The sequence below is a fragment of the Molothrus ater genome, chromosome 5 (assembly GCF_012460135.2).
Source record: "Molothrus ater isolate BHLD 08-10-18 breed brown headed cowbird chromosome 5, BPBGC_Mater_1.1, whole genome shotgun sequence".
Taxonomy (NCBI): domain Eukaryota; kingdom Metazoa; phylum Chordata; class Aves; order Passeriformes; family Icteridae; genus Molothrus; species Molothrus ater.
In genome coordinates, this window is record NC_050482.2 from 22,565,643 (window position 1) to 22,854,000 (window position 288,358).

At 38.5% G+C, this 288,358-nt stretch overlaps 1 protein-coding gene and 1 long non-coding RNA gene across 9 annotated transcripts; both read right to left on the reverse strand.

Annotated features, from left to right (window-relative positions):
* Nucleotides 1–1,040: 1,040 nt before the first annotated feature.
* PTPRZ1 (protein tyrosine phosphatase receptor type Z1) lies at nucleotides 1,041–134,687 on the reverse strand. Of its 8 annotated transcripts, none has more exons than XM_036400607.2 (31): nucleotides 134,181–134,687; nucleotides 92,271–92,336; nucleotides 58,821–59,000; nucleotides 56,844–56,995; nucleotides 55,304–55,399; nucleotides 54,985–55,051; nucleotides 51,444–51,601; nucleotides 50,743–50,893; nucleotides 45,312–45,496; nucleotides 44,494–44,620; nucleotides 38,152–38,195; nucleotides 32,001–35,571; nucleotides 28,244–28,388; nucleotides 21,152–21,243; nucleotides 17,780–17,865; nucleotides 15,504–15,524; nucleotides 15,245–15,341; nucleotides 13,716–13,798; nucleotides 12,859–12,993; nucleotides 11,438–11,572; nucleotides 10,271–10,434; nucleotides 9,463–9,546; nucleotides 7,816–7,951; nucleotides 6,713–6,859; nucleotides 6,046–6,139; nucleotides 5,723–5,796; nucleotides 4,564–4,692; nucleotides 3,716–3,862; nucleotides 3,271–3,413; nucleotides 2,572–2,707; nucleotides 1,041–2,069 (listed from the first exon to the last, which is right to left on the reverse strand). In XM_036400607.2, exons 1-31 carry the CDS (start codon nucleotides 134,236–134,238, stop codon nucleotides 1,929–1,931), a joined length of 7,044 nt encoding a protein of 2,347 aa, XP_036256500.1. In that variant the 5' UTR covers nucleotides 134,239–134,687; the 3' UTR covers nucleotides 1,041–1,928. The 8 variants fall into 8 exon arrangements, with proteins under 8 accessions (XP_036256500.1, XP_036256502.1, XP_036256497.1 ...); XM_036400609.2 differs by lacking the exon at nucleotides 134,181–134,687 and adding an exon at nucleotides 107,124–107,257 and having other exon boundaries at nucleotides 32,091–35,571; XM_036400604.2 differs by lacking the exon at nucleotides 134,181–134,687 and adding an exon at nucleotides 107,124–107,257.
* LOC118697745 (uncharacterized) lies at nucleotides 40,371–42,265 on the reverse strand. The gene is made up of 2 exons (XR_004981797.1): nucleotides 42,184–42,265; nucleotides 40,371–41,897 (listed from the first exon to the last, which is right to left on the reverse strand). It is a non-coding gene; the product is annotated as an uncharacterized LOC118697745 (long non-coding RNA).
* Nucleotides 134,688–288,358: the final 153,671 nt, after the last annotated feature.

Genomic DNA, 288,358 nt, shown 5'->3' on the forward strand with positions numbered 1-288,358 from the left:
CCAACCTTACACCATCCCTGTGATTTATTGATACATTGTTTTGCCTATATGATTATTTTTCTTGTAAAAAAGAGGGTAAGAGCACAGAAATATCTCCTTCACTGCTAGCTATTTTGACATTCTGTGCCAGTCTGTCTCCTTGTCTAGGACCTTCATGCTCATTTCATGTATCAATAGTATGAGGATTCTCTAAAGGTTCTGCTGTTTCGATTCCTCTAAATCTAAATTTATTTTGGCTTTGTTCCAGCTCCACCTATCCTCAATCCCACACTGCCGAGGGGTCTAGATCTATCTGCTGACATAACTCCCTTACACATGCCTACTCTAGGAATCAGTCAACTAACATCTCACATCAGGCCTGTCTTTTGTCATGCTTCGTTTTCTTCTCAGATAGGGTCCATTATTTTCTGTGCATTCTACTCCAGAACAGTATTTCTGCTTTCAATATTTCTATATATATATACTGTAGAAAGTGAGAAAATAGTTGGTCTTGCTACCCACGTTAATCTTAAATGAACATTTTACTCCAGGCTCCTCCGGCCCCTCGGTGGCACAGCCTTCAGTACACTCAGTATCTTTTCTTGCCAGTTCTGAAGGTTACAGAAATTGATTGAGGTCAATTTGAAACATTTTGGTTTTGTTCTTGCAGAGACTGCTTGCTTTATTGCTCCCAAAGTTTGGCTGTTGCCTTGCCAAAGGAGGCAGCAAAGGGCTCAGCAGCAGAATGAATGATCAGAAGCCAAGGCTGCACAGAGGAGTCTTGGACCAGCAGAGGAGACTGGGACACCTGGGACAGCCCATTTACAGACTGGGAGATGTGGGAGGAAACGCTAAAAAAGGAGATAATGTGGACACTGTAGGTATGGGTAGGAGCAGAGATTAAAAAACCCATAAAAGTTTCCTATCAATATCTCCTGAACTCATGGATTCCATAGGAAGAGCAGCTGTCTGCAGATCAGCCTTAAGTCCTTGTAAGTAAAAGCTCTCCTGTATGACAGTGCAGACTGTTTACTCTGCGTGGAAGACTACTAAGCACAGACTGGAATATTTGTATTTATTTTTGCAATACCAGGGTAAAAACAATTTAACAATGCCAAGTACAGTGTTAGTCTCATAAAAAGTTTTCATTTCAAAACATATGATTTCTAGTTCCCACAAAAAGTTAAAATCACATGCAGCTATATGAAGGTAAATTGCTTAAGATGCACAATTATATATCAGAAGACTTTGTTAAAGTAAAAACATAGTGACTACATCATTTTAACAAGGCAATTACACAGAACTAGAAAACTGACTCTGTAGTAAAATATAAAAATCTACAATTATAAATATAAATTTGGTCCATGGATAACTACAGAAGTAGCAGTATTTACAGTAAGTATCAGATTACTATTCTAAATGTCTAATTGAAGTCTTAAAATGTTGAATGTTATGTAGAACAGTATCTTATTTACATTCTACTATATTAAAAGTTGCATTTCTAGCAAATGTAAATTGTTATAAATACAGCGAAGAAACCAAATACTAAACCCATGACATGTTTGTAATTGAGGATTCCCTAACATCTATAAATATGGTAATTTTAAGTTAAAAGTAAAGCCAGATAAATCAAAAAACCTAATACTGAAAAAACATACCACAATTCAATTATTAGAAACACTGTAAAAGTCAATCAAGTTAGCCCAAATGTAACAATGTATTACAAGAAATCTTTCAAGAAAAGGCACACATTGTTAATGATAAAAGTTCCACAGTAAAGTTGTAGATAACAGAAATGACTTGGTTTGAGCAACTGTTGGGCTCTGGTTATATATATAGTGACTGGACAGAGTTTCCCCACCCAAAGTATAAAACTGAAAATAATAATGGTAAACTCCAGGTGTGATTGGTGTGGTGCAGCGATGTGCATGTTTGATTTGATGTGCTAATTAAACTAAGGATTCTAAACTTTCAGCTGCATTTCCATCAGGTAAAGCTGAGCCATTACTGTCCATAGATGCTGAAGGGTTTTCTTCTTGTCTTGTGCTGACAAGGCTGAGAATAGCTTTGTACAGAAACTGGTACTGTTCCTGGAGGAGAAAAGAGGGTACACTCAGGATGATGGCAGAAATGGTTATTCTGTGGCACTGTTGCTCAAAATTAATTAACAACTGATGTGTCAGACTGTAAATGTACTGTGCTCCAGAATTTTTTGTGTTACTCAGCAGCTTTATTATTTTCTGACTAATGGCTCCCCCTGTACACAATGTAAAGCACAGCAATAGGTAGCACAGTAAAGGTAGGGGAGAAAACTGTATTTTAAAAGAAATATTATATGCTGACTCAAATCCTTGTTGAAGTCAATCACAAATTTGGGGACAGGATTAGAGTTACTATTTGTCTGTTGGCTTTTTTTCTCAATTTTTTGTCATCTGAATTCTTTCCAGGAAGATTTCTTTTTCTACAGCACCTCTGGAAGACAGTTTTGATTAATTCATGCAGAAACTAAGATGCAAAATTGTTCAGTAATGTTGCCCTAAGATCTAATGTCACACATAGGGAAAAAAAGTGCACATTTTACTTATTACTTACAATGTCTGTAAAGATTCCAGGCCTCATCAGATTTATCATCTTTGCTACATGGTAAACATCCACTGAATTCTCATTTTCCAGTTGATGCATCAGAGTTGTTAATGCACAGAAAGTGCCTGCTGTCACCCCTCCATGCCTTTGTAAAGTAAAACAAAACAAAACTCTAGAAACTCTATCAGTTTTTACAGCTGGAAAAAATAAAAATTCTGGGGCAAAATGGTAAGATGAATCTCTGTCGTGTGGTATTTACAATATCTGAAACAGGTCTGCCCAGCACTAGCTTAAAAAAACTTTCACAGCACCTGGCTACAACTTAGAGTTATTTCTCTTCAACCCTCTAATAACCAAATGCTTTGAGTCCTTCAGTGTCTCAACATTTTGTTATTTTTTCCCATTAGTGAAGAGCTGGAGAATGGTATGGTGCCTCATCTAAACATTTAATTCTTTCAGTAAAAGACAATGAAATCTTAACTGACTTCCCCTCTAGTGACCAACCTGATAACCATCAGACTATCAAAATGATAAAACTGAAATGAAGTATGATAAAATAAAAATGTTTCTCTTGTTGATGCAGCTGAAACAGAAGCATCACCACTACTGTTCAGTGCAGACTTTCTGCCTTGTTTCAGCTGCTTTCAGGCAGTAAAAGGATGGTTCTACAGAAAAACATCAAAGTAAACAGAAAAGTGCAGTTCTTACTCATCATGTACAATCATGGGCCCATCACGGTTGGAAGCTTCCTCTTTGATGATGCTGATCAGTTCAAAAGTTTTACTAATGGGACTATCAGGATTTGGCCATTTTGGACACTGAAAATGCCTCACTTCAAGTACATAGTCATCCTAAATGATTAAAAAAAAAAACAAACAAAAAACCCCATAAATCAATTTTGTAAAAATTGACTTTCTTTATTCTTTTCCTTTGCCTTGTTCCAGCTTCAGCCTCCAGAGGCAGAACCCCACTGCTGTGGAGGTTGGACCACCCTGTTCGCCATGTCATCATATTGCCTTATAGACATTACTCCCTCCATGCTTGTTTCTAGGGCATGGATATTTTATCAGTAATTTAGCATTGAAAATGTAAAAAATGTGGGCATTACCTTTAAAAAATCAAGTCCTGAGTTATATGTTTATGACAGTGTTACCTGTGTAGCTTCTAAAATAAAGTCTTGGATTATGAGCTTCTCCTCGTTAGACAGACACTTGTGTTCTTCAGCAATCATAGTGACTTTGAAACTCTCACAGTTTATAGGCTCATCTTTGTTTGGCCAGTACACAAATTCATCTTCAGCCTCCAGGAAAAGAAAACCAAAATTGGAGTCATAAAAATAAATAATATTAAGCTCTTAAAATACAAAATCCAACATAATAAATAATGTGTCATATATATATTAAATCCAGCCAGCTAGATTTAAATTGACAAATCAAATTTTAAGTGGGATAACAATGGCAAAGTGATGGTTTTAAAACACCTCTGTAGTCTCAATGTACCCTGTGGGCCTACATAGCAATGAACCTGCAGTGCTGCATAGTGCCACACACACAGCCTGGCCTTTGGAGGTGCTGTGCATGGCCCATGGTCATGCGATACATTTAGCTGCTGTGTTCTAATGTATGTGTGTTCTTGGGATTATCTGAAAGTGCAGAAAAAAGTTCATGGGAGCATTCTCTCTGTCTGACAGTAGAAATGAAGAGAGGTTTTTTTTTTGTTTATTTAAAGAAAATTCTATAATAGTTTGAATAACCAAAATGGTCAGATGGGTAGGGAGGGAATCCTCCTTGTCATATGTTTTCATTCCAATCACAATCTGCCTAGACAAGGATTTCTAGATTTCTGCTGGATGACTTGGGGATTTTACACTCAGCTTGGTAGTATTAATTTTAACCTTTTTTTTGCAGAATCCAAGATATTTTCTCATATCCTGCATATTTCAAAATGGTAATACTAATAAAATTCATACATAAACTCATAACAATCAGCCACAGAACTCACCATATTCTGGCTATCAGGAAGCATGACTATTAACTGGGCATTATGGTCCCATATCATTCTCCAGAAATCCTTGATAGTGTGTAGTAAGGGATGCTGAGTAATAATGAATTCATTGCTTTGATAATAACCCTAAAAAAAAAAAAAAAGACAGATTTGGAATTGCTGCCCAAGTATTAATGCTTAAAGAAGTTTCTAGTGGACAGAGTGAGAACTAAGAAAATGCATTGTACATTTGTTCCTTTTTTGGCTTCCTGCATATATTAGAAAAATATAAAACTTCCACTTAAATATTTTCCATGTGAAAAGAATAGATTCAATTACATTGAAAAAATATTAAGACTTAAAAAAAATGGATTAAAAAAAGGAGAAAAGACATCAGAGGAGACTCAAACAGGCAACTCAGAATAAAAATATAATATATTACATAATAATATATAATATAATAATAATAATATAATATATTATTATAAATATAATTCCAGAGAAGCTGACTACCTGATCAAATAAAAGAATTCTTGAAAGATCTGCAAAAATCCCAAGCAGTTTCTTAATTTTTACAGATATCTCAGGTCAATCTCTTACCATGAAAAGAGAGTTCCTATGCAATAATGCACCTAAAAGATGTACACATACCACAGCACAGAGATTTGCCATCTCTTTCCTGAATGTCCAGGAGGCATTTACTCCTCCCTCTCAGCTATTGAAGGGGGAAAGAGTTGAGGAAAATCCAAAGAGCAAAAAGATAATGGAAAGCTGGTGAACTATGGTATCTTAGGCTATGCCAGTTGCAAAAGCACTGTAAGATGAGCAGGTAGGAAGATAAATCACAATACAGCCACTAAAAATTAACTTGTTACTTAACACATTTAGACATTCAGTTCATCTCAAAAAATCTTTCCATGAAGCATTTAGCTTTACCAGTTTTTAAAACTATGATGTGATTTCTGTTTCTACAGATTGTTAAAATGCAGTGCACTTAACCAACCTTAAAGCCAGTAACAATGGTATGAGTACTTCCTGGGGGAAGTAACTCTTTCAGGCAGAGTGATAATGGAAGAAGGGAGCTTTCAAAATCAGGAATGTGCCATCCTAAATCGGCCAAATGGCAGCTCTGAAAACAGCTGTTCATTGTTTTTCACCAATATCTTAACTGACTTACCATAATATAGGAAGCATTGATGTAGTCTGTGCCTTCACCAGATAGTGATGAGATACCCACTCTAGATCTTTCCACTGTAAAAAAAGTTATGAATTCACAAGCATGTTGCAATGACTCTTACAATATTATAACCATTATCTCACATCTCACAGTAATTATAACACTGGGCTCCATCAATTGGGACAAAGTGCTATCCAGCCATCTATTTTGTTTTTCTATGTGTAAATCATAATTCACTTCTTTGCTGTAATGTTCTCTTCAGAACATTGCTCCAAACTAATGCAGAAGTCTTCAGTTCTTGTTGAGGATTTGAAGAAGCTTACCAGGAATGATAGATGAGGTTCGGTTCTTTTCTCTGTTACACTGTTTGAGTGCAGTTGAATAATCACACTGCTGTGTGTTAGACTGGCTCAGTAACTGAAACAATGAAGTTAAAAAAAAGTCAGGTAACTGCAGAAAAGCCATTCCTTCATAAGCTGCATTAAACAGAAGGGTGCCTATATTGCAGGCTTGTTGTCTCTCTAAACTTTTGTTATCTAGTTATCTGTCTAAATCACTTAACATGTCACCAGAATATTTTTTCTTCACTGTTCTTAGCAGTTCAAATTATTCTTGAACCCTAGATCAATAACCATATCTTTGAAGGTGAAGTCTGACATATCTGCCAGAATGGTATCTTTCCAGACTGCTGTTTTACCTTTGAGATCTACCTGCAAAGGCATGTAGTTAAATTTTTATAAAATCTACTTACTGTTCTATTTCTCATGATCTTTTTCTTGTGGATTTTTTTGGTAGATTCCTTGTTAAAGGCCAGTAATTCTGTCCCAACTGACTGCATTCATTTGATAAGTTTAATCTTGATTTAATTTAGGCTCAGCAGTTAAAGTTTAGGTAGAGAAAGCTGATGAAAGTTGTGTTGAGATACTTACTTTTAAGTCATTCAGGTTTACAAACCCAAAGATTTTCACACTACTATCTCAGAGAGCTCACCTTGAATTGTTTCTCCAGTCTGGTCTTTCCTGTTGGTCCAGGTATCAAGAGCGCATTAACGTAGGCATGAATGTGAGTCTCAGGGACTTCTGTTTCTTTACTGAGTATTGCTTCCACCAATGCATCATGAATGAAGATGTACTGCTCCTAGGAAAACACAACCAAACATCTGAGCTCTCATGATTTTCAGATTCCCCTGGATTCCTCTGGTTAAGCTGCCACTTCTGATGTGCTCAGTATTTTTCCACAGGGGTTTTCTCAAATGTGATCCTCTGTAGTGAAGGCTGTCCCTCTGCAGTGGCAGTACACACATTACAAGCACAATTGACAATTACACTTGCAATACATACATACACATATATATGTATGACTTAATACCAAATCCTCACTATCTGTGATATCTCATGTTAACAGAATAGAGGTAAAAATGCAAGCACAGCCTTGAGGAAAATTTTCAAGCCAGTCCTACCCCTGGTTCCTACTGCTATTCTCTATTTTCTCTCTCACATCCTTTGGAACAACTGCCCTAGCTGTTGATTAACTTTTTTTTTTCTATTGAAAGGCACTGGGGAATCTAACCACCTGTTCTGGAAACCTGAAATAGACTTTCAAATGCCCTGCTGTTGGCCTTATTGTTTTTTCTTGGTCTTTCAATATTCTATATATAATCTTCAGTTTAAAGCACCTACATATAATTTTCTGTGTGAAATAGATTTTTCAGCATATTTTATTGCCTAATAGAAACTGTTTGATGAGGTTCAGTGAAGATCTGAATGCCTGACAATGGTGCTTCCTCACAAAGCTCTGTGACAAAAATACAAATCCTGCCAAGAAAGCACTGCTGTAGGAAGCATGATTTATACAGGCTTCCTTCTGAGTCCTCCTTAATAAACAGACAAGAGCCCAAGGAAAGGTAATTTCTAATGCACTGCTCTCAGTGTGCCTAGAAGGATGTCTATAAAACCAAGGGAAGCAAAAGGGAAAATCTAGCCTGGTGACAGGCTTCTGTCTGTCTGGTGGTGCCAGGAAGAGGTTTGCATTATCTCCCCTCCTGCAAACAGAAGGTTTGTAATAGTCTCATGCTATTTATATTTTATTCTTACCTCAGTCTGCACCAAGTAGTTCCTTTGGGTACGTATGTGTTTTAAGAATCCAAATATGTTGACTGTCCCTTCATGCTGAATTTGCTGCAGCATGCTGTCTAACACTATGTATGTGCCTGTCCTTCCAACACCAGCACTATAAAACAAAAAAATGGTCTTGAGCCTGAAATAAAACACTAATGTAAAGAACTTTTCCATACACATAGCTTTTTCAACAAACTGCTGCATACGGAAGATTTTCCTCTACAAAATGAATTTATTATACAATATATTTTGTTAAAGGTTCAAGGCTAGTAATCTTCAATATAGTAATCTTTTTCTTTGTGCAAGAATAGACCTAAAGATCATTTTCTCAAATGATTTTTAAATTATTGGCTGAAATAGAACTAAGGGATTTCCTGCAGGTCTGCAATTATGAGCCTTGATACTCCTTAGGATACTTTGCCAAGTATATCTACATAAGGTGGTGTATGTCAGCACTTTGGCAAAGTTAATATGTTCAAATTCTTCTAAGTTGAAACCCCACTTTAAAGCAAAAGTTGCATTCTGCAACCCACTACAGTACAGAAGATTTCAAAGAAATCCCCCAGGAATGGCAGAACTGTTGAGAGTGTATCTGTAAAAGAAAAAAGCTTAGTGCTCCTTAGACAAAGTTGAGATGACAAGAAATTTTTGAAAACATTTTAAAAATAGGAAATGGAGAAGAAAGTGTTAATCAACTCATTCCTGTTATGAACTCTGATTAACGTTGTATAAAATCAGCTGTATCATAAAATTATAGAAAAACTTTCTTGTTTATAAAATATCTGGGTAGGAAGTACAAGGTCAAGAGGTCAGTTTTTGTTATCTAGCAATGTATGGGAAATAGTCAGTTGTAATTCCCCTCTAAGATATGAAGGAACATTATGTATACTGTACATGTAACTTGAGAGCAGCACCGTGCTGGATCTGCACGGTCCCCTGTGGGCAGATCCAGCTCAGTCCATACATGCTAATTCAGTCATCTCATTTCTGCCACAGAGGGGGCACAGAGCATAGGTAGACTGAGATCAGATTGCTGTAATAAACTGTCTAAATAAGTATGATATGAAACCCAAAGGTCCAGGTTGTTAATACCCTGTCAGACACAAAGAAGTACAAAGATTACCAGACACCATCTGTACTTGTTATGAAAGACAAAGCATGAAAAGTACCAAATAAAAATAGCTAAAATAAATTTTATGAATCTCATCATTTGTGTCTTCCATACAGCCTGTAAATATAAATAAAATTTATATTTCAAACATGAGATGATTCCTTTGAAATTCCATAGTGCATGTGGTCAGTTTAGCTAAAAACTGTACAAAACTGCCTACAGACAGAGGTGAGTTATACCTGTGACCCAGGGGAGAGGTCTGACTGAAGCCACACAACTTACCACCGTTCACTTCTTAAAAACTCAATTTAATTGACTTCTAATGTATTGCCAATATCTCAGCAATATCAGACTTGAAATTTTGAATTTCCCAAGAACAGCCAGGATGTAAATAGCAGCAGAACAACAAGATATGGAATTTTCATTTTCCAAGCTAAAAACAGATGTCAGTCAGATTAGATCGTCCCACAAATAAAATATCTTCATTTGCAGCATTTGTGAGGTGACTTTACCTGTTGGCTTTCTCAGTGTCAGCTCCAGAAGGACAGAATTCATGAGGAGGTTCTCTTTCCAAATGTTCCATCAAAGGTGAGGTACTACAGTGGAAAACCAGAACCTGCTTATATATTTTACAATGACCCGGTCCTTCATGGGCATTGTGAAGTCATTCCAGGCCCTACAAGCCCTTTTTAACCAATTTTCCCTGAGCTGCCAGTTCCAGAGAGCACTGACAGAGCACCTGCCTGCACACTGCGGCACATGCAGACCTCAACCGTTCCCCAGAACGCTCCTCCATTGCAAATGACTCCTAGAGCCCAGAGAATGTTAAAAACAGCAGAGGTGTAGTTCAGCCAGGAATAGAGAGAGTCTTCTCTTGTGCACAGAGCTCCTCTTAGGATTACAGAGTATCCCTGCACCAAAGAAAGCATGAGCCAAAAGCATCCTAACAATATATTTACAGAAATGAAACAATATCCCCACATGTGTATCTGGTAAGCTCATAGCATTCAAGATAGCAGTACAGAAATGTGAAAAAAATAGAAGTTAAAGCAGTTTAGCCAAAAAAAAAAAAAAAAGAACATAGTGCAGAGCAGCAGCATCATCTTGTTTATGGAGATTTACAGATTTACAGAAGTGGCACAATTGATTAGTTGGCCTTATGAAGGAGAGAAATATCAGATAAGAATATCAGCTAAGTTATTCTTACTCCATCAAGAATTGTTAAACACAAGGGTGAAATTTTGCTTAACCCACCACTGAGAAAATCTTTTCTTCTGCAAAACAAAAGCGGAGTGAACCTTACAGCACTAGAAAGCACACCTGCAATGAACCACAACAGGCCCCACAGCGTGGCGCTTCGCCTGCGATGCCTTCCGCACGAAGGTGAGAACGGGCAGGGAATATTCTGGAACACCCATGTCAGGCCACTGGGTATAGTGGTATTGAGTCACCATGCGGCCACTGGACCTCCCTTTCTGGGAGCCCTGCAACAAAAAAATAATTCCACATGTAAGCAGCCCACATCTTCCTTCCTTTTATTTCCATACCTGATAGTTGTTGAACTAGTGCTATCCCTATTTAGTTCCAAGCATGCCATCTGGCTCTGAATATTCCAGCCTCCAAAGAGAAGGGGAAGGAAGGACCAGCGGCTCTGTCTTACCAGCTTGCCCACTGAGTGGGAAAATGACCTGACACTGTCTCAGAAAGCCATAGAGAAAGATTAAGAGCACTGGAGGGTAACAAATTACAGCTGCTCTCAAAAGTCACCAGCTCTTCCTGCCACTCTGCTCCTCTGCTGAGTGAACAGAAAGAGTAGGATTCATCTCACCCAGCTTTAGTGATCTACAGGGTAAGTAGCCTTGTGTAGGCTGCTTTTCTAAGCTCCCTCCCTCCATGGCAACTCAGAGGCAGGGATGCCTTCAGAAAGCAGGTCACCTCATTCAGAGATTGGTTCCTAAAATAGGCAGAATAAATTAATTGACATTAAATGCCAAACATTACGTATTAATTATGCAGGGAGGGTGAGAGGTTAGATGTCTCAGACATTTATGTGGCTGGAATAAATTAAGTTTTTAGAATTCTCAAAGTAGCTAACATCATCCTGTTGAGCTGAGATCATGCTGGTTCTGGTTACTATAAAACAAAGTGTGTATTCACCTGTCTCTAAAAAAAAATGGAGAGATTAGGTGGATAATTTAACTCATACCACATTTTTTTCAAATTGCTCTCTTTCTGAAAATGTATCATCCTGCTACCCAGGCAGTCAAAGTCTACATCAGCTCTCCAATGTGATCCCTGCTTTTTCCCTGATGGTCCTACAATTTTCTGAGTTCATTTATCTGTGTTCAGAAGCATCTTGGCTGGCTGAGATCTATAGGATTCAGCTTCACATATACAGCAGAAAAGAGTTGTCAGCTGCCTTAACTATATTCTGAGCATCTTTTAACACTTCCTTTTGCATACTTGTGTTTTTAGGATGTCACAAACCTTTTTGATCTTGGTGTTTCTAAGAGTAAAATTCCTCACAGTGTAATAGGCAAGGACATGAACACTCTTCTGAGTAACCAAGAAGTTCCCATATTCTTCACTACCTTCAGCAGGCCAGTACTGGTCACATTTTCTCTGTTAGAAAGAGATTTTCTCTGTTAGAAAATTTCTCTATAAGTAATAGAGAAAAAAAACCTGTAAAATGTCAAACTAGTAAGCTGAAATGTTCAAATTTAAGAGCAGAGTAAAGCATGAAACTGTATTGGGACTATCAATATACCCAGTTTATAATAGACATGATCTTCTGTGCAGGAGAACAAATAACAATTATTTTGTGCTGTAGAGGGATAGCTGTTCAAAGATGCTCTTTATTTGGAAAACTCAAAAAAAGAGGTTTAAATCATACTATCAGAGTTAAAAGGGTCCAATATTGTGGAATTTTCCATTCTATAGACACTCTCAAATCTAAAGAAAAAAAACATGATCTATAGGAAATATAGGAATACATCCAAGTCAGTAGAGTCGTATGTGGCTTCTGATCAGTTTATAGTATGGGCAGAGTGTATCTGGAGGAGAGGGTATGAGTGAGCCTGTGTTTGGCTAGAATATACAGGAGAGAGCTGTGATATGTCCATTCTTTTGGCTGGGTAGTCATACATCCTCCTCATGGAGTATTAGAAGAGTGCTTGTTTATAGCATGGTGTTACAAATGAAGTGGTACTCCCAGTCAGCCCTCATCTGAAATTACTGTGTCTGTATCACTTGAGAGATGCCTTATAGGTTGTATGATAAGATTTGCATTCATTTTAGGCATTGCTGCCAGTGTGGCAAGTGAGATGCAATGTCCCCTCATGTAACCCCAGGGTACAGGTATACTCCCATCACATAACACACCCTGTGGTGGGATTTGACCTCATTTGGTCTCACTGGACAAATGGACCTCCAGTCATGTAGTAGGAAAAGAACTGTGAGTACCATGGGATGTTAACAGGGAGCAGACAGTGAATATCCAGGAAAGTTCACTTGAACTACATTCTTCTCCTTTCCAGGGTCCAAGGCAACCCTGACAAAGTGCATGATGGCATGGAGATAAGCAGATTGGTAGCAGAATGTGGGCACAAGACCCACAGCCTGTCCACTCATATTATATACAAGTAGTCTTTCTTTCAGTATAAGATGTTTTTTATTTTTGTGGTTAGAACATGGTATTTTCAAGATTTATTGAATATTTTCTTTAGTTTTATGCTACAAATCCTCAACTGTAAACTTCTGTAGCCAATCCAGGTACAGGCACCTACTAGAAACTATTGCTTTTTTGCTCAATAATTGACTAAACCAGATTTTAAAAAGAAAGATGGGAGTTTGCTGCAGGTAGATTTACCAACATTAGAGAAGTAAAAACTGGACAACAGTACTCATACCCTTCCTTTCTCAATGAGATTAGTTATCATCACAATAACTTCCACGTTATGCTCCCATATCATTCTCCAGAAATCTTCTGCTGTTGATTTTAGAGGCCCTTGAGCTGCAATGTAGGCTTTTGGCTTGTTGTAGCCCTAAATTGAAATAAGAGAAATGACACTTGTCAAATCACTGTCCATGAGCAAAAGGAGTTTGGGAGGTGTACATGACATTTCATGTATTTTTTGAAGACTCTGCAAAACTTTTAAGTGCTTTAAAATTTTTAACTGTTGACTTTGTGGAAACCCTGTGGTATCAAATGACATAGGAATACAACTGTTAGGCCAGTGTTTATCAGTCCAACAAATAGGATCTGTATGTTCAAATGCCCATGCTTAGGCAGAATATTGACATGAAAGTGATTAGGAGACACACAGACATGCATTGCAAAGGGGTTTAAAAGATGAATTATGATCATTCACATGTAAATAATTATGTAATGAAAACTGGTAATGGTATCTTGGTGAGGCTCTGAGCCAAATGGCATCTTCCTCTCATGAAATTACCTCAGATGAGAGAATTAACCACTCAGATGAGATATACTTCTAAAATGGCTTAGATGTGAAGGACATTTTTTATTTAAAAATGCCCCTTGTTAAGCTGTAGCTGCTACAATACTCAGATGGATTCAAGAAAGAATTGGCATTTTACCTTTGCTTTAAATTTGTAGGCTTAACTTAAACTACAAAAGTTTTTTTAACAGAATCTGTAATATTGGGATACTTTTTTGGAATTAAATCTATTCATCTCCATACATATTTTTTTTACAGAAAAGGGTGGCAGATCAATAGGCCAGTGGATAGAAAAAGGCACTTACATCGACGTAGTTTGCATTAATGTAATCAGTCAGTTTTCCATCCTTTTCAGCAAGCTGCGCTAATTTAACCCTAGTATGATCATCTGCAGTAAAACAAGGGAGAAAATAAGTAATTTTTGGTAAGAATTATATTCTTTCTCATAAAAATAATGAAATGCATTTTTACAATACACAAGGCCAATACACTAACAATCGTATATGCAAACATCCTCTCCTTAGATAAGAATCAGATTAAAAATTCTAATTTGTGGAAAAATAAAGAAATTAACCCAAAGTTTGAAGGGATTCAGAATCTAGTGGCCTGAACAGCAGTACCAGGGGTCATTTTAGCCACTATGACATGCTTCCCCTATGGCCTCTAGCTGCTGCTTGTAAAGGTGTCCAGGTCTTCTGTAAGTCCTGTGTCATGACTGCCAAATCTGCACAGTGGGATGTCTCAAAATGACAGCAGGCACCAGTGTTTAGGAACTTTAATTCCAAGTTAAAAGAGTGGACTCTGGAGAGCAATGGACTTTGAAAATGCTGGTCATCTGAGGAGTCAGCAGTAACTACATCAGGGGAAGCTGAAGTGTTCTGTAGCCTGCACTGATTGTCAGAACTACACTTGAGTCACTTATAGAGGACAATTCTTGCTACTTCAGCTGCCCTAAGCTGCCTCTGCACTGTTTTTTAATAAAACAACTCCTGGGCTAGCACCTTTTGTATGATCAGGTATGAAACAGAGTGGCAGAGGAAAATCCCTGAGTTTTTGTTGCTTTAGAGACATCTTTAGCCAGAGAGATTGGCATTTCTTGTTGCTGGTTTACATTTTCTTCTCCCCGACAGCTGACCCAGTTCTGACTTTTTAAATTAAGCTTTAGTGACACTGAATGCTGAAGATATATTTAATTTAGAGCTTTCTTGTAATCAGAACAAAGTTGAAATGCTGTAGAGAGTTAAAAAAAAGTATTGAGCCACCAAATCATCAAAACCCCAGAGGAAATGGCTTGAAAAAGAGATTAACAAAACTGAATAGATGTGTTACAGAGAAGAAAAATCTGGGAGAGTGATGCAATGGGCAAACAAGTGTACTGGCTAATGAAGCTGCTGTATTACGTTGTTGCCAGGCATAACACAACATAAAGCCAGAACATTTATGTTTATATTTGACAGTAAATATATCCAGGGATTTTGAAGCTCATAGAGACAATAAATCACCATTATTCTAAAGCAAAGATGGATTAATTTTGACAATCAAAGCTTCTTTGGCTTTCTAATGGCATTACAATGAAATCTCCCAACTCCCTTTGGGTCATTGCAGAAGACACAAATGTATCTTGCTAACACATGCTCACCAAAGCAGCAGAATGTCAGAGGACTAACTTAAAGAAATGTGAAATCTGATACCAACTCCTCTCCAAGGAGCGCTTTGCTGATCAACAGCTGGAGATTTCAGTGCAGAAGTATTTTTGTTCCTGCTAATAACATATAAATCTGTACTTGTTTAAAATGATTTCTCACACAAAACAACAAGTGATGCCTTTACTTACAAGCAACAATGTTTATGTATCGATTCTTATTCTTGTTGTCAGGGTGATTAGAGCTGTCTGATGTAATACCTAGATCTACAGTACAGCTCTGTATTTCCTGAAAAAAAAGTATGTCACACTTTAGTAACTATTAAGATACATAAAATGTCTTTAAATACAGTAGGCAAGCATGAAAAGAACCACAACCTTATACCCAATTATCTATGATATTTTACAACTACTTCATTGCTAAAAAAATTGCAGTGAAATAATTCCTTACCTGATAAAACTCTTTCAGTGTCTAATGAGGGAATGAATGCAAAAAAAGTAAAAAAAATCAAATTCCACAGCACAGAACAAATGGATAAGTGTTTATATAAATTACATTTACTATATGGAAAACAGTTATGGTCATGCAATATATCCATAATAACAACAAAACTGAATATTTTGACATAACTTCTAAAGGGAACAAGAGGTAATTTTCCCAATTAAAATACTGGAATCTTTTTCCTATCTTTAATGTTGGACCTTAAGCCAGTGAAAGCTTGTACATATGAGCAACATCACAGACTTTAGACAGATTATCTATATATGTAACTGGCATTTTTATGTGTCCTTATAAATGCATTAGTTTCCCTGAGGAATGCTTTTGCTCTCTTTGCATTCAGCTGCAAAACCTCCACTGGAGCAGGACTGTGTGCAGTTCAGCCAGCCTCACAGCACTCTGGGGAAAGACAGAGCTACAGCCCTCACTCAGGCTGCCAGCAGTCTCACAGTGAAGCCAACAATTTTATAAAGAGAGGGGCAGGCTTGACAAGACAGGCACAAAGTCTGTAAGACTCACAAATTAATTCATTTTATTGATTACTTTAGCTGACAGGAAACTCAAGCATTTATAAGGTCCACACTTTTAAACAGCAAATACATTGCCATCACTAAAGGTGCTAACGGTGTTTCCCAACACTGTTTAGAATTAATTTTAATGTCAATCACCTTAATCTACTTAAATACATATATGAAATATTGTTTTCAGTTTAAAAATTTGATTTTAAATGAGTTATTTTGTAGTAATAGAAAAAAAAAAACCTGTTACCCCCCAAAAAATAAAATTGGAACCACCCTTGTACTCTTCAAATATATGCTAACTCTGTAAAGACAATTACTATATTTCAGTTTTTCCCAATCTTCTAAGTTCTCTATCAGTAGAGAAAAGAACTGAAAACTACTTCTGGAGTAGTCCATAAAGCCAAAATAGATCTCCAAGAAATGATGAGGGCACTGATTTTTTTTTGGTAATAGTTAAAACTAGCATGAAATATTTCAGATGGTGCAGCTGTAACTCAGAGACATGCACTATATTTGGTCTTTAGATCACTGCTGTAATTTAGGAAAAGTAAAATTGTAGGAAAAGATCAGTTTAGAATGAACAATCTGATTTCTGTATTGCTGCACTGACTAATGCTGAAAGAACTTAGTATCCATTGTATTTACATACAACATCTGCTCTTATTAATAGCTAGTCAAGCTGGAGTCCAGTTCCATCAGTGCATGTGCACATGTGTAATATATGAATATGAACTGGACGTTCACAAGTATTTACAAATTTGGTCCCACAGTCAAATGGATATTCTGAATGTTAAATGAATTCAAGAAGAAATGCTGATGAAGAAGGTTATGTGAAGGACATGGAATTTTTGGTCCACTGGATCACAATGCATTGGCTGGGGAAATAAAAGTAAAACATGAAGATGCAAAACTCTGAATTTTTACTTTCATTATTGTTTTTGCAAAAGGAATATTACTATCATATTTTGCCTTAATATAGATCTGCTAAAATACTTGTTTCCATCCAACTGACTGATTTTATTAGAAATCTCTTGTAAAAATTGCTAATGGCACAGCTTTAATTAGGTATTTGGGGTTTTAATGCTTATGTGAATTAAGTTAGAACATATCCATATTTAAAATGATTGCAATACACGAGTGGGAAAAACAATGAAGATCATTAATTCCATATGGTGATAGTATCATTATATGATTAAAGCATATGTTTCAACATTTTGAAATACCTCTTATGAATCATATACTTTAGGAAAGGAATTGTAAAACTTTCACTACCACATACGAAGACTACATTAGCTCCCCTGTTAATCAGAAATCTTGCCACTTGTACTCGTTATTACTTCCATTTTATTTTCTCTGTAAATGGAACAAGCAAATATGAGTAGCTTCTGCAAAATTCAATTTTCATTAGTATTGGAAAAGTTTTAGATCTGTCACTATATCTGATAGACCATATACATTGCACTACCTTTGCACAGTTTATTCACACAGTTATTCAGTATTTTATCACAATAATAAACATTCCCATTTGTATTCCAGTCCTGATTTTAGGAATCTCCCTAGGCTTTATGCATCAAAGCAATCATATTTACATGCATTCATGAAACTGGTGCCCAAGTCAGAATGTATTGCCCCAGTTTTTGTTTGCAGGCATTTAAACTTAACATTATTTGAACGTGCTAATAAAAAGATGACATCATAGAGCCATACCTCAAATTCTTCAGAAAAACCATTACTTGCATGTAAATCTGCAACATGTTTGGGAAAATGCTTTATTGGAATTGCTCCAACATCATCTTAGGGGTGGGAAAAGACAAAAAATATAATTATGTAGAATAAAGAGCCAGTGACATATAATGAAGTTTATATGTAGGCAATCCACAAAACATCCTGAAATAAAATTCTTGGCATGAACTTTGTATACAGAACTCCCAAAAAAATACAACATCCTTTGATACCATTAACATTTCTAGAACAGTTACCTAACACTTGTACATTTCTAAATTATTATTTGGGAAGAAGATAATGAAAATGCCTTGCTAGGTCTTGCTCTTTCTGTAAGCCCCCCCAAATCAATGAGCTGATGCTGCAAGACGCTGAGCTTGTCTGTAAATAGAAGAACACACAAAATTCCCTGTGAATTCAAGGAGACATGGGAGGGTTAGCTCTTTCCTGCAAGATGTTCAAAAGGAGAGAGCACAGCTCTGAAAAATACTGATAAAGTAGGAGTGATTAGGCAGAGTTGTCTGGGTGCTCCAGCTGATTAGTGTTGCACTGGAACTTGGAGCCCCATAGTCCCAAGCCTACTAAATTAAAGCAGCATTATGCCAGTATTTTCACATTAATTGACACTTGCATGTTTGCATTGGCATCCAAAAGAAAAGAGGAATCCAAAAGAGGAATTAATTTTCATCTTTTACTGCATTAGTGACTACTTTCCATACAGAATTTTCTCCCAGCTCTCCTTGTGATTCTATGATTACCTATTGATAATAATCTTATGTCTGATCACGGCAGTACTGACCACAGATTTTCACATCAGGATTCACACTCAAGGTTTAAATGAAAGATTTATGTTTAGGACTTTTTGGCTACTCGCAAAGAAAACATCTACACTCTTGAGGAATAAATATGACTAAAGTAACATCTCCATTTTACTTTAGACAAATACAAAAAACACTTGTGTAGATTATGCATCAGAAATAACATCAGAAACCTTTGGGACTTTTAATCTTCTCTTTACTGCAAATATGCTGTGTAAACAAAGTCATCTGTTTGCTAATTAACTGCTAAAGGATGACATTATTTCACTGAGATTTGGTTCCGAACAATAATTTTGTTGGATTTTTTTTAAAGCCTTTCATGGTTTAAAAATATGTTTATTTCACAATCTGTAATTTCATCACCATTTCATATGTGAGCAAAATGTCAGAAACATTGAACAAAGACCTGTTATTCACATCAGATGTATTCACATCACCTGTTATTCACATCAACAGATGTTCAGTATTTAGCCCACCTAATAATTTTAGCTTTCAGTTACCAAGAATTTGTTGATTTGTACTAAGATCCATCTGGTCTCCCACTTATATGACTGGATCTGAATACAAAAAGTGAATTTATCCAGTCAAGCCTAAGAGAAGCTGAACAATTGTGTAACACAATCTTCACACTTTGGAGATGAAACCTGGCGTGAAGTGTTTATCCTAATGGTATGCAAACACAAAACCAAAAGGGAAGGTAAATGACCAAAGAGTGAGTATAATAATGGAGAAACAAATCTTAGGTTTTGTTTCCTTGCCCGTGCAAATCTCCCAGTTCAATCACTTCTGGACCCAGGAATGTATTTTATATCTGCATGGCAAGGATCACTTCAAACTACTTAGAGTTTGATAGTGGATCTGAATCCTACCCTGTAATTCATTACTATTTAAATGCATCTTTGAATTGTGCTGTGAAGAGCCATGGCATTTTCTGTGAATAACTGCAGATCTCCTATCTATGCCAATGAAAGGAAGGAAAACTTAACATATAATTCTATGGAAGGAAAACTTAATATATAATGAGATCTGTGGAGTGTCCTTTTGGTCACAGGCCATAAGAATTAAACTTAGCAGTTGCAAAACACTCTTCCTGCCTTACACTCTTTTCTAGTATTATGCTGTAATTAGATGCAATTTTAAAATTATACCGTTGAAACATTTGTGCAATAGAAAACACAATAACTGTTCCCTTGACATCTGTTGCATGCAAAATAAAACTATTTCATCAGTGCTTGCAGCTTTTTCCATAAAATATGTTGTCTATCTTCAGTCACTGAGAAAAAAATTTCCTCTTTAGTACTTATCACCATTTCAGAAGGAAAACCTCCAGTTTCAAAACAAGCATTTTAGGCACTCAGAATAACTGTAAGTGCAATTATGAAATGGAACACACTTTCCCGCTCAGGTGAGTTGGTCAGAAAAAATTGTAAGAAAATGATACAGTTGTAGTTCAATACAGTTAATGAAAGAGAGTTAAAGCAGAGATCTCCTAACATTGCTGCTTATTCTTATACAATCATGTTTTCTGAAATCATGCCATAGTTCTGCTTTTTAACCATTTAGTAATAAATCATCTCCTAATAGCATCAATCCATACAAGATGCATTTAAAGATGTCTACAATTCAGTTACAATGGAAGTCCAATGTTTGGGATTTATTTGTGTTTACTAGTTATTCACACAAGGGCTGATTTTCTTCATTTTGTCATTCCACGAGAATCCATCTCCTTATATAATAGCATAGTTTGCAAAAATATTACTTGTGAAACAAGATAACCTTGTCTCATAGGTGAGAATGTGGCTTAGGATCTGCTTCAGAATTAATTGATTTTGGGTTTAAGTAGATGAATGAAATTAATCTATTTCATTCTACACAGACTGAAAAAATTGGAAGGCTGCATGTGCTCCTGTGACACTCTTTGAGAAAAGAAAGGAAACAGTTTCCCCAAATAAATGTGGTGAATGTAGAATCAGAAGATGCTAATAATATTCTGAACTTCTGTATTATTTTAATGAGAGGTTCACGTGGTATAGCTATACCATAGTAATTATGCTAGTAAAATACGTAAGTATAGGAACACGCTGTAATTGCAAGTGAAATGCAGACAGATGAGGCACATCCTCATCCTGCTGGTAAAAAGAATAGGACATGTTCTATACACAGGTGACAAATCCAATTAGAGGCAGAAATACAACAGAGTCTGTGGCTGGTGTAATTCTCTAGAGCTATTTAGTGTAGCTCAGATGGCTACCTGAGCAGCCACTCTAGGGAGGCTGCACTTACGATGGCTACAAAGCACAGAGTATCCTTGAGGCAACACTGTAAACTGAAGATATTTCTCTTCTGAGTTACCTGCAGAAGAGACCATTAATAACACAAGTCTGCCAGTATCAAGTGTACCTGTTTACACAGATTTGTACAAGAGGTTACAAATCTCTGGTTTACAGATGTTATAGTATTTGAAGAATTCTTATTGACACATATAAACCAGCATCTTCCAACAGTTAACACCGATCCACAGAACAGTTGCCAGAAATACCTGAGACTGGGAAGATTGGAGCTGGGGGACCAGAAATCACTCGAGGTGATGTATTGTCTTCTAAATAAAAATGAGCAGTCTGGAAACATTTCCTAGAAAGGAATAAATATACAAAAAAAATTGAAAAAAAAAGAAACCAACAAAACATTATCTGAGATGATTTAGAATTCTGGCATTATTGAGTCAGAAAGAAAATCATGGTTTTGAAAACCAACTTTCATGGAGTGTCAATTACAACTGCTACAATATAAATATTCCCCTAGCACATCACCAAATTATGCACACAACATGAAGATACTACATTACCTCAGCATAATACATAGTTCATGCATCTTTACCTATACCAGAAGCAGAAGATAGAGCACACATCAGACACAGTGACAGCTGAAGGAAAAACTCTGCATCAGGAGCTACTGTAGATGCTGTGTAACTCCAAGTACATAAAACATCACTGTCTTCCTTACTTATCCAAATTCCCTTAAATAATTACTGTTCCCTTTCAGGTGATGATGCTAGCCTGAAGATGGAGCAATGTTTGAGATCAGTTCTGGTAATTCATTGATAGATGCTACTGCAGACATGGAAATGCAATAAAAGCAACATTTTACTGCCAAAACAGCGGCTCTAGAACTGCTGTGACTGGGGCTAAACAACTTTTCATAATGTAATCACAACACTGAGGGACACCTTAACCAAGGAGGACTTCCCAAAGCTGACAGACAGAAACAGGGAGATTTCTAACTCCAGGAGATGCTAGCTTTGTTGAAAAAAACATTGAAGCATGAATGCAAATGGAACCAACCTTAACTATGACTCACAATGTTATTTGTATCTGTGCTATAATCCAGATGTGAAGATAATAGGAATAGCATCTGTCAAGAATTCAAGCTATTCAAAGGAATGAATAACTAACTGCTGCTGTAAGCATTCCAAAGCCTCTTTAATTAAAAAATCCTCATATGATTAGACATGCTAATAACAATCTTAACTTTGGGTCATTTAATCTCTCTGATATATTATTCATAATAATAAAATTTCAAAATAAACATATGCCTCATGAAAATACTAATCTCATTTTATATTTACAAGATTCTGCTTCTTCAGATCTGTTGGCTGCAGCCATTGTATGATTGTTACTTTGTGTAATCACTGTTATTTTAAATTCTGTATCACTGCAGTCATAAAAACTGCATAATTCTGTTCCTGTATTGCTGCAGTCATTAAAACCCTCATATAATTGTTAAAAACAGAAATGAATTTTGAAGATACTTTGAGAAACAGATAGGGAATATGTGGCTGTTGTCATTCTTTCCAGAACCATTAATATAGATAATAAAGACTTTGGTAAGCTTATTTGAATTAAGCCTCTGGGAAACATGCCCATATTCTGAGAATGTGTTGAGAATTTTCTATCAGTGTACAATACAGATTCTCTTAAAACACAAGAAAAAGCAGACAGCTACCTAAAAGAAAACTGAGACATGCAGAATAGTTCTGGTAACTCACATGACAACGAAATCTGAAGTCCAGCTAGAATTCTCTAAAAGTGTATTTGTGATGTTCACAGAGAAATTTCGACTTTGCATGAGATATTTGGAGCAATACTATCTGTTATGTACGTGGTATCACTTAGAAATGGCAGTTACAGATGCAGACCAAGAACCACTCTGAGGAACCTGGGAACACCCTTCTAAATTTTAGAGTCTCGAGCATCAGAGTTGGTGGCTGCTGAGGTGAGAGAGGCTGTCTCCATGCTAGCATAAAACTCGAGAGTTAGTATCAGAACTGTGTGTGAAATATCTGTGAGATGCAGGCAAGTCTCCAAGTCTTCAAATCATGAAACACTTTGGAAAGTGTTTGGAAAGTCTGGACTTTGGAAAGTCTGGCCCTGTCTGCTGGGCACAGCAAATGCCGTATTGTGTTCATTAAAAACTACACCAACCAAACATGCCAAGCAGTCTGATGTGAAAGCTCCAAACCCAAAAATTGTCTTTCCCCCAAAAGTCTGTTTCTTGAGAACAACTATCACATGTAAGGTTTATGGACTAACGTTGTCATCTATTTGCTTGAGAAAAGATTAAGCTGTAAAGAATTTAATTAGCATAATGACTTTCACATCTAAAGCTGCACTTAAAATGTCCTCATATTATGCCATACACTCATTATCCCTCACTGAGCCAATGTATTTTTAATCTTTAAAAATTAATTGTGGATGAAAATAAATTACACTCTTAGCACATTCGGGACACAAATTCATAGCAGGTGACTTAACCTGTAATAAGACTCATAAATAGGCACTCCATCTGCTTCTGCATTGGCACTGAAAGCCTTCATGACTAAACCTAACGTTAATACTCACATCTTGTTAATTATCACTTGTTGTTAATGAAAAAAGTGATGACTATTTCAAACTTCCAGACAAAGGTCCCATCACTCAATAACCTGATTATTTAATTTACACCTTTCATCTCAGCACTTAGATCTCCAACCTAAAACTGTAATTTGTAATTTAGACACTGCACTTGTTCAAACACACACTTTATATATGGGGGCAGTGCTAAACCACTGAATTAATTACAGTGTCTGGATCTGTACAGCAGCAGCAGCAGCCCTTCAGTCTGACAGGAGGGATACTGGATCTGAATGAACACTTCAATGGCAGCTACATGAGACTACAAGACCAAGCCTCAGACTGTGGGGGACACAGATTTCCAAGCATTTGGGCCCCTGGACCCAAAGGTGCCCTTGCTTGTGCCCTGGGGCAGGGAGTGCTGGAGGTGGGCTGGGACTGGCGCTGAGGCTGGCAGGGAGCACAGCCCCTGTGCTCATGGGACTGGGTGTGGGTGCAGAGGGATCCTGCCCGGGGAGGGAGCTGAGCTCTGCAAGTCAGAGCCACCTGAGACAGGACGTGTTTGTGCTTCTCCTGCTCATGCAGCGTGGTCTTAGAGGCATGATTATTCTTTCTCTGAAAACTTCAGTGTCTTTTGAGCTCAAGGATTATCTGTTGTAGGTATTCTCAAACAATTACTAGATTTTTTTAAAATGTACAGATAATTTAAAGATGTGGTGAAACCAAAGGATCTATAAGTGGATCCTCAATGGATATTAATTATTCATTTTTAAAAGCTGCAATTAATTTTATGTGTTTGTCAAGTGGAATTTTAATTGTCATATTTTATTATGACTTTTATTTATGACATGACACACTGTTGAAAAGTTTTTCCTTTATCGATGGATGAGTGTGGCCTCTGTATATTTAAATCTGGCTTAAGTGTTTCTGCATGTCCAAGCTTAATGATCCTCACAGAAGGTTCTTGACTCTGTTCCCATAAACTTATCATAGGACTCAAGGCATTAGTTCAAGCCATGGCTAAGAAAATGAACATTCTCTGACAGGTATGGTTCAAATTATACAAGGTGGTAGAGGAAATTTAAAATTCAAATAGCTACTCAGGGTGTTGTCTGTCATCAGGTTGGTAATTTCTGAAGTGTTGTTATCATAAATGTCTAACAGGCTTCATGACAGGCAGCTGATACTCGGGATGTCTACAGATGCAAATAGACCTGGAAGTGCATTAGCAGTTTGTGGTTCATGTAATCAGAGCTGGTCTTTTACCACAATTCACATATGTTTGTTGAAAAAGAATTTTGAATGGTACAAGGCCCACTAATAGCTGTTACCATGTTACTATTCTCCAAGCTCTTCCTACAATAAACATTATAAAAGCTGATATGCACAAATATGAATAATTACCCAAAATAGTAATAATGAAGCCATCAAGAAAAGAAGAGAGCAAGTACATTCAGATATCCCTGCCACATCTCTGCTGCAAGAACTCAGAAAGTAGACAGATACTGAAAGAAATGGATAGACTCTAGATGTGGACAGAAAATTCTCTCTAATGCTATTTTAAAAAGTCTATCTGGACAGCAAGGCCACTAAACAGGGCAAAGAATCTCCTTGTTTATTCCACTGTAATCTTAATAATGCTGAAGAAATGAAAGGAAAATTACATTGCTTGAAAATTGCTTGAATTAAAAAAGATACACAAAACCAGAGTAGTTAAAAATGGTGTATTTTCCTACTGGTAATTATTCAATCTTTAGACAATATTGCCATTAGAAGTTTTAATCCCTGTCAGAGAAATAAATATCGATCAAAAAAAGATTTAAATTGTGCCTAATGAGATAGTGAAGAGATTGAGGAATTTCCTCAAGCGCTGATTAACAATTTCATTTAAAAAAACCCCAAAACCAAAACCCAAACAACAGATGGTACAGAATTATTTTTCTGATACAAATCATTAAAGTGAAGAAATAAATAATTTTGCCTTTCTTTAACCTTGAGAGACTGGAACTTGTTGCTCTTGGTAGTTATTTGGTTTTAAACCAAATAACACACCTTTTCAATATTCTAATAAGGAGCTAATAGTGGGAGCAACCCAAAGCATTATTCATTCATGTGACCAGCTGAGATAGACCAATGGTTTTTCTGGACTACCTTTGCAAAAGAATTTTAGAATAGCTTCTTGTAAACCTAAATGTTTTTATGAACTTTAATAAGTGAAAATAATTGGCCCAAATTAGGGGAAAAAAGTGCAAAATAAAAAGAAACATTAACATCTAAGAGCAATTATTTCAAAACAAACGAAATCCATTAGAAAAATCTTACAGAGTTTCTACTAATATTTTCCAGGCTTAATGAAATCTACATAGCAATGAAGTTAATATTTTGATTTTTTTCCAGTCTTTAATAAGAGGTCAATGTTTTAGCAACTTTGAAAGAGGGCTATAAAGTCCTATCTACGATGCATAGTCTTTATGTTACATTCCCCTGAAATAAGAAATAGTTACTGGTGTTATCATAATGCCAAGAGAATTTTGAGGATTAACAATAAAAGAGCTCCATATTTTATTTTGTAGTACACAAGAAATACAGAAAAGATTAGGTTCAAGGCAAGAAGATATTCTTGCTAACGGGATTTTTGTTTCATTTTGAAAGACCTGTTTTACAGAATTGTTCATTCCCAGAGAAAGAATACAAAATGAACACAATGTTATTTGACAAAAACAAGCTTGTAACGTGTAGGATTACTAGAACTGCATTGTACAATCTGGGTCTTTAAATGCATGGCCTTCTTTAGCAAAGAGATTTCAAATACTGCTCAGCATCAGAGATGAAACCCTTTGGAAGTTGAATATGAACAATCATGTTGCATAACATGAATGACAAAAAAAGATTCTCAGAATGCAGGTGGTTAGCTGGAAATCCTGGGATGGAGAATAGAGTTATCCAACTAAGCATAAACTAAGAAATGACTTTTGCAATTATTATGGCAATTAACTACTACCTTGAAAAGCAGAAGAAATCTTTCTCAAGGTTCATCAATCAAGTGTCTTAAATCATGGCAAAGGCTGTCTGACTCACTAGCACACTTGCCTGGAACAAAGGATGCCTGAGCTCAGTTTCTGAAGCCTAGTCTGTTCAGGGATGGAATGAGTTCTGTCCCCATGTGGGACACACCCTGATAGGCCGACAGAAAACTAGTGTCAGGAGACTAGAAGAAAAGTCAGTAAGCACAATCCTGACATCACAGCCTAGAGATTACAGTAGTCAGTAGTTTGGAAAGGGCCAAAATTAATGGTTCTTCACCATTTTTTTTTCATTTTAGATTAAGCAGGATTATTTGGGAAGAAGGAAGAAGAAACAAGCTCTGGAGGCATCTGAAAGAAGATCTTTAGGCCTGTCTTCCCAATTCTTTGTACAGTCCCTGTAAGAGCAAAATCCTGTTCCTGGCTGCTAGTTTATGTGTTAGCACAGTGGAAGCAGGATCAGGTTCCTGACAATCACTGAAATAGAAGTTTTGCAACTTATTTCCCCCTTCCGGCCCAACCACGGCATTTCCTCCCTGACAATCTATACACTTGAGAAAGTCTTAGGGCTGTGCAAGGGTTTTGAGAGCTTGAGCAGGCATGTCCCTAGGAAGACTGACTTTAACTAGAACCAGTGGGAGAGTGCCAAAGCCTTGAGCATTGCCACATACTGCCATGTGGCTGACAAGGTTCCTGTTACATTTTTAGTTCAGGCCAAATGAACTTGCAGTATTTCACACAATGCAAGACACAGTTTGGGGTTAGCACAAGGCAGAGGCCATCCCCAGTTAGCAATGTGAATGCAGCCACTCTTTTTATCCTCTCTGAGGGAAGTAATTTCAGCTGTAAGGAAGAGATCTGTGCCATGCTAGCTGATCTGTTTTATTTCACAGTGTGGACACAGTTTTTCGCTCTTACTAATTATGTTATAATGACTTCTAATAACCATCAATTCCCTTTATCCTACTTTTTTTTTTTTTACTGGCTTATCAAATTATCAAGTCACAGAGAAACACATCCATGAGGAAACCTGAGCACATGTGCACGTGAAACACATCCGTAGTTATCCACTAAAGCTTTGAAAGACCAGAGCTAATTTTAGTTTGTCAGAATCACGAAGTAGAATGACTTTTTAATCACAGAGCATCCTGAGAGCTACTCAGGAAGTGATCTTCAAACAGTTACGCTATTATAGTATCATTAAACTAACCCCTTTCTGTCTTCCACAGAGCATCAGCACACTCCTACAGTGCCATATGAATTGCTTATTTACATAGGCCTGTTGAGGACAATAGATTCTCATTCTAAATTGATAACCACCTTTTTTAATGGGTAAAGGATTGGAAAGATAGTAAATAGTCCCATGCCATGATATCTATTTTTCTTTTCCCTCTGGTTTTTCCCAGTGCTCTGTTTAGTCACTTGGTTTCTAGGCATCAATCATGAGTTATTGTTTACTAAGCTCTATCAATAGGGGAATAAACTATTTGCAGTGGTTAAACCCCCTGAAAAAAAAAAAAAAAAAAAAAAAAAAAGCATCTGAGTATTTTGGACAGAAACCACTTTATTTTGTCATTTTTATGACACTGAGCAATATGAAGGAAAGGTAAGAGACATGATCCAGTCTCCCTCCTGTAAACCAGCTCAATAATGCCCATCACATTTTTCAAATCATACCTCTTTAGAACTGAAAAAAAGATCAACCAAAATACAACTTACCTCCAGTAAATGAGAATACCCACAAGAATCACTAGACAGATAAAAGTCAGGGCTGATACGACCACAAGTGGTATAACTGTCTTCTTCTCTGATTCCAGACTCTCAGCTAGACCAATACGAGACTCATGGCTAATATTACTTGCCTCTGCAGTCAGAGAAAATTGAAACAGTCCAAGTTTAAATTCTGAGAAAAGCACAGCATAGGTGAATGTGTCTTATAATGAGCCTACTTAATATCACTTACCTCTATTTTTTACTATGTACCGCAGAAAGTTTATACATTTGCAAACCAGCTTACAGAAGATAAGCAGATAGAAGGCAAAGCAAAGTGTTCAAGCTTATGTGACTCAGCCCTCCAGCAGTGGAAACTTCTCTTTGTAAGAATAGCAGACTGTTGTTAAAATTCAGAAGAAAGTTTTTTTTATTTTAATCTATTTTATTAGCTGAAAGCCAAATGAATTAAGAAATCTGAATACATAATATTGGAATGTGCATTGGAATTGATATTAAACTGTCAGTCATATAATGCAAATCACTTCTCTGGCTAATAGGTTAATATAAAAATTATCTTGCAAAAGTCTTTATGTGCTTGCTGTATTGCAGTTTAGCTTTCTGTATTTTTATCCATTGCCCATTCTGCCCTTATAGATACATCCTGTTTCCTTTGAATTCAATTGCCTCCCTCAACTATACTGGAGCCACACTTAAATTTCCCACCTTGATCTTTACAGGTGCTCAAATTATTATTTAGATATTGCTTTGGTTTCATATTTCTGTGAGCCATATACTGTTGGATGAGAGAACTATTTGGACATGGGAATCTGTATGAAGATTAAAACAAAATATTTTATAATTTTATTAAAGAAGGAAACACAATGGTGGACAACACCAATACTTTATTTTTAGCTTTGATCATACCTCAAGAAGTAAGTATTTCAAAGTTGTTACTTTGATGTAAAATAACTGACTTATTTCAATTTGTGCAGTTTACTGTGAGCATTATTTGAGTGAAAATGCAGAAATAAGCACTTTTGTGCTTTTTAGAATTAAACCCCTAGAATTTTTTCTGCTTTTGCAAACAGTCCTAATGCAATGAATTTTCTGTATAAGAGCAGAATTTTGCTGTACAGAAAACATCTGCACTCCATTGGGATTTCAAGAGACCAATTCTACATGAATGAAAAGCTTTTACACAAAGAGAGGAAGGAATGGAGTTGAATCTGGAGGGGGAAAAAAAAAAGACAGCAAATTACATGCTCTAAATAGGATGTCAAAAACAAATGGCTTCACACAGTACAGATTTCCAGGCAGCTCTATTTTCTTCCATTTTCTTGAGTTTAGAGGCTTTCAGGACTTTATGTGCAAAAAGGTCTAGGCTCTAATTTTGCAGATGTCTTCTTGGTTTAAATTCAAAATACTCTTTAACACCCATATAAACCACTTCTCTTTAAATTCTGCAGCTCAATGGGCAAAGTAATTGAAGGCACAAAGTTGCTTCTGAAAAATCTCCAAGTTTCTGTTGAGTAGGTTAAAATTGGTGCTTCCTATTGATTCCAGAGAAAAACTATGTGTATGCATGAGAAAGCACAATACGATCCCTTTGAAACAGTCAGACTTGCTTATCCAACTCTGGACTAATTCACAGCATAAAATCCAATCCTATCTGTGTGATGACAGTGCTCCTTCAAACTTCATGACCATATCCTATTAGGATTCCTCCTATGGGGAATGAAGTGCAGGCTTCTCCTGTAACAGAGGGTTTCTTGCCTACTTCATTCACTCCAATGATGGCAGCTGAAAAGGTAGTCTCAGCTATAGCAGATTTCTTTGATTTCTAATAACTGATGTGTTTGGATCCGTTGCATATTTCTTTCTATTAATTTGACTTAGTTTTTCAACAGAAGTTGAAAAGTTTGGGTAGTCTTAAGGAGGTCTTAAGGAGAAAATCCTAGTTCAGAACAAGCATAATTATGCATCAACAGCTACAAGACTGAGAAAAGTTTAAATGACAATGCTTTTCTGTAATGGTCACGATGAAGACATTTCACCAATTTCTGCAAAATCCATTGCAATGTATAAGTAAGTTCTCAGGTGAGAGATTAATTTTTGTGTTTGCTGCCTTTCTTTGTAATTTAATTAGGCAAATATGTCTTTGATTTACAGGAGACCATGTTAGACATGCTGAAATTGAATGTTCAGCTTATTTAAAGTCAGTATTTGGCATCATGTGTTGGAAAAAAAGTAATGAACATGAAATGATACTGTAGAGTGTCTTTCAATAATATCTAGAAGACAAACTAAGTCTGTTGTACTCCTCCTCCAGTACTGTATAATTCTTTTTGAGTTACTATTGATAAAAATTCAAATGACACCCATTACGTAAACTCTAGTACCTTATGGCAACACTCAGTCATACTAATAGCATAGTTTTTGAAATATTAATGCTATTTTTGCTTATTTTTGAAGGAATGTTATGCATTTTACACAAAGTGGTAACTTCTTACCAGTGAACTAATTCACTTATTAATTCAGTTTTGTAACACCTACCTTGTTAGGACTCTTAGTAATTTCAATGTTTTTTATTCTCTTTTAATTTTATTTTTTATTTTTCGTATTGTTCTAGCCCAAAGTATATCAAGTGTCAATTTACCACCTTTTCATGTTAGTATTCTGTTGCTCATGAGAAATACAACCTTATGTAATTCAACGGTGTATTTGTTTGTAGGACTGGGCTGAAACCTTCCCATGCTTTGTGACTGCCATTCCTTAATAGGTTTAGTTGAATGATACTGCCCTCTATAGATGATACAAGTACATTACAGAAGTTCAATTTATTTTCTAAAATACCAATTCAACCTTGTCTCCTTGTCTGTTTTTTTTTTTCAAAGATCATAGATTATTTTTGACTTGATTCTTTGATTTTCAATTCTCTAGCACAAGAAGGAATGAAAATTATGTGCCTAAATACTTCAGATTTTCCACAGTGCATTTTTAAATACAAAGGATATATTTATGAATTTTGACTTCTGACGTTATCCTTGGAATCGTGGGTTGCAAATACTCTCACTGAATTTAAGAGGAATAAATAAGAAAATAGCATTAAACATGAACATCTAGAGGAGAATCTGGCTCCACATTGGGAATACACAAATCTGGCACAAAAATTCTGCATCTCACTGAAATCTGAAAGTGGCATACACAGAGCAAAAATGAATGTTTTTATGAATCAGAATAAGACCAGCATCTTCTTCCTTGTTCATCCTCTTAGAAAACACAAAAAAATGTGCTGCTGTAAGTTTAGAAGAGAATATCAGAGGCATGTTTCCTCTGGCAGAGGCATGGTTTCCTCTGGTGGTATTTCCATACGGGCAGCACTAATCTCTGTACAAAGAACTCAACAGAGAACCTAAGTCCCTCTCAAACCTTTAAAAATAAAAGCAAAAATTAGCACTGAAACAATTCTTGTTTCAGATTTTGCATGACTCAACTTCTGCTGACAGTATGCATCTATCCAAAAGCAGACCATCAATCATCTTACAAAAGAATATTTCAGGTGCAGTTTTAAGTAGCCAGAAGTAGCATTCACAAGATAGCCAGCTCTGTATGAAACCCTGTTCCCCAATGCTTCCTTAATCACACCCATTGGCACTGTTACGTTCCCTTTTATTATCTGTAGATAAACCTTCTCATTCTCTATGGCACAAAAGTATCCCCTGACAGCTTCCCATGGTATTCATTAGACTTATCCATAACTAACCTGCCTCAGAGATGTTGAACACTGATGAGTGATCACTAGTAACAGATGAGGCTGATGATTGTGATGATCCAGGAGTTAATTCTGAGTTACCTGCTTCAATTGCCCCTTCAGTGTCTCTCTCATTATGGTCAGGAAAACTGAAATCTGTTGAAGTTTCGTTATCGTTAAGGCTATCTGAGGTACCTTGGCCAGAACCACTTTCTTCATCACTTGTCAAAACAGCCCAAGACTTAGATTCTGATGTATTTTGCAATTGGACACTAGAGGTCTGAATGTGGTTCTCCAAAATTTTCAGGTTGTTGTGCTTCTCAGGGATCACATTCGCTGTCAGAGTTGGTATGGATGTAAAATTACGTCTGTCCATGGCACGGTTTATCTGACTGTCAGATGCAGCAGTAGAAAACTTCTGTTCTTCAGGTTTCTCAGAATGTGAACTTACAATTAGGTTACTCTGATCCTTGTTATTATTTACCTTTGTATTTTCATCCTCTACTATCATATCCTGATCTTCTCTATGGGATGTGCATGAGATGCAGTTACTTACAGGGAAGGCATCATCATATTCATCGTAGTCATCCTCAACTACAGAAGACCACAAATCAGTACTGGACATGACACTGGGGGACAACCCAGAGGATTCTCCAGAAGGAACCAGCAACCTATTCAAAGTTACAGGGATCTCACTTTTGGAAGGAACAGCTGTAACTGAAATAAATGTATTTGGTAACGGAAGAGTGTGATGAACGGACACATCAGAACCAGAAACAACTGCAGGCATATGAACAGGATCAAAACCAAGTGTGGAACTTGAAGAGACACTGTCAACCTCAATTCTTTCAAAAACACTTGAAGAGATATGGCTGTCTGTAGGAGTAGCTACATGTGATGATGTGTCACCTGTTAGGAAGGGAGTTGTTGCAGCATTCGCTGCCTGGGACGGAAAGGCATTTGTATTTTCTAAACTGGTCAGCTGAAACGAAGCATCGCTACTGTACAACGAAGGCATGACCTTCTGAACATCTTCACTGTTAGATAAACTGGATGAAATGTATCTCTCACTTTCATAAGAAAAAGATAAACCTTGAAGTGACGCTGTGGGCTTACTAAAAGTGTTTGACATCATGTCAGCAACAAAAGGTGCAGATGTAGAATGCAGCTTGCTTGCAGTTGTAGCAGTAACATGTGCCATTTGATGCGATATTTGGTCAAATGTAGAACTATCTTTTTGAACCCTTGAGCTTTCAGCCAATATGGGATCACTAGGCACAACTGCAGCTGTGTTAAGCAGAGTGCCATCGCCAGAAGATTGGAAGGAGGACTGCAGTAATGCTTCATTATTTAATGTAGCTGAGGTCTCATAAAAGTACAGCTGAGTCGAGGATAACATTTTGCTATAAGCAGGGACAGAGAGAGCTTGATCTGAGCTTGCACTAAGCATAGGTTTAAGCAAAGTGTCATCAAAGGCTGGAGTTGTAACATGCAAAGGCTGAACAGAAAGGTGCTTTTCTGTAAGTTTACTAATATCATGATCAAATATCTTAGTAGTGGGAAAAGCAAGAGAGACTGGAAGGATTCCCTTTGTGCTAGAAACAGGAAGTGGGCTTTCTTGCAGAGTCATATTCTGCTCAATTACAACATTATTAGAAACAGATGTAGAAAGTTCATGTATCACTTTACTTTCAGCACTGGAAGCCATTTCACTTAAAGAAGAGGAAATTTTCAGTTCTCTCTCATCTCCATATATTACATCACCTTTTTGAAGCATCTTATTAACATCACTAAACCCGGATGATTCATATGGAATCTCATCAACAAAATCAGAGGAAGAAACGTTAAGTACTGTCAAAGTATCTGTGTCAGGCAAAAGGGACTCACTACCAGAGTATGCTTCAGACCAATCCGTGTCACTAGATAGAGAGCGTGTAGGCTGCAGCAAAGTTTCAGCTTGTGATATTACAGAAGAAGGTTTATGCACCAGTACATTGTTATAGCTGCTAAATAAAGGATCTTGATGAAATACGTCAACAGAATCATGCACAAATTCTGCAGAGTCAAAGGAAACAGTAAAGCTTTGGAGGGAGCCCACATTACCAGACAAAGCATAAGGAAGTTCAGACATTGTAGATAGTACATGCATATTTAAATCACTGCTGGATGGTTCAACTTGAGAAAATATGTGAGTTCTATTATGACCAAACATCAGTGTCTCCGAAGCAGCATGAGTGGTCTGATGTGACACCACATCAGCAAATTGAGCAAGGCTTGGCTGTATTAATGGATCACCCACTGCCAACGTCAAAGAAGCATGCAGGGACACCTTATCGCTTGCAACAGCTGGAGTAGCACTTTGTGGAAACATTTGAGAAACTGTATACAAACGGTGAAACATTTTACTACTGGAGGAAGCAGAGGAAAATGTAAGCAAAGGTACATCATCATAGGAAGACAGGGTGGGTTCAAATGACACATCAACACTGGGAAATACAGGTGTAGCATGCAAGGTCACATCACTATCTGATGTAGCAGGGGTAGTGTCGAGCATCTGAGAGTCAAACAATAAAGGGGTGACTAGAGGAAACACTTCACTACTGTAGGAAGGTTGAAGAGGTATCTCACCATTATAGACTGGCTGAGTTGTCTGAGAGAGTACCTCACTGGCAGCAGAAGCAGAACCATATTCTCCAGAGCTTGAAGAGATAGAGTGAGGTGATAATTCAGCAGAGGAGAAAGCAAAGGTAGAATAATGTGGCAATTCTAAATCCGCATCTGAGGTGTCTTGTAAAACCACTGGGCTGCTTGTGTAGGGCGCTGTAGTCGGCTTTAATCCCTCTACATAAGCATCAGTGTAACTGGTCTGAGACAATTGCCCGCTAGGTGATGTATCAACAGACTGAGTTGCTGGATCTGTAGCATTACGAAACCATAAATTTCCATCAGGGGAAGAAGTATGCTTTGGAGGCTCATCGGAGCTTGAGGGTGCTACAACTTCTGAAACATATCTAATGGAGCCTTGGGAAAGGACATCATGCACACTGATATCTGGGCTTCCTGAAGGAAGGGCATCTTCTTGGGAGGCCTCCTCTGTAACCAGCTGTGATGAAGAAGTGGTAGGAACTGAACTCCAAAAGTCATCAGATTCCTGATGAGGTTTAAAAGGAGGCAATAAGAAATCTTCGTCACTGTGGCCAGAGGTGGTTATTCTTGTTGGCTCGGTGCCTGAAGAAAGATATATAAACTCGTCTTCTCTGCCTTTGGTGGAGTCAATGAGTTGAGGAGGAATTCCAGTAATTGTTTGGGATTCCAGAAAAGGATCTTCCTCTTCAGAATTTTCACCAATAGGTGGAGAAGTAGCATAATAAACTGCTTTGAAAACATTATCCTTACCATGCAATTCTTCTCTTGTTAGGTATCTATTTGTTTTGGCTTCACTGGGTTTTGTTCGCATTTTTTCTTGACTGTAGCTGGATGTAATCACCTGAAAATCTCTCCTCAATTGGTTCATTGTACTGTCAGTGCTAGGAACCACTGCAGTTTCTTCATCCACCTCTGTTTCCTTTTCATCAACTTCATCCTTTGAAAAAATATCATAGCCGAAGACAATTAAAAATGTTTATAGACTGAACATGAATGAAAACTAAGCTCTAATAATACATTTTCCTGGATAGTTAAATCAAGAGGGGTAAAGCAAAATAACACTTGAGAAGACTGTCTTAAACTAAAGTATTAACTGCAAGAAGACATATCCTCTTTTATCTTGAAAAATATTACTTATTTGCAATAAAAGCATTAAAATGCTGTGTCCCAATAACTTCTTCAATATTGTGTTACTTAAATTGTGTTTGAGAGGCAAAAATCACTCACAGTATCTATTTACTTTATTAAGAAGGCCCAAACTCTTTCCTAATAAAATGCAATTGTATATGCAATATATAGCATAGATTGTATACACTGCAATGAAAAAATGTTTTTGCCTTCAGAATGCCTTAGAGGTTTGCACTAATATCCTGATGGTAATTAAACGATAATAACAACAACATAATTTGTAAAATATATTTATGACCTCAATTCTGCTGAATTGTCAGAGTGTTCTGGAAGAGTTCATGATCCTCATCAAGACTGTCAGAGTTTCACAAGTGTTGTGAGCCATAGGCCCTAGTCCTGTTATGACCCTTTGTTTTCTGAATATGAATGACAATGAATAACAATACTTTGTGCAAAATCTGTGTTAGAGTTCTGCCTTTTAAGGACATATCCAAAAGAAAAAAACCCAAAATGTGCCTGAATGCAATCAGCATTTAGGCAGTGCTTGAGGATCTAAGGTCAAATCTTTTCATCCACTCTACAGCTTTCCCTGCACAAAATAAAAAAAATATTATCATTGAAGCACCTAACTCCCTCAGCAAGCATTTTTGTTTTGACTTAGACACAGCAGTCCCTGCAGTTCTGTGCTGTGTCCCCATCTAGTGCTGCACCAGAATCAAACCTGTCCCAGCCCAACTCTGCCATGTAGATTGAGGTACACTTTCAGTTTCTGAAAGGACCTGATTTGACAGGCACACATAGCCCTAAGAGACAGAGCAGCACAGGGCCTCTTGCAAAATAGTTTTGTTTTTTTGTTTTTTTTTTTAAAGATCTGGCTTGGCAATGTGGTGGAAATGCCACTGTTTGTTATTCACAAGCATAATGCTGAGAGAAAACACCCAGTAGACAGGAGATAGGCACAGTCATCAATCTAACAACTCCTCAGTTTCCACTATAGTTTAGGTTGAGTAGATCTCCCATTCCTGCATTGAGCAGGGCACAGCAGGGAGAGTAATGTAAAAAATCAACAGCCTTTGAAGGAACGTGCCCAAGATAAAGAGCTGCTGAGTATGTTTTTGACTGAGGCACTCAGCAAACAGGAGTTGTGAGCCTTCACCCAGTCTCACCAGAGCAAGGGCTTTACCCACTAGGCTAGAGCTGGGCTTCACACTGCAGCGCCTCTTTGAACCAGCAACCCCTCATGCACTTAACATAAGGTACCTCAGATGTCACTCTCAGGTTTGGACTTCATTTGAAGAACTAAATATCCAAAATGTAGGGACAGCAGCACCACCACTGATTGCCTTCAAACCTGGGCTAGACTGGACAGGCCCATGTTTCTATTTCTGCAAGGCAGTGTATGAGTTTTAAACTTTTTCGATTCAAGTAAAAATCAGTTGATGTTCACTGGTGTGAAACAGATGCAACATAATAATCTAGATACATTAGAAAAGAGAAATGACTGTACTACTGATTACTCAGGGTCCACAAATGCAAGGGAGGGTAAATAGATAGGTGAGCACAGGCTGTGCTATTTAACTAAAAGGACTTGTCATGAAGTGAGAATGTTGTGGTCATAGATTGAAACTATAAATTAAAAATTATGATGGATTACTTGATATTACTTGATCATTGTCCTACTGAAGTAACTGTCTATGTTACACAATTGGTATTGGAGACTGTTAAAATCATGGCATTTTTACATCTCTCCTTGCTCCAACACTGGAGACCTAGTTACTGAATATGAAGCCTCCAAAGGTTATCATAAGATCATCAAAAATTTTGTAAAACAAAGCTATACTTTAAAGTCTCACTTGGGTTCAAGAAGCAAATGAACCTCCAAGAATTTCTGAGTAACAGTTAAACCAATAGCACACTGATAGCAGACACACTTGATTCTCACTCTTCAGCACAACTATCGTCTTCCCTTACTTTAATTTACTACATGATAAAACCATCACAAGTAAGGAGAAATCAAACTTCTCCTTAACTAAAAAGCCTAACACTGGATGGCAGCTTTGATTCTTTGATGAACAATTCTGTCAGACTTCACAGAGGGGTGATTGCAAACTGGTGCCTCATATTAAAAATATTTAGGAATATTCTGTGATATCCTTTACTTCACCATGTACCTCTAACCCCAGAGAAATACTGAGGTATCTCCAGAGTTATCTAGGGAGAAATATAGCTCAAAGGCTATGTATGCACATACATGCATATATATGTATACATAAATGCAGATAATACACTCATTTGGTGACATAGTTTTGTCAATTTTCACAGAATGCAATTTCAATCTAGTTGAAATGTATTTATTTTAAATACACTCTTAAAAAAATGAATGCTATACCTCATATTCTTCAGCTTCACTCAGTTCAGGAATGAGGTCAGCCTCTATAAAACAAAAATACACACCATATCATCCACAATTTTAAATAGACAGAATTCTGAATTCTGCAAGGACTCAACTGCCTAATTAATATGGTTATTGAGACAATGTCAAAGATTTTTTTGTAGGACTGTGTTTGGAGAAGTGGCAACCCCCTGGAATAAGGACTAAGGGTAGCAATGCTCACTTATCTAGACACATTCATTCAGCCACAACAGTTTTGTTTGGCTCTATTTTGATACCGTTGGATTTGCACTTTTGGAGGAAGCACGTGTTGGCTGGGGAAAGCCGTTTACAAAAATGTTTTCAATGAGAAATACAGTTTAATGCAGAAATACAGTTTAATGCAGAAATACAGAAGTGAGAAATACAGTAGGTCTGGGGATCAACTATTTCTCCACATTAAACCTGAAAGCTCTGAGGATATTCTTGTAAATAATCTATTCTATCATTTTCATATAGAAAATTCCCTATTTGCACACCCAGGCTTGGACTTAGGTGCTAGAGCAACAGCAATGCCATCGTAGTCAGTATTCAGCAGGCTGCATGCTTCCAGCAAGGCAGACCAAAGACACTCACCCTTCCCAGTGCTTACAACCTTTTTCAGACTCTCACCCTACTTGATTTAATGTACAGACATAAAGCCAGTTGTATCACATCCCAGAAAAAGTCCCTAATAAACAGGTATTGCATGCTCTGTGAAGAACTACTCTAGAGACTTTTGAGGCCTTCTAAATTTTCAAAAATAAAAACCAGTTGAAACAGGTTGAAGAAATTAATTTCCTACAACCCAGCTGAAAATCCATCTCTCCAAATTTAGAGGTAGTCTCTTGCCTTCTTTCTCCCTTTTCAGCCAAATCCAGTGTTATACTTCTGGTGGTGGTCAGCAAGAGAGGCTTCAAAGCAGGTTGAAAGGAACATCCACCTCTCTGCTAGGAACTTGCTCAGCTCTTCAGTGCAGAAATTTAAGACCCCTTCCAGAGCACTAATGCACTTTATTGCTCCTTTGGTCCACAAAAAGGCCCATATCCATTCTGAATCTTTCTAGGGCTTTCTCCTAAGCCATGTTCTAGCACTCTGTCTGCACATATGTGCTAGCACATATTCTGAGGGCTGATTTGCACTAGGTGAAAACCTCTTAGCCTGGAGAGCAATTCTTACAATACCATCACACACAGCTCCATGTCTGCATTTCCTCCACAATGCCCAAATGTAGTTTGTTCAATACACTAGGATGAAGATTCCATCTCTATATTTCTCTTTTTTGCAAAGTCAGATGGAGATCTATGACTTAATTTGTATTCTCTTTGATCTATCCATATCTACCTTTCAAAACAAATTAAGATGTGCTATATGTAACATACACTAGATGAAGTTTATCAAACTAATAAGATCAAGCAGTATTATCTGTAGGTTATAGCATGCAAACAAATTTTCACTAAGAAATGCTGCACAAAATCTTCACAAATTGTCCTTTAGTAACAAACATCTATAAATTACCAAATACAGAACTGACTTTTCTTTAGCTAGATAGATAAAAAAATTATCTTACCTCTGACTCCTGAGGCCTAGGAGGCTCTGGGACAGGGTGGGGAGGGGAGGGGAGGAAGGGGTGGATGAGATAATGATATTCCCTGGCTTCTCAATGATACAAATCAAATATTGACATTAGTCTGAATGCTCTCCCATAATAGATCCACACCATGTATGAGGTATTTAACAGACTTGTCTGAAACATGTTTTTAGTACAGAGGAATTCTATCCCTACTTTTCTGTGGTTACTATTCTTGAGTTGAGATTTAATCAGATTCAGTCAGAAAAACAAACTGTAGTGGTTGTGCTAGAGTATACAGTAGGATACATGCTCTCAAATTCCACCAGTAGGAAACTACAGTTTCTTGCTGTTTTCTCAAAAGAGAGGCTTTAACATACATATATATATGTGTGTGTATATATATATATAAAGAACCTCTTTATTAACAAAACCAATAAATCTCCAGGAACTTTATAAGGAATATTTGAATTTAGATGGTCATATAAAATTTATTTGTCGAAAGTATTAGAGACACACACTTACAGAAGTTCTGTTAATCCTGCTGCTGAGCTTTTGATTTGACAGGAGATTACAGAAACATAATAACATCCCCCATCCAAGGTGAACAGCCACACCCTCCAAAAGGTTGATGAACAAGCTTGTTTATTTTTTCTGAAACTACATATTGATTATTCTATAGTATACATTTTAAAATAATTAAATAATGAGGGTTCTGTAGAGATCTTTTCCTAGTCCATTTTAATGACAGGTTAAGAAACAGTAGAACAAATACAGAGATGTAACTATTTCCCTACATTTTTTCAATGGAAATATTAAAAAAAAAATCTCTTTAAACAATGTGATTTATAATTATAGAATAATGCGCACAACAAAAACTATTTTCATTTCTGTACTGACATGTAATAAATTGCACGGCAAGTACAAAATTAAAGCCTGTTTCTTTTGATTAAATTAGTTTTCAGATTTCTACTTTTATCAGTACAAAATTAGAAAAAAGCATCCCCTAAATCAGACATTTAATACATGTTTAGTGATTTTCAGGACAAAAATCTCAAAGATGAGTTACAAAAAAGTTGCATAGTTAGACCCTCACAAAGTACTGCTGACAGCACGAGCTGCCAGGCAGGAGACAGCATTTGAGAGCTATGTCCCAGCATGCTGGGGGTTTTTTTTGACAAACACCAACAAAGGAATAGGAATGGGGAGTTATATATTTTTCCTTTCCTGTGTCAGCAAAAGCATGTAAGTATCACCAGTATTAGCTACACAACAAACTACTGCACAACCTTCAGTTCTATACAGATGTTATCTAGAGAGTCGAAGCAGACATTTACATAGTTATTCAAAATCCAATTTTAATAACAAATGAAAAATTTGTAAATAAAGGTTGGACTGTTATCAAAGCTGATTAAAATGTGTTGTACACGATTCCCTACATTTTCAGTGGAAATTTTGTGGCTGCATCATTTGTGCATTTGTTGGCTTTTACTAAGTGGAAACTAACTGGAAAAAATTTTAACATGCACACACAAGAAGAAGGTTGCAATTCTGAAGAGTTCAGGAAAAACCCAGAGAGCAGAGGTCTCCACTGTGGTGCCTTGCCCAGTGTCATTACATTACAGCTCCTGAGGCTTCCACAAACTGAAGCAGAGACCCCAAAGAGGTCCTTCATCTTACAAAACATTGCTGAGAACAAGAGCCTTGGATCTGTGGATCACCAGAGCCTGTAGAGCCCTCACTAACCATATGGGATGCACCAAACTGGGTGGGGAGAAGGCATGAGAAACACTCTTGCAAGTATCTCAAAAAGGAAAGTCCAAACCAACAGCTCAACAGTCTTGAACTTTTTGAATACCAGAGCTCATTAGAAGTGGCCACACCAAGGACAGAATTCTTCCTGGAAAAGGGCCCATCTAATGGCTCCACACGACTCATGCCTTGCTCTAGCTCTTAACAGGAAGACTGATCTGGAGGTGACTGTAGTGAATTTCATCTTAATTAAACTGGATTACTCAGAGTAATTCTTGAAAATGAAAGATTTAATTTATGCTTTATGTGTGTCAACTTTATTTCATGTCTTCACGGTGAAGATAACTTTTCTTTCATAAATTCCCAAGCAGGAGCTCCAAGAAATCCCCTTTTGCCTCAAGATCTATAAAGCAGATCACAAAATCAATTTGATGTTATAGTTGTAATCAGCAAGCTACTCTGAAGAAATCTTTCTTGTTAGATATCTACATTCCCACATATCTGTTTTCTAATATTACGTATATTAAAATTAAATATGGAAATATTTGAAATATTTGCAACAGTTAATTCAGGTATAAATAATTAGTAAAATTAATTATGCAAATAAATATTAATGTTAGAAATTAATGGATGATTTTTTCCTATTTTAAAATTTTATCCAGAGTTTATCCAGCATATAAGAAACTTACTTATAGAGCAATGTACACTCTTAGAAATCATACTAATTACATGACAGGAATTTTTCCCTGAATTTTCTTTATTCAATGCTTTCAGAGGTATCACTGTGGAAATGCCAAAAGAAAAGAACCAAATTAGATTTAATAACTTTTGTGTCTATTTCAGATAAGAAGTATGTCAGTGAAACTTTTGGTTTTTTTAAACAGGCAAATATTCATTTCAGTATTTAATTTTTATTAAAAAACTTTGCACTCTTTTTATTTAATTTTTTAAAATTCAAAATAGCAAAGTAAAAATTGTTTTACCAGTGTAAAAAGGCTTGAGAGTATCAAACTTTCAGCCTGATACGTAATATTTATTATGAAAAATATAACACAGTCTGAAATATAACATTTATTGTACCAAATTCTCTTGTCTGAGCATACAAATCTCAGAGAAATTTCTGATGATACTGGAAGGTGAAGTTAATTTTCCAGTATGTATTTCCCTCCCTCTACCTTCTCCTGGAATGGATGAGGCCCTGTTCTGCATGGCTTTGGCAGCAGTTCAGCAGGGGTGCTGTGCTGGCTGGGACACCTGCACTGCTGGCCAGCCACAGGCCGCCCAGTGCCTCATCCTCCTCTTCTGGGGCTGCTCCCCAGCAGCTCCTGCTCCTGCCACAGAGCACTGGCAGGGCTTGCCCAGTGCTTGGGCAGTGCTTGCCCAGCCCCAGCACCCCTGGCTCTCTCCCTGCCTCTGCATCCACGTCTCCTTCCAAAGGGATTCACGGAACACAGCGGGGTCGGATGCAGCCCATCCTTACAGCAGGGATACAGCAGTAGCAAGAGGAGGGTGATTTATCCTCTGGATATCACCTACACTGGACTTTGTTTTGCAATATGTGTTTTCAGAGGTTTTACAGCTGTGATGGCAGCACAGTACTGACTTGATTTTTTGTTAAATGATGATAACACTATGCTGCTTATTTGTCATTCCATGTAGAAATGGATGTGGGTATGTAGATAAACTCTCATCTGAGAAAACTCTTCAAACACGAACCCAGTAAATTCTGGAGAGTAAGTGGAAGAATATACTAAGAGATGAATAAAAGGTAGACAGAAGAGTGAAATGTCAGGCAGAACATCAGAACCTTGTTGTGGACTTTTTAGAAAACTAAAGAGAAATATGAAAGTTCCAGTAAATACTAACTTAAGACCCCAAAATACATTATTATGCGCTGTGTTTGAAAGACAAGTTAAATCTTTATTAAAAATGTGTATGTACTATACCTGGTGCTGTATCCTCTTCCTACAGAGAAACCCACATTATTGTAAGCCTGCTAGCCTTATTAGTCCAGAATTCATGTGGTAGAGATTGTTGAGAATCACATTCTCTCTCACTGTAATGGAACGTGGCTCCCTTGAAATGAAAAACTGGCCTGTTTTCCCAAGTTCACCACTAATGACCTTGCTGTAGCTAAACAGACATACATAAGTATAAAACTGTATTTACAGAATGCATAAACAAACAACAAAATCCAGGCCCTTAGATTAAAAATAAAATAGCTCCTAACATGATCAAAAAACATTTGATTTTTTTCTATGATTAATTACAGTGTTCTTAATTAAAAACAAAGCCCTCACTCACTTTCATAGGAACTGAATCCGATGCTAAAACTTACACCAAATTTAAGGAATTATTAGGATAAGATCAAGCTTCATGCTACAGTTTCAAGTTATTTCATATTTACCAGCAGGCAGAAGAAGCAAATCTGGCTGTGAAATCATTAAGATTTGTTTGTTAGGCCTTTTGATTCTTTTGTGAGGCAGCATTAAGAAGCAAGGGAATTCCATCATCACAAGTCTTTTGAATTTATACTCCAAGTATTCATAAGAAATCAAATTTCAAAATCATTAATATAGACTTATAAATCATATACTGGGGTTGTATTGCTTGATTCCTTAATACTTTGGTGGTGTGGATTAATTTTGAGAGGATGGTTGAACCATAGAGAAATAATACCAAACATGGTTTTATTTCCCTACACATCTAAAAGATACACTTGTGAGATTTCTGTGAGATTTGAAAGCAAGTAGGTGCTTTTCAGAATAGTCTTAGAATTAAAAAAATTAACATGCAGTTTTTTATAGGTAATGCTTACAAGGAATTATGTCATGTACAATATCATTAGCAAGGGACATGCTGAAGGTTAACTGCAGTGATTTTGAAATTTCATTTTGGCATGATTCCGAAGTCATGCATTTTAACTGGTTTGCAAACAAATTACTTGAAATACAGATTTTTCAGCCAAAAGGGATCACTAAACTCAAAAGACCACTTACCTGCATCCTCTAAAGGCATATCAACAATGACTTGGTCGCTGTATTTTCCATACAGACCATTAGAGCAAACAGCAACTATCTGAAGAACATAACTTGTATTGGGCAGCAGACTGTTTAGAATAGCCCCCTAAAAGAAAAAAACACATTTAATCATTTACTTGCAAATAAGTATCAAGAATTTGAAAATGTTAATTTTTTATAGCACATTTTTGTTATGAAGCACAAAGCTCCTTTCTTCTAGTATTATAATGTGTGCCTTCTTATTTTATTGTAACAAATGGTTTTCAGTCAAATAAAAAAATACAAACTCGTTACATGGATGATAATAAACCAAATAACTATTTAGCACTGAACACAAGTTTAGGTAACATTATATCAGACGAGTCTTTAAAGAGGGTTAGAGGAACAGATCTCATTAGTAAAACACCATGAAGCTGTAGTCAGTAACTTAGGATTTATAGCAGTATAATTGAATTGAATCTCATTAGTTGCTTGTGTAGGTCATTCTTTCACATCCATGAGCAATGATTTACAGGTTATTATTGACTGACAATTGGGTTTTATGGCTAGGGAGCTCTGTGAGTGGCATGCTCACAGCAAGTATAGGCAAATCAAAGCAGCAATCTGTAGAGTTTTTTCCTGTTCTAGACAAGAGACGTTTTTCTTTTGTTTTAAGTTGTCTTTGTGGCTTTACAGCCAAAAAATTAGACAATTTCTCTTCAATCAGCTCCCAGCTACGGTTGAATCCATCACAATAATTAACAGTGGGTTGTTACACCATCATCCCTTTTTATGAAACTTGAAGAGTTTACAGTTACCAAGTCCTGATACCCATCTGTCAGAAACTCGTGCTTAGTCTGATCTTCTCCATCCAGCTGTTGATAAAAGACAGCAAATCTCTCAATTGTGGTGTCGTATACAACACGAGGTCTTTCCCATGTAACAAGGAGACTAGTATAGTTCTTTGGATCAGATTGAACATTTTCAGGTTCAGAGCTGCAAACTGGAAGAAAGAAAAGAGGAAAGAATATGGTATTTATCAAATGGTACAAGTAACTACTAAAATCTTGAGATACTTCCTGAGAAAACAAATTAAAGTCTTTTTGTGTGCCTCAATTTTAGCTTTCTACTAAAACATTTGAAATGCCATACCATTGTAAACAGAACCAGTATTTAAACACTAGATTTCTAAAAGCAAGTAAAGTTGAGGACTGAATTTCCTCTCTCTGCCTCCTATAACATATTTAGTGAAATATTAGTATCCAGTTCCTAAGAAATAAAATATAAATGATAAAACATAAAGATTCTTATATCTGTCCTGGGAATCAAAAAATCTCAATTTTTATGGCTCTATGAAAGTAGCACTAGAAGAGATGCATACTCTCACACTAGCTATTATAGACTAATCTACAGTAGATTGTGTTTAATTGTTAAAGGTAAACCTATCACCTGAATTTCCCCTCAAGGCTGTTTGAATCTTTTTATAGTACTTAAAGAAGAATGAAAAGGTAAATAATGAGAACCTAAGTATTGCATTAGCAGCAGTCATTTAATGTTATTATATTTTAAGGCTTGTTATTATATTTTTAGCTTGAATTGGAATAAACGAGGAAACATTTTTTACATCTCATAATGTGCTTAGAGCAATATATGAGTATCTAGAAAAAGAAAGCAAAAAACCCTATTATCATACTAAGAAAAGAGGTGCAGATTCTTTGGAGTTCTCTAAAAAGAAACGAAAACCAAGATGCCCCAAGGCTTTGGGGGACAATGCTGCATTTTGAGAAGTCCTTCAGCTTTGCATTTCGCCACTGGAACACAAGGGGGCACTCAAACCTCGTCGAAATATTTGTCAAAGGAATTTCTCCAAGGAAGGTGGGACGTTCTGAGCAGCTTCTGTCTGAGAGAGTCAATGGAAAACAAGCAGCAAGGCTTTCCTAATTTCTGTGTTGGTATGTGTAAGCTAATAGCAGAGGCAACGTTAGTCTTTGTAATTAAGGTGAGCTCCCTTTCTGTGTTTTGAATCTACTGTGCTATATAATTGATACATCATTTTATCAATTACACTTAATTATTTTAATTGATGCAAAAAAAGAGCAAGTTTTAAAAAAAAATCTATGTTGTGTACATTCCATTCCATTCCTAAAATTTGGCATTCCTTCCCATTTCCACCAGATGGCAAGGAGAAATCATTAGACTAGCCTTTCTCAATTCTGAGTATGAACACAGGTGATTTAAACAGATTTCCATCTTTTTCAATGAATCTAAACACTCCTCAGCTATTTCTTTTCAAAGGTGTTTAAAATTCTTGTCAAAATGCTTCTCTGTATTCCAAATTCTTCTCTACAGTCTTTTTCCTCCCTTCATCTTTTTTGCTTATGAGTGAATTTGGTTCTGAAATCTCACTCTGTACTCAGACTTACAGAGCAGTATATTAAAACTTTTAAAGGTACAAGGTTGGTGCTTCCAGTGTTATTTCTTTGTTTTCTTTTTTCCCTTTCCAGATGGTTCTTCTATTTTTTCCCAAGAAAAAGTCTTCCTTTTTGTTCTCCTCCTTTTGATGTTCATCTCAGCAATGACTGACAACATTACTACATGACAATCATTTACGTATTATTTCACCTCCGTTTTTTCCCAAAATGCTTTCTCTTGCCCTTCTTCTGATGCCAATTTTTAAATCATCCTGCTGATCCCTTTTCTTTCCTACCAGTCAGTAACACAGAAGTACTTTACTCTGCTTTTTCCCATTTTCCTTCTCCAGAGACTAGAAAGGAGACCACATAACAACTTACCTAATTAAGTACTTCTGCTGTGATACCACCTTCTAGAAAAATCTGAGCAAAGAGACTGCAAGAAAGGGAGTTCTTGAGTCTGTTACTAGTCTGAAGGACAAATTCACAGAAAAATTTGCAAAAAAATTCACAGAAAGTCAGAGGCCTACTCAAACCCCAGCTAAACTTTAAGCCAAGTCTCTGCTTTCTCCAGGTGAATACTTAGATGCTGGTTTTGCATATCACATCATGTTGTAGTAATGCATCTATCTTTGCTGATTCTCCTGTGGAATAAAATGCTACCCACATAACTTAGGACATTTTTATCTAAACTTAATTGCATCATGGGGAACCACTGGGGTGCATCAGCCAAATCATTGCCAAAAGCTGCCTGGGCTGTTCTTGACCAGAATACCTTTATAACCTGCCCAAATTTGGTTTTTTTCCCTCAACCTTTGTTGCGTTCTTTTACTTTAGTTAAATCTATGTTTGAGATTATTTTTTCAATTCAACTTTTCAATTGTTGAAGCCATGAAATCACTTCATTTACATTCATATGTTCAGGGGCTTTGTAGATCCCTGCAGTGTGTGGCAAAAAAGCAATTTTTAAAAAATATTTTAGATCTACACTGTCTATCTCTGTAATGGAGGTGGAGCAGCACAGCAGATGTCTGCTGGGTTGATGTTGGCTGGCCACCCAGACATTTGCCCACTCCCCCTCCTCAGCAAGGCAGGGGAAGAAAGTAAGATGATAAAGCTGGTGGGTCAAGACAAAGACAGAGATTGCTCAACAATCACCATCATGGGCAAAACAGATTAGACTTGGGGAAATTTATCACCAATAAAAATAGAGTAGGATAGTGAGGAACAAACACAGAACTATGAAACCTCCCCACCCTTTGCTTCTTCACAGGCTCAACTTCACTCCTGATTCTTCCACCTCCCCACTCCCAGTGGCACAGGGGAATATGGAATGGGAATTGTGGTCAGCTTATAACACTTTGCCTCTGCAGCTCCTTCCTCATGCTGTTCCTCTGCTCCAGTCTAGAGTCCCATCCACAGGATACAGTCTTTCATGAATTTTTCCAGCCTCTGGACAGTCTTTTGGGAATAGACTGCTACACTGGGGGTCCTCCCTAAGGTCAGAGTCCTGATAGATAATCTGCTCCTGCATGGGCTCCCTCCAGAAGCCACAGCCAGCAGCTGGCTCCCGCATGGAGTCTCCAGAGTCTGCCACAGGACAGGCTGCCTCAGCATAATCTTCACTGTGGGCTGCAGGGGAATCTCTGCTCTGCTACTGGAACACCTCCTCCCCTTCTTCTTTCTCTCACCTGGGAGTGACAGAGCAGTTTCTCTGTCTCCCTCACTCCTCACTGCTGTGCAGCTTTGTTTTCCTGGAGGTGCTGCCACCATGGCTCCCCGTGCCCTGAGATGGGTGGGCTGGAGCCAGCTGGAACTGTCTGGGTCTGCCTCAGGACAGCCCTGGGCTCTCCCCACAGAGACCCCCCTGTACCCACCACTGCCAATGCCTGGGCACCTGCACGCCACCCACTGTGCCAGTGGAAGTGTCCCACACACAGCTGGGAATCTGAGAATTGACAATGAAGTCACGTGGACTGAGGAACGTGAAGGGATAAATGCACGAGTCCTCACCCCATGTCTCACAAGAGAATTTAACTGAGAGCCACTGAACTTTATGTGGCTGTATTTCTCATGGGAAAACAGGCTGGCTAGTGCTTTTTATCAATATATATTGTCAGTCTTGAATTTGAAGAACCCATTGTTTTTTATACCTTACTAAATCCAGGAAGATAGATAAGAGTTAAGTTTCAGCACTTATTTCCAAGGCCTTACCAGAAGGGTGGAGAGGATGGAAAGTCACCCAATGTGCCCAGCAGCTACTACAATGGTTCTCACGTTTACAGGAGTAAACTATGATTTTTATTATAAATGGATTTGCATGTCAGCTGAGGTTGGTGGAGATTAAGCATTACAATTTCAAAACACTATTTTTTAGGTGAATCCTCAAGCATGGCTGTAAGGATTAGCTATTTAAATCTTCTTAAATTGCTACATACATATTGCATAGGGAAATTACATGTATCATTGGGCAGGTTTGGGGAATGAGGCATCTTCCATGCCCTTAGTAGGACTGTGCTTGTATACACAAAAAATGTTGGGGATGTTACTGTGAGAAAATTCCTGAAAATACTTTGAAAATTCCTGAAATCACTTTATAATGGAATAGAAAGATACTTCTAGCTTTTCTAAGAAAACTTAGTTCTACTTATGAAGTGTCATGTATTAATTACAGCAATAAATCAAGCATTTAATCCTACTCCCTAATGAGAATCTACACTGAACGCAACAGGAGAAAATTGAGATTCTAGGTTTCAAAACACAAAATAATTTTTCAGTTATCTACCTGAGTAATAATCAGTCTTGGCATTTCTCATACATCCTCTAAAGGGATTAAAAAGATTAGTTTTTTTCTGTTGACTACTATGCAATATTAAACATGAATAAGCCTATTGACTCTTAGAGACTTTGGCATTTGTGTTACAGCTCTTACATCTGAACACTTAACTTTAATGATTCCTAGAGTTTTAAAATTCTGTCTTAAAATGGAGGTAAAAACATAAACACTTCTCTAATGTTCTACATTAAAGAAATCCCATAGTTGCATTTGTGTGTGTCGACATACATGATCACATAAATATGTAAAATTACATGTATGAAACCCCACTTCTAATCAGAACACCTATAGCCTGTGCTTAAGTCATCTGTTCATGTCTAATTAAACACAGTTCAGTGAAACTGAGTTGAAGAATCTACAGGTATTCTCATCCAAGTAGTAACACAGTGCTTCCAGTTTAGAAGTTTCCTATATATTCTTTTGTGCTTGTTAGTATAGGAATAATTGACTTCCATATTTAGTGCCAAATCTTGTTTCCCACTGCTTTATGTACTATTTTGGTCACAGACCTTCTCAAACCTCCCTGAAGTTTAAGGTAAGACTGAGAACAGAATCTGGCTTCTGGAGTTCTCTCCATCTATCACTTTTTAAGCAAACTACTTGAAATTAATTTGGTGACAGCCCTTCAGTCTCTATTGAAAAAGCATCCACACTACACGATAAAGAACCAAATAGGTTTGTAAAACAAAATACTCTTGCAGTCTCTGAAAAGGCAGCTTGGTTGAAGTCTGAAACACATTAAAAGGGCTCTGTAGGGAAGCTTGAACTGACGTGATTGTCACTGAATGCCTGGTCAAGACAAGCATTTAATTTTCCACTCCATTTAATCTGACATGTTTTATGATTGCTGTTTTTTTTCTCTAAAGTGATAGATTTATGACTAATAATACAGTGTGCTACTTTCTACAGAATTTAAAATGAGTAACTGCATACTTGGATGAATCTTGTACTGAAAATTGTCTTTTAACTTGCAAAGAGAGGAATGACAATTCAGTTAAGTACCTGCTTCATGAATCTCTTCTTGTCCAGTGTAAGAGGAAAACACTTGCCCAAAGAACTTATATTGCTGTTCTCTGAAGTTGTTTTGCAGGTAGTCCATCAGCATAACGTAGCCAGACTGCTGCATTGTAAGCACTTCACAGAATACAGCTAACTAGAAGACAAGAGGAAAAAAATAAGTTACAAACCATAAAACTTGACCAGATTCTGCTAATAGGCAAAAGCTCTGGGGAAAAGATGTTGGATAAAGTCTCACAGTTGAGTTATCCTGCATGGCACTGAACTTTTCTTCTGTTCTATCAGTATATCTAATGTTTTACTCAACAAGTATTTTTAAACCACTCAGCTGTTGGAGCTGTATGCTCTGCTCAGCATCACCATGTGTCTGGGGGAATATCCAAAAAGTGTTTTGTACTCCCTTTTATCTGAGCTCGAAGTCCAGACAGCCAGGGATATGTTCTTATCCTATTTTAAGACAAGAAATTGCTCAGATTCTAGTACTAAACCATGAAAAATGAAAAAGATAACACAATTAATATAGATGCTTTCTAATTGTTAACAGCTGATGAAAAACTTCTGACTAGATTAAAGAAAAGCTTTGTTGTTGGGCTGGCAATGAATGCCGTGAGCTTCTACCATATACATGGCAATTTCTCTTTGGTATTATGTATAATTGTTTGGTTTTACTACATTAAACAAATTACCTGGTTTTCAGAAATACTTATGGTATCTTTAAACACAATCCATTCAACTGTTTCAGAGCATGGAGGAGCTGATAGAGAACCATTGTAAGTGTAATATTTGTCTGTTGCATTCGGCAAGAGATTCAGCAAAATAAATGGTTCTAAGGCGGCCTGTTTTCCTGAAAAAATAAAAAAGAAAAATAGAGTCAGATAGTTAAAATACTACCGAAGCAATTAATAAATACAAATCACACTCTTTAAAAGAACTACCATTATAGGAACATGCTAATTTAGAGGCTTTTCAAAATTTAATTTCCAGACAGACTAGAATACAAATAAATCATGAAGTCTTCTATTTCATTTGAAAAAGTATAGCTCAAGCCAAGCCCAACTTTGTTTACTTGGGAAGGTGTAGTAAGTTATTCCAGTAACAAACGGACTAATGTTAGTACATTAGTTCACAAGAATTTTCTCACTGTAAGCTTACATACAAGGTGCCAAACCTTTGTCTCACTCTTGAATTTCAAAGAAAAAAAGTTTATTAAATCTTTGTTCTAGGTCTCATGATACGGCTTCAAACTCCCCCCCCCCCCCAAATTTAATCAAGTTGTTGAGTTTTTTGCAGAAAATCACTGCCTGGGGAACAGTTGCCATGCTAGGCCTGAGGGTTATTATTTCTCATGATAGCAGAAGCAAAATTTCTGTGGATCAGGATTCTTTTTAAAATGGTGATAATATAGTGAAACACTGCAACAGCTTTACACAAATCAGCAAACAATGCAAAGACCTCCTCCAGGAGAACATGTCCTGTGAAAATAATATCAAATCTTTCAGGTCAGCACCTTACTGGGTACCTTTTCAGCTGGGAGTAAGCATGAGGGATTGCTGGAAATCCATCCACAGAAAGCTGTGCCTGCTGGTATGGCAGTAGGGTCCAGCAACAGCAATTGGCATAAATGGTAACAACTTCAGCAAGGCAGACTTTTCAGTCTGTGACAATTATCTGCTTTACTTTCTGGTGCATCTAAAATAATGTTGCTTTTCACACCTTGTAATAGTGTAGATAGCTTATACAACTTACTTCAATGTAAAGTTACTCATTTGAAGTTCCTCCCTAATTGGTAAGTACTTCTGAACATCTAATGAATTTTCATACTGTGCATTAACTCATGCTTTTACAGGTATGTTACTTATTCATCTCTGTACAGATTTCTGACCTTTGTCTGCATAATTCCTTACAAATTTGGTGAGAGCAAAATTGCATTAACAGTTGACTACAAGGGATTGATGCTTTTCTTCTCTGCAGTGACTTCTCTACTGAGTTAAGGTTTAAGAGCTGACTCGTCCCTTCTCTCTCATTCATGTATCATGAAGAGGGAACATTTAGCAGTGAAGAACAAAGCACATCTTCCATTTCTCCTGTCAAAATGCTAATCAGCCCTCAGACAGAAGCTATCATTGCTATCTGGTATGTGTCTAGTTAACACATTTGTCCCTCAGCAAAAATGAAGTCCATTTTATATAGATGGCTGGGGACATGAAACTCTCATTTGTAACAAGAATCCTGCCATATATTTTGCAACTTTGGATTTTAGAATACCCTTTAATGAGACTCACAGCCTAGATTCTCAAAATCAAACACCTAAAAAGAATGATGAAAACCAGAAAGTTTGTCTAGAAGGAAAAGGAGTGCTCCTCTGCAGAGCTTGAGAACTCAGCAACTGTGATTCAAATAAGCACAAGAGAGATATGACTGACAAGGGCACAGACAAGGAGAGATTGTGTGCTTTTCTTCAGAAGAAACAACCTGATTTGGTTATGACCTGAATTTCCTGAGCTCATCTGCATTTTATTCAGGAAAATTGTATTCTAAGCATTGTTGAAGTGCCATGTAGTGGCTGTATCTTGAATCTTGCTCTGATAGTTTTACAGCTCCTTCCAAGGCTGTAGGACAGCATCTGTCTTGATGTATTACTAGTTCTCCTTTTTGTTTCACAGAAGATGACACACAAAAGTAATGAATCTTAACTACTTTATATTTCCACCCCCCATGTCTTTCTAACTTATGAAAGGTGTTCCCTTTTAAATTTGTTGAATAGTGTTTGTTTTCCAGAGGGAAAAAAGAAATCTTGATTTGAATATCACACTTTTGAAGGCTTTTAAAACAGCTTTTTAAATTCAAGCACCATACAAAAAGGAAAACTGAGACCAGGTTTCCTTAAAGTCATGGACATGATGTAAGAATATATCCCTGTCCAAGACAGTGCTCATTCATATTTATGCATCTGCAAAGACACCAGAAACTGAGTTAGAGACATAGCCCAGATCTCTTTGTGCACACTGAAGTTGTGTCTTGATTAGCAACCATTACCAATACAATATATTTGGACTATTTTGGATTTACACAGGAGCTACTGAAAAAAAATTTCTCTCCTCTGAGTCTACTGAACAGTGACAGTCTCACTATTGTGAGACCCTTCTTAGATAGTTATAACAGTCTTACTTGGCTTCCAACCAAATACAAAAACCCTGACATGTATGATTAAGAAGACGTACAAAATAAATCAGATTTATCTGGATTTAGCATTTAAACAGTTACAAATTTCTCATGATAGTTATATTTATTCATTTACATGTCTGTTACAAATATTCTTGGGGTAAATTAATCAGAGAAACATAAGATCTCTCAAGTTGGAAGAAACATGTGAGGATCATCAAGTCCAACTCCTTGCTCCTCACAGGACGATCTAAAACTAAACAATATGACTAAGAGCATTATCCAGATACTTGGTGCCATGACCAGTTACTTCTCTGGGGAGCTTGTTCCCAAGCTGTCCCTGATAACCATCTCAGTGAAGGGCCTTTTCTAATGCCCAATCTGAAGTTCTGACACAGCTTCATCCAATCTCCTCATGTCCTACCACTGGTCAGCAAATGCTTCTCTGTTGCCCCACTTAAAGAAGTTGTTGACTGTGATGAGGCACCCTTCTCCAAGCTGAGCAAAGAGACCTCAGACACTCCTTTCCTCAAGACCTTTCACAATCTTGGTTGCCCTTCTCTGGATGCAGACTAATAGTTTGATGTCCTTCTTACACTGTGGCACCCAGAAGTGCCCCAGCCCTGGAGGTGAGGCTGCCCCGGCTCAGAGCAGAGCAGGACAATCCCCTCCCTTGCCTGGCTGGTGATGCTGTGCATGATGCCCACAGGACAGGATTGGCCCTCCTGGCTGCCAGGGCACTGCTGGCTCCTATTCAACTTCCCATTAAACTAAACCCCAAAACTTTTTCCAAAGGGGTGCTCTTCAGACTGTCCCTCCCTGGTTTGTATACATAACCAGGATTTCCCTTTCCCAGGAGCAGAATCTGGCACTTGCTTATGTTAGATTTCATGTGGTTGGTGATTGTCCATTTCTCATCTGTCCAGATGTGTTCTGTAATTTCTAACAAAATAGACATGACTGAGCAAGAGAGAACCATGCTCCTCAATGTCTTAAATGTTTCATAATCACACTGAAGTGGAATTGAGTTAATCAGTAATCAATAAAAAATGGAGGCAAACTTACCAAAACGACTAACACTATCTACTCCATTAATGATTGGAATGTAATCTGGATTATCTTCTAGTCCAATCTGTTAAAAAGAAATTGCATATTTTAACAGGCTTCATGAAAAAGGGTTGCAAACTACAGTTTACCACCAAAATTATAGATGATTTAAAGCCAAACAAACTTATTTTGCCCATTTGCTTTTCTGCAAGAATAAATTAGAAAGATGGATGAAATTTTTAACTCGGTGATCACACACTGGAACCAGTTAAATTCAGTTTGAACATCTGCTGTGTTTCAAGGCTTATTAAATGACACAAAGATATATTTTGTTTACCTCAAACAAAATTGATAAAGCTCTTAACTTTCCACTTCCTTTAACTGCCTCTTCAAAATCTGTAAACTGATCTGCATCATAGCAGTAGATTTGCATCTGCAATTAAAAATATATTCAAATGTTATATATAAAAAATTGCAAACATTCAGTAATACAATTGCTTATATTCCCATTTTTAGGAAAAAACATCCAAACAAAGTATTTTAAATAAATGTAGGGATTTTTTACCTCTCTCATTTGTGTTATCTGAGGATGCAGAATGGAATTCATCAATAATTAGCTATGTAAAAACAAGCTCTCCTGGAAAGATTAATGTTGCAGGAATTACCCTTTCAAGGAGCACAATGCTTTCCGTGGATAACACAATAAGCTGAGATAACTGGACACCTGACCTAGAGTACTTGGTGAAATCAGTCTGTCCATCAGCGATAAAACATGAATAATATGTCAGGATGTCCCTACTGCATATGCCTTGCAGTAAGTGTAGAAAAACATTGGTAGTATAAGATTATCAGGCTAATCTGACTGCTGTCATGAGCATTGGTTTTGTCACACTCCTTTCTCTCTTTCTCCAGATGCAGCTGGGAAATCTCCTTCAGTGCAGGGTGACCAACGTGTATGGGGGAGTGACTGCTCTTACTGGCTTTCTACGAGATGATGATGGAAGAGAGTATTCTCTGTGATGCCTTGTCAGGGCAGATGGAGTGTGAGTATTCTCTGTGATGCCTTGTCAGGGCAGATGGAGTGTGACAGGGAATTTTAAAGTGGCTAGTGAGGTAAAAGAAATGACACTGTCCAGAGACTGCTCCTGGCTTACCACTCTTCCCCATGTATAGGCCAGCCCTGGCACTATTGCTTTGCTTTCACACAGAAGTTCAAAATGTTTGGAGTGAGGAACAGCACAGTTGCCTGCCACAACTGCCTCTTTTGTACTGGAAGATGACACAATGCCACGTTGAGGGAAGAGAGTTTGGCCTTTGTGCATCCCAGGAAGAGCTGCTCCTCTCCTCCAGCCTGCACCCATGCTGCTGCGACTCATTCTGCCAAAGCAGCCAGGGGGACGCTGGCCTGGCTGCCTGTGAATGCGGCTGCACCCAGGACCTGCTCACGTGGCTCTTGGCACACTACTGCCAGCTCTTTCCAGCCCACACTTTGTATCTGTAAGGCCCAGCAGTCCCCATGGGCTCTCACAAAGCCCTGACTTTGAAAAGTCCATTTACGCTTTAAACAATGAACTGATGTGGAACATGATGGGCCAAATTCATAGGAGCTCAGCATTTCATGGGAGCTTTGTCAGATTAGCAGAACTGACATCTAATATCATCTTAGAAGATGGGAGAAAATGGAGTTTAGACATTCTTAACATGCCACTAACACATTACACTGCCCTTCTAAAATGCATCATTTATTCTTAATTTGGATTTAAGTGAATGATTATATTTGGAAATAGATTTAAGAGATAAACAAAGGAATTTTATAGAGTAGTAATGTCGCAGAATGTCAAATTGTTGAAATCATCAAAATCTATTCTATACTTTACCTCAAGAGGATATTTTTGTCCTTCTAGACTATGTTCTGATCCGTCTGATGACGCGTTGCATTTTCCCCAGTGAAAAGTGATCTTGCTTGCTTTGAATATGGTGTCTAACCCACCTCCACTCACATAATAATCACTTGTCAGGTTAATTTCCACTGAAAAAATTGAGAAAGAGGGAAAAAAATGGAATGTGAATATAAAATCCAGACAAGGCATCTATAACTCTCATATTTCAGTTTTAGGTGCTAGAAGTTAAATATAATATGTTTATTTCTCTGTATTTCATAAGCAATTTGATGGGAAATTGGTTACTTAAACTAAGTAACAAGTGTGGTAATTCACTATTAGCATGGAGAATATGTTTCATTTTATGTTTTAGTTCATAAAATAGTAATTTAATGAAGTGCACTGCATTTCCTGTTATCTGAAACTAGACACAGAACTACACTAAAAAGTTGAGAAAGCTAGTCTAGCTACCAGCTGGCTGTCTAAGAAAATAAGTTCCTGAAGTACCTACCTTCCTGAAAGGGTCTGTGCTTCTAACAAAAAGGAAAATACACACCTGCCCCCCATTTTTACCACAATTCCATATACAAATCATGAGACAACACGACAAAAGAATATTTTAGTCAGCTGTCCTGATGTAAGACTCTTTAGCTGTGGAGCTATCTCCCATGGGAAAAAGCAATGACAGGTCTTCAGCTGGACATAGCTGTACACAAACTGTAGATGGGACAGAGTATTTGTCTTCTGGAGAGAATGAGCAGGATGGGATAGACTGAAGCCCCACATTTTGTCTTTCCCATCTCCAGCAACTGTGAACTGCTTGACTTCTTGATAAAACAGCACTAATGGAGCTCATTTTCCCTACAATTCTTTCCTCAAAACTTTGAAGACCATTTAAACAAGCTTAGCAGTTCCTTGAAAATATCTGGATTGCTGTAGATGAGAAAGATCTCAGTTCACTTTTAAGGACTTTAAAGAACATTTTCTCAGGGGCATTTTGAAAAGACAAAGCAATATTTATCTGAGCTAGTTGAGCAGGAAAAAAGTAAGTGATTTGTGTAGTGATATGTAGAAAGTATACGATAGAAAGAACAGAAATTAGGAACAATGATGCTAAACTGAGCTGAACTAAATCAAACTAAACTAAACTAAACAAAAAAGGCTGATCTAGGGGTCCCACTGGAACTGGTAGAAGGTCAAAGAGAGTTGTTAAGAGATACCTTCCTCCACACCCATGCCCCAAACAAGGAACAGTACTTCTGACAAGCAGCTTTTAGTTTCTGCATTCCTGGATTTATAAGTAGTAGTAAAAAGATTTGTCTGACAATTTAGATGACACCATAAGCTTTTTTCATGGCTTGGAAAAATAGGCACTCGTAGGTATAAATCACTTCTTTCTAAAATGCATTTCTAAGATTGGTAAAACAAATCAGAACTCAAAAGCACACATTTCTCTTCTTTGACTGTTAGGAGGCGTCTATGTGAGTAATTCAGATGAAAGTTTCTCTATTATATGTGTCTATGTGTGGGTGAGATAAATCCCAACCTGAGCTTTTTGTAACTTCAACTCATCCATGAAGTGCCTTCAGATGAGTAGGTAATTTATTCGTACTTTTAAAAAATCATTTTTGCCTACCCATTTCAGACCCTAGATATATAGTAATAATTACCATAATTGCACAGCAAATGCTAACTTACTGTTTAGATTTAATGACATGCCCATGATAGGATGATAGTCACGATGTGATTGCTTTGGCTGTATCTGTCCATGCACATAAACATTTTTGTTTGTGTGATTTCTGTTTCATTTAGCTACTGTCATCACTGTTGTTTTGTTTATTTATTTAATAGATAAATTCAGAATGCACCAGCTAGGTGAAATGAAAATGATTCAGTAAAAGTCCTTGGTTGGTTGTTTGTCCTATATCACTTTTCAGACCTCTTAACTCGAAACATGAAATCTGACTTTTTTACCTGTTTTGCCAGTGTTGCGGATGAAAGTATCTTCCAAAGTTTCCTTTTCCCATCCATGGAATTTAAGTTTCTTCAGATTCACATTAACTTGGGTAAGATCTTCATCTATATTAATAGGCGATTGTTTGGCACCATTACAGGCAGAATATTTCTTGCCCCAGTTCTTTTGGTTCAAAGTTCCTAGAAATCAAAACATTTGGGGTAAATACATTTAAATACTAACTGGCATCCATACATTTTTTATTGTGGTAATGTTAAAACACAGTTTGCAATGTGAGATCGGAGTACGGGCCCTTTTTTAGACTTTGTCTGTAGCAATATTTGCCACTCATTCCTACCTTCAGCAGTTAAGTCACACTCTGAGCACTCTAGACATCCACACATACATTCTTATGAATCTCCAAGGAAAGCATGAAATAACAACAAAACCCTCATGAACAATGTACATGAAACAAAAAAAAAGCTTTCAGATGAATGGAACCAGCATGCAAAAAAACGTGGAAACTGCTGGAAAACTATCCTACCCAAATAACTTTTAATCATTCCAATGTTAATGTTCCTTTTGGACAATTAAGTCATCTATCTGGTAAGGTCTTTAAATATAAAGAAGCAATAAGATATTTTAAGAATTTCTGACACAGAGGGGGAAAGGTAAACTGATTTTACCCTGGAAAATGAAAAAAGGTCGGTGGGGAAAGGTAAACTGACTTTACCCTGGAAAAGGAAAGACCATGAGTGTTGCTCTGTCTGAGAGGCTGGCTGTATGGCCCAGCTGTGCCTGTGGAGGGCTGTGCACTCCCACTCCATCCGTCTCCCTCTGCAGCTGCCCGGCAGAGAGGAGCTCCTGTGCTGCAGCAAGAGCCTTCTCCAGGGCACAGGGGCTGTGTGCCATTTCACTGGGGCCAGCCCAGACACAAATCAGGAACACACACAGCATGCCCTTCACCAAAGACTTGATAATTTTCAGGAAATGGACAAGTACTCCACAAATCAGTATAACACAGTAGCATCAGCTCTGACAATCTCTTGTTTATATAGCATGCTAATATAAATGGAACAATATTTTGTGTATGTTAATGTGTTTGAAAACATATAGATATTTTTCCTGACAGGGATTTCTGGCAATACTTCAAAATGGTAATTAAAACCAAGAGTTAACAATACAGATTCAAGAAAATAGAATGACTTCAGTTAACTTCCCACTTACTAGCAGCTAAGAGCTAATATTAGTGTATGCAGTGCATATATTTGAATTCTACTAGATATGTTGAAATAAACCAATGCTCGTTTACAGGCCAGTCTACCACATCCAAGTCTGTCAGTGAAGATTTGCTATCTGGTACTCCAGGCAAGGACAGAACTCCTATTGCACTCAGAAAACTCACAGGGGGAAGAAGATATGCAGCCAGTCCTGTAACCATGACAATAGGCAGTCATACAAGATGCTCACCTGGGCAGCCAGCTAGAAAGAAACCTGAACTAAATTATTGAACAAGTACAAGTCAAGCCAGTTACCAGTATCAGCTTGCTGCATCAGAATTACTGCAGATGGTATGCAAACACATTTACTGCCTGCAAATAGCAACAGAAGGAACTGTCAGACACAATAGGCAAACAACCCAAAGGGAGATCAAGCCACAGGCTTACGAATGTCAGCATCCTACAGGTGGGGGCTTGAGCCCTGTACCAAGCAAGCACTGGTCCCTTTGGAAATGGCACACTGGGTAAACTTTCAGCTCCACCTCAAGTCAGACTTGTCCTTTAGGTGTCAGTCTTAGTTTATCACCTGGAAAAATAATGCAATATCCTGATTTGTAATGCACTTTCACAAGAAAAGAGTGGCTGATATTTCATCTCCTTCAAAAGTGTCCCTTAAGAAATTCTCAGCTCAAGTCAACTAACACTTGGATATTAATCTGTTCAAGTCTTCTATAGTGAATTTTCTAACAAATGTCGAAGGCTTTTAACATCAAGAAAGAAATTTAAAAAAATAAAATTAGAATAGTTAACTTTTAAAAAGAAAAGCCTCCAAACAGGGTGAGAAAGGACACAAATAACTCGGCTTGCCCTGTGCATTGTTGCAAACAGGCTCCTGTTTCCAGGTCTGATTTCAGACAGCTCAGTGATTTTCCAAGCTGCAGGAAACTCTTTAAAGGTCTCTCTTACACGTTTCTGTCAGTTTGGGTTGAGACAGCTGCCCACAGCCATCCCTTGGAGTTAAGCTGCACTCCCTACTCCATGCTCTATTTCTTTTGCTCCTTTTGACAAAGCCAAACACTTCCTCAGACTCCTGCAGCTGCCCCAAGGCAGTAGAAATCTCCATTCTCTTTCCACTGATATACCAAATCCCATAGCTCACCTGCAGTGTCTCTTTCAGAACATCATCTTTTTTTTCCAACATGCATTTCTGTTATTCTGCTCTTTCCATCACTGACATTAGAACTGACTAAAACCACTATTTTCTTTTTCCCACTATGGTGCTTTTGGAAAATTTCTTCCATGCTTCTTTTGATGAAAGACATTATTGCATTTTTCATCTTGTCTTTAAATTCTCTACTGTCTATGATTATGTTCAGTAAAAACAAGTAAATTAAAATCAAAGAAACTATAATCTCCTTCCAACTTCCACAGTTTTTTATTTTGTGGTTTTGTATGGAGAACTTAAGTTCTACAACTTGGTAGTCATTACTTGTGACTCAGCGTGTAATAAAGTCCTAACATGGATCTCATGATAAAATTTGCAATCTTTGCTCATCCCAGAAGACAGTGTGTAGCTGTATCATTGATAAAAAACTATGGAATAAAATGTACAGGAAATCAATGGCTGTGTCTGATCTGGGGTAGGAACAGGGGGAATCCCCTAAGGAATGGAGTCTGAGAGGGAATGGAGAACTGGAGTCTGGTCATGATGACCCAAATAACATTTGAGCAGCAAAATGCACATTTATGCATGAATTCTGCAAATGCTGGAGTACATATTGGGTGTGTGTATTAGCAAATAGTGCTGAACAATACAAGTAGCATTATAGAGGGAAAAGTTGAGGTTGAGGACCAGATGTCCATACCAGATGTTTTCCAGAAGGTTTTTACCTCAGTCTAGCTGAATGCCCATTGCCTGCTGAAGGGTACTCTCCTGCAACACAATTCCTGTTTGGTACCAGTTAAGATGAACCCATGCCACACACTGTGAGACAACTCTATCTTGCAAACCAAAGCTTAGGAAGTGGGGCACAGACAGGAGATTTGTTTCAAAAGTCCACTCCTGATCTGAACTAAAATGCTAACATAAATGCATCTGGTGTAGGCAGCAGGTGGTGGAACTGCTGCAGTTTATATAAATTGCTGAAAACCAAAGTAAAAATGAAAGAACTGAATGTTTTTAAACAAGAGCAGATTGTTTTACTATAGGTGTTATGATGGAAATCATAAATCAAAGCTGAGCCAGCCATTTTGAAAAATATTGCTGAAATTGAGCTTTGAAAATGACTTCTCCCAAACTGTGCTTTGGAAATCTGAGGAGAACAAAAATACACACAATATATCTTCAAGAGTGCACAGAGGAAGAATGTTTGTCAAAGGTGTCAGATCTGAAAAAGTAACTGGTAACTCATGAAGAATAGAAATAAAACTGAACAAAGTAGATTAAATGGATGCCTGCTATACCATAACCTTTACCACTCTTGTCCAGGGCAGAATGTTTGAAGAAAATTTTCCTAGCCTTTCTTTCTAGGAAATGTTCATATCTAACTCTGCTCCTCAACCTTAGTCCCTATGACTCTACTCCTACAATGAGCATCCAGTTCTCCTTTTGGCTTCCACTTCAGCTCTCACTGAAAGAAAGAAATAGAGGTGCTGGAGTGTGTCCAGAGGACAACAGAGAGGGTGAAGGGTCTGGAGTCCAAATCTTATGAGGAGCTGCTAAGAGAGCTGAGGTTGTTTAGCATGGAGAAAAGGAGGCTCTTTAGGGAAGACCTTTAGTGAAATGGATGTGAATCCTAGGGTTTATTTTATAGATGAAGGACAGCAGAAAAGAGAGATGGATTCTTTACCTCTACTTAATTTCTTCCTCTACATTTTTCATCAGCATTTGATTTCATGATGTTAAAATTACTTCTATAAATATAGATTGGACACACATAGGAGATTAAAGATAACCCCTCTGTGTGGACTGTTAATAATGGATTTGCCTTATCAAAAATGTTATTGACTTATCACTTTGAAGTGTTAAGTGATTTCAATTATTTATTTTTAGCAAACATGTTTTATCTAAGATGTGAAAAACCAGAAATAAGGCCACACAAAGATATGTGTACTTACACTGGGACAAAGTTTAAATTTAGATGCCAAATCAATATTGCTCTGAACTCTAAAATATAGAATCCTTATACCCAAGGTTGCACAATACACTCTGTAATCCTCCAAGGCAGAAGAATGATTTAATTCTCAATCTGGATGAGTACATTACTGGCCCAAAGAGAGAAATTCTGCCAATATGGGTCTTGGGGATCTTACCACAGCTTGTATTCCATAACACTTTGCATTCTAGGGAAACATTATGGTCATCAAAAAACAAATGACTTAAGTTTCACATATTACTGAGTAGAAGGCAATGCTTCTGTGTTATCTTGATCTTCACTGGAATGGTTTTAGGGTTTTGGTTTTTTCTCCTCCAAAATCTCCAACTACTCCCACAACCTGATCACAATCAGTCTCATAAGTTTATAAAAATTCTTAAGATTGGAAAATTCGTGAATTCAATGGATGAAATTACTTGCCCAGACAGAGTTGTAACTACAAAGAAGGAGTTTTGGCTTCCAGGTTTGGGCTTAGCCATTTATTATGCCTGTCTCAGTGGTGCAGTTGCTTGGAGGTTTTCCAGCACTGGATTTCTTGCCAACATCTCAGTCAAGTTTTCAAAAATAAAATTGGGCTGGTTTGGTTAAAGAGAGCCAGCCCAGTGGAGACTAGATCTAGAAAAATTTAATAGCACTTAAACCATCAAAGGTCAACACTGATAGAGTAACTTGCTTATAAATGAGCAGAAGTCAAATACTCTTTATCCCATGGACTTTTTCTGTTACTCATACAGTGACAAAGAAATTAATTCAACACATTTTCTTACTGTGGGGTGTAATACGTCAGATAAAGCAAACAGAATCAACAGAAAATTCTAGTTGCTTTGAAACCAGATGTATTCATGCAAGTCAAATAATCTAATCTCTTATTCCATGTAGCACCTTATTAATTGTTTTTGTATCTAAATATCAGCTTACCTAGACTGTATCTTGTGCATTGTGTCTACGTGCACGTAAACATGGATTAGCTGTGAGAATACCCTGAAAGATAGCACAGCACTAACCTGTAGTCAGCTGAACCCTCTCATTTCAATCTTTCCTTCTCCTCATTTAAAATGTCCTAGACCACTTACGTCTTACTAAAATCTGTCATAGAAGATGTGTCAGGAAAATACTGGTGAAACATTTTGCTATCTTCAGACTATTTCTTCCATTTTTGTTTGCTTGTGTTTTGAGCATAAACTATATGCTTTCTTCATATCCACAGTCACAGAGACATTGCTCAATAAAGTAGTCAAAAACCAAGCAAGTAAGAAAAAATGCTTTGTTTTTCCCACTCTATCCCCAGATAGAACAAACTACAGTTGTTGAGATACAGTGGAAAATTAATCAGCCCCATTAATACAGTGGCTATCTGTTATTTTTTCTTCCTGGGACTCAGTCTGATGATTCATAGTCAGACTAAGTGAATTACTGAGAAAAATGCATAGCAGGATGAATGCCAGTGGACAGCTTTCTTTCATAATGGCAATTGTTTGCCATCTTTCATTGCCTAAAAGATTTGGCCATTGCAGGCTAGTTAGAAATATACAATCAAATACTTCTGTGCTAGAGAAATACAGATTATCACAGATGCTCCATCTGCAGGGTACTCAGTGGGACAGCTGGTCAGACTAGGAGAAGGATTATGGGAGAAATTCAGTCAACCTTTAAGGTACCTCTTTTTTATTATTCTCATCTCATTGCTGCTGAATCTGGATATAGCTGCAGCTAGAGAATCATGTAGTTATATATAATGAAAACTTGCCACATAATTTTTTATAATTACAGTAGTGTTATGATCTAAGCAATATTTTCAACTAAGTATTAAGGAAGGAAGTTTGGTTCAGTGCCAAATGAGAAAATGTCCAATAAAAAGTAACACATACTTCTTCCTGCTTTATTTAATTCTTGACAATATATGAAGCCCTACGTGGGCTTCATAACTTCTAACCTTGTTCCAAGGAATTCAGATTGTAGCAGTTATTTCCTTTATTTTCAGTAATACTTTAAAGAATGAAACTGAGTGACAAGGATAATTTCAAGATCACAAATAACCAGAACTGAAAACAGAACTGGAATATACATGGAACTGACTCACTTTTAGACTAAGAAATAAGCACCAAGAAATAAGGCCTATGGCTTATTTTCCTATAACACGCACACATTTTAATTAGCTGTCAATGTGTCATGGCAACATTTGGTCTCCCATATGAGAGTGTTTGGTCTTCCACAAGAAGAGGACTCCCCACCTGTTTTTCAGCTGTTTCACATGCTGCTAGCAGGGAAGGGAGAATAAAATGGGACAATCACAGGCTTAGGCCTTTCAAACTGTCCCTGATTTGGAGCATAAAAGCAACATTTTTTAAACATGGTAAGGCCCCATGAGCAATTCATCTGTACTTCTTAGAATTAGAGCTTACTCCCAAACATATGATTACTGCACAATGAACAAGTGGATGTTTATTGTCTCTGTTGGTGAACATGGGCATAAATTAAGCTTATGGTGGTATCTCCCTCTTCCCCATATCGTGCAACTGCCATTTTATGAGAAATGGAATGGCTGTTTATGAAAGAAATTGTGTAGACACAAAGGTTGTGCCAATTTTTAACAGGCCTAAAAAATGCACTTTAAAGGACTCTCAGCTGGAGCAAAGGAAGAGAAAGCTATAACCTACTTCAAGCACAGCATTTAGCACCTGTCTGACAAGTGATAGTTCATGCAGTCCCAGGAGATGAGCACAATGAAACTCATCTTCAGCAGCAATAAACCTCATTTTTGCTGGAGTACAGATCACCGTCTAAGTCTAATGACTCGCATTATGGCACTGCGTTAGTCTTCACTTTTCTCTCCTCATTATTACAAAGTAGACTCTACTGTATTTTGGAAATTGTCTTGCGTGACAGAAGTAGGCACTCCCGGCACACTGTTGTAAAGAAACAAAATGCAATGATGAATTTTAGAATAGAGTATATAATCTACTTCTCAGCTCAGCAGATCTAACAATATTGGCTTTCACAGAGAAAATCAATATAGTCTCCTTTTCTTTTCTATTCTGGTATGACCTCCCTCCTGTCCTCTTTCTTTCTTTTTTCTTTCCCCTGCTCTCTTCCCTGTATCCTCCCTCCCTCTTGGACCATTAAATGTTAACAAGCAGTCTGTTTAGTTCCATGAGAAGTCCTGTTGTGGTAGAGCACAGTGGCACTTTTTCCTGTTATCAAACACATGCATTAGTATGTTGCTGCCACCTAGGAAAATAACTTGGGTCAGGACAAGCCTATCTAGAAGAATTTCATAAAGGCCACAGTCATGAGTTCTGATCCAAAGCCTGCTGAATTATAAAAATAATCCACAAGTACGTTCTCTGGGCTTTGAATCAGATAGGCTGTGAGCATATAAAATATCACTATTGAACAACAGTAGTGGAACTGTGAATGCAGAAGTCCCACAACTAGCCATCAAAAAGGTCAGCATTTAACTCTGAATAGCAAAAAGGCATTTATTTCAACTGTAAAGAATAACATAAAGATCATAAAAAGCAAAGACCTAGATAGATATAAACCAAAGGAAGATAAATATAAGTATAAAAGACTATTGGATTTCATCACTGACCAAGGAGTCCTAGAAGCTGTCTGCAGAAAAATCACCCTAATGTCCAAAAGGACATACCAGTAATTCTGGTTCTTTGCTCCCTAGGTTCTCATATTCACACCGTTTCAATTTTTATAAAATGAAGCTCCTAAATATCTCCAGAAGAACATAATACCATAGGAAATTTGGATTACTTTTAGCATATTTTAGCAGGATTTCATATCACAGTTCTATGGGAATTTCAATACACATTCTATTTGCATAATGGTAAGGATAAAATGAGGTGATGGGCAGAAATGTGTTATACAGAACTATATTGAGCTAAATGGATTTCTTACATGCATAAGCCATAGCTTATGCATGTTTATCTCCACAATTGCTTCTCATATTTTATTTTCTGCATTAGAAAGACAGTTCTAGTTCATAAAATGTCCTTTTCGGCAAAGATTTTTGACTACAATTACTAAAAGCTTTGATTCTCTTTCCTTTACCTCCCCAAAACAAAAGAAAATCCTTTGAAAAACGTTAAAAATTAACTCCCTCCTAACATTACACAAACCTTGCTTCACTAATGGCATTATTTTATTTGGACTAAATATAATTTAAGCATTACCATTATGTTTACATTTTGTTGAAAAACTTTGTACAGATGGTTTCATAACTGCCATAGCAATGTCAGTGGATATACTGAACCATTCCTATGATAATCCTTGTTAAGTTTAAAGAATACTATAACCTGATTAGAGTTTTTTGAGATTATCATATCCTCAAAAACTCTTTCTAAACTCTTCCACTGAGAGATATCTGACCCAGTCTTGATGCGATAATGGCATTATGTAAATTACACAGCAGATATTTCTTTCAAGTACTTTTTGCATAAACAATTTGTGCAGATCTCTGTTTTTCCTTTGCAAATATATAAAAAATCCTAACCATCTTTTAAAATCTTTCAGTGCTAAGAACTCTCAAAGTCACCTTCAATGCTGAGTAGTTATTCTCAAGAGTGCAGAGGTAAAAGCTATTCAGCAGTAGGTGCAATCCACCTCAGATTTGGAATTTGCTGCCATTGACAGGATTTTCCCTCACAACTTTTGCATTCTCTCCTACAATGGAAAATGTCTGAAACGAGGATAGAAGCAGCACCAACTGGACAGAGGTACACAACTCATGCATCTTTAGGCAGTTGTGGTCCCACATCTATCTCTATCAGCCAGTAAGTTCTTTAGCCTCACTGTGATAAAACTTACCTAAAAAGTCTTGCTGCTTTTAGGAGCACAGCTTTTTACTTCATATTCTCTGAAATGAAGAATTCATTGCATTGCTTGTGTTCAGGAACAAATAAAAACTGTCGCCTACCTACGCCACCTAAGACAAAAGTTCAGAGTGGGGACGTTTTCTTATCAATATTAAACTTAAATTCACTAAACTCTTAAACAGTTTAATACTTGTTTGTTTTGGTTTTTTTTTTCAAATCCATGGCTAATACACAGAACTATACAATCTAATATAAAATCTTCTTCCATGAAGGTTGGAGTAATCATTTTTCTCCATCATTTCCCTATGAAGAAAGTATTTTTTCATATACCTATAGGAAAGTAGAAGAGGACCTGAAGATCACGTTTCTTATTTTTGTCCCATTATTACCTAGGGATCAAATATATAAGGTACACTTTTTACACTTGCAAATATCGCATTTTTATTTTTTACTAAATAAACCATTTAAGCAAGAAGAGATCTAGCATAGTTTATCACAGTGGAATAAATTTAAGGAATGACTCTTTGTCTATTTATCTATTTTAATCAAGAAGTTATTATGGCAGGATCAAGAGTAACACACTGTATTCCTGACCCACTAACATCACCTAACCATCAAGTGTCTCCCCAGTGCAGAGCAGTAATTTTCTTCTGCACGGAATTATGCTATCACTCACATAAAGGATATTAGTGATTCCCCAGAGGGGACTGAATGCACACAAGTAACTTCAGTAACAAGTCATCTCCAGTACTGAAGAATCCAAACACTTCTTGATTTGTAGGGGGAGATTAAATTTTAATGAAATTTTATTTATTGCTGTTTTTCCTTTCATTCTTGCTCTTGTTGGAAAGTATCACTTTTATACTTAGGAAGAAAATTATTATACTACCTGAAACATCTTATCTTGAATTTAAATATTTTGAAAACACACTTACATTTACTGAATTACTCCAGAATAAAAATTTTCAGACAATCAACTTGTCTATTCAGTCTGCAAAGAGCTGGACAGCCATAACTGAAACAGATCTGCAAGTTGTTAGGACTGTGTACCTGACTGAATTGCAGTTAATCAAGGTAAAGAGACCAAGCCACATTACAGTTCATAGATACCAAAATTTTCATCAAAAGCTCCCCTAAATAGTCTATCACTGTTTGTACCCTAAGACACTGTCAATTTGACTTAGCTGAGGAAGCAAAATCAAAGCCCATTTTGTATCATCATCCCTTGCCACAGTTTCCCAAGGCAGAGATCCAGCTGGTATGGGCCTAGAGACCCTCAGAGCACACAGCCAACAGCACCAAGGGGAAAGCAAAGCCCTGCACCTGCATCTCCTGCCCTGCAGGGACATTCAAGGCAATGCCCATTTTACCACAAAATCCCAGCAGCTACAACCAGGCAGTGTATTTGGAACAATGTGGTTATGCTCCTCAGCCAAAAGAAAGTTATTCACCATCCATATTTTGCATTTTCCATGATAAGGCCTGAGAATAGTTAACAGGGAAGGAAAACAAGTCATCTTCACTCATTCTGCCAGTGGAGTGACATGGAGAGGCCAAAAATTCAAGGATCATTGGGCTTCAAGAAAAGAAGGAGAAGGATGCTGGTTTTGTAGCCCAGCAGCTGGAGCATTCAGCAGGGAAAGAGCAGGGATGACATAAATGGGCTAAAGCAGGCACCTTTCTGCTAACTGGTGTATTCTGAAGAAAATAACTCCCCCTTGTGCTATTTATATGCCTAATGTAGGTGCCTAACTTTGAATTGTGAAGTTTAAGAAGGTATACCTTCTCTACCATCAGCACTGTTACAATGGGACACACTAAACCTTTGTGCTCTTGAGAAGTCTACACAGAACTTACTGCAAAATTCCTCATGTTGCTTCCACTGGCACACATAAACCCTAAATCAGTGTCCATTTCTTCTGCAGTATTTCTCTGGTGTTTTGGTTCTCATTTGAATTAGGTTTCAGCTTCATAACCAGATCAATGTGCACAGTCAGCTATTCTGGTCACAGAACATACTGATGGCCACAAAACACCTTGTGTATCGTTAGTCTGTTCATATAAATAGATCATATTTCTGTAGCAAATCAAACTCCAATTAGAGCAAGAAATTGTTAAAAATTATTAAATATAATCCATTTCTAGTTGTTTTATAGTTGCCACTCCAGCTCAATGGCTAGTTTATGCAATATGGCAACAAATAGCACTGTACACATTTAAAGTTTTCTGACATGCTTCCATAACTATTTAATCAAAGAATCATAGAATGCCAGGTTTGAAGGAACCTCAGTGATCATCTTGTTCAACCTTTCCTAGCAAAAGCACAGAGTAGAGAAGATGGCCCAGCACCCTGTCCAGCTGAATCTTACAAGTGTCCAGGATGGGAAGATCCATTATTCCCTGGGGAGATTATTTCAATGTCTGACTGTTCTCATTCTGAAAAATCTTCCTCTTGTGACCAAACTCACAAAACCTCTATTGACCTAAATTTGCATTAAATTATGATGCCTAATTACTATATTCTCAAACAAGAAACTCAGATTGCATAGTGTCATAGTTTAACCCCAACCAACAACTAAATACCCTGCAGATGTTTGCCCACACCCCACACCCCAGTGGGATGGGAAAGATAATCAGAAAAAGAGTAATGTTACTAACACCCTGATGGGTTGAGAGATGAACAGTTTAATTGAAAATTACAGTAAATTACAAAAGTAATATACTAATGATAACAGTAATGAAAAAGGAGAGAAAAAGAGAGAGGAATAAAACCCAAGAGAAACAAGTGATGCACAATATACTTGTCATCACCCACTGACCCCATTCCCCAGCAGCAACCAGCTCCCAGCCAGCTCCCCTGAGTTTATAGACTGAGTCTGATGGTCTGTAGGGAATACCACCTTGGCCAGTTTGGCTCACCTGTTCTAGCTGTGCTCCCTCACAGATTATTATGCTCTCCTCACTGGCAGAGCATTAGAAACTGAAAAGCACTTGACTTCAGGCAAACACTACTTTGCAAAAACTAAAAATACAGGGTGTTATTAACATTATTTTCATACTTAATTCAAAACACAGCACTGCAGCAGCTAAGAAGCAGAAACTTAACTGTATCCAAGCCAAAACCAGGACACATTAAAGATAATTGTGAAAATTAGAGAAGAAACCTCACCTAGTTTATGCAAACTATAAACCAACCACTTACTGAATATTGAAATATTATTGAAATATTATTTTTCTGTAAGAATTTCTCTTTTGCTTACCATGTGTACTCTACACCACAATGTATCAGTCTCCCCTCTCTCTAATGCTTTGAGGCCCTGTGTATGACTTCTCCCTAATTAGGGTAGCTGTGGATGACTAATGTAGGCATTGATTAAAATTGGGGTGGGAAAAGCAGCCAAAGGTTGTGATCATTAAAAAGAAGATACAGCACCTGATTTTCTAGCTAAGGCATATCACACAGGCAAGGCAGAGAAGCCCAAGTACTGAATCTTCAGCTCTTGGTATAGTTTTGAAGGTATGAAAAGGTTGATCTCATTTTTGAAGAACTTGCACAACATTTACACAGAGATTTCAGTCTAAGGGACTGATCAAAAAAACCCCTGTAGGTAAATTATATGATTCTGCTGCATCAATTCTAAAATAGTGAATAACATATTACATTAGAAGAAGGTGGGAGATGGGGGTGGGAAAGCAAGGCAAAAGCACTATGTAAATGAAAGTTTCTGAGAAAATGCAGAGACAGATTCTTGCATATGTAATTGTGAAGTCTTTGAAAATAATTTCTCTCTGCTGTAGGCAACAGCAGCTTTTCCCTTCATGAGAAAAAGCTCTATCTTGGAATAATACCCAGAATCTTTTGTTTCCAGTACAGCCTACCTCCCTGTGGGGTAACATCAAATCTAGAAGATTCAGTGAGTAGAGTTTCCATGGAATTGTTTCTGCAAAGAACAGATGTTTTTGACTTCACAGAAAATACTGCCAGTTTGTGACTGTGAGTCACAGGAGATCTGGTGAAAACCATTTTTTTTCTATATTGCCTGTACTTTTGCTAATATCCTGTCACACTGCAGTTCTGATAAATAGTTTCTTGACTCATTGTTGTCTTTGAAACTCTTATTCTGTGGAGATTTACCATTGCAAACTTTTATTGAGACTCACTCACCCTTATCATCTCTTAGCTTGCCATGTTAATTTCCTTCCTTCTCTGGTTTCATAATCATCTGCCCTTTGTGTGAGATTCTTACTTGGAATGACCGAACCACAGAACAGGTGGCATGGACCTCGAGGTTCATTGTACAACCCCCCTGCTCAAATCAGGTCATCTAAAGCCAGTTGCCTGGGACCAGGCTTTTGAATATCTGCAGGCATGCAGATTCCACAATTCTGGACAACCCAAGTGAGTGCTCAGTTCCCGTCACAGGAAAAAAAGTGCTTCCCAAAGTTTAAAGGGAACCTCCTGTGTTTCAGATTCTTCCTGTTGTTTTCACTGGACTCTCTCTAATCACAGAATCATAGAATCACAGATCGGGTTGGGTTAGAGGACACCTCAGAATCATCTAGTTCCAACCCCTCTATCATGGACTGGGGCCCCTTTCCCAGACCATATTGCTCAGAGCACCATCAGTACATCCATGACTCCTGTACTGAGGAGTCCAGAATAGTACTCCAGGTGTGGCCTCACCAGGGATGAGAACAGGGGAAGGATCACCTCCCCCTTCCTGCTGGCATCACTCTACCTGGTGCAGCGCAAGTCAACGTTAACCTTTTTTTTTTTGTGCTGCAAGGACACATTGTTAATTCATGACCACCAGGACTTCCAGGTCCTTTCCTACAAAGCTGCTTTACAGCTGGCTGTCTCCAGCATGTGCTAGTGCCTAAGGATCTTCCTTCCCAAGTGCAGGACTTTGCACTTTCCTATGTTCAACTTCACAAGGTTCCTGTCAGCCCACTTCTCCAGTCCGATGAGGTCCCTCAGCACTCCTCAGAGTTGTGTATCACCAACAATCTTGCTGAGGGTCCACTCTGCCCCATCATCCAAATCACTGACCAAGAGAGACAGAGTAGTAACTCTTTCCCAGTATTACTCTTTTCCCATTACACTGAACCTTGTAAAGAAAAAAATAATACAAACTTGTTAAATCAAGTCAGAAAGAAAATGTCTTCACCAGAACTACATAAACTCTATCAGAGCTAAGAGCTCCTGAGGCATTACAAGTACTCTGCACGGCCATCCTGGGCCCCTCTCATTTGTGAGATGAGTGGAGCACACTATTCCACAGCTTGGAAAATCATATTCCATAGGCACATTGGCAATATCAGTAGGCCTAGCCTGAAGAGCAGTGCTCTTGCTTCTGCACTGTCAACCTGTAATATCACTGCTATTCCACCAAACTGAAACACTGAGGGACACCCTGAGGGTCTCATGGTGCTGGCATTCAGTCTCATCAAGGAGGGATTTTTGTTGAAAGTTGTGTCCTTGTCCAACTTCTTAGCTGAGCAGAATTTAATTAAAACATGTCTCCTGAGAACACTTGATCACTGTTCAAATAATCCTCAGCTTGCAGACACAGAGCACTAAGGGAGCTTTACTCCCTGCCCTTGCCCACTCTGCATTCCCACGTCCTTTGACTTGGCTGCAGCTGTATATCTGCATAAACTCCCCCCTTCAGATCAGGTCTGACAACTCCCTCTTTGATAATAAGTAGAGCCCATTGAAAAATTGTAAAGCTTGATCTAACCTTTAATTTGGTACATAATTTAATTTCATATTAGGACAAACTCTCAGTTGCTAAGATAAATATTACCATTACACATACCATAATGGTTCCCTTGTTAATGATGCTGCCGCTGATGGCTAAAAATTTGGCAGATGTCCTTCTCCAGATGTGCTATTTAAATAGCCATTTAGGATTGAGAATTTTCAATCCTCTGAATTATAATTTTTACAGTTCTCACCTGCTACACAGTGGGCATTTTATGGAGAACAAATATGTAAGAACTTACTCCATTTTAACTGGTTTTTAAAACAAAATGTTTTTTTACAAATACTGCAATGGAAACAATGTGTCATTGGCAGTATACTGTTGTCTCTTTTGTATCTGGCCAGGACTGAAATGGTGGTAGCCGACACTGAAAACAAATTTGCCAACTTTCAGCTGCGGTGGGTAATGAGCGCTTAAGGGATAACATATGAGAGAGCTAAAGAAAGGGAGAACTTGCATTCAAGAAGGGTGATTAGTGTTGTGGGTTCCTGTGAAGCATTAACTTGACAGCCACATTCAAGTCAACAATATTTTTGTTCTCTCTTCCCTACTGAAAGTATTGTATCAAAAAGGGACATCAGTTTGCAAATCTGGCATCTACTTACATTGTTTAAAAATCTTACAAGACTCCCATTAGCATAATGGTCCTGACATATATTTCCTGATTTGCTGTATGATATAACTACTGTGGACAACTATAATCATACTCCAATTGCTGCTTTCAAAAGAGGTTTTTAAAAATTGCTCTATTGATCTGAGATGTAAACTGCATCTGCGATGGTATAAACAATATGTCCTGTAGGATGACAACATTAATATTTTATTACTAACTTCTTGCATAGCCTCCTACATGAGCTGTGGAATATAAAAACAACCTTCATTCAAGCAGAGGAGGAAAAACAAAAAGTGAGTATATAAATATATTCTGAGAAATATTTAGTAATTTCAAGATTGCATAAGCTGCATTTCTGCTTAAGATGTTGGGTTTTAAACTGCAGGTTTTCTGCCCTGTATAGCATTTAGAGGATGCTCATTGCAAAATCAAAATCTGGTTAGTCATTTCCAAGAAAACCAGATTTCTTGGTTCGAAGGAGCACATTTGTCATTTGACATCACGTTGTCTATTTTTAGAGGATGCTTTCTCATGAGCATCCATATGCCATTGTTTTACTCTAACAAAAAGAAGAAACTGAGGGGTAACATGGGCACAAGTTTGGCCATCTCTCTGCAGCAGTGCACAGGCTCAATGCAATGTATCTAATGCATCTGGTAAAATATGCCACACAGCCCAAGGCAGGGGGACTTGAAGGGGAGAGCCAGTGCTCATAAATTAATTGCCTTTTTCTCTTCACTGGCGGTACTGAAGGCAGGCACCTTTCAAAGGTCAGTCCAAATGTCCAATCAATTTTCTCTTAATGGCAATGGGAATGGCAATGGCAATGGCAATGGGAATGATGGCCACAGATCATTTTCCGTTGCAAGTGCACTAGTGATTAGAGCATTGGATGAGAAAGCAGTGACTGTCAAGCTGAGAAGAAGCCTGACTTCACCTTGTGGTTTCAGCATTTAGGGTAGGGGAAGGAGGACGAGGGAAAAGTCTGAAGTTCTGTCTTTCCTTTTAGGTTTGTTTTTGTCTTTTACTCAGAGATGATATAATCTGAGAGATAAGGAAGCTTCATCTGGAACCTCAGTTCCAGTGAGCTGTGCTAATTTCCAGGAAAATTGCACCATAGTGTGGGAAGAAGAAAGAAGCTGTAAAAGGTTAGATAAGACTAGTCTCAGTTCATGTAAGAGCCTGCCACTTTGTAGACTCTATGCTGCAAATTTATGTGGAATGTGCAACATGGAGAGCACAAATATGTAAAAAGAAAACCAAATGTATCCCCGAGGGGCATTTCTAATGGAAAAGTATTGCTTGATTTCATTTCACTTTAACTAATTAATAGCAGTGGATGGTTCATTTGAAAATAAAGAAGGGGACAAGTGAGCCTGATGAACATGATGTCCTTATGCAGAGATAGACAACCCTGCTCCTCATACACACCAGCACTTCTGTGCTCTGCTGACAGAAAGTACCCCAGTGATTCCTGACAACTAGAATAGTCACTGCATGGGTTATAAAAATACATCAGAGGAAGAAGAAAGATGTTTTGGAAGAGACAGAGACATTTTTTCCCTGACTGCACCTCTTCATTCAAATCAGCAAAGTGCATAGGCCTGTAAATTACAGTGTCTTAAGCTCCCAGTAGCCTCAAGGGACTGCATAGCTGGAATCAGGTCCTAAATTTGCATATAAATGTATCTTAGGCTAAAGGAGCATCTGCTTACACGTACTCCTGTAATGTACCAGTTTACAATAAAAACATGCAAAAAATTTACAATGTCATGTCAGTGCTCTGGACTGCTCAGAAAACAGAAAGTAGTTTGTGTTTTTTAAAGAACATATGCAAAACTTTGCAAGGTTATGTGGATGCAAGCCTGACATTTAAGAAAGTGACTACAATTGTTTTTTTTCTAGATCTGCTATCGTAGGGTTGGTTTTATTTGTAACTACTCCATCTCTAGGCAAAATTTCTGGCTCCATTATGCAGTATCATTATGACACAAAAAAGAAACCTAACATTATCCTCACAGGGACATGGATTCATCATACACTCCAGGGCAGTTACCTCTGGGAATATTGTAAGGAATGTTTCAGTTAGGCAGACAGCAAAAGAGAGTGACATAAAAGAAAGTGATTCACCAACAGCAAATGTGTGAGCACCAGTGATGCACAGTGGTATTGCTGAAGGGAGCTGTTGGAGGTGCTCTGAGACAGCAGGCTGGAAAAGCTGATTTCTCATTTTGTCTCATTAAGATAAAATGTGAATGCTAGAGGAAATACAAAGCAGCCACTAGAAAGTACTAGTTGAGTGAACAGGTGACTCAACTATTTGTGGGCTCTGTGAAATAGGGCCCTGCTAGTCCACAGGGCACACAAAGGCAGAACAGGATAAAAACAGTACAAATGCAGACTACTCAACCCTCAGGCTCCTCTAAAAGTGAAGTCAATACATTCCAGCTGCTGACAGTCCAGATGATCCGAGCTGCTCAGTGGCACAAGAAAGAAAATACTGCTTGCTTTCAGTGTTCTGACTGCAGGCTTGCAGTAGTCCAAGAGATAGAGAATGAAATCAAAATAAATTAAATCCATTTAATCTCAAATTGTCTGCAACAAATGTCCAAAGAAAAGCAAATTATTTGGGATTTCAAAAAGGCATCCAAAAGTTTTGGAAGAGTAAGTGATTGATAAAACCCACAAAAAGTTATGAACCTAGAGTTACAAGAAATCTTCAATGTTAAATTTGAATTTTAGGTGCAAATCAGGCAAACCCCAGAAACAAGTCTGAGTGACTTAAGAATTTACTTTTCTCAGACAGAGGTTTCCATCCTACTGGATTGTACTGCAATTCCATTAAATAGAATTACAGTAGTCTACATCACCCAGGTAACATTAAATTATTTCAACAAATATTTTATGTCAGGGCATGGTGTCAAGAGCTTGCCCAAGAAAAACTTGCCTTATATAGAAACTTAATTGATAAAATAAAAACTACCTCATCCTTCCAGAATCCAAATCCAAAATAAGGACATATCAGGATTTCAGAGAAATGTTGTGCCTTTTTTTTTTTCCCAGAAGAGAGAACTTGCACATTTTTCTGTGTCTCTTTATAAAAAAAAAAACCTATAATTTTGTCTGGAATACTCCCTGCAGCCCTTCCTCCCACAGCCTCAAAATGTCAAAATTGAGGAAATCACCCAGCATAGAAAACAATTTTCTTAGATGAATGTTTAATGATTAACAATGTCGTGAAGGTTTGAAAATCTGGGTAATTTCAGGAATGGTCGGTAGATTCTCTTTGTCTAAGCAGTGACGTAGACATGAGGTGCTGTTTGGAAGATGATTAAATTGGGTCTTACATTGCCCCAAAGCATCACAGATGTGCAAGACTGAAAGGTCATCTGAGTCCTTTCCTTCATTACAGGATCAGGTTTAATCAGTTTCAATAATCTCTCACTAATGCTTGTCTTCCCCATTTTTTGAAAGAACTTCAGTAAGAGGGATTCCACAGCCTTCCTAAGCAACCTGAATGGAGCTATTCTTACAGTTATATTTTCCTCTTATTGCACCTCAGCCTCTTCATCTGCAGATTAAACTGATTCAACCTTGTCACTTCAGTGGAATCGAGAACAACTGATAGCTTTTAAATATTTAAAAAATATTATCCTAACTCCCTTTTCTACACTAACTTATTTCCTTCAGTTATCTTCCAAGGATTTTGGGCTTCCTTAGACACCAATCATTCTTTTTGGTTCTTCTCTGCACCTTCTCTCAATTTGTCACTGTCTTTTCTACAAGTGTGCAGCCCAAGGATAAATACAGAAGTACAGCTGAGATATTCCTAGCGACAAGTAGAGCAGAATAATTGCCTCCCATGCCTTATACATCATTCCTGTTAATTCACCTCAAAATGGGACTGCCTTTTCTGCAATGACAACATATTGTTGATTCAGATGCAATTATGGCTAACTGCCATACAGCCACCTAACCAGCAGTATCCATTTTGCATCTACATCCTTGATTTTCTTTCCTGGTGGGAGTAATTTGTGCTTGTTGTTAACACATTAATGAAAAATTCTACTTGAATAATTTCAGAATATTTGTTAATTACATTTTGAATTCTTACTATGTCACCCAAAATTCTTGCAAATTCCAGCATGGTGTCTCCCATGAATTTGCAAATGCCCTCCCTTCTGTTACCTGAGATGTTAGTGAAAATAGTGGAGAAGATCACATCTAGGGAGATTTCTTGCATACATCTTGAAAGGATTTATGAAACTATTTTCTATTCTAACATTACCATAAACTAAAAATCTACATAATTCTTGATTGTGTAGAAAAAGCTGTGTTTGCTTGCATTATTTTGAATCTCGTACTACCATGCTCTAAGACAATGGCTCTGGAAAGTACAAACTTAGCCGTTCATCTTAGAGAGGTGCCAAATATGAAGTTTCATGACAATTTAACGTCAATGTCAATTTTCACTGATGACTGACTTTGCAGAATACAGCTAATAAGCTTGTAATTTTTCTTAGAATGTAAAATAATGGGAGGCCTGCTTGGCAACAGCTAATTGCCACTGCGTCTTATGAAGTGATTCCTCACCTAATTGCCAAATACTCCTAGTTTTGCTATGATAATTTTTAAATTAATTTGGTAATTTTTTACACACTGAAAGTAGAATAAATATTTGCACTCAATTTCTCAGTATTTTTCCTACCTGCTCCATCATTGCTAAGATCCGCACATAAAAATTTTGTTTAGAAACATACTCCACTGTTAATGTGATATAAATTGGTCATAACTATTGGTCAGGACTGAACTGTAGTTTAATTTCATGTTAAGGGATATCTTTTTCACTGATTTCAGTCGGCTTTAGTTCAGGCAGTAACAATGAAGTTTGAAATCTGAGTATAGGTAATTAGTAGCAGTTGTAGAATTTTGTACCAACTTAGCAATAATTTAAATTTTATTTACACAGGAATTTATCAAAGAGATTTATCTGTGAGTGATAGCATAATAAAGGTACTAACTGTATATTAATTATTCATGTAGCTGTTTATTTTTAGACTATAAATTATTGCAACATTGTGATGCTTGAACAGGAAATAAACTTACAACATAAGTGGTATTTCACCAAGGATATAGAACATTTTATAAGACAACTTGCTTATATTGACACATGATCATAAAGGCAGTGGAGTTAGAGTGAGGCTGAATGTGCCTGTTGAATTTGAATGAGAACACAGATGACTGTTTAGATGATTTCAAAATAGAGATATCATGGAAGAAAGAAAGTAAATAAAAAAAGGGAAGGAAGGAAGGAAGGAAGGAAGGAAGGAAGGAAGGAAGGAAGGAAGGAAGGAAGGAAGGAAGGAAGGAAGGAAGGAAGGAAGGAAGGAAGGAAGGAAGGAAGGAAGGAAGGAAGGAAGGAAGGAAGGAAGGAAGGAAGGAAGGAAGGAAGGAAGGAAGGAAGGAAGGAAGGAAGGAAGGAAGGAAGGAAGGAAGGAAGGAAGGAAGGAAGGAAGGAAGGAAGGAAGGAAGGAAGGAAGGAAGGAAGGAGTACAGAAAGGGTCTGGAAAAGCAGAAAATATGTAATTTTTAAATTGTGCTGAATAGATCTGTAAATACACCAAAATGTTACCATATTATCCTGTTGCTGTTATCACCCAACACTAACAACTCAGTACTTTTCAATGAGAAAAGAAGAAAAATAGTAAGCAGCAGTAAATAGGAAGTACTAGGCTGTGTGTGTGCAGGAAGCTCTGGAGATTCTCAGTTTTGCTAATTTCCCCTATTTTTTTTTTGCTAATTTCCCCTACTTTTCCCCCTACCATGTCACATGACATGTGAAAACACCATCACAAGGAGGTCCAGTACAGCATATGGGATGAACAGCTGACCTTGAGAAAAACAGTATTAAATATGGCATGAAATTCAACAATGCAATTTGGAAAGTGATACATTTAGACAGTAGTGGGAGTTTTTGTTACTAATAAGGATCTCAACATAGGAAAAATATGGGGGAGGAGGAGAATCAGACCATGTCTGACAGTCTCAGAGGGCTCTAAACTGAGGGAAAGGCAAGTGTGTACTGAAGTTCTAGCCATGCAACTCCTAGTAAAGATAATGAAGTATTAATGTCTCTGCAAAAAGTCCTGGGAACAGTTCATGTAGGATAATTGCATGACACTCTGGTTGAAGACAAAATAATTTTAGATGAAACATAATTGAGCAGAAAAAGCTAGTGCAACAATCAAAGGGGGCCAAGAGACCAGATTATTGTGGTTTAACTTAAAAAACTAACAGGAAATGGATATCAATGCAGACAAATTTTGCCAATAGAAAGAAACTCCCCAAAGAACAAACAAACAAAACAATCAAACAAAACAATCAATTCTACCAGAAGAACCAGATTACCTCAACAGTCCACTAATACAGCTAGCTTGGAAATCCAAATCAGTTTGGCTGGATGACCAAGTTCAAAGAGTGGAGGTGAAAGGAGGAAAACCCAGTTGGCAGGCAGTCACAAGTGGGGTTCCCTAGGGCTCACTACTGGGGCCAGTTCCATTTAAGATCTTAACCAACCATCTGAATGAAGGGCTCAAGTGCACCCTCAGTCAGTTTGCAGATGACACCAACCTGAGCCAAATTACTGATCTGCTGAAGGTCAGGAAGGTTCTCAGAGGGATTTGGACAGGCTGGATCAAAGGGCTGAGGGCAACTGGATGATGTTCAACAAGGCAAAGTGCCAAATTCTGCCCCTGGGTCACAACAACCCCATGCAATGTTCCAGGCTGTGGCTCAGTGGAAAAGGACCTGGGGGTGCTGGTTGACAGCCATCTGAACATGATCCAGCATGTGCCCAGGTGGCCAGGAAGGGCAATGGCATTCTGGTCTGCATCAGAAATAGTGTAGTCAGGACCAGGCGAGGGAGTGGCCTCTGGTACTTGGCACTGGAGAGGCCACAGCTGGAATCCTGTGTAATCCTTTGGGACCCTCACTACAAGAAAAACATTGAGGTGCTGGAGTGTATCCAGAGAAGGGCAATGAAGCTGCTGAATGGTCTGGACCACAAGTCTGATGAGAAGCAACTGAGGGAGTTGAGCGTGTTTGTTCTAGACAAAAGGAGGTGAGGGTAGAAATTCTCACTCTTCAAGTCCCTGAAAGCAGTCTGTAGCCAGGTATGGGTCAGTCTCTTCTCCAAGGTAACAAGTGACAGGACAAGACGAAATAGCCTCAAGTTGCATCAGGGGACGTTCAAATGGGCTTTTAGAAAAATATTCCTCATCATAAGGAAAAGGCTACTCAGGGAAGTGGCTGTGTTACCATCCCTGGCTGTATTTAAAAGATGTGTCGCTTAAGGGACATGGTTCAGTGGGGGACTTGGCAGTGTTGGTGGTGCTGGTGGTCTCAATGATCTTAAAGGTCTTTTCCAATGTAAATGAATCTATGATTTTATGAAAAGTCAAGAATGGGTTTCTGAGATAGTCTTTCAGTGAAACTATGAAGCAAAATATTCCTCATATTTTAAAAACAGATTTCAATTAATTTTGTTTCAGAGTTAGATGGCATGATTTCCTGTAGCAGCAGTGTTGGAGTTGGGGGGTTCATATATGGTACCAATAACAAAACCCTGAACATTCAATTAAAGGACTGGAAAATACCACTTCATTCACAACAACTAAAGCTGAGCAATTGGGAGAAGAATATTTTGTTTCTATACAAAACATTTATCAAGGAGACAGATCAAAGTACACTGTAGTTCAGAGCTCTTATTTTATGATCACCTGAAATGTGCTTGCAGTCTACCTAACCATTTGTTTAAGAGAATATGACCAGCTGAACCTGAAACAATTGACTGAACAAAACTTACTAGCAACTTATTATTTGGAACAAAGGCAAATTTTAGAAACAACAATATGACTCAGTTGCATGGAATTTTAAAGTAAACTTTAAAACCCATTGTCATTTTAAAAAGGATTTCGTTATTTCAGCTACTAATCTATCAATTGCTATTTATGAACCTGAGGTTTAAAATATCAGGTTTTCCAATGGTGGGACACAGAATATACTTTAGTTGTATTGACTTTCACCTCAGGAAACCATATTGATGAAAAGTTTCTTTTGCTAATAACAGTATTTGAAACTGAATAATAAATTATAAGGAAAAAGAAAACACCTTAAAATCTTATTATAGAAGATAGTAATTAATATAGCACAGTAGAAACGTCATTGTTCTCCAGCAGCACTTACATTTATGACCTGTTGAGCTGGCAACTCACTAGCAGGTTTATGTATGTAACTTGTAGCACATCTATAGATGTACCACTACCCTCACAAACGGAGGGACAAAGGGAATTTCCTTAATTGATTGAATGGGTTTTATGCTACTAAATTGGAGCCAATCTTACACAGAATATGCACCAAGAAGTACCTTTTGATATGTTCTATTTAACTGTGGCACAGCAGGTAAGAGCCTTCTCTCCTGGTATGTTCCCATAAAACGTTCAGTGGGTGTGCTGGCTCTGTGAACCCTGGCAGGCATGCCAGCTGAAGGCACCATGGTAACCAGGCTGGAGAGTGGCTCTGACATTTAGGAAAAGGCAGCTGGGAGGAGAGACTGCAAGATAGTCATGGAAACACTCAGCCAGCTCTTTCTCCATTAGTTACTTGGGAGGAAAGTTTTTCCTGGAAACACAGGAGATAAAGTGGCAAACTGACAGTGACTTCATGGAGCTATTAAGAATGTCAGGGAGAAGTAGGCAACAAAACCCTACATGATTGTTTGATAGTGGGAAAAAGGAGAATTTTGTAATGCAAAAGGGAAACAAGTCATGCCTGCACTCTAAGAGAAGAACTAAAGCAATATGACAAAAAATGTAAAATGGAAAGGATAGAAAAATTTCCTTTGAGAATGGGATGAAGTGAGGAGACACAGGAAGTCATCCAGAACAGCTCTTTTTAGCACATGCTCCACAGCTTCTCTAAGGAAAAAACAAATGATTTCAAAGGGAACTTCAGATGTGTGATCAAGCCACTGCGACAGATTATCATCAGTTGCTTTCACACAGAGGAGAACAAGTAGTGCTCTCATTTTGATTGGAGGCACACATCACATTAGGACTGGCAGGTGTACAGATCTCGTCTTGGTGGCTAAATGTGTTGGTAAAATTAGCCATGATAATTACTGAACCTGTGTGAAGTGGGTACTTACAGCTGAAAAAAAGGAATGCTTGCCTTTTTTAAAGTATGTTCCTGCTCCTTAAGAACTTATATTACATATTGTCTATTGCCTGTTTGTGCTGGCCACTTTGCATCTCTTTTGGATACTTGGAAAGCAAGTGAGATACAGATTAAACAGGTAATGTGCTAGTGTTCTTCTGTTCACACACACCACAGCCCTACTTAGAAGCTAGCTTTCAAGAAATTACATGAAGTAATGAAGAAAAACCTTTTAGCTTGTAATTTTTCACTCACTAGAACTCTAACCATAAATATTTGCTTTCCTGAAAAACAACAGGAAAAAATATAACTTGATCATTGATCATATTGTGTATGTGCAAAGTGGTCAAAACATGTACAAGCAGCCAGAAAATCCACTCTTTTCTGAAACAGGAGAATTTATTAATCATTGCCCCAGTATTTGTAAATACTCCAGCAACAATTTTTTTCAATTTTTCCCTTTCAGTTACTCATGCGGGGTAATAAAAAAATTGGGTATTTTTTGTTCTGGGCTTGTTTATACCATTAATGGAGTAAAAATAATTGCAATCAGTTTATAGCCATGCACTCAAGCCCTGAACTGGCTTCTTACACGTGTAAGGAAATATCAGAAGTTGGGAAAAAAATTCCAAGTCCTTACATGTAAATGATTCTTTCCTTTTTCTAGCATTCAACACATTATCCCTCTCTTTGCTTTTACATTTTTAATACCTTAATTTTCGTAACTACCCTTTCAAAACGTCTCTTGTTAACACAGTTTTCATCAGATAAAGTGCACTGACAGAGGGAAAACAGCTTAGGTTTCAAATGCAGCATCTATGATAAAGGCTGAAAGAAGATAAGTCAATTGTTTCTGTGGCTCCTAAAACAGGCTCAATGCCAGGCAATATCAGATCAACGCACAGTTTACTCTCTTATAAAGAAAGCTCTTGGAAGAGAGCAGAAAGAGGCCACCACAGCTTGTCTATAGAGTTTGTTGGAAGCACAACTCTTCAAGTATAGCAGGAACCAGCTAAATATGTATGCAGAGAGACCCAGCTTCTCAAAAAAAAAGGGCTTGTGCACTTTCACGGGTGGAAGAGATGCTCAGAACTGAAATTCTGTGATTCTGGCATTGGAATGATTGAGGGAACAGTTCATGAACTGATAAATCTAGTGGCAAATGCTGATTATTCCAAGACAGAAATGTTGATGGGTTTTTCCCTAGTTTCTCAAATTTAAAAGTTTTGAATTTTTTTTTTTTTTTTGGTGGGAAAACAACTTATAACATTCCACGGTCCCCTTCTGCTCAGGATTCTTCAATTATTCACTGTACCCTTTATCTTCCTTCTCTCACAGAGTTTTTTAAGTCTGCCCTTTGGGGGGCTGCTTTAATTCTTATGGGTTAAAGAACATTACATGGAATATCTACCCAGAAGGGTTTGATATCTATTGAATTAATGAGATGCAGCAAGATCAGAAATGGCTTCAAATTTGTGAGTAAAATCCACAGAATTATTTTTTAGGTATTATCCAACTGCGCATACTGAAATGAGTGGGGTTTGAACTCTTCAGGAAAAACCAAAACCTGTTATAAATACAGCAGAATAGCCTTTGAGTAAAAATGTCAGTAAGGAAGTCCAAAACATTTGGATGGAGCAGATAATTAAATATGGCCTTCTGTAAACATAAGCAATGGGAGAATTATCTGCTGGGCTCTAAACCTCACAAACCCACAGATCATTTTGATATGGAGGTGATGACCTCAAAGTAATCATCTGTGCATTTGGTAAGCAAGTGGTCCCCAAGAACACAACCTTCCTACTGCAGCCCAGATTGAATGCACTTGTAAATGAACAATCATTCAGTAGTATGTGCAAAAGGATTCTTTTATGATCATTTTGAAGGGCAAAGAGGCTTAACTAGAGGCTGCATTCTGCTGTGAGATATTCAAAATTTGTTTTTTTCCATTTGACTTTGGTATATTCCCAAAGACAGCACTCTTAAAAAGCTTTAAAATTCCAAATGGATTTACTTAATGGGAAGTTTTTACATCTTTCTGACCCCTGAACAGATCTTGGCATAAGAGCAGTGCCACACTATGCAAATGTCTCACACTTAGACTTCTGTACTTCAGAAGCCAACTTTTCATTTGAAAAATCTGATGATGCTCAGGAGTTGCTCTGCACTTTGTGAAAATGGTTTTCTTTGTTTATAGCATTAGAGGACTGAAATATAGGAAGGAACAGTCTTATCTGAGTTCCTTCAAAGGAAACTTTGGCAAATTGATCACTTTAATATTATTTGAAATAAAAATGCTATAATTTAGCAGTGGTTAGACAAATATGAATACCAACATGCTGTTCTTCAGACCTGTCCTACAAGAATCCAACTTTGAAAATTCCATGAATTTGAGATCCAATTCTCTTACTTCGTCCCCCAAAATCCCCTGAAAATTTTTCCACTCAGTTTACCCTAGAAATATTACTGAATAAAAGCTAAATAAATTCCACTTTGCTGCTAATAGCTTTCTACTGCTCAAAGATCAGCTTTCTTCATTGAAAAGAAAGCTTAATGCAAACAGACTTCTGAACCATATAATTTTATATGGATTCAAAATCCACAAATATACTAAATAGACATCTTCTTTCTGTTGAATAATGTGTTTTGTGCTGTTGATTCAGTACAGTGAGATATCTTAAAAGGAATTTCTTGATGGCCAGAAATGCCAGCATGTGGCTTTTCACTTGAGGACATCTTGTCCCTTTGATGCAAACAGATGCATAACTATGTAATTTCTGCTGTGGAATCATAAGCTTTCCAAAACCATTAACAGTGTAATAGGCTTTTAATTAGTGTTCCTGTGAATTTCGTGACGAAAGACTGGAAGCATGAGTGGCTGTGTGATCTGGGGGTTATAAATACATGTAATGAGCTGTCATGCAAGAAAAGGTATGACAGCCTCTGAAGCATAAAGTCTATTAAAAAAGACCCCTGCAGAACCATTTTATGAGTTAATAAAAGAAAGTATGTTATTTAAATTTCTTAAGCTGACCCTTTACTGAAGGAACCCACACAGCCCAAGAGCATAGGGCTCTTGGGTTACCCACAACTGATACAGCACATCAGTTATGACTGTACCTGGTGAACACGAAGCACAAAATGATGTATTTGGCAGGAGGTCATAAAAAGACAAGATCTTCTCATGAAGGGATGCTGATACTGCTATGGTATTTACTTCGCAAGGAAAAAAAAGGAACTTAATTTGGTATGCATCATCTCCGAGAACACAGTTTTATCAAACCAGTGAAAGCAGAAGGTTTCATCAACTCTTGGCCAGGGCTCTCTTGGAGACGTTTCAGTCTGGTCTGGCAGACCAGTCCATTAAAGCAGTCAGCTCAGCAGGCAGCTCCTCATTCCCACTTCCAGCAGGCTCCTGCTGGTGCATCCCCCTCTCACACACAGGCTGACCGTCAGGATTTGGCTCACCAAGTGGCTCGTCTATCATGCTGCACCCTGGGAGGTGATGGCCCAGACCCAGACCCCTGCCCTTCCCTCCTGACTCCCTTTGCCCTGCTCCTGGAGCTGTCTCACAGGGAGCGAGCACCATGCCCACGCTCACACAACCTCAGCAGCACAGCCTCTCCTTCACCTTCGCTGCAGGGCAGGGAGCAGCACCTGCATGCCCCACCTTGTCCATGCTCCCAGCAGATGGCTGGTGAACAGAGACACAGGGTGAGGATGAGGGGAAAGACTCAAATTTTCCACTTTACCTGGACTGAACTGCTGGGTAACAGAAGCAGCAGACATTTTACAGAATGAGCAGTTAGCTACAAGTGTTAAAATCATTCTGTTGGGCCACAGCTAAGATAGTGGATCAGCTAGTAGATCCTTGCTCACTTTTTAGGCTGAGTGAAAAGCAAATACACCCATGCATTGTTATGGACATAAGCAACAACATGCTTTGCCATAAACTTAATGAGAAGTGACTTTGAAATTAAATCTCCTCAGTATTGAAATATGATGGAACATTTGAAATTAAAATATTAGCTCTTGTTTGGGCAAGAAAGAAAACTGTGTTTTCTCAGTACCACTGAAAACAAAGGCCATTTTAATTTCTGAGCCAAACTACAGGAATGAACATTTGAAGCAATCACAGCACATTTATAAGACTTGGGATGGCAAACCTAGACTTCCAAATAACAACTAAAGTTTTGTCTGTGTAGCAACAGTAATGGGAATAATAAACTAGGGGAATATCTCCAGGAGGCTTTTGAGTCAGACACAAAAAGGTAACAATTTCAGGTTTAACAAGATTAGTTCAATTAGTTCAACAGGGGAGCAAAACAAAGAAATCATTACATTTAGGCATTGCTACTGAAAGAAGTATTGGTGCAGGTGCCACAAGAGCACCATCACTATACATTACTACTGAAAAACATCAGATATTAAAAATGATCTGAATATCTTAACTAATAATCCTGATTGAATGAATTATGTGTGTGTCAGCAGTGTGCCTTTGCAGTCAGGAAGACAAACACTGTCCTGGGCTACCTTAGCAAGAGTGAAGCCAGCAGGATGAGGGAAGTGACTTTTTCCCCCTACTGCACACCAGTGAGGTGACATTGAGAATGCCGGGTCCAGTTTTGATTTCCTCCTGAACCCAGTATGAGATGGATATTTACAAACAAAAGGCTGCTGAGGTGGTCTGGGTGTACATCATGTATGGGGAGAGGCTGAGGGATCTGAGTTTGCTGAAGCTTAAGCTGAGAGGGAACTTAGCTGAAGTCTACTGCTCTGTAAAGGCAATCTACAGATCAGTGCACAAGGAAAGGGTGAGAAGCAATGGCCACAGGTTGCAATAAGACATATTGAAGCTGAGTAAAAGAAAGGAAATGTTTTCAAAATAGCAACAGAACACATTGACCAAACTGCAGCACCTCCTTCTCTGGAGATTTTCCATACTTTTCCTGTTTCAGCTTTGAAGATCATTTTGCTTTGAGCTGAGGCTGGAATCACATCATCTCCAAGGGCCCCTTCAAACCTAAATCATGCTGTGATTCTATGATTCATGATGCTTTTCCCCAGAGAAAAGGGAAATATGATTCAGATTCTACTTGCAAATAATAAAAATGTTCTTTGAATACCTGGAGACCAATCAGCTTATACCAAAATTACCCTTTCCTCAAGATCAGAGTTGCCAATATTTGTAAAGCAAACGTGTAACAGTGTATCACATAATAAATGGCAGCACAGGCTGAACATAACACTCCTACACAGTGAGACAAAGAACATTGATCTGATTATTTATTTACATAGAACATTCAACTTTTAAAAATGTTTGAAACCCTTGGTTTTGCTAATTCCTTGAAGACTGTTTAGAATCTCTTGTTTTTAACAAATTTCAGCTGTGTTTTTTTCCCCCTAAAGCACATAACTTGTTTGTTGTGAACAAGAACCAAAATCCCAGGGGTGAAACCCAACAGAAAGCCATTTCACTGGGGACAAAAACAAAAAAAATTTTGTGATATCACTTGCCAGTTTTACATGTGAACTTATAGGCTTGGACTTTGACGGACTACTATCAACCAGCCATGTTAAAAAACCCCAAACCAAACATCAGAACCAGAAAACAACATTATATCATTCCTTCTGTCAAAAACAATTCAGATAAGCAAAGCATCAAAAAAAAAAAAAAAGAAATTAATCTTTCACTTCTATGACAGAAAGTAATCAAAGCTCATATTACTTGCTTTATGCTTTGAAGTAATATGTGAATGACTAAAGTTAGTGGTACAGTTAAATATTGTGTAAATGACCTTTGCTTATCAATTAGTATGTAACTGATTTAAGGAGATTGAATTTTCACAGTATGCCAGGGTTTTTCTGCAACAAAAAATGGTTGGATTCACTTTTTGCTGTATGATACCATATGAAAATATTCATGACATTTTTAAAAATTTCTATGACTGCTTTAATGAAAAATACAATCAAAGGTTGTTAAAATAAAGTAATTTTTACAAATAGGCTAGCTTCAGCATCCCCTTATGCCAGAAAATATTGGATGCATCTGTAACAAGAACTTGTACCTTCCAGTTCTTTAACATGGTATTTGTTTTTGCAAATACATGCAAAGTCAGGACACAAAAGATTAAATTAATGCATGAAAATGCAGATTTTGTTCATGGCTTAAAACAGAGCTCTTAGAAGTATTAAAAAATCTTTCCAGTAACATTTATGACTTCATTATACACTTATCCAAGAGTCAAAACCTGATGGTGACTCATTAATTTCCAGCATGTGAAATTGCTTTATTATGAAACTTCACGTTCAGAAATTGGCTGATTTTAGCAGGTAAAACTCTCTAGCTTCATTTTACTTTAATCTTACAGCACCATCCCAGTAAAGGAGTATATTGACCCACTGTGGCTAATATATCTGAAATCTTTTATTTGACACAGAGAATTACATTGTTCAGACCCAGGTTAATTTACCAAGCCAGTTAGATCTCTCTTACCCATGGTGCATTAGACTCTATGGTTTCAGGATCCCCAGGCCCATTCAAAACACTTCATTGGCACATTGAGTCTAATTTTTCACTTTCAATGAAATTTTTCACTTTCACTCTTCCAGTGAGAAGGTTATGAGACAGTAGAATATAACTGGTGTCTGAGGAAAAAAATGTACTGACAAAGCATTCATCCATTCAGAGGTGTAGCTGTTGGTCTATGCCTCACAAACATAAGCCTGTGCTAGGTACAGCACTTATACATACAGTACCTGATATCACTTGCCTCAGGAATAAAATAATTTAAATTATTATAAATGAAGGAGATCAAAACCCATATGCTTCAGGCTCTAGACCTCTGTGCCTCCAAATCACAATGTTAAAATCTGGAAATTTTTGTCATGTTCAGGAAGGCTGTCTTTTTATTAGTGAAAGCTGGGTTTGTGTATTCCACCTTACCCCATGAACCAATTACCTGGTATTTCAGCAGAGCATCCCATAATACTCAGCTTGCAAACAGTTGCTAGCCCTAAGCTCCTGATTTACATGCAGCCTTCCCCAAAAGCTTTGAATATCAATTTTTGACCCCACATGCAGTCAGCTGTTTAGGAATGCTGGGGGCACACAGAGCTTGCGCAGCAGAGAGCTCGGAGAAGCAGCAGGAGCAGGGCAGGAGCAGGGCAGGGGCAGGGCAGGATGCAGCTGGGGCAGGGCAGGATGCAGCTGGGGCAGGTGGCTGCAGGAGCTGCAGGATTTTAGCCAGGGCTCCTGGACAGGTCTGAATGGGGAGAAAGGCTTTGCCAGCTGGGGAATCACTGGAGCAAAGCATATGAATTGAGATTACTGCACACAGGTATCTCACAGGTTAAGGGAGAGTATCAACAGGTATGGATCAGCTGACATGCCAATTCTGTGCTATTTTTCCATACAAAATATCCATCCATCCATGGATGCTGCAGCAGCATCACCCATGCACAGTGCATGGGTGCTATGTGCAGCCTAGGGAAGAGCTATATCCTCTGAAATCCTAAACAAACCCTATTTGCTACCCTTTAAAGATTGCCCTCTGGTCACCAGGAATCCAGGAGGTTTATCCCTGCAGTCATCTAACTACAATATTGAAAAATGGATCAACTTTGAACATGAAATACTGTATTGATTGATTTCATGCTTGAATTTTGCACTACAATCTGTGTAAGTGGGAGTTTTCATTATAAATCTCATTTAGAAGGCTTTATGACTAGCCTGTTTCAATTCTCTCTAGGCTTAAAACTTGTTAGATATGTTTTACACTAGAAGATAAAAATTGTCTTGAAAATGAGAAAGAGAGCGAGAGAAATAAAAAGAATGCTGTAATTTTCCTTAACTACAGGGACATGTTTTGAATAAAATTTATGAAAAACTTAAATTTGACAGTCCTTATTTTTCATAGTTTGGTATTTTTGAAACAGTAGCTTAAGAAATTTAAAATGTAGGAGCCTACACACATCCATAAGAACTCACTTCCTACATGTTGGGCAAAAGAGACCTAGGACAAAATTACCTTTTTAGTATTACTGAAATCACTGGACTTATACGCAGGAACATAAGAAGTAATTGTGAATTTTCCATTGTTCTTCTTTAATAAGGCATGAAAAATTTCAGGATATATCTTTCCTAGTCATGCAAATGAGAGAGACGAAGTGGCTGAGTTTTTAGGAGAGTCAGGGTGGGACTTGGCAAGGCTGCTCAAGTGCTCACAAGCACAGGGTAGAAGTTCAAGTGCAGTGTGTGGATAGGTTCTTTCCCACATAATGTGCTGTGCCTTATTTCAGCCTTTCTGAAGGCTTTTCAGATTTGCTAGAACAATAATGTTGAGATGATGAACAAGCACCTAACAATTTATTGGCCCAGCCTTCATCAAATAAGTCAGGTCTCGGGTTGAGGTTTTAATGTTGAGGACTTTCTCTTTCCAAAAGTAATAGATGTAATCTATTACTAAGTAGATTAAAATATGAATCCAAATAGATGAAAATACTCTCCTATTGTAAATTGTAAAGTTCCTGTATTTTTCAGATTCCATTTCCTACACTTTAGCAATTGTTTAGGTATATGGCAAGTGGTATACAGACACATGAGGGTCTTAAAATTGTAACAGTGAACACAAAAATATCAAAGTGAAATAAGTTATTCAATAGACAGCTTTGCTTACCTGTATATGACCAATCAATCTCTTCAATCAGTTTCCTCTGTTGTCTATAGTATCCATACACCAAATCTGCAAAATAGTCATAATTTACAATATTAAAACCAGAAGCCTAACAGGACCTTGAAGTGTTGATGACAACCCCCCCCAACCCCATAAGATTATCACTGTTTTAATTAATGATGATTAATTTACTTTGTTCTTATCTTGGACCTCAAATGATAAGTACTGGTTAAACAGAATCTAAATATCATTAACATTTTAGCAAATTAAGGACACAAGCAAAGCAAACAGAAGATTTCCAATCCTTCCTTCCTTCCTTCCTTCCTTCCTTCCTTCCTTCCTTCCTTCCTTCCTTCCTTCCTTCCTTCCTTCCTTCCTTCCTTCCTTCCTTCCTTCCTTCCTTCCTTCCTTCCTTCCTTCCTTCCTTCCTTCCTTCCTTCCTTCCTTCCTTCCTTCCTTCCTTCCTTCCTTCCTTCCTTCCTTCCTTCCTTCCTTCCTTCCTTCCTTCCTTCCTTCCTTCCCACAGCAATTTCTCCTCTTTTAAAATTAATACAACTCTGCCACAAAGAAATCCTGTTTTGTCATGTCCTTTGAAAGAACCATTCTAGATAACCAGGATGTCAATGACAGTTAAACTTTTGCTTCAGTGTGGTCATGACTTCACATGACTTCTGTAACTTTGTACTGCTGATACAAGATAAATGTTTGTACTGCTGATACAAGATAAATGTTAAAGATAATGAATAAAATATTCTAAAATTATTCAACATTTGAATATCAATATTCTAAAATATACAAATTATTTTCATTGTGTTCTATCATTGGCATAATTATAGCTAAAATATTACTTATACGTCCATAAATTTGATGGAGAGAGAAGGTTAGATACTAGTTACTTTTAAATGATGTTAGTTTTTTCTAGAGAGAAATATCTAAGTATATAAATGCTCATTGACTTACTCTGACTACTGAATAACCTTCACTGTTATTCTTTTTATGCCAGTCCTAGGGCAATTCTAGCAACAGAGTGATATGGGCAAATAGTTGACTATGCCCCCTAATAATTACTAAAGCATGTAAATTGCAGATACATGTTTTTTGAGATCATCATTTCTAGAGCCATAATATGAACTGTCATTACTGTTCTAGAGAAGTACAATACAACTTATCTAAGAAATATTTGCCCTCAGGCATGCTGAACACATATATATGGATTGCTTCCTTGAGAAAATGCCGCAGAATTCGGCTCATACTCTGCAATAAATAATTTAATGAAACAATTTCATAACATTCATTTCTTTTTCTCTCATGCAGAAATGCAGTACTGGTTACAGGATGTTAAATCATAATTCCTATTTGCAAGTTTACGTGTTTATGTGTCTTACAGTGACTTTCTGCTACCTAAATGAAGCCCATGTTTTATTAACTTAACCAGACCTCTACCTCCTCCATGTGATGTGATTGTCCTTCAATATTTTTCTCTTTTCCTTCTCCCTCCCTGCCAAAAATACCAAACTATCCCTTGTAACAATACACAGCTTTCACTCCTGACTAAGATCAAGTCTCACAGGTAAGTAAGGGCAGTGGAAAAGGATTTACATTCACCAAAGGTGTCTTTGGACCACATTTCCAAGTCAATGTGCATTGTGCCTGGTCATTCAATTAATTATGGAAAAGAAAGCTGTGTAAGTTGTGATTCACAGCTGTCAGTTAATGTCTCCACTTTCCTCCTTTACCCATTGTCCTCCTAATTGTTACTTCCTGAAGTCACATGCAAACTAAGCAGGGCCTGCGGATAAGAGTTTCCCACTACTTTTTAAATTTCATAGGGAGTTCTGCTGAACAAGGAGAGATAGTTTCAATGAATAAGAAAAAAATGGTCAAGGTTCACTTGTTTGGTGCATGACACACTTAGAGACACAGTAAATCTTACAGAAAATTTTTAAAGATTCCAGGAGGTGTCAGGAGTTGATGCACCTTCTTTCCTCTGTTATTCACCAGCTGTGTCCACAGCCCCTCCACAACACACTCAGCCATGAACCTTCTCGCATCTGCAGAGACTTTCAGTGGTTTGGTCTTGTCTCTTTGCACTTTAAATATGTGGCAAAACTAGGGAAGAAAAGCAAATTTCATCTGGGACTGAAGATTCATAGCTTGCATGAATGGTGGAGGAAAGTGCTGTGTGGGTGTGAGGTTGAGCCATGCAGCAATTGTTCCTTTGAGCTGCTGGTGTAAATTGCCCTGGGAAACACAACCATGCATTCTATTGCTGTGTAAACTGTCAGGTTAAACAACTAAACGTGTAGAGAGCAGCTGGAAAGAAATTATTTTATTTTTTACTTTTATTTCATTTAAAGCTAACAAATCAACATCCCTTTTGCTACGATATATGACAGCAGGTACTTCTGTTTAAATACTGTATTCAAATTCCTTGCATTTGATTTAAATGAAGATGGGAAGAACTCACAAAAAAAAAAAAAAGGCAAAACTGATGTCAAGTTTGGGGTTTTATGCATAAATCTGTGATATGACTGAGCTTGATCAGCTTGACAGTCTGAATGACTCCTGTGACACTGACTGACGTCTACAGCCAGTGCCTAAAATAGTTAGCATTTTATTGGATGAGGTACTGCTTTATGAAGCAAAAAATACCAAATATTCTTTTTTGTTTCCAGGAAGCGATTGAACATGTTTCTATAAATTGTTGGTTTATTCACAGAACAGGGAAGCTTGGTTTTGGGATCATGTTTTGAACAGTTTTATGGTCATCCTTCCATGTCTATTAAGGAGACTTGCAAGATATCATTAAATGCTTTTTCTCCCCCTTTTACTACACTCCTTCAAAGTCAAATGTTTCTGTCTGAGGCTGTAAGACTTGTTTCTTTTTACATTCTGTTGAAACAGTGTGTGCCCCAGTGCCCAAGGCCCATGAAATCAGAAATAATGGTGGCAAGTGCTCCCCTGCTATTCACGGGTAGCAGGACAGACTGATTTGTGACTGACCCTGTCTCATGTTCAGTCACAAGGGCAAAGAGAGAACATGATCTCTGGTTAAAGCATACTGCTAGGAGTAATAAGATCTTGGAGATACTTTTTCCTGTCTAAAAAGTATAAATAACCAGATTTTCTTCTTTCTCACATGAGTCTGATATTCCTTGTGTACTTACTGGCTTCAGTTGAGTTTCTTTTGATTTAGTGCTGTGAATGAAACATTCTAATCCTCAATAGGCATATCTAAAGGTGAAAAATTATTAGCTTTAATGATTAACAGAAAGAATTTTCTGTGAGGGAGATCCTGTTGATGTGACACTCTGTGCCAGAAAAAAAGAGCCTACATAGAGGAAATGGGACCTTAAATCTCTAAATTCTATTGGAGAAATTTCTCTCAGAGATGCTGAGGCAACAAGCTCCAAGTATCCACCAGAGATCCCTCTCCTAAGCCTTGGTATAAAAGGGCTTTCTAAGGACACTGCTCGAGAGTCTGGGGATGCTGCACTCCACGTGCTGCTTTGCTACAAAGGATACAAGCTCAGGCATAATCTGGGGCTGACATTTATACCCAGGATACTGTAATTTTACCCTTTATGTCCTTTGTGCCACAGCAGTGTCAAGACATACGAGCTGCCAGACTCAAGAGGAAAAAGGTACAACCTCTTTGTGGTTTTCCTCCATTCAGCCTGAACTTGTGAGTTGCACCTGGAGTGGAGCTGGGATTTATGAGATTCTGACACCAGAATCACTTATTTATGGGAACTGGGACGCATTAAGTAATGTCAGCATTAGTGAGATCTACAAATAGGACACTGGTGTTCTGCATGTGCAGTATGGGTAGACATTATGAACTATGCATTTAGATTGAAAACATGATTTGGTCCTGTAATACATGGTCCATTCAATATTTTCCTGCTAAAATCTAATTTGAAAGCAAAGAGGATAGATTCTAAAGTCATAAGCCTTCATCTGGTATAAGTGGATCACGGCAATGATGTAGTATAGTCATGGAGATAAAGGCTTTGTCAGTATTGAAATTCCAATTCACATGGGGAAGATTCCGTGCATGCTTCTTAGGCCAAGGAAGTGCACAGGAACTCTCAGAAGAGCAGCAAGAATGAGCAATCACTGAAAACTGAGATAATCTTCTCTTTGAGGAGCATAGAGGCTCTTGTTTCAAGCCAATTGTGTCTCATGAGAGCTCAGCTATGTACACTGGTACTACTGACTGCAGAAGTGGGAAGCTATGAATATCAGAGGATTACACAGGTTTGGAAATTATTTTAAAATCTGTGAAGGAGAAATCCACAAGCACTTCTTAAACACAGCGACACCACTTTTGGCTCACTGAGTCTATTGATGAAACTGGGAGGATTATACTAGGAAATTCTCATTGCATATTTGCCCTCTTTTAATCCACTTGCCTTGTCAGTTGGCATTGGTTATTAACAAAACAGGTTATCAGGCAAGTAGCTTATTTGTTGATTAAGATACACATATCTTCACTGGAGAAGAATTAGCAACTGTAGAACAAACTTAAATGGTAACAGCAATGCTTATACAGGGTAGTTGAAAGAGAATCTGTGCATGGCTAGTGGCTAAGAAGTGAGACACCAGAAAAAAATTGCTGCAAAGAAGTCACAGAGAGGAAGACAAACTGCAAAAATGGCATAATAATAAATTTAAAAAAGAAGCTACAAGTAATTAAAAAAAGAGATGATCAGTGCTTGTCAAATATGGAAAGAATACAAATAAATAGATTATTGGATAGAGTTTCATTATACAGGTTCTGCTTCTGAGAACATTAAACAGAGGTAAAACTGCGCAATATCACATCTGATGATAATGGAGTGCTTCTTTCACAATTTTAATTTACTTATTTTAGCTTCTTTCATTGACAAGATTGTCACAGAATTCACTTCTATATCTTTCATCAATCTTATGATGGTGTAGCTTCATTACCTCAACTGAAATAACTCTAATTTATACTGACAGAGGAAATGAGAAGATTCAGAACCCAACTTGGTAACAGTCTTGAAGTTTTAAAAGAGAGTAGCTAACTATAAATCCCATTAGCAGAATGATCTACATGTGCCAGAGTAAGGCCTCCCTCTTCTTATGAATGTACTTCATTCTGTAATGTCATCTGTAAAATTCTTAACAACACAAAAATACTTTCATAACCCTCCTCTACAATTTCATATATTCTTTTTCTCTGAATGTCAAAGTGTCTAAGTCTTCTGTCAAGACCTGTCTGAGAACTCTCCCACCTTTAGAAATTTAAAAATCTGTTTTCACCCATATTTTCTTGTGTGTAGGCTTACTTCAGGCTTTGGTACATGATCAGGTATATATAAAGAGAGTCAGTCCCCTCCATCACACTTGAGTGCAGGCTGCTCATCCCAATACACATTGACAAGTGAGACTTTTCCTGCACTAAATATAAAACCAAAATAAAAATCTTCTTACAATTTGGCCATTGCTATGTTTATTTACTAACACAAATTGTGTTTAAGTTAAAAAAATTAGAAGAAAAAGTAGAATAAAAACACTGACTGTTTTAATTTAAAAGTAGCTATTATTAAGCACCAGAGTATTAATAAGGTACACTGCTTAGTTCACCTGTCACAACTTTACAGTGAATAGTGCCATGAATTAGAAAAATAATGCCCATGGCACCAGCTAAGGTTTATAAATCTCATTTAATCAGGATTTTCCAACACATTTGTACATGCAAAGTTAACATGGACTCCAGTTTGACCAATTTAGGTTCTACTCCTCTGGAATTTTACATGCTGAGGTTTAGAGTGGCCCTGAATTTCCTAAGCAGCCAGTGGAAACTGGGAAGGAAACTCTGGGGTATGATTCAACATGGTTAAATTACAGGCTGCCACCTTCACTGTGACTACAGGCAAAGTAGTAGGAAATGTCAGATGTCTCCTTCCACCTGGAATCTTGTTCACCAAATGGTCTGATAGAGTTCAGCCTCCCACACAGCCATTTCCCAACAGATAAAGCATTATCTATAGCAAACTTTAGGGCTTCTCTGGTCAACAACATAGTCTTGAAGTGTCTGCTCACTGAAACCAAGGTAACAAGACAGTTTTGGATGGGAGAGTGGTACTTACCAGTGCTTATCTTTGAACAGGCACAGGTAAATGAAATTAGGTGCCTGTGAACCCCTTGGGCTAGGCACAAAGATTTATCAATAATTTAAAGACCTGCAGAATGAGATAGCCTTGCAAAACTGCAGGACTAGATTGCTGCTGGAGCACCTAAAATCCTGTCCAAAGCCAAAACCAGGAGGGACTTGGGAAGACTGCAATTCCCCAAAATGTTACACCGTTGTCCCATGTATGAACTGAGGCAAGGTGGTGTTTATGACAGAAATTGGAATTGATATTGAAAAAAAAGCAGGTACCAAGGAGTGATTCCTAACACATACTCTTTTATAATTCTGTTGCTACCCAGATTCTTTTCCCCATACCCGGAGAGTCTTTTAATGCAACACATGTAAATTCATGGAATCATACAGAAAAAAGTAAATCCAGATCAGACATAAAAAAACAAGAAATAAATCAAGTCAGGGAAACTATAGACATTTGATTTCAGAATTAATTTATTTCTCTTACAGCAGTACCAGAGGAGTAAGAAGGAGATAAAAACAACTGAACTTGCTTTAAACATAAATAGTAAAGGTAATATAATTTTATTTGCATAATCCTCTTATAGTAAAGGTAATATAATTTTATTTGCATAATCCTCTTCAACATTCAAGGTATTCTAATAACTCAAATGATCACAATTTCTAGTAAAATAATGTGTCAAGTACTGTAATAAATATAATTAAGAGTGAAGAATATGAGCACTGCTTCTTCTATTGCACAGCTAAGTGTAAAAACATTCACAATTCTCTTTCCAGCAAACAGGAAATGCTGTGATAAAAGTGCAATGAAAACTGGAACAAATTTAAATCCTATATCCAAAATCCCAGAGTCCACTTTTAACTGGCTTTTGGAAAGCTGTGGGTTTTTTTTAAATACTATGTTTCTTCAATGCCTCTCTGTCCATTAATATTAGCAGCTACCAACTAGAAAGATCTAAATCTTTGGCAATATTTATCTGAAACTCTTGAGAGTAAACTTCATGCAAGCTGCCTCAAAGGAGCATTTACTGAAATAAATGCTTTTTTAGCACAGTAGGGACTGGGAAGTCAAGCTGTTATAAACTTTGTATTTTGCAAAATATTTCAGTGGCTAAAATCATCTTGGGGACCTGAATGAACAGCCTTAGACTGGATCCTTTGAAGATGCTGGTGGAGGGGGGATTGAGAGAAGGACATTCCTTACAGGAGGAAGTCTTTAATTATTATATATTTTCCTGTCCCATTTATTTGATGCAGGAATTGCAAATTCTACTCAACCATTATCCCTCCAGTCATATTACAGTCTCAATGAAATTATTTTTCAATAACCATGGGGAAGAGAGAAGTTGCTCTGGATGATTTTCTTATAAGTATTCCAATAACTCTAGGGATTATGCCACATACTTTTATAAAACAATACTAACATCATTCTACTCCCTGGAGGGAACTACACACCACAACATCAAGACAGAAAAATTCCAAAGCTCATCATGAAAACCCAATACCCACTGCATATCTCTAAAAGTATGTCTCTATTTCATAACAAAAATATGAACATAATGAAAACAAAACATATAAAAGCATGTAAACCAATACAGAACCTACCATTTTTTGACAAATCCTAACAATTATATTATACATGTCCGTGTAAATGTTCATCTATAAAGATTTGTCAAAAAGGGGTTTGTTTATAAATACATACACACACATATTGCTCTCCCCTATGATAACATCATGTTTTAAATCTCATGTTTACTCTTGTCCTTTAGTCATTTCCTTATTGCAACTCATCACTGAAACACATCATTTGTAAAAGAAAACAGTGTCTCATGATTGATAGAGACAACAGAGAAAAATGTGACAAACTCTGGCAAACCAGAAACACAAACCAAAGTCAAAACAAAGACATGTAATTATGGGTTTGTGTTATGATTTTTTAATAATTTTCTATTTTTACTAGACTTCAGCAGAATTATTAATACAGTGGCATAACAGAGATTGCAGAGAAAAATAATCAGAATAATGCAATTACTTTAAAACTCATTCATGATACGGTATTTAACAGTACACTGAGTGGATACATAATCTAGGCTGCCTTTTACCCTTCAGGTCCACAGCTTCCCTTGCCATGAGCACAGGGCAGCACCTTCCCTCTGCCCCCGCAGATGCCTTGTCCTTGCCTCCTTGCCTTTTGTGTGCTTTTAAGGAGCAATTGCCCCACAGATTCACCTCTCCCCAGTCAGGGGAAGAAGAACCTGTCTCCTGATATTCGTGGAGTTTTCAAGCCAGCAGGATGCAGTGAAAAGGAGAATTAGAATCAGCAATAGCTTATATGGAGCTTAACACTGCAAATGTGTATTTTAACCTATTCTGATAGTGTTTAATTTTTAAAGGATGCCTGAAAGATCATTAATTTTTAAAATTAGCTATCTGTTAGGTATGAAAAAGACTCCAGGCAGCTCCTTGCCATACAGATTAAAAAATTTTTAGCAAACTCTAAAGCAGAATTTTAAGTATTCAGGAGACTTTCAGGGAAAGAAGTGAAGCATCTGTAAAGTCAGGTATTTCTCAGCATTTTCAGGACTTGGGTAACTTTGGACCTGGGTGTATGTCTTTTGCCTAAGTGTCACTTTTTAGTCTGACTCCTGCTGTATAAAATTACAAAATCCTTTGGAAACTCACTGTTGAATAAGCCAAACCATACCTGTTGACTCTAAGTACACTCCAAGTACTATCTCTAAGTGAGATTTCACCACAATATATTTGAAATGTATATTGAATTTAACCCCTATGGCACAACCTAAACCAAGAAATTACTGGAAAAAAAGAAGTACTTGCCACATAGGTCAGAAAAAAAATTAGTAGTGCACTCAGCCATAACTTTTCCCAGATCTTGGAGCTTTGCTCAGAGATGGCAGCAGTTGGAAGGGGCTGACTGAAGAGGAAGGTGTGGTGCTGTTGGGTGGGGATAAGGTTCCCATATTCTCAACCAGATTTTACAGCTACCAAGGACAGAAAGTCCCAAGTTTAATCAATATAGCCTCTGCTTTTGGTGGGATATCATTCTATCATTTCACTTCAGCTATTCAGAAGTTTCATTCCAAAAATTTTAAAGTCAATATGGACAGATTAAATGACACTGGTTTAGCTTCTTATTATTACTTTGGGAAGTCGCATAAAATAAAAGAGTACCAAAAAAGTGGGGTTGGCTTGAGGTTCCAGAGGATGGTCTGGGCTTTCCTCTGTGCTGTGCCAGCTCCTGCACCATGCAGGTAGGGTGCTGCACCACTGATGTTTTTTCATACAATCCAGGCACTGAGAGCAGATTTTTGCTGACCAGCATGTTTTGCTCATGTTTTAAGAAGCAAATGCTCAGTATCTGCTCCTCTACTTCATCAAACATACACAAATATGGTGTATTGTTCTACAGAACAATTGTTTTACTTTCACAGATTGCTGAAAACAACATGGTGTACTGATTGATCCTGGATGTGATTGTCCATTGTAGCTAACTGCAGCAATATTGACACTTGATTTTTTTCTTTTCTCATACAGATTTAACTAAAAAATAGCAGGGGAGGATATCAAATAAAATAAGGTCAGGCAGGCCAATTTAAAAACTATTTTCTTCACATTTGCTTTTTTGACTTCATTTTTAATTCTCTTCAGTTACTTGCGATCGACTCTGTAGTGACCATTTGATATAGTTTTAGGGTCAAAGTCTGTCTCATGGTTTATGTATGACCAAGACAGTACCATGAAGGAAACAGGAATCTCATCCTAGTCCTGTACTAATCACCTACAAAACTGGAACTTCAAAGACAATTTTGGAATTCAGATACCATAATAATTGGAAATAGAGAGATGTTTTGATCAGATATTTTGCATGATCCATATAGTCAATGTATCTTGCTCATTTGTATTTAATCAATATGTTCTTCATCTTGGAGTGGGATGGTAAATCTTACTGGGAAGTAATATAAGGCCCACGTGAATGCAGACAGAGCACAAAACCCCTATACAGTGGCATACAACCATGACCTACCCATCCTCCTAATGTCTACTTTATGCACATTTTACATAACAGTAATAGCAGACAATGCAGATTTGTGATTTCAGAAAAACAAACCCACAACATTATTTTGTTAGTTCATATTGTTTCAGCTCTGCCAGGAGCCATAAACTGAGTTAAGCAAGATCTGACCCAAAATGTGGAAATAATAGCCCCGTAAGATGATAGAAACATGGTTTGAAAAATCACTGTAAACATGAAATTTCACCTTCCTGCAGTAACCACTTCCCCATATAATCCAATCTTTTGCTAAGGCAGTAAAAAGCATTTTCACAGGTCTCAGGTGGTGGTGGCACTCCATGAAAAGCCTTAATTTGTGCACTGAACCACAAAATGGAGGTTCTGACCTCTTGTTACTTGCAATCCTACACTGAATGTGTAACACAGTTTGAGCTGAGAATCCTATTGCAGAACTCCTCCTAGGCTCCCATTAGTTCAGTACAACTGAAAGTTCATACTTGTGGCAGTCAGCTGTCAACACTCAATAACCAACTGCAAATTGACTGTGACTTTCTAATCCTGAGAAATTAAATCTTTGAGATGAAAATCTGAAAGCCTGGGAATGTCACTGTGATTCATAGGCAAATTTGTATTACAAACTAAACACTGAAATGTTAAGTTAAATACAATGTACCTAACTAGAAGAACATTCAATTACTTATGTACCAGAATTGAATTATTTTTATAGCCAATTAATAAATTAATTAATTGCTCCATTAATTAACAGCAACCAGAATCAGGAAAACATTATCTAAAAATGTATGGTAAGTTAGTAGTATGAGCATGCTTGAATCTTGTACTTAGGTTTCAATGCACTAAAGAGGCTTGTGAATTTACACCAGGACAGAAAAAAGTAATTTCCTCATTGGGAATTCACCTGCCTAAAGTCTTTGCTGGTTCAGATCTCAACTTCCAACAGAACTAAGAGGTTTTGGCTCTTCAGTGATAAAGAATTAGTACCAGAAGAGGATTTTAACACTGAACTCCTACTGCAGGCTCCCCAAATCCTCAGAAGCCCTCGATAAACACATCCTGTCCTTGGTTTAGGTGTAGAGCAATAAAACCATGGGTAAAGGCATTAATTAGCAGCTTGTGAAGCATGTCTGCCTGTCCCCCTTTCTCTTATGAATATTTATATGGAGGTTTTATGGTACAGAAAAACTTCAATAGGCTGGATTCAGAGTGTCTGCTGTGAGCACTCCTCGGGCACATAATTAGGGCGCTTTGTCCCGGGGCCATTTAGACACTTCTGCCATTGTGCTGGGGAGGAAGCCTGACTTACATATCCCGCCTAGCAATGCAGAACTATGAATAGGGAACAGCCTGGAAGTTTACCTATAGCCTTAGAAGAAGCTCTCTCTCTGCCTGTTTTCTTATAAATACTTCAATTTAAGGGTGCAGGCCCAAACAGACAAAATGAAGAGTGCTAAAACTCACTTCTTTGAGTGAGCAAGGAAGGTTTAAACTTCTAGGCACTGGAGACTGCCTTGTGGAAAATAAAACTGCTGAGAGGAGAGGAACATGCAGCTGACTCTAAAAGAACAAGTCTGAGCCTTAATAACAGATATACTGTATATATATATATATATATATATATATATGTATGTATTTTTTATATATAAATATGTATATATGTAGCTATGTCACAAAGGCTAGCAAAGAAAAGCAAATTGAATTCCTAAGGGGGAGCAGGATGAAATAATCAGCACAATGTAACAAACCAGTATGACATCAATGGCCACATTTAAAATGGGTAAATGGCCCCGCAGGACAAAGCTTAGAGTAACACTGCTGGTGTAAATCTGAAAAGTACCTCTTGAACACAAACAAGCCAAAGCCTTTCTTCTAATATGCACAGCAGAGGTTACCCAGTGAACAGCAGATGAGTCATTAAAGAGAGATGATGGCACCATAATTCAGATTGACATTCAAGGGACAGCATGGGTGGCAAAATAGTACAATGACACCTACATTTAGTAATTAAATGCACAAGCTTTTTAAAGAGTTCCCCAAAATAAAAATACTCCCAGTTTAAATAGCACTGCAACATTTCTTCAAAATGCCTATTTATTTTCCAGAAAGCAAAATGGTTGTAAGATCCAAGAGGACATGGCAAAATGCTGTGATGCACTGAGGTTTCATTTAATCAGATTAGGTAAGACTATGGTTTCAAGAAATTCAAAGAGCTGTAACAGGCAAGGAAAATGTGTAACAATGCCAAATGATGATTAGCTGTGACAAAAGTAGCAGCAAAAAGTAATTGCAAAAAAGCACAGAAATGAACTCCTGCTCTTACTTTGTTGGTTTAATTAAAATAATTAATCTTATCAGCTGATAGCATAGACCAGGGCATCCCTGGACAGCTAAATCAAGTTCTTGATTCAATGTATAGCTGGAGTCCAAGCCTAAATTTGGAAATATTCGAGAAATGGTGAAGAAAAAATATTATTGCCCCTTAAAACAAATCATCAGTGTGGCTCCATCTGGAAAAATGCATTCTGTACTGAACTTGCCTTCTTGAAAACAACAAAGCACAATAACATGGGTGAGAGGGAACATTGATGAAAGTGGCCATGGAAAAGTTCTAGATAAGGAGATGGAAAAAGTTAAGAATGCTTGTTTTAGAAAGAAAACAAATATAAAGCATAATGAATATTGCTAAGAGGAAGACTGGGAACTTCTGTTCCCCTCTCTTTGGAAGAACAAGAACACCTGGGGGCATTAATGAGGAAGCTGAAAGTAAGAAAAGCATTGAAAGGATTCACTTTATTCATATCTGTCTAGGCAATTATCACTGCAAGAAACTGCTCAGGATAACAGCTAAATGAAGACTGAAATAACTGTAAGGATATCAGGAATACTTGGTCTTATCACAACAAATTGTGAAAGGTACCTAGCATAGACGAGAAATACGAGAAAATATTGGGGAGTATTTAAATTCTACCTACTGATTTCATGCCCATTCTTCTGAAACCTCTGCACTGGCCTCTGTCACACAATACTGAATTCAGGGATGACCAACATGGCCATTCCTACTGCTTGCATACCACACATGAAATGATCCATGGTGTTTGAAACAGTGACAGCATTTTGCCTAGATAAAATATAAGTACTATTTAAACTTAAAATAAATATCACTTACTGTTCAGTGATAGACAATTTACTTTTATGTCCAGGTAAACAATGAAGTTAACTTTGAGAGGATTGCTGGAGAAAGTGATATGACTGGCTCTTCCCTTGCTTCAATTCACAGGAGTATGTCCCTAGATGCTCTTTAGCAATGTGCCCCTTAGATCTCTGAAATTCCATCAGGGAAGCAAAACATGACTGTGAAGTGATATGCCTAATAAAAGAAAAAATCTCAGATCCATCAGCTGAAGCTACCTCATAGAACTGGGATCACATGGTGCTTACTTCTGTGTTGCAATCTTTGTTCAAAGAGCAAATGCTGGTTTTAGACAATACTGTCTTTCACTACCCTAATAAAAGAATAGGGTAGAGCAGATTTTGGCCTAACTTATACTGCAGAGTTTGTCCCTTTATGTTGTGGACAAGAGCATTTTCCAATGTTCCAATTCTGTGATTCCTGACTGTATGGTTCAATGCAATTACTCTACAAAGTTTTATTTAAGTGTCTATTATTGTTAATATTGCTTTTTCCCCCCAAACAGTTTCCAGAAATTCTGCTTTATTCTCCAGGTCAATTGTGTTGGACCTGGAGAACCAAGAGAATAGCCTGATCTGGCCATTGATCCCTATTTCCTCTGTAAAAACATCTGAGATACTCCCTAACAGTATACCTCTGCCTATGCTTCTATCTTTTGTTGCAACTTTTAAGGAAATCCTTGCTGCTATTGTCTGCTCCCATGGAGAAAGAAAAGGTCTCTCTTACACCTTGAGCAGCTACCATGTTTCCCATTACAGTTTTAATGTCCAAACATCCCCACTGTTTGGAGATGTTTGAACACACAGGGCACATTAGCTCTTACGAAAATAATTTTGTGAATTTACAGCTCTTAAGTTGGATTAGGGGTAAGTACCCAGTGTCCTTGCTGTCCTAATTCAGAGCTCTGCATTGAAAGATCTACCACCTCCCACTGTAAAGCTGTTGGGTAATGCCATATTCAAGGAAGGCCAAGAAATGTAGTTACAATGCTCTCTAAATACAGCTTCTTGCAACAATAAGGGAAATTTATTTAGCTAACATTGGTAATGTGGAAAATATTCAAGTAGCACTTGATAGGTATTGCAAAAAAAAAAATTGCATGAATAAAAGACACCGAACTGTTTATTTTCTTATATTATTGTATTTACTGTTTTTAACCTTGTCATCCTTCTCATCATCAAAAGCAAGCCATCCCTCATACAAATCTACCTTTAATCTCTGGAAATATTCTGCAGCAGATTAATTAAGATATGAAGCAGAAGGATCTTTCACTAGCTGAAACTAGATAAAGCTGAGACAAGTATTAGTCAGTCTTTCAAATTAAATCTTTGCTGAATAGCCAAATAAATGTAGGTTGCCTAACTATACTTCTATTATTTGTACTGTGATTTCATTTAAATGCAGGGAAAACCCACCAAATGTTACATAATTTCTTTTAGTAAAGACAAAAGAGAAATATAGTTTCAATCATTTTATTCTTACCAGGGCTGTACCATGCAAAATCATTTTGTCTGAGGTGGAGGACTAGACTTGAATTCTTGCTATGTCCTCTGATGGCTGATACAACTCTGAATTCCCACATTTGGGACTGGCCAGTCCTGCCCAGGCAGGACTCCCATCCCAGCCAGGAAGCCAGTGAGGACAAGCACTGCTGGATTCCCATTCCTAAGGAAGCACAGTAAGAATGAGCTCAGCTGCCCATGGCTGAAGGCAGGTAATGAGCCCCAATAGCTGAGGCATTTTCATGCTTCTACATGCCCATGTAGAGATTCTAAATTACTGCAGGACTTTCTTCCCTTTGTTTCAGGGATGTATCCATTCTTCAGCTAACTGTTAAATTTTTATGCCCCTTTACAGATGAATGATGTATTTTGATTGTAGCAGGTGACCAGCATTCAGCTCTTTCAAAGAGAAACCCTTATGAAACAAAGTCCAGCTCTGATTAAGTTGACTATCTGAATTCAAAGCATGCCTTGACTGCTTTCCATGAAAACAACTGATCCTTTTCATGGGCTAAGGCCATTGTAACTTCCTCTACACATTGAACAGATTACCATGGACACAAATTCAGACTCCTTCCATTCACACAAGGTCCCTGAAAATTTACATAAGTCTGTAGAGAAAACAGGCAGCCAAGCTTTCAGTGACATGAATATTGTGATGAGAGTTTCAAACAATACATACTTTTATCTCCTAAAATACAGTTTACAGTAAAAAAAAATGCAAATTAGTTAAAGAGCAAGGAAAACTAATATTTTGGGTAATTGTTTAAAATGATATTTTAAAATAAGCAATCATTATCCAACTACCTTAAACTAAGTAGCTGCAAAATTTAAACAGTTTGGAATATCCTATGTACAATAAAATGCTACTCTGTTATGCCATAATAGGGAACTTTTTATGTCAAAAAATTACAAGTTACAGCAGTACATCTGTCAGACATAAACCAAAATGAAGATGCAATCCCTTCATTTGACAAACAAGGTGTCCTCAATGCAGTCCGGCTTGGCTGACCTTGCCATAACTAGAGATACATTCTGTTCTCCTGCGACCCTTTTTTTTTTTGGTTTGTTTTACCTTTAACTGAAATCAGTTTTGGTCTATAAGACATCACTGCAATTTTGCACTCAAGAACTCTGAAAGAGGAGAGGCCAGGAAAAGGTCTCAGAGATACTGGATTTACTGTAACTATGTTAATATATCATTATTAGGAATTATTTTTTTAAAAAAGATGTTGGCAGATTCAAGACTTCCAAATTAAAATGCTCCTACTGTAGGACATTGTCCACTTAAATGACATGAATCCTTTAAAAAATGTTTCCCTGTAAAGCAGCAATACAGCTGCTGGTTTCACATACCTCTTGTGGAGAAAATCAGATCTTTAGGAGGAATCTGGATTGGTCCTGTTGGGCTAACCTTCTGGTCAAGGTATGTTACAGCATGAAAGTCAGTGTCTTACCTGAACAATCTCTTACTCCAAGGGCACTGAGGAATGCACAGTAGGTCCAAAATGCTTCAGTTAATATTTCTGAGTTTATTATCATCTAATCTTCAATCTTCCACACCTCTGAATCCATCTAGGGCTAACTGAAATCAGGTCTTCCCTCCCCAAGAACCTCTCTCTTCTGGTTTCCAAGACTTCTTCATCAGCTTCTGCTCCTAAAAAACCTTTCCTATGACTGCTATGCACAAGTGGAGAAATTTTCAATAATGAATTATATATTTGTGGGTTTTTTCCTAAGAGAATCACACTGAGGTTTTAAACTGAACAATATTTTCATACTAATGACCTTTCCATCTAACAATACTCATGGAGTTTAATGAAAGGAAATGCTTTTCTTTATCTGGAGCCTATATTTTAGAGCCCATACAGATAATTACAAATGGAAGAGATCTCTCTTTTGTATTTAAGGATTGAAATTTTACACAGTTCAGAGTTAATTGCTAGTTTCTTTGACAAATCCTGAATACTTTTAAATCAGACGACCATGTAACAATTTTAATTGCAAGCTCCTTCTTGTCTCACAGACCCAAGCCTCTACAAGAAACTGTATCTCCATTAGCAAAACAGGAAGTGTTGTCACAGCTTTTGAGGGGATCAAGTTTAGGTATGATCTGAGTACAAAATTTCATTATCTAAAATGTCTTCAAATACATTGAACACAATTTTCACAAATGAACTGAAATAAATTTTTCTCTTACCCTATTCTTCTTTAAAGCAAAGTACCTCTAATGCTCTAAATTATCTGCTTATCCTGATACAGGGTATAAGAATGATTTCCAAATGATAAAATACATTTCTTAGCAAAGAAAAATAGGGACTTTAGTAAAAGGCATTGGTGTTCAACCATTTATTCTGTGTGTGAGAGAATTCTGGAATTCTTAAACTGAAATCAATAATCATGCATGCATATATATGCAGTAACACCTGTCTGGGGCTTCAGTGGTAATCTTGAAGCTGTACCTTAAGTTCTACTCTGAAAATTAATCTGGAAAGAAATCAAGTATCTTGACACTCATCTGAAAAAGACGATTTTTTTTAGTCCATAAATACCATATCACTAATAAATACATTTCATATATCCACATAGCTTTCTGCAATTCAGCATTCAATACTTCACACAATATTCTCTGGTACCATGTATCATTAACTTGTAACTTCAGTTTTACCATCAGCTTCAAAGAAATTATATCAAAGTAAGTCTTTCCATAAAAAGAAAATAGCTTTTCTGTGAAAAAGAATTATATAAGTTATATATGGTTTCATTTATAGGAAATGCAAATTTTCCAAGCAAATGTTGATTAGTTGAAGTTATATATAATTTGTGATGAAGAGTACTGTCCCTTTCCAAAGCACAGGCTGCTGCATAAATATACCAAAGCAAAATAAGAAAAGGAGAAATTAAATTTCCCCCACCCACCACCCACTCTAAGAGACTGGCATATGAAAGAAGCAGGAAGTAAACACTCTCTTTAGAAAAGTAAGGAACATCTCTTGGGGGTGTGCTGGCTACATAAAACCTGTGCAAGCAGTGCCTTTTTAAGGTTCTCAGGATGCCGTATTATAGGTAACTGAATTCAACAAGAAATAGATAATTGTATCAAAGTCTGCCTTAGAAAGAAGTTGTAATCTTCATCCCAAAGGAGCATCTTTGGTCCTTGAATGGTTAGAATATATGGATCAGCATTGACTCTCCCTTTTCTTGTACTCTGAGGCACAACAGGGGAAAGGGCCCACACAGCATCAATCAAATACACCTTACAGCTGAGATTAGAAAGAAAAAAACCTAAATAAGGTCTAGCCTTCTACTGTAAATTCCAAATTTTACATAAATATATCTTGGCTTTCTTAGGTGATTGTAGCACTATGAAAGGATTGTGGCTTTTTACAAATACCTGAAGCAATTCACTTTTGAGGTCAACATACAGAAGACCAGAGAGTGTGTATCTGTTCATTTTTATTTCTTCATTGGTAAAACTTACTTCTGGGCTGAAGATCAAAACAAAATCATCATACCTTTTCATGAGGGGACACAAGTGTTTCATCTCTCTTTCCAGAAAAAATGGAATCAGAACTATAGCATGTATGTGAAACTTAAAATACAAAAAAACCCCAGAGGTTTTGTAAAAAAAAACCTCAGAAGTCTTCTGAAAGAAGTTCTTGGTCAAATCAGAATAGGACCCAAAGTTCATTCTGCTGTCTTCTAGTTTATTTTCTTCTTTCCTTCCTTTCATTCCTAATTTTTCCTGTTAATTTTGCTGTATTTTGCAGTTTGACAGTTTAAGCTGTCCATTTCACCTTCCTGCCAACTTTGACTTCATATGCACCTATTTCCAGATTCCTAACATTTAATTTCTCTTTATAAGCTGTTGCCATACATCTACCACACAAAGGCCAGCGTGGTGCAGGGGCTCCATACCTTCATGTGCTGCTGGGGCAGGCTCCTGTGCCACTGATGAACCAATGCTGGCAGGGGCTGAGGGATGGCTCAGCTGTCAAAGCACTCAGATGCCCTTCCTGGGGCCATCCTGGCAGAGCTTCCTGAATGGCCACATTGATTTCTCTGGTCACTCTTGGTGGCCCTCTCTGTCCCAGAGTGGCAGTCACCCATCTGTGTGCATGCTGGGTGTCAGGTGAGTGCCAAATGGTGGTAGGAATAAGCTTCTCAGCTCCTATAAAAATGACAGCTGAGGGCAAGCAGTTGCCATCAAATTAACTCTCCAGGGAAAGGAAACTGTCAGCAGTTAACTGAATGATGGATGAATTGTTCTCTGAGGTCACATATAACTTATAGATCATTTGTCAAACATTTCCTTTCTCTTGTATCAAATCGAAGCTTCGTTTTTCACCTATACATTTGTGCCTTAGCCCACATCTCAGATTAAATTTACATCATTGTCTTCCTAGTACCCAGGGCCTCATTTAGATTTTGTAATTTGCCTTTATGGTTGTCTTTTCTCAGCATACTCCTCTTACACTGGTGATTTATAGGCTGAGCCCTGTCATTGTCATCTAACCCTCATATCTAACCCACTGTTTTATTAATTGTCACACACTTATTTTCTCAAGGCTTGTCATCATTAATTTTGTCATAATTATATTTAGAATGAAGGAATATTTTATCTATGCTGAATGCAACTGCAAAATAACACTTTAACATGACTAGGGATTTTTTTTTGGTACATAGAGGAAATCCTATCAGTATTAATCCTGCCTACTATATAGATATGCAATAAAAGAATTTTAAGTATAAATATGGAGAAATCATATTCTATACTCTGCCTAGTGCATGTTTCCCAGTTTGATGTCAACTAATTGCTAAATCAAGCAGTGATGGAAGGGTTGCATTTTAATTTATCCAGCAGTGCCTGGCTTATTGCCAAAACAATGGGCTTACTGCTCTTATACAGGCAATATACTATACATTATACTAGGATCAAATTTTATTAGTTCACTAAAACATGTATGGTTTCTTATGAACTCTATATTTGCACTCAAATGAAAGGTAATAACAGAATATAACTGTAGGAAAAAAGGTTTCTTGATTTTATTGGTATCTCAATATCTACTTCTATGTTTACTGTTCTTGAGAGGCTACATTGGTGTATGCTCAATAGGTCATTCTCATGCAAATACTGACTACGTCAATTTTTGGCTGTGTTTTGGCTATTTTTCTACATCGAAAAAAGCAGATGATCATCTCTAATTGGAACCAATCCTCTATAAATTTAGCTTGCTATATGGTAACTTGCAGCAGTTAATTTTTTCTAATTTCTTTCTAAGCATGCAAGTCACTTAAATGCAGGAGTAGCTCTTGGATACCAGTTCTTACCCTATGTCCTGATTTTGGCTGGGGTAGAGCTAATTTTTTTCACAGTGCCTGGTTTAGGGCTGTGTTTTGTATTTGTGCTGAACACAGGATTGATAATACAGAGGTGTTTCTATTGTTGCTGGACAGGGCTTGCACAGAGCCAAGGCCTTTTCTGCTATTTGTACTGTCAGGCTCGTAAGGAAGTTGGGGCTGCTTGGGAGGCTGGGAGGAGACACAGTCAGAGCAGGTGATCCCAGCTGACCAAAGGGATGTTCCAGACCCTATGACATCATGCTCAGTATACCAATTGGAGGGAAGAAGAAGGGAGGAAGGTTTGGACTGATGGCATTTGTTTTCCCAAGCTACCATTATGTGTGACGGAGCCCTGCTCTCCTGGGGATGGCTGAACATTTGTCTGCCCATGGGAAAGGTGGGAAAAATTCTTTGTTTAGCCCTGCTTGTGAGTAGGGCTTTTGCTTTCCTTATTAGTCTTTCTTTGTCTCAACCCATGACTTTCCTCACTTGTATTCTTCTAATTCTCTCCATAATCCTGCTGATGGGGAAGTGAGCAAGTGGCTGCCTGGAGCTTAGTGCTGGCTGGGGTTACACCACAATAACCCAATATTGCCCTGCTCTTAGAAAGTTATTTGTTGTACAATGTACATCAGAAAATAGTAACACCTAGTATATGTACATCTAAAATGCAATGGACACACTTTAGAACTGAGCAGAAGAGTTTTTTTTAATCAAATTTGCACTAGTATGCCTTTTCTCCTGACAATTTCTTTCTTTACTTAATTTTTTTTCCATGGGTAATTACAGCTTTTTTCTCTTTTGATTTTTTTCCCATGGAAAACTAGGATACTCATCAGGGCCATCATGGAATTCTGGCATGGAGGAAAACAAATGGAGATTTTCTCTTTAGAGCTGCAAGTAGAACATCAGTTTTATTTTACAGAGTGAATGCAACCCAGTCAAGCACATGTTCTTTCATGACTAGAGCCTTGGGTGGATTCTTAAAATAGTACTGATTACAGTTATTGCATCAAAAATAATTTAGAGCTGTTTTCTCCAATTAAAATAATTGTGAAATTTAGCTGAAACTTATTTCTAAATATTGTTTCCCTGAAAAAAACTTAAAACTTACAGAACCTACTGCCATGCCAGCCTGTCTGTTCCCTGTTGCATGCTAAAATTCTTCCCAATGTGGTCCTTACAAGTCCAAGGCTTTTAACTCTCCTTCAAATGTTTCTTCACAAAGAGTTACTACCAAAGGTCTACACATTTTGGTGAACACCAGTAGTCCCCATTTAATCTGTAACAGACACCAATGTCCTGTCCACAGAGGCAGCAGTGTGCCATCCTTAGGAAGTGAGTTTTACCCTCAAATCCTGGGTTTACATAATGTTCAAGGAGGCAGCATTAGTTTAGGATGTATTCATTATAAATGAAATGTATTATTCCAACCAAATTATCTTTCAGCCCAAGAACACACATTTCTCTTTGAAAACAATAAAGCAATAAAGCTCCTTGGAAGTTTTTAGATTACAGTGGTCATTACAGCCTGAATAGCACTGTCAACACTCACTCTTTAACAACTATTTCAATAATTTACTTGTAATATTGCCAGTAAATCCACAGAACTTGAGCTGCATTGAGACTGTATGTAGAACAAGTAGAATTTATATGATGATCTCAGATATGGGTACTTGCCACTGGCAGTGAGTGGCAATTACCCAGAGTCTGCTTTGCAATATTCCCTCCTACCCTCAGACAAGAACTGTTCTAGAAGAGTAGGATTTTCTGGAGGGAATCTGGTTCACATCCAGATGTGGGGCTGGAAAGAGAAGGAGGGGAATGGGAGTGCATATGGTTCCCTATGAGGAAGGACAAGAGAGGAGGGCTGAAGGCCAGCCTCAAAGGCCAAGGCAGTTTGGAAGTGCAGGTAAATGGGCAGGGGGTGGTGTCTTTTCCTTCCCTAAACCCATCACTGCTCCTCCTTCTTTTCGCCCTCTCTTCTTCACTGCCTTCTTCCTGATTCTCCCTTTCCCTTTTTTTTTTTTTTTTCCCTTTGCCATTCTTTTCTTTCATTTACTCTCTCAATCTCTCTGGGATTTCTACAAACTGGAAAAGACTAAAGAGTCTAGAAATTACCATTAAGTCTCTTCCTCTTATTAAAAGGACCCACCCCTTTTCTTACTGTTTTTCCCCTCACAAGATATCATTTGCCAGAAGACATCAGAAATCTGGAATGGTCCTTCAATTAATTTTTAACATACGCTATTTTTTTAAAGAGAGAATGCAAAGAAATGTAGTGTTTTATACACTGCACCTGTGGAATTTAAAACTTCTTTCCATGTCAGCAGGTGGCCTTATGGCAACAACTTAGATGGCAACATTTATTTCTGAAGTAAAAGTAACAAATGGGTACAGAGCATCACCTCCCTGAAGTCAGAATTGCAGACAGGAATGTGTCAGGACACTGCAGCTTGGTAACTGGCAGCAAACGCAGAGGCAGGAGGAGGCAGTATGGAGGGCATAAGAGTGAAAAGCTGTACCCACTCATTCAGCACCAGGGACCACCTAGAAAATGGGGCTTGCAAGACCTTGTGGAACTGAAATGGCAGCTAATGGAAAATAGCTCCCAACAGCCACCACCCCTCTCTTTACCTGTGCTCACATGCTACCTTTGTAGCATGGAGAATGATATATGAAGAAAAATGACACAGGATAAAGAGTATCATTATTTTTATTATCATCAAACATGACACGTGGACCCAAGCTTTATTGACTGCTACAATGAGGAAAATCCAACTTTCAGTGTGCTTCAGTGTACTACCATGCTTCATATGAACACAGCAATTAGATAAAATAACATCAGGGGCATCCCCATTCAGTATAGTTGTCCCTTTTGTGAGATGTTAGAGCTTTGTTTTACACAGCAAATGCCTACCTGATATTCCCACATTTCTCCATGCTGGCATTCAGGGACCATGAGGTAAGAGATCTTGTTGGAGCCCATAGCTTCTGGGTAGCAGCAGGTCACACAGGGTGAGAACCCCCATTTAGGATTATGACCACAGACAATCCACCACAAGATAAATGTTCAAATCAGCTGTTTTGACTCATGTTTTCAGGTTTAAATGTCCATGCAGTCTCCCCTAAGTGAAGTCAACACCATTAGGAAGGCTGTGCACAGGCTGAAAAGGCTTCCTTTCTCACCCAAACCAGCACACCTCTGCTGCTCACACACCTATGTGCACACTGTACTATGTCTGCACCTTGTACATATGCAGTATTTTGTTCCTGAACCAATGTCAGAAAGGATGGGTATATCATCTCAGCTTTTATCATCTCATCTTTGCAGAAGGAAATGACGTGCTCGAGTTGATATTGCCAGGTTCAGTTCCCAGGTCTCATGATTTTCAGCTTCCTATTGAACCATCAGGATACAGTAGGTCTCCAGGTGAATGCTTCTCCTCACCTCAAAGTGCTGCCTGGGGCTGACACAGCACGGGAGGGGCTGCACCAGGGACACCAGGGAACTGCAGAGGGAGCTGCCTTCACACATGCCTTGGTGCTCAGAGGCTGCAGAGGCTCCCTGCACAACCTCCTCACAGTGGGACACTGCCCTGTCGCCTGTAACTTCAAGCCAACCTTTTTACTCTTGAAAGAGTTTCAGAAATGTGAACATACTCATGTTCACACAAAAGACCTTTGAGTATTACTACGTCTACCTTAGAGATGTAGAACTGAGACAGACCCCTTCAATTCCTCTTTGAAAACTGGTATTCATAGAAACAGCTAGAAAAGATGAAAAACTGCTGCTTCACCAACTCATCTGCTTTTTATACTAGTATAGGGCTTTTTCTTAGCAGTTAACACCCATTTTCTCTGTCCTCTCATCTTCTCTTTCTGTATGCTATTTTATTTCTAAATTCCTTAGAGTAGGTGTCATACTACTGCTCTGTGTTCATATGGTGCCTTATGCAATGAAACCCTGCTCACTGGCAGGTGCATGTAAATGTTGTCAATACATAAATAATAAATGGTAGCAAGTCCCTGGTTATACAGCATCTCCACATGTCAGTTTAACCTGAGTTCTCATTTTTTTATAAATATCCAACACATGTAAGAGCCCAGATAATGGATTCATCTGTGCATGAAATGAAATAAATATATTGCATGCAATGAAATAAATAAATTGTGAATTTTAAATAGTTATATTTCCAATAACCAGTTATAAATTTCCCAAATGTTTGTAAAATTTCTGAAGTGTACTAGTACTGCATCAATAGGCACAGTGCTAACATTTAATCCCTCAGTGGAAAGCTTATGAACAATTAGAGAGAGAGAGACCTTTCCTCCCTCCTTTTACTTGGATGTAAATTTATTTTATTATGATATAAAAGCATTAATATAATATTTGCTCTTTCAAGAAACAACTTGCAGTATTTTTCACTTAATCAAACTGCCACTAGGGAGGATTATTATGCAATTAATCATAGTAAGTAAAATGTTTCTTAAGATGCCTCCAACAGATGCTTATTATATGCAGGTGACAGCAGTACAGTAGCTTAAAAAGACCCCATACATCCTTAAAAGCAGAGTCTTTTTAGAATGCATTTTTATTTTCTTAAAATGTTCTTATTTTCTCTCTTCTACACATTAACAACTGAGTTATTTGAGGAAGAGTAAAAAGTTTACGAACAAATACCAGACTCTTATATACCTAAGAACCTGGTAATTTTAATGATTTCATTAAAAATTGAAAAAGTTAGGAAAATAGTTTGGTGGATGGCATTGCTAAAGCCACAACAAGCATTAGTCAAGCACAGAAGATAGCTTCATGTTTTGCTCTCAGAAAACACCATAGAAAAATGAAGTTTCTAGACTGGAGCTAGTTAGTTTCTCTGCAGAGTATTCCTATTGTTGAACAGAAAACAACAGGCTTTCACATATATTTAACACCTTTTTTTTAAAAAATCACATTTAAGTACCTGTGACAGAACAAGTCAGATTTTCATTAGGTTCACTTCTAGAGCTGTGTCAGAATGTAGCCTTGTAATTGCATAGGAATTTAAAAAAAATGAACAAGAGATGAAAGCAAAAATTCTTCAATTAAGTTTTATCTTCAGAATGTAAGCACATGCAACTGCAGACCTCCTAGGACTTTCACAGTCATTTATGCAACACAGAAATACCGAAATGACTTCAAATTGAGTTTTGGATGGAGCAACAGCAAATCTTCTTCTGGCTCTCTGCCATGCCCCTGTATTTCACAGTTTGCTGCTGTTCTGTCACCGAATCTCTCCAGTTTAAGTCATGCATTTATTTCCTGCTCTGGAGTGATCAAAGCTTTCCCATGTAAGACAGAACATTATAATTGCCAGTTTCAAAGGGTTTTAGGAAGTTGCTTTATAGATTTAAAATCATTAGCAACAGACTTTGTGCTCATCTAGTGAGATATCTTCTAAGTCTAACACAAGCACTAGTTAATTATAGGTTTGACTAAGCCTTTAAGGTTTTGACTGTAGTGGGAGCAGCATAACATGCTTCACCTCAGCTGAAAGCCTTGGAGATGCAGGGCTTTAGGGAAACTCAGTGACTCACTGGGGAAATGCATCTGTTGTCTTTATGCCATCTAAAGCACCTGATTTGCTACAAAAAGGAGCACATGCTGTATTTTCTTCCAGGGCACTGCACAGTTGCTCATTCAGCTGCCAGACCTGCCTGTGGCAGAAAAACCTCCTGTTATTCCAGCAGGGGTGGTGCAAATGCATATGCTTCTTACACAGAATAATGATACAGCTACACACTTTTCTGGGAGAGTTACAATGCACTTTTGTGTCTAACTGGTTCACTTTCTGCAACACAACAAAATTAGCAATTGGTCCAAGACTGAAAGATGAAGAGACTTCATGGGTGCAGGGTAAGCAGCTGACTATTCAGAGATACCCAGAAGACCTAGATAAGTACCAGACTGAGCATCTGACCAGGAGATAGCAGCATTCTTCATCAGGTTTCAAAACTACAGGAGACAATAGAAATCCTGCTGCTTTTACACTGGATAGCAGCTAGATAAGAGACAGGGCCTGGAATTCCATGTATCACTACTTTTATGACAGACATAACCCAGCATGGGCCAACTGCTGACCCAAGGCTTTGAACCAAGCTACAGAATGTACTTTCCTGCCCACTGCCCATCACAGAGCAGCCCTTCCAGCAGTACAGGCTGCCAAAAGCACATTTGTGTCCCTTCCACTACAGAGATCCATACTGCAGCCACAGAGTGACAATGCTGTGGGGGTGTAAAGGGGGAGATGGTAGGGAGCCACAGGAGAAGGAAGAGACCAGGGATTTGCTGCTTGGATTTGCTGTTCACACACAGCAGCAGCTGCTGCTCTGGAGCAGGGTAGCAGGGGTGCAGTGAAGAAGAGAGGGCAAAGATCTAGTCTAGCACCTGGAAATGCTACACTGAACCACCTTATACTACCCATACTGAATAGTTAGGTTTTCACTTTCAAACATTTCTACAATTCCCACCTTCAGCCTGGTACAGATACACAGTGTTCCCCATCCCCAGCTGCTGTGCTCTGTCATACTGTGGATCATATTGCCCTCCACAGCTGTGGTTCAAATCTCAGTATGTGGGAAGTGTTTAGGACTGCCATCTCCTGTTTCTTTGGCAAATATTGTATTATTAGATGATGACAGAAAGTGTCCAGTATCGGCATCATATAGTGGTTTAGGGGTAGTATGATCAACAGTTGTGAATTCCACATATCTAGCCATCTAAACAAGATGTGTCAGCATAATTATTCCCAGTATGTGTCCCTGAGAGGCATGTCCCAGTTAGTTATTCTTTTCACATTTTCCTATCTACCCTGATCTTTATTTTACCAGCCAAGCTTGCATGTCCCAGTAAAGGGCATGCTAGCTGCTGTGAGTCCCAGCCTATGCACACCCAGAATTTTGAGTTCCACTGTAAGATGATGAAATCTCTTTGATTTAATCATACTCAGAGTAGGTTGAATTTCCTGTTTCTTTCAAGCGAACAACAGATTTCAGGGTTACATGTGTTTTGAAAAGCTCTTGCCCATGCAAGGAATTATTTAACTAATGAAGCAAACCATGAAAACCTGTATTACAGTTTTGTTCAAATGCACTCTTTACAATTGTGATAGAACATGTAGATCATACTAGAAAAAGCTGATTAACTCATATTACCTTATTCACCAAAAACAGGACTTGATTTTCTGGTTGCTCCGTATACATTTTCCTGTATTTCACTTGGCTACACATAACGTGAAACTATTTCTTTTTCATCACTGTCTAATTACCTTCACCAGATTTAGCTGAACCTGTCTCCTTCCATTCAGCAGGGCAATAAGGATATTTTGAATCTGCTCTAAAGTGCACTTGCAATATGTTTTACTATGATGAATCTCTTTTTCTACAGTAAACATATAGTTGCAAAAGCTCATTGGGTCATATAAGATTCACACATATTCCTAACAATAGGGCATATCTGTTCCTGCTGTCTTTTTTCACAGAATCACAGAATCCTTAAGGCTGGAAAAGACCTCTAAGCTGATCAAGTCCAACCATGAAGTCCATCACTTTATCATATCCCCTAGTGCCACTTCCACATGTTTTTTTCAACACTTCCAGGAACAGTGACTCCATCACTACCTTGGGCAGCCTGTTTCAATGCCTGACCATCCTTTCAGTGAACACATTTTTTCTAATATCTAATCTAAACCCCTGTTTTCATGAGGACAGCCACTGCTCAGATAAATCATTAGAAGATTTTGTGTCACAGTCTTACCACTCACACAAAAAGTTTGGAACATCCCATACAGAGAGAGATGACTACTGTCACATGGAAACATACTTTGTCTGCTAATTCATGCATTACAAATCCCACTGTGAATAGCAAAAACCAGAAAATACTGAAAAAAGACTCAGATTAAAGGATATCTTTGCATAATCCTCAGGAATTTTTCATGGAGGTGTTTTGTACTAATGGATTAAAAGAATAATTTCTAGTCTAAGTATTCCTGAATGAATTCTGTTGAATGTAATACTGTCTTGACACTGGTCAAATACATACATAACTTCTAAACACAGAAATCTTTTCTGTCTCTCATAAAGACATACCAAAAAATAAACCTTTGAAGCTGATTAGGCAACAGTGCAGAAAAAAAACAACTCAGAGAGAAACAAAATAAGGAATTTACATTTTTAACCAATGTTTGGTTAGTTCTAATACATATTGATTTATGTTTGCTTGATTTTTTATTATGCAGAGAAAGCACTAAACAAAACAGAAATCCCTTTTTCTTCATCTCAAATAAAGGAGGAGGAACAAACAGGGAAAAAGAATTACATCAGATATATAAGAATTATGTTTTAAAAGGGGTGCAGACACCAGTCAAGGAGAACCCTGACAAAGTTGCTGGAGTAATTTTACATGAGTAAACCACCATGTAACTGCCTGTTTCTTTGGCAAAATGTGCATGTAGTGAGAAATGGGGCTGACAGAGAGGCCAAACCATCTATACAAGAATATGAGAGGTGGAAGTGGAGAGGATTAATGAGTAATGGGCAGATGAGCCTGAGAATACTCTCAGTATTCAGCCAATGCAAAATCTGACGCTGAAATAAAATTAACTGAAATCTCCTATGGTTGTATCAGGTGTGGGGTGAGAACACTGCCAGTTCTCTAAGATTTTCAATTGGCTAATATTTTAACTCTACCTCTAGCCCCTGATGTCATACAATCACATGAGCAATTTCAAATACTTTCCTTTAAAGGAGGTTTCTTACCTTTTACTTCTACAAGTAATCTTGTTTAAAATAGCAAATGGTGAACAGCCTCAAAACATAATAACCAAACTCAAAATGTAAATTTTTAAGTCTCATGATTTTATATTGAATTTAAGATATATAGCCTCCTATTTATATTTTTCTTTATTTTACTGTATGTATTTTGAAATGCTGAGAGGTGCTTGAGATGCTAAGTGAGCACTCAGTACTTCAGCTTACAAATGTACCAGTCCATCATGAGGAGTGACTGGTTTATGTTGTTTTGGTGGGCAGCTGCCTGGCACAGCCAGATGCACTCTGCTTTTTTTTGCACAGTTTGAAACTGAGCCATGCTACTCACTGACAGGAACTCCTAGATCATTGACAGGGCTTTCTACTGCTTCAGGTGCCACGGGCTCTTATAAAAAACATAGTATTCTACAATTACATAAAAACCCCCAAAAAACAAACAAACCAGAAAAACAGGTTGGCCTTTTGCTCCCACACTAGAAACACTTTTCAGAATTCCACTATTGTAATCACAGAATCACTAGATTGGAAGAAACCGTCAAGCTAATCAAGTCTAACCCATGCCCTAACACCTCAACTAAACCATGGCACTGAGTGCCACATCGACTCTTTTTTTAAACACATCCAGAGATGGTGACTCCACCACCTCCCTGAGCAGGCCATTGCAGTACATCATCATTCTTTCTGTAAATAGCTTTTTCCTAATATCCAACCTATATTTCCCTTGGCACTGCTTAAGACTGTGTCCTCTCGTTCTGTCAGTTGCTGCCTGGAGAAAGAGACCAACCCCACCTGACCACAGCCACCTTTCAGGGAGTTGTAGACAGTGACAAGGTCACCTCTGAGTCTCCTTTTCTCCAGGCTGAACACCCCCAGCTCCCTCAGTCGTTCCTCACAGGGTTTGTGTTCCCAGCCCCTCTCCAGCCTCGTTGCCTCCTCTGGACATGCTCAAGCATCTCAACGTCCCTCCTAAACTGAGGGGCCAGAACTGGACACAGCACTCAAGGTGTGGCCTCACCAGTGCCAAGTACAGGGGAAGGATGACATCTCTGCTCCTGCTGGCCACACTGTTCCTGATCCAGGCCAGGATGCCCTTGGCCTTCTTGGCCACCAGGGCACACTGCTGGCTCATGTTCAGCCGACTGTTGACCCCCAGGTCCCTTTCTGCCTGAGCACTGTCCAGCCACACCGTCCCCAGCCTATAACACTGCAGGGGGTTATTGTGGCCAAAGTGCAGGACTCTGCACTTGGATTTATTAAACTTCATCTCATTGGACTCTGCCCATCCATGCAACTGTTCCAGGTCTCTCTGCAGAGCCCTTCTCCCTTCCAACAGATTGACCCACACTCCCAGCTTAGTGTCATCTGCAAATTTACTAATGGAAGACTAAATACCTTCATCCATGTCATCAATAAAAATATTAAACAGAACTGGCCCCAGCACAGACCCTTGAGGGACACCACTGGTGACTGGCCCCAGCTGGATGCGGCACCATTCACCATCACTCTCTGGCCATCCAGCCAGTTGCTAACCCAGCACAGAGTGCTCCTGTCCAAGCCACGGGCTGCCAGCTTGTCTGGAGTGTGCTGTGGGAGACAGTGCCAAAGGCCTTGCTGAAGTCCAAACAGAGAGTATCCACAGCCTTCCCTGCATCCACCAGGTGGGTCACCTGGTTGTAAAAGGAGACCAGGTTGGTCAAACACGACCTGCCCCTCCTAAACCCACCATGCTGGCTGAGTCTGATACCCTGGCCATCCTGTAAGTTCTGTGCGATGACACTCAATATAAATGGCTCCATTACCTTACCCAGTACTGAGGTCAGGCTGACTGGCCTATAATTAACAGGATCCTCCTTCCCACCCTTTTTGTGAATGGATGTCACATTGGCCAGCTTCCAGTTATCCGGAACCTCACCAGTGAGCCAGGACTGTTGGTAAATGATGGAGAGCAGCTTCACAAGCTCACCTGCCAGCTCCCTCATCACCATTTATGAACATCCAAGCAGCTCAGCAGTTCTCTGACTGTCTCCTCTTGGATAACAAGGGGACCATTCTGTTCCCTGGCACCATCTACCAACCCAGGAGGACAGCTGTCCTGAGGACAAGCCATCTTCTCACTAAAGACTCAGGCAAAGAAGGTGTTATGCACTTCTGCCTCCTCCTCATCTGCAGTTACTGAGTTCCCTCCCATCCAGTAGAGAACAAACGTTGGTCTTACCCTTCCTTTTGCCATTAATATATTTGTATAAATATTTTTTATTATCTTTTACAAAAGTTTCCAAATTAAGTTCAAACTGAGCTTTGGCCTCCCTGATTTTTTTCCTACATGCCCTAGCAATCCCCTTAAATACTTCCTGAGAGACCTGACCCTCCTTCCAAAGACAATACACCCTCTTTTTATTCCTAAGTTCCTTTGAAAGCTTACTGCCCATCCAGGCTGGACGTTTGCCTTGTCAAATCATCTTTCAGCACACAGGGACAGTCTGCTCCTGTGCCCTCAAAATCTCTATTTTGAAGCACGCCCATCTTTCCTGGACTCCTTTGTTTCTAAGGGCTGCTTCCCAAGGAACTCTGAATAAGTCTCCTAAATAGGCCAAAGTCTGCCCTCCAGAAGTCCAATGGAAAAATCTTATTGATCTTCTTCCTGATTTCACTAAATATTGAGAACTCTGTAATTTCATGATCACTCTGCCCCAAGCAGCCTCCAACCACCACATCTCCCACCAGCCCATCTCTATTTGTAGTCCTTCCCCCAGTGCACTCACTCACCAGCTGTAACAAAAAGGTGTCCTCCACACATCGTAAGAACTTCCTGGACTTTCCTCTTTTTTGCTGCATTAAGTTCCCAGCAGATGTCTGGTAGGTTAAAGTCACCAACAAGAACAAGGGCTGGTGATCCTGAAACATTCTCCAGCACTCTCCAGCTTATGGAATAAGCTATCCACTTCTTCCTGGTTGGGTGGACAATTGCAGACTCCCAGTAGGGTGTCAGCCTTGTTGGCCTTCCCCTTAATTCTTACCCATACCCATTATCATTAGTTTTAATAGCCATGGCATCAAAATCCCCGCTAAATAAAGGGCCACCCCTCCAACTCTTTTCCCTTTCCTGACTGTCCTGAAGAGCTTGTAGCCATCCAGTGCAACACTCCAGCTGTGTGAGTCATCCCACCACGTTTCTGTGATGGTGACTATATCACAGCTTTGCTGGTGCACCATGGCTTCCAGCTCCTCTTGTTTGTCACCCATGCTGCATGCATTGGTATACACGCACCTCAGCTGGGCTACTGATTCCACCCCTAACTCAGGCTTACCACCTTTGGGCCTGCTTCCAGATAGCCCAGCTGCATCTCCTTCCCCCTTCAAACCTAGTTTAAAGCCTTCTCAATGAGTTCTGCCAGTTCATGTGCTAAAATCCTTCTGCCCTTAACAGAGAGATGGAGCCCACCCAGTTCCAGCAGGCCAGGTGCCAAAAAAGTTGCCCCATGATCAAAGAACCCAAAAATCTGCTGATGACATCAACCCTTGTGCCACTTGTTGATGGTGTGAGCTGTCCTATTCCTTTTATTGTTTTTCTCTGCCACTAGAGGGACTGAGCAGAACACTACCTGTGCTCCTGCCCTATCAACCACTTGACCCTTTAGTGCCCTAAAGTCCCTTTTAATTGCCCTGATGCTCCTCTTTTCAGTCTCATCACTACCAGACTGGAGTTTCAGCAGTGGATAATAATCAGAGGACTGAATCAGCCCAGGGAGTCTCTTGGTAATATCCCATACCCTGGCCCCAGGGAGGCACAGACCCTTGACATATGGGGCCCCCTGTTCCTCTCAGAAGGGAGTCACCCACTACCTCTACCCTTCTTTTCTTTTTGATGTTAGAGGTGCTGATCCCTCTGACAGATGAAGCATAATTGGGAGGCTCACTGGGCAGATCATTTTCTTCTCCATCATCTGGCTGACCCTCTGGATTCAGGGGCTCATACCTATTCTGAAGTGGCACCTGGGTTGGGGATAGGGGTCAGGAGGAATTTTTATTACCTCTCCAAGTATGGATCCATTTCCAATCCCCTTCATCCACCAGGTGTTCTCCTACTGCCTGACGGTGGGAGGCATGGGAGTCCTCTTACTCCTGGTGGACCTCCTTCAAGGATGAAAGGGCTGAACTCCACCCATCTATTTCTGTTTAAATTTTGCTATTACACCTTAGTCTTTCAACTTCCTCCCTAAGTTCAGCCACCAGTGAAAGGAGATAATTCACCTGTTCACACCTCAGGCAGCCTTCTCCTGCAATGCCTTCTGGTAGTACAGACAGGCTCAAACACTCTGCCACAGAGAGGGGTCTGGACAGACACATTCTTTTTGGAGGGTTCTATTTTGCTATGCACATTTTTACTAACTGCAGTTCTTCATTGTGTAAAAACCATAACTAACAAAAAACCCAAACCAACCAACTAACAAAACAAAACAAACAACAAACTAAAAACCCCACTAGGAGGAGGAAACCTGCAGGCCTGCCTGCCCTGCCTGTGTGAACTGCTGTGCCATGTCCTCAGAGATGTGCCACGCTCCTGTTTGCCCAATCCCATGATTAGGAACTTTTCTGAGTTTTCAGTATAAATTTTCACACTGCTAGTTTACAGTCATTTGGGTTTGTGTTAGCGCTACCCTAAAACTTGTATAGGTCTTCTAAAACCTTTTCTCATTGTTATTTTAACACAAACCTCAAGTGTGTTAGAAAAAAAAACCCCAAAACCAATAGAAAGTCAGTTTTTCTACAACATTGCAAGATACATAAAATGCAAAGGTAGTGACCAAAACTCAAAGATATGAAGAAAGAGGTAGGCACAGATCACACAAGACTCTCCCCAAACCCTGTGCAAATGACAGGTGGGTGGGTTGTATGGCCAGTGCACCATTTGGAATGACATATCACAGACAACTAACTGGAGAGCTCCAAGAAGCTGGAAGAAGGCTCTTGGGCCACCCAGGAAGTCCCACCCTGACAAATTTGTTAGCAATCATACTTAGACACGCCTATCAGAATAAGACTTACAAAAGGTACTGAAAGAAATAACTGGCATACACTTGAAACTAAATGACTTTTCTGAATGACTAGAAATAGATCAAACACAGTTGGTCAGTTTGGGGACGGAGCCAGAAGAAAAATTGTCCAGAGCAATATTAGGTGCCTTTTATAAAGCCAGCTGTTACTCTGATCATTAGCTATTTAGTCTCAGCAAGCAGATGTTTTTCTTTTTGGGAACTTCTGCTGAAATCATGGAGTTCAGCATATAAAGCAATTGAAGAATCAAGTCTTTTTTAAAATGCTGATTTTAAAGGCTTATTTTTTTCCTCAAAATATTTGCTGTAGCTTTCAAAAAGCTTTCTGTTTCTTTGGTATATGCTGCCCCTGCAGAACATCACAGATTTATCTTTATTAAGGATTTTTTTAAGCTTTGAAAAATGGCATTATTTTTGGAAAAATGTATTCTGAAGCATTATGATACAAACCAATCTAAATCTCAATGAATTCAATAAATCCTTCCATTTTATTTAGGAAAATATTTCATGTGATCTGGATAGCTTATTAAAAAAAAAATCTGTTCTAATTAAAGAACTTACCATGACAAGAAAACTTTAAATGAGTCAGGAATTCTTTGTCCCATTCTGTTACAGAATTTACAAAACTCTGTCTTTCACTAAGATACATTTGATGTGATTTATTTTTATGCAACATTCTTAATATATAGGATTTTGAAGACCAATTTTTTGTAACATGATTTTTACACAGTAAAAGTACTCTTAATGTCTCTTATTTGCCCTTTCAGTGTTACTGTTTAACCACCTCTTCCCTGCTTTATCCTATCTCAGCAAACAGATAAATGAGGCAGTGAAGATGGATAACTTTTCAAATGTTACCTACTTTATATTTCAGCCTTTAAGTAATCCAATATTTAGCAGAAGTTTTGTGGCAATGAGGATGACAATTCCCAGCCAAATTACTAACAGATATAGTGCTCCCAAAAACTTCAAATGAAATCTCTCACTGGTCAGGTGAGAAGTCCTAGTAGCTTCATACAGAAATATAAGTGTCTGAATGCTACCTGCACATTCGGATATTTAATATTTCAATATCACAGAGAAAATTTCAAAGTAACTACATTCTTTACATTTAGTGAAACATAAAGGATAGTAAAAAAACCTCAAACATGTCACCTTGTTTGTCTAACTGGATGCTGGAAAAATCAAGATAAGGAAATAGTGCTTTTTATATGGCAAGTGGCCAAAGTACACCCAGCCTATTTTTTAGCCACTGAATCTGAAACTGTGGTGCCTTGACTTAGAAAAAAATTCAAGTGCAAGACAGCTTTAAGAGAATTACCCACTCCAGGCAATAGCAGTAGGCTCCAGGGCCTTGAAGTTCAGGCTGCTCCACTGTCTTTAGGTGATCTAAGCAGCTGAGTGCAGTAACAAGCAACTGGCTTGCCCAAGTGGTACTCAGCTGACCAGGACAGCTGATGTAAAATGCTGAGTTGCTGAAAAAACATTTGAGCTTTGCTCACCTTTGAGCAAAGCTGCAACCTAGAGTTCCCTTCTTTGAATAAGAATCTGGAACTATTAAAGAAACAGGCAAAATCTTATCTTTTTCAGAGCACAACCACAGAAAAGGCAGGGATAGTGATTTATGCATTGTATCCAGAGAGTAGATAATGAAATACTGAGTAGGAGGAGGTATAAGAACTCATATTTCCTATCTTGCTGTAGCATCATACTAATTCAGAATCCTTACTTCAGAAGCCTGAAGTGGATGCTTAAGAAACAGTGAGAAAAAGGCAAACTTATATGCTGGAAAATTTTCTTGCTAACTTTCCCAGGTTCCATTTCCAGCTCCAAAAACTCCTGAAATAGATGTGGTTTCTAACTGCTTAGCAACCCTCTTTTAAGATTTTGCCCAGAATCCTCTCAATTTTTATTTTTATTTTTAATTTAGAAAAATAAGCTTAATTGCTTCATATTACACGAGAAGTATGAAAAGTCTTCTGATTTGACAAAACCTAATATTTGGAGACAGAAGACGTGGGTTCAAATCCCTTTATCTCAGATCAGGCCTGCTCTCTAGACTGTCTGGGTAAAAGGCTTTAGTGACTGGGCTACAATATGAGAAGGTGGCACAGCCAGCACCTTGTCCTTTGTCCTGAAGAGAAGTAGCAGCAGGCAGATCAAGACACCTGATTCAGTCAGCAGATATTTAGGGAAGCCTTACTGACTTAAGGTTCAGGAAAGTCACCTGAAAGGACATTTGCATGTGGATCCAATGAAACTTTGGAGTGAAAGAGGCATTGAGATGCACACAATAAGGTCAGGTGAGGAGGAGGGGAACTATAGCTGCCTGAAAACTTCCTGGAAGCCATCAAGGTATGAGCTGAGTCAGGGAACCTTTTGATTAAAATTTGGGTTCAGACACCTGAGTTCCAGAGGCATCCTAGCTCCATCGCCAAGCGTTCCTCAGCAGATGTAGGATAGTACTTTCACCATCCTTGTGACTTTCACCACAATAATGAGCTCTGAAATTGACTAACTCAAACAATAGCTCCTGGGGTCTTCAAAGAGTAATGAAAAAGACTGATTTGTAGGATGAAATAGAACTCCTTCCAATGGATGAAAGAAAACCAAAGCCAAGTGTGGGCAATAGGAGCTTTTGAGAGACCTGCCTCATCTAGAATAATCTGACACTCTCACACACTGTCTGCTTTACTTAAAAAGTCTATTATTTCACCTCTATCAGATAGCACCATAATTACCAGCCAGTGATGCAAATAAACCCTCACCTTGTTTCTAAAATTTCCAGTTATTTCCAGTTTAGCCTCACGGGTGAATGGACCAACATCAGTAATTTGTATTCAACAAGCAACCTGCATCATACCTTCCTACAAAAGTATTCTGCCGCCAACAGCTCCTCAACAACCTGCAGGAGCCAAGTTTCATTTATAGTCCCAACTTCTTTGAAATATTTGCTATCTTTCATTTAGTGGATCTTGTTTATTTAATACTGTAAGTCCTTTTCTTCCTGTAGATTCATCTTTCTAATACAGAAGGCTTGACATGTATTCAAAAAGGTAACTTTTGTCTTTATGGGAAAAGAAGCTTATTGAATAGCCAAAGGATGTCTTGTACAGGAAAGCCACATAAATGGTGCAAGAAGCTGTGAGAACTGAGCTGTTAAATGGGAGCTGGGGGCTCCGGAACTGCCACAGACTTCCAGGCCCTACGGGGAATACTGAGAAGCACAGCACATTTGAAGAGGAATTGAAATTGTCAGGGAAAGAACAGAATCTGTTCACCCTTAAATTCCCAATTAAAGATCTCATAGTGGGAAGTGGCCACTTAAATGATGAGCACTGAATATCTAGGGAATAGCCTTCCTTAAGAAATAGGCAGTGCCTATTTTCATAAATTAACATCCTAATTTACAATACAGATTATAATGATAATATTTTCAAATTACCATCTTTGTTTTATACATACTATTTCATTTCTCTCCAGGAATCCAGATAAAAGGTAAATTCAGAGATGAAGTAAGGCCAAATGCAACTGAGAAAACTCTCCTTATAAATTGTATTGATTCCATGTTGAAAACTACATAACTATTTTAGGTATGTCCTACAGATGACTAGTGTGCTAAGTAAATATTTGTCTAAACTGACATTAATTTGAACATGCCATTAATTTTGTCACTTTTCATACCTGCCAGTATTTGAACCTAAAATAAATCCATACTGTATATTTAGATTTTGATACATATAAATCTCTATGGTACAAAAATGCATAACATATATATGGCCAAAATATGAGTGGCTAAAGTGGAAAATAAATCAGTTCTAAAATTCTCAAGTTTTGTTTTAGCTCTTATGTTTTAGATATAGCAGGATTACATGTCTCCACAGGAGCTATGTATCATCATCCATAGGAACATAAAATCTTAAGCATTAAATGTGCTAAAGCATTAGAAGTAGTATACATTAATATTACTGTGATGCAATTCAGTTTTAAGTGTGCCCAATAACTGGCATACAAAAATCTTTCCAAAAGAAGAGATCAGTGCAAAAAAGAAGGATCTGATCCCACAGTCCTTTAATAGTCTAAGGGCTTTCTGAGTCGAAGAATGTGGACATGAGAATGAACACAAAGTGTAATTGCATTTGGGAAGCCAAAGGGGTGCTCTGCTTCAGAGTCTCATAATTTTTCATTGTGACCCTCCAGTAAAGAGCCCAGAGAAGTTGCTTTCATGTTGATAGGGAGGTGCTTGCTGCCTGACAGATTGGAAATACTGTTCTGATGTCAGTTGTGTAAGAAAAATAAGAATATTTAGGGAATTATTACCATCTTTGTGCATAAAGTCATGGCACAGGGATGCCAGAAACAAACTAAAAATAAGAGATCTTTTCTAGACAGTGAGAAATTAAACTGAGACACAACTAATTAAGCAATTAATAGATTAATGAGCTGCATTTTGAGAGGTAAAACCCTGGCTGAGGCCAGATAGTGACAGCAGTAGGATACAGATTAGCTAATTCTAGAGACAGTTTTTACTTTATTTGGGGAAACTACCCATACATTTGGCTAATGAAAGCATGCAATATTTTTAACTCTTGCCTAAATATTTACACTTCTTTGACCCAAATTTAACCACAATTGCAGTCTAATTTGTTAAAACAAGTTCCTTTTTCTATGAACATTTTTTTGCCTACACAGATTCATAAATAGTATACTTACTGAAAAGGCTCCAGATACTATTTCCATACGAACAATGCAACAAAAGGCTCAAAAAGTGCACACCTCATTGACTTTCAGGTTATATGGAGCACATCAGCAAGCCAGGGCAGATTTTCAGAGAGTATCTTCAGTCTGAGATACATGCAGGCTGAAGATTACAGATTCATAAATTTCTCATTTAAAATAAAAATGTAAAAAATTGTCCATATAGGGTTGTTTGTTTTTTTTTCCTTTAATCTCAGTAAAAGAAAGAACTTAATAGGAAATCTCTAACCACACAGTAGTGTTCACAAACAATGGCATAGGATTTCTTATGAGCTTTTGTGGCTGAATAGCATCTCACTCCACAGGTTTCACTGGACTTCACTGAACAGCACTCACTGAGAGTACTCAGATAATACCCTGCTCCATAAATAATTACATCAGTACTTGATGTAATCAAGTTCCTTGGCTTCAGTAGCACTGTAAAGGAAGGTGCTATTCATAACTCAGCAGGGATATTAGAATTAAGCTCCTAACCATTTCTTCAGTAAGGCAAAGAATGAACTGTCACTGTCTTGTCATTCCCAGAAGAACTTTCTGCCTCCATCTGCTCTAACAGTTTATTTCTCAGTGAGGCTGACTTGGCTTGTCTTTTTTGGACACATATGAGACAGATTTCCCTGATGAATCTCCCAATGTCAACAGCAAATCTCCCAATCAGATTCCCTGAAAAGAAGCACTGATAAAGCTCTGTACCAGACCAGCTGAAGATTCAACAACGTTTTTTGAAACTACAAGCAAATGAGCCTGGGATCTCCATGTTGCCTAGCCTCACACTAATAAGCATAGGCTCCACAATGCAAAGGCAGATTGCCATGCTCTCCAGCACCAATCCATTCACAGAGCCCTGGGTCTGGCTTCTTCTGCACCAGAAATATTTAATGGTAAGAGCCAGACAGTCCCATCCAGTTCTTCTCACTCACCAAACCCTTGGAACCATACATTGGTGGTATGCAATAATTTATTTTATATTTTATGAAAAAGCCCCAATCAACCAACTAAAAAACAGCAAAGAAAATGATATCAGGATTCTAAGTATTTGTTTCTATGAACTAATGCTATCACATCATAGCATATTTGTTACAGAGAGGAATCCAACAGGAACATATTCAAATGAAATCTGATTAAATCAATCTAATGGCCTGTACAGGTTATTCATTCTTGGACACAATCATACTGTTGAACACACTGACTAAAACCCTGCTCCATAAATAGTCTAGCTCATGAGTCTTAAGAAGGATGCATGACTGCAACCAAATCAATCCTTCACATCTAGAAAGGGGGTCTTCTCCAGGTCAGGTTTGAAAACAATAGTGTATCTGTCTTGAGAAACAAAAAGTAGCTGCACTTAAATCTTGAGTGTGAGTAGAAAACCTTTTCCTATCCTGTCAGATCTTGTAAATTCATTAATATACATATGCACAACAAGTACCCATACATTATATTACATAAAACCAGCTCATTTCTAATAAGAAGCTAGATAAAATTATTTAAAACAAATTAACAAAAAAAGGTTACAAAATTATGTTTATGTCTTGCATTGCTTCCAGTGTGATAGGATCACCTGAATAGGGAAGTTCTTTCCAAAATGTTCTTTCCATTATGATGATATTATCATACACTTGATCTGTTCTCAAACATTTTCATATACCTCCACACACATGTAAAAGCACCTGCTAATTTTTTTTCGTTTAAACAGACTTGGGAGTATATCTGATTTTAGGAAACAGGTTGTTGATGTAAGAAAGACATTATTAAAACTTATCAAAAGTTTTATGAGACCATTCTTTGCCACAGTATAAGAGAATTATCTGAAGTAAGGGAATTGGAGTAAGCACCCTATTTTTAGGAATAGGTTAGTTTAAAAGTGACATTAAAATGTTATCAATGCCTTTATGAATATTATACATTTTAACTGAAGATCAGTTACATTCATTGCGTTTATAGATTATTTTCTCCACAGTATTTTCTGAAAAGAGGCAAAAACTTTCTTCCCATAAAATAAAAAAGTAGTTTTCCCTAACTAGCAGAACTTGGTACTAAATTAGAAGTGAAACCTAACCCCGATCTTTGTTTATAGAACTGCATGGTTTCAGAAGCAGCTCCACCTATTGGGTGACAAATGTAGGTTAGTGACTACTTTGTCACCGCAGACCTATTGTAAGACTGGTTTTGTACACAAGGCTCCCAAGCTCCCAAGTTCCTCATACTTAAATATAAGCAGCCAACCGGTATTTTCTAGTGATCTATTTAATTAGAATTTATAAATTCAAAACCACCATCCATCAGGATACAAACCCGACCACAAAAGCTGCTAGTGTTTATTTGATGAAGCACTTCTAACAGCATTAAGTGACTCACACTGGTTATAATACCCATCTTATCATGTAACAGGGAACGGCATGATTTTTAGGATGCACTCCAGTTGCACGGGTCTGCACGAGCTGAAAATGAATTTGGTTATGTAAGCAGTCCTACTAACATCTATATATGAATCCATATTCTGTATGCGGGGTCCCACGTGAATGACCGACTCGTATTTTGCATGGTTTAGGGCAACCACTGACGTTACCCGTTCAGGGAGAACGAGTCATTTTAAAGCGAAATTTTGCACCATCCCCTTCTCTTCGGAACAGTTCATGCGAGACCTTAAAGTAACATCTCACATCCCACGTCCCCAGAGATGATCGATATCAGCACTGCCGGCCATGGATTTTCTCTCTCGCCCCGTCACCGGCGCACACCCGGTCCCTCCCTCGCGGGTGCCGGACCCCGGCGGGGCTCGGCGGGGCACGCTGGGGAGCAGGGGCAGCGTGGGCTGGCGAGCCCCGCTCGGAGCAGCGCCGGCCGTGCCCTGGGGTACCGCGCATCCTCGGAGCCCGGCGGCTGAGGTAAAAGGAGTAGGAGAAACGCTCCCACCCGTGGCGTTGACAGCGTGCTTTCGCGGTGTGGAACAGGCACGGACTGCGCCTGCATATCTATGTAAAAGGGATCAGAGAGACCAAAACCCACCGGAGCACGGGGAGAAAAGTTGTTCCGAAGCCCGAAGATGAATTCATGTAGAGATCACTCACCCACTCTGATGATACAGATGAGCTGGATGCAGGCAGCCAAGCTCCCGAGAATGAGCATGTCCAAATCGTCCCTCGTCTCCTTCCGACTGCCTGCCTGCCTGTCCGGCTGTCTCAGCCTCCTGCTCGCCCGCCGGCCTCCGCGGGCTGCTGCACCTCTCCCTCGCGGGGCTCCGGCTCCGCGCCGCGACCGCGCCCGGCGGCCGCCCCCACGCTGCGGGCGGGCGGGCGGGATCAGCGGCGCTGGGAGCTGGCGGGGCCGCGGCTCCGCTCAGCGCATGGCGGGGCCGCGAGTGGCTGCGGGGGAGCGCGGGCTGTGCGCTGTGCCCGGGCGGCTGCGTGTGCGTGGCTGTCCGCTGGATGTGCCTGTCGCGACTGTTTGTGTGTCGTGTGTGTCGTGTGGATATGTGTGCGTGTGTGTGTGTGTGTGTGCGCACCGTGTATGTGTGTGCGCACGGGGGGCGGAGACCGCGCTCCGCTGGGCGGGCGCGCACGTGTGCGCGCGTGTGAGAGTGTGTGTGTATGTGAGAGTGTGTGTGAGTGTGTGTGTATGTGAGAGTGTGTGTATGTGAGAGTGTGTGTGTGAGAGTGTGTGTGTGAGAGTGTGTGTGTATGTGAGAGTGTGTGTGTGTGTGAGAGTGTGTGTGTGTGTGTGTGAGAGTGTGAGAGTGTGGATATGTGAGTGCGCGTGTGTGTGTGCGTATGTGTATGTGTATGTGTGTGTAGATATGTGAGAGTGTGTGTATATGTATGTGTATGTGTGTGTATATGCGTATGTGTGTGCGCGCGTGTGAGAGTGTGTGTATATGTGTGAGTGCGTGTGTGTGCGGCCGTGTGAGAGTGTGTGTATATGTGTGTATGTGTGTATATGTGTGTATATGTGTGTGGCCGTGTATGTGTGTATGCCCGCTGGTGGGTGTGAATGTGGGGTGCGGGAATGGGGGTGCGTGTGCGGGGGTGTTGTGCGCGGCGAGTGCGGTGGCGCGCACCCGCGGGCGGGAGGAACAGAACCCTCTCCCCCCTCCTAAAAAGCAGGAGGGAGGGAACGGGGGCCTGGGGACCGAGAGGGGTTCACACGGCTGCGGGCAGAGCGTGGCCCCGGGGTCGAAGACTGGGACGCAGCTCCGGCGCTGGCGGAGGGAGAGCGGCCCCGCGCGGGAGCAGCCCCCCAGACAGCGCCAGCCTCCCCTTGCCGTGGGAAGAAAAGTTTATTTCTTTAACAAGATCTTTATAAGAGGCGGAGACGGGGGGGTGGCTCTGGGCTTCTTGAGGTCTCCGAGGTCAGCGGGGTGCGCGGCCGGTCAGTGCAGCCCGGAGCACACGGAGAGCAGCGGCCGGGGAAGGACCCTGATGCAAGCGCTGTGCCCGGGCCGAGGGTCGGAGCTCGGGGCCCGGCTGCGGGCGCGCACCGCCATGGGCAGCCGTGGGAACGGGCACGGGGCACCGGCAGCGCTGGGAGCGGAGCCGCCTCTAAGGAGCTGCTGATTGCCGGCTGCTCCCTGCCCCGGGAACCGGAGGGTTTGCGTGTTCCCTGGGAACTGGAGTGGCAGCGGGGGAAGGGGCTGGAGCTGCGGAATATCATTATCCGACGGAGAAGTGGGTCAGGGCGCAAGCACTGGCACCGTTTTTGCGGGAAGTCAAAACAAGACCAGAAAAAAAGAAAGCAAAAGCCACCCAAACCAGAAGTGAAACACGAAGGCAAAGAAACACCAGGTCCCGCGCATTGGGAAGTGCGGGCCGAACAGCGGGCCGGGGGCATGCAGAGCAGCACGCGTGGTGCGGGGCCCGAGCCGAGCCCCCCTTGCCCTGCACGCACCCCGACCCGGCGGGGGGGGCACCCTGCCCTCTGAGCTGTGCCTGCCTTCCCACGGCCTTGCCGCGCCGAGCTGAGCTCTCATGGGAAAGATAAGTGGGGGCTGGAAACACCCCTGACAAACACAAGAGATTTTGGGAGCGTTAGATGGTACACGCGGTCCTCGGCTCCATCCCAGGCTCGCCGAAGTGCAGCCCAGGAGCCGTGTGAATGGTCCCTGTGTTTGTGATACTGTTTGCATCCGAGTGAAACGGCCTCTTCTGCACGGATGTGATGCGACTTTTAAGTGTAAAAACACTTGGTGCTTTATAGGTACCCTACTCTACCGAGCCTCAGTCCTCAGGCACAGGGCTGCATCTGCCAGCTTGTCCTTCGAAGAAGACAAAAAAAAATACTACCCTGTGTGTTTCTCATTTCAATTTTCACCTGCTCTACCTGGCTTTTTGGGATGTTATGAGCTATCTTGACATTAAACAAAGCAGAACTTTTAGAGTGAACAAAAGTAAGAGGAGAAAGTGCCAAGATGCTCAAGCGGTCAATTGTATTTGGAAAGCAGTCTGCAGATGTGTCTTCTCATGCAAGGTCAGCATCTTTCAGGGTACTACAGTGTAAATACAATAGGGGTTGGTTCATTAGGAGAAAACTTGAGTGACAGTTCGTGTTAAATGGACTTTCAGCATCATGGGAAGAAACAAGATTCATGTGCTGAGCTCCACCAATATAAAACTATTTTAGGACTGTCCTAAGGGAAAATGTTAAAGATTTTAATCAGCTGATTTTCATTTTATTGAATGAATCTAAATGCCAGGAAAAAGCTGTAGTGATTTCCAAACCCATGCATAGACAAGCATGCACAAACACACTGATACACATATGGAAGACAAAATACTAATACAAATAGTTAATATATTTGAGATAAACTCCAGCTCCAACACCATTTTGCAACTGGCTTAGTTTTTCAGTAGGAGTAAGAATAATTCAATATTGCATACCAGTATGCATAGTTATTATTGTAATACACAATATATTGTAATATACAATATATCATTGTAGTGCACAGTATAAAACCAGAGCCTGCAGTAATGCCTGACTCTCAGACTATACCTCTGCATGGCTTTTCTCTCAAGATGACAGGTAGATGTAACTCAGTTGTGTTGCTTCTAAGTATGCATGAGCTTGCAGCAACTTCTAGGTTCCTCCTCTATCCATGTTGGAACCAACTTTTGAGCAGTTTGATGACTTTTTAATTGCCAGGTGCTCAGCTGTGACCAGCTGCTCCCTGGTTTGTGACTGTCTGACCAGACTAAAGGACCTCCTCTTACCAGTTGCTAGCATGATTAGCTGCCCAGGTATGTGCTGGAAAAAGCTTTAGATAGGTCAGTGTATTTCTTTCTCACAGGGTTCCTTTAAGAATTCCCTTTTATTTAGCCATGAGTAAGTTACCCATCATGAACACATCCACAATGAAGGGTAAGTACAGCATTCACAGAGGGCACTACCATTTCCTAGTTTTCCACAGTAAGTACTACACAGGGAGAATCTGGACTGACATGGTTGTTATGCTGACAGTTAACTTTCAGTAGGTAATACACCATAATATTATATGAGGTGGATGATAAACATTTAAGACAGATCACCAGTGAGTGTGTTAGACTCTCCATAATTTCAAACCTTTACATTCAAATATAGTCTCCCTAAAACATGGCCACAGATGCCTACACTAAGCAACTCATCTGCAGTTTTATAGCCTATAATGCAGAGATAATTAGGATGGATTAGAAGGTTCATCTCTGGCCTTTCAGTGTGTGTGTGGGCATAGCTGGTCAGAATAAGAATTAAATTATAATATCCTGTTGTGATTATAATTTACAGCTGCTTTGAATGGGTGTCAGTAGTTTAGAAAATACACAGGACAGAGGCCAGGTTCTACAATTCCCTTCTGGTTCTTGAGCTGGGGAGAGAGCTCTCTATGGTACAGGAAGCACTTGGCTGTGGTAGGGTGACACTTCATCTTTGCCTTCAGCTGTCAGTTCATGATGTTTTAGCTTGTACTGTGACAAGCCAAATTCACAGAAATTAGTTTGGAAATAAACGAATGTGTAAAGAAAATAATTAACTAGCTCAAAACATGATTTGTATTGCTGCTTCCTCTCTCTCCTCTATGAGGTATGAATAACCCAAAACGTGTCACAGGAGCAAGCAGATATGAAATGGACTTGTAGCTAACATTACAGATTTCTGTTTCTTTAAAACTCACTATTCTTATTGATGACTTAGCAATGAAAATATGACTTATTTTCCTCACTATACTGTATAGTAGATATGTTGGGGATTTTCATAAAGCTTTTTTTTAGTACACAATATTTCTACTTTTACTTTTCTGAACATTAGCAAACCTTGATGAGAAACTGTTCCCTGTTTAGTCACTGTTTAAAACTTTTCTCCTTTTCAAAGGCCTTCAATTTTGTTTTTAAATTTCTTTAATGTTCAACTTTCATTTCCAACCTGATGTTAAATATTTCCTTCAAATCTGATCTTTTTATCAATTTCAGCATTTTTGTTAGGCTAAATGAACTTTTTCTCAGTGTTGATACTGTAGTTTCCTTTGTATTGTGACAACCTTGTTAATTTCCAGAATGTCATTCCATGGTTCCTTCAGCTTTTAATTTTTTTTCTAGCTCTGAGTGCTTTATAGGTGCTTTTCACAATAATGTCAGTTCCTTGTAGCATTATCTTCTTTTCTTGTTTTCATTTTCAATAATGTGTTTGATATTTGTCAAATACATTTTTGGGTTTACATGCAGCTTCTTCTCTCTTCTCTCTTCTCTTCTCTTCTCTTCTCTTCTCTTCTCTTCTCTTCTCTTCTCTTCTCTTCTCTTCTCTTCTCTTCTCTTCTCTTCTCTTCTCTTCTCTTCTCTTCTCTTCTCTTCTCTTCTCTTCTCTTCTCTTCTCTTCTCTTCTCTTCTCTTCTCTTCTCTTCTCTTCTCTTCTCTTCTCTCCTCTCCTCTCCTCTCCTCTCCTCTCCTCTCCTCTCCTCTCCTCTCCTCTCCTCTCCTCTCCTCTCCTCTCCTCTCCTCTCCTCTCCTCTCCTCTCCTCTCCTCTCCTCTCCTCTCCTCTCCTCTCCTCTCCTCTCCTCTCCTCTCCTCTCCTCTCCTCTCCTCTCCTCTCCTCTCCTCTCCTCTCCTCTCCTCTCCTCTCCTCTCCTCTCCTCTCCTCTCCTCTCCCTTTGCTGGAGAAACCCACATTTTCATTCAAAATATTAAAAAGGTGTGTTAAAACATGTATCGTCCTGTCACTACTATCATTAGGAATATCATTCAGATACATGATACAAAACCAAAACCTAAATTCATTAGGAGTCATGCTGAAATCAAATGTGTCAGATGTGTCAAGTTAAAATACTGGTTTTCTTCAGAGCACTTGCTTATTGCCATGGGTGTTTAATATTGAATGGCCCTTTACATGGAGAAGTGTTAGCACAGGATCTCAAACTTTTGTTTTGGTAATATTAAGATACACAATAAAAGTAAACCTGCTGTTTCTGTCTACTTCAATTTTGTTTAGCATTTTAGAGCATCAAGATTATTCAAAACCTATTTACAGGTAAATTTTTTTTTTTCATATTTTAAATGAATTTCATTTTTGCACTCTACCTAGTGTTACTTTCATTTCTTTAATGGGGCTGAGGCATTACTTTCCCAATTCATCTGCCTCCAAGAACACAAAAAGACAAGAAAAATGATGACTTTAATGCCCTTTTTTGTCCCTTTCCTAAAAGAGAAGATGTAACCCAATTTGGTTTTCAAAGCTAAGCAAAATGGCAGTACATGTATAAATTTTCCTCTCAGAAAAAGATCAAAACTTGACAGTTTGACAGGAGCCAGGTGCCATCACAGCCTTGGAAGGGTTGTGTGAGAGACAAAGTCTATTCACATAATCTGATTTTATTATTTTACTTCCTTGTAAGAACCAGTTGAAAAAAGCTGAACTGTTAGATGCACTAAAAAAAAGCAGGGTTTAAATCTGTTTTTTTAGAAGCTATCTGTCTGGCCTAGCCATGGAAAAGGCTTAAACATCATGTCTTCTGGCAAAGCAAAGCAAAGGTTTATGGGCTAAAAATCTTATATATTGCTTTCTCCCAGCTTTACCACGTGATTGTGAAATAAACTCCACATCCCCCTACCAACTCTGTCCTTTTGGCAAAACCAGTCTCTGCCTAGGTGATTCTTTAAGTGCCAAAACAGCTATTCTTTGTTAAGTCTGCTGAGGAATGACCTTCTAACCCCACTATGTATCAGAGCAGAGCGATTATCGAGTGTAGGAAGTAAGCAATGATGGATTGAAAGGCAAATTTTGAACATTTTTTATGTATATTTATGTACACACACACACACATACATGCATGCATGAGCACTGAGTCAAATTTGTCTACATTTCCTTCTCACTTGTTTTTGGCTGTCTGATTCGTGATTTTTTTTTTGTCAGATTTGTGATTTGTTTGATCACAATTTACCTCTCTGTTATGTGGCACTCAACACTACTACTCGACACCCACTGCTACTACTCAACACCTTTTATGAACAAGTGTTTCCAACACATTTATTGAAGGTTGATTCTGTCTTTTCTACACAGAACCTCTCTGTAAAGAAAGATGCACCACTGGCTGAGTTTTTGACTATATTTTCATCTCTGTGGGAGCCATGGCCATGTTGTAAAAATCTTCTTACTCCAGTTGTAAATCTCTTCCTATGTTCTAGACTAATGGATATGCCTCTAGGGACATTTGGTTATCTTCCATCCTTCTATGGAGCAAAGAAATGAAAGGAGGAAATGAAAATAATACTTCATACTCCTATTTAACTTTTCTATTAATTTATGCTTGGATTATTAAATGTAAAACTGGGAACAGAAAGTACAGCTTTGACCACACTGTCATATCATCCCACTGCCTGGTTACCTGTTAGCAACACAGTAGTTTCCCACAGAGACAGATAAGGCTAAATCCTGAAATGATAAAAGAAGAGTGGGCAGGAGTGAATTATTTAACATCCAATTCCCTCACAGTCTCCAAACACAAGGTAATGTGACTTCCTGGGATGTTTAACTTTTGCTGAACTTTCTATGGAAGGCCAGGTCTGCCTTACTGCTGGGGACAGTGGCAGTGTGCAGAGCCTCTCCCAGCCTTCTGCAGCCTACCCAGGCACTGAATTTGGCCCTTCACTTTGAGACACACAAGGCACCCACTGTCCTTCATGTCAGCCAAGCAGTGGGCTGTGCCTGCAATTTCACCCCTTCTCCTCCTGCTCTCACTGCTGGTATAGCTGTCATTACAGAGTGGAAAGAGGCATTTTCTGTGCCAGTGAAGAAAATTCTCTCAGTCAGTAACTGCAGAATAAGGCACTGTTTTCAGTGGTGTCGATGATTAAAAGGCTCTTTTTCTCCTGCCTTCTTTTAAAGATAATGTACATCCTGACAGGAAATTTGGACAAACAAAACCAAAATGTATACTTTCAAAAACATCAATCTAAAATGCAAAATTCTGGTGCATGCTTAAGCTATGTATTAAAGGCATGCACAGACTTAAACAGTTGGTTATGCAGAGTAAACCCCATTCCTACATATGCAGCAGGCTTTAATAATAGCCCATTTAATGGTAAAAAAGAAAGAAAATAAATAAATCTTCCTGGAACAAGCCCTTAAGCTGAGATCTACTAAGTCAATTCCAGCCAAAAGCAAGCTGGCATATTCACAGATCTTATTAAACAGCTTTTCCTATGCTGATGTCACATATATCCTTTTTTTTCCTCTTTTATTTGTGAATTTGGTGACATTCTTCTTACAGCAAGTGAGAGCAAGCACTGACCTACAGCCACAATAGGTATGAACTCCCTGGAACAATCTATCATAATCATCATGCTCCGGTAAACATTGTTGATGATGCTGCACAGAGGAGTTTTCAAATAATGCATATTGAATGGTAGGAATAGTTCACTGCTGGAAAATGAAGCATGGGAAGTTTTTTCCTTAAATGCATGTTTATAATTTTATTCCTATTTTTTTTTCCTTATAGCAAATTGTAGCACATTTACAATATATGTTTCAATTTTAGCTGGAGTAAGAAGCTAGTTAGATTATGGAAATGAATTTGCATATTATGACTGCTATTATTTTCATAGCTTTAAAATATAAGTATGTTTGAAATCTATTATTCAGCTGGGGATAAAATTACACAGAATGGCAACAGAAGTATGCTGAGATGCCATAGCCCATATAAAAAATAGCAGCTATTTGTCAGTATTCAAAGTATCCACAAAGTAAATTCACAACTCCTCCTTCTTTTGACAGTACCACATATTGCTACTTCATTGATAGGAAAAATAAACAGAGGCAGACATGTTGGATTCCAGTACATAGAATCAAAATGCCCAAGTTTCCCAATTAAGGAAAGGAATAATTAAACAATATTCCTTCTTAATTATAAAAGCATTTCTGGCAGTCATTCCATTGTAAAGACTTTTAGGATCTCAGAACCTCTGTGGTTAGAAAAATAAGCTTCTGATATTTGAACAAAATATTATCAGAAAACATAGATTTATTTTATTTTGCTACTAAAACTTCAAAGCTGCCTATCAACTGTGGTAACTGAAGTATAAAAAAATTTAATATACACAAAGACATATGTGACACATGTATAAAAAAGAATTCTATATCTTAAAGGAAAATGATGAGATCTGAGATTGCTCTTGCCGCTCACTATTTGGTATTGGGGTTGCGATAGACAGTTGTATGAAAAGTTTTGCTCAGTACTTGATAGATGTCATAAAATGGCAAAAATATTCTTAATAGAGAGCAAAACAGAGAACATCATTACTTATGTCACTCTATAAAAACTCTCTTGCTTGATGCTTCTAATAATGACCGAAAGAAAATTCCTCCTTAAAAATTCCTTAGGTTCTGTTTGGGTTTTTTTTCCTCACCACACACCTTCAAATACCAAAATTTTCTTCTCTTAAGAGCAGCAATCTTCTCCAAAGAGCACCTCAAAGATGAGGTGAGATGGGATTTTCGTCTATGTTTAGGGAACAAGAAGGAAGACATCTGAGGGACAAAAATAAGAGTCTGAGATTCCTTTTTCTGTAAGAGAGACATCCCAAGACCAAGGTCTGTAAAACCAGATCAGACCATGGAGAGCAAAGATGGGAACTGCTCACTTGGCCAACAGGAAGAGCTGCTGGTAGCAAATGAATTCAGCATGAGCCAAGTTCGAAAAGACTCCAACCCCAAAGTTCTCTCAGTGATTAGATTCAGGCCTGTGAAAATCTTTGGCAATGGTGTTCTGGATTCACATGTATTGATGAGAGTTCAAGGACTGGCCAACAAGAGTTTAGAAGGTTACTAAATGCACATGTACCATCAGTCTTGGTAAATCTGAACTCAGGATTAGTCAGTGGTTGCAGGTTACCTGGGGGAAATATTGTGTACCAGTCCTCTCTTTCTCTTTTGTGGGGACATCCTAACCACTGGAGAAAGAACAGTTAACTTTCTCTGAGCCAAGTGACACTTTTGAATTACATTGTTATAGGTTCACCCTTTGCAGACAGCTGAGACCCTTAGAGGTCTTGTTGATGACAGGTGTGGCCCTGGTTGGTGACAGAAACTATGGTGTATTTTAATATGCTGGGATAAAAAAGTGGTGTTTACCATCAGATCATCAAAATATTCTGACTGCAATAAAAGGGTGTGCCATTAGGTTATGCTTTTATCAAATGTCATTTGCTTAGTTTAAAATGCATCTGAAAAAATGCAAACATGTCCATGGAACTAAATTACAGGAAAAGTTAAATCCCTAAGTAAGTTTTATCATTAAGGTAAGGGTTAGGGGCCAAGTGAAAAGCTAAGCAGCCTAGTGTAAGGTATGCAGGGAGATGACAGAGCCCTGGCTTGAGGTTCAGCTAATTGAATGTGGCACGAGACATTTTCTTGTGGGACAAGATGAATAGCAGAGTGAGAAGCTGTCAGAAGTTAGTACTGTGAAGGCTGGCTGTGTTTCACAGTTGGTTACGTGAGTTGAGGGCTGACCAAAATTCACAGTAATTGGAGGGCAACAGTGGCTTTTTTTGGGGAGAGGAAATCTTAATGTCAGCAGTGCCTAGGTAACAGTATCAATAAACTTTTGTAAGGTCAAGACTATCTAGGTAACTATCATAACCACCAAATTTGAATAGTAATACTGGGACAAATGGAGAGAAATAACTGAGGGTTGGTTTATTGTCTAGAGGAAGACCAGAGAAGAAAGGGAAAGATTGAGGAGGATGGGGGCATGCGCTTGGGAAAATATTGTTGAGGAGGATAAACATGCTTGCATATGTGAGCAGGTAGTTGGTCAATCTGTATTGTTTTCTTTGATCAAGCTGACTGAAACATTCCCAGTTCGAGTATGAATCAGCAGAAGTGTGTGAAGACCCATATGATTTCCTGGATTATGACTTCTATTGTGATCTTTCACTGTTTTGATATATTGAATAAAATTATTTGGGCAAATAATTGGAGCTGATCCTTAGTGCCAGATTACATTATTTCATCCTACATCAGTAATCTTCCTTGTTTTGTCGTTATCCTTGTAAAGCCCATGCTGAATTCTTGATTCTGTTGTTCCATCTTGTATTGTCTTGATGGAGAGGTTATGGTTTGCAAGGAAAGACATGTAAATGTAATAGCCTCCAATATGACTGTGCTCCCATTATAGGACAAGGAGAACTGGCCAAATATCTGTGGTTTTCTGACCAAATATCAGTGAATGCGTTGGAGGATATGTTGAATATTTCTCTGAATGCCATTGCATGGCTCAACTGGGATTTGATTGTGAGAACTTAAAAAACTCACATACATGGAGACCTCTGAGGGCTCAATTCAAGTTCCTAAATATAGACATTTAGTGCTATTTGGGAATCTGAGAACCTCAATGACCTGCACACTGTTCTGTTAGATTGGCCTCAGGACTTGGATGAGACTTACAGCTGTAAGCATGAAACTCATTCATAAAGCTTCTTGGGTATGATCAGATGCCAATTCATGTGCTCAGTTATCATCTTCAAGCTGAATAGTCTTCCTGGTTTGTCACCTTCCGGGAACTGCTAGGAGCTAAATCCCCAAAGGAGTGTTAGGGCATGGGTGTTGAGTTTAATTCCATATTGCCTTCAGGTGTCTGGCTGTTGGAGAAAGATTCACCGGCTGAGGTAAGTTCTACACCTCTCAGAGGTTAGGGGTGGGCAGATAAGATATCTTTCTCCAGATAAGTACCTATCCTCCCTGCAGGACTGACTGACATGTTGTCTACGCACAGTCAAGGACACAATCCTTCCATGAGCTTAGGAACGTGTGTGCTTCCATTTGGCCTCTTCCTTCTTCCCTGGTGGAGATGAGGAGATATCTTTCATCCCCTGTGGTGCTTGGCAGAACAGGATTTGGGTACTTGTAAGACAGCTGGGAGAGAAAGCAGGTAGTGTGATTTAGCCAGAAATAGGAGGATGGAGGAAAGGCAGACTTTCTGCACTGTGCAGTTTGGGGACTGACTGTGTAAATGCTGTGTGTGGGGAAGGCGGGCTACCCTGTATGAGAGTGGAAACTGAGATGTCATCAATGAGATGACATAAATGTGCTGGGGAAAAAGGAAAGATGTGATACTTTAGTGGAAAAGGAGGAAGAAATGGACTATTCTTGGACTTAGGGCAGAGAAGCATAAAGCTGTCTACTTACATGATGAAAGAAATTGACTGCTTGTAGCAGAGGTGAACAAAGCTGAAGCAGGTCCTACAAACAGATCTGGCCACCATGGCTGCCAAGACTTAACTGTCTTGTCTAAGTCGTCTCTCAAGGCACAGAAAATTAGCTCACTTCTGGAAAGAGCTGAAGGAGGAAATGGCTGCTCTTTGTGTACTAGCTGAAGCCCTCACGTAGGGAGTAATAGGACATCAGGTCCTTCATTGCTTTTGCAACACTTGCTGCCTCTTTTCATTGCCACAGCTTGCCTGAAGGTCCTGAGAGCCATTAAGTTGCATGAGTGGTTTTGTGGGTTCTAGTCCAGTGTTTTTCTGCTGTACAGGTTTCTGTCTGCTCAGGAGAGATACCACTGCTAATCTGCTCACACGGGGATTTTTTGGAGGTGAACACTGTACAGACAGCTCAGTAACAGTATTTCAGACAAATGCAGCCTGTGCAGCACTTAGTGTCGTTTGTGGCAACTCCAAGCTCTATTTAGATTAAAGTCTTTGTGAAAAGGAAGATTATTATCAAGATACTATACCCATATCTAGGATAATTATATATGAAAGTAGGAATACTCTTGTTGAAACATCTCCCATTTAGCTAAATTATTATTAATAGAAGACAGGGAGGCTTAATAAGTGGGATTAGCACACATGAGTGGCTACACTAATGAACTGTTAGCATAAATGAAATACTTTGAACTTTCATCATTTGGAACAAATAAGCTTGTTCATCTCCTGAGTGATTTTTGAATATACCAAAAATACCCTTCACCCTTTGATGTGCAAGATAGCTACTTTAACAGGGGAGGGTGGGGAGAGAGGTGGAGATTTGTATGTGTATGTGTGTGTGTTTATCTGTGTGTAGTACAGCAAGCTCCCACACTATTTATTTGTTTTTGAATTTTGTAATCTCCAACTAGATTTCAGACTCCAGAAACAATCAAGAATATGGGAAAAATATTTGGACAAAACTGCACATTTTTTTCTCCTGTGACCAATGTCACCAGCATGGTGTGAGCTGCCTTTGCACTCCAGGTCACTCTGAGGGATGCTGAGCTGGGCAGTCATTCTTGAGAGGGCCTCCCTATCTTCTGACTGTCCTGAAGTTGGAAGTAGCCTTAAAGGACTTGCTGTGTGTAACAGTGTGAAAAACTCCATAACTAGAATAGGTATGACTGTGAAAAACAGGTCTCTTTTCCCATACTTTTAGAGTACATACTGAAAGCTTCCAATTAAACCAAAGACTGGAATAACATCTGTGGTTTACTCTGTCAACTGCTCAAATCAACTGAAAAGGCACAATTTACATTGTGCAGATATCAGACCTCAGAATATCAGAAAACAGGGTCACATGTTCAATACTTTTTATTAAGATGTAGGTAAGTCTCACCACCAATTTTTGATACTGATGAGCATATTTGTCACGATATTAATGATTTTTCTTTAACTCAGATCTTGAGGGGCTGGATTAAGTCCAATTGATACAGGCAACAAATGTGCTGTAGCTATAAAACATCTTGGCTTTTTACTGAAATAACAGTTTCAGATTTTCTTGGTATACACTGTAAATAAATGACTGAATTTGAAATATTTTGCATTCCGTTTCTTTGTACTCAGAGCATTAAATAACTGAGGGTTTTCATCTCACAGCTGTTTTGTCCTCCCCACTTTTCTAGGGCATACATGACTGCTGTACTAGTCAGATGGCAGTGAAGCACTACAGTAACATAAACTGTGATGCCTCAAAATGCAACACTACTACACCTTTGTAATATAGGTGAGTTCAAATTTAAAACATAATTTGGTAGCATTGGAGTGTGCCTGCCCTACCTTAGGGCCTGCTGCAAATTATTCTGGGAGGCACAAAAATTATTCTTCCTCTGTACAGATGGATTTTCCTGAACTGTACTGGGCAAAATTAAGAGGCCTGGGCTCAAATGCCATTGCCCCTATACATCTTTTCCACAGATGCTAGATAGCTGTTGTAAAATCCAGCAGTCCTTCAGGCATGGGCTTTGTAGTGCTTCCTCTAAGTCAAGCCTGGAATCAGAAGGCCTCTGAAAATACATATGACCTTTCTCTTCGTAATATTTCCTATATTATCTACATAACCCCCATATAGCCACTTCATTGTGAGGAATGTTCTCACAACATTCAGGTAGGACAATGACAAGGGTGGGAGCCATGTGGATAAGACAGTCCTTGTCCAGTCCCAGGGTATATCTGGAAAAATGCACCACATGTTTTAGTTATGGGATTGACAGTGCTGTTGCACTGGATATCCCCTCTCCAAAACTGTCTTCATTTCCATTCAGATAAGAGTTTTGAGTCTTTACAGAGGGAAAATTCAGGCTCAGATTGTATTTATAGATCTTTTATGGGATACAATGAGGATGACAGCCTGGCGTTTAGCAGGTGCTGCCCTTATGCTTTTAAATGCTGTCACTTCCTTCTGCCTTTGGAGTCCATGTGGAAAACAAATGTTTTTGAAAGGCAAATAGTAGATGCAGAGAAATAATACATTATGAGATATGCTGTTCTTTTTTAGCAGTGATAAGCAAGGAAGATAAAAAAAAACTGTGGTGGAATGATTAAAACATGTATCATCAAACATAACCTAACCCTTGCCCCCCTGAAATGGGCCTGCTTTTTCTTCACTATGTCTTAAATACCACAGACAAACAATTCTATCAAGTTTGTTTTGGTTTTTGTTTGTGTTTTTGTTTGTTTATGGGTTTTTGTTTGTGTGTTTTGTTTGATTTGTTTTTGGTTTTTTGTTTGTTTGGTTTTGTTTTGTTTTAATCTAGAGCCATGCCTCTATTATTGTGTCTTTAGCTATGATTGGATTCTATCTACAAATGACTCAGACTGTATACTGACCTTCCAAAATAATTCTGGAAATCCTCAAAGGAAAAAATAGTCATGAATTGGGTTCATGTGTTAAAACATGGGATTACTGAAACAGATGATGTCTGACTAGCCCAGTACACATCCAGGCTTTGGTGTGTAATTTGTCTGGCCTACATAGTAGCTTCAAGGATATTAAGAAGAAGAAGAAGGATATTCCCTCAAAAAAGGAGCTCTTGAATCAGCATGTTCCCTCTACTGCCTGAGTAGCTTCAAAAAACATATGTGCATCATGTAATTTTAAAATCTTTAGAAGTTTAGGAAAGAACTAATTCTTAGTGAGTAAAGGAAAACCTTCTGTAATTTATTTTTATGTCAAGAAGCAGATTTTTCTTCTAGTGCAAACTTATTAAAGGCAGTTTTCATCCAAGAATATTCAGTTGTTGGTAATACTTGTGCTGTTTCTCTATACATGAAAGAAATATTTCAGGATACCTGTGAGATCTGTGCACATTTCAGCAACTGATTCCAAATTGTAATGAGTTTTAGAAAGATTGGAGCAGTTTTTGAGGAACAAAATACCGTAGACGGTGATCTTTTTTTGAAAATCTTAGAGTAAAAGTCGTAATCTATAAATTGAAGAGAATTCACTCCTGTGTGCACAAAGGCATAGAAAAAACCTCCCATGCAGGTACTTAATTCAACTTTCTTTCAGCTGGGTAGTCTGAATAGAATTAGTGAGATGCTTCAGCTGAAAGTTGACAAATGTGTATTTTTTAAGCCTACTGTCTCACTAAAGGCCAAACTATGCAACCCTTTCTCATGCTAATGAGAAGTTGAAGTCAATGAGATTTGACATGTAAGTGCTCAACAACTTCATAATCTTGCCCTAAATGCTTTTTCTTTGATAGATCTGTCTTGTTGTCTTGCTGTCTCTCTGCCTATTGAAAACAGGTTATCTATAAAACTTTTCCTGATGATACATTGTGAAAAGAGAGCTCAGTAGGCTTTTGGCCACTTTTTGAAAGCCTGTTAACTGTACATATTAATTTCAATTTGCTCCCAACTTCATTGTAAATATAATTCTATGCTGATATTTCAGCTCCATCTGACAATACTAAGCAGCATAATATCAAGATATCTACAGTGTCCATCAGCATGACTGACACAGATTAGACAATTGTGCTTTTTATCAAAGAGGTTTCTGTCTCTGAAGACACTCTCAGTGCACTGTAAAGCCAAATAAAATGGAAACAATACAGTGGAGTCTACTAAACCCCTGAATAAAAACAAACTAGTGCTTCAACATCTCTTTTGTGTGTTTTGTTTTTTTTCAAAAGAGAGACTAGCTTAAGGATCTCCTTAAGGAGGATAAAAGCTTTAGTGGCCAAGGAGAGTCCTTAAATAAGACAGGATCATTCTGGCCTGGACCTAATGTTTTTCCTGCAGTGATATCTTATCTGTGGGTACCTGAGATAATAGCAACTTAAAAAATGAAACTGAGTAAAATTCACACAATTGGATAGCATGGCACTTGTTTACTAGATGAGACTCTTTCCTCTGGGCACAGGGAACCAAGCCTGACTGTTTCCTGAAGGACAGCTCAGTCTAGCACACAGGACTATGACAGTGAAAAATGAAAGCAATTTCACTGATACAGCCTGGTGCTACTACATATGCATCCCTCCTTACCACGCTGCTCGTGGGCTCATGTTCAGGTAGCAGTGCTGCACCTGTGCACCAGGAGCCTGCAATGGATGTGTTTTATGAACTAAATTATCAGTGAAAAGGCAATCTTTAATTTTACAGGCTACAAATTAAATATATCTGTATTGTATGCTCCTCGCAGAATACTTAATACAGGGACTGAATGGTATTTGTGATATCAGGAAAAGGTTTTTCACCTCAATGAGATTCACTCTTACCTGCAAATGAACTCTGGATTCTTGGCCTCTCTGTTTCTCCCCTTTCTTTGTGCACATAAGAACCAGAAAACCAGCCATGACTGACCTTGGCCCAGGGTCATTGTAGTGCTGTCACTGTCAGTCCTCTGCCACTCTCTTCACTGTATGGAGCAGCAGAAGGGACTCCCTCAGCAGAACAGAGCACAGCATCTCCAGATATGGCAATTTGTATTTGCTTCAGCAGTGGTCTGCTCGTCACTGAAAAGCAAAGTTAACACCCCTATCTCCAGCTTTGGTACTCTCTCTGTCCTGCTGAAGGATGTGTGGTCAAGCCCTGGGGACACAGAGCCCATAAAGCAAATATTTGAGCATATTGCATCTGCCAGAGGATGAAGTGAGAGGTGAGTAGAGCTGCAGCTGATGATCAGCAGAATTTCCAGGCTGATGCCATTCCCATGCTGTACATCTGCTGCAGGCTGTAGCTTCTGGGGATGGAGGCACCACAAAGAAACGAGATTTCAGTATTGGTGAAAAAAGAGTCTGGGCTCTGTCTCACCAGTGCCTAAGCTGTGCTTCTTCCAAACCAATATAATGTCCAGCCTTCTCCCAATCATTCATGTGTTGCGCTGCATTTGTACAGACATTGATACATCAGCTACAAAAGAAACATGCATTTAATAGACTGAGATGAAAGTATGGGTGAAAAGCCTTTACAGAAAGGAGAAAAAGTAGTGTGAGCCATGATGATTTCTTCTTTTAAAACAGACATATCTTTCTACCAGTTCACACACAAAAGACTAAATCATGCTATTTTTTTCCTCAAAATAAACAAGAAATTACCTCTATTAACTCTGCAGCAGGTGCTTTTTTTTGTGCATCTGTTGCTGCAGTTTTAAAGCTCCCTCACGTCACTAAATGTGTTGAAGTTTAGCCTTACTGGCTCACTAGGGAGGGCAAAACATCAGCAGGTGAAAGCCACCTGCATAGCAGAGCATACTTTCATTCTGTGCTCCATCCCATATCCTGAGAAGTCCTCTTTTCCTTATCCTTTTCCCTTGGAGAGTATCAGAAGACTTCTGTTGGTCTTCAAGGCAATGTATCTGTATTCTTTATATGTATTTCAAATAAGAACCTGATTAATTAATTTAATAGCATATTAATTTGCACTGAAGTAGCTTCAGGATGCTACTACTGCAATAAGTGGATTTATTCCACATAAACACTATCCGAGCTGGCTGCATAGTTTTATTCAAAGAGTGTCACGTGTGGAAAAGCTGGGGTAATTTCCAAACACTTGTAAGAGTCCAATGCCATTCTCGGATACCATATAGTCTGTGCAAACAGTTGATACGAAAATAATGAATTTAAGGAAAAAAGAGCTATTTTTGATTAGAAACAGCATAAATCTAAGGGGCTTCAAATCAGTAATATTCCAGCAGTTAGAGAAGAAAAAAAATCTCTAGTTCCTATTTTTCCTTTCAGATGCAGAGAATGCAGACAGCTCTCTCTAAAGCATTTTATTGAAGCCATGGAGCACAGTTAGCAGCAAGGCACTGGCTGTAGCTGTGGGATACCAAATCCACACAGTCTGCTCTGCATCCTAGACCTATATCTTCTACTTCTGTTAGACAGAGCCACCCACCAGGCTACTCTCCTGGACAGAGCTGAGATAGAACCTCTCAGCTGCAGAGGCAAAACTGAATGCTTCTTTTCCAAGGATGAAGTGCTGGACTGCTCCTCCTCAGGAAACAGCACAGTAAATTGGCTTGCTGCTCCTGCAGGGAAGAACCAGTGAGGACAGGAGATGCCAGCTGCTACCTCTTCTTCCCCAGCCACTGCCCAGCCACTGCCCCCATAACCTGGCTGCTTTCTGAGAAGCAGAAGCAAACTTGGCTTCTTAGAGACAGAAAAGGAACCAGTGGAGTTCTGTTCATGTACTACCCTGGTAATTGCCTGTTGCAGAAAGCTGTTTACATGTCCTTTTCCTGAGCTCATTCCAAGGTGAAATATTCTCTGTTTTGACCAGAAACTCTGTTTTAAACTTGGAAATCTTTCCAAAGTGTATCCATAACAAGACAAGGTATTGTTAGACTGACAACTTTTAGTTTTTCTTTGGAAATGTCAGAAGAAACTCCTATACAGCACTGAGACTCATCTTTACAAGAAAAAAAAAAAACCCAAACTTTATGGGCTTTTCTGAAATTTTGATGATGTCAAGAGATTTGAAGATCTGGAATAGGACAACCTGAATGTCCTGAGCATTGAATAATATCTCTAATTGTTGAATATTTGATTCCTCCTGAATTTAGGATCAATGGTAACTTTCTCGATAGCTCAATAGAAAATATCAGAGTCAAAAGCAGAGTCAAATCATGAATATCTTTATTAGATTACAAAAATAAAAGTTGCCTCATCATTTCACCAGCTACAGATCATCAGTTATATTTCATTTGCCATATTTTTTTGAACTGCCTTTAACAAAATGCTTCAGACTTTTGACTTGTCTTCGTAGAAATGAGAATAATTGAAAAAAAATGTATGTGAGTCATTAGAGAAATAGTGCCAGTCCAAGGGATTGCCCCCAGAAAGTGAACTTTGGTGGTATACCATATTTATATATTAATTTAGCAACTCAACTTTTGCATATAGCCCAGTTTGGGCTATTCCAATGAATTATGTTGCACAATAACTTCAGACATCTCTACTAATCCTACAGAACATCAAAAGCAATGCTGGCTGCTATTCAACACTGGGTTCAGTGCCATGACAACAGATGGAATTCATGACTGAGGAGTAAAAAAACACACTTCCATCCCCCTGTCACTTTTTGTAAGAATCCCTAAAGAGAAAATTATGCAAACTTCTCGAAACTGAATGTAGAACAGGAATGCCTGTGACCGTGTGCTATCTGCATTTACACAAAACCACTTATTTTTGAAACAGAATGTAAGTGGTAAAAGTAGATATGGAAGTCTTATTTAAATTCTTGCAAAGGACAAAGAGGAGGAGGAGGGAGAATGGGCTGGATTTCTCTTCCTCTGAGTTCATGGAGAGCAGACTGAAATTCATAATATTATGGTCACAGTCAGATGACATGAGAATGATTTTTTATGTTGCTAAATGAATGTTCCTATGTTTTGTGAAGAGATCATTTTGAGACATTTTATCTAAATCTGTATGTTTTGCAGAACAATTTAATTTGTCAATATTGTGATAACTGTAGATTGAACATTTTGGGCATTACTGTCCTGTAGTTAAGAAAACAATAAATGAAAACCTGAAAGTGCTTGTTGGTTTACATTATCCATGAATAAGAAAACTGTTGAGATGTATGGAAATTGTAAATGTAAAGGAAAAGAGATCTTTCACTTATTTTTGTTGACGATTTTTTTTTTAAATCTAGTCAACATCCCACAGATGTGGTGATGAGTCAGATGTGTCTACCAGGCAACTACTAAAGACCACTACTACTTCAAAAGACCAGGAAGTCAAACTTACCAAGTTTAGAAGAAAAAATAACCATACTGATGCTCGAAAAGGTCAAGTAACAATAGGCTCAGTGTTACAGGTAGAAGTGAGAATTCTGGGAAGTGAGATGAAAGTAACAGAAGAAAATGTACTCTAAAGACTGGATGCAACAATGAATTTTTCAAAGATTTGCTGAGGCGTTTGCATGATCAGATAATACAAGTGCAGCAGAATATAAAATAGAAATGGTAATTCTTTAAAGATACCCTCTGGCTACTTATCCCTATGTCTAATAGAAGGACAGTGCTCCATAAATAGATTTTCAGAATTGTCTTCACATTTTTCTAGGCAGTAAAAATGTGCTGTCCATCAGAACCATCTGTAGTACAGAACAGAAGCATGAGCGATTTTTTTCCTGCAAAACTCACCATATGGTTCTGCATTCATTTTATTTTGGAATGCTTGTTTAGTACCCTGGTGATTGGGTGCTGCATGAAAAAAAGGAATGTTTTAACATTTCCTCACCTAGCTACAAGGTCTGTAGCAAACTTGCAGTGGTTTGCCATTGAAAGAATGCATAAGGAGCAAAATATATGACTTGCTTGACTAAATATATTATGCCTATATTGTTGACCTTTGAAGATGTTTGACTCAAGGTGCTCTTGTTTTGTGGCCTTTTCTATGTTACTGAGGATTTTCTTTAATTTCTTTTTTTTTACATATGGTGAAAGCGAAAGGCTGAAGCCTTTGATAATAGCTGCAAAATTGTTTATTTTATTTTTTGACTTGTTCTTTAATTTATTGCAGGAGTTATGACTCTGAAGTACCACAGTAATTTTTTTTTCTGGAATACCTGATTATTATATCTGGCTCTTTGGTCTGACCTATGATAAAGAACAAGCACAGTTATGAAAGACTTCTCTGCTCAAGCAGTGTGATTAGATGCTCAGCTGTGTATAGTTGCCTTTAAGGGCATTCAGTTGCAGATTTTAGATTTGAGAGGCATTTTAAAAATATGGTCAGGAGTATGCATCAGTTATGTGTCAGCCTTGTTTTGGGGTCCCAGTTCTTATACTAAAAAACCATTTATTTGGCCTTTAGTAAGACTCCTTCAGCTGATGTTTTACATAAAATTTAATGTATGACTTAATCAGCTTTGTTAAAGCTCACCCTCAGCTGACTGGAGACAGAAATTAATAATGATAGACTAGTAGACAGAGTTATGTCTTTATAAGGTCAAGGAGGATTTTAATGTGCTCATTAAAAAAGAAATTCACTAACAAAGTTAACATTGTCATACAATTGAAAAATTCCTAATTTTGTGATGCACAATGGGGCATCCAATTTAGGAAGGGTCAGTGAGTTTCAGAGGTCCCTTTCCTCCTTTCTGGAATGAATACTTTCTTTGGAAACCTACCTTTTGAGGAGAGGGTGGAAGGCAGCAAGACCTTTTGAGATGACAATGAGATCAAAAAAGAAGGAGTGATTATTCAAATCCCTCAGAGAAATAAAAGCCTGAAGTAAGAAGAACTGAACCCAAAAAGGACCAGGCAGGGCGGGTAGCGGGCAAAGGGGAATGAGAAGCAGAAACTGAATGCAGAGGGCAAGGCCTGAATGGGAAGCAGTGAAAGAATTAGGAGTTGAAAAGGGAAGGAGGAGGGGAAATTAGGGCTGAAGAAGAGAAGAAAGCAGTGAGAGGCACATCATGGTGAATGAAGCAGAGATGGAAAGTTTATTCTTCTCAGCCTGCAGCAGTTCTTTTGAATACTTTATATGATGGGTCTATTTTGCTAAAGAACAGCTTAATTGTGTTGCTTCTGAAGTCAGATTTATTAAATTTTCCATTTTTGCATCTGTTGTCAGAGTGGGCCACACTGGTGAGTGGCAGGTACTGTAAAGTTTCAGATGGCCATGAGACAGCACATCCAGTCCTCCACTTGGTTGCTTAGATACACCAATGAATTGTATTAGGAATTTTTCACCTCACATTTACACTCCCCTCTGCTTCAACTATTGCATTTCAGATAATAACATGAGCAGACTCCAGGCATGCAAAAAATAAATTCTTTTTTTTTATGAAGAAAGCTGCCTATAGCACAGCTGCCATAACAGCAAGCATTAGATCAAGTAGTTTTTCTCATAATTTTTCTAAAATTATTCTTTTGCAACCTCTGTACTTAATATCCTAATTAATTTAACTTTAAATGAACTTCCAACTCCTAAAAATATCATTGTACTTATTAGCCAAAGAAAAACCTAGATTTATCCTATAGTAATTTTCTTCAGGTTTTAGGAATAATAGTCCAGCTGTAAGTGCAGTTTCCCTTTCAGTACTGGGATGTAATAACACAGAAATCAGTGTCATCTCCAGGCATGGCCTGTAGCTTTGAAAGAGTCAGCACACAGAAGCCTTGTGGAGAGTTATCTCCTTTTGTGTCATTTAGCCTATTTCATAATTTGGCTCACATAGAGTCTCTTTTTGGCTGCTTAAAGATCTGGGAGAGTTTCATGGGTCCTAGACATAAATGGAGTCTAACTTGCTTTGAGAAAGAAAATAAGGCAAAGCAGATGTCAAAGAGGGAGAGGGAGAGGAAGAGGATGATGAGGACAAGAACAAGGAATATGATGAGGATAAGGATAAAGATGTGAACAAGGAAGAGGAAAAGAAAGAGAGGAAAGAGAAAGAGGGGAAGAGAGAAGGAGCTGGGTATTAAACAATGAAGTTTAGCTAAGAACAGTTACAGGAAAGATGATGGTTTCCTTAGCAGTGAAAAACCTGTTTTACAAATATTTAAAAGTATTTTAAAAGTTTAAATATTTTGTTTCATCCCATGAATTAAAAAAAAAAATCATTTCAGAAATAAAAAAGCACAAATCTGGCTGTATTCTTATTTTTTTATTTGTGAAGAACCACAAATGCATGACACTACACTTTAACAAATTAGACATAGATGCTAAATAAATCGAGTACATAACTGTGGAAACAATGAGATAGAGTGAAGTGTCTGATTAAGTGCAGTCTCTGTAAGAATAAAATAATTTGAGCATCCTGTTACAATGGTAAGAAAGAAGTTAACAAATAATGGTTATTAAAAAAGAAGAACTGATTTACTGTAGGAAGAGCTACAGAAATAAAATATCCCACTAAGAAAGTAAGTCACTAACTCTTATTTTAAATCAGAATAAAATATATTTTGCCATTGACAGGAGTACATACTCATGTGTCCCGTACAGTTTTGGTTTGGTTTGGTTTTCTTTTTTCTTCAAATATAATTAAACTGCTAGAGGTTCTGTTGTACATTCAAATTCTACACAGAAATATTGAGAAACTTGTGCAGGGACTCTGTCTCAGAGTCCTGAAAAGAATAGAATATGGCTACATCTGCAATGCTTCTGATTTCAGTTATAGCAAAGTGCAGCTATCAGGGTTTCATGAGGGAAAGTGTGATTCAAAACACACCAAAGATTAGCATCTGCAGACTTTCTCCTCCCTTTTAAAGGAGGTGACCTACATTTTAATAGCATTTCCAAAGAAATAAATGAGTTTCTATTAATTGCCCTTCTCTCCCCATATGAATGCTGTACTCAGTGCTTGAATGTTTCTGTGTGTTCATGAACCCTGAAATGGAGAAATCTGACAGGGAGTCTAAACTGAGTATTAACAACTTTTTCTTAACAGCTTACTTTGACATATGCTTAGATGAAGCCATTACTCTCAGAAGAAAGTAAAAAAGATCTTTGTCCAGGCATTTCAGTAAGTCTTCCCCCCCATCTTTTTTTTCAGCAGGGTGTCTTTATTGTTTGTAGACATTAATAAAGGAGACATGTTTGTAGACATTAATTGGTAGTAGACATTAATTAATGATAACTAATATTTTCCTCCAAAGAAAAAAAATCTCCTAAGTAGAATTCCTCATGACAAAATCGTTGTATTCCAAAGAATTATGCATGTGCCAGGTATAAGACTGCTGAGCAGTCACTCTGCAGTGGCATCAACCACCCTTGAGACGTATTAATTGGATCTCACCAGTCCCTGAAGGTGAGACACAATGAGGTGCCTTCTGTTTCTTCTGGCTAAAGTATGTAGACAAAAGACTTTGATACTCTACTCAGTATCTTGATATTTGGGGTCTTTCCTGAGCTAGGGAGCAGTTTAAAAGGCCCAGCTTAGAGACATTCAGTAAAGGTATAATGACTCAGAGATTCCACACCCCATCATGTCATATTTAATGTTTGACCAAGCACTGGCTGAGTGTCAGTAGTTGACACACGTCCTGAAATAACAGGGAAAAGAAACTTGAGTTTGATTATGCTACAAAGAAAAGGAGGCAATCTAAGTTGAAACACCTAATGTTTACCCCAGGATCAGAGAACACATCCTCACTAATACAACTGCTTGACTGACAAGTGAAGACCTGAGCAGCTGATGCAACCTCTGTGTAAATCCAAACTCAGAGTGATTATTGTCCTCCAGTCACTTCTTGGTTCTTGGAAGGAGTCGTCTGTAACTTCAAAGGATGCAAGGCTGATATCCTACATTGGCCACTGACAGGTAGGTGAAGGACATTAAAGACATGTCCCTGTTTAGCCTGCTCGTCCTTCCTGCTTCTATGACAAAGAAGAAGAACATCGTGATCTACAGTAGACCTGGACTTAAAGCAACATAAACCAAACAGGATTCTGATTCTCCAGTTGAGCTAGAAGTTGCCTTTAACTTGAAGAAACTTTCTAATATTGTGCAACAATTTCTATAATTTGATTGCATAAACCTGCTTACTAAGGCTTGATTGTAAAGTCTTTGGAAAATCCAGTTTTACTACTTGAGAGGGCGCACATAAGTGTCAGCATTTGGAAAGACGTGCTTAAGCTCTGTGTGGAGTTGTTAAGGAGACTTGACTCAAAACATATGGTTAAGAACTGAAGAGTAGGTTTATTTAGGTAGGTATATTTATCTAAACAGTGGAAATTTGCAAACTCAAAGGAATACATATGAGGACAATAAAGATTTGGGAGAGAAAAAATTGAAGGAAAATTTAAACAGTCATTCAAACAGAAGGGATGTATGAGAAAGAAAAGCTTCAGAGAAATGAAAAGCTATTTTCATCCCCATTATATAAGATAGACAACTACATGTGACAAAATATAGGTGTTTTTTTTTTTTTAATAATGTACTCCTGATAGGGTCACCATGTGAATAAGGTATGTAGCAAGTAATACAGTCTGTCTTTCCTGAGTGACTTTCATAAAATCCATATTCAGCAACTCTTGCTTTCTAGCAAACAATGGGACATTCAGCTTATACGTGAGGGGAAAGGGCATTCCAGTGAAAAAGGAGGGCACAGAATGGGAAAGAGGAGCAATATTGGCACAAAAGAGGCAAAGAATGCCAATTCAGAAGGCGAGTGTGAAAGTAAAATCTGCTTCCATGCCTGCTACAGCATATATTACACAACTGGCACTTACTTGGCAAATCATCCACTCAGGCCCTAAACTTGGCAGCACCACAGGGATAACCTCTATGTGAGGAAGGACTGTTCCTCAACAATATCTCTAAAATGTTTGGCACCAAAGTACTTTTTTTTTTTTTTTTTTTTAAGAAAGCAAGTATTTCTTTCACTTCGTATTTCACTTGAAAACAAGAATTTTATTTTGGCTGCAAGGAGACATCCTGTCAGTGACTTTTGGTATATTCTTCATATGGTACTTCAGACTAATTAATATTGTGTACAAATGCCATTGCACAACCATCCCATTTTGTAGAAGTTCCCATGTTAGAGAGCAATGGGTGTATTCAGAGACTTGCTCATTTTAAATGATCTCCTTGTTAATTATTTGAGGAATTATGACAGAGTGCTTGGGGCTGCAGTGCCCTGGTAGAAAGTCTGCAGATGGAAAAATGACAAGCACTCATAATAATGGTCAAAATAATGGTCAAACTGAAATGTATTTTTTTCCACTGACATACTATCTTCTGCACAGTAGCAAAATAAAGATTCGGGGCATTAATAAGAGGAATAGTCTTTTTTATCTTTAGCAAAGTAAATCTATTCACTTTAATGGTTGGCTGCAGGTTATACACTTAAATTACATAGTCATGTAGAAAATCAGTGGCCAATTCTACAAACATGGAGTGAATGTTATAAATTTGTTCAAGAAAAGTTAGGAACATGTCCAAAACATCACAGGTTATAGCTTTTGGATAATTGCTTTAAAGAGGAATGGGGTCACATGACTCCTATAATGAGATAATGTGTTTCTAATCACACTACAAATATGAAAAATCAGTCTTCTGGATAAGAACCTAAGACTCTCAAAGAAAGCAGGAGTTAATTTTTTACTGTGGTTGGAATTATGATTGCTAGAAAGAAAAATATATGTTAGTCTTCCAATTTGCAAAGAAACATGAAAGTGAACAGAGGCAAAGATGCTTACTATGATGCAGATTAAATTAATTCCTACAGACTTGATTTTGATTTACATTTAGTCTTTAAGGAATAACTAGTTTTTCAGTGAAGTTAAATAATAGGATGTATTCTTGCTGTGAGCAACAAATTAATAGTCTTTGAATCAGGAGAATTAAAGTCACGTAGAAGTACACATAGGCATTGTTAGCCATTTACACTCTGTTCAGTACCTCCCACAGAAAGCCTGCTCAGGTGGAACATGGACATTACTTTTAAATAGTGTAGGTGTAAATGCTATCATGAGCTTTAGAGGATATAATCATTCTGAGAATTATCCTTGCTAGGAAAGGTTGCAGCAGTGAAGTAGTAGGTCTTTTTAGGTAAACATTTTAAGAAGCCTTCTTAATAGTGTTTTCCCATATGCATCCCCATACTTAGTAGCAGATGGTGTAAAATGGCATCACATGTTGATCTCTCTCTTTTTCTCTTTCAATTCCACTGTCACTCATTTTGATGAATAGAGGGTCACAGCCAAAATAACACACACATGACTAATGCCTGAGGCCCAGATGAGGAAACAAGACTCATTTCAGGTCTGAAGTTGACCATTTTAATGATGGTGGGAAGAGACAGAAACTACACCTGATCAGATGGGATAGGCAGCTGACCTTCACTCCTTCCTGACCTGTAGTGGACAGATATTTGGTCTTGGCAGGACCTTTGCCTTGTCTCTTCCTATGCCTCCATTCTCTGAGGCTGCAATATGTTCTGTATTGGGTGCTGGCACTCCAAGAGTGCTTATGCTAGCCTTGAATGTTCATCACAACTACACTGGGTACAGATTTCCTGAAGGACTTCACACAATATTAATTTGATTCCATTATGTTCAAAAAAGAACACCTCACTTCAGAAGACCATGAATCATATAGGTGAAAGTATCTTTCAGAGGATGAGCAACACCTTAGAGAAAATGGGCCAAAAGACCAAAATGAAGGAAACCTTAAGCTCCTGAGATTGTTAGGTGAAGATTTTCTTTGTAGTTGTTGGAAAGATTTTTAGCAACTCTTCCTCAATTTTTCTGCCTTGGAACTGAGATCACAGGGAGATACAGGATCTTTACATTTAAATTATTTCTTCTTCCACTGCCATATAATGCCATGGATTCAACAGCAGGAAATTGCAAATTCCCCTTTCCTGTCTAGCATACTGTAAGCCCTGCTTGTATCTGAGATCTAGGAGTGTCTGCTCCCTTGTGCTAGCACAAACACTACTTGCTGAGTAAATCAGAGAGCTTTTTCTCTCATAGCTATATTGCTGTGGTTTATATCTTGCACAAAGGTCTCAAAGTAGAAGATTTGTCTCCTTTACCCAAAATAATCACATTCAGCTTTTGGATTACAACTGAGATGGCAGCTTCACGGCCTAATAGTCACAGCAAACAAAAATTCAGCAAAGATTTTTGATTAAGAGACATCAGCAGCAACTGTGGATCTGTGAACACCAGGGTCACTTAAAGTTCTTGGAATCCTTCATTTGTAGTGATTTCTGTGTCTTGCCACTGTGCTATCTGAGTGGCTCAGAAAACTCCTATGAGCAAAGCAAAGAATGGTCCCAGTTGTGCAAGAAGAATAAGAGAAAGCTGAGAGAAGTGGCAGTCACGCAGAGCATTTGCAGAACAGCCAAGATCACAATCCATGCTTCCTCCCCTTTATGAGTTTCCCATCCTTCCTTCCTTTTACTAGACTGTTGGCCAAATAAATATGTGCCTTCTATCCAAAGGTCTTTCTCCTGGTTTTATCATCGTGATCAAGCTAATTGGGAGCAGGAGGGTAAATGAGGCATAGCTGATGTGCATGGCATGATGCCCAGCTGACGCTACTATTAAGCTGATGCCGGAAAAGTTAGGAAACCATAGCCTGGCATTGAATAATAGGCCTATTGCAACTCAAGTGTGGGGCAGAGAGAGATTTTCCTGCAGCTGGCACCATGTCTACAAGTGGTGTACAAGAGAAAGTAATGAATGACTTGGCTCTTTATTTTTCCTAGGTTCAAATCATCACAGTTCATCAGGCAGCATGAGTCTGACTGATGACTCCATGTAGAAAGCAACTATCATTTCCCTTAAGAGTAATAGATGAAAAATAAATTGCAGTTATAATCTCTCATTTAATGGGTTATATTGGCAATTTAATGGACTGTACTTAGTAGCTGATTTAACTTCCAGTTCTCTGTTTTTATATCTGATATGAATACTTATAAATTAAACATTGCTTGTGATGAAGGATAACAGTTAACAGCTGACATCATAAACCAAGTACACGGGAGACAAACAAAACTTTCATTTCAGAATGATTTTGCTCCATCAGAACAAGGTATTGGCATCTTGCTCAGCACTTTTTCCATTAAATCCCATTTGCCCAAAGGGGAGCATCTGTTAAGATCACTGCTGCCACATGGAAGCCTTTTCCCATATGTACTACATACAAAATGAAATGGGGACATACATTTTTTCAACACAAATGAAATGTGTTTTTTAAGCAAAAGAGAAAAACAGCTATATAAAATTCAAACTCTGCTGGTAAAATTGGGTGAAACCTGCCTTTATCCCCATCTCTAGTTTGGTTATCCAAATATGCTGAGCTGCTTTGAGTACCTGGCTTTGGAAGGACAAGGTTGAGTTTCTTCAATTAGATACTCAAATCACCAAAGATTTTTATGAAACTTCAGAGCTATTACTGAGTATGCTACTGCTTGGTTGGTGATGTTTATGACTTACAGGAAGGTTGTGGGTAATTAAAGGCTTTATAGAGCGGTAACTATTAAAAAACAATTATTTACTATTGATTAGCATATTATGATGGGGCTAATTAAGCAGAGGAGCAACTTATTCAGTGTTTCAATGGATTTGCCTTTGATGGGAATTTTCTTGAAGATAAACTGCTTTTCTAAAAGTTTTGGGAACATTCAGACAGAAAATCATAGCTAAAAATCTCCTTTTGTAAGGGGTTGTGTTTTAATTACCATAGTGCTTCCTTTGGTTTTTTTTGGTCTATGGTGCTAAAAATGTAATAGGTTTTATGTACTTATAAAAGAATCTAATGCAATGTTTATTTGGGTCGAGCAACAGTCTGGTAAAATGCTGTTCTTTAATATTTGATCTGCATGTAGCTCCCTTTCCCCCTCACCACAAGTAGGTGCAGCCAGGAGGGACTGAAGAGTGGAGGTTGAGATCTGACTCCAGGCTCCTTTACTCTACTGCTTGTTGTGTGCCACACCTAAACCACCTCCTAATCACAGAGCTATATATAGGGAACTTTCAAATTAAGTACAGAACTGGCTTTACAAAGTTATTTTCTTGACATAAGAGCACAGTAGATATCTTAAGAAGGATGGAGGGGCAAAGGACAGAAACATGACCAAGAGAGATGAGAGGTTCTTGTGGGTTAAAAGAGTCATGACCAGGAAAATACTCCTATGACCCTGCAGCGCTCCACTGCAGTGTCTAGCAGGAGTGATTAACCCATGTTCGGAACTCTAAGAAGAATTATAGCTGCATGGGCCTTCCCAACATCACAATATTTTTTCTATTCCAGGGCTTTTATGAGGGTTTGCTATTCCTCAGTCCCTTCCAGCAGCTGCTGCTGCTGTTGTGGATTTGCAGCTGCTGTTTCTGTGTGGGCTTTGCTGCCATATGGCACCATAATTCCCACTTACCACAGCTCTGCCCACTCTTCTAATATCCACAGTGTTATTGACTAGTACATCACTTTGTTCTTTGAAGAGAATGTTATGTATTCTGGCTGTTAATCATGAATCCAATGGTTTTATTCCACAGACCTGAAGGCTTAATTAAAGTGATGCAAGTTTTTTTTAATCAATCATCCCGCATTTTCTGCAGTTGATGGGAAATATTCCTCTTTACACCCATCCTTACCTGGACTGCGAAGCTCTTATCAGTGGGCAAAAAGATGTCACCAAATATGCAATCTCTGAAAAGTGCAAATATTTGATTTCAATCTTTGAAAAGTGAAAATCTTTTCAGTTTTCAATAAAGCATATCCTAGAGAAATATCAGAGATCGTTTGTTTAACTGTGCTGGGAAGGTTCATTCAATATGATGTGCCATGAAATCAAATAGGCTGGAGGTCACCTGGGCTCATCTTTCAGTCTGTCTTTTTTTCTGTTGAAAACCTGTGATGTCAGGGTGTTGTGGGCAGGTGGATGGGTTGATCTGACTCTCAGCTTTCAAGCTTTTCTGTAGTACCACAGCACCTGGAGTAGCAGTCACTCAGGGATGAGAATGAAATAGAGGGGAATTTGATTTTTTTCCTCTCATTCTTCTACCTTTTGTTATTGTTCCTTGCTATGTTTGCTCTGTGTACAAAAATAGCAATGAGCTGTAATGATCTCTCATTTCTCCTGCCAATATCCTCCATTAACAACACAACTGGATCAGACACATGGGTACAGGCTTTTGGCTGTCAGTGGAAAGTAACACTTCTCAACCTCATGTAGTTATGTTCTTTTCTAGAACAAGAGAGAATTTACTGTGTAGATATAATGATATCCATTAGAAAAATGTAGCCTATTGTTAGACTAGAAAATTTCTTGTGTTTGTTTAATCCTGTACTGTAAACTATTCACCAGGCAGCAAAAACACAACTAAGCAGGGAGCAACCTGTCTGAAGGGTGTGGGATTGAACAGTTAAACTTTTAGATCCAGAGTTGCAAGCTGTCAGCTGATAGCATCTTTGCTTTCTGCTTTGTTGCAATGTGAAGTGCCCCATACAGAAAATGGGGATGGCATATGAATAATAAATATTGCAGAGAAACAGTTGGAGTTTTTCAGGGTGCCAGTGTTCCTCTCTGTAAAATGCTTCCCTGTATAATTTACTAGGTGTCTCTGATTAAAGTGGAGACAGTGTATACAATTACACCTAACAAAGCAATACCTCCAAACAAAAAGGGTCATTGTGTTGCCTGGAAACTGGTAGTCTGTCTAAAAGTGAGCACCTGCACTTGCAGAGCAGTGTTAATTTGTCCTGCTTTTGGGCAGGAGCAGACATTGAATTCAACTCAAGAGCAAGACACTTGTTTGTCATCAGGAGGAACCCTGCCATAGCAGTGAGGGTGTCCTCGCTCCACAGGGAGCATGGACAGAGCTCCATGTTCTGTGAGTACTGGACAGAGTAAATGGCATTTTTCTGCACACCGTGAGGCTGCAGTGTGGGAGTAAATCCCCAAATCTCTATATGTAGGAGCCAAGGAACAGCCATACGTGCCCCTGATCCATTCTGGATAAAACATGGTTGTTGTGATGTGGATTCTGTTCCTCTCAACGTGGGCATAGCAGCAAATTCAGGCAATGAGCATGAGGCAAGGGTTTAGCTTGAGGATAAATTCTGTGTACATATTAATATGTCTGCTTCTTTGATTCACTGCTGGAGGAGTATTACTGACTTTTTCCTATGATATAATGTCAAATTAGTTGTGAGAGCCATTGAGCCTGTTATAAAGAACATTTCACGCCGTTGTATTGGCTGAAAAATTTTTCATGCTTCCAAGAACAAGAATATACACCCAATTATTCTTAAAGTGGTGATTATCTCCATGTGGATTTAATTAGAAAATTACTAAAGAGAAAGTAGGGTGCTTTCTTTTTACAAACACAAGTTTCAGGAAAAAATATTGTGTAAACCTTGCTGTCTTGGTAGCCTTTAAATTTATAATAATAATAACAATAAAATCTTGTTCTCAAAAGGCCAGGAAACCATTTGATGTAAATAGATTCAGCTCCATGGAAGCACATGGATACTTGCCAATTGATACCAATTTAGAATCTCTCTTGACCTTTCATGCAGGGATAAAGTATCCTTATGGCAACTGCAAATTTTGAAAATGACAGAGTTCTTTTAAGACACATTTTACAGAATAATTGACCCTTAAAAAGAAGATTTTATAATAGAAAGTCTATGATAAGTGGGGGTCTTTGTTTTGGTTTTGGTTTTTTTTGTTTTTATTTGGGAGGGGAGTAACAATGAATCATATTTTCTTGAAGACCATGACTGTTACTCTGGGTTTTATTGAATTCAATCTCAGTATGTGAGAAAATTCAATTGATTTTGGTGGACTCGTTCACAATTCAAGGGCATTATTCAACGACACTTAAGTTGTTAGAATTGGATCTTGTCATAAATAGAAATAAAACTTTATTTGTGAAAGACAGAGGAAACAGGGTAACATCTTTTCAGATTTGCTAGCTAGCTAGCTAGCCCCTTAAACACTAATCTTCCTAGATATGTCATTGAAGGAAAGCTTGTAAAAACCTTCTTGACACTCACCTAGCCTCATGCTGAGGTGACAGGTAACTGTTTCTCACTGTGAACCTCAACCAGCAGTCATGTCCTCTGCATCATACACTACCATTTATTCTTGGAAACAGGAAAGCCTGAATCCAAATCTGATTTGTCTGAGGAAGATTTGATTTCATTCAGACCGTATTGCAGGCTGACCAGCCCTCCAGTGCTGTGGTGTCCTGGATACCAGAGTCCTCGGCTGTAAAAATTATGTTCTCTGGGTAGAAGGACAGAACTCTTCCCCTTTGAGGTGTTCCTCTTCTGCTCCTTTCTACTGTTGGCAGGTGCCCCAAGTGGAAGTGAATCTATGCCTGAATTACATGCTTTATTTAGTTTGTTGTCCATTAAAAAGGGCAATGGGATACACTCTGTATCCAAAGAGTATATTAGCCCTCCTATTGCAGTATTTAAGAGGAGCTGTGCATGGCAAAGAGCTTCATTTTGTTCCTCTGTGTCTTGTCATCACATACCAACACAAGTGCATTTCTGATCTTTCTCTCACCTGCTTTGTTTTTCTTGGTAGCCTTTAAAGCCTTGGTAGCCTTGGTACCCTTCACTCTCTCATTAATTCTGCCTCAGTCTTTACCTGGGAATTTCTGCCCACATCTTCTCTCCTTCTTGTTTGTCCCACTCTACCTAAGCAACTGAGAGCAGCAGCCTTCAAGAGCTGCTTTTGTAGCCCTGCCTTGGATACCTTGCTTTTCACAGGGTAACACTTGACCATGCTTTGCAAAGTGATTTGAAAGTCACAGCCAGAGCCACTGTGAAGTTTTTTCCATGGATGCACATTTCCATCTCTGTTGGATGTCTCTTCACTTACTGGTGGCCATGCTGAGACTATGCAGCTGGAGAGGAGTAGTCTTAGTTTGCTAATCATTCTCATGTCACAGAGAGTAAGGAGGCAAGAACAGCTCTGGTACAGGCCTAATGGTCAACTTTTTTCTGATTCCTGGCAAGAGACACAAATTATCAAGGATAGTGTCTGAATAAAATAATGTAACACACAAATTACCTACCTCTTAGTTTTCAATCTATAAACACAAAACCTGCAAAGCTGCGTTTGATGGGAGGAACAAAAGAAAACAAATAGGCTATATTACAGAAAAAGTTTATTTTAGCAGCTAGGCATGAATTGCAGAACAAGTAACTTCAGAGTAAATTAGAATATTCTGTGTTTTAGATAAATGATGGAACTATAACTGAATGGGATTTGAACTTAAAAGTGAATTGAAATCTCTGGAATTTGTTTCATAGAGATGTGTTGGCAATAAGACTGGGATGAGGCTGAATAAAAAGAAAGCAAATAAGGCAATGTGACGGTGGTCACAGGGATCTTATGTTGAAGGAAGAGACGAGGATTTGACTCCATATTTCAGAAGGCTTGATTTATTATTTTATGATATATATATTACATTAAAACTATACTAAAAGAATAGAAGAAAAGGTTTCATCTCAGAAGGTTAGCTAAGCTAAGAATAGAAAGGAAAAGAATGATAACAAAAGGCAGCTATCTCAGACTCTGTCCGAGACATCTGGGCCTTGATTGGCCATTAATTATAAACATCCAAAATGGGCCAATCAAAAATCCACCTCTTGCATTCCACAGCAGCAGACAATCATGGTTTACATTTTGTCCCTGAGGTCTCTCAGCTTCTCAGGAGGAAAAAAAATCCCAAGGAAAGGATTTTCATAAAAAGATGTCTGCAACAAGGCAAGTTTTTGAGGGATGTTTAAAGGAGAAGATATCTTGTTTAGTACTTAGACTACAACAAGTGAGCAACATTATTTGGACAAACACATATGGGAAACACACATAAAGGGGCTGCATTACTCTATCACTAGATACTGTTAACTTGTCAGTAGAAAGATAATTCATTACCTTATCTTTCCTTTTGTAAGTATAGCAAAAAATGCTGTACATTAAAAAAAAATCACAATAGTGAAGCTAAGGTATTGGAGTAGGGCACTGGGTTTATTACAAACTAAGGAAGATGTAATCAAAAAAGTAAGTAATACAAGGAATGAAGTGTAGTGCTTCATAGGTAAGCATTGATTTAACTGGCTCCCTCTTTACTCTGCTCCAGAATTAAAAAAAAAGGGAAAAGAATCAGATCTTTGCATATGTAGGCATGAATGTCATTTAACAAAACAGGCTGAATCATGAATTTAATTACACAGCAAGTGCAAGTAAATTGTTTGTAGTGCTGTTATATAAATGTGTCCGTGATAAACCCATTCACATTACATTCTGTTTCTAATTCAATTTCCATGCACAAGCCCAAATTGCTGGGTTTGGTCCTATTACCATGGATATAACAAAACCAGTATAAAGGATGACATGTTTTGTCGATCTTTCAATAGTTGGTTATTATAAAGCTATATCTTGCTTCCTAATAAATGCCATACTTACAGCTAAACAAACAAAACCACAATTTTATAGCCAATTTATTTTATGTCCATGAATAATATATACTGCATTAAAATAAAATTTGAAGCATCCACCATAAAATTGTACATGAAAATTCATACTGAAAATGAAAGAGGAGTAAACTAAAACAGCATCTTTGATATATAGCAAATTCTATGGAAAAAGAAAATTCAGTCCCTGCCTGAAATTTCTGCTTCTCATCATTATCACACTTTTAGTACATGATCACTTCACAGCTATAATTTTGTTACTGATTATGTTATTAAGGTCTTAAAATGAGTCTATGTACTTGTTCTTTGCCCCTGTGCGCTGTATGAACTGCAATCCCTACCTCTGCCTATCTTGGATTTTTGTTTTAGTTTTAGAATGAACAGTTTAGGAATCAGTTGTCCAGAGGACATACAATTTCCATAGAATACCCATCTTTTTTTTTTGCCAAAAGGTAGCACTTTCAAGCTCCTGTCTTTCCCCCACCCCGCCCCCTGCATAACAAAGCTGGATGTAAGGGTCAGCAGTTGAAAATACAATCAAGCAATTTCCTGCTGGGAGGGGAAGAGCAGTTCATCCCTGGTAAATAGCCATGTGCTTATTTTCACCCACTGTTTTTATGTAAAATAAGTGTGGAAAAAAAAGACTGCAGATTAACTAGGCACACATGGGAAACAGCTGATATTGGTGAGCCCTTCCCTGGAGATGATTTGTCTAATGGTAGGCTGGTCATACCATCACAGGATCCCATCCAAAATCTTGGTGTTGGAGAGTTTGGTAAAAGAACTTAATAGCTTCGTTTTTATTTGTGTTTTACAAGATTCACAGTTGGCTAAATAAAAGTCCTGATTCCTTGGCAATGATGTGTGCACTGTTGAGGTGTAGGTCTCTGGTGCTGTACATAATTTTGATGCCAATATAAAGCTTCTGACACTACAGTAGCAGCAGGAGTGTTATGCCAAGTATAATCTATACTGTGATTTACAAGAAGAAAAAACACATTTAAAATGTTTCCTTAGGACTTGAACTTGTCAGGATCATAGCCTAAACAATGTAGTAACTTACCCAGTGGGAGAGCAGTGCATGGCCAAGTTCTGCACCAGAAGAAGCCTTTTTTAACAAAAGGAAACATTTGAGCTTTGATTTTTGTTTGACATTTGGCAGTAGAAACTGTTCTGGGCAAGTAAACATGATGGAAATGGTGCATTACAAGTAATTTTTATCACTTACCCAAGCAGTAAGTAACAAAATTGTGACTTGAGATGCATCCTCATGAAAGACTACATCAAGGTTAGCCTTTGACTAAGGCAGGAATAAATGTAGGCCAGAGTTGCTATCCCTTAGAAAGGAAGGAAAATGTAAACTGAAGCCCCCTGTGCATGGTCCATTCCAGGAGTGATCCAAAAAGACAAGAAATAAGCACTGTAACCTTAAAAATGTATCATTGCCCCTCTTTTCTGTGTACACATTTGCTTTAGTAAATATGTGTTGTTTATAGGTGCAATATAATATATGAAAAAAATTAGGTATTTCTTTTGATTCCTACAGCCATTTAGCTGCTCTTTGGATAAATGAGGCTTCTGTACATTCACCACCTTAGCATGTCCACCACTGAGCCAGTTATGTATTTCCAAAGCAATCTTCTCAATACAGAAGAAATTTAAAATGAACCTAAGCAAGCACTAGATAAAAAGAATTTTTATTTTATGCCTTATCTCACAGCTGGTGCAAAGGAAGTTAAATAAATAGAAATGGAGATCTGTTTTTCTTCAAACTGGAGTTTTAAAAACACCAATTAAAATATGTAAAAATCAAATACCTAAGGAATTTGTTTCTCCGACCTAATTTTTGTGTATAAAACTCATCAGTTGCATTCACACTCCATGATTCCACCTTGCTCAAAGTTGAACTTAAGCCAAAGATTTCAGAAGTAGATGTATTGACGGACTTTTAATATAAATGAAAAACAAATTCAAGATTCTTTCTTTAAGTTACTTCAGCCTTTTAAAAAGGATGAACATTCATCATGACTGCTTCAGGATTCACTTTAATACATATTTGATGAGATTTGAAAGAACTCAGACTTAGAAATTCTCTTTTATTTAGGCTTACTCTAAATACTGAACTGGAATCAACCTTGGATTTAAAGGAATATTAGCTCTCTCCTCACATATTCTGTCTAGTCTTGTGAGAGCTGCCCATTGTGCCCAAATACAACAGTTTCTTTAGCAGTGCTGAATTTTAGACACTAAAGACAGCCTCTCCTCAATGGGGGTTACTACAAGGGGAAAAAGAAATTTTCAGTGTGTCAGGGAAGGGACAATCTAATCCTCTTTGCTGGTACATCTGCTCTGGCAGTTTTGCTCTACAAATCAAAAGGCATCCCATTAATTAAAGTTCCTTTTGCTTTCATTTTTATTCAGCTCAAAAAAATGTGACCACTATTCAAAAAAAAAAAAAGGGTTTCAGCCCACTTTACTCACAAATATTCACCAAAGAAGTGCACACACATTGTCTGGTTTTCTTTCTTTCTTTTCTTTCTTTCTTTCTTTCTTTCTTTCTTTCTTTCTTTCTTTCTTTCTTTCTTTCTTTCTTTCTTTCTTTCTTTCTTTCTTTCTTTCTTTCTTTCTTTCTTTCTTTCTTTCTTTCTTTCTTTCTTTCTTTCTTTCTTTCTTTCTTTCTTTCTTTCTTTCTTTCTTTCTTTCTTTCTTTCTTTCCTTTCTTTCCTTTCCTTTCTTTCCTTTCCTTTCTTTCCTTTCCTTTCTTTCCTTTCCTTTCTTTCCTTTCCTTTCTTTCCTTTCCTTTCTTTCCTTTCCTTTCTTTCCTTTCCTTTCTTTCCTTTCTTTCCTTTCTTTCCTTTCTTTCCTTTCTTTCCTTTCTTTCTTCTTCTCCCTCTCTTTTTTTCCCTCTCTCTCTCTCTCTTTTTCTCTCTTTCCCTTTTTCCTTCTCCTTTTTAATAGAGAACCTTTCCCTTTGGCAAAGTGCAATACATTCAAAGAGTCTTATAAAACAAAGCTTTCAGTTCTTGGTCAGCAACAAACTCATCTTTGTTCATGCAGCTCTATTAAGGAAAGAAGGCCAATTTTATGCAGGTTTCTATGGTCTGCAGCACAAAGGCATCTATCTGCATGCAAGCTATCTGGCAGCCACACAGCAGACTATGAGATCATCTATTTTAGCAATAGCCAGCTGCAATGAGGAACTGTAAAAATTATAAACTGGTTTATATAGTGCTTTGTTTTTTCTCAAACAGGAGGCATTACAGATTTATGTATTGTTTTGTGGACAGATAACAAGTGCAGCTCATGGGGTGCCTTCACATCTAGATCTCAGGATCTGGTCTGCATTTTCCCTGTGTGTCTAGCTCTGTTTTCATTGGACACTAATGTCATCTATCTTAAGCAGGAAGTGATGCTCGACTGCTTTATCCCTGGGGTTTTAACTGTTGTCTAAGGAATTCTGGCCCTTTATTTGATGGACTTTTACTGTGCTTTTGCTACCATCCACTATTATTCCACAGTGGGTGGCCAGCCATTTAACACTTGCCAGTTGCATCATACACTGCCCATAAAGACCACATACTGTAATTTCACAGCATGAAGAAAACGAGAATATTTCAGAATATCTTCTCATAGAAGAGAAAGATGTTTTTAGAAGGAAACTTGAAAGGAATTGGAAGGGCTTTTATACCGAAAGATGAGTTGTCCAAGGCAGGATGCATACCCTGATCTAAAACAAAGTGAAAAGGCTCCCTTTCAATCCAGCTAGATTTGAACTGGATCTGTGCTGTACTTGACTTATAAAAAATGAAGGGTTTGGGCTGCATTTACATACATAGTTCAGTGTGTTTCCTTGTTTATTAGCATAGGTAGAGGAGAACTGAGTGTCTGAGTAAAGAAAGAGTCAACCAGAAAGTGATTTCCTGAAAGTCAGTTTTGCAGTTGTGCACAGTGCCCCCTCTATGAACAGATGAGCAAGATACAATAATAAGGTATGATGAGGAATTGTATTATGTCAACCCTTGTGCAAAAACACTGTTTTTATCATGCAGTATGGCCTGGAAGACAGGGTCTTATTGAAGGAGAATGCCTCAGAGTTGCTTCTCCATGCAGTTAAATTAGCACGTCCCTAAATGTGAAGGCTAAGCATAGTGTGCCAGAAGTATTCTCCTGAATTTATCAATGCAATTCTAAAACGGTAAAGCCATGAAGTTTAGAATTTGTTTTTCCCGTATCTTTTGAATATTATGGCATGCTTTTTTTAAACTTAAAACACCTAAAAAGCATAAAAGAAGGTGGAAAAACCAGGATGATACCTATGCTTCCTCTTGTATGTGATATATATTTACCTGAAAAGCAAAACCAATATAAGTTGCTCCCTTTAAAGTGTATCTGAGTGAGAAATTTATTACACAGGAATAGAAAAGATTTACAAGCTTTTGCTATCTAGGAGCAGCATTTTGGAAACAATAATGTTCTGTAAATAGAGAATAGTGTGTACTTTTTATTAAAGCAGGATATTCAGTTGCAGCTAGTTTGGCAGAAAAGCTCACCATGTTAATGAAAACAAAGTCTTTACATCCAGCGTATTCTCACTTAAATAGAGTGGTTCTTCAATCAGTCCAGTGATTCTTCATTCATGTGTTTTGGATCACAGCATCCATTCTGTGGTACACAGCAATAGACGTAGAACAAACGAATACATCATATTTACAGAATCACATTGCAGCAGAGAAACAGAAATTGTACAAAGCATGACATTTACTGCTGTAAAAAGGTGACTGTCTTCGTTCTCCCCCTCCAGATGAAAAGCAGGCTTTGCCTTAGGTTATACACTTGTGATACCCTAAGCAGTAAAAACACATTATTACTTTGTATTATTAGCAATACTATATCTTTATTTCATATTAACATTACTGTTTACTAGCCTCAGCCCACTGCAGCAGATGTTGTGTAAATGCTTGTGGGAACTCTGTGTATTTGAGAAGATGGGTTCTCACATTGGTTTTAGCATTTCTTACAAAAGCCAAAAAATAAGCCTTGTTTTGTTCCCAAGTATGAAAGAGAATTCATGTCTTCAGTAACACCTTTGTGAGTGGGTGAGAAGTGAGCTATATTTCAAATGAATTATTTAGCCACCCACACACAGATTTAGATGGATGATTAACCCGTTAGTGTGTCTTTTCCTAGTGCATTCTTCACAATTTCTAGTTCACATGTGTGTGGGTGTGTGTGTGCACACCAAGAAGAGACACAGCTCCTTGAAAACTTGGGTAACTCAACACAGGTAAAAGAAATAAAGGAAGACAAAGAATCACAGGCTCTCAGTAAACATTCTCTTTGGAATTATATTACAATACATACCTGTGTGAAAGAACATTTGGAATACTATTTCAGAGAATTGAAAAATCTATAGCTATTTCTTAGGATAAAGCAAGATTTCAAGAAAATGCATCCATGCATCCATTCAGCGAGCTGCTGTAGGACTGTTGGAGGAACTTCTGGGTGAAGTTCTGTTTAGGCTATGAGTCAAAAACCTCTCATGAGCTGAATTTACATATTCATAAGCTCTGAGGTCCCTTGATTTCATTTGCTAATCCTGAATTACTATAACTTAATCTTGTGCCACATGTCAAGTAGGCCTTCATAACAGGCTGCCTGCCTGCTCCATGGGAAGTAAGAAAAATTTGACTGTACTTAACCTACAAAGGAAGAGCCAGCTAAGCCTCATATGCAGATCTTAGTAGGTTAAGTATAGCAGTTATTGCTGCTCACCTGCAATGAAATAGCTATTAGGCTACAATAATCATGAGGCTTCTATTGGATTTATGTTTCTAAGTGTGTATGTCATTTTTGAAAATGGGACTTCAACAGCCTAAGTAATTGAAGCACTTCTGAAGATTTACCTTAGGCAATGATAATTCCTTCCAACTTACAGGAATCAATCTATCCTGGGCTTTTAAATTGTGCTGAAGGGTGCATTTTGCTATTGGATCCATACACAGTGATGACCTCATGATAATAATCCCTAATTCTTATTTGCGATGTAGTATCTGAAAAGGAGAAAAAGTTCTTCAGATAGAAGGAAGTCTTCATTTCCCTAGGAGTTTTTAAGTGATAAGTTAAATTCCATGGGAATAGCTAGTAAGGAAAACAGATATATAAATCAGGATGTTTGATATTTCTAACCCAGTGTCTCAGGCGCCTTTCAATTTGCAACAAAAGGGTTATAGACCCTGTAGCCTGTGGTTCTCCTACTCTGCTAGAGAGAGAGATACTATTTGGATATCTAGATATTGCTATGCACCTCATAAATTATGTTCAAATAAATGCAAACTTTCTGGTTAGAACCAGTAGTTTCAAAGTTCTATATAGCTGCTCTAAGAGTGTAGAAATCCATGATCTAATTTACTGATAAAGGGAAAGGCATCTCCAGGCTGATTGTGTGATTAGGCTTCTGCTGAGGTCCAAAACAATGTTATGTTAGTCTTTAACAATCTGTTTTCCCTTAGGTGATAGGAATTGTTATATCATGGTAAAGCTTGGAAAGAAAAAGGAATGAAGGCAAGGTGTCCAAAAGAAGTCTTAGTTTATGCAAGCAATTAGTTGTCCTTTGTTTTAATAGATGAAACAATCTGTTCATACATGTATGTAGTGTAGTAGAACATAATTTGCCATTGCTTATTTAACACCAGATATTCTGTGCTATTTGGAAAACTTATGTCAAGCACAGAACTATTTATTGCCCTTCATGCACAGGAAGTTCAAATTGCCTGGCCAGGGCAATGTGTACTTCTATTTGGTGTTCTTTTAGAGAATAATAACATCTATCTTTTACCTTACTCAAGTTTTGCATAAATCTTATGGATTTATGGAAGTCAGTATGCCTCAAATCCTGAAGAGACCACATCTAAAGATCAAACAGCATGGAATTAATACTTCCCTTTGAGTAGAAGAACCAGCAAAAATTCTTCCTATCAGATCTGAACTTCCTTGTAGGTCCAGCTTTTCAGGAGATGTAGGTAGGTTCAAAAAGAGGCTCTCACAGGATCTCCATAAGAGATCTGAAAGAAAAGTATGGGTTTTTTGCTTGACAGATATGACTGTTTCCACCAGTTAAGGGCAGAAATATGATCCAATTCTGCTTTTAGGTGACTGAGAGAGGCTTTTTTGGGCTGTGGGCTAAATTTTCATGCTCATATTCCCTGAGTCAAAAGATGTGTTTGGACATCTGGCTTCTTAATACCAGGATGGGGATTCTTCAGCTGATCTGACTCAGTTGAGTTTCATGATGCCTTCACAGTAAAACTTTCTCTTTACCCACAGTACTGTGTTCTGCAATGCTCACTTTGCAGCTCAACTGTTATTTGGCCAAAAATTCCTTGTTCCTTACTGTCAGATGACAGAACACATATTTATAGAGCAGCTTAACAGCACTGCCCAGGGAGTTGGAGGCTTTGATGTGCATTTGAAGGAATGAAATGAAAAAGACCTCTTTGATCCTATTAAGGGCTGTTTTCTAAAGTTTTAATTGCTACCAGTTGAGCTAGATGTAAACATTAAAACTTCCATTGCAACAAATAGGGTATGATACTTCTATTTTTATCTTCTCACAGTGAAGATTTTACATTAAAGCAGATTACATTTGCCAGCTCTTATCAAAAAAGTAAGAGTTTATGAAGTGTTCATATGTTACAGTGAGGTAATTGTTCATAATTTATTTCCATGATCAAAAGAAAATCAAGATACAACTTAGATATTTATAAAAATATAAACATACATATGTATATTAAAAAAAGAGAGATCAGTAGATGCAATCAGTCTTTAATCTAGCAGGCAAAGGCAGTGTCTAGAGGCTAAACCAGATAATTGGATAGAGGGTATATATTTTTAGCTTTTTTTATGTGTTAGCTGGAACAAAACTTCTAGGGAAATGACACCTGACTCAAATTTCAACCCTTGCTGGTGTGCTTGAGACAGATTTATTCACTGTAGTGGTGTTAGTGATCTGTTTTTCTTGGTTCTAGAGCAAGGGATTCTATATAATCCATGATATTCTATATTGTTTTGCCTATCCCTAGCTTTCTCACCTTATTCAACAGGTGGAATACCAGTTATTTATCAGCTCTCTCTCTGTTAGGGAAAGGATCACTGGATAATCTTCTGTAGTCTGTGCTGGGCAATGGGTCATGCTGCCTTATATGTCTCAGTTCTCATGATGTCTGAATGACAAAAGTTGTAATCCAGCCTAACTTCAGACATCTGTGCTCCTGTGTCTATGCTGAAACTAAATGTCCATGGCTCCACTTCCATCAAGTAGCTATTTTCAGGATGCAAGTCATCATTCTATAATGAGAATGAAAGCAAAAATGAATAAAAAGCCATAAATGCAGAACATAATGTGGTGAATTTCGGGGAAGTAAATGTGGTCACTGGAAAATTCTGACATTTGATGGTTTTCAATTTTAATTTATGGAAAAATTACTAATAGAATGTCAGAATTTTTTTGATCTTGAGGAATTTTATGTTCAGAAATGTACAACTTCAATATTAATAGCCGTAGGACTTGACAGCTGTTCCACTGGAAAGAGGGGCCTCTCATTGTCTTCAGTGGATTTAGGAATGTATCATGGCATCTGAGTTTTGAAATGCATTTTGCACATGTAGTTGCCATCAACTTAAGTCAAATCTGATATGCCCCTCTGAAATATGGTTTATATGTTGGGATGCAGTTATCTCACTGACACAGGGTCTGATAAAAGAATGAGTAGGATGTATTGTTCCTTCATTTACACCTCACACTGCTTAATAAGCAATACCTGCTACACATCTCGATCATCACCAAAAGAGCAAGCAGTTTCTGATTCAATTTTCCTATTCTGATGAGATTTCAAAAATTAGTCGTGGTCAGTATTATTCACCATTTATGATAGAAAAGCCTTCTGTGTTTTACATCAAATAGCCTGTAAACCAGATTTGAAACAGTGAAGTGATGACAACCTTTTGATATTTTTGTGTATGTGTGCATACTGACTATCTTTAAAATGGAGATGAGTCATAAATTCAACACACTGTAACATCCATAGAAACACAGTCACATGGGAACATCAGTATGATTGTAGCAGCAGGTAAGACTCAAGGCAGACTTGAATAAAATACTGAAGAAATGTTAGTTTACTTAAGTAATTCATAGAATTCAGCACCTAGCTGGTTGCAAATCCTGTGGAAAATACATCTGAATTTGGTTAGAGAATATGTAGTTCCTTAAGCTGGAGAGCTATTAGATCTTTTAAAGCAGAGTATTTGCATTCCAGTGGAAAGGTAAAAACTGAGACAAAAAGCAGAGCACCTGGATGTGGAGGTGTATGTTTTGTAAAAGTGTAATGGGAATACCGGGAGCCTTGAGAGAAGCCAGATGTATCCTGGGCTGCACCAAAAACAGTGTGGCCAGCAGGTCAGGGGAGGGGATTCTGCCCTTCTGAAAAGAGAGGGCTTAGGGGTGACTTGATTGTGATCTTCCAGTAGGGAGATTGCAAGAGAGGTGCAAAGGGACTTCTTACAAGAGCATATAGTGACAGGACTATATGCTGGGGGGAGAATGTCTTCAAACTGAAAGAAAGTAGGTTTAAATTGTATATTCAGAAAAAATGCCTTTATTATGAGAATGCTGAGACACTGAAACAGGTTACCCAGATAAGTTATGGATGATCCCTGGAAGTTTTCAGGGCCAGGGTGGATGGAGCTCTTGTTGCCAGATGAAGAATTGTTTGCACCTGGTGGATTAATACAACATTTATTCTTCATAAACCACTAGCCTATGGATCTGCACAATGCTTATTCTGTAGGATGATGTTAAGCATTGAGCAAGAAGAAGAACTGGAGAGTATCCAGCCCAGTTATGCCTAATTTTTATCAGTTGACCCGGCAGTCAAATATGACTTTGGGATCACTGACCACCCAGGACTACCAAAGAGATCTCTGGGACAGAACTCATGAGTATTGGGGAGGGAACATATATTAATATTCTTTGAGAAAATGGTTATCATATTGATGTTTATTCCAGGAAAATCAATTAATATGTATGTAAAATACAGTATGTAAAGGGAAGCTCCTTCTATACTCAGGATGAATGATATTTCAGAGGAGATATCCCCTTGTGCATCTGGTAGAATAAAGAATGCCTACTACATTGGTGTTAAGGGATTTTATTTCTACCTATTTTTGATAACACTCTGAGTGACTTGATCTTGTGAAATGTGTTCTTGTGCAAGGCAGGGGAGTTGGAACCAGATGATCTTTGAGGTCCCTTCCACTCAGGTGATTCTGTGATGCCAAGATGCAGGAGTGGAGTGCAGGGAGGAAGAAATACATTCTGAAGATCACTGCCAAATAGTGGTGATCATGAAGCTATCTCTCATTTCATTCACTGGTTATGTAGCCTGAAATCCAAATTTATCTGGATTTTTGCTCTGAAAAGGAAGTGCGAATTATTTGTTCCAGGGTACTGAAATGAGGAAACTGACTGAGCCATGCATACTGAGAGCAAGGGCTACAATGCCTGTCAGAAGAATGATGGGTAGCCATGCTGATGATTGGGAAAGAGGGAGGTTTATTTCAATGTCTCACAGAGCATGCCCTTATTATGAGCTCTGTAAACTTTAACCACATCACTTTCAGCTTCCATTTACTGTAACTGGAAGTTATGGTCCAGGACATGAAGCCACCTACCTTGTATGCTTCCTTCAAAGGCTAAACCAATACAATCATCTGAATAGACTGCCCAAAGCCCAAACTGTCAGGTCTGGTGCTAAACAGTATCAACAAACCCACAAATGCCTTGAATTGAATGTCATGTTTCACCTTGCAGATTACTACTACTCTCTCTGTGTTATCATAAACATGATATTTCTTTTCTCCCATCCTAAGTGGTTAGAAGTTTCTGAGAAGAAACTGCCTGCTGCTCCATCTACAGCTGGCAAAGGGACAGAAGTACAGCTCAGTAAAAAGGTGCACTCCACGTGCATTCATGCAGCTGCAGTTTGGAACTTTAAGATCTTAGAAAGAAAGTACAAATGTACTCTTGAAAGTTTTAAATAAACTATCTAGAAGATAGGAAAGCATGAAATGTGATTTAGTCACGTCTTGAAATTAAAACAGTGTTGAGATCTATTTTCCATCCAGCAATTTGGGGTAAATGCCTCTTCTGATTTTCTTTATAGTCTTGTAAAGTACCACGAATTTAGTAAGATAACCATCCTTAATTTGTTACTTTGGGACAGAAAACATGTTCCTAAATTTTCAAACTGCACAGATTGATTTTGATTTCCAAGACACGTAAGACAATGTCTTGTAACTTTTTCATGAAGAGAAATAGATTAGCAAACATAAGTTGAACTGCAATTCAAGAAGGAACAAAGGGATAAAGAGATTTCACTCCATATTCTAGCCGTGGATTTCTCAGCAGTGTCAATGGTAAACTGATCTTTGCTTCTCTGTATTTTTTCTTGGGAAGATTTTTGTACATTATTCTGTACTTCATATTTTCCTATCTTTTCCTTAATTCTTAAATACTGTAAAGTCTTTTGTACACATTTTATAATCTATTCCAAGAATGGTCTGTTTTTTTCACTTTTCCCTTTTGCTGGTTCACAGCTGGAGAACTCTCTTTTCCTCTGCACTCCCTAGGCACCATGGGTTGAATTGTCTAAGAGGAGAGTGACTACGCAATTGCTCATATAGAAGCAGTTAAAGGCAATTAAATAAGGCTGCTGGGTACAAATAAATATTTGACAGCCCACAGTATCAGTACGTTCTTAAGTGCAGGGACACAAGTGCAAGGTTCTAAGTCTTGAACCTCAGGTGTTTACACCTCAAAGTTTACACCTGTCAGACATGAGTTCCTGCACCCAACATGAGGTGAAGGTTTCACCTTGTCTCAGTATCTGGACCCAAGTAGGAGAAATCAAACATGTATGGCTGTGACTGTAACCTTCTGTAGGAGGTGGAATGTAGGGGTTTGGCCAGAAAAGATGGTAGAAGGTGTTTTTCCACCTTTTATTATTGGTTAATCCAGCTGGGAAAGTGTTTTCTCAGTAAAATCCCAGCTGTTGTCTATTTCCATTAGCTGCAAGTTGTATTTGAGACATCTGTAGAGGTCATATTGACCAAGCTCTTTCAGCAGCAACAGAGATGTTCAAATTAAAAGAGTGAGAGCTATAAAGAGCTTTTAAAGTCAAAAAGGATCAGTTCTGGGTTCCTTGCATATAGCTTGTTTTTAGAAAGGTGAAAGCTCAGGTAAGTCCTTGAGGATTAAATCCATTACATTTTCAAATAAATAAGACCATTATTTTGGGCATAAAAAGCTATTTTTCCTCCTAAAGCCTTTGCTTCTGCAAAATTCCCTAACTGTAATCTGATTAGGATCACTTCAATCTTTAAAGCAATTATTCATTTTGTTACTCTCAGTGAAAAAAAGGCAAAGTCCTAAATTATCATTGGAAAAAAAATAAATCAATATTTTTTTCCCCCAGTAAAAGTGAGTTCTGCTTATTTAAATACATTAGACTTCCATGAGAACTACATGGCTTCACTGTGGTTTATAGTCTTGGTAATTTTTTTCTCCATAGTGAGTACTTTACCTGCTATGTCTTTCCTATGGCTGTGGGAATGCATGAGGGAAAACAAAATGCATAATGGGTTCTGGCTTGATTTAGAAGAAACCCTGTATCTGTCTGCCTTTCTTTTCCCTGAGAACAGATGTGTTACTCTGCAGGGAGAGATCCTGACTGATATTGATACTAGAAAAAGACTAAAAATCCATTGGGAAAATCAAATGAGACTCTGAGGAGCTTCAGAATAGTAATAAGAGTAGTTATGAAGGAAATACATTCTATAAATTTCTTTTAATCTTCCTTTTAATTGCTCCATTTGCACACAAGTGCCTCAACATTTATGCTTCAGGGAAATTTTAGACAGAAGAGATGTTTTTCATGAGAAGGGATTAAGGTGCAGATCTGTGTTTTAAATGAGCTTAGTAAAAAGATCTCCTGTGGTGCTAATAATATGTGGAAGGTTTTGCTCTTTGGTCTTCATAATTGGAGTCTGAGATAGCATCTAAGTACTTTGTTCTGAGTGCTTCCATTTAACTCCCATTTTCCACTCCCATTTTCTAAAATTACTGAGAATATAACAATGGGTTGATATTTCTGAGACTTAAATTTATTATCTTTCAAAGTCATTTTGAGATATTCAAAGAGAAGACCTGAATGAAGCATCATCTCTTCCTTTATTTCTGTGCAAATAACACAGGATTTTTACGCCTTCTCAGTAAAATTAATTATTAAAGGAGTTTTTTTATTTTGAATCATATGGATTTTTTAGTAGAATCCTACAGACACACAACTTTAAAAATCCATCCAATTTTTAGAAAGAATAATTCTTCATGATTCATCCAATTGATTGTAGCTGAATTTCAGAAGATTTCAGAGAACCTGAATATTACTTTCCCTCATAAAACTATATCAGGCTTGAACTGAATTTCCATTTCTCAAGGAATTCTTAGAGATAAAATGGGATAAGGAGCCAAACATTTCAGAATTCTTGAAAAATGAAAAATTTGAATCTATCTCCTTGTGATGTTTCATATTCATACATGGAAAATGGTCTGTGTGGGTAAGATTAAACTGCTAATTCCTATGCTATGTCTACTAATAAAACCAAATAATTGTTTTTAACTTTATCATAGAATGCACATTAATATTTAGTTTAGGATAACGATTGAAATGATGACATGAAAATGCATTTTTTTTGCCTTTGATCAAGATGATATTTCAGATCTGTTGAAGTGAGTATTAGATAATTTTGGAATTGCATTGAAAGTAGAGGAAAATAATTAAACATTTCTCGTACACTGTGATTAGCTTTGATCAGAGCTACACTCTTTTTCTTATTGAGGTTGCTTGGATGTATCTTTTACTTGCAAGAAGAAAAGAGTGATTATTCCAGGAAGACATTCATGTTCGTGTGAAGCATTTTACATAAGCCAAAATCAGCATTTTTTTGAAAGAATATTGTTCCCTATACACTCAACTTTGAGCCCTGAGAAGCCACATCAAAACCACTGCTAACTGAAGTGGGGTGATAATTATGATCATTATGTCAATAAATAAAAGCATGAGGCAAAATTTCAAAACTGCTCCCTGAACAGGTGTGGTTCAAGTGAGCTGAACAGATCTCCAAACTTTAAAACAACAAAGTTAAACCAGATTAATTGCAACCACAATTAGCCTATAAAATTACACATAGCTTGCATCTGATGAGTCAGGCTGATCCCTGGATCTGGCAATGGAAAGATGTCTTGCCTCCAGGTGAAATTACCTGGGGGTGGCTACCTCAAACATAGGCATTTACATTACAGACCTCTGAAGTGAGGTGCAGAGGATCCCACCTGTGGGAAAATTTGTATTCTTACTCTTCTTTCTGTCTCTTGTAGAGGAGCTGGAAAAGCCTTGGTGCCATTCCCAGTCATCAGGTGTTTGCCCAGAACCCATCTGGCTGTCACTGCCATCATTTTACTGCCTCTTGAGGTTTTTTATACCTTTCCTTAGGTGACTTTAGTAAACATTAAGAGAATAACTTTGAATGTATGTGATACCTTTATATCATGAATCAGTTTCTCCCAAAATTTCTAACACAGTTTCAGTGGCTGTTATAGCAACTGATTTCTTTGCAGATTTTCAGCATCAACTAAAATTATTTATTCATTTGAGAGATTGAGCAGAACCACATTTCTCAGGTTCCAGATGCTTACCAACTCATTTTTACGGTGTTGTGAGAATTGAATGTAACAAATAGTAGGGACAATACTAGGTAAGGAAGAATAAGTCCTACAGCAGCAAGATCTCCAAATTTTCCTTTTCTCAGTTGTTTTATTCAAAAATAAGTAGCTGTATAAATGCATACATGCATGTATACACGGCATATGTTATTTGTACACACACACAACCCCATGTATACTTATATCTAAAAATTGTATCCCATGTCTTGAGAAGGAGACCTGAAGAACTGTACTATGTTCAGCTCTGGGGTCCCCAGCACAGAAAGGACATAGACCTGATGGAGCAAGTCCAGAGGAGGCCATGAAGATTATTAGAGTGATGGAGCACCTCTCCTATGAGAAAAAGCTGAGAGAGTTGGGATTGTTCAGCCAGGAGAAGAGAAGGTTTTGGAATGACCCTATTGCAGCCTTCCACTACCTGAAGGGAGCTTACAAGAAAGACATGTTGTGATAGGACAAGGGGGAATGGTGTCAAACTGAAAGAGAGTAGGTTTAGACAAGATATTAGGAAGACATTCTTTGCTGTGAGGCTGGTGAGGCAGTGGAAGGGGTGCCCAGAGAAGTTGTGGCTGCCCCACCCCTGGAGGTGTTCAAGGTCAGGTTGGATGGGGCTCTGAGCGACTTGGTGAAGGAGTCCCTGTCCATGGCAAGGAGGTTGGAACTGGATTATCTGGAATGTCTCTTCCAACTCAAACCCATAACACCAGGATTACAGTGTGGGAGTGAATGTTCTGTAAAACCTTCCTGGTGCTGCAAGATTAGTGCATGGTGTCCCACAACAGTGGTAATGGGATTAGATGGTGCAGCAATCCCTCCAGGTGCTGTGTTTGCATGTTTCCCTCATGTTGCACCACTCCTAATTCATGAGCAAGGAAAACTCTTGAACTGTTGCAAAAAAATTAATCAAGAGATACAAAATGGCAATGGCTGATACCAAATTATGGAATCACTTAGATTAGAAAAGATCATGAAGATCATTGAGTCCAAAAGCAGCATCAAGAAAGTAGCAAAAGTCTGATATTGCTTTAGCTTCATGTGACCTCCATTTTGACATTGAAGGTGCTGGGCAGAGAGTGCACATTACCACCTCCATATCCCCCTTCAACAAGACACTCTTGTGAATTTAAACTGAGTGACAAGCTTCTGTCTTACTGATAGGAGTTTTGTCACACACTTGAATTCAGGTGTATGTTTAAGCAACCTGTTGCTTAGCAAAGAATCTGGGCTTCTGCTTATATATTTTGGTGATCAAAGCATGCTGTGAGACAGCAGAGAGCACAGCAGCAGCAGTTTTGTACATTTAACAACTTTTTCCTACTGTTATGCTGTGAAAAGTACTTAGGGGCAAGAACAAGGTCTCAAAGCAAGAATGATTCTTCTTTCCTGTCACAGGCAGCACTGACCCATGACTTGCAAGAATGTTTCTGTCATCAAAATATTTTTTTCCTCTAAAGCTGATGTTTGTCTTTTCGTATTGTGCAGTTAAGTTGACTCTTCTTTATAACTCATGATCCATTTCTTTTCCCAGCTCCCTTCTCCTCTGCAATTTGCCTGGATCATAGATGTCTTTTCACTAAAATTTTAACATTCTTTTGTCACCCTTACCTTATTTGCCTGGAGCTCACAACTTCTTCAGTGACTACTTCAGTGCAGGGGATCTCTGCTGGACCAGGGGAGTCCCTCCTTGCAGACCCAGCCTTGGGATGGGGGTTTCTGGCAGCAATTAGCCTGGGCCATCACCACCAGGAATCCTGGAGTCCAAGCTTATGTGTGGGTGCTGCTCCTGCTCTCTGCAGGCCTTGAACATCACCAGTTACCTCCCCAGTCTGGGGGACTGCATGAGGCTAAGCCTGCCCTGCCTCATCACAGCCAGAGATAAGCCTAAGATAAAACCAGCCTGTGGCTGTACAAATCCTGTGTAGCTGTCTGGGTAAACTCAGGACACTGGATTTCATTGATGATTTGCATGGCTTCATTTACCCTTGTAATCTTGCCACCCTTTTCCCTACCACAGTTTTTGTGTGTTAGTTTCAGTTCTATATTTTTCAGATTTAAACTCTTTGAGGGGGTAGTGGGAGTTGAATTTACTGATCGTTGAACTTAAAGGTAACATGATGAACCACTTAGCTTATGTAATTTTCACTTGTAGAATAAGGTCTTTCTGTTTTGGAAAAGAATCTTGCAACTTAATTATAATTTTCTCCTACAAAAATGTCAGTCTGTTTGCAACAAACCACAGATTTTTATGCTAAAGGTCTTTACCTTTCTCACTTGTACCTTTACCTGCAAAAATTTCTTGCCATCATATTGAAGGAATTCAAGGTGAAGCTGATTAGCTTTGTAAAGATGATTTTTTGCTAAGATTATTATGTGTTAGGGAAAATTTTTGCAGTAGAGTTGTAGTCAGAACAGATAGAAAAGACCTCATTTTCCTTACCCCTCTGATGTCTTTTCAAATGTCATTTCAAAACTCACATATATTTTTGTTAGATATAATCTACTATTTCTTTCAAAGTCTTTTCACTCTGCTTCTTTTAATGCTGCTGCCATTTGTGTATGTATTCATTTTATGTGCATTGATTTTTCAGTGAAGACTATCGGAATGATAATCTAGAAGTTGGAGAAATGAATTAAACACCTTGGGAAGATACATTTTTTTTGTCATTACACATTCTCTAATGAATGTGACTCAGACCTTACTTGCAAGGATGAGTAAAAGCATTACCAGTGACAGGTGTGTCTTGGACATCCTTTCAAAAACTATGTATGAGAAACCTGAATGCACCCTTTGCCTTTGATAGAACCTCATTGTGCAGCAGCCAGGCTGGGATCATTGTACATGGACACTACAGAAACTCATCTGATCCTACTTACTATAATTCTAATAGACAATTTTAGATTTTGTAACATTCAGAAATAATGGCTAGATTCTGTCAGCCTAGCTTACCTAAACTAGCTGGTCTTCAGATCTAAGCCTATATGGCTCTAAATTCAAGGTTCTGAGTATTTCCAGCCACAGGGTCTAAATTCTTGGGCTGTCCTACCTGTCAGAGTAAAGCTGTTGTGAAATAAAAGGCCATAGATTCATAAAGTCAACCTAGAAGTCTCAGATTAAGACACTTAAACCTCTGTGTTCACAGATAAAACTTTGCTAGGTGTTGAATCTCCCAAAAGAGCCAGTGTCGTTTCAGTCAACAGCTTTAGAGACTAGAGTGGTTTTAAACTGACCTGTATTTAGGGAGGGACCATTTCTGCTTAGGAGAAAGGTCCTCTGTACCTGAACTTCAATAGACACAGAGGAGAAAGAGGAATTACCCACAGAGTTGGCAGAGCAGATAGCAAGAACAGCCTCATCCCTTTCCCAGGAACAGGGATTTCCCAGACTGAATATGATGATTATCCCTCTGAAGGGGAAAGGAGGCCCAGTTTGCCAAGAGCAGCAGCACAGAAAAGAGGCAACAACAAATAAAAGAATCAGCAGCAGGGGACAGGATTCTCCAAAAACAGGTTTTAACAAAGGACTCTGGATCTGGCTGTGATTTCAGTGTTCTCAACTGAGGTTCCTCCAGCACACCATAAATAAAGGGAAATGTTTTTACTCTTCTCTTTAGCTACAATTCCTGAGTAACTGAAATAAGGAAATGTGTAACGAAACTGAAAGAATATAGTCATTTGGACAACTTTTTGAAGCAGTATGGCAGTCAAGATCCCTCCTAAAAAGTCCTAGAAACTGTTGATACCAGAGGCAGCCAAGATTGCTAAAGAATTGTTCATTTTATGTGTTTTTTTTTTTCTTCCCATTCTTCAGCTTATTCATTTTGCCCAAGTGACTCAGTCAATTTTCCTCAATTGCTCATACAATCCACTACTGTCTTACTACGTATCTCCTGTTTTTTCTTTTTGGTAAGGAGTTAACTCCTGGGGTGATGGTGGGATGTGAGTGGTCCACAACTCCTCAAACTGCAGGTCTGCACTCTGGGAATGCTCAGAAATCCTGGTTCACCCAGATACAGGAGCTGCAAGCTTCACTTGAGTCTTCCTTGGGTCTCATCTTGCCTGTATGGCTGGATCTCATCCACACCATAATGAGTGTGGGGAGAGCTCTAGACAGGCAGGGATGAGCCTAAGATGAAAACAGCTTGTGGCAGAAGCATTGATCTAGACCTTGGAGATCAGAAGCACCCTGAGGAATTCTCCATTGAGGAGTCAACAGTGCAGACTGGGAGCTTACAGGCTGCCCCAAATCACTTCTCCTTCACTGTGTAACGGGAACCTCAGCAGGACAGAGAGGATTTTGGAAATAAAATATAGGGAAGTTACTGCACAGTTATAAGAGGGAAAGGAATGCAGGAGTAAGCTGCTGAAATGATGTTTAGAATTCAATTTTTTTTTTTTAGTTGACCTAGTTTTCAAACAGAAATACAAATGTCTTCTCAGGTTCCTTATCATTAAGGACACACACAGGTTCTTTACTGATTCAGGACTCTGTGATGGTGAGAGCTACATTGCTCCACTTACATGAGGGCAGAATTAATTCTAGTAATGTGAAATTAGTAAAAAAAGTAAAGACTTTCAATAATGGAAATTGTGCCTGCATTCATATTCGAATTTCATGTGAAAGGAAAGGTTTTAGGTCTACCAAAGTAATTTGTGAACTTTGAGATCAAATTTCAATTTTTTAAAATAAAAATTTATTGATCATTCCTTGTAGAAGTGAAACTCTCCTTCATTTATTAAGAGAAAAAAAAAACCCAAACTAAATACCAACAAAAAAGCAGAGCAAAATTCTTTTTGTCAGTGTGGAAGTACTTGATCACCAAACATTCTTAATACTGCTTGTTGTGTTAAAAAAGAAGTTAGCAAAAGAAATCAGTTCAGGTTTATTTAAAACACATTATAAATTATTTTTTAGGTTCAGCCACCAAACTGAAAAATCAATTATTTGCTCATGTCTAATTAGGATTGTAAGAAAAAGCCTTAAAAAGGAAGGAGATGAACTATTTTCCACAGCTCAGTGTTCTCTCTTTTTTATTTTTCTTTCTGCTGTATTCCTCACAGGCATTGCTAGAGCCCTTTCTGTTACAGTGAGTTATGCAGGCTCCAGTGCACCTTTTTCAGTTTTTAGCAATACACAGCATCCAAGCTGTCTCTGCTTTGGGCCCCATTACTGGACACAGAAGGGATCGAAGCAGCTCCTTTGGGCTCACAGGCAGGAGGCAGTTTTGCATGCACGGCTGCCCGCTCTCAGTAGGTGTGTGCCTGCTCCGTGGATGATAACCTCTCTGTGAGTGTGTATTTCATGGGTAAAACTTAGCTGCTGATGTTTCACTAATACATGCTTAACTCACAAGTTCATGACTTAACCTGGGCGGCTGCTGGATTAAAAATATCACTTTAATATTTTATCAATTACATGCCAGGATACTCAGGTTGTTGGAGCTGTTTCCTGAATCTAAACTCTTGGGCAATCTCTTTTGTTTAATTAGGACCTTATGGAAGACCTGTACCTGGAGCACTATTATTTTCAGCTTGGCCTTTTTACTTGTGATACTTACCATTTCAAGATGGAATTACCATCACTCTGGCCCTATGTTCTGCACTCAAATCTCTTCTATGTGGCATGGGTTTTCTTTCCACACTGTTGCTTTCTCTTTCTTCCAAATGAAGTTGGGTTGTTTTGGCAGTTGTTAGAATCTCTGAAAGGCTTTACTTAAAAGTGCTTTCAATGCACTATGCAGTTTTCTGTAGCCTGGTTTCCCCTTTTCCCCCCCTGATTTTGAATGGCAATGGTGTTTATTTTACTGCACGATGTGCACTTTTTCATAGTACCACACAAACTATCAGATAAGCTCTTAAATAGGATCTCCTTTTGACAGTATTGGTGATATCTGGTTTGTGACAATCCCAAAACATTTCACATCATTGCATTTAGAGAACATAGAGTTCAAGTTTCTATTTTAACACTGACTTAACATGGGACTGCATACCCTGACAGTTTCTTGAGTTACCTGTAATAACCTCCTCCTTTACATCTAGTTTCTCATTAGAGTGGAATACATACAATTTTAGGGGCATGGGAACATGAGGAGATATGCACTCCTGTATGTGTCTCTTCCAACATATTCAATATATTAATATTTTTTGCACCTGCTATTTTGTTTTCAACCTAAGAAAGAATCCAACAATAGCTATAAAATAACATCAGTGCAATTGTCACCTATTTTGGGGGATAAAATAAAAACTTTCCCCACATCCTGTTTAGCTTATAACTCTGAGAAGAATATTGAGTTTTAGACTGCTGTCTCCATAAAAGCTCCATGAAAGCTCCATGGAAACATTTTCCCCTGGTAACCAGCTTCTAAGCATTAATGACCTCCTCCAAAGCCTGGGTCTGGGCTTTAAGCAGAGTTCCAAGTACTTTTTGCCAGTGACTTTCTTGGGGCATGAGCCTGGCAGCACAGAGAGAAGCCTTATGGGCTGAAGTGATAAAAACAACAGCATTGTTGCAATGTCTACTGGAGTGAGAAAACTACTAGATAACTTCCAGTACCTTTCAAAATAGGTAGAACAAATCTGTATTTCACAGCATCTGAGGTCAGAGGATTGAATAAAGAATGGATTTCCTGGAATTTATTAGATCAAAAGAGTTGTTTCTTTTCATAATTCTCATGAAAACACCATCTATTGCATATTTTACAATAGTAGCAACTTTGCAGAAAATGTTTGTAAATATTTTTTTTCAAACACAGTCTCACAAACAGTACTGTCCAGCATTTGCTCTTGGTTAATTTAGTTCAGCCCTCTCTCCTGTGCTGGAAACTGCTACATTTCCCCTTGCAGCCATGGGCTGATTTGAAAGGTTCCCCAGGAGTCTGCTGTGAGGGGTCTTTCTTTGTTACCTGATCCTGGAAGAAGGGGTGTACTCTGTGTCTGCCAGGAACAACTTTTTCAATAGAGTGCTCGGCACTCCCAGGCCCTGGCTGACCCTTCCAGCCTGGCTGAGAGCATTTAGCACCATGTTAGAGAGCACCTCATGGAGGGAATATTAGACTGATGCTTGCATACTTTACCTCCAGAGACAGAACGTGAGCCAAATTTGTCAGTTTCCTTTGGCCCCAACTGCAGCACTGGAAAGATGATGGGAAAATTACGGAAAGCTTATTTGAGCAAAGGAAAATCTTAAATTCTTAATATCAGGGCTGGAAATAAAATGTCAAAGGTAAAAAATGAAACAGCAACATGTGATTCTAACTCACCTCCAACCAAGCTCTCATGTCTCACATCTCTGCCCATTGACTTCTGGAGAAGAACTTCAGGGTTTGAAAGTCATGCATAGCAGCAGGGTCTTCCTCTCTCCTAATCTCTATCCCTTTTTATGCAAATTAGGAATTCATTGTTTCCTTGAGGACATCCCTGACATTCGTCAATTTTTTTTAATATTGCTACAACATGTCAAGTCTATGATATTTTATATCATAAAGAGAATTAAATGCATTTGCATTCCTGCAGACCAAGCTAATCCTTATCTTTCAATGCCATGTTTTGTATTGGGGCCCTGTCATAAGTACTGTGCATTTACTGTTAATTTGGGTCTGCAGGACCCTTGTTCACATGCTACAGGTAAGTGAGGTTCTTAAATGTGTACTAAATTTTAAGCCCAAGTAGAGTATTGCAGTATTTTATTTTCATAGGGTTAATGTGAAGAAGGTTTCAAACTAGTCTGTTACACTTATGTAGCTGAAATCTGCACAGAAATAGATGTCCTAGCTTGTAAAATCTTACCTAAAGTGTCACAGATCATGCTGAGACAGTGGACAGAGGACAAGGTCGTGCACTTCGACCTCTCATATTGAAAGTCAGTACCTCCACAACTTCTGGTGCCTGCCTGAACCTTGTCACCTACAACTTTGTGAACCATGAAAAAATATCACTATAAAAATAGCTGTAACAATGCTTTGAAAGAGAATTGGTTCCCTGGGATCAGTAATTGTACAGTAATTGTACTGCAGTCAGCACAATATTTAAGTATAAATACATGCTTCTGTATCATATAGAATTAGGCCAAATCCATAATAACAGATAAGTGGAATAATACTAAACATGGATGGATGCCAGAGTACAAAAATGCCCAATTTCAAAAGAGGCAGCCTCTGTTCTCCTGGGGACAGTAAGCCATGAGGGTCACAGCTTTCTAGGGTTACTATTTCTTTCACTACTCAAACTACACTGTGGGAATATTGAAGAAGGATGGTGACCCCATTGAGGACATTCAGTATTATTTAACCTAACCAAGACACATGGGCTCAGCAGGTTATTTAGCATAAACAAGCCTGAAGTTCTTAGTCTCTCTAGAGAGTACAATATCTTGTAAAGCAACAACTTTTATTCCCCTGTTTCTTACCTCCCATATAATCAGTCTCACAACTTTGTCAAAATACATACATTTAAAATTTTGAGTCCTTAAAATGACAGAATAAAGTCAAGGCACTGTTTCACAGTCAGTCATATCCCAGAGTGCTGGCTGGCCATCTGCTGCCATGTACTGCAGGAAGCAGAAGTCTGGAAAATGGCATTTCCAGCAGTCCTTGGGGAGGCTTTGCTACATTGGGGTCAAACAGTTTTTTTCTGGCTTCATGCAGATTATGTGTACTGAGGCATACCATGGTCCTAGTAATTACCAATTAGTTTTTGTTTAAATGACAAACATCTATGTGTATGCATATATTGTATTGTCAATGTGACCATCCAGAAGCAGATGGCTTCTACCTCAATTTCTACCTTTAGGGAGTTACATTCCTCCACCTACATGTAAAGAAGGTATTTTTTTCAGGAAAGTGAATTCACTCTGCACTCTGAGGCCTTGTGCTGGTATTGCACTGCTAAAATACACCACGTGTTTACATAATGTCATCTCCTGAAAAGTACTCTATGTCTTCTCTTAGCTGGAGAAATATCACTAACGTCCTGGTCTTGGTAGCAAAATCCCCTCAGATTTTATCATGGCTCCTCATCTGCCAGGATTTTTCTTTTCTCTCCTTTACTAGGCTTGAGATAGACCTTTTCCAGCAGTGGTTTGGAGTGGCTTCCTATGAAAGCCCTACTCAGGAAGGGGGGAACTGGATTACCCCAGACATCTATACAATCCTTCAAAGATCTCAGTGTAACCAGTGAACAAAAACACAAAACCAAAGCAGAATGCTTGATTTTTCTTTCTCTCCACACATTTGTACACTGCAGAACTTAAAGAAAACACCTCCTAAATCCCTTCTGAATAATTTAGCTTGAATTGTTTACCCTTTGACAAAAAGGCACAAAATAACTAGGAAATACAAAGTCCTGAAACCATTCCCAGAGGCCACCATTGCACACACTGTCTACTTATTTCAGTTCCTTTATGCCAGGCAAGACCTTATGCTTTCTGTTCAGTGCACAGGAGAATACAAAAGGCACTCAGCTTTCCTTCCTCATGGGAATGGGAATCTCAACAGAAGAGAAAGAGGACCAGTTCACTGTGCAGGAAGTTACTTTACCTTACAATGAAAGTAATTCTCCAGTGTGTGCCAATAGATGTTCAACATAGCTACTCTTTTCATGTAAGGAGAAAGTTGCAAAATAGTACACATTTTTGATTTTCATTTTCAGTATACTTATGATTTTTATGATGATTAATCACCACAATCTATGATATCACCTGCTTATGACAAAGAATCTCCTGTTCTCCTGACCTCCTTCATGTAAGTATCTGAGCAAGAAGCTAAATAGTAAAGTCAGAAAACACATAGTATATAACAACACCATCAATCAAAAATGAATAGGTTTAATGTATTGGCTTTCAAGCAACCAAAAGCCAATCTGCTGAAAGTCCCTGGGGATGGATAAAAGTAGAAGTAATCTGAAATGATGCAATTGAGCCAGGAGGTTGAGCTAGTTGAGACACATTATTACTGTTAAAAATTGTTATTAAAAATCCAACTGATTCAGAGCATACAATGGAATGTGAAAGTTTAGGTGACTAACGAGAAAACAGACAAGAAGAAAACCTTCTAATTATATGTTAGAAGTAAATGAAAGTGAAATGAAAGAATGAGCTAAATCCTTACCAGGAAAGGGAAGGAAGTAATGAGCAGAGAAATTCAAAGCCTTTTATTTCAAGTACAGCAAAATATTAGTTCTTCTATATGGTCAAAATAATTAAAATGAAAAACAGATGTAAAAACCTAGGCTCAAAACACTTTGAGAATATTTTAGTTATTCTCAAGTTTGGGAGTTCCTGACTAAGTGTATTATAGCAACTCCCACACCTGCAGTGATTTTCTTCCAGAAATCACAGCATCCAAGGAAACCTGATGGCAAAGATATTTCCAGTTTTGAAAAGGGTAGAATGGAATTATAAAAACATGCCATTTTGATAACCTGGAAGAATCAGAATAAAATTATTAATAGCAGTTTGTAGGTATTTAAAGGATAACAATGAAATGAGAAAAAAGACAACTGATTTTCCAATAGTCAAACATTAATTGTTTAATTAAACTGCAGTTTCTTAATTCTCCAGAGAAAATCATGTCACATACAGAAAAAGAGGCAACAGCAGGATGTGTCTTGACTTTTGGCTTTTGAGATCTTTCCATATGGCACTTTCTCTCAAGGAAGTCATGTATACACAATAGTTTTGGCAGGTTCACAGCTAAAAGCACACATCTTCTCTAGAGCTATTTGTCAGCCATTTCCTAATACGTCACACTTCCTAGGGCTCTGTCCTGTGCTCAGTATTCTTCAATATTTTTTAATAGCTTGAATGAATAGTTTTTAGATAGTTTGGAAAGAACTTTAACGAAAAACTGAATGAGTGAAGATGGCAAGGTTCACTAAATAAGATCTTGACCAGCTGAAGGATCATTTGGTATAAAAAAAGAGAATATCAATCAAGGTGAAATTCAATATATTGTTTGTGGTGTTTTCATGCAGAAAAGAGTGTTAACTGATTCGTAGCAATAACAGAAAGGGCCTAGAAGTTAGAAGGCTTATTAGGCTAGTTCTGAATCAACTATATCATGCTGCTATAAAAAAAAAAACACGTCATTTTGTGTTGTCAGGAAGGTCACTGTTCTGCTGCACCTGCCACTGGTGAGGACTTACCTGGAGTACTATATTTAGGTGGGCCATGATATTTTAAGAAGATGGAGTTGAAGAAAATCTAGAGAAAGCCAGGAAAAAAAGAGCTTTATAAACATGACCATAAAAAGTTTGGAAAGATATGGTCATGTTTAACATACATATGAGCAAATTAAAAAAAGGAGGAAGGACATGAAAAGTCTTCCAATCCTTTAACAATTCTTTGTGTGGATTTGTTTTTTAGCAGATTAATTCTTTTTTAAGCACTCCACATCCAAAGAGGGTAGGGCAAAAAATAAATAGATTACCTTCCACTATTTTTTTATTATTTTTATGGTCATTGTGCAGTTTTAATACCCAGAGGATTAAAGGTGTGTTTAAATAAACACTTCTGAAGAATTCTCTGTGTTCACTTGATCATGTTGTAATGAAGGTACCCTTTCCCAACCTTTGTTTCTGAGGAAAATTCTTTTCATGTTCTGTGTATACAAATGGTTAGCTACCAATGTAAGATCATCATGCCTCATTCAGCCCTAAAGACATCCCAGTGCCTGCTGGGTATAGATGTGGAATTTGTCCAGACAACTCCCTGTAGGTCATTGCCTTGCCGCAAGCATACACAAGCTGGCAAATTTAGCAGCCAGGAACTGTCTTCTGCCAGACTTCTTCAGATCCAGCTGTAACCCCCCTTTTTAGTGGGCCACCCACAAGGCTCTTTCATGCCTCTTATAGACTCCTCTGCCAGAAACATATAGTTTCTCGTGCCAGCTCTAAGCCTTTCATCCCAATATCCAAGAACCAATCTCTCTTTCTACAGCCAGCTCCCAGTCTATTTAACTTCTCCCTGCTACTCCAAAAGCCACGTAGCCTCTGGGTTTCTGCAAATGTTGGTGGTATTTCCCTTTCTGTGCTGGAAAAGATATTAAATTGTCTCATGGATATGCACCAAAATTGAATTAAGTGAGCCTGGTGGCTCACTGGTCATTTTGGTGAGTGATTTCAGGGAAAACTGCTACCCTCAACACAGACTAAAAACTGGCTGGGTTGAGAAACTGTCTTGGTGGGCTAAAACTCTCCTTTGCCAAATTTGGCACCCTAAATCTGTTTATAGATAACAAATCTGATTTCTTAAAGAGCCTGGGACTTCAGCATCGTAGCAGGTAACTTTAGTGTTAAAAATAGATGATTTTTTAAGATACTGGTGCCAAAAGCAGACTCTCTGGAAACAGAGCTTTAGAAAATAATTTAGATGTCCTATTTCAGATGCTCTGCACTGGTAAAACTTTCTTGAAGGCACTAGAATTTCCCATTTAATATTAAGCATGTTTCATGGTGTTTAGTTAAATGGAGGCTTCAGGTAAGAGGTCAGTAAGCAGAAGTGATAAGCAATGACATGAAAATCTGTCTTTTGTTAAAAATTGAGGTTCTTGCCACTCTAAAAAGCTTTGAGTATAAAGATGCTGATAAGATGAATGCTTGTATTAAGTTTAGCAAATTTTAGTGCTAACAAAGCAATGTAACTATAGAAAAGATAACTGACATACATCCTAGAGATGGCTCTTTACAAAAGCAATATTTTACTGTTATTTTATATTAAAATAAACAACAGAGAAGAGAGACTAAGGGGAAGAAAAAGAAACTTTAGTAAGAAGAATACCAGGGAATCAGGAAAATCCTTTATCAATATGGGCAAGCAAATTATGTTAATGTGTAAAGCCAGTAAATTATGATAAAGCACCAAAATAAAAACATTTTGGTTTTAATCTCTGTGCCAAGGACTGTAACTCAAATTCATAGGATGAAATAGCTGGCCCAGGTCTTATATCAGAGCTCTATTTCTACCCATCCCAGAGCTTTCCAGCCTTGCCACAGGTGTACCTGAACAAGATGTTCAGCTTTGCTGTCAGTGCAATCAATGTGAAGGCAAAAGTACTAGAAAGCTATCAGCTGTGAATGCATTGCCCTCTGCTCTCATGTATGGATTTTTGATCAAATATCCTGCATACAAAGGCTTGATTTCTATCCCATGGCCTGAAACAAAGGATGACTTCACCAAAATTGCTGGCATGAGACTCACTCAGCTGAGATGGGAGGTAAGCTGAGTATATTAGTGTCTACATGTATTGCATGTTTTACATGCTGGGCAGGGTAAAGAAGAATTTAGAAGCCAGCAATGGTTGTTGAAAAGCTTTGAAAATGAATTGGGGAAAACTGTTGGTTGAACTCCTAAAACCAGAGAATTCCTCTAATCTACTAATTCCTCTATCCACCATGTATGTTTAATAGTGATTAAATCTTTACTCCTATCCAAAATGGAAAGAGAAGATGGAAAGTAATTCCACCAAATTACATGAGGTGTAACCTATGTGAAAACTAACAAAGCACTTTCCAAATGTAAAGTCTCCAGCACTGTTACTTCTTGTTGCTGTTCACTGCATATGAGAATAATTACACATGCGCTGACATCAAGAAGATGATTTTTTTCTTTATTCAACTTGATGATAAGTTCTGGTTCTGCTAACATGGTTACAGAGTTTTATTTGTTCTTTTTCAGAGCTAAAAGTGTAGGCTGTGAGATGAGAAGGTGTGAGAGACAGAGAAGGGAGAAGATAATGACAATTAACAGGAGTGGTAATTAGGGGGACCTGTGACTATAGATTTTATTCAGAGGTTGCGCAAACCATTCAGGGTTTACTCCTGAAAAAGTAAGAGGATCCATGCAATATTCAGCTAAACTTTTTTTCCCTGAGGCAGTGCAGCAGCTCTTTTCTTGTGCGTTGCATTCCAAAATGAAGATGCACATGTATGCTCACAGATTTCCCTTCTAGTCTTCTTCATATGTGTCAATACATATACTTCATGATTGCAACAAAAGCTGGCTTCAAGCAAGCCCAATAAGTCCACATCAATTTCTGTTCCTCTGTTCCTCCTTACACTCCAGTTTGAGACATCTGAAAATTGAAAAGGAAATCGATCTTGCTTACTTAAAAGACAAAAATGAAAAAAAAACCAAACAAACCAGCATGCCCATGCACGCACCCACAAACACACACCCACCCCACCCCCAAAAACAAGGGAGAAAAAAAAAAGGTCAAAATTTTTCTCCTTATATTAGCAGTCTTAAGATATAGGTGCTACACACTAAAGATATCCAATAGAAGTTTTAGTGGTTTTAATGGTAACCACACCAGGAGTTTTTTACCATTAAAGATTTTTTTTCTGAGAGGATGCAAGTAGCTTACAGCATTAGACCATGGTGATGTCCAGGCTGCCACAGGTTTCACCAAGGTCCTACAGTCCCACAGTCTGACAATTTAGTGTGCTAAGTCATAGTTTTACCCTGTGCAAGTGTTAGATTACACAAAATTATGTCAAACTAAGTGATGGACTCAAATCAGCAATCGCAGATAGGAAGAGTTCTTCTCACATATTTATACATATGTAAAAGTCAAGATCTTGGTTCTACTGTTTCCACATGGGGATGCTGTGCCATCTGAGCTGCCCAAAGATGCCCTGCCTGGCTCCCAGCTGCAGCTGCAGGAAGTTTCCCATAGATCCTGTGCCACATCTGCCAAGCTGTGTACATTGACTCTCATACATACCAAAGAGTCTCAAATGGCCCTAGGCAGGGAAGTTTTAGCAAATTATTTGACCTCTAAGATTCTGACAATCAGAGCTAACAGAAGCTTGTTTAGACTATGCTTTTAATTAATGGAGACAAATCTTCATTTTTAGAAGCCATTTATCACATTTTTAAAGTGTAATGGGGTGAAATAGGCACCATTAAGACAAATAGTGTATTTCTGTATTGACAACAAACTGTCCTTCGAAATCAGTTATCAGATATCAGTTGCACAGCTGGAGTCCTGTTTAGACTCATTCAGTGGTCTCTATAGACAAATTTGGATTAGATGTCTATATATGTTTATAGCACATATTTAAAATATTGAAGTATTTATTTTTGTGATTTTTGTGATATTGAATATTTAAATATTACAGATGGGATTCATTCAGTCATTCATAACATGTCTACACATATGCTATACATGTGCTATACGCATTGCACATGTAGTATTTAAATATCTGAAATTAGGAGAGTTAACTCTCAATTTCTTCTTGGAAGTTTTCAAATAATCAAGTCCAATGAATACATGAATTCTGGGAGACACTGTGAAAAAATAACAAGTCCTCAGCTAAGCTAACATACTAAATGCTTGGGCCAGAGAGGTTACCCTGGTGTCACTCCTTTCCCAACAGTGTAAGTGTTCCAAAGTGTACATGCATAGAGTAAATACATTACTGGAATTTTTTCTGAATACTGAAACTGAATGAACATTTCCATGTGAGTGCTCATTTGAGTTAATGACTTTTTAGTCGTTCTCTGAAAAATTTGAAAAGGCAGCTAGCACTACTTAAATGCTTTCTTGATATTGCCTGTATTCAGTGTTAGATATGGCGGTAATTTTACAGGAAGACCATATTATTGGGTGAAAGGAGGGCAATACACAAGACAGAAACTGCACTGAAATATGATCAGATTCTGAAAAGATTTGAGAGACATTTCTACAAAGGAAGAGATAAATTGTCACAGGTTGGAAAAATTATCCATAAATTCCACAGAAGTAAGGTGAGAGTTTTGTCATGGTTTAACCCCAGTTGGTGAGAGAATACCAGTTTGTTCACCATCATTTCCTGCCCCAGTGGGAAGGAGGATAAGTAAAAAAAAGAAAAATTGTGGGTACTTGGCCACTCCCCCCCAATTTATATCCTGGAAATGATGTTTTATGGTGTGGAATTTCTCTTTGGCTGTTTCAGGTCACCTGTCCTGGCTGTGCTTCCTCCCAGCTGCTTGTGCAGTTCCTCACCAGCAGAGCATAGGAAACTACTTTGGGTAAACACTTAGCAACAGCCAACACATCTCAGTGTGTTACTAAAATTATTCTTGATATAAATCCGAACCACATCACTGCAGAAGCTACTTAGAAGAAAATTAACTCTATCCCAGGTGAAAGTGGTACAGTTTTCAAAGAAGAAATATATTTTCTTTCACAGTGGCTAGTAAAGTGGCTCAAATAGTTTATAGAAATACACATCTGTAGCATGTCTCGCTATACAAGTTGTGACATGAAAAACTAATTTTGATCAGCTGGTTTATCGTGTGGTATTCCCAGATTTGCATGTTGGAGAAAAAGGATCAATCAAGCACATTATGTAAGACTTACACAAGACACGCTGAGACACAGCCAGCCCAACCCAGGAAAACTTGTTGATCATCCTAGAGAAGCAAAAAAGAAAATTGCTTGGGCAAGTTATGGATGTGCTGTTTATCAGTATAGCCTGCTTGGGCTTTCAGAAGCAAAGCAATGATCTTGTAGGAAAAGGATCTTGTGTGAATCAACACATAGAGGTAACCAAGGGCAACCATCAAACCGCAGCCAAAATACTAAAAGTAAACTTATTTCATTACCTTGCTAAAAAAGAAGCCTTTTCGTTACCTTTTTGATGTGGCTGAACCACACGGGGGGACACAGTCTCCATTCCCCTCAGTTCCTCCTAGCGAGCAGCATGGGGGACTCTCTGCCATCTTGCCATAGCAAAAAGGTTCACACGTGTCCTGGGAGACTGTGTTACCTCCCCACAGGAACTTTTCTCCTACAAACAGAAGGCATAAGAAATGCAGTTTTCCCACACCAACATTTTTAGCATTCTCAGCTGCAATGTCACTTTGAGCAAAACTATTCCTTCCTCCTCACCAAACCTACCAATTTTAACCCTGTCCTCCCACCAGACCTTTTAAGTAATTTTTCACCTTTTAATACAAACTTTGACTACTTTAAAAATTATCATCCTCATAGCAAAGTCATAAATAACTAAAACAGTTCAAAAAGACTTTAGTTTTATTTATGCACTTGTACTTCACTAAGAAAGCAATCAATGCCATCTTTTGACTATCTGAAACTATCTAACTTTTTCCAGTGTCTGACTGTGATATCTACAAAACATGAACTGCATTCCAATTGAGAATTACTTATAAAAATATCTTAGATAAATCTTAGAAGGTACTCCTCAGTTAATAGTTTGGTTGTTTTAGCTTTTTCTCATAGTCAAATCACCCAAAAATTATTTATGAGCCTTTTTTATATTTTAAATTTAAAAATGAAAGCTTTTTGCAATTCAAATTTATTCATCAGATACATTTTGTAAATAATTTTTATATGTAGACTGCTGGCAGGAATATGCTAAATCTGAGCAGTGCTAGAACATGTTTATCATGTGATGTTCTTTTCTTGCCCGAGCTGGATGAGTAAAACAGAGAAATAGCTTTATTCACAAGGAGAAAAACATACACGTATTTGCTAATACTTCATTAGAAATCCATAGTTTAACTGATCATTCTTGTTTGAAACTGCATCCAGTGGGAAATAGATAAAAGAAAAATTAGGCAAAGCATATTGAATCTAATGTTTTTAATTAATATACATAATAGTGCATGTACATCTTTGTTCCATTCTTGCACCTGGATTTAGCCAAAACCAGTGAAAGACAACAGTAAATGAAGCTGCCATTACATTACATTCATGTAGACTTTAGTCACGCAGATTAATTGCTGCTGTTTCTGGGGTATGTTTACTATAAAACATTGAATTGAGAAAATCTGTGTGTCCAGTTTGGCTCATAAAACCACTCTCATGCTACCTTCCTGGACCCATAGAGACTGACATTTGCAAAACCCTGCTCTCCACAGCATCACACTAATCCACTGCTGACCTATTTTTGTATTGTGTTTCTAATAGCTGGACTGCCTTTCATCATACAGAATAGGAATATTTGCTAAAAAAAAAATAGATGTTAAATGACAGTTTTCAACCTGCCTCTAATTACCTTTTAGTATAAAACTACCACATGTGATGCTCTAAGTCCTTCCTGTCAATGAAATTGTATTTCCTTAGTATAGGCATATCTTCTGTTCTTTCCAACCTTAACTGATCTCTTACTATGTGAAAATATTAAAGAAAAAAGTAAAAAAATATTTAGCCCATTGACTTAAATAGGAGAAAAGGTACACATTTTGGGAATGTGAAATATATTTAAATATTCATCAGTCCCATGTGAAAGAAATTAATTACTGTTATCATCTGCAAATACAAATTATTTCTTAACAGATATTCTGTTTTCTACTTAACAGATATTCAGTTTTGAAGTAGAATATAACAATGTGGAAAATTAAGTAAGAACATCAAGAAAACCCCTTTAAAAATCTCCCACTACATTATTTAGTAACATCAATAGAGGGGCCGATAAGAAGTCAACATATATTTTCTGAAAGGTAGACTGTTGGTTTTTGGCATATAAATGTAAATACATAAAACCCTGTTATTTTTATGACTTTCCCCATTGCTCACAGCTGACTTCTTGAGCAATTCAACTATAATGCTATAATACCTGTGAAGAATTTGCTGTCTAAAGTATGAAGTAATTATAACTCAGCCAACAATTTGATACAATATGGTGGCAAAGCTGACAATTGCAATTCTTATTTGCTATTAGCAGAAAATTTTAAACCATGGTAAACTGAAATGAAGAAATAGAAGAAGAATTCATACTTGGAAAATGAATCTATAATGAGTTAGAAACACACAGCCATGTCTGAGTTCTACCTGTGACCTCGTCCTGACGCATGGGCAGTGGAGTCTCAGTTCCCACAGAATAAACTCAGGCAGCAGCACATGCTGGAGGTCCTGGCTGGAAAGAAACTTTGCAAAAAAAGGAGTTGTGCATCCAGTGCTCCATGACTGAGCCCTGGTTGCCCAGAGAGGTTGTAGAGTCTCTCTCCCTGGAGATATTCAAAAGTCATCTTGACAAAGTCCTGGGCAACCTGCTCTAGGTGACCCTGCTTGAGCAGAGAGGTTGGACCAAATGGCTTCCAGACACACTTTCCAACCTTAACTGATCTCTTACTATGTGAAAATATTAAAGAAAAAGGTAAAAAACATTTAGCCCATTGACTTAAATAGGAGAAAAGGTACACATTTTGGGAATGTGAAATATATTTAAGTATTCATCAGTCCCATTTGAAAGAAATAAATGACTGCTATCATCTGCAAAAGCAAATTATTTTTTAACTGATATTCTAAAACCAGCACAGAATTTCACATAAATAATTTCTTAAAAGAAAGGGTTGTCTATCACAGAAACAGACAGAAAACATTTATGTATATGAAAAAGCATATAGTGGTGGTTGATAGCAAAGGTGTTAGTATGAATTTTGGTGTACTGTGAAAACTTTTGGAAAAGCATGTAACATGCTACACTTTCTTACTGTTTCTAAAAGCAATAAATGGAATGTGGTTCTCAAGAGATCTTGTGGTAAGTCTTGCAATAAATAGGAAAACAATCACTGTCTATGTTTGTTGTAATGAAAACACCTATTATCAAATTATTCAGAAGAAACTACTGGGTTAAGATATGTGAAAACTGTAATCATATGCTGATTTACACATAAAAACCTGTTGAATATGCCTAAATGCAGGTTATAACACTGATGTGAATTTGGGACTGCCCATTTGTGCCGTGTCCAGCCTGAACCTTGGCTTGAATATGGGGATTTTTTCTGCTTATGTATGAGAATGGTATCCAAAGGGTTGGTGATACAGGTAAAAGAAAACTCTTTGGCCTGATATAGAGGAATTAAAGAGAAAAATATTTTTCTCCAACTGTTCTGGAACAAACCAGCATCTGAGACTGCTGGATTTCTCCAAGGGCAGAACAGCTGCCCTTGATAACTACCATAAGTGAAAAGGTTTTGCAGCTCCCACTGAAGTGATTCATAAGATGTTTTTATAAAACCCCTGGTAGTGCAGCTAGAGTTTGCCAAACTCACTTCCAGTGAGTTTGCCACTAGCAAATTTTCATACCCAAAGTTTATATCACACCACTACACTGCACTCAGGACTGTACTCATGTAGTTAGTCATAACAGGTGAGAAAATCCAGGGAAGAAATACAATTCCTTGCTTGAGAGTAAGAAAGAGGCCATGAGTGTGGTGTGAAATTGCACTTTAATCATGAAAGATCCTGGATTCCTCAAAGGACACTGAAGCATATTGAATCAGTGTGAAAAGAAGGTAACCCAGGTGAGGGAAGTCTGATAGATGTGGTATTATTTTTCTAGATCTATGTTTCCAATACATGGAATACATATTTATTTTTTGGGAATACTGTAAAACAATCTATCTGCTTACTTTCAGTTATTGTAGTGTGGTCAAGAATAAGCCCAGAGTCTTGGATAAGGAAGAGAAAAAAGCTTTATTCTCTTCATACCAGGAAAGCTTAAGAGCACTCATGACTTATGTTTAACACTAATAGGTTCCTAAGCTGAAATTTTGTGTGATGGCAACACTGAGCCATGAAAATCTGCTGGTAGACTTTGATACTTAATACTTCTGAGTTATCTAGGCAGAAAAATATAAATTCTGGTTTATGAGTTCAACACCAAACCAATCTCACTTATCCAGAACTGCAATCAGGAAAGAATAAAAGAATAAAACTAGAAAATATGTTGTGTAAGGTGACTGATGTTGGTGTAAAAATTTCAGAAACAGACCTCCATTAGAGATTCTAGGGAAAGAGGTTTTGTTTTCCTCCTCCCCCTAGAGGTAACTGAGTAGATTTGGATATTATTTCTAGTGGCAGCAATTGTTACACTTTATAGAAAATGCTTTTTATCTCCCATTATAAAAATCACATTACATGAGAACATAACTATAGCATGGTAACAGTCAAAAGTCATTTGGTTCATGGCCCTTCAGCATCACTTTTAAATGTCACTGCCTTACTGCATACTGATGATTAGTTATTTTTAACATCATTGATAATTAACAGTTGGCAAAAACTGGGAAAGGGAAACATAATTATTCAAATGTTCTTCAGTGCTACTCTTTTGGTATAACAGGAGATTTTCTCAGGTCTGAGAGTGGGGGGTAAAGGATGATTCAGGATCTTAATTCTTGCTCCAGACAATATGCAGGCTAAGTCAAACAAGTTGGAGCCGGTGTGAGCTGTTACACAAACCTTTTAGCTTGTATGCAAGGTGTGGAGAGAAGAAGTGTCATGTCCATCCCTGAAGGTCTACCCTCTTTTTCAAATCACTAGTTAACCCTGAACACAGACACATCTAGACAAATCTGCTTTCTGGAAAGATATATTAGAATATAAAGACACAGAAGTAATTGAAATATAATTTAACAGCACAGATATGGTCTGTATGGTGCAATTTGCTCTCAAGGCCTGAGAATGTGACCAAGAAAATGCAGCTTCAGTCACCAGATTGGGAGGTAGAGTAACAACCTGAAATATAGCAAGTAGTCCCTCTGTATCTACAAAAGCATTATTTTCAGTTTAAGAATTGTAACAATATTTGGACTTAGAGGTTTTGCCTTTGCAGAGGAATGCACCCATCACTGCACAGTTATTCATAAAAACTGCTCTTCATTTGTGGCTTACAGAACATTGCAGGTGTGTTTAAAATTCATTGTGCATGATCTTTAAAGGTCAGTGTATATATTTACAGTTTTGCTGCACCAAGATTTGTTATTAGATGTAATTTAAGGTCATAGTACGAACACTCACCTCAGCTCAGGTCAGAAAAGAGAAAGAATGAACTTGGAGATGTAAGTATTATAGTAAAACAACTTGCAAATGAGGCAAACTTTTTATTATTTATTTGATGCAAAACACAGAGGCATTGAATCTGAAAATAGAATTTTTCAGAAAATTATAAACAGTTAGGAATGAGGTTAACACAGAAATCACTTTTGAAACTTAAGTGTAGCTAAATTAATAGTGTAAATAATTTTAAAGAATGTTTATAGGTGTAATATTCACTGTAAAAAAATATTTTTTCTTTGTAGGTCTTTTTCTATGATAAAGACAGTGGGGTCTTTTTTTATTCCATGTTGCATCATAGAATGCTATTCAATATAAAGTAACAATGCCTATTTCAACATTGCATGCCAAGCAAGGCTCTTAAGGGAGCCACATTATTTTAATAGTATCTTAACTTGAATTGCATAAGTATTTTCCTTTATGTAAGCTAAAGAATCTAAATGTCCATCTTGAATACATTTATTTTAATTAATGTGTAAGTTTCTTGCCATTATATCATTAATATTCTCAATGTGTGGTTGGATTTTTGTCATTATGTTCCACATAAGCACAAAGCAGTGCTGTATTTTAAAATTTTGGTGCTTGGGTTAAAGTTGACTGGATATAAGAAAATGGCTGCATTTCATAGATGTAGCATGAAAATTACAGGAGCACAATGACCTTTTCCACTGAAGAGAAGAGTTCATTTTTAAACCACAGGCAAACCCAAAAATATTCAAAAGACAAAGAACAGAAGGAGAACATTATTTTAGGGATTAGCTGACCCACAACATTAAATTTTTCTCTCCCTCTTAGGAATATCTGTATTGACTATAACTTGCATTTGTTTTCACGTTCAAGCTATACGTAAAAAAAAAAAAACAAAAAGAAATTAAACACAAAGGAAAACAGAGATAAAAAAAAATCAGTTCAAATTACACAACACAGGAATGTTTGTGTTCATGTCAGAGAAAATGTTTATCATTAGTTTGTGGATCAGATTCTTCAATACTGTTATTCACACTGGCGTAAATGAGAATGGGATTATATTTAACAATTTTCAAAAACTGAATATCAACTCCTGGTCACTATTTAGGAAAAGATATGTTAAACCCACATGATTTATCCGAGGATGAATAAAACTACATGGCCATCTCAGTTCCAGGTCAGTGAGTTTTGCAGTAGCTCTGCTCAGTAGGAAAAATCATATCTTTACCACAACAGCTTTTTGATTATCTGGGCAAAATTAATTGGTGGTCCCTGTCTCTGGAAAAACACATACAGAAGAGTTGCTTGCCTCTGACATTGCAACTGTACTCCATTAAAGCTGGCACAGACAAGTCCCAGCTGGTGAGGGTAGCGCTGAGTGTAGCACTTTTTGCAATGGAGATGCTGCGTCTGCATAGATGGGCCGAGGGAAGTGACACAGCCATGTAGTCTTCCCCCCCTTTCTGTGTGCAGTTACACACTGCCAGTGTAGAGGATTTCTGGGGTTCAGCTGACTGTGAGCTCCCATGACAGAAATCAGCTGGTTCAGCTCTTTGGAATGGGTTTCACTTGTCATTCGAGTCCAGGCATGTTTTAATTGAGCCTCCAGAATCTATCTCTTGAGAGAGACACAGGAATCTCCTCTGTGCATCTGCAGCCACAATGAGACCTCCATCAACATCCAGCACACATCCATGGGTTACAGAAACCTCAGGGTCAATTTAAAGGCCCCTTTATGGGTTTATTCCCTGGGTGACCTACAATTATTTAGAAAACTTCAGGTAAAGCAGAAACTTAAGTGACAAGCTGAATCTGCATTCAAAGTTCATAATTTTGCTCCACTTCATGAGGATCATACTTCATTTGAAAAATACATATAATCAAAAACCTTCTCTTTTTTAAAACTTTGGTAGCTCAGCACTTTTTACGTGTGGTTTGTATCTCTGTTCACCTTCGTGTTAATTTCATAGCAAATTACCATTTCAGAGGGCATTAAAACAGACAATATTTTCTTTTCCCACCCTTTCAAGTTTTTCTGCACTTATTGTGAAATATGTTCAAGGCTAGAGAAGAGACAGGTTCTGCTGCTTAAATATGCTTAAATAAGCATGCTTTACTTCTTGGGCACTGTTATGTTCTTTGTGCCTGTTCAGTGATACCCCAGGGTTCTCTCAGTGACAACAAAGTCTGTGGTCTGGCAGGCTTCTGTTTGAAAAGGGTTAGGTTACTGCAAGTAAGAAAAGGTTGGGAAAGAAAAGAATTTGACAAGAAAAAGCTTGTTTCCCATAACCAAGTGCAAATTGCTAAAGCTTTGAGTTCATCTTAAATTTACCCTGGTTCGAGATAGGATGCACACACACATCTATGCCTCTATATCTATCTCTTTATACAAAAAAAGAACAAAAAATATTTATTTTCAGGACAGCTGAATTCAGTTGAAGTCTAAGCACAGATCTAATTCTGATGAGAGCACATTTTCCTGGCATTATCTACTTCCAAAACACTTTTCTCTTGGAATAAGTGTATTAATTTGGATTTTTTTTTTAAGGTAAGAAATCGCAAAAGCAGCCTACAAAGATAGAAAATATTGATACCTGTTTGTGAAAATAACTTTTTCTTGATTAGAAGCAATGGAATATTATGTACTACAGCTCAAGAAGCACCAGTGAACAGTACATTTAAAAGGTGGAGAAAATATATGTTAAGAAAGACACTATGGGATGAGTTCAAGGATCAAAACCCACAAAAATTTGTATTTATCTTTAATTGCAAGATAAGTCTAAAGATGTTAATCCTGATGCTGAAATGTTTCCAGGCATTAAAACCCACTTATTGACAATCACTGGTGCTGGGATTTAGTCACCTAGATACAAGCATCTGGTGCATCTATTGGTAACTATATCTATTTGCCTATGTAATATTAATTGTACATGGAGCTGTAGGAGTCCTACCTGGAGCAGCAGCTGGTAGCCAGTGCATCTCAAATGACAATAGCTACCTCTAAGTGATGGAATCACTTTCAAGTTTCAGTGATGGAATCTCTTGCTACACAAAAGAAGCTGTGTTGTCATGTTCTGATCATGAAATTAAAATATGTAATCAATGTAGTCTAGTTTCTTTGGAAATAAAATACAGGTGACAGTGATCCAATTTGGCATGGTCTTAGATTTCAGCAGAATGGCTGATTCCATCAGTCTCTGAGTGGCCTTTGACTGCTAGCTAAAAGCTCTGCTTTTCAGGTTCTGCTCTCTTACAGCTTCTCACACCACTTGTCTGTTTTCATTGACTCTAGTATAAAGCTGATATGCTCTGGGGAGTACAGTCTGGCCAAGTGTCCACAAATTACTTTGTGTATGGACTTTTAAAGCCAGTCTTTACCATCTCTATGAATTCTAATGTCAAAGTTGATTTATATTCAGACTTCAGTTATTTCTTATGTGCAGATATTTTTATTGATATTTTGATAAATTAATAATTTAAATATTTTAAAAATATGTTCAAGAGGTACAATGAAAATTAGTTATGTTGCAGTATTTGAATAGTTTGAAGCTACATTGCTGTCAGTGTAAGTTAAAATTTTGATATTTTATTGTAAATTATAATTACAAAATAGACTAAAACCCATCCAGTTGTGACAGCTGCTATCCTGAACAAAATGGATTGAGTTATTCTCTATAACTAGAATTTTCATTGCTGTTAAATTAACCTCAAGAAGGAGGCACATATCTAAACAGGTCAGAGAGTCCAATGGAAGATGTGCTAGGACATGAAAAAAATTATACAGATGGGGTGAGGGCAGAGTGGGCAGGGTCAGCACCAATCCTACACTGCAGACAAAACAGTGCGGACAGAGAGAAGGAGGAACAAGCAAAAGTAATAAATGCAGACACAAAGTAATGACAGGGCCTTAACACACTACCAGACCACAGAGCCCAGCAACTGGGAAGAAAACATGGAAATGGAAGAGCCTTAATGAGACTGTGATGACTGGTTGTTTACTCAACTACAGTACAAAACTCATTAGTATCAGCTGGCTGCCCCTGTGGCGTACTGTGACAGACCTCACCTAATTGCCTGAGTTCCTGGAGATGAAAGATCTCTTCTCTTGAATAAGCAATGATCTAATTAGTGCATCTCTGTGCAGTATTTCTGGTTCTATATCTTTCTCATATTTTGGCAACCATGTTATGTGGTGACCGAAGGCAACAGCACTGAACTCTTTGGACAAGTATTGTATTAGCCTTTAAAAAAGTGCTTTTTCAGAGCTGGTCTGCCATGGGAAATTTTAATGAATCAAGGTACAGATTTTGTATTCTGCTTAGCCACAAAGGTGTTCAGGAAGCTGCAAATGAAATAGATTCCTAGCACAGCATTTCTTTGAAAACAGCTGGACTGTAGACTATTTAGGGAGAATCCCACACAGGATATAGGAAAGAACCAGAAACCTAGATAAAAGTGGTTTTCTCAGTGTACTTGGCTTCCTTGTAATAGAAGAGTAGAAGAATTTATGAGATGCCCTCTGTAAGACTATTTACAATGAGATTCAGCTATGAATTCATCTAGGATTGCTCAGGTGCAAAATATTATGTGCGACAAAACTGGCAAATGTCTGGATTTAACAATTAGAACAGAGAAAATGCAGAATGAATGACAAAAATAAAAAAGTACAAAAGGAGAAACATTCTTTCAGGTAGAAGTGACTGGCAGGATATATCTTATATGCATATAGGAAGCTCTTTTTTGGGCTTGCTTTTTAACTCATCTCACTTTAGGGATGTTTTATACACCTAGGTACACTGGTGAGTCATTGGGCCATTCTGAGCTTCAGCTTCTTCATCTATCTAAATAAAGAAAAATACTTCCTTGTCTTGCTAGAATGTTATCACTCAGAATTTCTAAAACACTGTGAACTCCAAGGTGGTATAAAGTACATGGGAATGCAGAGGATGGTCATTACTTAATTCTCTGTGCTGTGGGTGTTTTGCCCAGAGACCTATCTACCACAGGTATTTCTTTGATAAGCTTGTTTGAAGTGGTATGCCAGAACGCCTTCCAGTTTGCAAAAGAGACTGTTTGTATGTGTTTTGGAGCATGCCAGAACATATCTGAAAAGCAAAATGCATTTTCCAGGTCATTTCAGATCACAGAGCATCTACACAACACATATACCTGCAGTACCTTCACTACCTTTGCACTTTCAGCCCAACAGAACACTTTATGATCTGTTAGCCGGGGGACACCATGAATCCTGCCCAGTTTCCACGGAGCAATAGACACACTGACTTGTGAGGTCCAATGGATAGGGTATGTGACTGACTGCAGCTGAAACCTTTCTACAACCCCTATGCAATTTGCCCATCAGTTGGTAACTCTCCATAGCTGGTGAGAGGGAAGGAACCTGCAGGAGATGAAGGTACTTGATGTCCATTCCAAATTCGTGTATTTTCCCAAGCATTCTGCTCCTGCCCATAGAATTGCTATACACAGATGGAAATCATTAAACCCCTCCTTCATCTGGATCAGAAAATCTCTTATCTTACCTCAAATCTCTTTACTTCCCAATTTATACTCACTCTACCAAGCCCTGCTCTCACAGAATTTGTCACAGGAAGACTTTTACCCACAACATCATCTTTAACAGATCTTTACACCTACATGAGACTGAGAAATTCCATGTCCTGACTAAACACTGGACTTCACATACCTTTAAGAACCTTCTCTCGTCCCTGGGACAAGAGGTGGGTAGGAGATAGTTTACACTTGTAAATGTGGTCCCTTTTGGCCTTTATCATTCTGTGATTCTGTGTGAATGTTATTCTCAGCCGCAGATAAAAACCATCTTTAAAAGAGAGTAAGTAGCACAGTGAGTCTCATCAGACAAGTCATAGGCTTGAGCAGAAGAGCTTGGACAGCTTTTATGCACTAAAAAGCACTAACTACACTCCCTGTACTAAGCAGTAAATTCTGCTGATTCATTAAGAGGTGCAACCACATACCACTTGTCTTGTGAACTGTCTTTGGGTTCTGAGGAGAAAGAAAAAATATATAAAAGTGCCAGAGACACTTAAGCATTGCTGGAGTAAGATTACTCAGACTTGAAAGCCTCAAAAAAATTGAAAAGATTCTCATGCTTGGGGCAGAAACTGTGTAAACCCTATTCAGCCAAATATGGAGACATGACATCTTAGTAATACAGTAATTCACTATGGTATCAAAAGTTATCAAAGGGGAGATATTTTCATGCAAGAAGGGGAGATTCCTTGACCCTTAATAACTGATTTGTCTGTCAGTGCCTCAGAAATGACAAGACCCTTGTGCCTGACCAGGTTGTTAGTGTCCCATTACGGGCGCCCTTCACTGAGCAGTCCTGCTGTATCAGAGGGCAGCTCGACTGACCTCTTCAGGGAAATGCACCAACAGCATAAGGAAGACCCTTCAATGGGTCTTCCCACTTTATGACCCCTCAGCAGGTCAGGTCTTCCTCTGTAATTATGTTCTCTGCTGCCAGTGCAGTGTACTCAATTGCCAGTGCCTTTGAGGGATTCACACCAATGGTTTATGGAATAACACTCTTTATTAATATAATTGGTGGTGATACTATCTGACTGCAAAAATGTATTCAAAACAATATACAGAGAAGTTCTAATCCCCAGTAAGAGTATTCAGCATGCACAGAATATTGTTATTTTCCAATAGGTGTCCCTATGGGAGAAGACAGGTTCAGCCCATCAACTGATCCTAGCAGTTACAATGGAGTCTTCCCTAAATTTGTCCCCATTCTTAACTTATTTTCATGCTATTTCTTTAAGTTTAGGAGGAGCTTGAGTGACTCTTGTCATGCATACTTTTGTTACTGATTGGTGTACAATTGTCTCCCTTCACTTTTAAAGATGCAATTAAAGGAATATAGAGCCCATGCCCAGTAAGGGGTGCTCATACCTTGGATTTGGGTAATGTTGGGATGGAGGTGTGTGTTAATGTAACCATTAGGCTTTAGTGAACCATGTTCATTTGAGGAGAGTGATTTCACCACATTGTTGTCTCAGCAGCAGGACATCTTCCCTCTCTCCCCTGGCTGACAGGTGTTACACAGTTTATCAGCTGCAATGTACCATTGAGATCCCCTCACTACCAGGATTTCCACAGAGCTTGGCCATGGTGTCTCAACTCCTTTCCACCTTCCTGAGCAGGTGCTTACAGTTGTGTGGGGAATCGTTGTGCATGCCAACCACATTCCATTGAGGGAGTAGCAGCTGTATTTTACCCTATAATTTCCATACCCTTAAAGCTTCAGTTTGATTTTGTGAATATTACATCTCAGTTTCGTCTACTTTTACTCCCAGCCATCTTTCCATGAGGTCCCCAGCCATCTTTTCACACATTAGTTTTACTTACTCTTCATGTATTAAGTCCAAGCCATTGGTTCCATGTCATATACACAAAATTCTTATAACTAGAGGAGAACTGAATCCTTCTAACCTTGCTGCATGTGCTTCTTTCTAACAAGATATAAACTAACAGTGGCTGTTTAGTAGTGACTTGAGTTCATATCTCTCTTGATCATAGGTGTAACAGCTAAGAGGGACCCTCAAACACAGGCTGCTCCTTTTTTGGCATGTTGTCCAATCACAGGACACAGTTTTATCCTTCTATCTAGACTTGTGATATAAGGCTTATGTGATGATGCTGCCAAATGCCACTGTTTCTTTATCACTGTTTCTCTGATTTATTGAAGTATTTGTAGAAAATTATTTACAGCATGGTTTCTCAAGCATTGGAAAAAATTGAAAAATGTTTAGATCTCTTAAATTAGAAGTACCCATTTAACCCGTATTTTTTAGTCATAGAAAGGCTTGGATCCAAGTGGATAATTCATGGAATAGTCTCTAACCATAAAGCTGCACCAGGATGAACAATGGCTAAAGCACAGTGAATTTTTCACAATGAATGGTGGATGTTGGTAAACCAGACAGGACTGTAAGCAGCAACTGGAAAGCCCTGGCTGAGTGATTTAAAGGATGAGCAGAACTTCAGACACTATGGTATTTATTGCAGAAAACTACATCTTTAAAATTGGTTGTTATCCTGGGAATAGCTGTGGATTAGTCAGGCTGTCAGTTTTATTAAGGTAGGGGCACTGAATTTATGCTTGTTTTCAGTGGTGTGAGAAAAAGAGAAGGTGGTCATCAAAAGTGTTTCCAAAAGGAAACGAGCTGGTTACCACAATGAAAATGGCTGTTTTGTCTCTCTGAATTCTGGTCCGAGAAGCAAGCTTTCATACTGATTTCAGGTTTCAAGGCACAGATGACTTATGCCTGTCAAGATTAGCCTAATTGCCTGATGTGTTCCTATGTCTCAGTGAACAGACTGCCACTTTGCAGCAATTTAAAACTATGTCTTTGAACCTTTACAATAAAACTGAGGCAATAAAAAACCAAATATGACTTACAGGAGGATAAATTACCGCTCAATCCTAACCCTGAAATTTTTCCTTAGTGAAAATTAATTGAAAAAGTATTTTGACCACATCAGTGACATTGAAGAACAATTGCGTACATTTGGTTGGAAGTTTAATGAATTTCATTTTGACAGTATAACTAATGGGGTTTTGATTGTGTAGCATTTAGCACAGATGACATCCTCCAAAATGACTTTTCAGGAAAGGAAAAGGAAGCATGATTAAATTATGATGTGACAGTACATTCAATGTCCCCAGAGTCTTTTGGCTGAGAAAAAGAAGAAAGTTACTGAGCTTGATATTAGACTTCAATCATCTTGATACCTTGCACGTATTATAGAAACGTGGGGGTTTTTCCTTTCTCATTTGGATGGCTACCTGGAATCATTGCTCACTTGAATTTCGTGACAGCAGTTTTATCCTTTACCATCAGGTCTATCTTCTTGTGTGCTTGCCTGAGAAGGAAGAAATCTTACTCTGACTTCTGAGCTGAAGAGTAGTTTGAACTCATACATCCATTTTTCAGGAGGCTGAGAATGTGCACCTGGAGGTCAGTGATCACAGAGCCAAAAGAAGATGAGGCATGAATACTCCTCATGCTTGGAGTATTCCTATGGGAGCAGAGCTCTTACGCGCTTGTCCCACAAGAGCAATCCTTATTCTGAAACCAGACTCCCTTTCACTCTGTTAGGTGTCTCGGTAGCTGGAGTGGACAATGTATCTACCTTCCACTGGTTTCAAAATTACAGTCTGTTTCTGATGGGACCCTTTCTCTCTGCTTATCCCTGATAGACACAGCAGGTTACAAAGTGGTGTTGGTTCTGGTTTTGGTTTTTTTGCTTATAATGCACCATCACTCAGTGTCACATGTGCCAAACTTCTGTGCCAAAGTCCAGTCCTTGTGCCTGGCTTTTTTTTTTGGCTGGATTTATTTTTTTTTTTAAATTTGCCAACATGTAAAGGCTCCTTTGATTCTATTTAAGAAAGCCAAAGCAGTGATGAGTGCAACAATACAGCTTGAAGTCTACTTGAATATCTGTGGTGGAGCTTGAAGCCAAAGTGAGTTTTCAATTTAGCATCAGCTAGGAATTGTTCATGACTGAAGAGGAAATAGCAAAGGAAAGGAGCTACAGTACCCTCACTTCATCACTTAACTAGCTATTTAACTTCACTGAAGCAGAATGCTCCTGGTCTGCCACTGTGCAACTCTGCAAGGGCCAACTAATCACAGTGAGCTCATCCAGCTCAGAAATGCCACTTCTGACAAGTGATGTCCTCAGCTAGGCTTACCTCCCCAGGAGGCCAGAAGTTCAGACCTGCTACAGTCTCAGGACATGGCTCTTATTTTTAACAGTCTACAGACAGGCACAACAGCAAAACGTTTGCACAAAGGACAGTTTCACTCTGTGCTTTTCACCTTGACGATGGGAAAACACTATTTTGGTTTTAATCATATTTGGCCTTTATTTATATTCTTAAAAGCTGCCACTGCTCAAGCATTCTCAGTGCCTTGCAATTGAAAACAGAATAAATTAAAGCACAAAAAAGCTTTCTCTCTAATAACTTAATGGAAAACAAAAAGGGTAAGTCTGATGTAACTCCATGAATGGGATTGAGGATTAACTGACCAGAGGGTCATGTGTTGCTGTACTGATTTTATAATGTGAATATTCTCTCAGTTTTCTACAGTATTTATACAAAGGAATATGGAGATATATCTCAAAAGAGTGTATATTTTCTATCAAACATAAGCAGTGCAAATGCCAGTGTTTGAGTGAGTGACAACACATTTCAGCTTGCACCCAATTATAAACTTCAAAGACCCTTCAAAGATCCTGAAATCTGTGTTAAGACAAAACCCCTATTTGAAGTTGGTACCTATAGGGAATTGGAGGATATTTATATTCCAAAAACCGCACTTAAATTATAAAAGGAATGGCCTATTTTATGCTTGAACGCAGCTCATTAGAGAAATCTCTTAATGAATATTTTTCAATCATCTAACAGAGAAAATCAAAGCACATAGGGCATACTATAAGATCTGCATGGATTGATAAATACTCCAGTGGACATGTACACTGCAAATTATGTGCCATTAATAGTTTTGTGCTCATTCATCAGCATATGATTTAATAATAATTTCTGTAGTGAATTTTTGTAGTATGTAAATATGAAAAAGAATAAATACATTAAAGTAATCAGCATCTCTGCTGCTCTAAAAGGACATCTAAGATAGTTACATAATTAATGGTAGTATGATTTTTACATATACTAATGAATTTTCAACATCAAAATTTCTTAAATAATCTTGTGTGTTTCTCTGATTTATTGAATTTCTTTATATTCAGCAAACAGTACAGAATTTGATTCCCTATCTTCTCTCATTCTGAAATTTACATATTTTTTCTTTAATATTCTAGCTTCAAATAAAAAAGGATGAAAGCAGATAGTAGTCTCATGGCCCTTTTCTTGGAACTGGGATCTGTAGATTTGAAAGTTCTCAAGGCAAGGGAAATAGAAAACATCTATGGATGAGTCCCTGACGAATGATATATGTCTATATAGGGCAGCCTAAGGCATATTAAATGATACTACTTTTGCATTTGTTTGAATAATATCTACTTTAGGTATGCTCATTGTGGAGAGGATCCTGAAGAACATCTATGTGAGAGGACATTTATTAAAACATTCTGAAAGCAGAGAAAAAAAAGACCAAGAACATTTTGAAAGCTCCTGAGAGGTTTAGGCTTATGTCAGTTTTAGGTTTAATTTCAACTTTCAGAAAAAGCTGAGCTCCTGAGGTTCCAGCTTAGATATTCTGAGTCATTGGAGAGTCTAGGAATGGAGACAGAGCTTCTCTATGGCATGTGTAAAAAGCTGGCATATCCTCACAGGGACTGTAACATGGGACTTTGTTGTTTGTATTGACTGTGACTTTCTATAAAAAACCTAAAATTTCATGAGGATATGGAAAGATATGTACCAGCACATATACATATGTGTAGTGTGAACCATTACTGTTGATCCAGTTTCCCTTTACACTGCTCCTGAAAGAACAGTGGGGTTTTTGAGTTCCATAAACTTCTGTGTAAAACAAGATCTAGATAGCTGCTGAACAACTTTTTCTGTGTAATTTGTAGCATGGGATGTATAGCTGTATGTGGGGGACTAGTTCAATATGACAAAAGTACAGATCTTCCCGTGCACTCTGTTGCTGCAGGGAAGAATCAGCCTGTTTCCCATGTAGTCAATGCACAGCAGTTAAAACACTAGTAACAATGTAACTTCAAATCTTCCCTTCAAATTGATTAATTGATGCCTTCTCCTTCTTGGCTGGGAGAGGAGACTGATGGCTTGCTCCAGAAAATTGAGAAGAGGTACTGAGGACACACATGCTGCTGCTGCTGTTCCCCATTTTATGGCTGGGAATGTGATCTATGCCAGCAAGGATGGGATGAGTGTTTTCCCTGTTTTCCCTCTATAGTCCTCTATTTTTCCAACTGAAAGAATGGAAACTAACATACTAAATATGCAGAACAAGACTATTCTCTCTCCATTTATGTTTTTGTCAAAAACCTATTAAAAATTACTTAACATTCTATTTTTTAGGGAAAAGTAATATACACAAAATTATTTTGACTTCTTCTCTGCTGTCTACCTCTCCAGCAAACAAATCCAGGGAGTGTGTGACCAAATAATCTCTGGTAGAGTGGACAAGTCATAGCAGCATTCTCATCAGGGGCAGATCTCCTCTCTCCTTCTCTGAAAGATCTAAATTCCTACACTAACTAATTTGAGCCTTTCTGTTCACATTCAAACCTGTTCTGAATACTCAGCAGACTCCTCATTCTCCGTGCAAATCCTTTAACACTGCCAACTCTTCCACTGCTTGATGGCAATTCTAAGTGACACATGATCTCCCAGTCTGTCTTCCCATATTGTCTAATGTTACCTATAGCTGCTGCCTAAAGATCATACATGCATTACATCTTCCCCTTATATTCACTTTTATAAGTGCCTTCCTGGAGTAGCCTGTTGCAAGAATTATGCTCACTACACAGTTTTTTAATCATAAAATGACATCTAAACCATTTTGAGTTGGGTACATCATCTGCTTACTCAGTAAATTCGTTGTCTGGACTGCTCTCACAAAATTAGGACCTGCCTGGGGTGGGTCATTACTCGGGTACCGAGGCTGTGAGGGCAGGGAGATCATAAACGATAATTCCACATCAGGCAGTGCAGCATATCCAAACTGTCTGCAAATGAGCTGACTCAAAAACTGCCAGGGTTGCAGCCATGTCAGAATGATGCATCATCCCAACTTGCCCGAGTGGAAAACTATTAATTTATGCTTCTGGGAGCCAAGCTAATATCGCTGCAAGACAGTGCACGGTCCTATTTAAATATATTTGTTTATCTAGCCCTGGTGTAGAGCTGTCTACACAGCACTGCATAAATTGTACAGGTACAATTTACAATATATAGAGTACTCTCCATTTCTGGGCCATCTTAGGAAAATGTAAGTTTTATTGTTCAGAAGGTGGAAGGCCAGAGACAGGCCACCACTGCCGCTGGAAAGACTGATTTGGGAAAAGGTGTTGCACTGGAGTTGTTTCACATTGCAGCAACTATTACTTCACCCATCTTGATCCCTTTCTGGGCAATAGTATCAGCAGCACCAAACCTAGACTACCCTGCACACAGTAGACAAAATCTTGACCATTTTGCAAGATTAGCAGTCTGCTGCTCTCAACAACTGGCCACAAGACCTGTGCCTCATGTGGCTTCACTTCTCCCTCAAAGATCTGCTGCATCCCACATTTTTACATCTTCCCTGGGCATGGTACTGCATCAAAGGAAAGAGCAAAGCTGGCTTAGCATACCAGATGTGCAAACTTTCTCTTTGCAAGAACAGTGTGGTGTGCTCTCAGTGGTGTGCTCTCGCTCCAGGACATGGTGCAGTTCTTCCCTACTCTGGACTCAGGCTGGCCTTAAATTGCACAGCACAACCCACAGGTTGTAGACTCCATATGAAAGAGAAGATTTTTGCCTTTTTCTGTTTTGTACAGTGCCAAGAATACCAAAGGCTTCCATAAATAAAAATGACAAATAAAAATCTCCCAGAGTTTTGCTATGGTTGCCAGGTTCTGTGCTTGAATGTGGTTTTACAGGATAACTAGCTGTGAATGGTCTTATTTTCTCATGGAATGAAACAGATCTTGCAATAAAATAAAAGATAGTGCATGCCTAATGCTACTTCCACTCTGTCTGCAAGAAGAAAATTGAATTTGCCATTAAAAAATCAGCTTGAAAGGAACTATTAAGATGTGCACAATTTCAAATAACCATGAGATTTTGTTCACTTTGTTTCCTCTCATCACACTATTTACTAGTTGCATTTCTTGTGACACATATGAAAAACCAGCTGTAATAGGGTCAACAGAAATTTTTCATTCTTTTGCATAGTCACAAATATTTTCAGAAAACTAAAATCGCAACTTTCAGTCTGGCAGGACCTTGCCACTTGTGCTTTTACCCAGTAATAAAAGAGAGCTGAAAAGAGTCTTCCACTTGGTAACCCACAGGCAGACTTAGTGGGAAGAAGGGAAACGTCCATGGCCTCCCTACCCCTCCTGTGTCTGTTTCTTGAGGCTATGGGAGGGAGTTTGAATATCATGGCTCAAAAGGAACTAGCAGAATGACATCTGTTGTTGAGGGAAAAGAAGAGAAAGTCAGATTTCTTGGCTCTTCAATTCCAACTTGTATGTAGAAAATGAAACATAGTTTTAAGTGCTGTGTGGTGGGGGTTTTTTGTTTTTTGAAATAATAAAAAATATTAGGGAGGAAGATTTGCATTTCTTCAAGCTAGATTTAAAGAAAAATTATTTTTTTAGTCTCCATGCAAATCAGGATTGGCTTTGCATTATCCTGTTAAATATAACAGGCTTTGCTCTGCAAAGAAGAGATCTTATCTTTTACTGTCTATCTTACAATAAACATACTATATACGTATATTTAACTTTTATGTATTACTTTTCTTTATTATGTTGGTGTTCTTGACTGTCTTAATAAATTGCTTGTAGTGATAGAGTTAGACAAGTCTGTCCAGCTTGTATGGCCTAAAATTAGGTAACCTGAAAACCACATCCTCTTTCCATTTGAACATATCACATTTTCCATCACTTTTCTTCTGTGATTTCAAGTGCAGTTGAAACTCCAATGTTTTCGGTTGTGATTAGCTTTGAAACCTCATTTCATCTCAATTTGGAGTTAAACCCAGGCTTTGTTTTTGCTTTGGTTAAACAGGTGATCTTCCCCTCACATCTTATATATTTTGAAAAGTTTCTTTTCAGAAAAAAAACAACAAGAATTCTCTAAGTTAAGCTTTAATTTCAGATCATGTTGCTTCAAGTTTATGTTTGTGTTATTCCTATATTAATCCACCACACTATCAGGAATGCAAAATTGGCTGTAGATGAAATTGTGCATCCTTCCATGTCATGCCATGGTAACATTTTCATTAATAACATTTCAATATTATGTACTATGAACCTCTTTAATTAATAATACATTACTACATTAATAGTAGTTCCTAATTATGGCAGATTAATGACAAAAACTTGCGGTGTCTCCTGGTCTTAAAGAATTTAATGGTTTCAGCACTTCATTTTGTTTTCTGTTGAATGCATCATTTCATCAGAGCACAAATGGAGCTCATGTGGAAAATAATATGAGCTGTGATTCACAGTCTCTGATGGATTTAACTACAATGGCAAAAGAGGTTACTGCCTCCAGCTGTCCACCCTTTTCCCGCAAGGAAGATTAACAACCCACTGCAGAGTGGGTACAGCACGCAGCATGTCTGCTGCTGGCAGAGCTGTACCCATGAAAATCATCATCATCAGGGTTAACCCTCATTTCTGAAGAGGTGCTGAATTTGAGAAGGATTGTGGACCACAGCTCTCAGGCAGGATTTTTGAATAGTACTGACAGCTGCCCTTAATGTTCACTAATATCTTCTGGGCATCAGTATTGAATGTTGTAGTTCAGCCTCTTGATTCACCTGAGACCATGAGAAGTGGGTCCATGTGAACTCCAGGAGCTTCAACAAGGCCGAGTTCAAGGTCTTGCACCTTGCTTGGGGCAACCCAGGGGTTACAGGCTGGGGGATGGAAGGGTTGAGGGCAGCCCTGCCGAGAAGGATTAGGGGATACTGGTGGACAAAGGCCTGGGTATATGACAGCACTGTACACCCTCAGCCTGGCCTGCTCCCACAGCAGTGTGCCTGCATGTTGAGGGAGGTGATTTTGTTTTTCCCCTCTGCTTTTGCAAGACTCCACTTCCAGTGCTGCTTCAGCTCTGGGGTCTGCTACATAAGAAGGATGTGGCTGTGTTAGAGTGAGTCCAGAGGAGGCCACAAAGGTGGTCAGAGGGCTGGATCACCTCTCCTATGAAGACAGGGTGAAAGAACTATGGTTGTTCAGCCTGAAGAAGAGAGGGGTCCAGGAAGACCTTAGCACAGCCTAACAGGATTTAATAGGAGCCTATAAAAAAGGTGGGGACACCAGGGTGAAATTTTGCTGTTACCTGGATAGTTCCTAAAGGGTTGGGGTTTTTTTAGTTTATTTTAGACAGTGTTTCCTGTGCTCTTCTACTCCTGCAGGAACTGGATAATGGAGAACTGAGAAAGATTAGTTGTAGTGAAGAATTTTACTCTTTAACAGACCAAACAAGCCAAAACATTTGAGGTTTGTTGCTTTGTTTTTCTTCCAAGAAGGGAATAAGCTTCAGAGTAATAATACTAGCCCCAGCACTGGAAAGGCTCAGATTTCTGTGTCCAAAAAGCACACATCCAAGCCATGCACTGTCTATGCTATGGTTTTCCCTTCTGCTCAACTAAAGGTCAGGCAGAGTACAGGCTTGTTACATAAAATGGGCTGTTGACAAAGACTGTTAAGCCCAAATGTTGACATTAAATGTCTTCACTTGAAGAATGCTTAAATCTGTCAGACAGGGTGCAGTAACATTTGCATGTTGATGGTGATAGCAAATCCTTTCTCCTCTTCAGAGTAAATAGAAGGGGGCTGTCTCTATCTGCCAGGAAAAAACCATCTGGCTGATTTCAAAAGACATACATGTTAGCTGCTGCCCTGCATCTCCCTCAGCACTGCTCTAAACCATCTTGGTTGCAGGGTTTTGCCAGTACTTAGTGTGTGTAGCAGAACTTCCCAAGGCATCAGCATGTTGGGAGACCTGAAATGCTCACTTGACCTCCCCATTATGGTTTCAAGAGGATTTGTTAGGGCATTTCAGTTATGCAGAAACCACATCAAAAGGAAGAGCACAGTGAGACATCTCTTAGACCACATGCCAGTTTATACCATCCACAGGCAGTCTATGAATAAATCACATAAAACTGCAGTCCTATGGCTTGTTTTGACTGCTACTAAGCCAAGCAAATAGATTGTCTCCCTTCCTTTTTATTCAGCTGGTAGAAGGCACATATAATCACTCCCTGACCCAGTTCGGTCAAAATGATCCAGGTTAGCTCACACACTTTAAATAGTAGGTTTTTTTTCCTAACCTGTTTCATTTTGATTGAATTGGGTTAGAGAACAATTATGTACACATATCAGAGGGGGAGCATGGGAAGGAAACAGGGGGGTTAACCTTTAGAGAATACAGTGAGAAGCAGCTGAGACTAGGAACCTTTTTGATCCAGATCAGCTGAACCCAGACATGCAACAGCAACCAAACTCTGGCACAAGAGGAAAATCCAATGGGATTGGTTTTTCATCTGGTGTGAAACATCTTAGTTCCTTTGAAGTTGAGAGTGATACATTCATTTACAATACTAGAGATACTGTCTCCTGTATATATCTGAATGGTTGAAAAGTGTTTTTCAGCCATTCAGACTGGCTCTCAGTACTGAATTCCTTTAACTGTTGTAAATATCTGCAAACAGAAAAGATTAATCTCAGAAAAGAATCCCACCAGCTGGTCTCTGTGGGTTCACTTCTTTCAATCATCGAGAAATTCTACTGACAAGGTTTCTTCATTGAAACTAAAGATAAGCTCAGCTTTCCAGTCTGCACTATTCTTCATTAACTAAAAAAGAAAAAAGTTATACAGTAAAGGAAGAACAAACAAAACCAAAGAGTGTTTCTGAAGATTAGAGAATTCAACTCTTTAAGCTTGCTTCTTGCTTGTAATATTTTTCCACAAACTCCCCAGTAAATATAGTTAAAATGGGCTTGCTAAGGGTTAAAGAGGTTGACTGTAAATTTGTGCAGTGTTGTACATGTGCTGACTACAAATACAGAAAAACAGAAGAAATAGAACCTGAAATCTTTTGTTTTTATTTGAACAAGTAAGCTGGCACAGCTTGGTAATCCTTGCATTTCTTGCCTGTGGAAAAGAGATTCCTAAGCTCTGTATATTTGTCCATAAGGCAAGGAGATCCTTCCTTTACTCAGTTCACTGGATGCCCTGGACTCTCCTGCCTTTGAATGGTGAATTAAAAGGAACAGAATCATAAGGAATGGTGTAATTCTGATTTGTCTGGTAAATCGCTGTGCTAGAAAAATAAGTAAGCTGAAAAACTCCACTCTATAGCATCAACAGTCTAGCTTATGTTGTTTGATATATGTAAAACAAAGGCTCTAAATCATCAAGGATTTGATCATATGTGGGTGGAGGAGGATGGGCTGAGGTTCAGGCAACACAGAATAGGGTGATGTTTTTTCAAAACCCCAAGTCCTCACCTGGTTTCAGTCATCTGAGCTGCTCAATTATGCTAATATCCTTGGCGTGTATTTAGCTTTCAGGGAGCAGGGAAATAGTACTGAGATGGAAGTTTTGTTGGAATGCAGAGGTTTTGGGTGTAATGAATGAGACTGAAAGGAGAAGACTTCTTAATTGTTCTGTAGAAATGGGGGTATAGAAAGGAGAGGGGCAATGTGAATGCACAGATATGATTAGAGATAGAAGATACAGAAAAGTTTTAAATAATTGGTTAGTGAAGTTTGAGAGAGAGATGAGGTAGAACTGTGTTGCTGTACAGAAGGCTGTGAGGAATGCACCACTCCTACAAATACTTTGTGTGATGAAGCTAACAGGGACTAGAGATAAGAGATGAGAATGGTGTTAAGAGAATAAGATGAATCCCCTCATCATGAGGCACAGTCAATAGGCAACAGTCAAAGCCTCATCTCATAAGGTCATGGGCAAAGGGTTTTTTTTTTCCTGTGGGGGAGACAGGGAAGAGTGAGCTTCAAAGAAAGACTGCACTTTTGAGAGAGATTCCACATGATGACAATGACAGCATAGAAGGATCAGGGATGGGAAAATGGAGTGTTAAACTTGAATTATGAGCACTAGAGGTGGCATCCACACCCACATTATGCTTTCAGGATAGGAAATTATCAGGTACAGCCCAGTATGCTCTGCATTATTAACTGACCATACTGCTGACTGTAGAAGTTTTTGTTTTGTCAACAAATCCCACTCACTGATAGGGCAAAGTAGCTGAGATCTCTCAGAATAATTCCGTGCATGTTCTTTACACTGCAAGGAATGGTAGAAATATTTCTGGAAGGATTCATAGAGGTGTTTGGATCAGGCATGCTGCACTAAAGGATAATATTATCCAGAAGTTCTTTCTCTGGCTTTTTCCAAAGGTCACCACAACCTCATGTTTGAAATGCTGACAAAAGCATGTTGGCTTGCATGGCCTCAGGCTCCTCCTCTAAATATATTCTAGATATAATTAGGAGTGCTTGGCCTATAATTATGTCTCTGATAGTGACTTTCTCTTACTGATTGCCTTTGGGTGAGTCACTTAGCTTCCCTACTCTTCCTGTCTTTTGGTCTTTCATGTTTAGAAATAGATATGGTAATATTTACCTGCTTTGCTTGAAGCATGCTTAGGAGATGAATGTGTGGCTGCTCGTGAAGCTCTCTGAGGATGGAAATATTATGTACATGCTAAATAATAGCTCTCTGGGTGTGATGTAACAGCCCAGCCTCATTGCTGACTATTCATATTCATTTGCAAAGCATTGCAATTTGGACTACTAACACACTATAGAAAAGGTTGCATACAAAATGAATGTAGTAGTTTGAGTTATTAATGCTCACATTACTGTGCCTATAACTGCTTAATTGTTTCACATGGTAAGTACATAACTGAGCTTCTGAAATCTCTGTGATGAAAACTAAAGGAATACATGAAACTTTCAAGGGGCTAATGTTTTAGGAGGGATTGCATTTACAGACATTCAGGCATGTATTACAATGGCAAAGTCAGAGATGAGGAAGACTTCCTTAGGAAGTTTTTAGAGTTAAAATTTGTTTAACTGACATTTCTATGTAAATGAATTTCAAGTATTTCTTAGAAATACCCACATTTTTTTAATCTCCTGCCTAATTATGAGGCAGAAATATTGTTTTCTTTAAAATAATGATCCAGTAAGAAAAGCCCTGTGCTAGTTCTCAGCTAGTATCCTGTATCCAGTGGGAGCTGTGAGCAGCTAGTGGACAATCACTTGTACCCTTCTCCTGGTATCTTTGGCTCCTGACCATCTTCAATCCAGGAGGCCCCCTGAGTAGATTTTTTAGTCTGTAACAGACCTCTCTTCAAGTTCTTGTCTCTCCCCTAGAGCCCAAGCAGATCTTTTGCATCTGTGAAGAACATTTCCTTTTCACTGAATTAACATTGTCCCAGAAGCAGTCCAGCCACAGCTGCACCAATTTTCCCCATTACCTCTGCATGAGCAAAGATTTTTAAAAAGAGGAAAAAAAAAAAACCAACAAACCAACAACCATGAGAAGGATCTATCAGTAAGTAAACTTCTCTTGCATTTTTCCATAATTGTTCTGTTAAAGGGACCACTCAGAGTGGGAGCATGCAACAGTAAGCCCCCTGTGGCTGTTTGAAAAATCCTTCTTGTAAAATAAGTTCCTTCCTTATTTCTTTCCTGCTATCTACCTTTTAAGAGAAAAGGAAATGATTTTATTGGTCATGACAATCATCACTAGTCACACATTTTATAGCTTCCATATAGAAATGTAATTTTGCAAATAGCATGAATCATGTTCCATTTTGTTCATTGATCCTGCACTGAGTGAGGGGAAGATTCATAGCTTTGTAAAATTCAAAAACAGATTAATATACTTTCATAATGAGTTAGAAAAAAGGAAGGTTTGAATTTATCTGCTTTTTTACTCTTGCACATCAGCTTCAGTAACCAAGGCATCAACCCTTGTGCTCTGTCACACTAGAGTGAAAACATACAAGTATCCTGATGACAGCTTCCATCCCATTTCCTACATGATTTTCTTTCTGCTAATGCACTGAGTTATTGGTGTAGTACTAATGAAATCCATTTATAGGCTGTGTTGTCCAAATAGTTGCCTGAGCTTCTGACATTCTACTCAGTTCCATTTCTACAAGATTAGTGGCATGTTAACCAGTGATACCCACGATTTGCAGGGCAAACAGTAGGGAACTTCTAAATTAAAACCAGCCATGGAATTAGGCCAAAACACAACAGTTGTGATGCTTTCTTCTTCTCTGTCTTAATTGAAAGGAAGATAAAATTTAGAAAATCAAGACAAAATGATGCCCAAAGAACAGTAGGTATCCAAAAAGGATTCTTCACTTTGTCTTTTTTTTCAGGTGCATCTTGCACATAATATAATGTAGCAAAGTATCACCTCAGAAAAATGTGACTATCTTTTGATTGGGATAAGTCACTTCTCACAATCACAGAGCAGTTTGATCATTATATGTATTGCAAAATAGGCATTTCAGTTCTTTCTTAGTCAATTCTGTTATTCCATGGTCAAATGGGAATTAGTTTCCTGCAGGTTCTCAAACCATGCCATTTAAAAAGTTACATTAATTCCATGCTGGTTGAATGCTGTATGCTTAACTAGAGTGATTCCCTCTGAATCTGTAGGCAACTTTAAGGGATGATTCAGATTTCTGATAGTTTCTGTCACTCATGTTGCAGTCTATCCCTGTTCTTTTGAGGCTGGTAACTTTAATAGAGCTTTGTGATAGCACTGATAATTGTCTTTAGTGTAACAGCCTAGCAATAAACAAAACTGCTCAGAAGACAGGATGAGTTAGGTGATGGGTCTGTGCTCCCCCAGTTTAAAATGTAGCGATCCTCTAAGAATACCTGAATTCACAACATTCCATGATCTGAAAATTAGGACATCCTCTCTCCTTTGGTCTAAACTGAAGACTATGCTTCTGGGAGCAAAAGAAAAGGAAAGTCTGGATCTGACCTCTGATTATGGCATGTGCCTACAGGAACATGCCTAACCTTATTTTCAGCCTTGGTTTTGTATCCACCCATCAACAGTTCTCTTAAAGTTGAGACAAATGGCCTTAAGTTGAACTAGAGAATTTTCAGATTAGATATTAGAAAATAGCTTTTTACTGAAAGAGTTGTTAGGCATTGGAATAAATTGCCCAGAGAGGTGGTGTAGTCACCATCTTGGTAAGTGTTCAAGAGGTGTCTGGATGTGGCACTTGGGGATAAGGTTTAGGGTGATTATGATATTGCCAGGTTAATGGTTAGAGTAGATGATCCTGAAGGTTTTTCTGGCCTTGATGATTCTGTGATTCTGTGGTCTTGATAAAGACAGGCGGTGAAAGGGAAAAGAGCAGCAGCAGGTCAGGAGAAGACAGCTCTTATCTTTGAGCACAACTAACTTTCCAGACTGCTGTCAGGACTTAAATGCTGCCCATTTGAATGAACAAACTACCAGGGAGTAAAGCCTCAGGTAGGAAATAAACATTTCCCTTCCAGGTGCAGGTATTAGTGTCTAAGAGATTTCATGCTAAATAATGAGCAAGTAAAGCTCCTCCAAATGCAGCCAAGTGATGGTGTAAAGAAGCTGGATATTGTCAGACAGAACCCTTTCTCTTGGGAATTTTGTTAGATTCCCTAACATGTATTGCTTTTATTTCTGTCTGGGAATAGAAGCAGTTTATCACAGTGTCTTTGCAAACTACTGAATTTTTAATAGTTAGAAATCTAGAATATTTAGATTCATTTTCCTCTTTGTGATACTTCAGTGTATTGGTTTTCAAAAAGTGTCCCTAGAGGAAGACATGCAACTTCTGCAGATATTAATTATCCATAAGAGATAGAATTAATATAATAAAGAAATAATATAGGATTGATTGTTGTCAGATACATTTTCTTGCAAAAATCTATAGCATTGCTATCAAATCAGATACTCATGAAGATTCATCAAAAATACTTTAATGGATTGCTATTGCAGATCACTGTAAAGAAGCTAGAAATCCATTGCAAATTACAAAGCAGGTACTGCCGGAGGGAATACTGTACATCAGATAATCACAAGAAGTACATTTTAAAAGCTGCAGGTTAAGGAAAATTGCTGTTTTCCATTTGGCAGAGACAACCACCCAAAGCAATTGAATTAGCAGAGAACTGAGCTACCAGAAAAGAGAAAAAAAAAATGAAGATGTCAAGGATTTAAAGAAGAATTTGAGATTTTCAAACTATTTAACTAAGAATAGATGTATAGTAGCTTCTGCCAATTTAGTAGCATGTCTTTCAGACACTGATGCACACAAAAGGTCCTGTTACTTTCAACATGACTGTTACGGTTATCAAACTAAGCAAAAAAAATATTCCAAGAATGTAGGCCTTTTAAGAGTTTTCTGACTGATTGGCAGCATTCAAGTGTTCATTATGATTTCCTTAAATCCTATTCTGTCTCACATATGCACTAAGTATTTGATTTATTTTAAATGTGGTCCTTTTAATGCCAAGTTTAACATAATCACTTGTTGCTGTCAAACTAACATTGGAAGTCATCCACTAAGTCCACTTCTAGACATGAAAATAAAAGGCTCCGAGGAAATAAATTGAGCATTGACTTAAAAACATGTTTTAATTCTGTAATCTCGTTGGAGTATTAATGCTTAGGCTTGCAAGCTCTTCCATAGCATTAAGGCTCATCCTTTCAAGTTTTCCTTTTCTATTTTAAAATAAACCTAGAACTTTTCCTTCATGTAAGGCTTTTCAGGTTCAACAAATTTCTGTAGATACAGAAAAATACAGGGGGAAACTTGACTTGAACTTTCCCATAGAAGACCAAAGGGACTTTCAAATATAAAAGGCAGTATTTATTATACAAGTAAATAGAATTTTCTACACAGAGAAAATACAAAATTAAGGAGTTGAGAATAGAATTTGAAAAAGGATGTTACATTCATTTTTTGTTCTACCCTGGAGGTGTCCCTGCAGGCAAGTCCTTGCTTCCAAGTTTAATTTCACCTGAGTCACAGACTTTCTGAGCTGGAACAACTTTTCCCGGGAAGTTCTTCCCATGCCAGCTGAGATGGGCTGGCTGTTCCCATCTCCTGAATCAATGTCTCTAAGTAATGATGATCTCTCTTTATGATGTTTCTCTTCTGTCACGTGCTGCTCCATGTATGTATTCATATATGTAAAAATTGAGCAATAAGGTTTACTGGTAAATTTAATATTGTTCTGTGTTCCCTAAATGTTCTTTGGTTCCTTTTTTTTTCCAGTTTGCCTAAAAGATTATTGTAAAAAGTAAAGTAAAAGATTATTGCTGCTGTTTTAACTAATAACATGGTAATTATAAAAACCATGTTATAGTACGCAAAGAGATTTCCACTCAAAAGAAAGTATTTTTGCTCTAAGGAGGTTTTCACTCCTGCTGTGTTTTGAGCAATACCTGCATCCTGCACTGCCCTTCTCCCTGGTGTTTGTTGGCATTTTTGTGAGTGGTGTTCTGCTTTAGGTTAAGTGAGTTTAGGGTCAGGATTCAGGTTGAGAGTAACATGGGCGGATTTTTTAAATGTCTATATTCATATTCAATTGGTTAATTATCAATATCTGGTCTTTTGCATGTTCCTACTCTAATTAACCTGCTGCTCATCTACCCATCTGGAAGGGCATAGGTCTCTCTTAACCTTGCAAGAGACATGACAGCTCTGTAGAAGTGCCTTGGATAACCTAGGGTGTCTGGGATATCAGCTGCTACCTCATAAATTCTTGCCTACATCTCCCTTAATTGTCATGGAGAGTCAGACACTGTGAGGGGCTCACCTTTAAATTTTAACACTGGAGACAAGTGCACTCGGGAGCCTAAATTGAAACCTCTCCTATGTTGCTACGTGATCAGGGGGCTGAACTGGATTAAAACTAACCAGGATTTTGTGCGCACTCTTTACTTGGGGTGGGATGGGTTATGTGATGCAGGGGGAGGGAGTGAGTGGGTCACATAACAGATTTTTGATTATTTGAAATTTTTTATTATTTTGATTATTATTTTGATTTTTTTGATTATTTGAATTGGTTTTTTTTTCCACTTTGGTTCTAATCAGGTGGATTCTCCATGTGTATTCAGACCACTGCAGCACAGTGAGAGAGGTGCTCTAAGACAGGTATTTGATATGATGGCTGACCTGTGCTGTCCTGAAGTGTTCTTGGAGCATCAACTTCATTGAAAAGTTTCATGTCTTAATTTTGGATCCAAAGCCCTCAAGTCTGAAGAGGGGATGATTATTTTTCCTAGCTTTGCTGTGATGTCTAGCACCAGAAAAAAATGACTGAGCTGTAAGTTCATTCACATGTTTCTATTGTATTAAAAAATTAGTAAAAGGGTGTTTAACCACATTCCCTTTAGTGCTTGCTTAAACTTGATGCTGTCTGCGATGTGAAATGTAAGACTAGCATGAAACAGAATGATAACCTGAAGGTCTATGCTCATCATAACAGATGAATAAAAAGCAAACACATTGCCAGGAGCAAGAGTGTAATAGTGGGGCTTTTTTCAGAATGATTCACTTTTAATAAGGTAGCATTATTCAAAATGCTGAAAAGGTTATGCATTAAAGCTAATTTTGCACTGAGCATTCTTAAAACATACACATTGAAAGTATGAAACAAAATTAAAAGATTGGATTTGTTTCTTCCAACACCTCAATGGTTTTAATTAAAAAATAATTGAAATAAGCCATTAGTAGCCGACAACTAATCAAAGACATCCCTCTACATTTTCTAATGCACTGTCTAATTGTTCCACTTACAAAGTTACAGGTCTGCTTCAATGATTTTGCCATGTTAACACTTAGGTACCTGCTTCTTTTGGCAATGTTTACTCCTGACTGAATTTTTATTCCTGTGCAATGAATGGAGGACTAGTGGTATAGAAATCAAGATTTAGCTGGTGTAAAGTAGGTGGATAACGTATGAAAACCCAGAGGGAAATTTATGTTTCAAGTTCTGCCTCTATTTTGTATCTACTAGAAACTGCAGTTTTATGAACTCTGTTTTTCCTCTCAGCACAATTCAGTGCCTCCTTCATGCCTCTGTAACACTGTTCATGCCTTGAAAATACTCCAGTGGTCACAGCACCCTTGCAAGCATGGCAAAAGCTTGTCTTTCAGGCCTGCCACAGGCTCAGACCCACATAACAAATATCCTGGACAAGTTTGCTACCTGCTGAGTTGTGCACAAGGCTGTTGTTGCCCATGCTGAGCATGTGATATGGTAAAAGGCAGTAGAAGCCCTGTGGATGTAAGGGGATTGTCTGGGAAGGGATCTGGTGACTGGGACATTGCTGTAACATATCACTGAGCTTGCATAGCAGCAAAATCTTATCTTAAAATGGGAAAATTCAAAGCACTGAACCATGTTACAGAATGTAATTTGAGCAGTATTTTCAGCTTACAACTCTTTGTTCTTCTTCCTCTCTAAATTAAGTGTATAATCTTGAGTGTAGGAGTGTTGTTTTCCTAGACAGAAGTTGTAGAGTCACAGTAAAGATGCCTTGATTTTTTTCCATATAAACAAGAAATAAATGGACCAAGTACAGTCCCTTGACTGATACAAGTTGACTAATTCCTTATGTTGTTATTGCTGTTCTTATTTCAGAGCCAATTGCCTAAGGAAAGAAAGATAATCAAGTCTGAATGCTAAATACCTGTATCACTGAGTTCTTAAGGTAAATATTTTAACCACATATTGCAGCTTTTCTACAACATCCTGAAGCGTATTAGGTACTGATAAAGGATATAGCTCCTACTACAAAGTATTTATATAGCCTGATTATTCAGGAGAGATCAAGCCAAAAATCAAAAGAATGGGAAGAGCAAAAGGAAGCAAGACCAAAATATAATGTGTTAATGTGTTTTTTTTTCTTTTGCTTCAGAAGTCTTACTAGTTTGAGCATTGTTCATACCCGTGTGTGTTCTGTTAAAAAAAATATTGAGACAAAAATATTAAAAACCCAATGTAGGATGGGAGGCACGTGTCTGCACAGAGTACATACAGTAGGGAAAAGGGATGGCAGAGCAAAATGACAATCAGTAAGAGCAATGAAGAAAGCAAGGAAAGGTTGAGGAACCAGTGACATGATATAAGTCAGACTGTAAAAAAGATGAGGTCAAAAGGGAGATGATGGGGAAAGGTCAGTTGCAAACAGTCTTGCATGCAAGTATTTCCAATACCAAAGCCCAGAGAGACTCCAAAGGTAATTGCTCATTTCTTAGCTCCAAACAATCTGTGCTTCAATGATGTGACCTAGTAATGTACATGGAAGGTCAAAGTTATACCACATAAAAGGATGTAGAGTTACAGCCTAGAAGGGACCAAGTTCACAAATCACAGAATAAATTGGGTAGTAAAAGACTTCTGAGACCATCAAGTCCAACCTATAACCCAACACCACCATGTGAACTAGACCATGGCACTGAGTGTCACATTCAGTCTTTACTTAAACACCTCCAGGGACAGTGACTCCATCACCTCCCTGGGCAGACCATTCCAGTGTTTAATCATTATTTCTGTGAAGAAATTCTTACAAAACCTCCCCTGGCACAGCTTGAGACTGTGTTCTGTCATCCTGGTTGGTTGTTTGAGAGAAGAGGCCAAATGTCTACTGGGTAAAACCTCCTTCAGGGAGTTGTAGTGAGTGATAATGTCACCCTTGAGCCTCCTCTTTTCCAGGCTAAACACCCCTAACTCCTTTAGCCAATGTTCTGAAATCTCTTGCTGAAGATGTTTTGCTCCTAAATTAGTACACTAAACAGAAGTTGAGAGTTTGCATTGTTAGACTGGGACCTGTAGGGTATGAAGTTTCTTTTCAACACCGGCTAATCAGAGCAGAAATTTTAGAAGGTTGTCCTAACCCTGTCTTTACCATGAAGAATTGGAGGCAACAGGTACAAGTGCTAGGGCATGGATTTTCAGTGATGGAATTTGCATTTTCTCCCAGCTGTTGCTGTGCTGGCTCAGTGCATGTTACCTTCATAAGACTTCACCATTACACAGAAGCATTTACATTTTCTGAAAGTTACTTCTAAATTACTGATGTCAGTTTATTTTACCTAAATATTTATTACTTGACATATCATTACTAACATCACCACTTTTGAAGCAGTTATTCAGCATATCCTAGATCTTAGAAATATGCTCTTAGCCTCTCCACACTGATTATTACATTCACAACTTCCATATACTTATTTTGATGATACAGTCCCCATGTGCACATTAAATGATTTTCTCTTCGATGCTGCACTGTTGTTACACAAACAGCTTTTGCAATCAATCCAGACAGCATGAAAATACCTGTCCTGTCAGAACAGTTCATCACAAGAAGTTGAAATAACCAATTAATCACTGCATCTGCTTCAAACACCCCTTGGAGGCTTGCATTGACTGAGCCAATTGCCCTTTAAGAGTTTTTCTTTATCCCCAGGCACTTATGACTTCATTTGATCTGAATCTAATTAGGTGCAGAAGAATGTGAAAAGCAAGTCATTAAGACAATGGAACACAATCATCAACACTGAATTTTATAGCACCACCCATAGCAGAGTTATCCTAGGAATTTCAGAGAGCAGGCAAATGCCCACAAGATAGTATTTTCAAAGCAAAGGACACTGCTCTAGTGAATCTGGTTGTAGAAAGCTGTTTCAATTTTGAAATACTGAAAAAATGGACTTCAGATTGCATTTTGGGGAATAGGTATATGTTGTGCTTTTGCGACAACTGTTGCAATTTCTGTCTAATATTTCAAGGAAAGAAGTAAGGGGCAGGTAAGCACAGTTTGGTGTTTGCCACAGGCCATCCATGTATCAGCAAGGAGCTTCCATTTGAATCAGCATTGGTTCTGTCCCTGGATACAGAGAATGCTTACTCAGAAGAGAGTGTAGTGTGCTTGACTGCCATAGATACTTTCTTCTGCTTATCTCTTTTATTTTTAAAATAATTATGAGGATTCCAAGATAGGGTTTACTCAATACCATATATTCCCCTTCTACCAGAGGTTATCAATAAATACACCTAGACTGATAGATAACTTGTCTAGACTCACTTCTAGCTGCAAATGTGCTGGAATGATGCCTTCCATGTGAAAAATTCTTTACATTTTCAGACTGACTACCAATATTTTAATCCATTCTAAGTTTTCTAAAAAACTTTTATGCACTACCTTTCCAAACTCATGTGTGGTCTTTGAATTCTAATGACTGTTCTCCTATCAGCTGCTGAGAGGAGAGAGGTAAGGTGTCTGATTTGATAGGACTGTAGCAGAACGGATGTGATGAAAATCCTGTGCAACCTTTAAAAATGTCACAGACTCAAGAATCACTAGTGCTCCAATCTCTAAACAGTCACAATGAAAATCAACAATTTATTTTCCAATTAATTTAATTATGTCTCTTAGCATTTGGGACATATTAAAAGTTAATCAAACCCAGAATGAAACAGCATAAAATTCAAAAAGCTAAACATCAGATTTTAACATCTTTTTGTCCAAAATGCTACTCTTCATCATCAATCTTTTTAATCAGAAGCCAAATGAAATGGAAGGTCTTTCAACATGGTCTGGAAATTAAGAGCTGCAGGCCACTTACCAAGGGTTAGTGCAAGTGTTAGTCAAACACCCTTCCTTGAGACCACTATGCCATCAAGGTTCAGGCATTTCAGCTGAGGCAGGGTTCAATTAGGGCTCTGAGCTGAACTCAGTAGTTGTGATGCCAAAATGGCATATGCAAGTGGGAAGGGGGAGGGGGTGGGGTGTGGGGTTTAAAGGAGTTCTAGACTTTTGATCCAATTTTATGTGAGACTTCTGTAACACTATTTGAGTTCAAGTAACAGTTCTTCTTTCAGAACTAACATTCTACCACTGATGCCAAAATGAACTTCATCAGAGTTCATTGATGAACCTGATGAACCTTGCTACCCCAGAGCAAGTAGCAATATATTCTAAGCCCACAGAAGACAAAAGCACATGTCACTCCATGAGCTACAGCTGGCCCCTGGTTAGAGATGAGCAGGGAGCCAGTGTGCTCTGCACAGTGCACTACACTGCACATTGTTGGAGGAATGCTGGGGAGGCAGCAGGCAGCTGCCTTCTGCATTTTGAATCAGGTAAAATTTGTGGTTTTGTCTTCAAATTCAGATCAGAACACAATACTGTCATGGCACCAGGTCAGACACATACACAGCTTTGCTCCTCTCTGTACTTGAAACACAGGAGACATTGGGTTGTTACTTTCATTCTGACTCTGTCTGCTTGGGCTAAGGTTCAAGATGGATGAACCCATTCTGCCAGCCAAGGCAAAACCAGTGTGTGAGGCAGATCTAGCCTGGCCATGACTTTTCTTGCCTTGTCTCATTCCAGATGTGAGTCAGGGTGTGAACAGGTGTGTGGGCTCTGGGCTCACATGACAGCTCAGGCTATGAACTGAAATGCTAGCTGTAGTGAGCTTGACCAGGCTTGAGTCATTTACATTCATTACTGCTTCTGATCCCTGTAGGAATGTTACAGTTTTCTTCATCTGAGTGATGTCTGTGAGATTTAAATAAAATTCTAGAGGTCTCAAATTCATAAGACACATTGAAAAAAGGTAATATTAGGTTTATAATTATTTTGTTATTAGATTTACAGTTATTTCAGGCTGCTGAAGCTGTTGAAGCTGTCTGCAGAGTACAGCAATATCTCATATATATACACAAAAATAGAAAAAAACCTCACATGTAGTCAGCCTTAGGCATGCAAAACCTCTGTAATTATTAGAGATAAAAGTAGGAATTAGTTATATTTTTAGAAAACTAATAATATTCTTCAGCTTTCCAATATATAAAGCCAACCCCTTGCTATGCTGAAAAATACAATATATTTCTAGACAGGAGAGTGACCTAGTTCTGCTTTCCTGATGCTGTGCACATCAAAGTCGACTTCTGTTTCAGAAATCTCATCATTCAGGGCAGAAAGATGTTATGCTGAGTACACCGATGAAAGCCCTTGCCTCAGTCTTCCTTTCACCTATGCTCAGTTACACAGACTGAACTTCTCACTTAGGGGGGAGTATGAAGCCAGTTGTACAGGGGCAAACAAGAAACAAAGTGATCTCACTGTTTAGCTCCTCCTACGAACTGGGTAAACCCCACATCACCTAGAGGAGACAGATGGACATTGTTCACTTAGGTTTACACTGCTGCAGGAAACAAGCAGCCATGGAGTGAAGATCAACCCTAATGGTGCTCTCAGGCATATGAGAATCCAAAGCCTTTTGAGAATAAAGTTTCTGAGATATTGTTAGAGGTTTTGGGGGTTTTTTGCTATGGCAGGGTTCAACTTTTCACTGCAAACTTTGGCCCTTATTTTGTAAAAAGGCCCGATGGCACACTTCCTTATTGGGTCAAGACCAATATTTTTGGCTGAAAAAATGGTGGACATTTGATTTTGACTTCCTTCCTTCCTTCCTTCCTTCCTTCCTTCCTTCCTTCCTTCCTTCCTTCCTTCCTTCCTTCCTTCCTTCCTTCCTTCCTTCCTTCCTTCCTTCCTTCCTTCCTTCCTTCCTTCCTTCCTTCCTTCCTTCCTTCCTTCCTTCCTTCCTTCCTTCCTTCCTTCCTTCCTTCCTTCCTTCCTTCCTGCCTGCCTGCCTTCCTGCCTGCCTTCCTTCCTTCCTTCCTTCCTTCCTTCCTTCCTTCCTTCCTTCCTTCCTTCCTTCCTTCCTTCCTTCCTTCCTTCCTTCCTTCCTTCCTTCCTTCCTTCCTTCCTTCCTTCCTTCCTTCCTTCCTTCCTCTCCTTCCTGCCTCCCTCCCTCCTCCTCCCTCCTCCCTCCCTCCCTCCTCCTTCCCTTCTTCTCTCCTTCTCTCTTCTTTTCTCCCTCATTTCCTTTCTTTTCTTTGCCATCTTCCTCCCAGATTTGGGTTTTGTGTATTTAATTTCTTTCGCCCTCTGACGCTCTGCTCGGTCCGGTCCCGGGGCTGCCGGCGGTGCGTGTCCCAGGGCCCGGGCAGGCATGCCAGCAGAGCCCTCTCGTGGAGATGCCATGAGGAGCAGCAGCACGGGGGGGTTTCCCTAACCACGCAGCTCACATAGTTTTCCTAAAATAGCTAAACAAAATTCAGAAAATGCCCACTTTTCATTTGACAGGTCTACAATTGGCATTTGGTGGTGTAACCAAATTGCCTAGGAGGGGATGCTGGCTTAGCCAAGACTTGCTATCCTGGCTAGAACTTGTATGCTTTTGGCTAAGGGACTCAAGCTGATGTAAGTAGTGCTAAGTAGTGCTATCATAAGCATGTGAACAAATCATGTCCTCTGTTTCACATCCTTATGGCAGCAAAATTGTGGATGGAAACAAGCTGATGGAGGAGTGCTCTCGTTGGCAAAGGTGACTTCACCAGGCTACGGTGGTGTGTCTGTCTCAACAAGGGAAAACATCTTTCTTGAGGCTGTGCCTGTGCTTCCCCCAGGGGTATCAGCTGGAAAGAGCCCTGATGTGCGCATACTGACTAAACAACAAAGGAAAGATAAGGTACTCAATTGCTCAGACTGTGTCTGTGAAGTCTTAAATTTAATCTATAACACTGGTGTTAAGTCATGAAGGACTTTGCCAATTTGTTTGTCCAGCAGCCTCAGTACGTTGTAAGCTCTTGATTGCTGGAGTAAAACTACACCTCCCGTAAAGAAATAGCCATGGTGATGGAAGGACAGGTATGAAAGTATAACTGGTTTTGCAGTAGAGTTTCTGCTATACAGCAGGAAATCCTGAAGTGTAGTCTTAATCTTAGACTGTAATCCTCTGTGGTTTGTTATTTGCTGCCTCTCAAGGAAAAATAGCACTAATTAGATTATTGACATTTGCATTTATCACTGATTATATTTTAATACCACTTACTTTGTTCTTCATCTCACTTGGTTTAATTATTAGTTCAAGGGTATGATGAAAAGTCAATAGCTACTTTCATCAGGACACCCCTGGTCCTTGTTAGGATTATTTTCCCCAGTGTTCCTGTGGAAGTTGCCAAAGCTTGCTCTCTAAAAACTGCTGGATCATTTCTGTTATATTAAAGGTTTTGTTCTTATGAGTTTTGAAAACACTGAAGAAACATGGGTGAATAACCTTCTACATCAGAAGGGGAATATGCGAACGTCATGTTTTCTGTCCCTTAATTTGCTGCCATTCTTTCAGTAGGACTTGGTCTTCATCATAAATGACTCCTATGCTAACCCATAAAACTGCCTGACACCCTGTCCTTTCATACACTTTCTCTTAATATTACTTCCCAATCTCCCCTTTTACAGCTTGTGGAAGGCAATTCACTTTTGTGGCGCTACTGGCAAAGCAGCCCAAAGAGGTCATATGGCAGTTAAGCCTTCTCAGCCACCAGGGAATGTGATCCCATTAAAACTATATTTAGCTGGCATTAGTCCAGCCTGGTGAGCTGTGACAGCCATGTTTCTGTGACTGTCAAGGCAGCAGAATCAGATGTGGGGCTTACAGAGGGTCTGTAGCCTGTGCTGCACTGTATGTTGGTTTCCCAGACCAGAAATCCATGGGAGAAAAGAAAGAAAGAGGCAGAAACTGAGGCAGCAAATCTATTAACTGGGTATATAACCTCAGGAGGTTGTAACAGGGAAACAAAAGGAAAGTTAAGCAAGGAAACGGAAAATGTGAGCAATGTCCAAATGGGCTCAGCGGTGTTTGTCTCGTGATACAGGCTTGTATCAAGGTGCTGAAGTGGATCTTTGGACCTCCCACTGTCATGAGTCATAAATTTTTCTTGGCTCCTACACAGTCAGACTTTCATCATTGATCATCATTGATTCTATAGGATTGGGGATCCTCAGAAGAGAAGACAAAGGGTCTGAAGACTGCAGGCAAAAAGAGTCATAATCCCGTGCATGCCTTGAGAGCAGAGAACAAACTCATGTTTAACTTTATTGTTCCCCAGAGGTTCTGGCTCATGCTGTGCATGCTAAATTACCCATGCTTGTGTTGTTTATCACTTGTCTAACATTCCTGATCCTAAAAGCACCTAATGTGCAGGCTGCTGTCACTTTCTTAGTCCACAAAGTTCAAGGATACCAGGGGTATCTGCCAAAGGGTTTATGTCAGCTATCTCTGTCTTACTAATGTTTTGCCTCTATGACTATGCTTTCTTGGGGTTTTTTTTTTGGTTTGTTTGTTTTTGTTTGGTTTGGTTTGATTTTTGGGTTTTTTGGGTTTTTTTTGAGTCCAGGGGGAAACATAGTACAAGACAGGTGCACATGGTAAATTCGGCTCAGAGTAAACTGGTGAGGAAACCTAGAGGACACCCCCCTGAGTGACCTGCCTTTGTGAATCTGAAGTCTTTCCTGAAGAGCTGCTTAAAAGAGAAACCAGAAAAAGCATAAAAGGAAAGAAGATGCTAAAAAGGTGATTAATTTATGAGATGGCCAGGATTGCTTACTGTATGGGCATCCTGTCTCTTTGTTATTGCATCACTCCAAATGTACCCCTCATCCTCCAATTTTCTCCTTGATCCCACTGGATAGCTGCATGGTGTTTCATCTCCAACTGGGCTTAAAATCAGGACACTCTCTAATTCCCCAAGTAAAACAGGGAGATATGGGAGTAATCTTCAGTTCCCCTTGGCAGAAGTTTTTTCAACTAGATTCCAAGTTTTTCAGGGGTCATTTGAGTATGAATGTCCTCATTTGGGTCTTTAGACCATACAGATTTACATAGCCTTTTCCAGGGTAGGGGAGCATATTCATATTTCTGAAGATTCCTAATCCTACAAACACTAACCCTGTCTCCACCTCACTCTGTAGGAAAAAGATTGCATTTTGGAGCAGACTCATTCAGATGCTCCTGAGAAGCATGGCAGCAGGTCCTAGCCTAAGGGAGTTTTTAGGGAAATTCCAGTCTCTTCACAGAAGCACAGCATTTCTCTGCCATCAGAGAAACAAATAAGTGCATGAGGAAAAAGTTAACACAGATTTTTACCTGAAATTACCAGTAACATACTTGTCTCTGGAACAGATGAGAGGTACTTAATAGACTGAGTAAAACACAGCTGCTGAAATCCTCTGAAAGGTCCATGCATTTCTGGATCACTGGCCAGTGGCAATGTGAGAGATCATAAAGCATCTCAAATAGGTTTTGATTTTTATTAGAGTGGGCATCTGATAGCAAACTAATGGAGTTTGTCTTCTTCCTACTCCCAGGGCAGCGAGCATAAGGGAGTCCCTCGTGTAAATTGGTTTTATTAATTTCTTTTATTTGCTTACAGCCTTACAGAGCTCTCTGACAAAAATCAGGATCCTTTTAGCTCTTGCATCTGCATTCTGGGATGAGATCAAATACTTTTTTTCAATGTGTGTAGGATGAAGTAACAAAGAGTAAAAGAAAATATAAGCAGACAAACAGAAATATGAAAGAAAAGTTCCATAGATAAAAATACCTGTAATTGTAACACAGCCATTTTAGCCATGTGGATGCTCCAGCATCAGCTCTGCCTGCATAGGGAGCTAGAGATGAAGAGAAATAAGGAACTGTAAGTAACATATGGAAATGTCATAGGTGGTGAGTATGGAACACAGAGGTGACACTTTTGCAGCAGCCATGGACCATCTGAAGGAGGAGAAATGAAAGGAAACATCTCAGTTACCTTTGATTGGCAGATAAGTGCAATGTTACTCTGGCAATTGCTTTGCAAGTCCTGTTAAGGCTGTTTCAGGCTCCTGCAGCCTGTTCAAGCCTTGTGAATACCCAGGCAGCCTGATCCTGTACATCCTGTATAATGCAGGAGTGCTATGTCACTCCCAAGTACTAGTTAGTATCAGATGTTTCCTGAAAGCTCAGTGTTTTATTCACTTGATTTTACTGCTAACTTAAAACATTAAATACCCTAGGTTCACATGCCAGTCAATAAAGGATGCTGTCTACAGGAATGCCCACTAACAAAGTTAACACTCTTCTTAACAACAGTATTAATAAAATGTTTAAATGCTTGAAAATTTGAGCAAAACCAAAAAGAGAAACAATTGTCTTGCTTAACACAGAAAGTCTTAAAATCAATTAATTTTTAGGCCTACAGGTAAAATTTCTTCACAGAAATCCAAGGAGGCCATGGAGACACATAGGGAAGGTTGCTGTTATGCTACACTTTATTCCTTAGGAACAAGGTACCATCTAGTCCTCCATATCATGTCTATCTAATTTTTTTTCCCTAAAGGTCAATTAACCTTTTAAAGGCCAAAGTCCACCTCTTGCCTTAAGCATGACATTAAAGCTCAGATGTAATCACAGATGACTCATTTAATTATCATGGTAATTGCTATAATTTTTATAATACACCATGTTTAAAGGTCTAACTAGCTAAGAACTATAGTTTAATGAACTGTCCAATTTCACTATAGGCAACACTCTTAATGATGCCTGTAATTCACACTAGTGCTTTTGCTTTCTTCAATTGCCAAATCTGAAGTAGTTAAGCATATGTCCAGTCCTGATGGTAACCTAAAGCCATTTATTGTAATTTCACATTCAGTCATTCCAAAAAGAAAATAACAGTATAATATGCTCTGCATTATAATTATTACCTGAAAATCTCCTGCATCCCAATTCTTTGGGACAAGTAATCAAAGTTGGCAGTTCACTTATTCTTGTGAATGTGCCCATGGAGTTCTAGTGAAAATCTTCCTGGAAGTACACATAACCTTCAGAGCTGACAAGCAGGGTTGACTTTTCCAAGGTATTAATAATTACCAAGGGCTAATTTTTCATATTAACAGAAGTTCACAGCCAGGTGAATTGCCTATGCTGTGAATTGCCTATGTACATGTAGGTAATTGGAGTGTTAAGTGAGAAGTTGGAGTGTTAAGTGAGAAGAGGAGACAAGTAAGCAATATCAAAAAACCATCTCCTTATCCTCTAACACTGAGCAGTGCTGGGGCACTGTAACACCCTTTCTTTCTCAGTTTTATCTACTCTTCCCAGGAATACCTGAGAGTAAGAGTCTCTGCTAACAGATGCAGGTACACAACCTATCTAAAAGTGATTAAGGAGGTCTTTCAGGAGAGGGAAAAATTTCACTGTTTCACTCCAATCTCATGAGCCACATGACATGATTTATTTGTATTAATCTTGATTTTTAATAGTAAGAATGCTGTGACCCTTAATATGTAGAACAATAATATTATTCTGTACCTTTAAAATCTATGAAGTCACAACTGCTCTTCACCATTTAGCACATTGCCAATAAGACAGCTAATTAACTTATAATTAACCTAATTAATTAGGTGAATATTTCATGTTTGGGTGCACTTCTACTGTAGTGCAGTGTATGTGGGAGCCCAGGGGAGTCAAAGCTGAATAGTATGTTCAAGACTCCCAGACACCAGAAGTGTACAAATGAGCTGGACATTCTACAGTCACCACCAAAATTATTCTTTCTTCACACTGGTAACATGCTCTTCAAAGATATTTTTTCCCAAACCTCTTTTTTTGCACAAAGATATGCAGAAATTTTCTCTGTTTGCAGTGCTGGAAGAAAATAAGTATAGGGGGTCCCTTATAAGATTATAAATGTTAGGAGCATACTATGCAACCTCTTAATTAGTTCCATTTCCCCAGTGTGCACTCAATAATCCATTTAACCTGGATGCTGTTAGAGGCTTTTTCTGCCCATCTTGCTTCTGTTGCAGCCTTTTTCAGACAAGTGACTTCACTATCATAGGTAGGACACCTGGTGCCCAACAGAGCTGCTCTATCACTCCCCTCCTCAGCTGGACAGGGGAGAAAAAAAATATTGGAAGACTTGTGGTTTGGGATAACGACAGGGATGATCACTCACCAATTACTATCACAGGCAAAACAGACTTGAGGAAAATATTTGAATTTATTGCCAATCAAATCAAAACAGGATAATGAGAAAACCCCCAAATTTCATAACACCTTTCCCTCACCTTTCCCTTCTTCCTGGGCTCAACCTGACCCCCCAGTTCTCTATCTCCTTCCCACAGTGATGCAGAGGGATGGGGGGGTGAGGGTTATGGATTGTGTTCTGTTCATCGTTCATTGTCTCTGCTGCTCCTTCTCCCTCAGGAGGACTCCTCACACACTTCCCAAGCTCCAGCATGGGGTCTCTCACACAGGAGACAGTCCTCCATGAACATGAGTCCTTCCCAGGGGCTGCAGTTCTTCATGTTGTGCTCCAGCTTGGCTTTCCCATGGGTCACAGACTCCTTTGGGCATCCACCTGCTCTGGCATTGTGTTCCCCATGGGCTGCAGGTGGATCTCTGCTCCCCCTGCTCCTCCCTGGGCTGCAGGGGCACGGCTGCCTCCCCATGGGCTGCACCAGGGGCTGCAGGGGAATCCCAGCTCTGGTGCCTGGAGCACCTCCTGCCCCTCCTTCTGCACTAACCTTGGTGCTGCAGAACTGTTTCTCTACATGGTTTCACTCCTCTCTTCACTGCTGCTGTTACACAGCAGATTTTCCATTTCTTAGATCTGTTATCCCACCATCACTGATGGGCTTGGCCTTGGCCAGAGGCAGATCCATCCTGGAGCTGCCCGGCATTGGCTCTGCTGGACACAGGGGAAGCTTCTGGCACCTTCTCACAGAAGCCACCCCTCTACCCTCCCCACTACCTAAATCTTGTCACACAAACCCAATGCAATGGTACTTCATATTAAAAACAGATGGTGAGAGAGGCTCTAACCTTTGTGTCTCTGAACACTAAGCCCAAAATCTAGCCCAAGACCTGGTCTTGGACTGAACCTTATTCCCAAACAGGTATAAATGGCCTAGACATTATTTTGACCTCCAAGGTTTGCCAGATTTCTAAAATTTGTCTTTCTCCTAGCCCTAACCAAGGGAGTGGGCTGAGCTTTAGCCAAAGACCCACAGTTGTGTTAGAAATTGTAAACTTGGGAGAGGCATATGTGACCCTTACTTATGTGCTTCTTATAATATTGTATCTGATGTGTTTATGTTTTTTGTTCCATTTAAAGTTATGCATTTATGTGTCTGCACAGTTCTGATTTTTCTCTGTACTATTCTTATCTGCCAAATTTATGTTGTCAGCAAATTGCATTAACAAAGTGTTATTTTGCTGCCCAGATTATTAATGAAAACATTAAGAACTCACTGCCAATGATTATCTTTAGAAGCCTAAAGAAAAGAAACTCAACAACTCATTCTTCAGCATGACTCACAGTGTTCCAAACAATTAGATTAGTTTCTACTCACCTTAATGAAATAATCTTTATCTTAAAATCATTAACCCCTTTGTTTCCTTCCTAATTATGATTGTTTCCATGTTCATATCCTCATCTCCGATGACTACATTATCTTTGTCCCTAGGAAGAGAGGAAAACAAGTTGGAACATGGTACATTGTGATTCATTGTAACATAGAAATATAATGTTATTAGTTTTTAAACATAAGATTGATCCAAAACGGGTTGGCCAGAGTTGCTGTGGACTCTTCATCCATGGAGATGCTCAAGAATCAACAAGACATGGCCCTGAGCAATTTGTTCTGATTAGATTTGCTTTGAGTTGATGGAGCAGGGACATAGTGGACAATGACCTCTGGAAGTGCATTTCAAATGCAAGTATCTAATGATTTTCTTTTCAACCACATGATCCTTAGTGAAATCAGAGGCTAATGCATCTTAATGTTTTTTTATTTCTATTCTGTTCTCCCATCACAGCTGTACTTCTTGTTCTCCTTCTTGTTCTCCTTCATAAGATTGAAGTGCTTGAACTGTATTTGAAGCGTGGCTTTGCTTTCTTATTTTTAAATAGTGTGGAAACACACATACAGTTACATGGGCATCGTGTGTTCATAAGGCAGCACTGTCTTAATAAATAAGTAACAGCAAAATACTGATTTGTAAGGTCAGAACTTGAACCATCAAACTGAGAAAGACAGTAGTTGTTGGAATAATTCACAGAAAGGTAAGGTTTAAAATAAAAGACTATAGAAATGAATAATCCTTCCATGTCATAGAAATCAAACTTCTTTGGCAAATCAGATTTATATCTATTTGGGGGTGTCACCTTTTGCACAAAGATATGCAGAAATTCTTGAAAGATAATAAAGCGCTTCTGTGAAAGAAAAGGCCAAGAGACATTAAGGAAACCAGTCATAAAAGATATTGCACTTATTAAATCCTGAAGTTTTTTCCCAGAAGCTTTGACTGTCTGTGATTCTTCAGGCTGCAGGAGGAGCAGAAATGAAGTTTGTGAAAATGTGACTAAGCAAATGTCCTTGTAATTTTTCTTTTTATCAGAAGTACAGAATGAACTTAGGAGTTTTTGAGGTAGTCTGATAACAAAAAATGGCAATTATTTCAGTTAACATCCTGGTAAAAAATCCCAGCAGGCTGTTGGGCTCTCAGAATTGGTTCTGAGTACCTGAACTTGGCCCTGTCTTGTCAATCACTTACTTTAATTTGTTGTCCATCAAAGTCTTCCTCTGACTGTTCCTCTTTGTAGCAAAATTATGCCTTGGGAGATTTTACCATAATCTCACTGTGCCAAATAAACCTGCTTACACAGAGATTGCTACTCTGCTGCTATTTAGAAAATTGGCAGTTCAATATCATTGCAACCAGCACAAATCATCTAAGACTATGACTGAATACTGAGGATACAATACTGATATTCAGCTAATTTTAAATTACCTGCAAGCATTTAAAGAATTGAGCCAAAACATTTTTCTTGCACAAAATATACTTACAACTAATCATGCTTATTTAAAATGGGCATATATTTACAAAGAAATCAAATTTTTCTTATCAAAGTTTTCTTTTCTTTCATCTTACTTAGTCTGAACTTTAACTCTGAACATTTTTACAGCTCCAGGGAGAATTCTCTTCAAGCTCCACGACAAATTAAAAATACTTACTAGCAGCTTCATTCTGCTATAGCCTCTTAGTTATAGGAATTCTCTTTAACTTTATTCTTCAGCCTGATGTATGTCCCAGAAAGTTCTTTCACAACCATTTTCCAGTTAAAATCTCACCATCCTTTCAAATTCTTCTAAAAAATCTGTGATATCACAGAAATATATTAGATTACCTCGAAAAGGACCTCAGACTATCATGGTCAGATACAGACATGTTTGAGTCCCCTATGGAACTAAAAAAATGCCATCTCTCTTATCATCTTTTGTTTCTGAATATATTTTGTCCCATTAATCAGAGTTATTAGTTCATGATCAGGCACTTACAAGATTAATTGCGATAGAGGGACAAATGTCAAGAGCTGGATTTCTTTTGCTAAAGTTCTGCCTGTTTACAAGAAATGTACCTGAAGGTGTTTTCTTGCATATATTAAGCAGTCAATTTCTTTGCTTTCAAATGTCACATCTGAACATTTTGTCAATCTGGAACAGAGAAGCTCCAATTTTTGCTGCTTCTTGAAATCTGTTTATTTTCTGAAGGATTATACCACTGTCTTCAGCCTCAAATGCGTATGGATATCCAGCAGTGTAGTGCCCTAACTTCTGATTGGGATCCCATTGCTCTGAGTGGTGTTTTGTGTTACTCTCTGTGGACAGACTTTATTGCTAGTTCCATTGACCTAACACATCCACCATCTGTGAATGAGCCTGTTATTCTGTATTTAGCCAATGACCCACTGCATGGAAGCTGTTATTACCTTCAACCCTATTTTAGACAACACATTACTCAAACACAGCTTTTACAATTAACTCATTCAAAACATCTCTTTACCTGACCTGAGGCCTGAGTGTCATGGAAAATTTTTCCACCCTCACTAGGTTACTGAAACCTCTGTAAACAGCAGGATAGATTGAATGAGTCACTCCAGTTTAATCCCTCCTGTGAAATTTTACCCTTCTATGCTAATTGTTATGAATAATTTATTTCATCTTTTTTTGTGCCAACATCCAGTCACCAGTAATTGAACAGATACTGAATTTCCCTGCAAACTAAAATGGAACTGCATCATAAAAAATCTTTCTGTATCTCTGTAAAATTAATCCAGATTCTGGTTCAGAAAAAAACGAAAAATATTCAAAATGATTGCCCACAATTTTCAAACATTTTATGCTTCTAGATGGAACCAAATTCAGCAGCTAACCCAAGTAGGTTTTGCCAGCTACTACCTTCCTTCACTTGCACTAGGTTATGTTTTCTTAGTTGTTCCAGACAGTGTGATACTGTCAATTTGCCAGTGCTTATTTAAACATGTTGAAGGAGGTTCACATAACTTGACATGACCATGGAAGGTTTTATCCTGCCCAAAACCTGGTGTGTGATAGCTAGCTATTGTTCAATACTCCCCTGAATTTATTAAGAACCTAATAAGGCATTTATACTCTAAATGTGTCTTTCAGAGCAATGGATAATTTTCTCATGTTTTATCTAATTTATCCTGCAAAAACCACAACATATCTTCATTTGTTTTGTGTAGGTTAGAGACATTTTCTTTCCCCTCATTCAGCTATTTTTTAAAATTCTATTATAGCAGTTCTAGAAACCATGAGGATGTTTAGAAATAAATCTGTAAACAGTAGCAGTCCCAAATTCAATGGATCATGAAAGTTTCTTTTTTCAGTATATAGTTTAATGGAGAAGTCAGAAATTTTTGTCTCTTTCTTTCCGTCATATAATAATAATAATAATAATAATAATAATAATAATAATAATAATAATAATAATAATAATAATAATAATAATAATGTTTATGGAAATAGCATATTTTTCCTCTCCAGAAAAAAACCTTTTTTTTCCTCATAATGTCCTCAGTATCATAAATCAGAGAATGTTACAATGTCACAGAGAGGTTGTGGTAGGCACTGGGCTGCAGTGCTCAGTACAAACCCTTAAGTGCAAGAGTGCAGTGAAGTAATGGGGTGTAGAAGCTGCAGCAAGTCAGCAGTGGTGGAAATGCTTCACCAGGGGTACAAGCACAAGCTCCAAGGGAATAGGCTGAGGGCACCTGTCCTGGAATATAACATGGATGTGTCTAATTCTACCCCATATTTGTTGTCTCTGACAATTTGTGTGATTCTGGGATGTGCTAGACAATTCCTCTTACGGTTATGATGAGAACATTGCTTTGAGGAGCACTGGATGGCAATGCACATCTTGACCACTTAGAGGCACAGTAATGCCCCTGGTTACCATGGCAATCAGCAAACTACTGTCAGCATGGCCTTGCTTCTCCCCACTTTTGGCAACTCTGCTCGTGCTAGACACCCAGCACAAGTGGTCATATAGAGCCCTGAAAGTTACAGGCAGAAATACAGCACCATTTTGAGAGGTCACTGATCTCTTTGGGTCTTACTTCTCTAAATCCAGAGAAAAATTACTGAAAAACCTCTGCAACACCACCTGTGTGAGAGCAGGAATATGCTGCCGCTCTAAACCACACCTTGGACTGCTCCTTGAAACTCATAAATGTTGCACCACTACCAAATGGAGGAAATGTATTAGAGGTCAGGTGCTGTCTGAAAAGAGAAACTATTAATCTCTGAACTGCTCTAACACAATACTGTTGCTGGCATTCAAATATTGGCACAAACTGAGGCCCATTTGCTGTATTTAAATTGTGCAGTGGAGAACTGGTAACCATTATTGTCAGTTAATGTAACACTCCGGTCTGTCCCAATTTCCTGAGATGTAAGATTATGTTGCTGCTTCTACTCAGGAATGACAATTTTATTGACTTTTTAGTGGTACAAAATTATAGTCCTGGAGCCCTAACGTCCCACTTAGCTCCTACGTACTCTTTTGTTTGAAGGCTGAGTAAACGTTGAAATTCTTCAATAAAGAGATATATAATCATTTTTCAGACTAAAAAATTTTAAGAAGTCTTTGGAGAGCTTTAGTGCAACTGGTGTGAATGAAAATCTTTCTGCTGCTGATGGTGTGATCTGGGCAGGATGCCAACCTTGACTTTCTCCCAGTGAGAGCTTTACCAGCTTGTTGTCAAAACTGGTCTCTACTTAAGCCAAAGCTTCAGGGCAACAATTCCATCTGTGATTTGAAACCTTGACTATTCATTTTGCCCGCAGAGCTCAGCTGCAAAGTGATATGGAATAAAAAGATTAAAACCCTCTTTTTCCTATTACCCCCTCACCAGAGATTAACAGGCAGCCAGACAGCCAGTTGATTTGACATTCAGCTGCACATCTTGGGGACCCGAGAGTCACTGATAGGATTGCCCTGCCCTTGTTCTGCATTGTCTTCCAGAAATCTCTACCCTCTCAGCTGTTCTGAATCAAATGGCCCTGTTCTAGCTGATGGACAGGAACAAGTTGCAGAGGGAAAATGAGGATGAAAACCACTTTAAATAGAAGAAAAAAAGCCTTATTGGTTATTGCCATGAAAACATCGATCAAAAACCAGGTAGCCCTTAATAGTCCTAAGAAAGATATAAATAACAATAAATGAAAACCAGAAAAAATGTATTATTTTATGTCTCTCTGAATTAAGGAGCTATTTCCCCCCAGTATTAAATATTAGCAGATATTTTTAATATTTCTACTAAATCAAATCATAGTAGGAGTTCAATTAAAGTTAATCATTAGGAAAAAAGCAGAATCTATTCTTGTACTGCATGCTTTGAAGTCACTAACATTTAAGTGATGAAAAAAAGTAAGACTGTCACTGTATTGGTTAGTATATTTGAAACAGAATTTATTTGCAGTACAGTGTGTTCTTCACTGACACTTGATAGGGGACCTATACAATCAAAAGAAGTATTAAAGAAAAATGAAGGGATGTAAAAGGGTCTTTAACACAGTTATTTTATGTGTCTGAATGGCTTTGGCAACCCAGATTTCAACCTATCCAATAATTTGGTTTTCAATTGCATTTAACCACTTTTTGGTTGGGTATTGGGGGTGGGGAGGAGAGGAGGGGAATTTTCTTTTTAAATTACTGATCTAGATATATTAGCTCCAAAGGAAAAAATAAATGTGTCTCACTGTGTCCTGGGAAGGTTTTTGTGATGGTCATCATTCACCCAGCAGTAAGCAACCATTTACACTGCTCACATGCAGTAAAAACCTTGTATTTTGTCTCTGCAAGGGAGCTAAATGAGAGCTTTAATCCTCTTCTGCCTTAGTGCAACAGTGGTAGTTATTTATAGAACTGCTCTGGTGATGGGTGGGCATTACAGATGGCTCTGTCTCACCACAGAACTAAATTAAGTAATTTGTTTCTGAAGGGGAGGTTTATTTATTGACCTCAATAAAGTTAATCTTGCTTTTGCCTAGAGCTCAACACACAAGTCTAATCCAATGGGCTCATTTCACTTTCTCTATTATTTTTCTATCTTTAAATCCCTAGGTTTGTTTCTCTTTACATCCTTTACGTTTAAATGTAACTCTCATTTCAGACCCCACTGCCTCAGGCATACTTTTTCGGTGTCTTTTTCCATAAGCATTTTGATTTAACTGCCTGCTAACCAGTCAGAAACCCTTAAATGTCATGGAAATAGCCTCGTGGATGAGCTCCTCTCACCAGAGAGCCTGTTGCATTGAAAATGGAAGCAGTCCTGCCACCCCAGGAGACCTCCAACGCTGTTTTCTCCTACCAGCTGCTTTGTGCATTCAGGTGCTGCTGCTGAATGGTGCCATGGTCACTCCTGTGACCAAGCACTGCTGAACCCACTATTGCAAAGTGACATTGTGGCAGCCACGTCTTCTCTTGCCCTGCTGAGGCAAATCTGATCTTTCCCACATCTTCATGATCAGACTGACATCATGGCATCCATAGTGCCTGCTCTGCACACTCAGTGTGTCTCTCACTTACCTTTTTAACTTCAGGAACAGAAAAAATAAAAATTATTCCTGAGCCCCTATCCAAAACAGCATGTTAAACAACATCTTGACCCAAAATCCATACACAAAGGTCATTAAGGAAGGAAAAAGCCACCACACTTTACTGAAATTCCTTACAATATGTTTCTCTTAATACCACACTACAGGTAAATCACATGCTGACTCACTAAATATTTTTGTACCAAGTCTCAGGAATTGAGACTTGAATTTCTACAATAGAAATTCAAGTGAAGTGACGATGGCTTGAGGGAACAATAGGGCCTCATTGCTGCAGGTGTTGGTACATTTCTTGATGTGACCATGACAAGTTCACAAACCAAGAAAACATGGTTTGCAATCAGTTGCTCCTAGCATAAATATAAAATTGTATTCCATAGCTCACCAGAACTATCAGAAGTGCTGGCTTCTTGCAGAAAACCAATTTCACAAAAAACTTTATTGCAGACTAATCTGAAGCTGTGAGACATACCTATGCCATCAGATACTTGAGCCCCTTATCTAGTCTGGTAACCAAATACAGCAGTTGTTGAGTGCCTGGAGATATTCATTCCTACAGGCAATCTGCCAGTTCATGTCTAGATACACGTATTCAAGATATTTCTGCTTTTTTGCCTCTTTTTCCTTTTGGGGGAGTATTTGTACAAGATGCTAAATTCTGTAATCTTGCCTTACATATTGAACTCTTTCTTTTACTTCCACAAGAATTTTTCAGGTCTTCTGTTCACCATAAGAATTAATTCAAGGATCTATTGAGTATTTAAAGGTATAGTAGGGAAAGTAGACATTTTCTTTTAGTAATATTATGATTCCTGAATCTAGGTCTTCTGTGGAATATTAATCTAGTCCTCATAGCACCCAATAGCATTTACAGGAAATCGCATTTTTGATTATTTTTAATATTTAGTTCATAAAATAGTACCACCTTTTTTTTTTTTTTAATTCGGTGGTGCTGACACTCTAGGAAGAACCAGGAATTCTCTATATTGTCAGCAAGACACTGATGTCTGCCTAGGACAAATATGATCCACAATCTATTATATTTTTCCATAACCCAGGAAGTTTCTAGCACATAGAATAAGATTCCCCTGTCCATTGCAAGAAAAGTACTTTACAAAGGCGCCTGTTTTTCTCCACTAGCTGTGAAAGGAATGTCTTACAACCTTGCTCAGCCTAAATTCTAGATGGCTAAACCAGAGCAGAAAAAATATGTTCCTAAGAGTACAACAGCTCAGTTTTTCCAAGAGCCAAGAGGAATTCCATGTGTGTACTTGCAAGGAAACATCTTCTGTATTTTTCTACATTCTAGTTCTGTGTTTAATCTGTCACCTCCTGCACTTCACAACACAAAATGAAAAATAATTTTTAGTTGTTGGAAATAAATATTCTTGGTCTTTGGGCTGTATATAAGAAATATAGTGGGGGTTTTTAAAAAAAATTTGAGCAATCACTGTGTTGCTATGGAAAATGCCTTTTGTGGTTGAATGTGTTTGGGTGACACACAGCAAGCAATTTCCATTGCATCTGTTGTTAATCACTCATATCTGAGCTGATTCCAGACAGTCTACCTACTTAAATTTAGTTTCTAAAGAAAGGATGTTATACATTATTCAATTATAAAAACTATAATGTAGTTTAGATATTACAGTGTTTAATGTTTTGCTGTATTGGTGGCTTGTAACTGCCATACTAGAATGAGGAACAACTAGAATTTTATCCTACCTTATTAAATTTATATTTGAGGTGAGTTTCTTCTTAAAAATTATTTATATTGGTGCTATAACAAACACCACAATTTTTCAAGGTACACAGGAGCCGTTAATTTCTATTGAGGATGCAGGAGGGTCTTTATGTGCCAGAAACTCAATGTGGTCAATGAAAACAGATAGTTACTGAGTCCACATTTTTAAATTGTATTAAACAGGAGGTTTTTTTCTGTTCTGAAGATCACATCTGCTCAAGACACAGTCTACCATGACCTCTTATGCAATAGCATAAAGTCATTTTTGCCAGAGGAAAAATGAATCAATATTGTGTTTTATGTATTAATTTTAGTCATACTTGTTCTGCCATATAAAACACTGTGACAATCAAAGTCATTTATGTTCTGATTGCTTAAGTGGAATCCACTTAACCCTGCCAGTGATTTCCCTGAATACCAAAATGTTGTGTTGATCACATATAACGAGCATAATTTTTTCTTATAAATATTGGATAACCATAGAAGAATATTTGAGAAGAGTATGTATACACTTGAAGATGCTTTAGGTTTTTTTTGGTTAATTAAGTGCAGAAATTTGTTGGAAAATGAAGGTAAAAATTTCAGGTGAAAACTGAAATTTTTGGGATAATTATTTCAACTGCTTTTCCTAATGATGTTTACTACTCAAAGCTAACATTGGTGTCAGTAGCATCTGTAGCAATAAACAAGAGCCTGAGTAGAGCTCAGTAGTTTTTCTTGGAAGTGAAGTTTGATTCTTGAAGACTTGCCCTCAGCTTTTGTCAGTAAATGAAGTCCCTGGATGGTCTATAAAGAGAAAGTTCATCTGTCCTGCAGGAATTAGCCAAACCCTCTTCCAACCTGTTCTCTATGGATTTTGATGGTCCTGCACCATTTCAAAAAGGCCATTTGTCTGCTGACTATGAAATTGTTCTTGAACAAGTCCTGCAGTTTAGATGGTGACAGCCTCTACTGGGACCTTGCACAGGGCATCATGACTCTGTCACTATCTGCTCAGTATTATTTGTTTCCATCCTTATGAGAAGGATTGTTCTGCTGAAAAATAAAAGAATGCAGCCAAGCTATATGGTAATGTAATTTCCACATTTCCTGAGCATTAAAATATAGATAAGCAGATTGTGCCTGGGAGGCATTAATTAGATTCCTATGATAGGTGCCATGGTTTTACTAAGTGCTTTGTTCTCTATTTATTTATTTATTTGTTCTGAAGTTCCTAGTTAAGCCTCAAACAATTTTCCTACAATCCTCTTGTACATAATTACATAGAAATAGATAATTCCAGAGCAAAATCCTGGTCCCATGGATGACACTCACAAAAATTAGGTCAATTGCCTCAGTTGTCATAAAGCCAAGCTAAAACAGCTTGAGCCCTGAGCTTCTGACCTGGCCCTAGATATGCTTTTAACATCTCAATATGTTTGCTACTTTCTATCTTCATCAGCATCAAATAATAGCCAAAGGTGGGCCAAGTTTTGTTGTTCAGGTGTGAGAGCCAAGGGACGCCCAGCAATCTGGGAGGTGCTCAGACTGCGCATCAGGGCTGCCAGAGCTCCTCCTGAGCAGGTGCTCGTGGAAGTAGACTTGAGAAAGTGGAGGCAAGAGATAAATTGCAAGATTTTCAATGGGATTTGCACCTTCTTTTCCTGATTTGATATCTAATACTTTGTATCCCCATAATAAAGACTTGTTGACACAAGCGTTAGAGGATAAATGAGTTTTCAGAAGTGAAGGAGAGTAACAATACTGGTTATTTAAATGCACTTCTGCTTAAGTTTCCTTTAAAGACTAGGGAATATGAAACACCACCAGATTATTCACATGTTAATCAAGCATTTTGCTTATCTGATGCTTGCAGGGCTTTAATCTAAAAACAAGGCAAAAAAGCCTCAGAATGACCTTTATTCTCTTGAAAGACATTACAGAATGATTTCAAAATATGCTGTTCTGGTAGGAAGCCTACATCAATAATGAATTAGCTAAAAAGATAAAGGGTTTATTGTTTCCATGCCTGTTATTTACAGCTGTGATATTTAGACATGTACCATGCCCTACATAGAGCATTGTGAAGGTTGTGGAACAACCTTCTCAATAATCAGCAAATTAAAATAATATTAGGCCATTACAGAAACTTTCATACACAATCCCTCTCCCCCTAAAGACTGATACACATTTGCTCTATCTTTCCTCCAAAATCAATATTTACTGGGGGCATAAAAAGATTATGTCCCTATAATCCATGGCAAACAATTTTCCTTCAAGCCCACTCTACTGTCAGATGCACTGTAATCCTTCTTCCACTTTATCAAATATAATCCTACTCCTACACTAGATACCAAAATGCAGCTGTGCTGCTGCTGGTGCTGCTAGGACACAACTGTCTTCCCCCACTGGCTTCATCTCTAACACAAAGGAATCTCCTGGCAGCTGTGGCACAGGTTAACTCTGCAGTCCACATTTCATTTTTATCAGTTGGAGCAGCTCCAAGCAAAACAGATCAGGTGAAAACATGTTTATATTCATTTTAATGAACCAGAGCTAGGTTTCTCTACTATTAACATTCCAAACCACCTGGTTTGTCCTCATGCAGAAGAATGCATGCCTTCTGTAGTATTTGTGTTTTGGATTTTCTTTTCTTGCTATAAATTGCAGTAAAGAGTGCAAGATTGAAAACATATGCTCTGCTATAATTTAATATGAGGAGTTTGTTGTCATTCACAAACCATTAACGTTGAATTCACTGTATTAGCTGGTCATCAAAACTCCCTGCATTGTATTACCATCCAATATTCAGTTTTCTATCTTGAGTTATTCTTCATTAAAATATGAAGTGAATCACTGTACAGTAGGCAGTTTGCCAGGCAAAAAGTTATTAAACCAAATGCAGGAGGCATAGATTTAACTGTACTACCCTCTTTGTGCTCTGATTAGTGGCAAGATTTGTCAGAACACCTGCTTTAGTTTTTTCATGTGACTTACAGCCCAAAATGCTCTCAGCCCCTCAGCAAGGTTTCATCAAGATAGCTGCTTTTCAAAGACATCTGACTTTTGTTTGTTTTCTTAAGACCTGCAAAGCTCCTGTGCTGCATTAATTTTTACGTACAGAAATGGCAGCCACCTTCAGTGCTGTCAAAAAGATATATTCCCTGTCTGACTCAGAGCATGGCTATAATAATGGCATTTCTTATTTTTTAACTGCTGGGATTTTTAGGTGAGGATCCTGTTATGTGCTCTGCCTGCTTGATTTCCTGCTGCAAAAGAAAAATGGCACGGAGTGTTTTTCCTTCTCAGAAAATTTGATTACATTATCCAGAACTTGACATCATTGAAACGATTTGCTCTAATCAGAACAATCATTTTTATGTTTTCTCTGTTGCCCTTGACTTTAGGCCCTGTAAGCTGAAAAGTGTCTCATGCTTTACTAGAGGGCCCAGGGAATGCTGAAAAGCAGCCATTCAGCATTGCTGTCACATATCCTGTGAAACAGATGCTAACTGTCAAGAGGGGGAGCATGGCATGGGCAACAGTACACTGACAGATAAATGTGACAGTAGTAGGAGGATGTCTTTCTATTCCTTGAAGTCGAAGGAGATCCATGAAGTGGAGTCAAAGTGAGAAATCCATAAGGAAAGTAGCAAAAAAAGCACCAATGGTCTCTGAGACAGACATACAGCCAGGCTATGAAGGCACCTACATTAAGGAGACAGACTGATGGGAAGAGCACACAGAGAATGCAGATTACTTGCAAGCCATGGAAAGAGAGAAAATGCAAATTTTGATCATTGTTGGCCATGGTCTGTTCAGTGATGAGTGGCACGAAAAGAAAACTCTCTTCTGGTATAGCAGCTAGATGGTAACAAGGAAACAAGATGGTAGAGGCAAGCTTAAAACAATTGATTTTTTCCTCACACAAGAGGCTGTAAATCTCCATGCTTAAGGATGTGAATGTTTAAAGTTTGTATTGATTGAAGGGAGGGTTTGATGGGTATCTAAAAAGCAAATAATCTCTGTTAAAAAGAATATAGTGAAAATAGCATAGACAGTATCTAAATGTGGTTAGAGATTAGAGGGTCCTCGAGAAACACATTGCATTGCTCCTCCCACTCATTAGTCTTTCATGAGCATCAACATTTGTTTTGTGTCAGCAACAGGAGTCTGGATTTATAGGAAACTTTAATCTGGTCCAAGAGAGCAACTTCATCCTCTGAACATGAACATCATAGATGTTTACCATGGATTTCAGAAAACATGCAAGACTAATGAGATTTAATTAATTTCAAACAACTGACTCACAAAAGGTTTGCTTAGCTGAGATGCTGTCCATTTCAGAAAGCAATCAAAGTGAATGAGTTAACTTTAACGATTTTCCTTCTGAAATGACTTCTAAAGTGTTGACCTTTTTCATGCACTTTTGCAAAAAGTTTACATCATGCAAGTGATACAGGGCTTATCTTGGTGGCTGTGATTAGCCATGACAGGTTGAAAGTTAATTAGAAAGTTTAACTGGGTTTGATAAATGTTTCACCAGTTGTTAATCCTGATGAAACATTGGTGTGTAAACCAAGTCTACTACCAAGTCATGCAGGTGACAGCACATAACTGTCACTGCCACACACATGCACATCTCAGACCCCATATTTAACAAACTCATTTCAGGCACTTGTCTCAGGTGCTCACGAGTGTTCAGGAGCACTGCACATTAAACAGGGTTGCCCTCAGTGCTTGTTCCCATTCTTCTTGAAAACCATCACCTGTGACAAGAGAATGAGCTGCACCTGGCTCATGTGACACACTTGTATAAAGTTGATACTCATGTCACACCACCCAAGGCACACCCTGAAGTCACAGAAAGGCAACACAGAGATGCTGCTGTGCTACCCCATTGCTAAACCACCACCAGACAAGACCAGAGAAGGTAGGATCAGAAGGTCTGTGATATCATGGTCCCCATAACCAGTCCCACACCATGCTTTGCACAGTCCATTCTGCTCTTTTCATTGGGTTTCTCTGTTCAGAAGAGAAGTGCAGAGTTGTCATAAATAAGAGCAGAGCTCCTTGGGTGGAAATGGGAAGGGAGAAGTGCCTCCCTTACCACAGGAGGTCTCAACACCTTCCTCTGCATCAGAGGTGAAGTTCCCCACGGGGAGCATGCATGATCAGGGAGGTTAGCAGTTGTCCCCAGCCACAGCCCTCAGAAATCCCACTGGGTCTTCTGGTCTTCTGAGAAGACCAGAAGACCACTGGTCTTCTCTCTCTCTGTTATGCTTGGTGCTAAGCACGATTCTCTTTGGAATTGTGTGCTGCGACAGAGCCTGATGATTCTGCCTTTCACAGCTGCAGGAACATTTCACCACTGATCATATTTAGGGAAGAAGCTGGAATGGTCTCCTCCCTCATATCATATCTCTCCTGTTGAATTAGAGATATTGAACTTGCTTCAGAAGTCAAAAAAGAAGAGTCAACATTTCTGAAAGCCTGACCTAGATTTTTGCCAGCTTTAAAGGTCAAAAGATAGCCTTTTTAACACTGATACTGGACTGGATTCATCTGATGTCAATACCATTGCTGGCCTGCACTGCCTCAAGGCTGTGAAATTGAGACACTAAATTTCATTTTAATTTCCATTTGGTCTTGAAGATCAGCAGGGAATTGCAATAATTTAGTACATGTTGGAATGCAAAGGAACACATCCAAGAGGGAGAAATAAAATCCCTTCACATCAGAGATAAAAGAAGCTCTTTTCAGTCACGGTTGTTGTCTTGGAAGCTAGAAATAGAAAGTCATCAGTGTCTTTTTTGTCCTGTTGTCATAAGGCAGATTTTCTAAATGATGTGAAATTCTTCTTTTATATACTTTGGGACTCAGAGCCCCAATTTATCTAATACTCAGCTTGTCTCAGCATGTGATGTTGTAGATGAAATATAGATCTTCAGCATGAATTATTATTCTAAATCATAAAAAATATTCCTGTCAGAGGCAGTTTCTAAAGGCAAAATAAGAATGATGATGTGCAATTTCTACAAAAAAAACCCATCAATACCACTTGCTTTGTTGAACATTGATTCAGGCCATGGTTCTGCTTCTCTCCTCAGTTCATCTGGCAGATATGAAAACAGCTGGGAAATTCTCTGTTTTCAGTCTGCCTTCCTCAGTGCTGTATCCCTGGCCCATCAGTGAGGTTTAGGTGTTCCAAAGGGAAAGTGATAATCTTTCCAGCAAGTTTTCTGTATTAAGCAGTCTCCTCTCCCATCCAGTATTCATGAAATGAGTTTCTTTTCACTGTCACATTTAAGTCAATTGAGTTGAAATATGGTTTAAATATAATAGTGAATCTAAGCTCTTCGCTAGTATGTTTATTTTTTTCTTTACCAAGACCAAAAACAGTACCATTTGCACAGATTTTACAGAGGGTATCTCTTCACAAAGGGGTTCAGACACCACCATGCACCTCTCCTGCCCTACAGGAGTCAGATATTCCAGCAGCCAGAGGATGGTGCTGAAGCAGGATAGCCCAGCTCAACCCCCAGGCATTCAGGCAAGAGCTCCACTGCTTCCAAGCAGGGGCAAAGCACATCTGTACTCACCATCCAGACAGATCCACTTTGAGAAATTTTATCAGTCTGCCAAAACCCAGTTTTCAATTTCCTTAGTAGCACTCTGGATTCTGATTGTGTGCACTGTAGAGACAGGAATTCATATTTCACATATTCTTTATTCTCAGTTGACAAAGAATTATTTACATCTAACTAGGGTTTGAAGATAAGGCTGGAATACTATTGGTGTTTTAAAAAACATGGTGTATATTCAGACATTATAATATTACAGACTAAACTGACCAAAAAACGCCTTCATATGCTAAGACAAAAATTTTTTTCAAACAGTAAAATTGAGGATTTTTAGCAGTTCACAAGAAAATCCAGATAAATATATGTAAGTATACAAGAAACCCAGCTATTGCATGTTTTAAAGATAGATCTTGAACACATCATGTTAATGTCACCAATAAAGACTTTGGGGTGATATTCAGGTTCTGTGTGGAAAGTAAATTCCTTATCTATGTTTGGATCTGAAAAGTTTCTCTAATGAATTTTTTCTTCAGGCTTTTTTGGTTTGGTTGTTTGTTTGTTGGGGTTTTTTTTTGGGTTTCTTTGTCTATTGTTTTGTTTTGGTTTTTTGGGTTTTTTTAGCAAATTGGTGTTTTCAAGGTGTCTGTGAAGACAAAGAAATGCATAGATGTTACAGGGTAGAAAAGGAGGTGGGAGAAAAATCAGGGATCTGGGAAAGATGAAGGAATAGAACTGCAGCAGACAAAGTTAGCAGGTGGCTGCTGTCTCCTGCTTTATCATATATGTGATTTCTGCTATTATAGATGCTTAACAGAATTTAAAGAATTATTTATATTTTAAGAAGTTTAGTATTGCTAATCTAAAAGAGTTTTTAGTATTGAATATACTCATACACATATGTAACATTGTGAAAATAGTTATATTTCAATTCCATCCAAACATCACTAGATGGCACTGAGAGCCCCAAAATTCTTGGTCACAAGATGTAGTCATTAAAACAAATGATTTAGGCTTTATTGTATAAATGCTTCCTTAAAATTTATAAGACTTTTTTCCAAAAGCAAACCAGTTTTGAACACAAATTTACATAACATGTTCTGACATATATTGGTTTCTAATTTTCTCAAATATCACAGTAGTAAATAAATAATTCATTTGTTGTTCAAATTGCTGAAAGGATATGTATCATCCTTGCATTTATTGAAAGTGGACTGTAGCTTTTAAGAGCATCCCTAGGGTTCTTGGATTATAAACTAGTTTAATAATTGTGGTATGTAGTAAGATGGTAGTTTGAGCAATTGTATAGATGAACAGAGACGGGATGATACTTAAATAGAAATAAAGAAAATGCTAGGACAGAACTAAATGGCATCTTTTAAATCTGTTCTATTACTGAGAGTGCCAGCTGCCAAAGGCCTAATGAGGAGAGTCTGATCAAAATCCAGGTCCAGTTTCACCATAGGAAGTGATGTGACCTTGGACACTTTTATCTGAATCTCTCCATAGCTGCAGAGTTCACATAAGCAGGAAGTAAGATACAGGCTTCTTTTTCACCATCTTTCAATTTCCCCAAGCCAGAAGTTCACATATTTTTGTCTCATTTCAAGCAAATTACTCTCCAGAGTTTTGTTGACTTGAGGTATACAATTCATGTTGACTTCTCTCTATTCAATAGTAATAAACACGGACTATTTGGGGAAGCTTTCACAAAACAGCTGGGGAGCAGTATAAATAAAGGATCATGAGACACATTTGTCAATAGCCAATTTTAAAACTTTTTAAAAGATTGACTAGTGTGCAGAGAAACTTGAGTAACTAAGAGATGTGTCTGAGGAATATTCTTGCAAATAAACAGTCATAGGAGTTCAGGAAGGAAAGAAAAATTTTTTCTTAAACCACACCATGAGGAAAACATGAAGCCTGTAGTAAGATGCTAACAAATGTCCTGATGTTGTCATGGCTTTTCTCTCTCCTGCTCTGTTCCTGCGTATTTTAAATGCTTCTGGCTTATTAGATACAATATTTGAAATTTGTTTGTTACAGGAAGTGTTGTGCAGCTACTGATAAAGCACAGGTGTGGTGACCAGGTTTTCTGACCTTTCTGAATCTACTGTGACTGTTTGGGGACCTTTGATGAATGATTAATGGAATGATTTTCAATTTTAAGGTGCAAGCTTTGAAGATCCCTTTAACTCAGCTCCTAGTTTCACTCACTATAGATAAAAATATAAAATTATTATACTGCAGCACTAGGAGCAGGTTTTGGTAATAATAATTTCTCCCTCACAAATGAAACAAGGTTCCATTTTGTTAAAAACTCACTATCCCCAGATCCGCCAAACTGGGATGACCAAAATATGCTTCAAAGATTACCAGAACATCTTGATTGTGAGGATTTAAAACACATAATATAGGATTTTTTACTTTCAAGAGAAGTGACTTTATTTAAATGCTGTATCTTTATCATTAGTTCATAAATGTTTTCTTTATTTCTCATGGGTGTAAATGTGAAAGAGCACATCATGCTGATGCTCCAGTGTCACAGAGCTCAGAATCCCCTTCCCCATGGCCACAACCAGACCCATCAGGTCACAGCTGCCACGTAGCCTCAAAAATCTCAGTGGTAAGATTCTGAGGGGTCAGGAAGGGTTGGGAGCAGAAGAGGGAGGGTGATATATGTTGATAGGGATTTAAACAGATATCCTTCAGGAAAACTATTATCTGTGGAAGTTATTCTGGTTCCAAAGTAGAATTTTGATGGAAAAATTAATGTATTCCAAAACTCTTACCAGGTATCCAGTACAAATTATATCAAAATATTCATGCTTATTATATGAAAGTAATTAGCATTCTAAAGTAAATAAGTGGCTTTGTGCTGGAAGGTGCTGCTGAATAGTGCAGACCCACTATGGATTCACTCTAAGCTGTGAGTCTGACAGGGACTATGAACCTTTTAGTCCCTCTGAATAATGAAGGGTATGTTTTGGGGTGTGAAGTGCAAGGAGATAATTCTCAGCACTTTGGATAAATGACACTTACTTCCTCCATATTGGATAAATTATTTTGGTCTTTTTCTGTTATATCTCTTCTGCAGAGGGAATTACAGAGATGCCCTCTAAGTTTAAATTACTTTCCAGATAAGTAGCACTACAATACCGACTACTTTCACAACCGTGTTCATAATTGCCAGTATCACATTATTGGTGATTATTGGCCACAAGCATGGCACTCATAAAATGAGAACAGCCTATTTACACTTAACCCTCACATGGCTGTGACCTCTGCAAAAGGAAAAAGAAAATTCAGAATTCCCATGAGGCAAAGCAGTTACAAGGAAAAGCCCTAAAATGTAATTTCCCTATTTGCCCTGTAACAGGCCAAACACCTGCTGGCTCCACAATGCTGGCTCCTGCAGGAGCTGAGGCAATTTGGCATTCTGAATTGCTCAACATGTTTCAGGACAGCACCTGGCTGAGCCTGATACTCCGTATGAATAGACAAAATCCCCAGTGATTGCAATCTTTAAAGGGAAATATTGCCTTTCATTGTATATAGATCTTATCACCTAAAGTGGCTGTAATTAGAAAAAATGCAAGTGGATGTAATCAGCTTGGAATGTGCATTGGGCAGTTCTTGAACCAGACTTGCAGCACTAACCCTAAGTTAAAGAACATTATGGAAGCAATTTAAACTGTCTGAATTAAAGGAAAATTGGATGTGCAATCATATGAAAATCTTGAATCTTGAGGTTTGTTTGGGAAAGGTTTTCCCTGTCAGACTTTCTCTCCCATAATTACACCTTCATGTAAACATTCAAAGCAACATCTATTAGTGAATTTATATTAATAACCAAAAACCACCACAGACACAAATCAGACATGAAAAAAACTCATGTTCCCAGATGCTATGAGCTACTGTTTCTGCTTGTCATTCCTTTGTGTAAGTCTTAAATTCCTCTCAGCTTTTGCTGGAAAGATTCCCCCCACTTGTACCCCCACAGATGGAGTCTTCTTTTTCCAGGAAAAGATTAATAAATGAGTATTTGAATCTTAAAATTTTTACAAGCCACAAATATCGCGCACACAGGCAAAGTCTGAACACACTATTTTGGAGGACTGTAACAGTATAATCAGCAATCAGCTAAAGAAATGTTCAGAGACTTTTCCTTCCCCATGGATTCCTACTCTCAGCCTCCATATATAATTCAGTTAATCCCTAGCACTCATGCTATTTAGAAATGTACTTCATTTAGTCACTGTATCATAACATTTTGTTAACCTTACCATTAATGGCATGCTAAGGACTAGCAGCAACTCCCAAGAGTATTTTATTTGTACTTTTTGATAACTAAGGCTTGTTCTGCTCATTTAGAAATTTTTCTCTGATACAATTTGGTGGAACTTATCCCACTAGTTCAAGACCAAGTTACTATAGAGTATATTCTGTTTTCTTGCATATTTTAACAAAACTTCTTGTGAATTCCTTATTTCTGTAAAGTGATAAAATTCCATGTGACTTGTTTGGGGCAGTAGCATATGTTTGTGTATTTTATATATAGTGGGCTTTTTCCCCAGGACTAGACTTTTATAGATGGCAGCAGCCAATAAGCACAGACATCCGTTTCTTTTCTTTGTTGGTGCTTACTTTTCTTTATGTATTTTAATCTGATCATATCTTTGTAATTGGACATTGGTAAAGTTCGAATGCTCTTTTACAGTCCTGAGAAACAGTTGCTTCTACTTTTATACATAGAAAATATAATATATATTTTATATATAAAACATGCTATATAATATATATTACATATGTTTTTATATATTTTATATATTATATACATTATTATAATATAATATATATTATGTATATTATAATATATATATATATATATATATTATACTTTTATATATATTTATACTTTTGAGTTTTTTCACTAAGAAAATGAGCAGTAGATGTGTCCCTCTCTTCCTCTCCTGTTTTTACATGACTAAATAAGTCTGAATTTTTCATAATTGAGGCATTTAGAAAGTGATGCCAGATGAAGCATCCACCTAACAGCAGAGGTCCTGAGTTTCAATTCCATGGTGTCATCAGGTCTTTACAGGTAAGTAGAACAGCCTGTGTTCTTTTCAATGCTTTATGTGCAGGTCAGAGGACAAACTGGAGGCCAGGTCATCTTCCAGGTGCCTGAATTATCTAATCACTAACTCATCCTCACAATCCTCATCTGTCACCCCCCTGCTTTGATGAGCCCACCAGCTACAACATATAACCTGAGTCTGGATGCTTTCCCAAGAGTTTAGGCTTGCAGCTTTAAACCCACTCAGCAGAAGAAGATGCAGAAACTTTTTTCCTCCTGAATGTTCATCCTTGAACATCTGCACATAAAGGAAAATAGCACTGCCAGCACATGCTCCAGACATGTATTTCAAAAAGATCTATGTAGCCATTACAGCATATTTGCCTTCTGGACTGAGTGCCCATTTGAGAAATGGTCCTGCACAAATCATGATGTGGCTATGTTAAACAGTTCTTGAACTTTTGTAGATGCCTAAACTTATGAGGAAAAAACCTCAGATACCTGTGGAGTACTATACATGGGAAACATGAATACCTGCGGACTTAAAGTATCTCGAGGGTTACATGGCAAGATGTTAGGAGGTAGGTTTTGGATGTTTACCTACGATGGAAATTTGAAACTAAGTGATTGAGACAGTCTGTCCTTTGTTGTGTGTCTACCTTGCAGGCCTGTTGGGTTCTCTGTACCTCACCTTTGCAGTCAATCACACACTGGAAATACCTTGCTCTGAGCTGCAGTCCAACACATCTGCATACACATCTGCAAAATGGGCAGAACAAATATGTGCACCCAGCATCTGTTCCAAGAGACAATCTTCAGAGTCATGCAGTGAGTCAGCACCTGATCTGGACGTCATCTGTGTGTCTAGAATTCAAGTATAAGTAACTTGTGCGTAAGTTTTGGTTTACTGCAAGACAAATACACTCAGCACTTCCAGCTATATTGCTGGGTGTCTCCTAGAAAGATTAAATTATCTCAGAAGTTCTACTCCTGTAGATTGTCATGAAAAAATAAATCTCCAATTAACGTGAGCCCACTGAAGGTTTATGTTATTTCTTCTAGCTAAGGTTCCCAGGAATTTTTGCATCCATTAGTCAATAAAAGCTTCCTCACAGCCTTGTGAGAAAGACAAGCATTACTTTCCAAACTTTCTGTATAAATAAACTAGCTCAAGCAAGGTTAAATAACACCAGATAGCACAGGAAATATTTAATCCCAAATTACTGCAGTATCTGCATCACTGGAAGAAAGGGTCAAAATTCCAATGCTATATTATAGTCAAAATGTATTAAATTACTTGTCCTGAGTTTCTTTATTAACATGCAGAACTGTCCTTCCTCCTACAGACAGCAAAGCTATCTAATTAACCTGGGGTTCCTGCATTTGTAAGAAATAGAAGGCTGGTAAGATGGACTTTGCTCTATCCCATTAACCAAGTTCTTGTAAAGATGAGATGGGTGGTGTCATAGCTGTGCCGAAACACCCTGGACTAAGAGATAAGATTATCTCACCTGCAATTTAGCAAGCTACTGGTAATTGATTGGACTACAAATATGGTGTATAACACCTCAGCTCAGACTTCAGTCTAGGTTAATAGAAGAAAAAATGTTTTCCCTGACAAGTACCAGGGAAGGAGCAAGCATGCTGGCAGTCCCCTCGGCTGACATGCAGTAACTTATTAAGGTTCAGAAACCCACTAGTCTACCTGAACCATTAGAGATAAATAACCTATCACCCTAATTAAAATGCAGCTCTGGAAGCTGCCCTTCAGGAGTAATGGAATGTGCGATGCTGGCTCGATTCTGTCTCATACAGGAGGGAGAATGATTATGCAAAGTCATGAGTTCACTTTATAGATGAGGGAGTAATATTAACGAAGGAGCTCTTGAAAAGAGAGAAGCATGTGCAAAGCTTTCCTTGCAGAACAAGAGATTATACTGTCAGTGCTGAATAAAAGCTTGCTATGTACCAAATGGGTTTATTCTTAGTGGACATTTTCAATGTATTTTTTTTCTGCACTCAGCTGTACCTACTATAAAGTATTGTAGGAGCTTACATCATTTTTATTTTGCAATTGTGCTTTTCTTCAGGAAATAAGCCCTGGCTTTGGGTTGGCATAAGGTCATCTGTGCTCCACCAGTTTTTAGGATGCTTTGAGACTGAGATGAACAGGCAGCTGGACAGAGTGCAGGACTGCAGGGAAGGAAGGGGAGAAAGAGTGTCACAGCCTGGAAGCCAACTTGTCCAGACAAGAACTGTGGGAAGCCAGGTCACCTACTCATCTTGCTGCTGTCAGGGGGACGGCACAGTGTCCTGAGCTGGTGCTTGTTGCAGGACAAGTGACTCTGAATAAGTAAGAGAGCAAAGGCACTAAATGCTGCTATAAATGATTAACAATGGCTCCATCTTCCTCCTATATAAATCTACAGAAATTTTCCTACGTAAACAAGAGGGGATTGGGAAGCAGAACACTTTGAGTAATCACAACCTCACAACTGAAAGCCATTTTTGAAGTGGCTTCATGCTGCATGCAATATGTTTGCATCAGGATGGGTGCTGCAGAAGGAAGGGCAAGCAGGCTGCATCCTAGTGTGATCTTCAGGGCATTGCGCAGCCAACAGTGGACAGAGGCCCAAGAAATCCATCTGAAGCACTTTGCAAAACCTTTTAATTCAACTTATGTTTTTTCTCCACTTAAGGGATTTTCTACCAATGGAGGTGATTTTTTTCTCTGTAGTGGGGATTTTTTTTTAAGTAGAATATTACTACAAAGTTCATTAATCACTCATCCCAAGATTTCTGACAGCAGTCTGCTTCATTCCATTCTTGGACTCTAATTAAAAAAAAAATTAATTTAAAATTCCAGAAGCAGATTAAAATCAGCAGTTATCAGAACTCCAGTCTCTTCAAGAAAAAATTAAAATGGCTACTAGCCACTACCTTACTCCAGTCATTTTTCCCTCTTCCCTATTGAATAATATGGTACTGAGAACACATATATTATCACTCACAAACAAAATGAAGATAAATAGCCTACAACAGATTTCAGAACTATCCTTGAACATGAAGACTGAAGAAGCAGATGAGACACTGAAATGCACTCTGAATTTAAATGGACACTTTAAAAAAATAATCTTTATTCAAGGCTAATATTGTGTGGAAAATTCACTAACAGCAAAATAGCTCAAAGAGAGGTCTCATATGTGAAAACAAGCAGAAAAGAAGCCATGGAAACAAGAAAAATCAGTCCTGTAAAGACATTCTTCTTCCATTTTAAAACCTCTTCTTCTCCCAGGGTTTCTACATTGCCACTGAACTTAACAGCAGAATAGTTACACCTGCATTTCCTCACATAAAGAGTTATTTTAGATTCAGACTGGGGACAGCAAAAACAATGACAGCCTAAGAATGTTTCCTACGGAAAGGGGAAGACAAGACATCAAGTACTACAGCATTTGACTTAAACAAATCCAGAGAGCAGCCTCTCTTGAAAACAGTCAAAAGTCTTCAATAAGGTTGCACTGCCTAAAATGACAGAATGTCAGGGTAATCTTTGCAAATAAAATATCCAAGGATTTTCTCAGGTTTGCCTCTCTGTGGATGATCTGTGAAATTAATTTCACTCTGATTGCTGCAGTGGTGCCAACCACAATTATTCCTGGTTTGTATTTTCAGCTAGTTCTTTTGTCCAGCACCCACTTGCACACTGTGAACTTCAGCAAATAATATTTTGTGTACATAGATCAGTGTGCAGGGCAGGCTCTGCTGGGTGGTGTGTAGGTCTTGTCAACAGCTTTCAGAAGGACATACAGTCAGAGCAAGAAAGTGCCAAGAGTAGGGACTAATTAGTATGCCAGCCAGAACACTCTGGAAAAGCAGGTTTCCAAAACAAATCTGGCCCAATGTGCATCATCAGGACATGGCTTTACCCTAAGCAATATTTGAAGCAGCCAATCTGTTCCTTCTGGAATATCCATGAGCCAATGTTCTTCCCTGGGAAGAGACAAGAAAGGTGATGCAACATTCCACCCTTCCTTCCTGCAAGACAGACATTCCCAGCTCTCTGTATACAAGACACAGAGATGCTTTGTCTAGGAAACGTCACCATAAAAAGCCAGATAGGTTAGCTCACAATTTTGCCACCACCAGTCTTGTGGCAGCTACAGAGATTACTGCTCGTTTCCATCTTACAAAAAAAGTATTTAGAAAGATGTCTTCTTGCCTTCACACAGCCAGTCATGAAAATTCACAGGGAGGGCAATTGTTCAGACCTTGGAAAGGTGCTTCCAGGTGGGTACTCCACACAGCTTCCTTCACCCTCTGCCCCAGATGGACTGACTGAGGGATCCAGTCAGTATCAGCTGGTTAAATGAGATTGCAGTACATTACAGCAGAGGATTCACTTTGCTCTTTTATCACAACCTGGCCTCAGTCAGGTGGGTAATCAAGCCTGTTGGTCTATCCTAGAGTCGGTTTCATCTGGATGCAGCCCCATGTCCCCCCTCCCAACTCATTCCCTTTTACACAGTACAGAGATTTATTTTTGTGAAAGCATCTTTTCTGAAATTTAATCTCTTTGAGTACTGAGAGCTAAATTTTGCAGAGGGAAGGCAAATGAGAACATTTTAGCAGGTAATGAAGGGATGATCAAGCTCATGGGTTTTCTCATCAGGGATCCTTGTCTTGTGGTTGAATGATTTTGGATACTAATCATCCAAAATAGCGTGGTGTGTTGCGTTCCAATGACAGAATGGTTGTTGCACAGATAATGCTTCAGACTGCATGGAAGAATGTGGTCTAGTAGGTCATGCCCTTGAGAGATTTTTTTAATGGGAAATAACTTTTATAGAACCAAGAATGAGTTAGTAAGATACTAATTCCTCACGCGCTTCTGCAGTGAGAACACCCAAAGGCACACTAACATTGATAGGTAATTTCTGATTCTATGAGGATAATTTTGCATCATGCTTAAGACTAAATTAGTCACAGCATCTTCTTACACTTCATATTTTTGTAGACATTACCTGTATGATTCACACTGCTATTTCATGGGAGATAATGTGCCTCATGCCACAGGTCTACATCGCAAAATCTAGACTCTGCAGGAGCATCCTGATGACCAGTGACATTCCCTGTTTGATACTGTGTGAATCAACTAGTTCCACTTCAGCAAAGAGCAGGTTTGTCATAATTTTAAAAGTCTCACACTCGACAATTACCCAATACTGAAAATGACAAAAGCATCATTAGCCCTGAAGGCTTCATCTCACAGATGGAGAGAGCTCTGATGCCATCTACAAAGGACACACAGGAGGGGATGAAATAGGCAGGCAGCTTCTGCATGATTTCAGGCCAAGCAGCATGAGGTTTGGCCAGAAATCCTTTGGATTTCTGGTATAAACTAGTGAACCTTCATGTCTGACTCAGCATGGTCCTGTTGGCAACCTGTAGTCAAATCTGGCATTCAGAACACTTCCATCTGGTGTCTTCCCTGGAGGAGACGCAATAGTCATTCAAGTATGAATGACACTTGAAGAGACAGATGCCCCTTCCAGAGGCTATGAGTGAACTGCCACAGCACTGCTGCTGCTGCCTCTGGCAGATAAGGATGGCACCCAGAGACAGACCTTCCAGCCAGAACTACCTTCTCCCAGTTTCCCCTCACTGCCTGCAGCAGTGATCTCCCCAACACAGTCACGGAGTGCAGCTGTTGCTGCTCTTGATGGTAAGAAATTGAGGCAGCAACAGTTTCCAGGAGCTGACAGTGGCCAGTGGGGGGGGGGGGAAGGATGTTAAAAAAAGATGAGTTATTTTAAAACACCTGAGTTTAAATCCCTGTTCAGAGACAAGGGCCACAGGACAAGATTTGAGATGTATTTTTAAGCAGAAGGGTCTATCCCTGGCACTCAGGGATAGAAGTGCCCTCACACAGCTGAAACCCAGGCTTTGGACAGAGGACATGCTCTTTCTTTTGTCTGGACTCTGCTGCCCAGAGACCGACCATCTTGGCTGTGGAGCCATCATACCTCAGCCAGGCATTGCCTGGAGAAATGGAGAACAGAAACAGGCATAGCTCTGCCCCAGAGCTGTGGGGGTGGATAAGAGAGTCTTGATACTGAACAGACTGAGCACAGAGGCAGTGTGACACAGTAAATGATAAGGCAGGCACACTGTGAGGCAGCTGGATCTGCAGGGTGTAGTACCGGGAGGAGACTCCAGGAGAATCACCAAGGCGCCCTTGCAGGCAGCTGGAAAGGGGTCTCCCTGGAAACAGCCCTGAGACCACAACCTTTACTGTTGGCAGCCATCAGAAGGCAGAAGAAAGAAAAACTCAAGGGTGTAAGGAACTCTCACTGGTAGGATTGTGTAATTTACTATTATTAACATATGATAATTATTCAAGTCTTCCTAAGCTTTCCTCAGGTAATGAAGATTTTCCTGTCCCCTTGGCAAAGCATTCAGCACTTGTCAGTGATAATGCGTTTTCCATTAATTTGGCTGGGGAGTCATTTGGCTTTTTTAGGTTTCAGAGTGACACTTCACTCAGTTTTGGTTAATATGTTTACTGAGGTTTTCAGTTGTGTTTCAGTTTTGTCTTCCAAAGTCTAACATTTTTGATAATAATCACATGACTCATATCCTAATGCCCTTGTGTTCTTCATACTCCTGGATATAATTAACAGATTAGTCAGTGGGTCAAAAAGTGAGGGACAGAATAGCCCTTTTGTACAGTCCCAAATGATAAGCAAAGCAATCCCTCTCTAGGTAATGCCTGAAAGGACATTTCATTTGTCTTATGGACACCAGAGAGACATGAGAAACAGGGAAGATTTACTTTCTGTGTTTCTCAGTGAAGCCCCTCAGTGGCTGAAAAACAGTTATGGCTGGAGATTTTTTTCCTAGCCTTGTGTGTGGACAAGGCATCTGACTGCTTCATAAATACTTTTAGGGAACATTCCAACATTTGGGGGAAAAAATAAAAAATAGCAAAAAGAAAAGCAGTTTATTTTCTAAAGAGATCACATACTGGTTCTTTCATAATGACTATTTCTATTGCAGCAGATGACTGATGGAGCATTAATCAACTAATCCGCCTGCTTCTGTATGCTAGAGTGGCATTTTCTGATGCTATTACTATTGATCCATTAACATCCCATTAGCTTACAGAATTGACTTATGGAGCACTTTAGACATAGGAAAAGTAGATACCAAACAAAAGTGCCCTCTCTTTGTATTAATACACCGTAGCTAAATTCTCAAGGACTGGCACCACTGATGTATGAGAAACTGTAACTTGTCTGCCACTTAGTTTTGTTTGTAATACACCTTATGTCCCCATGGAGATTGTGCTAACCTGATATGGGATGTCCACTGCTTGCAGTAGTATCTCTTGGCTTAATAATAATGGATAAATTAACTGTAGGATTACAGAACAGGCAGAGTCTAAGCACACTACATTCTAACTTTAACAATATTTACAGTTCTCAGCAAGCCATTTTCCCTGTCAGTTCCTGCTCTAGCAGTCACAATGATAAAAATTGTCTAGTGAAAAATTTTTTTTACACAGCCTACTTTGGACAAATACTTTAAGAAGAAAAAAAGGTTTTTGAGCCTCAGAAATTTTCCAAGTACTACTCCTCATTCAGTAGACACAACACTTCTTTTTCACATCTGGGCTGTGAACATACGCTCATTGTCATCCTATTGCAGGGGTTCCATACTGTTGTCTCTTAATCACAAAAGTTTCATACCTTCCTGGTGTTGCTCACAGGCAGCTCCTCAGGACACTGATTCTTTTTCCTTCACAAGGTAGCCAACTAATTTCCATCTCAACCAGCCTCCCCACTCTTTTATAGCACTCTTCTTCTCATTGGTTACAGCTGTGGCCTGTTAAAGTCAGGCCTGCTCCTAATCTTTGATAATTGGCCCAGCTGCAACTCCTTAGGGGTGAGATTACTTTCTACACTATTTTTATTTTCTTATATTCTAGCCCCCTACATACTCTCACTAAAAAACAGGCTAAAAAAATCCACTGATGCCCCAGGAAGATGATCAATCCCCATAATTCACATTTTGATAAAAAGAATCTAAATAACCAGGTCTTATGTAAGTAGGAGTGGCTTTAAAAAGAGGTGAAGAAGATGATTGCAGAAAAATCCACACTGTGTCAGTTCCAGTGACAAGGTGGCTTTTCCGTGGCCCCATTTGCACTGACTGGTTCAGAGGGTAGAGAAAAGTCAGCCCCACAGCCCCTGTATTACACAGCCTGCACCCCTGCCCACCCCCATCTACCTCTGCACCTGCTGGGGACAAACCACACTAGCAGGAGGCTTCCCAGCACAGACCTGAGAGCACAGAGGAAACCCGGGGGGACAGTACTGCCTTGTCTCACCTTTCCCTGGGCAGTCACACAGTGCCCCTGGTAGGGCTAGGCACAGGAGATGCAAGGAAAAAGAGGAACAGGTACTTTCTGGGTGCAGGCATGGAGGCAGCAGATCCATGAGATTTCCCGGCAGAGAGGGGGATTTGCTCAGCCTCAGGGCTCCTGGCTGGCCATGGAAGACAACACTTCAGTGAGCAGCTTTGTTGCTGACACAAAATTGATTTTTTTATGACCCAGTAGGAGGACAAAATAATACATTTAATTTTCAGCTTTGGAGAAGAAAACCACATTTGTCTGCTTTACTGAGGTTACTTAGCGTACCTTGCTTGTTGAGGCAGTGAAAAAATAAAACACCTTTGTGCAATGCATTGTGACAGAATACCAGAGATCCCCCTGACAAGTGCAACAAGGAGGCAGCTCTATCATCATGTCTGCCCCAGACACATGCAGCCCATTTGAATCACCCTTTTTCTGCAGCTTAGGCAGCCACTGACACCAGTGAGGTTAACTGCTAGCAAGTCAATTTGCATTCATTAGAAAAATAATGAGTGCATAGAGCACAGTGGTGGTGAATGCAGACCAAAAAGAAGGGCAACTGACACAGCTGTTAATGAGTTAAATGAAATCTCAAACTCCACGTTTTCTCAGCCAAATGTGCATATCACAGTGTATATCTTAAGAAGAAGATATAGTTCTCCTCTTAATTTGGAAACAAAGTACCAATATAAAATCTACCAGAACCTTAGTGAGTGTGGTCAGGAATCACAGATCCTTTATGAGCTTCCAAGATAAGGCTTAGTCTCCCTTAAAATGAATAGTGCAAACAAACAGGCTTCATTCTTGACTGTCTTCCTGCATCACTTACCAGCAATTCTGAATACAACCCTTTATTACTGTAAAAATGACTGCAGATGGCTCCCAGAAATGGACTCTGGGAGGCATGAGGAATGCATCTCCTCCTTTTGAAACTGTATAAGGGTCTTCCAGATTTGTAAACTGCTCTAGTAAAAAAAATAAAAGGTAGTCTGGGAAAATAGGCCTGAGACAAATTTGAATGAAAGTTGATATTAACACTGTGGGTACAGGGAACAGGTAAAGAAAATAGAATGGATTTTGTAAACTCATTATTCTTTGTCCTTAGCTTTGACAGTGTGTGTTTAATTCCTTGCACACCTGATGAGACACCTTTTCCTCTATGGAGATAATTCATATTAAATGACTAATTAGTTTGTTCTGTTGCTTCAGTTTTTATTTAAAATATAATTCATAGGCAAATTCTGTATTCCCTCTAGGTTTTATGAATTATAAACCATACACTAAATCCATTTTACTTAAATCAACAAATTTTCTCAAAAGATAGGAGTTCTTCCACACTGTAAGAATATCTATAGCAATACTAAGTAGGCAGATGATAAGTATTCTGGGGTTTTTTTTGTCAAGTCTGTGAATCTGATGCACACTAATTAGAGTTTTATGTGCAAGCAAGTAAAACTTAATTCTTCAAAGTTCTGAACAGCTTGCCTAACACCTGGAGGTGATAAACACCACTTCAATATGCCAGGCTCCTCTAAGAACCCTTACATTAATGGGGCCTCTGTTATAACCCAAGCCTTCTCCTGTTACCTAACAGAATTTGATGCATTCATTATAAATTGTGTTCCAGAGTGAGAATCCCTTTATATTTATCTGTCTAATCTTTGTGTTTCACTCATGGCTAGACAGACTGAGCAGACAACAGTGAGTGCTGTCAGACTTCTAGGAATATCAGCTACATTTGTGATCATCTTCCCAATTCTTATTTTAAAAATAATGTATTAATGGAATGTATTAATGTAATGTGTATTAATGGAATGTAATAAAAATGTGTCTGTAGTAACTGCATAGCATTCAGGAAAGTACTAGACCAAAATCTCACACTCTAAATTCTTTATCTAACTCAACTCTTTAATGATGTGACTGAAAATGGAATTAGGGTTTATTTTTCTTCTGAAGAGTAGTTCTCTGTACTCCTGTATTTGCAGTTGCTGTTCCACACACTGATGTGCTGGACAAGAAAAAACCAGGCAAAAATCACCTGAGGAACTATGACATTACTATAATTATAACACTGAGAATTCAGTTATTTGTTTTAAAATTGCTATTACCCTTTTTTGTGTCCTTTCTTGTATTCCTGCAAGTGTACAGAAAACATTTTTTGTTCAATGTACATGATAAACGCCTGTCAAAAGCTTGTATGTCCACACGGTCAAAATTTCATCCATGTTTTTAACTGTAAAAGCGTTACTGTAAGTCTCTGTCTTTAAAATACTACCAGTTCAGTCCATTGGACAGTCTCCCTGACCAAGAACCTTCTGGAGATGTGTTTCTATTTCCTTAGAATGCCACTATACATCATTCACATTTCTGCTCAGATCAATTTCTTGATTGCATACATAAACCATTGTTTGTGCTCTGCATGATTACAAGACAAGACATATATTTCACAGGTATTTTAATGGTGCATTTTTTTGAAGTAGTATTCTGTTTATTTTTATCATCATATTGTACTCAAACTAGAAGAAACTGAAAAACATTATTTTCAATTAAAAATAAGTCAAGTTTTGAAGACTTCTCTCAAAAATTAGGAGCTGGAGCAAAAAATCCATTATTTAATTCTATAATGATTTTTTGCTCACATCAGTGTTGTGCATCACAACATATTACCAGGAACTAGCTGAAACTTTCTGTAGCCATTTGGCTAGTTGCAATGAGTATTTTGTTCACAGACAAAAAGTAGTTGCTTTTCCAGATTCTGATGGGCAAGATCCCCTCACTGTTTGAATTGTGTTGAGTATCATACAGATTTAAGTGTAACAGAGTTTTTTCAGATTTGCCATCTTTACCTCTGATGTGTTGGAAGTTGTTCAGACTTTCCCCTCAGTCATGATACGACTGCTATCAGAAAAGATTCCATACAGTTATTCTGCTATGAAAATTTTTACTGAGGCAAATACATGGAACACAGACTGGAGGTACAGAATGAAAGGTGGAACAAAACACACAGGAGTGTCTGAAGGTGCCTGCACTGAAATGTTGAAAATTCACAGAGAATTTCTTGCTTCTGGAAAGTTTTGCCATTTATTTCTCTCTAGAGCCATATGCCCTCAGAGTCTTCATGGAAAACAAAGATAATAATAAATGCCTTGCATTGCCTTCTTAAAATAGACCTTTTTCCTTACATCACCTTCTAAGTTGACTTACTTTTCTACCTAAAGGTTTGGCATGTTTCACAGTCTTTAAAATATAATGTCACATCTGTGCACATGCCATGTATTCATTTAAACTTTTTAATAAACATAAAAGATAATAAATTATAAGGAATAGGAACAAAAATCTATAATTTTTATGAAAAGCTGAGTATAACACCACATTACATAAAATATTACACAATTATGCTTCTTTTCTAAAACAACAGGGTCCCTCCAGATAAGATATATTTTGCCATGACTCTCTTAGCTATTTTAAGTGATCTGCTGGGTGAAGCCTCTGACTAACTGCTCATTCCATTCAGTGGCAGAATATAAACCCTTCAATGGAGTGCAGTTCAGCTCACCTAGAGTACTGGCGTGGGTTTTTTGCATTTGGATGGATGAATTACTAGTTTTAGAGTAAATAGGATGTCTGATATGAGAAGCTGCATTCTACAGGATCAAGGAAACCAAGAACAAAGTATCAGTGGAGCTTAACTTCCTCTTGACAGGCACCTTTGGTCAGGGCACTGCCCAGGGTTGGGCACTGTTTGAACTCAAAGTGCCATTCTGCTTCAGGACAACTGAACCAACCTCTTCCAGCAGAGAGATCTAAATCCCCTGAGCACAGGAATGGCAGGACTTTGCTTTTCCAGTCACTTGCCCTTGCTCAGTTCAGCTCAACAAGAATAACACTGAGTATTCACTGGGGAGAAGGGGCCCTGTGTCCCCCTTGCACTGTGTCTGAGTGAGAGGCAGGGGAGGGGAGTTCCTGGCCCAGGCTTGTGGAATCTGGAGCTGCATGGCCACCCTGCATTGGTGATGTGGGTAACTGGGCAGAATCAGCTTTGAGGGCAACTCAATGTAAGCAGAATGATCAGGACTTCAGGTGCAGATGGGGGATACACGTGAAAGGCCATAACTAACCATTCAACTAAGGTAAGAGGATGAATGAGCCCTGAATAGATGAGGATTACAGAAGGATGGAGACACCTGAAGATAATGAAACTACTAAAGATACCTGTGCCATCTCGTTGGGGTTAATAGGAGGACAGTAAGGAAACCAGTACATAGGAGAGAGGAGACTCTAGGAGGAAAGGAAAGGTTTGACTTCCTTTGTTTTATGAGTACCACCAGGAAATAATGCAATATTCCTTTCTTTTCTCTGTGGTCATGAATGGGAGAGAAAAGTGAGAAGTTTTTTGTAATCATCTTGCCAATTCTTACTTTAAAAATAACATATGTAAGTGTATTAATGCAATGTAATAATAAACATATCTGTAGTAACTGCATACCATGCAGGAAAGTACTAGGCAAGAATCTTGCACTGTGAATTCTTTATCTAGCTCAACTCTCTTATGATGTGGCTCAAAATGGAATTAGGGTTTAGCCTGCTCAGCAACAGAATGAGATGTAGAGAAAGCAACTCTAGTTTTGTTCTTTATCATTTCTGGCGGGTGAAGGGAGCTAGTGAGGAAGCAGAGCAGATTTGATTTGCATATCTGCTGAAGGAGTGGTGGGCAGAGTGGGAGGACAGTGAAACCTTTTGTATGTTTCTGAGAGGAAGAGAGCTGTGAAAACGTGAAACCTAGTTTCTGTTCATTTGGTCATTATTGTGTAGGGAACAGAATAAATCTAAAATGTTCTATTTTATTGGACAATGGACTTTAAGAGACCAATGCAGTATTTAATTAATGCTGTTATGTTCTTGTGTTTATTTGTAATTGCTGTTTTTTGTCTTAGTATTCAATATGAGTGTATTGCACAACTTGCATTGTGGTTAATGCTTAAAAAATTCTAAGGAAAGGACCATAAGTGGGATTTTTTTATGAGAAGAGCATGAAATTAGTGACAGAAAATTCCTTTCTAATTCCTTTTTCTTTGTCCATTTTTTTTTCCTTTTTTTTTTTTTTAAGGGGTTTGAAGACATTAAAGCAGCGGCTTTTACATGTGTTTTCTGTGACAAGTTTCTTCTTATGCCTCATTTAGTCCAGCCCATTTAGACTGGGAGTAATAATACATGAAACATCCCATTTTGGGATCAGTGAGACAAACCAGCAGTGCCCATACTGTCTCTTACAGTGGCAGTAGAAAATGCCAATGGGAGAAAGCAGAAGAGGCCAGTTCTCTACTGTCCACAAGATTTGGTTAAAAGATGTCAGAAGGTAACATACATCACTGCCTGTTCCCTTTAAGGAATTTATCTTCTCCTTTTTAAGGCTGTGGTAGTATCTCCCTTTTGCCTATTTTAAATTAGTTCTACTAAATGCTCTCTAGTCCTAGCATTGCAAGATGTAGTAAATTTGCATTGACCTTTCCACTACCTTCATAATTTTGTAAATTTTAGTCCTTTTTCCTTTCAGACGTCTCATTTCACTTTTAAATATCTTCAATGTTTTGAATCTTTCCTTATAGGACTGCTGTGACATCCCCTCAATCATTTTAGTTGCCTTTTTCTGTACCTTGTCTAGCTCCACTACATTTTTCTTGAGGACCCAGAAATTTTAAGTTCACAAGATGACAGGTTTACATAATGGTGGAATTTCAGCACTTTTCTTGTAAATGATCTGTAGTTTGCTGTCTTCATTATGGGGGGCTTATACTGAACGCTATGACAATGATTTTTGTAAACTGACTGCAATGTTTCCAAGAACACGTTCCTGAGCTGGAATCCTGAGAATCCTGAATACTGTAGGTGCACTTCAAATTCTTTTTCTCTAGATGCACTGCTTTTCTTTTCCATTCAGTTTTGTGAACTTCTTCTGGAGTTCCTCACTGCCTATTGTAAGAGCTTGGCATCATTTTGATATGTGAGGAGTTTTTCCCTTACCAGATAACTGGTGAAGAATATGAATGATCCTCATACTAGTTCCTGCTAAAATCCACTGCCAATATTTTTCCACTCTGTAGAGGGCTAGCCTTTATTTTCCAGCCTTTATCCTTCCAGTAGATAAAAATGTCATTTTCTGTAATCCTATGACTATGCAAGGTTGGGGTTTTTTGCATACTTTTGGCATGTAATCTAGTCAAAGACCTTTTGGAAATTCAAGTGTACTATTCCTTTTGCCCATGTTATAATTCCATCAGGCCAGGGATGATAGGACACCCCATCACTCCAGCCATGCTGACACTTTATCAATGTATTCAGCAATCCCTTTCTTTTCTACAGACCTGTTCTACCAGTTTCTCATGAGTCGGACTCACTGCTAAGCAGCTCACAGGTTCCCCCTCCAGCACATGCTGTACTTCAGTTACTACTGCAGAACCACAGCCAATAGTTCTGCAGAATTATGTCTCACTTCCTCCTGAACACTTGGGTGAACGTCATCTGGTCCTGGTGACTTATTAACATTTAATTCTTCTGATTAGTCTAAATACTTTGGGTATGCCTGCTCCAAATCAAACTATCTCATCTGAGCTCTCTGTTATAAAACTTATAGATTATGGGAACCTTACCAAGACTGAAGTGAAGAATCTACTGAGTTTCTTTGTTGTGGCTCTTTTGCTCCCAGTTGCTCCTTATTTCCAGTCCTCAGACAGTCCCACCATTTTCCACCCAGGCTTCCTGCTTGTCTGATAGGGATGTTTGACATCCAGGAGTAAGATATACAGCACCTTCTGGGATGATCTCTTCTCCCCTGTAAATGTTTGAGTTTTTGAAAACATTGGCATTATCACCTTGGCTGGGGTCCAAGATTATATTCATTTCATCCTCTACTTATCTTCCCTGTGATGCTCATGATTTTATTGGCATTTCTCATATTGTATCTCGGGGAACTCCTGGCTGAATAGCCTTGCCTAGAAAGTAAATCCTTTCCTTTCATACACTTGAGCACTCTTATCCTTCTCTGGGCCTTCAATTGGAGATCTTGTTCTCCTTACTTATTCTCCTTTGCCTCATTTGAATTCTTTTGTGCAGTTTGAGATAATTTTTGTCTGGACTGTAATGTGCAAAGCTGAACATCCTGCAATCTTGTTTGTTTTCCTGCAAATAAATCCTGCAAACTTGTTTAGTTTCTTTCCCAGAGCTCTAAGTTTGTAACAGACCCTGGTATGGGCATTTGAAACTCTTTTAAATCATATTTACCTGTCCTCACTCCACATTCAAAAAGCATCCCATATTTTCATTTGGGTTTTCTGGGAATAAAAAACATGCATGCACATGAGGAACAGTGCCCATCATGGTTATTCATGCACAGTTAAACTGACAGCTGAACTAAGTTAGATGTTCACTATCTGTCAGGAGAAAAACTTGTTAGAAAGCTAACTCTGCAAATGAAAAGGGTGCAATTTTTCATTGGATGAAGAAACTTAATCATAATCCAAGCCCATCGTGCTGTGAGGCAGGCTAGAGCAAGAGAGTTATGCAACTGCAAGCCTGGGAAGAAAGGGCATGAACAGCTCTGGGAGGCAATGAGCCATGGCCAGACTACACCTGGCCAGCACACTGACTCACCACAGATGGGACACAAGCAGTCACAGATGGATTGCAGGCTTGAGCTGGATGAATGCTGCAGCCTGGTGCATTTTGGACAAGCTGAGTTTACTGCACACTTGCACAGCAACTGTATCGGATGTTTGTGCCCTGGTGCTGGCAGCAGGGGGCTGTGAGGGTGGCCTTTGTGAGAAGAAACCAGGACCTGTCCCTGCATTGGGCAGGGAGTTCCAAATTGCTCCAAAACTGAGGCATCACATGACAGACAGCTGAGCCTGTTCACCATGCTGGTGGCACCTCTACAAAAACATATTTAAAAAGGAGTTAGAAACCTGCAGAGCAGCAGACAGAAAGAGGATTGAGAAAATGTTAGAGAAACAGCCCTGGAGACACCTGGCTCAGAAAAGGAGACGGAGGAGGTGCAGAGACTCCCCTTCAGCCCCAGTGGAGCAGATATTCACTGTGCAGCCTATGCAGTTCCCTAGGCCAAAGCTCATGGATGCACCCTTGGAGAAGCATGCAGCTCATGGAGAGCCCACAGAGGAGCAGATTTCCAGGAAGGAGCTGCAGCACCCACAATGGAGCAGTCTGTTTTTGAAGGACTATACCCTAGTGGAAGGACTCTCAGTGGAGCAGCAGGAAAGTGTGAGGAGGGAGAAGCAGCAGAGAGAAGCAGTCCTGCACAGACTGCAACCTCCCATGTTCCATCTTCTTCATCCACCTGTCCCACTTGGGTAGGAGGAAGCAGAAGAGTTAGAAGATTGGGAAAAAAGGATGGAAGTTGAAGCTGGGAAGAAGGTCTGGAGTGGAGGGGAAGGTGCTTTGGTTTTGTCTTTCTTTCTCATGACCTTACTTTTCTTCTTTCTTTTTTTTAATAGGTAATATATGAAATCAATCATCTCCAAGTCAAGGCTTTTTCCTGTGACAGTGACTGCAAGGGATCTCCCTGTCTTTATCCATGAGCTTTCTCACATTTTCTCCTTCTGTCATGTTGAGGAGAGAGACTAAGAGAGCACCTAGGTAGGTGTCTGGCAGCCAGCCGAGGTCAATTATTCAGTTGCAGTTATGATATTCCATTAATTTAGTTGATAAAAAGTTCAAAATGAGCTGGCAATTGCAGCTGCATGCTTGCAGCCCAGAAAGGCTCTGGTACCCTAGGGTGCATCAAAGGAAGCGTGGCCAGCAGGTCAGGAAACCTGGTCTAGTAGAAGTTGGGCCTTCCTAATGCAGAGGGGTTGAAACTAGATAATTTTTAATGATCATTTCCAACCCAAACCATTCTATAATTCTGTGATTTCTCAGAGCTTCCCAGTGTCTAGGAAACAAGTAGGGCAGTAGGATCTAGTCACATTTTTAGAAAACTGACAATCATCAAAAAATATGGTGTAAAAAGCACAGAAAAATGCAGCAAGAAATTATAAGAAATATAGAGTTGGTCAGTCTGTACCAGATAATAAACAAGACACAAGATTTCATTTAGAAAAGAAGGTGATATAAAGTATCATGGACATGGGAACTGCCAGCAGCAGCACTGTGCACTGCCTCTCTCTTCCCACTCCTGATGTTCACAGCTGCAGTCAGATTCATCTGCTGGGAAGCCCACCCTGCAGCAGTGATGGACAGGTTTCCCTGGGGAGAACCAGGAATGGGGTGGAAAGTTCCTAGGGGTCTGCATCTAGAGATGGGAGCCCTGGGATGCAGTATATCCTTGCTCCTGCACATTGATTGAACACCTCTGCAGGTGTTCAGGGCAGAGTGTATCACAAATAGTCCACATGACCCTGATAACACAGAGTAGGAGTGTTTGAGAAAGAGGTGGGTGTTTTTTGACCTTACAGAGTTCTTTATTCAGGCAATAACTTTATTATTGCATAGTTTGCAGAAACTTTGGGCTCAGTCCAAGCATTTGGCATTTTTCCAGCAGGAGGGTTTGTTGTAGTTGCACTTCGCTTGCAGTTGAGGATATGGTAGGGGTGTGTTAGTTATAAGTCTGTGCTGTTTCCCTCTCTTTCTAATTTTCTGTGTGCAGCTGTAGTAAGAACAATAATGAGCTCCTTGAAAAGCTGCAGTTAGGTAGGGACATTCTCTTCACATTTCTGCAGAGTCTGTTCTTTGGTTCAGCAACTACGGGACATAGGCTTAAAAATACATGACAACACAACGACTGCAAAGCATCACTTCAAACAAACAAATGAAAGAATAATTTAGCTCTGTGAAACTACTGTGTTTAGGACAAAAGAGCTAACAACAATAATATGAAACTGCAGGTGCTGAATCTGCATTGTTCAGGTGAAATGCCAAAAAACCTTACAGCCATCTAGAGATACTGTTGCACTCACTGGAGTTGGTAAAAAGATTTTCATGCATTTCAGTATGAAGAAGATTAGACTTGGCTATGTCAAATATGACAGGTAATTATCACACCATGTGAAAAAATGAATTTGCAGCCTACTATCTTGTAGCACTAAAAAGATGCACTGTGCTTTGAAAATTTTAATTACTTCTTTCCTTTTTACTCATTTGAACAGCTGAGTATGCAGCAGTTACTGTAAGATTATTTTAATTGATAATTCCTTTTATACTAACACTGAAGATTAGTGCAACTCCAGTATTTTGCTGATTATGCTCTCTCTGTAAATCTGTTTCAAATTACCTTCCTTCTCTCTTACACAACCACTGAAAAAATGAGATAGTAAATCCCAGCATTCGTGTGCCTGTAATACATCCCAGTGAGGGCTCCCCATTCAATCTCAGATTGTTCTTCCTTGTGTTATGATATCATGTTTCATTTTAAGTAAATGGCAAAATATTCCAGATACACAAAGGGAATGGATGATACTCTGGGAAAAATCTGGAGCCCGAAAGAGTAGAGACTATAGGCTGTTCCTTTAAAGACATGGATAGACATGCATTGGGTAGGCCAGGGAAAAACAGGATGGCAAGTGATGACCTTAAGACTACATGGCTGAGTGCTTTGCTGGGGAACTGAACCTTCCTCAACCACAGACTGCTTTTATGATTCTAGACCTTTTTTACATTTAACCTGCTGTCTTGGCCAATAAGTGCTTTGAAAATTTAGGACCCTGATTTAATTTTTTTAATAGAAATTGGAATGTATTGTGTATTGGTAGTTTTGGTTTTTGTTTCTCTGCCTCTGCTTATAGAATGAGAATAATGATACCACATAATGTAATAGTCACAGTAATTAATGGAGGTACCTATAATAATGTTTTTTAATTACTTCACTTATTCTGTTAACAGCAATTGTGAAAAATCTGTAAAGAAAATGCAATTTCTTTTTAATCCAAACCATGGTCTGAGGTGGGGAAATACCAAAAAATTGTAGGTAGAGTTTCATATTATTAAAGACAATCACAACATCTGTACACTGAAAGAGCAATTTAAAATTGCTCAGAGATCCTCAATTCTATCATCCTATAGGTTCCAAATGGGAAATTTTTTTCTTTTTTTTTAATTCTCCAATTCTAGACCTGATATTTAACTTTTATTCCTAGTGCTCATTCAATCACTTGAAGCTCTGGAAAAGCAGATAGTAATAATAAGATGCTATGCTAAAAAGAAACACAAGTTTGGAAGTTTTTTTCTGATACCAGGATATGTATATGTTAGTTATTACAGTGTCTTTCCTTCTAATTTTTTCCATCCTCCCAATGCTTTTCTGCCATTCAGATTACTAATCTGCTACTTCCTAATTCCTTTCTAGCTTCCAAAGACTCTCAATGAACTTACACACAGCAGTATTTTGTTTTGCTGCACTGCAGAAAATAGGGTGCTTTGCTTGCAGAGCTAAGAACATTCTTCTCTTAAAGATATTGAAAATGCAGTCAGTCTTTGTCAAGCATAGAAAATGGTGCTTTCCCAACTCTAACTTCTGTATCAGATTCTTCCTTCATTTAGCCATGTTTCTTGACAAATTCAACTATTGTAGTCCCTGAGCATATAAAATTTAAGAAATAAAATACTGAAAAAACAGTAAAAATTCTGTATAATCTACCTAGCAGCCATGCCTGAGGTCACGTGGGATGGCACAAATTGCAGAGGATGCAGAGTCCTGCCAAGTTTCTGTCCCCACAACAAAAGGGAGGATCCCTCTCTGCACATGCACAATTACTGATCTGCTGATGTGCCTGCACCTTTGTTCCCCCTGTGTCATACTGCACTAAAGGCATCTGAAAGGTTTCAGTCTGAAAGAGGCAGGTAGTGAAATTTTACATGAGAAACCTTTGCTTTGGGACTGGTAACTCATGAAACCATAATGTTATTCTAAGATAATCAGATTCAAAATATTCTTGAAAAAGAAGCATTTTTATGTAATACTGGTAACCCACTCATCCTGAGCAGCTAGCCAAAATTGGTGGAGTTACAAGTTACTCTTTGTAGAAGCAAAAGTGGGTGGCAATGTGTTTTTTTGTTATTGTTCTCATTTTTTCCAAACAGGCATCAAGCCCATACCTTTGCATTGAGGAAAAGGAAAGAAATAAAAATGGTTTATTCATTAATTTTGAGTTTTCTTTTGGTCTACACACCCCCCTAAACCCCATTCATTTACTGCTAGCTGAAGTCTTGCTCTAGGGCTGGAATCAACCTTTGGCCCCTGTCCACTTCACTGCTGCACTATTGTCCTCCTTCTCTTGAAAAATCACAGCTCTACCAATGATAGCACTCACATGAAGTCCTTCTGCTTTCTGCAGTCAGTTTTTTGCATTGCAATAAATAAAAGTGATGCCAGAAAACCTGGTTTTGACTGAGAGTTGACAGATAAATCCCCACATCATACAAATTAGCATAAGCTATCTAAAAAGTTTCAAAATATGATATGACAAGCTTGCATTTATCTTACAGTAAATGTAGAATTCATAACACCAAAAATAAACTTCACTAGCATAGAGGTTTCACTTTTATCATAGTCATTAGATCATAAAGACACCTCAGTTCCTAAATAACATTACTTTAAGTTGCAGTATCACAGAAGTAACCATTTTTAAAAGCCAGTCAAGTTAAAAAATAATCAGAGTAATTAGCCAAGCAGCTGTGTCTGAGATGAGAGATTCAATTAGAAATTTAATTATGCAGAGCTTGTTTATACTGATATGAAAAAAAAGGGATTCAGTCCAACCTTGGAAGCCTGTGGCTTTTGTTAACATTCCTATCAAGGCAACTTCAAAAATAAAGGCTTTGTCTCAGCAAACAAAATCTTTTTCTGAGTAATTATTATCACACTTCAGGTAGTGGAGCTTGTAAGCCATGATTCTGCATGCCAAGTGACTGATAGAGATATAGAAGTAGCCTTCAGAAATGGTTTACTGAGAGTCCTGCTTGATTTTGAAATCAATTAAGGAGCAGTAATTAAGAGCAAGATCAGGAATTATTATTTTTTTAGCTATCTGAGGAGGTGAAATTGTATCAGAAGACATCCCTTTTCAATCTGCCTGTGAAATGATTACAGTCCCAGTATTTGTTATCTCTTGAGAAAGTGATCAGCTCTGTTCTAGCAGGGCAGAATTGGGCACCCCTGCTAGTACACCTTCTGCAATCACAGAATGATACAGAAAAAAAAGAAAAAAAATGCCCTTTTCAAGTGTAACAGTTCAAATATTTTTGTGGATGTTACAAAATTTGGAAGGCCACTTGCACATTTCATCTCATCCATTTTAGTCTCCTAACTGAAGTGCCTGTTGCTTAGGGTCTTATTTTAAAGCAAGAGGGAGAAATGTGTTTAAAGAGTGATTCAGCCAAACCAACTGCAAGCCTATTTCTATTTATTGATTCAAGAATGTTTGTTGGACAATTAATTTAAGGGTCCAAAGCTTTTTTTGAACACATTTATTATTTCCAGAACTGTCACAGGGCTGATGGAACTTCATATTATTCACACAGATAGATGAGTGCTTTGTGAGTACATTGAGCCCTCAAATAATCAGATCACACCTCACCTTGTTATTTTGCATAGTAGCACTTTTCCAGGGATATAGGACAGCCATTTCTTGGTCCTGAAGCAATATTACAAACTAAAAATATTACATCATATTATGTTAATATTATGTAAGACAGATTGACTGTAGATTTGCTATTCTATGCTATTTCATCCAGTCCAACAATACTAAGCATTACTCTTTTAGATGGTCTAAATCTGTGTTAGCTATTTTGCCTAGCAAGTCATATACCCAGAAATTTCAGATGCATGTAGAATACTGACATTTTACTTTAAACTAAAGACAGAAACTGCTGTGTACGATTAGTTATCTAAAACTTACTCCAGTGTCATGCACTGCACTGAACATTTAGAAAGTGGCTTGATATTTTCTGGCCATCTGTACAGGACCAAATGCACCACTGGTACAAGAAGGTCCAACTCTGATTGTTTCATAAGCATTCCATTCATTTGCTTGCAGAATAGTAAATGTAGTCAAGGAATTTCAAAGGGTTGAGACCATCAGTAAAGCAGGATATTAACACATATTTTCTCATAACCCTATTATATCTGAAAAAATGACTGTTTTCCATAATACAGTTATGACACTCCATGATATGTTTATAACTTACTGTGCATAAAAATTGCCACTAAAAAGTCTTTCTTCATTTGTAGTTGCTGTTCAATATAATCTCAGATACCGTAATATCTCCCTCTATTTCAAGGGACAAATTCAAGTGCAGAGGTACTTACTGTGGAAACGAGGTCTTCTTTATTCTGGATGTTTTGTTATTTTCCTCCTATGGACTGTGTGACACAGAAACTTTTTGCACACCTGGAGATTTGCTTGTTGTTCACCATGGCTCTCTTGGCAGGCTAACAGCCTTAACCACTCTAGTTACTAAGATGAATTAGGAGACAACACTGTAATTACAGTAAATAAGTGCATCAACACAGAACTTCACATCAACTTTGGTGTGAAACAAGAAGGGCAGACCACAATCTAAAACTTTCTGTGGTGTCTGTATATGGAGGAACACAAAGAGAACACATTCACCCAAAATCAATCCAAACTCATCCAAAGAGCAATGGAGAGATGGACAAATTAACTATTGACTCACACAGGCTGCTTTGTGACTGTGGCCATTATCAGTGACATGCTGGACAGTCAAGGGCAAGGCAGAATTGATTGTTTGGCCTTCCCAGTATATTGATAGACATAGGTCTAATAAAAATGTCTAATAAAAGCATCTCATGCACCATCAAATTTTAGGTCTCAGGGAATTAAATTAGGCAGCTAGCTGTTAAAAATCTCTATGGCTCAGAAACAGTGCTAATAAAGTACAGAAATATACCCATAGAAACAGGAATAGATATGGCAATGCAACTTCAGGAATACAGTTAAATCCCTCTTTGTTATCTGAATCTCTTTGCTCATCTGAGTCATGTAAGTCTCACAGTGACTGAAACAGGTTCTAATACAGTCTGCTGAAATTAGTTCTGCAAAATAAGTTACATGGATTTCATCCAGCTTCCAAGAGAGACGTGTCTTCATCCCAAAATAAATCATCACTGCTTCTGCCACTAACAGGCATCTGTGCTGGTATTTTCAACAGAAGAGCTGAAGGCACTGCCAGCAGATAGGGAATGGAATATTTACTGCTCCTTAGG

What these genes read in the sequence shown, in the direction of transcription:
- PTPRZ1 (XM_036400604.2), bottom strand. Translation starts at nt 107,223, where the DNA reads ATGTGGGAATTCAGAGTTGTATCAGCCATCAGAGGACATAGCAAGAAT. An exon ending in AGATAGTGTTAGTCGTTTTG is followed by an intron (nt 51,602 to 54,984) that starts GTAAGTTTGCCT and finishes TTATTTTTTCAG; the next exon opens with GAAAACAGGCCGCCTTAGAA. An exon ending in AACCTCATCTATCATTCCTG is followed by an intron (nt 5,797 to 6,045) that starts GTAAGCTTCTTC and finishes CTTTTTTTACAG; the next exon opens with TGGAAAGATCTAGAGTGGGT.